The sequence below is a fragment of the Heteronotia binoei genome, chromosome 21 (assembly GCF_032191835.1).
Source record: "Heteronotia binoei isolate CCM8104 ecotype False Entrance Well chromosome 21, APGP_CSIRO_Hbin_v1, whole genome shotgun sequence".
NCBI classification, from domain to species: domain Eukaryota; kingdom Metazoa; phylum Chordata; class Lepidosauria; order Squamata; family Gekkonidae; genus Heteronotia; species Heteronotia binoei.
Window position 1 is genome coordinate 27,133,292 of NC_083243.1, and position 227,252 is coordinate 27,360,543.

General features: G+C 44.4%; 1 protein-coding gene across 7 annotated transcripts; it reads left to right on the forward strand.

The window, feature by feature from the left end:
* Window positions 1-17,779: 17,779 nt before the first annotated feature.
* CDC42BPB (CDC42 binding protein kinase beta) lies at window positions 17,780-199,567 on the forward strand. 7 transcript variants are annotated; one of them, XM_060263091.1, is made up of 38 exons: window positions 17,780-18,470; window positions 66,719-66,810; window positions 73,893-73,976; window positions 75,788-75,883; window positions 79,269-79,417; window positions 88,655-88,748; window positions 95,781-95,981; window positions 98,191-98,439; window positions 100,700-100,779; window positions 101,315-101,481; window positions 101,581-101,700; window positions 112,839-112,972; window positions 115,510-115,752; window positions 117,075-117,185; window positions 119,640-119,884; window positions 120,053-120,158; window positions 122,250-122,374; window positions 124,131-124,236; window positions 125,822-125,970; window positions 133,615-133,709; window positions 133,797-133,876; window positions 137,572-137,622; window positions 145,884-145,973; window positions 146,429-146,503; window positions 147,002-147,107; window positions 152,292-152,428; window positions 159,707-159,846; window positions 160,846-160,927; window positions 171,036-171,252; window positions 173,637-173,699; window positions 184,536-185,132; window positions 190,201-190,298; window positions 190,415-190,499; window positions 191,714-191,834; window positions 191,930-192,047; window positions 194,306-194,411; window positions 194,520-194,590; window positions 197,830-199,567. In XM_060263091.1, exons 1-38 carry the CDS (start codon window positions 18,293-18,295, stop codon window positions 197,959-197,961), a joined length of 5,193 nt encoding a protein of 1,730 aa, XP_060119074.1. In that variant the 5' UTR covers window positions 17,780-18,292; the 3' UTR covers window positions 197,962-199,567. The 7 variants fall into 7 exon arrangements, with proteins under 7 accessions (XP_060119074.1, XP_060119075.1, XP_060119078.1 ...); XM_060263092.1 differs by having other exon boundaries at window positions 18,227-18,470; window positions 191,717-191,834; XM_060263095.1 differs by lacking the exon at window positions 146,429-146,503 and having other exon boundaries at window positions 18,227-18,470.
* The last annotated feature ends 27,685 nt before the right edge of the window (window positions 199,568-227,252 follow it).

Below are 227,252 nucleotides of genomic sequence, written 5' to 3' on the forward strand. Positions count from 1 at the left end.
AATGCCCTCCCCCCTTGAGGCTTGTCTGTCTCCTGCTTTACTTTCTTTCAGGCACCAATATTTACCCTGGCTTTTAACTAGGGATGCATCTTATCAGCTTTTTAATGGTCTGCCTCTGTTCTATGACCCTGACCAAGGTGGCCCAGGCCAGCCCAATATTGCCAGATCTTTGAAGTTAAGCAGGATCAGCCCTGATTGATACTTGGAAGGGAGACCACCAAGGAAGACCACGCTTGCTAAGCAGAGGGAGGAAATGAAAAGCCATCTCTGAGCGGCTCTTGCCTTGAAAATCCTATGAAGTCCTTGGTGTAAATTAGCTGCAAGTTGGCAGTACTTTCTACTTCCTTCTGCTTTATGTTTTTATGCTGCTTATGTCTAATGGTTTGCTTTTTTCAATAGTTTTGGGTTTTAATATGCTTTTCAGCTGTAAGTCACCTCGAGCAGGAATCTGAAGAGGCAGCATAGAAATATTTTAAACAAATCAATAAATTAATAATAAAGAGAATTGTGCTTCTTGCCTGAGTTTTGAATGACTTTTGGCCTTTAGTATTCCAACAACATGACTCTCAATTATTATTTACGTACTTCTTTCTAGGCTGGGGGTCATGGCTCAGTGGTAGAGCATCTGCTTGGTGTGCGGAAGGTCCCAGATTCAGTCCCCGCCATCTCCAGTTAAAATGACACAGCAGTACAGGAGGTGAAAAACCTCCACCCAAAACTCTGGAAAGCCGCTGCCGAACTTAGTGGGCAGGTACTGATCTTGATGGACCAACAGTCTGATTCAGTATAAAGCAGCTTCATGTGTGTTCAGGCGAGCACCGAACTCCAATGCCAGCCTTAATTGAGAACAAGAAGTCTGCTTTGCGTTTCACATCAAAAGCTGGCAAGACCTGTTTAAAGATCATGACCTGAACAAAAAAAAATCTGGTTTTCCTCCCCTTGAAATGCTCTAAATTTTATAACATCTGGCCTGATGAAGAGATCCGGTGAATGCAAAATATTGCACAATATATTGGGATGTTAGGGTTGGCCCTAGCTATAAAAGGCATGATGTGAATTTTGTTCTTTGGGCGAGATGACCAGTGCCAGGTTTATGAAAAGGAAGGAACGATGAGAGTCCAACCGGGAGGAAGGACAAAGGTTGCCCCACACCTGCAGCTGTGGGGGTTTTGCCAGTCCAGCAGCAGAACAGCAATTTGACAGAATACAAATGAAAGGTGGGATACAGAGGCTGTAAATAAACCTGGGACTTTTCATGCCCCGTTTATCACACTAATTAAATCAATCTGCAGTATATGAGATTGTCCAAACCGTAGCATGGCAACGGAGCACTTGCTGTTCACATCTAAGGCCCCAGATTAAATGTCTGGCATCTTCAGGCCTGACCATGATGCAGGAGGGAGGGTGGTCACCACACCTCAAGAAGTATGTTCCAGCATCGGGGAAAGCACAGAAAAGGGCAACTAGAATGATTAAAGGGTTGGAACACTTTCCCTGTGAAGAAAGGTTAAAGCCTTTGGAGCTCTTTAGCTTGGAGAAATGATGACTGAGGGGTGACAGGATAGAAGTTTGCAAGATTATGCATGGGATAGAGAAGGTAGAGAAAGAAGTACTTTTCTCCCCTTCTCACAATACAAGAACATGTGGACACTCAATGAAATTGCTGAGCAGTTGGGTTAGAATGGATAAAAGGAATTACTTCTTCATCCCAAGGGTGATTAACACATGGAATTCACTGCCTTAGGACGTCGTGGCAGCTACATGCATAGATGGCTTCAAGAAGGGATTGGATAAATATCTGGAACAGAGGTCCATCAGTGGCTAGTAGCCACAGGGTATAGATGGAACTCTCTGTCTGGGGCAGTGATGCTCTGCATTCTTGGTGTTTGGAGGGGTGGGATAGTGGGAGGGCTTCTAGTGTTCTGGCACCTCCTGTTGGCACCTGGCTTTTTTGGCCATGTGTGACACAGAGTGTTGGACTGGATGGGCCACTGGCCTGATCCAACATGGCTTCTCTTATGTTCTTATGTAGCTGCTGCCAGTCAGGGTAGACAATACTGACCTTGATGACCAGAGGTCTGATTCAGTATAAGGCAGCTTCATGTGTTCATATTTCCTCCCAGGAACATCCCTGGGTTGGAAGGCTGGCACCTCCAGCTGGATAATTCCTGGAGATTTAGGGGTGGTGCTGGGAGGGCGGAGCTCGGGGGATGGAGGGAGCTCAGGTGAGAGGCCACAGCACATAGTCCACCCTCCAAAGTTGCTCCAGGGAAACTGATCCTGTTCATCTGGTAATCAATTGTAATTCCAATGGACCTCCAGGCTCTACCTTGAGGTGGGTTATCCTATTGGGAAGGGCTGGATAGCAGTAGGGTTGTCAATCCCCAGGTGGGTAATAACAAGAACAAACAACTGCAAAGTTATGAGTTGCAATCAATTGCTAAACTCTTTTATATTCTATTTCAAATACATTTTCCACAAACCAAAATTCTTGTCAATGTCCAAAATATAAATGCTTCTTTATTAGTGCCAAGAGACTGTACTAAAGTCCATTGTCCTATAATTCCTTGTGTTGAGAGTCGTAGACCGTACCAAAATGTTTACCAGTTCTCATGTGAGTAGTAGACCAAAAACTGGCAGGTGCGGCGGCTACACACGTCCTAGGTTCAGTCTGTGTTTTGTTCACCTTCCACCGGCCGCCTGTTTTTACATTCCGGAACCCATGCTAAGGCAATTGCTCATACAATACATTGTTTCATTTTAGCTTGTGCGAATGGTTCTTTGCTGCATAGCAACCGGTGCCTCTCCTCAAAACACCCTCCAAGTTTCAAGAAGATTGGGCCAGGGGGTCCAATTCTAGGAGCCCCAAAAGAAGATCCCCCTATCCTTCACTATTTCCAATGGAGGAATGGCATTTAAAAGGTGTGCAGTCCCTTTAAATGTGATGGCCAGAACTTCGTTTGGAGTTCAACTGTGCTTGTCACAACCTGGCTCTACCCCAGTGTCTCCTGGCTCTACTCCCAAAGTCTCCTGGCTCCACCCCCCCCCCCCCCAAAGTCCCCAGATATTTCTTGAATTGGACCTGGCAACCCTAATTAGCAGACATGACCTGAAGGTCTGTGTGGTTCTCAACTGTGAGAGGCTCGATTTCAATCAGGACCATGCAGTGCAGGAAAAAGCTGCTCAACCTCTTCCCTGTGCCATTTTCCCATCCCGAAACAGCCTGGGGAGCATTGTTTGTCCCACTGGGTGATGGGGGAGGGGGCATATCGTTTTCTCCAGATAGCACTCCTGGGCTGTTTCCAGGGTTGCATTTCCTCCCCCCCCCCCCAATTTCTTTTGTATCCTTTACTCACATGCTAAAAATATACTTGCGAACATTTTCTTTTTAATAAATATTGTTGGAGTATTCGATTAAAAGTCAGAGGCGATGTCCAGACGGATTGAGATGAGACATATGCTTTAAAGGAAATAAAGTTTACTGGAAAACGCTAGGGAAAGGAACTTGGGACAAAATAAAACAATGCATTCTACCTTGCTGAGTACATCCTAACAGCTACATGGCTACTTCCATAACGGAGATTTTTATTGCTTTCTTCTTCCCAGCAAGCACAGAGACTGGAAGAACAGCTGTTAAGCTCGTATAGAAGATAAAAGCATTCTTACAAACAAGGCGTTAGCTGACCAAATAGTAAGGTTACAGGTCAATCCATTTCCTTCTTGGTTTTCCTGGGCTTACTGCAGACAGTTTCTAATTGGGTACAAACTACACTACATCATATCCTGCTTACTAGCTACTAACATTTGTTTAACCACATAATGACTAAAATGTAAATAACTTGAATTTCAACAATATTTTATAACTTTGGATGCTGGGAGTGGTTCTCTGTACCACATAGACCTCCCCCGCTATTTTAAAAGGTGTGCCAAGAGGAAAGCAGGCAGTTGGCAAGCAGCCATTCCTCCAGGGACATACAAGGCAGTAAACTGTCCCTGTGGTGACCAGGCGCTGGGCAGTGGGAGACAGAGAGGCAAGGCCTGAGAACTGGGGAGGGAAGCTGGGAGTCCTGACCCTTCCACAGGTCAGGTGGTGGTGGTAGAAGAAGAACAGAAGAAAAGCCTCTCCAGGTGTGGAGGAACACCTAGGAGGGCAGGGTGGAATACGGCCTGTAGGCCAGAACAGGCATGTTCCACCACAGCATCATTTCTGGTTCAGTACCCAGAAGTGACATCATGACACCATAGGAATGCCTTGAAATCTATGGTAAAACCATAGAGATTTGGGGAATTCTAGAGTGTAATGACACACATCCAGAATTCCTAGAATGTTGTGATAACTGGAAAGTGACACTGTGACATCATCCAGTGTTCTTCCCTACCTGGCATTTTTGCAGTAATGAAGACCCTAGCAAGACTTGGAAGGTGGAAGAATGTCTACTACCCCCTGGCAAATTGGCATCCCTAGCCGTTTCATGTCAAGGAAATAGCGTACGGAAGGGCTTATTGGTCTGACTCAGTGAAAGGAAATGTATGGGTTCAAAAACAAGCAACAACCAATTGCAATTAATGAATTCCTTTCAAAAGGCCAGGATTTAATATGTGGAGCAACCAGAACCATGAGAGTAGCCCCACAACTGTTTTCTCACACCAACACTTCAGGATCACATTGATGGGTAATAATATTGCACTGTATTGTAAGCAAACCAGCATCTCTTACGTTTGAGGTTTTTTGTTCCATTAGAACTCTGCTTAAAAAGGTAAAGGTAAAAAGTCCCCTGTGCAAGCACCAGTCGATTCCGACTCTGGGGTGACGTTGCTTTCACGACGTTTCCACGGCAGACTTTTTACGGGGTGGTTTCCCATTGCCTTCCCCAGTCATCTACACTTTCCCCCCAGCAAAGAACTCTGCTTAGCATATAACAAAAAATTGAGAAGATAATTTCAGAAGCTACAAAGTGCATGGTTCGGCAAACAACTAAGATGCTTTACTGAGCTTCTTAATCTCAATTTAAGCATTTGTAAACCAGATGAGGTCTAAGGCAGGAATCAGCAGAACAGATTAATTAACTGGAACAAATACAGGGACAGAACATGACAATATTTGCAATGATTTTACGACATCTATAAAAAAAATTAGATGTAAAGGATATTAGAAAACTAGGGAATGCCTGATTTATTTTGCCTTTGCTTGCAAATGAGAAATATAAAAATATACTTGATTCAATTAAAACAATTTAAAATTAAGCTAGCATTTTTAGAAAACATTTTTAGAAATGGAAGGAACAGTGTATGTCCTAGGAAGTGACTAGGACTACTACCTCTTCCACTCACACATTTTTCCTCCTTGCTTTTTGGTAATCATAAGGTGACTTACATTTTCTCTTTCTCTAGAAGAAAAACTAGTAGGATCAAATTCCAATAATATGGAATATAAGTACAGGAGAATACATATTATGTGATAACACTGCAATTATTTGAGAACAGGTGACACACTCAGCCAGCTCTGACAGGAAAAGAGATGCGATTTCTTACTTAAAATAAAATGTACAAAAATATAAAAAAAATAGATGGGAGCTGTTGTCCACAGATATTTAAGGAGTTTATTACTTGGTTAGGAACACCTCTTTTTCAGTCCTTAATTAGGAGAGGTTTGCATGTTCCCAACCCTCTGGATGGTCCAGCCTAGCCCAATTTCATCAAATCTCAAAAACTGAGCAGGGTCAGCCCTGGTTAGTACTTGGGATGGGAGACCACCAAGAAAGTCCAGAGTTGCAATGCAGAGGCAAGCAACGGCAAGTCACCGATATCAGTCTCTTGCCTTATGAGGTCACCCTAAGTCAGCTGCAACTTGATGATACTTCCCACCACCACTGTATATTGCAATGTTGGTAGGATTTTACTGTATTTTGCAAAATTTTATTGCATATTGCCAATGCTGCTAGGAATGGATAGATGCAATGGAGCACTAGCATAATATGGCTGACAGGTGTTAAGGTTTGAGAAACTTGATGAGAGCAAGTTTGGTGTAGTGGTTAAGTGCACTGAATCTTATCTGGGAGAACCCGGTTTGATTCCCCACTCCTCCACCTGCTGGAATGACCTTGGGTCAGCCATAGCTCTGGCAGAGGTTGTCCTTCAAAGGGCAGCTGCTGTGAGAGTCCTCTCAGCCCCACCCACCTCACAGGGTGTCTGTTGAGGGGGAGGAAGGTAAAGGAGATTGTGAGCCGCTCTGAGACTCTGAGATTCAGAGTGGAGGGCGGGATATAAATCCAATATCTTCTTCTTTATTGGGGAAGAAATATTTGGCTCTAAAGCGAGATCCTAAAAAAAAATTTCTGTGCTGTTTTAATGTTTTGCAGCAAATGTGGATCTAGAATTTACTCTTCAGTGTATTAGGAGTACCAAAAATTTCTTTTGGAGCTAACTGGGGAAAACCTGGACTTCCACTGGTTTCTAGTTGAATGGTATCTGGAGGACAGCTCTCCTGATGACACTGATATTTTCATAGGAATCAAAGAAATCATCATTATATGAGGGATCAGATTGTGGGAGAACTGATGCTGGATTTTGGAACAACAGAGAAAGTCATCAGAGATTTACATTTTTCCAGCCTCTATGTAAGACGAGCCCTTAATAAATGGATGAACTTCAATCAGCAACTCCAAGTAAATGAGTTAAAACATTTACCCGCTTAAAACAATGGTCTCCATCCAACCCCAGTCATACATAACAAGTTGCACATAATACAAATTCTAGATTTGAATGGTGAAGGGATTCTTATGCATCTCAAAAGAGGCATCCACAATTAAGTGTGGTTAGATGACCAATCACGATGGAACCAGTACTCCCTCTAAGCTGTGGAGTCTTGTGAGCAAAAATTCTTCTTTGTGAGCTACTGGCATTAAAGTTGGGAACTACTGCATAAACTAGTTTGCTCTGCGGCCATTTTTCCAGAGCTAAGACAAAACTGAGTGAGCCAGAGGCTAAAAACCTGGGAGCTGGCTCACACCAACGCAGCTTATCATAGAATCATAGAGTTGGAAGGGACCTCCAGGGTCATCTAGTCCAACCCCCTGCACAATGCAGGAAACTCACAGCTTAGAAGGAACACTGGAGGGGACCAAGGATGCACATTCAGATACACATTGGCTATGAGCCCGCAAGAAAAGAGCCCCATGGCACAGAGTGTTAAAGCTTCAGTACTGCAGTCCAAGCTCTGCTCATGACCGGAGTTCGATCTTGGTGGAAGCTGGGTTCAGGTAGCTGGCTCATGGTTGGCTCAGCTTTCCATTCTTCCAAGGTTCGTAAAATGAGTACCCAGCTTGCTTGGGGGTAAAGTGTAGATGACTGGGGAAGGCAATGGCAAACCACCCCGTAACAAAAAGTCTGCCAAGAAAACGTTGTGATGTGACGTCACTCTATGGGTTGGTAATGACTCTGTGTTAGATCAGGGCAAAGGTTTTGTGATGAACAAATAATAAGTGGAGGCTATGACTGTGGATGTGGGGGAAGGGGGAACTTGCTTTTCGCCCTCCCCATACTGATAATTCTGATATTGTTAGAGGAAGAAGTTTTGCTTCCTCAAGTTTTCCCAATGGCAGCTCCATAAAAGCCCCTGGCTTCTACAGGAGAAGATGACAGGTGAGACGTGTACAAAGACCAAGGCCCATGAATTGTCCTGCTCCTCTGTTCATCACTACACTGGTAGGCATACCAAACCCAGAGCAAAAGTCAAGAGATTCACATCTACTTGACATACTGTATATATTTTAACATGCACAATCTGCATATTGCATTGCTGTTACATGACCACATAAAACTGCCTTATTTATACGTCTCCCAATTTAACATCAGTGATATTCACAATACACTTTAACTCATTCAAAATTCTCCACAGATGGTATCTGCCCCCTAGCAGGCTACACCGAATAGACCCTAAAATTAGTGCTAAATGCTGGAAGAACTGTGGCCAATTCAGTGATTTCATGCATTGCTGGTGGTACTCTCCACTTGTCAGGAATTTTTGGAAACCGGTTTTGTCTGATATCCATCTTACAACTGGAGTCCAAGTCCCAGACTTAACTGAATCAGTTCTTTTAGCTTACTTGCCTTCCTTTTCTGGTAACAAACTAACCTTAACCTTAAATTCATATTTATTGTCTACTGCTAGACAAGTTGTAGCCACAAAATGGAGAGTCAAAGAACCTCCTACAATCCAACAATGACAAAATAAATTCTGGGAATCTTTTGCGTATGGCAAGATCTCAAATAATGCCTTAAGGCCAAATCTAGTAACTTATCAACAGAAATTTCAAGCACTTTGGTACCCCATAGTGGAATACCTGACAAATCATAACGTCATTCCAAAAAATGCTTCCTATCGAGATTTGCTTTACTTCTAATGTTTTGACATGCACCTTTGTATTTATTTTAGCGAACCAAACCTTTTCATTCATTCTTATGTATCACTGTAATGAAGACACTCTGATGTATATGGCTGTTTGTTTGTTTTTGCTTTTTTCATTGAAATGACTTCTTTATTTTGCTATCCCTTTTGTTGTAACCCCTATTTATTTTAATAAAGTTTGATTTATGTGTTAAAAAAACAAAAAAACAAAAACAAAACTGCCTTATTCTGAATCAGACCCTTAGTCTGTAAAGCCACTATTGTCATACTGGCAGTGACTCTCCAGCATCTCAGGCAGAGGTCTTTCACATCACCTTTTACCTCATATTTTTAACTGGAAAGGCTGGGGATTGAACCTGGGACGTTCAGTATTCCAACTAGATGCTCTGCCGCAGAGTCACCGACCTTCCCCCGAGGGAGTTCTGGAGGGGGGGCATTTTTGTTCTTAAAGAAGAATAAGATATTGGATTTATATCCCACTCTCCACTCCGAAGCTCAGAGTCTCAGAGTGGCTCCCAATCTCCTTTACCTTCCTCCCCCACAACAAACACCCTGTGAAGTTTGGTGGGGCTGGAGAGTTCCCACAGAAGCTGCCCTTTCAAGGACAACTCTGCCGGAGCTATGGCTGACCCAAGGCCATTCCAGCAGTTGAATGTGGAGGAGTGGGGAATCAAACCCGTTTCTCCCAGATAAAAGTCCACGCACTTAACCACTACACCAAACTGGCTCACTTAAATAGAGGTGCCACAAGAGCAGCATGTCAGAAGAGGCATTCCTGCCAATGTGAGGAGGAATCCCTCTTCCAAAGGAATGCTTGCTGCCCATGGCATCTTCACAGACCTTAAAATGCTTCTTGAATCATCATTGTCAGAATAAAACCTTACTCCCATCGTACTTTTTAAATTACTTTCTCCTATGTGGCCACAGTGGCATGATGATTTCCATCTGTCGGTTTTGTTTTGGTTATTTCTCAATTTTTTTGCGTGGGGAAAATATTAGAAAGTTTATCAAAACGTAAGAGTTCAGCAAAATTCTCACAGGGGGCCCTGAAGCAAATAGGGGTGTGTATGTAAGAAATAAAGGGGAAAGGAAAGGTCCCCTGTGCAAGCACCAGTCGTTTCCGACTCTGGGGTGACGCCTGCTTTCACAACGTTGTCACGGCAGACCTTTTTTACAGGGTGGTTTGCCATTGCCTTCCCCGGTTATTACACTTTCCCCCCAGCAAGCTGGGTACTCATTTTACCGACCTCGGAAGGATGGAAGGCTGAGTCAACCTTGAGCCGGCTACCTGAACCAGCTTCTACTGGAATCGAACTCAGGTCATGAGCAGAAAGCTCTGGCTGCAGTACTGCAGCTTTACCACTCTGCGCCACGAGACTCTTTAAAAAAGAAAGAGCACGATGGAATTTAGAGGTTCCAGAGCTTTGCTCCTGTAAGCTCCTGCCCAAAATCAGGCCTGACTTGTAAGCATTGTACCCCCCCCCCCTTCATATTTTAGCTGGCACTAGTGTTCTCTTCCATTTCTTCAGATCCTCCTGAAGTTCTGAGCTGAATCGACCTCCAGACGTCATACAGCATCTCTACAAACCTTGACAGGTTTACCGCATTTGGAAAATTCTCTCCCTATCATTCCTTCAGGTTTCTTGGTCTGGCCCCTGACCTGTGGGTGGGTTTTCCTGAAGCCATAAAGCAGTGACACAGCCATTTCCTGTTGCCCTCAAAATCTAACACAGGATATCTCTGTGGTGTTATCGACCACATTTCTTGGAGCGGTTCCAAGAACAAGAACACAAGGGCAGTGGGGGGGGGGGGGCGGGTTGCCACTAGGTTTGGAAAGACCTTTCAGAAGGTTCATTTTCTCTACGTTTTGTACAATTAAAGGGCAGTTTTTGGAAACATGAGACAGTCAGAGTCAAATTTGCTTATGCTAAATCAACAATTGCAAAGCACTTTTCAAATTTTTTTTTTTAATAAGCCTGGCGTAAGAAAGGTATTGCTGTACTTTTCCACTGAAACCTCATACAGGAAAAAGGAAGCATTAGGGCTAATTTTTCTCCCCTTGCTGCAAGCCAAGTCACATTTATTTTTAGCATGTGCCTCAATACACCCTATGCCAGGCCAGCATTATCACTGGCGAACTCATGCAACCCACCACGAGTTACAGACTGCAGCTTGCTGGGGCTTGCCCTCCCCCCAAGTTTTGCAGCCTCAGGAAAACAGGAAAAGCAGGATGTTTACTGAGCTCCTGGTGAGCTGCCATACGTTGACAGTGGGCTGCCTTTGGCTACGTGCAGGGCTTTTTTTGCAGCAGGAACTCATCTGCATATTAGACCACACATTTTAGGTATGATGTAGCCTATCCTCCAAGAGCGTACAGTAGGCCTTGTAAGCTCTTGGAGGATTGGCTACATCAGGGGTGTGTGGCCTAATATGCAAAGGCGTTCCTGCTACAAAAGTAGCCGTGGGAACAGGTGTGAAGAAATCTTTGGCAGGAAGGCGAAGAAGAAGAAGAATTGCAGATTTATACCCCGCCCTTCTCTCTGAATCAGAGACTCAGAGCGGCTTACAATATCCTTTATCTTCTCCCCCCACAACAGACACCCTGTGAAGTGAGTGGGGCGGAGAGGGCTCTCACAACAGCTGCCCTTTCAAGGACAACCTCTGCCAGAGCTATGGCTGACCCAAGGTCATTCCAGCAGGTGCAAGTGGAGGAGTGGGGAATCAAACCTGGTTCTCCCAGATAAGAGTCTGCACCCTTAACCACTACACCAAACTGGCTCTTTCTAAAGGCAGCAATACAGTCCTGATGACTTGATTATGTCAGAATATCATCATGTATTCCAATAGTGAAGTACTCCCCCCTGCATCTAAATCTGTGGATTGTGGCCAAGCTGGTAGTTCTGCAGACTTGGGGGAACCCCTTGCAGAAAAATCTGAAAACTCTTAAAAAGGACAGAAGGCTTAAATCACCTCCCAACAAGAATGTTGTCTGCTCAAGCACAGACAATGCTCCAGCACTCCAGGGCTATTTTTGTAGCAGGAACTCCTTTGCACATCAGACCACACACCCCTGATGTAGCCAATCCTTCAAGAACTGACAGGGCTCTTCATACAGGGCCTATGTAAGCTCCAGTTGGATTGGCTACATCAAGGGTGTGTGGCTTAATATGCAAAGGAGTTCCCGCTACAAAAAAGCCCTGGCTGCATGCATCAGGTTGTCAGCCCCCAAGCAGCACCTGGAGATGGAAAATGGCTGCTTCAGATGGCAGACTCTGAGTTGCTGAGGTCCCTCCACTCCCCAAACCCCACCTTCCCCAGACTCCACCCCCAAAGTTTCCAGGCATTCCTCCAGGTATTTCCCAGAGCTGGCAACCCAAGTTACAAACAATGCTGGTGTCCTTGAATATGAAGCCAAGTTGGAACTGTAGGCCCTATCGATGTCCCTTTCAATAGCTCCCTGCCTGAAGCCAGATTGTGTCTGCAGAGCACTGACGGCAGCACACAGCTTCTTGATCTGATATTAAGGCAACTGCTTAACAGAACCTACTGCTTTAAAAGCAGCTCTGAAATGATGCAGCTTGCAAGCCAGAAAGGATAAGCATGCTGCTTGTTAGGTCATGTTATCAGATACTGTTTTGTTACAGCTGAATTAACAGCTTGTTCTAGCGATGTAGGAGAGCATGGCTGCTCCATCTGCTGTTAATGGAGGATTGATTGTCAATGCTGAAAACCTGCTCTTGGGAACTTGTAATATTTCCTCTTTGTTATGGCTTTCTGGGCTCAGCTGTAGTTCTTTGGAGACAGTACATCCAAGTGCCTGGATGCTCCCCAACCATGCATAGATCCTTCTGAGACACTCACGGCTTTTGTGGTAGCAGGAACTCCTTTGCATATTAGGCCACACACCCCTGATGTAGCCAATCCTCCAAGAGCTTACAGGGCCTACTGTAAGCTCTTGGAGGAATGGCTACATCAGGGGGGTGTACCCTAATATGCAAAGGAGTTCCAAAGCCCTGTGCTTGCCATAGGAGCAATACTGACAGTTTGCATGCATGTAGACCTTCAGAACTATTAGGGATGCCAGCCTCCAGGTGGGACCTGGAGATCCACTGGAATTACAGCTCATCTCCAGACTATGGAGATCTGTTCCTATGCAGAAAATGGATGCTCTGGAGAGAAGACTCTATGGCAGGAGTGGACAAACTGTGGCTCGGGAATCGCATGTGGCTTTCACATACGGTGTGGCTCTCAAAGCCCCCGTCAGCTGGTTTGGAGCAGGAATTTGTCTCCTGAAATCATTTCTCCAAGCCAAGCCAGCCAGCAGCTTGGAAAATGCATTTCAAGTTAAAGTTGCTTTCTTTCCATCTCTCCCTCCCCCATCTATTTGCCTTCCTTCCTGTCTTGTGGCTCTCAAACATCTGACGTTCATGTCTTGTGGCTTGCAAACATCTGACATTTATTCTATGTGGCTCTTGCATTAAGCAAGTTTGGCCACCCCTGCTCTATGGCATTGTACTCCACTGAGGTCCCTGTCCTCCCCAGGTTCCATTCCCAAATCTCCAGAAGCTTCCCGAGCTGGATCTGGCAACCCTAAACCCCATCCCTTACCGATGGTCAGGGGAGACCTGGCAACCATAGTACACATGAACTGCCCAATGGATTTTTCAGGATTCTGGCTTGCAATTAACTGAAGCTGTGTATGTGTATAAAATACATGCTATTCCTGTTCACAGGCAATATGGCAACCACGCATATTAAGAACATAAGAGAAGCCATATTGGATCAGGCCAATGGCCCATCCAGTCCAACACTCTGTGTCACACAGTGGACAAAAACCCCCAAGTGCCATCAGGAGGTCCGGCAGTGGGGCTAGAAGCCCTCCCACTGTGCCCCCCAAGCACCAAGAATACAGAGCATCACTACTCCAGACAATGCCCCTTAAGTACGTTAGAAACCCCATACCCCTTAAGTACATTAGAAACCCCCTGCCTGGTCCATGAGTGGTCTGAGTTTCCCACTTTCATGATTTGGACAAGCTGCACGCTTTCCTACGTTCAGTGACTTGCACGTGTAACAAACGGGAACATCACAGGTATTGGGAACATCACAGATAGCATTTAATCCTGGTTTGTGTGATTGCCAGCTGCTGGTACACATATATACAATGTTCAAAAGGGAGTCAGATCTGGAAACCCTTGATTCTCATGGTCTTACTGTGGGTAAGATGGATGCCCCCATTTTAGATATTATAGAAGAAGCCAGGAGACTCGCTTCTGTATTCTCTTGTTTTAGTGAGAAATGGCTCCCAGTGTTACATATACATATGAACATACATATGAAGCTGCCTTATACTGAATCAGACCCTCGGTCCATCAAAGTCAGTATTGTCTTCTCGGACTGGCAGCGGCTCTCCAGGGTCTCAAGCTGAGGTTTTTCACACCTCTTTGCCTGGACCCTTTTTTTGGAGATGCCAGGGATTAAACCTGGGACCTTCTGCTTCCCAAGCAGATGCTCTACCACTGAGCCACCGTCCCTCCCCTTGTTTCAGCAGTCCTGAAACAGTGTTGTTTCAGCAGTCCTCTCTACACGTTTTAATCAACTTATCATGACTTCCAACCGCACAGCCACAGTTATCTCTACTTTCTTGAAGGGGTTAGACTGGTTTTCCAAGTTTCAGCTCCAGAACTACAATTCCAACATTTATTTTTAAGGTCCAGACCACAGCTTCTCAAATGACCACTTGGAATTCCCAGTTCCTTCAAACGCATTATTCGTTTCTGGGATGGCAACTGATGGTGCAAGCAGAAGCTGTATTTGAGGAACCACCAATCATGGACCACTAACTCTGGAGGATGGCCAATTGATTGTGGGCCCTGCCTTCCCCCACTAATTTACAAATACACAAGGGGGGAAATGGAAACAGCAGGGTCGAAGGTCCACAAAACACAGGAAGGGTGAGATGTAATTATGTAAAATTCAAATACAATCAAGAAAAGCACAGAGAGACTGTCATTGGTGATAATGCGGTCTCCTAAGTTTTGTTAAACTGGTAAGCATTTGTAGTGGCTGAGGAATCCCAAGTCCTTGACAGATGACACAATTCAGCAATAGAATGCTGGAGACTCCCACTGAAATTCTCTCGCTGGAGAATACTGGCTTTTAGATCAGCAACTAGAGTGACCAGGGAGACCGAAATATGTTCCCTCTGGCTTCTGAATGTTGCCATTTTTAATGGCCAAACTCATACTATGCAACAACAATGGGAAAACAACATGGGAATAGCCTTATCCAATGTTCCCTCTAAGCTGCAGAGTCTTGTGAGCAAAAATTCTACTTTGCTAACTACTAGTATTAAAGTTGTGAGCTACTACATAAATTATTGTGCTCTGGGGTCATCCTTCCTGAACTAAGATGAAAATGTGTGAACTGGAGGCTAAAAATCTGTGAGCTAGCTCACGCCAACTCAGCTTAGAAGGAACACTGGGCCTTATCCTATTGAATACCATTGAAATTGTCCATAAAGACGTCACTGACTATAAATCTTGCATTTTACGGCTTTTAACTTCATTGTTCACAATTTCCCCCCCAGGGTGTGTATAGATATATCTGCTGAGAATTCTTTCCATACACCTGATGAAGGAGGCTGGGAGGCACCAAATCTTCTTCTGTCACCCTTTGAAGTACCACAAGATTCCTTTTTGGTGTTGCTGCAACAGAAGAACATGGAATCAGCAACTGGTGAGAGTCATGGCAACATCTCTGCTGGGAAAAGCTGCACCTGTTAAATTTTGGCCTCACAGCTTTTCTGGCGGGTCTCCTCCACGGCACAGGGAGACCCGCCAAAAAACAAAAGCAAAACCTTTCTGGTACACCATCTATGGCTTTGATTGGCTACAGGGTTTTTCATCACACAGATAATAATCTAATTCCTTAAGATATTTATTTATTTATTTATTTTAGTATATTTCTATTCTGCCCGTTCCCCGTACGGCTCAGGGCAGAGTACAACATATGATAAAACAATAAAATACAATTAAAACATTCTATAAACAGACAACTCAACTCATTCCTTTTGGCATTAAAATTCAAACAATAGTATCAATTCCTATTATTAACTTTTCTGCTGCACAACCTTTAGACAGGTAGGTAACACACTTTGTCACCACACAGATAATCATTTCTCTTATCATATCTGAAGAATGAGCAGTGACTCATCAAAGCTCCTCCCCTGCCACAAATTTTGTTAATCTTTAAGGTGCTCCGGGATTCTTGCTTTTTTCTGCTGCTACAGATAGACTAACACAGTTACCCATCTTGATCTATTACAGGGGTGGCCAAACTGTGGCTCTTTCACACATATTGCATGGCTCTCAAAAACCCCACTGCCCCATTGGCCTGTGGTTTGAAGAATGCATTTAAAGTTAACATGGCTTTCTTTCCATCTCTCCCTCCCTCCTCTCTCCCCCATCTATTTACTTTCTTCCCACCTTTCCTTCCTGTCTTGCGGTTCTCAAACATCTGCCTTCCATGTCTTGAGGCTCTCAAACATCTGAATTTATTCTATGTGGCTCTCACCTTAAGCAAGTTTGGCCACCCCTGATCTATTATCATATAATAACACCTTATATTAATAATCTTTCATTAGTGTTGGAATGTGAGATAAAATAATAATAGAAAAAATAGGTGCTTGATCATGATAAGTTATGCATTATAAAGAAATTTAATTACTTGAGGCGATTATCATTCCGAATTCTTTTTTTCACAGTCTCTGATCTCACTGATTGGAAGAAGCCTCAGAGGTGCTGACAGGAATCCCAATATTCTGCTTTATATGTCTCTGTGTGTGTTTCCTTCCCTCCCTCCCAACCAAAATTATTTTACCCCGGCGGGACGGAATAGTGTTGGGTGAGTCAGTCAGTGAGCCAGTGTTTATTATAACAGTCATAGACCAGGTAAAGAGCACAAATCTATCAGTAATAAAAAATACAAATCTGCCAAAGGCAGACTGCTAAAATACATGTCCCTATAATAAAATAACCTTAAAATTTAGCCACCCTGAGCCTGCCTCGGCGGGGAGGGCGGGATATAAATAAAGTATTATTATTATTATTATTAAATATAGATAAAATTTGAGTACCTAACAGTAGTTACTTGTAATAACTCCACAAAGTCTACACTGGGGTGGCCAAACTTGCTTAATGTAAGAGCCAAATTACGGCTGCCAAGCCCCTGGTTCAGCCAGGGTTTCCCCCACCCAAGAGGTTCCCAACCCACCAGCCCACATTAGGCCAGTGGGGGGAACCTTCCCCATGTCGTTGGCACGATGACATCACCCGGAAGTGACATCATTGCGCTGGTACTGATGCACGGTGGCCGCTCTAGGAGAGCCAGTTTGGTGTAATGGTTAAGTGTGCGGACTCTTATCTGGGAGAACCGGGTTTGATTCCCCGCTCCTCCACTTGCAGCTGCTGGAATGGCCTTGGGTCAGCCATAACTCTGGCAGAGGTTGTCCTTGAAAGGGCAGCTGCTTGTAAGAGCCCTCTCCAGCCCCACCCACCTCACAGGGTGTCTGTTGCGGAGGAGGAAGGTAAAGGAGATTGTGAACCGCTCTGAGACTCTTCGGAGTGGAGGGCGGGATATAAATCCAATATCTTCTTCTTCTTCTAGGCATTTCTGGGAAACCTCTACAGTTTTCCTAGACGCTCTAGCCATTTGGGAGGGGGAACTCTGTGGTACAATAGGCCGGAGAGCAGAGGGGACTTGACAACCCTAAGCCACATAGAATAAATGTCAGATGTTTGAGGACCATAAGACAAGAACACCAGATGCTTTAGACCCACAAGACAGGGAGAGAGAGGTAGAAAGAAAGCAACTTTAACTTTAAATGTATTCTCCAAGCTGGCCAATGTGGTGGTGGAGGCTTTAAGAGCCACACAGCCTGTGTGAAATGTTGCTCCCGAGTCACAGTTTGGCCACCCCTGGTCTACACCAAAAGAGCAGGCGCCTATAATTTAAAACTATTCTTCTGCTTGATGACTTGGGCGCAAAGCCTAGCCGTCACTCTAGCAATTGCTGATACATCATCCACCAGCGGCTGGGCTAGTCTGGAATCTGCGCTGCAGAAACGAAAGGCGCGCTTCGGTTTTCCCAGCTTGAGCCACTGGCGAATCTGCCGCGGACTTGCCCGAACGGTGACAGCATCGCCGTCGTGAGATTCCTGGCAAAACTACGGCAAGCGGCTTAGGCCTAATTGCCTCCGGCTTCTCCCCAGCCCACTCATCCGCCTTCCCTTTCCCTCTCCCCCACCTCGATCCCAGACGCCAGTGCGCGGGAAGGGGTGGGGGGGACGCCGCCGCCGGCCTTAGTGACGGTGGGCGTCGCTCTGAGGGGAGAGGCTCTGGGCGGCCGAAGGGCTCCTCCGCCTCAGCCCAGCCTCGCTCAGTGTGACCCATCCAGAGGCAGGCCGAGGCGCGCTTCCTCCTCCTCCTCGGCGGTTGCCAGGCGAAGCGAGAGGGGCGGGGCTGAAGGGAGGGACCGGCCCATGGACCAGCCGGGCCTGGAGCTGAGCCTGAAGGAGCCCAAGAAGAAGAAGAAGCCGCTGCTGCTGCTGCTGGGGGAGGCCGGCCGAAATGCTGGCGTAGCGGCCGAGCCGAGCCGCGGGGGCCTTCGGCGCTGAGGGAGGAGGAGGAGAAGGAGAGGCCGGCCAGGCAGATGCCGCTGCCCTGAGCCTGAGGCGGCGGCCGGGCAGCAGCTGCGGCGCCTCCTCCCTCCCTCCTCCCTTCCCCTTCCCTCTCCTCCCTCTTTCCCTTCCTTCCCCGGCTTCTCTCCCAGCGCGGCCTTCTTCTTCCCCCCCCTGCCTGGACGGACCGCGCCGCCGCCGCCACCATGTCGGCCAAGGTGCGGCTGAAGAAGCTGGAGCAGCTGCTGCTGGACGGGCCGCGGCGCCACGAGAGCGTCCTGAGCGTGGAGGCGCTCCTCGACCTCCTGGTCGGCCTCTACACCGAGTTCAGCCGCGACTCGCCGCTCCGACGGGACAGGCTCGTCTCCGACTTCCTCGAGTGGGGTGAGGACGGGGTGGGTAGTGGGAGAGAAGCGGCTGGAGGGAGCCGGGCACGATGAAGAAGATGATTTATATCCCGCCTTCCACTCTAAATCTCAGAGTGGCTCACAATCTCCTTTATCTTCCTCCCCCACAACAGACGCCCTGTGAGGTGGGTGGGGCGGAGAGGGCTCTCCCAGCAGCTGCCCTTTCAAGGACAGCTCTTCGAGATTTATGGCTGATCCAAGGCCATTCCAGCAGCTGCAAACAGAGGAGTGGGGAATCAAACCTGGTTCTTCCAGACAAGAGTCGGCGCACTTAATCACTATACCAAACTGGCTCTCAAGAGGCCTCCAGAGGCGGAGAGGAAAGACGGATTCTCTGGTGTGTCTGGTGGAAAGACACAGGGAAATAGTGTATGTGTTTGTGACTTGGGAAGGCCTAGCTAGGAAGGACAAGAAGGGGCTGCAAGACCTGTCAGATATCATTTAGGGGTGGGTGGTAAGTGGAAGAAGCGTTGGGAGGGCAGCCAGGCACAAGCAGAAGAGAGGAGAGATTCATAGATGTGCATTTGGGAAGACAATATTTTCCTCAGTGGGGTGTGTGTGGAAAGGGCACACACCAGTGTTCCCTCTAAGCTGAGTTACTGTGAGCTAGCTCACAGGTTTTTTTAGCCTCTGGCTCACACATTTTTATCCTAGCTCAGGAAAAACTGCCCCAGAACAAATAAATTCATGCAGTAGCTCACAGCTTTAATGGTAATAGCTCACAAAGTAGAATTTTTGTTCACAAGACTCCACAGACTAGAGGGAGTATTGGTGCACACCTGTCACATAATAACATCTGGGGGCAGAGAGAGAGAGGGGAAGTAATGTAGGAAAGTTTTGGAGTGAGCGGAAAGGTCTGCTTTAGAGCATGCTGCTTGAGGTTGGGAGAATCTAAAATTTCAGATGGCTGGTGGGTATCACAGCTTCATGAGCAAGGATAGCTCATCTTCGGGGGGGGGGGGACTAATGTGAAAGGAAGAGCAAGGTGATATTGGATTTATATCCTGTCATCCACTCCGAATCTCAGAGCACAATCTCCTTTATCTTCCTCCCCCACAACAGACACCCTGTGAGGTGGGTGGGGCTGAGAGAGCTCTCACAGAAGCTGCCCTTTCAAGGACAACTCTGCAAGAGCTATGGCTGACCCAAGGCTATTCCAGCAGGTGCAAACGGAGGAGTGGGAAATCAAACCTGGTTTTCCCACTTAACCACTACACCAAACTGGCTCTCAACAGGAGTGAAGCCTGGTGTTTAGGGACAGTTTTCTTCTTGAGTGGGTAGCTGAGACCTGCGTGTTGTATAGGTGGGAAATGAGGAAGGCATTAGTGACTCGAGTAGGAAAAGCCAGGAGCTGGAAGAGCAGTGTAACACCTCCAGTCATATGATCAATAATGTGGAGGCAGCATCATGGCCTATTGATTAGGAGTGGTGACAACAATGGGGATGAGTTGGGGAGGAGAAGAAAGAGACAGATGAATGAGTGTGGAGGCATGGAGGGATAGCAGAGGCATTGTTGGATTTTGGGAACAGGCCACAGAATGTTTTCAGATTATTAAAGATTAACTCCTTTAAATTCCTGATTTTAAGATGGGGGAGGTCCTGAACAGCAGTAGTTTTCTTTCAGCAGGCACTTGCAGGATTTGGAACAAGGTGGTAGGGTAGGGGAGATGCCATCACCCAGGAAATGGTGGATTGAGCCTTGTAAGCAAATATGTGTTGTTCTGGGGCATCTCAAAGGTAAGAGTTCTGAATTGAGTGGGTAGGCCTGCCATGGGGTTCATCAGCATGCATGGCTTGTCATGAGGTAGGGAAATGTTGAATGAAGGACTGGGTGGGGTAAGTATTGACTCACAAACAAAGGCGCTGTGGATATGACGCAGAGGATGACAGTGCTGTGTTATTCAAGAGTGAAAAGAATCCTGCTTCTGGGCTAGTGTAGGTCTGGATTTGGCCTAGGCAAGAACAAGAACTAACTGATAATTAGGGTCAAGGAAAGGAAAATTAATCATACCTTATAGTCAGAACTGTAAATTGGGGGGGGGGGGGTTTGTGTAAACATTGTGTTGGAATATCTTGGCTGTTATGTAGTAAGAGCTTAAATCGAGGCAGGAATTGGGAATATAGTACTGATCTGTATTGAATTGTGATATGTAGGCAGAACATGACACCACGAAGATGTAGTAGAATGGGGGATAGATAGTGGTGCCCATGTGCCACTTGATCCACTCATAACAGAATTGGATGGTCTGTTGGGAGAGATCTAGGATGAGTTCAGAAATAGTTTCGTATCAGTTGTCTAGGTGATAGAGCTTTCTTTCCCCCATCTATTTCAGTGCTTGCATTTATTATTTTTTGAGAGGTGGGGGGAGCAGGATGCCTCTGAAGCACTGAGTACACTAAAAATTGATTTCCTAATGTGGGGAGCAAATAGTAGCATTTTGGTGCAAGAAGGAGCTGTGGCTCAAGTGGTAGAGCATCTCTCCTTAACAGGGACCTGAGACACTGGAGAGCAGCTGCTAGTTTGAGTAGGCAATACTGACCTTGATGGGTCATTGGTGTCATTCTGTATAAGGTAGATTTACTTGTTTGTGTAAAATAAGCTGTTGTATCTAATGGCCCATTTGATTTTGAGATTCAGGCTTGGGCATTAGAATAACACTGTTTGGTCTGAATTTCACAGCTGTTGCAGGTACATATTAAGAGCTTTAAGGATTCTCCCTCATACCTTTATGTGCTGTCTAAATTGTGAGAATAAAGAAAATGGTACTTCAACAGTGGTGCCAGTGTGATGTAGTGGTTACATGTGGGGGACTCTAATCTGGAGAACTGGGTTTGATTCCCCACTCCTCCTCCATATGAAGCCTGCTGGGTGACCTTGGGCCAGTCACAGTTCTCTCAGAACTCTCTCAGCCCCACCTGCCTCACAAAGTGTCTGTTGTGAGGAGAGGAAGCTGTTCTGAAAGTTCTTAAGGTACAGAAAAGCGGAGTTATAAAAACCAGCTCTTCTTTTTCTTTGTTGACAGAAGGAAGAGCCTGTCATTCCCTGCATATGCAGCATTTCCCATTAAGGCAACAGTCTGTGTTTTTTTTATTCCTGAGTAGAATTGCACAACCCCTTACCTTGGGGAGGGGGCAGCTAAATGGATCCAGGTCACTTTTAGACTTGAACTTCCTGGAAAGTTGCCACCGAATTAGTTTCCTGGATTTCTGAATAAATTTGTGAGCATGGTAGCAGAGAGCTTTGCATGCTTGGAAGTTTGCAGCTGGTAGACTCCACGTTGGGAACTTAAGAGGTGTACTGCTGGATTAGATGAATGGTCCATCTAGTTCAGTGTTCTGTTTTCACACAGTGGCCAGCCATTTGTCTGGACGTGCCAACAAATGGCATAGGAAGCTCTAATGTTGCCTTCCAGTACTGGTTTTACTTCCTCTGGATGTGGAGGTTCTCTTCAGATATTATGGCTATTGATTGATGCATCTAGCCACCATTAATTTCTCTAATCCTCTTTTAAAGCCATCTAAGCTCATGACCATCACTATATTAGTAGTGAATCCCTTGAGCCATGTGGAAAGGTGGGATATAAATGCTTCAGGAAGTTCTTCCTGAATGTATTGTCCATTTGATTTGTTGTGTGTCTTTGAGTTGTAGTATTGGGGGAGAGAGGATTTTCTATCCACTTTTTTCATTTTGTGCAAAATATTTTAAACCTCTGTCTGACCATGTCCTCTCTTATTTGTCTTTTTTCTAAATTGAAAAAGCCTCAGATCGGTATGTTTCCTACTAAGAAAGGCTGATCTGTCTCCTTAATCATCTTGGTTGTCTAGGCTGTGCATTATGTTAAAATACACAATCAGACATGCATGTGGTATTCCAAGTGAGTCTGCACCATAGATCTATAAGGGGCGTTACAATATTGGCTTTTTTCCTCTTCAGCTTTTTTTGTAATAATCCCAGCCAAGTTGCTTGCCTTTTTCACAGTTGCCACACATTATATTCCTCAAGCTGCTACAACCTCAATATATCTCTCACTTAGTTACTGCCAGTTCAGACACCTGCTCAGCACATATTTAAATTTAGGATCTTTCGCTCCAGTGTACATCATGTGGCACATACCTGCACTGAGTTTCATTTACCATGTTATTGCCCACTCACACAATTTGGAGTGGTCCTCTTGGAAGATCTACTTCTCAGTCTGTTGTGATTTGGTGTCCACTACAGATTGGGCCACTACATTGTTCACCCTCAAGATCTATATACAATTATACAAAGTGATATCATCTGCCAGCTCTTCAACAAACCAGTCTTGAAGCAAGAATAAGCCTGCTTAGGGGTGTGTGAGGGGATCCTTCCTGTGATATGGTTTGTGGTTGGGACTCAGTGGCTGGCTGGTTTAGGCTAAAGATTTGGTCCTTTAGAATTTGCTTGCATCTGAGATGTCACAGCTGAAACCTGCATGTGTTGTGGGAATTATAGCCAATATTTTTTGTGTAAACATACTGCAAGATGAGCCATTTTTGCTGATGATTGTACTGTATTCTGAATGTTTTGTTTGTTAATTTTACACTGCCTAGATCATAGGAGACTAGATGTGGTAAAGAGACTGCAAATGACATTGCAAGTAAAAAATACGGCACCAGAGTATCTGTGGCCTGATGCCAGTCCGAGTTTAGCCTGAAATGTCGAATTAATCCCATGACCCTTCTCAGTGTGTTCCACCTGAAATGGGTGGAGCAGAGGAAAGGAGAAGCAGGCACTCGAGTTCCGCTCATTTGCCAGTACTTGGTGTTTCATTCCCCCCCCCCCCCCCGACTTTTGTTGTTAAGGGTGTGAATATGGGAGACCAAGTGTCCGAAGGAATAAGGAGGCTCTGGAAAATTGTCCTGCAATTTTGCGACAGCCTTATAGCATGGTGTTAAGCACACTGACAATAAAAAGCATACTGCAGGTTTAAATATCTGACCTAGGGGAAGAGCATTTAGACAGGTAATGTTTAAAGAATTGCTCCTGGAAGGGGACTTGTGAGTTGTACCAACACTTGTAAGTTGTACCAAGTCAGTGTGGTATTCTGAAATGCTGGGCAGCATGTGTTTGTTTCTATAATGTGTATATTGGTCCAAAGTAAATGATTTGGTTACTTTTGCCTTGATCAAGATTTACTGCTAAGGGTAACAGACTTTAGTGGTATAAGTTGTGGGAACGGGAAGTTACATTTAGGACTGTCAAGGTACATATTGACAAAGTGGGATGTGGCTCATGAAAGCTTATGCCACAATAAATTCATTAGTTCAAGGTGCCCACAGGGCTACTTATTGTAACATGCATATTTCTGTGTGTGTTTTTTTTCAAAATTCTCTGTTTCCTTCTGTGCGTTGGTTATGATTTGGTTTCTTTGGAAGGAGGTTTGTTTTTCATAGAAGCATAACTTTCATAGGCCTGGCTGCATGTGGATTGTGGTGGAGAAAGCGGGTGTCTTGCTAATGTAAATATGTACTCTTAATAACACACAGTAATGCACTAAAATGTGAGAGCAGCTGGTTCTCCATTCCTGTAGGGAGTATTGCTCTTTGTTATACGTTAACCAGCTAAGAGGATTCACTTCCTGGAGTCATCTGCTGACGTCAGTAATAAGATTGCCAACTGAATAATTAAAACGCTTCCCCAACATCTGCTTTAGAAACCCAAAGCACTGATGAGTTGTTTGGTGTGGGTGTATAGTATGTCTCCATTAAAGCAAGTTCTCTAGCTATATTTGCATAAGCCTGTTGGTGCTTATTAAGTGCCGTACATGGTGTAGTTGCATGAAGGTGTGTGTAACCCACACTACTGTGGGTAGGTCATTTCCCTGTGTACTCTTTGAAAGAGGGAATTATTGACAGGTGTGTTTTCTGGAACTGAGTGCTTTTGGGTTCTGCTCCCAGTGGAATAACCTCCATGTTGTCAGTTGGAATGTTTTAGAAAAATGGTGTATGGCCATTACTGTAATAAGTACTCACCATAGTTCTAGAAGCATTAGCAAAAAGATTGGTGACTTTGTGAAAAAAGAGCTGGCAATAATTTATTTATGGATTAATAAATTATTCCATATATCGCATGTCTCATCACAAAGCCGCAAGGGAGATATGTTAAATTTCCTGTTACACTGATTGAACCTGAATTTGCCCTCTCCTTGGCCAATGAAAGGCAGTTTGTCTAAAATGGCCTCAATAGAGGCTATATTCTGTTGTAGAACTTTACGTTATAATGTTTTCTAGGTCACTCTAGTAAAGCTGGCAGCCAAATCCTATAAGTGCTGGCAAAAAAAAAATTACTCTTTGAAGTTTTGTATTTTAGTCAGCATCCTGAGGTTTGTTTGGATTACGGGTCTTGATGTTTAAGAAGTTTTAAAGATGATCTCTGTCTCTGGTGGTCACCTTGGTGAAAAGGGGTGTGTGTGCATGTATTTCTTGGTTGACATTATTGTGCTTAATGTTGTGATTCCTCTAACTTTTCTCTGTCTTTATGCCTGCAAGCGTTTTGTGTAATGCTTTGCGTAGAACAAGCCTCCTGGTGTGTAACTCTTTGAATTGTTACATTGGCCCAATGCTATGAATTCAGCTGCAGTCATGCAGAGAGACCCTGTAGACGCTTGCCTTGCATAGCAGATCGGTCTGTTTGTCTGTCTGTTTATCTGTCTATCTGTCTCTTGAAATATGTGTGTGTTACCATCTAGTGCTACAGGTGATATTTAAATTGCTATTAAAAATTGTACTAAAATAGTTGGGGAAAAGCTGAAGTATACTTCTGGTGCAAGTTCTTCTTAAGGGAAACTTGAGTTATTTCTGTGACTTTTTTTCCTTTTAAGGTGTGAAGTTATTAAATATTCTGAACTGTGTCAGCACATGACTTTACAACTACTGGTACTTGTGACAGATTTTTGTAGCGGGAAAATCTTTCTGCTCTTAAAGAAGCATACTAGAGTCAAAGGGTAGTTCTCTGCCCAAGCAATTAACTCGGACCCCTGATGTTCTGGTAGTGCCCCGGAAGGATACAGGTATGGCTTTTCCATTGGCCCCTTGTCCAATTTAATCACCATCTAGGTCTGAAGTGAACCCCTGAGGTCCTCAGTGCCAGTGGGTTGGCTTCCATTGTTTGGGGCCAAGTACGGTCCTCCCCGCTCCTTTCTGTTTGCTGGCGCATCAGTGTCTTCACAGGTGGATGTTGAGTCTTTTTCTAGCACTTAGGCCAAAAGCTCACCTACCCTGATATAGACATCTTGTTAATATGCCTTATGGCAGAATTCACCAAGATTGTATCGCATATAATCTTGGCACTGTTAGCAAGTAGTTGAGTGTTAATTCATGTGTGCATTGTATTATTGAGGTAATTTGTATACTGCCTTTCAGCCTTGTCTCAATGCAGTATGTACCTGGTTTAGGTAGTTTATAAGATCCCAGAGGCATCATCTTTGGGACTGCCAGCAGCATCCTTTAAAATTAGGGGTGTTGAACTCATTTGTTACAAGGGCTGGATTTTACACCAATGGGCCTTTCCATGCATGTCATAAAATGTAATGCCAGATAGCGAAGATAATAGATTTATAAAGGATATGGATAAACACAGTTAAATATATTATTCTTAACTTAAAATACAAACATGCTTAAAACTCTTGTGATATTTATTTAAAATGGAAAGGTGGGGGGATAGTGGGATCTGGCAATGCAGTTTTAAAATAAAACATCAAGAAAAAGCACAGGGATCACAGCAGAAAGTAAAAATATAAGCTAAAAATATAAAATGCTCTGACCCTAGGAAAACATGAAATGGTGGGGCATTGCAAACTTCTCTCCCCCCACTTCCCTTGGATCAACTCAGATTGGTGATGGCTCTCCAGTGTAGTATCCTCCTTTGGCTGTGGATTCCCAGGTTAGAGTACTCACTAGGTACCAGTTCTCAGGTCCATTCAGCAGAGACAAGCTGGCTCAAAGCATCAAACCTTTAGATGCATGGAGCTTCAACTGGCCATAAACACTGAAAAAGTGAAACTCCACTCCAAAGTTGCAAGGAAAACATGGGACTTAATTTTTAATTTAACTTAATTTGCGATTTATACCCTGCTGTATCCCGCAAGTGGGGTCAGGGCAGTTTACAACATTAAAACATTACAATAACAATAAATGAGGCATATCAAAATTAAACTATCTCATAAATATAATACATATAAATTAAATCAAAATGGATAGATTTTTCATTCAGGTCCCTGGGCCCAGATAGACCAGTCTATTGGGGAGCAAAGCCTTTAATGGAAAATTCATTCCACATTTTCTTTGCAGCTGTGCAAAACTTAAGTACAAGACTGTGATTCTGTGGTGGTGATGTTTTATAAGCACTGATTAGAAGAAATGAAGATCCCCTATCTTCCCTTTTGAATGGGTTAACATATGGACATTGAGAAGGCATAGAACCGGCAGACTTATGGACAGGGATAGTGTGGGGGTAAAAGATATATATTTTTAAGGGTGAGTGATCTGTACCCTGCAATTCATGATGTAACTGTTGATTCCAGTTCACGACTTAGCACTTTTACCTGACTGGCACAGAAAACCCAAGTGCAACTTACGCAGAACGATGATTGACTCAGTCAGGGCAGTTTCCATAATATTTAATACAGCTGTCACAAAATTGAAAATTAAAACCTCACAAATGTCCTTTTGTGGCGAGGAAAGAAGTATTAACAGATTCCTTCCTTTGGTAGTCAATTGAGGTCAATAGTGCGAGTTTTGACTTGAACTGCCACTTCACATTCTTTCATACCTGGCTTATGGTATTGCAGTTGGTCAATAAATTTCCCAGCTGTAGCAAAGCAAATAGAAGCAAGACTGTGAAGGGTGATACGTGTGTTTACAAACGTTCTCCTGGCAAGCCATTTATTATAAGCAACTGTAGTTAAACTAATTTCTGTGCACTTTAGAGACCCAAGTAAGAGCTAATATATCAGTGTCTCTTATTTCTGTGGCTGAAGACATGTCCCTTTCATCCTACTTAATAACCCATTGCATAGCCTCATAATTTATCTATTCATCTGTGATGATCAGCTTTTGTCCTCAGGTGAGCGCTCTAATGCTACAAGACTATCTGGGCTGCTTCATTCATGGCAGCTGCTAAGAATTAGTGGCAAAGCTGTCTTTGCAGTATAAACAGACACGGCTATATGCAAAGTCAAATAATGATGCAAAGTTTGAAACCTTCTCTTGTGCCATCCTTGTTTTAAATTAATGCTGACTTTGTCATGTGGGTAAACATGTACAGAGCAAAATAACATGGGCGCATATGTAGTTTCATGATCAGGGCAGGTTTGTTTAAATCATGGCTTAAATTAAATGAAAAAAGTTTCTTGATCTGCATTTCATCATTTCCTGAGCAAGCATGCATGTCATGGTTGCTGTATTTCTAAGCAACTATTTCAAATCTTTATGCTACCCTGATACCTTATCTGAAAGTTTTGATGATGCTGGCCCCCATGCCTTTTGTACAGCAGAGCTGATAATCTGCCTAGCAGAACAATTATAAAACTCTGGATTTCTGTTTATCTGTATACACATAAGGACATAAGAAGAGCCATGCTGGATCAGACCAGTGGTCCATCTAGTCCAGCATCTGGTCTCATACAGTGGTCAGCCAGTTACTCCAGAGGGCCAGCCATAGGCCCCAGAGGCCAAAGCCTTCCCCTGATGTTGCCTCCTGGCACTAATATTTGGAAGTTTATTACCTCTGAATGTGGAGATTCTCTTTAATCACCATGACTAGTAGCCCTGATAGACATGGCCTCCATGAAATCTGTCCAGTCCTCTTTTAAAGCTGTCTGTATTGGGGACACAAAGTAAGTTCACTCTGTTTAAAGCTAAGCATCCAGAACTTTTCAGGAGGAAGGGTCAGTGCTCCTCTGTGACAAGTAAATGTCCATGCTGTTTGACTAATAGTTTAAACAAGCCAAAAATCTGTGTCCTTCTGGTAATGCTTGACCTCAACATTCATATATTTTGCCCCAAGTGTTTTGTTCTACAGAGACAAGCAGGCTTAAACTCAATATGTGTGTTAGTCATGGATGTAGTTCTAAAGGATTTAGTATATGTTTGTGTTGCATTCAGATACTGTTTTAAACTGACAGGTTATATAATTCTGTTTAACAATCTGATTTTTAGGGTTTTTAAAATATCTGTATTCACCCTTTTCTGTTCATTGTTGAGAAATGTAGTTTACATTGTTTTTGTTACAGGTTTTGTCCTTTTCCAGGCATTTCACTGTTTCTTCTGTTCTAGAATTATGCTCTCCCCTCTGCTTTGGTCTATCAAATCTGCATCCCTTTAGCCATTTCCCTTCATTGTATTCTGTATCTTCACTTCTGTGCTCTGTGCAGTATCTCACCTGCAGCATCTGTCCACCAAACTTTTCTTTGTGTGTAAAACAGTACCCAAGAGTTCCATATAAAGAGTGTATGTTGAGATTCCAGGCATTAGTAGATCAACTGCTGATTGTGAAGAGCTTTTATGCTAATTAGAGGCAAGGTAGGAAATGTGAGTGACAATCAAAATGTGAGAGATAGGAATGAGGTAAGGAGGCTTGTAAGTGATCAGGGTTCATACCATAATAGTTTGACATTTTCTTTACAGTGGCCTATGAATCCTTCTTTCTCACATCTTCCTTTCTACAAATGTGCTCATGCATTCCTGTAAAGATCTTAGTACCTAAAGCATGGACAAATCAGAACATTTTCTGGTGTCATAAATAGTGTGGTTTTATTTTGCGTATTTATTTTGACTACCATTTAATAAACAACATTTTAAAATTTTATGTCCCAATAGCAAGAAATACTTGAACTGAAATATTTGTTTGAAATGTTTATATGCCCTGAGGCAACTGTCTCTAGTGTGCTTTTGGTCCAAGTCCAGAGCTCTAATCTCTGAGCCCCAAGAATGTAGGGCTACCTACCCCTTGGGGATTTCACAGTATGTGTGGTTGTATTGCACTCCCCAAAAGTTTACAAATCAGTGAAACATATTTGAACTCTTTCTCTTTTCCTAGGGATAATAATCTAAAAAACATTAACTTCAACTGTGAAAAACAGTTATGTTGGCCTAGTGTTCTGTTTGCAGTGGCATCCATTCAGTGTTCTGAATTTTATGAAACAAAGAATCTTTAGAAACGGGAAATTTTGTGCAGAAAAATTAAGGACGGGAGAAAAATTTCTACACCTCTGCCTGAAATAATCTTTGCCAAAGATGTATGCAGAACTCTAGATTCTTTTCAGTGGCCAATGCTTCTGAAGAACATTTCATGCCAAGTTATTTCTGTAGGAATTGTCTCTGAACTGGATATTCTGCGATGTCAGGAATTCCATCCATGCAGAGTAATATTTGGCTCCTCTGAAGTGAGGCATGGGGTAAAAGGGATGGTCCAGTGGTTGTAAAACTTAAGTGGAAGTTATGATTTGGAGGTTCCTGTGTGATTCTTGTTCTCCTCTGCATTTTACTGCATAGATATAGAAACATTCACATGGTTTAGGTCAGGGGCTAGTAGCTCAAATGATGGCAAGGTTTGCTGCATCACATGAATGCAGTTTCTGTTTATTACTGAAGCACTGGCCTTTTAGCAGGTTGTAGCATGACATGGTGCCACACCTCTCTCCTGTTGATTTTAGTCTTCAGCCTAGTACCTGTTGCCTGGTACCTCTGCACTAAGCATGGCATTAGTGTGAGTGCCATGAGATATTTTCAGAAGCATAAGCATGTCAGTGGGGAGAAAAGCCAATCAGAACCTATCCCAGCTCATGTTTCATGCCCCTTACCATTCAGGTTGATTGTATATTTGTATTACCATAGTATCTCAGAAATGCTTAATGAAACTTTAAGAGAGATCATGATTTATGTTTGACTCTTATTGGTATCTGGATTGTCTGTAGAAGAGGAAACAAAATCATTACATATAAAGAAGGTGGGAAACCCATCCTTTTTTATATTTCCCTGGTGTGAAAATGAAGAAGATTCTGAGAGAGCAGGTATTTTCTTTATTGAACACATAGCTGATGCTTACACTGATATGTTGGGGGGGAAAAGATAGGAGGAAGTGTAGAGATGGTAACTAGTTCCTTAAGCTGTATTTCAGAAAGTTCCAGCTTCATGCTGGCACAAAAGAGACTTGGAAGGAGATGGAGTCTGAGAGGGGAAGAGGACATTTTGTGGCGCTCCGGAGGTCCTGGTCAATGTTCCCTCTAAGCTGAGTTAGCATGAGCTAGCTCACAGATTTTTGGCCTCCAGCTCACACATTTTTGTCTTAGCTCAGGAAGGTTGACCCCAAAGCACACTAATTTATGCAGTAGCTCACAACTTTAATGCCAGTAGCTCACAAAGTAGAATTTTTGCTCACAAGACTCTACAGCTTAGAGGGAACATTGGTCATGGTCCCTGGAATCATGGGCTGGTCTAGGGGGGAAAGTAGTGATTTGCTTGAGAAGTGCAAGAAAGAAGAAGGAGCAACAGAAAGAGGAGGGGAAAGAAGTGGCATTTTGGTTGGCTGAAGACTGAGAAGATAGCAAGTGGCAGTGCTCCTTGGTTGCAGAAAGTCTTTTTATATGTAAGGCCCCATAACCTCTTTGGATTTTGCGTATTTGCAGCTTGAGCCATATGATACTGAGATATTGATGAATCACTGTGGTATTTATTAATGGATATATCTTGGCTCTTTAACCATCATCTAAAAAGGCTGGGAAGCACTTGGATTTTCCTTGTTAATCTTTTCTGTAGTAAAAGTCTTGTTCTTTATAAAGTGAGCGATATTGATTTTTAGTCTTTCAAAGAGTTACTGCATCATGCTACTGAAATATTCAGTTTTAATGTGTAACATTGAATCACTGGCTGTTGCTGTTGATGAATGGCTCCTTGGCATGCAGTTTGACTGATCATGTCCAGACTGCTTCTTCACCCAAAGAGTGATTAGCACATGGAATTCAATGCCACAGAAGGTGGTGGCAACTACATGCAAGGACAGCTTCAAGAGGGGATTGGATAAACATGGAGCAGAGGTCCATCAGTGGTTATTAGCCACAAGGTATAGATGGAACTCTCTGTCTAGTTCAAGTGATGTTCTGTATTCTTGGTGCTGGGGGGGGCAACAGCGGGAGGGCTTCTAGTATCCTGACCCCACTGGTGGGCCTTTTGATGGCACCTGGTTTTTTGGCCAATGTGTGACATAGTGTTGGGCTGGATGGATCATTGGCCCGATCCAACATGGCTTCTCTTATGTTCTAGTCAAGTAATGGCTAATGCAAGGGCCAAAATCTTAAAATTCTTTTTTTATAGGTGAAATGTAAAAGTGCTCTCCTAACCTTATTCTTACAAATGTGGGGTTACTTCTGATGGTCCCCCCGCCCCCACCGCTGTCAAGTCACTGCTAATTCATGGCAGCTTTCAAGTCAAGAGGTGTTCAGCCATTGCCTGCCTCTACATCACAACTCTGTTATTCCTTGGAAATTTCCCATCCAAATACCAGCCAGGGTCAATCCTTCTTAGCGTCCAAGATCTGACAAGATCAGGGTAGCCTGGGCTGTCGCTGAATCATGTCTTAAGTGGTTGTTTGACAAGTTCTCCAGCAATGAGCAAAGTTGTAATAGGATATTCTTCCCCACGGGGTTTTTAGGTACCCTTTCTTTCACTTTGATGTATACAGCCCCCCTCTTTATTTCTTTGTGTCATTTAAAACCCTATGGGCAAGCACTGTATCATTTTTGGTTTTTTGTACAGCGCCTAGTTCAGTAGTGCCATAAGGCATATATGTTGCATACTGACTTAGGAAATCTATGGGTTTACATTTTCCTTGGCCAAATATTTCCAGAGTGGGTGGGTTAATTTCCTGGTTTTGCCCCCACTCCCTTCTGCAAACAGGGTTAATGCTGAGCTGCCTTATAGGACTTCAGCTACATGTGAACTGTTTTGAATGATTGAAATGCACTCTGTAAATGCTTATTATTGTTTACTTGTACTAGAGTGAGCTATTGACAAATTATGCCTAGCTTGCGTGAATTCATTATTATGATTGGCTTGGATCCAAGCTAACGTTTCCATGGATTTGGGTATTTTTGCCAGCAGAGCTCTGTTTTCCTGCTACAGCCTGAAATGCCCCCCTTCTTGTTTTTGGTCCCCTCTCCCAGAAGAACAGGGGTTTGTGGAGTGTTCAGGGCTGTCATTGGAGGGAGCGGTGCAAGGACTTCTGCCTGTGGAAAGGTAGGTAAGGTTCATGCCTGAAATAGCTGAGCTGTGGGGGCAGCCTGCTCTCACAACTCAGTTGTTTCAGGCTGTAAACAGCTGAGCTGGGCAGACCAAGCTAAAGGGGCTTTGTGGGATATGGCGGGATACAAGTGTAATAAATAAGTAAATGTTGGTCTGGTTCCAACCTGCTAGTTCTAAAGCCTTTTTTCTGACACCCAGCCCCCCCCCCCCCTTTTTTAGAATAATCAGTAAACATAATGTGAATGTTTCTTGATTTGAATACTAAGCTGGAAAGAATTCAGAATGGGTTCTCTATAATCCAGTATTGTAGCGTTTGGCTAGCTTTCAGGTTTCTGTTGTCAGTCTGTTGTAGTTTGCTTTAATAATCTATGAACCAATTGCTATTTGGGATAATATAGTTATTCCCGTTTTCTTACTATGGGATTTTTTTTTGGGGGGGGGGGAATAATGTTGGAAATATTCCAGAAACAAATGATTCAAACTATAAACAATCCCGTATATTAGAAGCAATCCCGCTATGTTAAATAACAAGGTAACATTTTCTTTTAAGAAGCAATACTGTATCATGATATTAGCATACAGGATTTCAGTCTGTATGTTTTCAGTATATACACATGTTTTTAAAGTGTCACATTTTAAATAATCATTAAGTATTGACAGTCATTGTCACTACATACTTAGAAATGCATGTGGATTAGGGATGGGCACAAACTGGTTCACGAACCTTTGTTTGTGATGGATTTTGGGTGGTTCTGCAGCATGGCTATGAACCTCCACAAACTTTTAAGGCAGTTTGTGGGGAGCAAAAAGAAATTTAATTTTTCCTCCTTGCAAAAACTGCTAAAAGATTGGAAACAGTTGAGCCACTGGGGCAGCCTGTTCCTGTAGCTCAGTTGTTTTGGGCTGAAAATAGCTGAGTGCTCCTGCTGCTCAGCTGTTTAAAGGGGCTTTCTTGGGCAGTGCTGGCACCCAAGGAAGCCCCTTTAAACAGCTGAGCTGTGTGGAATAAACTGCTGTGCATGGCTCAGCTGTTTAAAGGGGCTTCCTTGGGCAGTGCCTGAGAAAGCCCCTTTAAATGGCTGAGCTGCAGGAGCAGTTTGCTCTGTCTGGCTCAACTGCTTAGAGTCTGAAACAACTGAGTCCTGAAGCAGCTGTCCCTATGGTTCAGCTGTTTCATGCACAAGCCTCACAAACCCAGTCCGGTTTGTATGTGAGCCAAGTGGGTTTGTGGTTTGACCACGAACTGAACCACATTTTTGTGGTTTATTCCCATTCCTAATGTGGATTACTTTAGATTAAATCTAAGGATGTTAGAGTGGCCCTGTTCATAGCATGAATTTAAGATCTGGGACCAGTGAATTGGACTTTTTTCTGCAGTACACCTTCAAGTCCCAACTCTGTGTTGTAGGAGTCAAGATTTGCAGAAGGCTTAAGTAGAGTCTCTACTGATTTGGGAAAAAACCAACCAACCAGAGATTCTTGTTTGTAGAAACAAACCCACCAGCGCTACAATAGATGGAATTGCTTATCTCGACAGTATTTCCAGGAATTCCCCCCCAAAGTACCTGGAAATGTATATCACCATATTTTGCATATAGTTTCAGTGATATATCGGCAACACTGTCTTCTATATAGATTGAGATTCATATAGATTGAGATTCCCTACATTCAAAAATGTAGCAGGGGTTAACTGTTTGGTTAAAAGAAACTTCGCCTTGTAATCTAACATAGTGGAAAATAGTTTATTCTATATCCTACTTATATAGATACTGTTTCTGCAGAATCTGATGTTCAGACATTTGTTGTTGGGTGTGGCTGAGCCTGAGACACTTAGTACAGCCAGTGTGTCCTGGTGGTTAGAATGTCAGACTAGGATTTGGGAGGCCTAAACTCAAATCCCCACTCTGCCATGGAACCTTGGGCCAATCACACTCTGTCAGCCAGCCTAACTTGTAGGATTGTTGTGAGGATAAAGTGGAGGAGGGGACAGTGATGTAAGCTGCTTTGGTTCTCATTGGAATGAAATGTGGGGTATGAACGGAATACATTAATAATTTGAAGAAAATGTCCTAAACTAATTTTGGGGTAGGTATTTGTGAATTCGGGGTAGGTATTTGTGGGTTTCCTTCATTGTGCAGGGGGTTGGACTAAATGACCCTGGAGGTCTCTTCCAATTCTATGATTCTGTGATTCTAATTTTAAACTTCCATGGTCAGCCAGGGTTGCCTGTGGTTAGTATTTGAATGGGAGACCTCCAAGGAACACCAGGATCATTATGCAGAGGCAGGCAATAGCAAACCACCTTTTAGTCCCTTGCCTTGAAAACCCCATGAGGGTCACTTATACATTGGTTGTAAATTGATGGCACTTTATTGTTATTGGTTTGTCTTCCATGTCTTAGAAAAATTTGACATGCTTTTAAAAGGCGCCAGTTAAGACACAATAGTGTGGATTTAGTTCACAGTATTGTTGACGTAGTCCATAAGAATGGGGAAATTCATATACCAATGTAGACAGAAAGAAAATGTAGCAAGTTAGTGCTAGGAGTATTTTAAACTGAAGTAGCTCAGAACATCAACTCACAAATCACTTGTAGTACAATCAAAACTGAAACTGAATTGTAAGTGTATTTTTAAAATGTCCAACCAAAAAACTTTTGTATTTTGTTTACAGGGGGAAAATTACATTAAAAATTATCAGTTGGCTAAAACATGATCTTGCAAAATCCTTTTTTTTTTAAGCAAATAAAAAAAAATGCCCTAATTTGTATAGCCCAGGCTAGCCTGATCTCATCAGATCTCAGACGCTAAGCAGGGTCACCCCTGGTCAGTATTTGGATGGGAGACCGCCAAGGAATACCAGAGCCAGAAGCAGGCGGTGGCAAACCACCTCTGAATGTCTCTTGCCTTGAAAATACTTTGGGGTTGTCATAAGTCAGCTGTGACTAGACAGCAAAAAAGGGAGTTAAAATGAGAATGAGTTATTTCTGCTCTATGTTAGAAAAATTGATATGTGGATAATCTTAGGTTGCTGTCATGCCATCAGAGGAGAAATATTTACTTTTGTGCAGTCTACAATTTTTAAAATAGAATAAATATTAAAATGAATAGGTCACAAAATGAGAATAAACAGAAGTTTAAAACCCTATATTTCCTATTTAGTACATCATTGGCTCAAAAAGAACACACGATTATGTTCATTATTTGTAATGTCAGTTTATTATATAAAATGACATTCTTGGGAAAAAAACACATTTCAGAATAGAGCTTCATTTTATATTTGGAGGATACTCATGCTGTAGGTTAAGTGTCTGGAAGTGTAAATAATGGAGTTTGCTTTGCTTTTGGTCACATACTTTTTCAGTTTGTAAAAATCAGTGCTTTCCTGTTTTCAGAACGCCCTGAAGTTAACATTGCAATTTGGCCAAATTTATTTTTTAGACCAACTAGATCTATCAGATGTTTTGCCATATCCTTGCTAGCAAAAGATATCCTTGCTAGCAAAGGCCTTTTTTCATACTCCTTAATTATGCACCTTGTATACTGAAATGTGTGTTGGCTTGTTCCTTAGAAACCAATACAATGTTGGATATGGAAGGAACTGATCCATGTGGTGTTTCACATGGTTTTGTGTTTAAAGCAAGCCTTCAGCCATTTAGGAGGGCTGTGATTGCATGCCAACAGTGGCACATGCTCTGGACCCTGGCATGCTAACCCTGCTTGCCTAAGTCTGGCAGCCCAGGTCTAAGTGAGATTCTGGGTGCTGTAGAAAAGAGCAAGAGTCCAATAGCACCTTAAAGACTAACAAAATTTGTGGCAGGGTAGAAGCTTTTACTAGTCACTGCTCACTTCAGAAGCTATTTTTTCCTTGTACCTGTGGTGCTTCATTTCAGTTGGGTCTGCAAAGCTGTGTTGCATTCATGCAGAGGAGCAAAGGAATGTTGCATGTTCCGCACTGGTGATCTTACCTGACTTGCTGGCTAGTGTTGGAAGTGTCTTTGCACTGTGGCCACTTCTTTTTGGAAAACATGAAAAGAAAGCAAGAAAGCTTAATTCCAGGTTTGCTGAAGTTAATGTAATTGTTTCTTCAGGCCGTACATGGGACGGGTGCTGTCGTGTTGGAACTTGTATGAAGTTGCTGTGCTCTCCTCTGTGTCTTTTTTTGCTCATGTTTGCTTGGAGCAAGGGCATATAGCAGAAACCAGGACAGCTGTTCATTTCCATTAGCTGTACAATCATCAGATGGATTTAGCTGTTCATTCTCATGGTATTTTGATTTTCACAATGCAGGATTTTTTTTAAAAAATAAGCACACCTATGATTGGGTCTCTTCCTGTGTCACTTGCACAAAATCTGAGGTCTCGGGGGCCCCCCTCTGTTGTGGCCATGTCAGAACTGTCTTTTACCCACTCCCCTCCCCATTTCCTATGCACCATTCCTTCCAGTTATGCTGACCCAATTATGATTTTTGAAGCCATACTCATTTATCCAGGGATAGACCCCATTCAAGAATATACAGACAGCAATATATGGTTAAAACTTTAATTGAGAGATCAAGACAAAATCCATTTCCGATTAGCCAGGAAAGCTGACACAGATACTTTTAAAAAATCCAACCAAGGGATCTACAACATTCTTTGATACCAACAATTTCCATCTAGGTAAACAATGAAAAACATTTGTCACATGAAACATTTTCTGGCTTTGCCTTCAAGGGTGTATTAGGGAAGGCACTGAACAGACATTCATTAGATGCCTTGAGTGTCCTCTAGTTTGTCAGCTAAGTTGAGTCTCCTGAAAATGTTCTGCAGCTCCTCTTGTTCTGAACAGTTTTGCGTAGGTGGTTTAGCTAATTACACGTGCAGCACTAGTTACCTACTTCTCCTGTGGCTTGTGATCCCCACAGTCTGATTGTTTGCCCTTGGTTACTTGAGAGCTGTAAACCCATTTCCTTGTGTCTGACTTTTGCTCTAGTACATGAGCTCCATTTTCCGTTACTGTAAATTTCTAAATTGCATGCACTTTTGCTTGGTGAAGGATGGTGCTAACCCAAGGGGTGCATTTTGATAGTTGCGAAGCGAATGGTAAAAGCATTTTGGAGAAATGTGGCGTGATTCTCCCTTTTAGATTTGCTGGGCAGTTGTAGAAATGCTCATCTGGTGGAGAGTAAAGCGGATGACAGCTGGTGGAAGATAATGGATTATGTCTTGCTGGGGGAAGAGGGTGGATATGGCCTGCTTTTCACTTCAGCTTCCTCCCTCTCAATCTCTTGTAAACCTTGTGAACAGAGATGCTTCCTGGGTTTTAAAAGGGAAAGAGGTGATAAACAATTTGTACCATACTATATTTATTTATTTGATTTGTTTCCCCCTCTCTCACACTATCCTGGGGTTCCAAGTGGGTCACAACAACATGTAACAAACAAATTATAACATAATTTAAAACATATAGTTTAAAAATTCCAAACATTTACAGTCTTCAGATGGCACATAGAACAGTATGGTATTCTCCTTAAGGTTTCATTAGCAGCAAAAGAAGTCTTATTGGGCATAACAATTCACCAAAGAGGAAATGCTTTTTGAATTCACTTTAGTTTTCATAATTTTGCTTAGGAATAGTTCCTTTTGTCCAGATCTGAACTTGCCACCTGTGGCTGTAAAGCTACAGAAACATTTCAAGGAGCATGTTCAGAAGCTTGGTGGCTTAGAGGCCTTAAATATAAAGTGGAAATTGGATCTCTGTGTGTGTTACAGAGATGGATGCATAGCTGCCTACATTATTGCTAGGGACTGTCTTCCAAAAAAGAGTAATTGAGGTGAGATGAGATGAGATCACACATCAGTCTATAGCAGGGGTGGCCAACGGTAGCTCTCCAGGTGTTTTTTGCCTACAACTCCCATCAGCCCTAGCCAGCATGGCCAATGACTGGGGCTGATGGGAGTTGTAGGCAAAAAACATCTGGAGAACTACCGTTGGCCACCCCTGGCCTCTTGCCTTAAAATTTCTCAGCATCATTTTTGGAACAGAAGATTAGTAAATTTGTTATAATGGCTTCACTTCAACACTTGCTTTTTTGCTCTTTTTTTTTTTAAATGTTGCCTAACAAAAGGCTCTGAAAAGTCTGCTTCAACATTGGCTTTGAATTAATCACCATCTGAAAGGCAGCAGCGAATAAAGGTTTCTGACAAAAGGCCCCAACCCTCATGCCTGACTCCTCACCTCCACTCCATAATGAATACAAAATACACTTCCTAGGCTTTTTTGTGTACTTCCCATGTATTGTATTTACTTTGATTTTGGGTATGCTCAGTTTTGGAACATCTTTTAGATAATATTCATTGTAACATTTATGTTTTTGATTTTTGAGACTGAAATATGTTGTGAGAATGAAGACTTGTATAATAATATTAATATAATAATAATAAAATTTTATTTATACCCCGCCCTCCCCGCCGAGGCAGGCTCAGGGCGGTATGGATGTTTAACATTTTATGTAAGCTGCATTATATATTTATGTAAAAGAGAAGATACAAGTCGGTATCTGATAAAGGGAGCTTTGATTCTCAAAAGTTTATACCCTGGAAATTGGGCACTTTTTTGTAGAAAAAGCTTAGCAGGAACTCATTTGCATATTAGGCCACACCCCCTGGCATCACTGGAAGTGACATCATCAGTTCAGTAGGTTACTTTCCGCATATCGACACAGAACAGCACAGTGCCATCAGCTGCATTTCATGGATGTGTGTTCTCACACAGCCCCGTGAGAGATCTTGTTTTGCCCCCCTCCCCCACATGGCCAGGGAGAAAGAGCCGTGTGCGGCAGAGCTGGCAGCAGCAGGCCCAGCTTCTCTCAGGAAGGAGTGCTTGTGGGTGGCTCCATGTCTTTCACTCTCTTTGGAGGCAGAGAGGCAGCAGAGAGGATGGATAGCATGGTCTTGGGAGCATGTGGCTGCCTAGTGCCTTCCCTCTGCCAGAGACCTTTTTTTGAGCCGGAGCCCTGGCCAAGTCAGCCAGAACTGTGTTCCTGCTAAAAAAAGCCCTGTCTGGAAATCTTGTTGGTTTTTAAGGTGCTGCTGGTTTCAAATCTTCCTCTTCTACTATAGACTAATGCAGCTTCCCACCTGAAAGTAGCAATAAGATTAAAACTCCTGTGTATACTGTACATATATATATAGCATGGTCAGGATTTTTTTTGTTTAAATGTAGTAAATAAATGGCAGCAATGAACATGCTTTAGTTTATTTAGTGATGCTACACCATTGAAGAGCTTAGTGTTTTCAGTGTAATAAAATTCATGCAGCTTTGCTGGTAGTCTTGTCTGTTGCGACTGTAGGACAGTGTTTCTGTCCAAATAATACTCTGTTTCCTTTACTTTGTTTTCTACCTGTGGTTTTATTATTTTCCCTACCTCTCAGATGGCAAAAATGAAGATATATAGAGTTTGCTACCCTTTCTGAGGCATTGGATATACTTCCAGTTTCTTTTATAGAAAATAAAGACATTTAGACTTTTAAATTCCATAAATATTTGGTGTGCTAAGTAATAAGCCACACCTGTTAGGTTTTTAAATCAGTAAAAAAAAAGTTTAAGTTAGATAGACAGGTCAGCATTGCATAAATGCCCATTCCTTCCCAAAGTTCCTTTATTTATTTTTTTTACTTAAGAAGGAATGGCTTTGAATTCTAATATTTATTTTTAATTTATTACGTTAGATTTATACCCTGCCCATTCTACGAAGACTCAAGGCAGGAGAGGGAGGGAGAAGGTTCTCTATCCACTTTCTCCACCCCATGTATTATTTTATGAACCTGTCATGTTACCTCCTTAGTGAAGAAGATGACAACATTGGATTTATATTCCGCCCTCCACTCAGAGTCTCAGAGCGGCTTGCAGTCATCCTATATCTTCTACCCCAACAACAGACACCCTGTGGGGTGGGTGGGGCTGAGAGGGCTCTCACAGCAGCTGCCCTTTCAAGGACAGCCTCTGCCAGAGCTATGGCTAACCCAAGGCCATTCCAGCAGGTACAAGTGGAGGAGTGGGGAATCAAACCCGGTTCTCCCAGGTAAGAATCCGCACACTCTTAACCACTACACCAAACTGGCTTAAAGCACACTGTAAGGCTGTTGTCACTCCACCTCTAGCGTTTGGCATATGAGGCGAAGTGACATCAGCCTCATGGTGCACTCTGAGGCGCAGGCGTGCTGCTTCTGTGCTTGCATTTGCCAGCTATTTCCCTCGTCCCAGATGCTAGGGCGGGTGGGAGGGCCAAACCTGGCACTTGCCCCAGGCAGCCACCTAGGGCTGCCTAGTGCATGGGCTGACCCTATATAAAGCAGTTGCTTCAGACAGTAGATTCTTGAGAGTATGCTGTGGTTATCATGAGATTAGCCATAAGGAGCTGCACAGCAATGCACTGGATTGTGTGATCAGGAGTTAGTTTTTTAAAATTGTAGGAGTGTATTTGCCAGGTGATAATGCCTTTCTTCAACCTAGCAAAGCAGGAGACTGAGAAATTTAAATTACGGGCAAGAAGTTGCTGACATTTTGTTCCACCTAAAAGTACTGTGTTATTAGCGGAACTGTTGCATAGTAGACGGTGCCTGGCATCCAGAATTAAATCTTGTTTACACACCTTTTCTTAATATAGGGTTTTTCTGCAAAGTCTCAATTAGGGGTGTGCATTTCGCTCTATCCAAGCCAAAAAAATAGCTGGAAGAGACCTTATCAGTATTTATTGGCTGTTCTTTCAGCCAGATATAGAGGAGGATATATTTTTAACTATTGAGCATATCCAATCCTGGATAATCCTGAAAAAAAATCAGGATTAAAACAGGATAGCTACAGTTAAATGTCATTTAAAAAGAATACATTCCTTTTAAAGCAGGGGTGGGGAACGTCAGGCCTGAGGGCCGTTTATGGCCCTTGAGATCACTTGGTCTGGCTCTTGGGGATTGCTGGGCCGCTCTCCCCACCCCCCGTCTCGTGGGCATTGTGAAGGATTGCTGCTGGGGTATGTGGGTGCCTTTAAAGAGCTGCTGGGAGCAGCTGAAGGGAGGGAGAGCTGGCAGTGATGGGACCCAGCTACCACCAGTTCAGTTTGCACTTGATTATCCCAGATGGTGTGGCCTAGTATGCTAATGAGTGTGTGACCTAATGTGCTAATATTAGGGGGTGTGGTCTAATATGTCTGGACTGAGGCATTTGCCTAGGGCAGCAGGCCTGTGTGTGTGCTGAATTAGCCTCTCCCTACATGACTTCAAATAAGGAAAAAAAAATGTATTAATTTTGCTGGCCTGAATTGTTCTCCCTCGGCGGAGCACTGTTTTTTAAGTTGATGATTTTGTATGGCCTGTGAATGATGTTATAAATATCCAAATGGCCCTTGGCAGAAAAAAGGTTCCCCACCCCTGTTTTAAGTGATATTTTGGGTAAAGCTGCAGCTTCATAAATGCATTAAAAGGGACCATGACACCTTTAAATGCTTTTAGCTCCATTATAGCCCATGAGGGACCATTATGGTCAACGATCCCCAGATGCTATAATAGAGAATCCATCTGGGGACTGGGGGAGCTGTTTTTTGAGATAGAAGCATCAAATTTTCAGGGTAGCTTCTGGTGCTCTTTACTTAGAAGACCCCCCAAGTTTCAGAAAGGTTAGACAAGGGGGTCCAATATCATGGCCCCCAAAGAAGGTGTCCCCATCCTTCCTTATTTCCAATGGAGGGAAAACCAGCAAAAAAGCAGGGACTGATGTCAAACCAGGGAGTCTCTGCAGTAGAAACAACTGAAGGTGGGGGCATTTTTGCAGAACCAGTGCCACTGTGGCAATGCAAGCCCAGCAAATCCAAGTGGGTTTTTTTTTTTGGCAAGCCTAGCACAACTTGTGCATGTACAGAATCATAGACTCACAGAGTTGGAAGGGACCATACAGGGCATCTAGTCCAACCCCCTGCTCAATGCAGGATCATCCTAAAGCATCCCTGACAAGTGCTTATCCAGCAGCTGCTTAAAGAGTGCCAGTGAGGGGGAGGTCAGTACCTCCCTAGGTAGCTGCTGTTGAACAATTCTTACTGTAAAAATGTTTTTCCTAATATCCAGTCGGTATCTTCCTGACCTTAATTTAAACCCATTATTGTGAGTTCTCTGCTGCCAACAGGAACAGCTCCCTGCTCTCCTCTAAGTGATAGCTCTTCAAAGACTTCAAGAGAGCAGTCATGTCCCCCTTCAACCTCCTCTTCTCCAGACTGAACATTCCCAAGTCCCATAACCTTTCCACATAGGGCTTGGTCTCCAGGCCCCTGATCATCCTTGTTGCTCTCCTCTGTGCTCACTCCATTCTGTCCACATACCTTTGAAATGAGACTTCCAGAACTGCACACAATACTACTACCCCTCACTTGTTCCTTTCCCTTCCAGCAGTCTTGCCCATGGAATGATTCTCATAATGTCTTGTGAGTTTATTAAAGTCTGCCCTACTGAAATCTAATTCACATGATGTGGCTATGAACTTTCTTGGTCCCCCACAGCAAAAGGAATTCCAGTAGGATGTGGTCACTTCTCCCACCATCTTTACCCCATCTACCCATCTCTTTCCTGTTGGTCACAATCATTGAGTCTGCCCAACCTGTGTGTGACTGTGGATGCTTCGCAGAGTTTGTTTCCCACGTCAGGGAAGTTGAAATCACCCATAACTACCAGGTCATATTGTTTGGATACCAGTATTTTCAAGGAGGGCAGCATCCACCCCTCATCCTGGTCAGGAGGTTGGAAGCAGACTCCTACCATAATACTGTTTGTCCTTCCTTCCCTTATCCTCACCCATATACCTCCCACTGGGCTGTTGCCCTCCTCCTCCAGTATTTTCTGAGAAACAAACCCCTTTCTCACATAAAGCACCGCTCCGCTGCCTCCTCTACGATCCTTTCGGTTTTCCTTGAACAACTCATATCCATCTGCTACCACATTCCAGTCATGGGAATCATCCCACCAAGACTCTGTAATGCCCATATCCCTCTGTCTGCATTAGAAACTCAAGCTCTTCCATCTTACTGCCCAAGTTTTAGGCATTGGTACATAGACACCTGAAGCCTTGCACCTTTGGCTCCATTAGACCCCAGTCCTCCCAGGCAGACCTCTGCTTTTTGCTCTCCTTCATTTAAATCCCTGTGTTGGTCATCTCCTTTCCCTTGTGGTGTCAGTTTAAAGCCCTCTTGATGAATCTCTCCAGGTTTCTGCCAAAGACATTCTTCCCTGACCTTGACAGGTGAAGTCCATTGCGTGCTAGTAGATTATCATCCAGAAAACCTAGCCTGTGGTCCCAGAATCCAAATTGCTCCTGCCAGCACAACCAATGCAGCTTGCGGTTCACCTCCATTATCGTCTGCTCCCATCATATTCCCTTCCTTACGACAGGAAGGATTGAAGAGAGCACCTATTTCCTTTAACTGCCTCCTGAGAGCTTCATAGTAAGCCTTAATGCTTGTGATGGTGTTCGGAGTGTCTAGCAGAACCAGTGCATGTACAGAGTACTCAGTAAAACCAGTACAGAGTACCAAGCAGTACCTGTGCAATATACTAGTGCTCAGCAAGACCAGGTGCTTTCCCTTAAACATTTTCTTTTTTTATTCGTTGTTTTCAATAAGGGGCACCTTCTTTGGACATTCTGTACATGGGCTGGCTGTGGACTTGCAGCCCTCCCCCCTGCTTGCTTTTGTTGAGCTGGCAGTGCCACAGTGGCATGGTTCTGTTGGCTCTCTGTACATGCACCCCCCCAAAAAAACCCTTCAGTTTCTGCTGAAGAGACTATCTAGTTTGACATGTCCTTGGGTTGTTTAGTTTTGTTTCATTTTTTGTTCTCTCCCCCCCCCCTCGTTGGAAACAAAGGAGGATGGGGACATCTTCTTTGGGAGCCTATAGAATTGAGCTCCCTGGTCCAATCTTTTTAGAACTTGGGCGGGGGGGGGGTGTCTTTTGGGGAGAAGCACTAGAAACTACACTATAATGATTCCATAGGATATAATGGAGTTGAGCATAGCCATTCCTGAATAATCCTGGAAAAAAAATCAGGATTAAAACAGGGTAGCCGCAGTTAAATGGCATTTAAAGAGAATACATTCCTTTTAAATCAGGGGTGGGAAATGTCAGGCCTGAGTTGGAGGAAGCCAAAAAAATCAGGATTTCTGAAAAAATCAAGATACCGCACCAGTATAGAAATTTGAAGGTTTTTTCAGGAATCCTGGTTTTTTTTGGGGGGGGGGGGGGGTCCAATATATCTGATTCCGAAAAAGCCTGAAGTGTATGTGTGTGTGTGCATGCACGTGTCCCTGGTCTCGATGTAACTAGTGATTTCTGGAAAATACAGTCCTAACTTTTGAACTTACAGACCATAATAACTATGAAGATGCTGTGATTTTCAGTCTGAAGAAGTCTGATTTAGAAATCGATCACCGTTTTACTTAACTAAAGCTCAGTGGTGTGAACTGCTAACATTCCTTTCCCTCCCTAGAGTATTAAATTCACAATTGAATTGTCAGCTCGTCCTAACTCCTTGCTGATCTTTTGGCTAATGCAGTGTCTGATGTCACTGGGTGTTGTATTCAAAATGGCATTGTAATACAATAGCTTGTTTCATGAGACAAATTGTTCTACCTGTGTTAAAATCTGTTCTTGTTTTGTTTTTTCTCCCTTCGCTCTCCCAAATTTCACTCAACGCCGTTACTATTTAGATCCCAGTATTTTTGTAGCAGGTATAGGTGCATGACAATGTAGAGACACCAGTTTGCGCAATTCTCATCATTACTCACTCTCTCTTACGTCTAGTTCTGTCAGTGTTAGATTTCTTGCTGTACTTGGGTTTCATTTGCCTGTGCTGTTTCCTGGTAGCAGTTCATGTCCTGTATAAATATGTGGATTAGTCCATTTTTTCTGTTCACGTTGGGATGCACAAACGTAATCAAGGTGTGAAAGTATAATCAGTGTCTACGCAGCTTTCTGGAACCAGAAACAGGGAATGGCTGAACTTTATGTTCAGATCTCTTGGTAATTTCTTCAGGATGAGACCTTGCTAAGAAATAGGGTTGTCAACTCTAAGTTGGGAAATTCCTGGAGATTTGGGGGCAGAGCTTCGGGAGGGAGCACAGCAGGAATGTGATGCTGTAAAGCAGGAGTGGCCAAGCTTGCTCATTGTAAGAGCCTCATAGAGTAAACGTCAGATGTTTGAGAGCTGCAAAACATGAACGTCAGATGTGTGAGAGCAGGAAGGAAGGCAATAGATGGAGAGGGGAGGTAGAAAGAAAGCAACTTTAACTTTACATGCATTCTCCAGACTACTGGCTGGTTTGAATTGGAGAAGTGATTTAAAGAGACAAATGCTCTCTCCAAGCCAGCCAACAGGGTGGTAAGGGCTTTGGGAGCCACACAAGATGTGTGAAAGAGCCACGTGTGGCTCCTGAGCTGCTGTTTGGCCACCCCTGCTGTAAAGGTTCACTCTTTGAGGCTTCCATTTTCTCCAAGGGAACAGATGTAGTCTGGAAGATCAGTTGTAATTCTGAGAGAACTCCAGCCCTCTGCTTGAAGGTCAACAACCAGACCAACAACTGCTGTGTTCCTATAGGAAGGGATGCTCCTCGCACTATTTTTACAGGCCCTCTTTAGAGCTTTCTTATCTGCAGTACGTCTCTTGCTCTACTTCCTTCAGGACTGAGTGTTGGGAGGGTGATGATACTGCTTCCTCCATGATCTTTCTTCTTGGGGACAGCGTCTGTGAAGCGAAGGTGTTTAGAAAAGGGAAGAACCCTGACTGCAGATCAGAATAGGCTGAAGTGTAACACATGTATCCTACTAAATTCAGTTAAAATCTAGTTGAAACTGGAACCGGTGAATTAAGCCTTTTGCTGGCTTAATCCCAGCCGCTAAACCCCCTTGAAATAGAAATATATTATTTCCTGAAAATTCTTGAACTCTGGCAGGTTTCCAAAAGGGAGGGGGTATTATTGAATCCCCCTTCTCAATGAATATGCATGACATAACACTCCAGATCTTTTCTCTCTCTCTCTCTCGGCTTGGCTTCGCGAACGAAGATTTAAGAAGGGTGCAATAGTCCACGTTTGCTGCAGGCTCGCTGGTGGGTAAAAGGAGGCAGTGGGCTGCAGGATGGTATGGAGCATCTTCCTGCTTTTTCCACTTGGCGCAAATTTCTCCTTCCTTCCTGGCCTTAATCATTGCTTATCATTATGCGTGTGACTAGTGGTAATGAGGATTGCTTGTTAACTAGTGTTTGCAAAACAGTTTGATATCCATGGGGTTAAGAGATATGGGGTGTTTTGTGTGCACTGAACCTTCAGTGTTTCCTCCTACAAGAAATAACCACAGTAGGCATTTTTAATTTCAGTAGCTAGTTTTGTCTTCGGTGTGATAGGTCTTGTAGCTCTCTCACTGGATTGCTGTTGCTTGTTTCTCCCACACAGGGAGCAAACTGTAAGGCCCTTGTGGGTAATGAGTGGTGTTGGAGTTGCATTCTAAAGACAGGCTTTTTAAAAAAGGAAGACCAGTGTACTGTTAAGTCTTGAACTGTGCCCTCATTGTAAAGGAGGAGAGCAGGTAGTGGAGGGTGCATGTGTACATGGGCATGACAGGTACATGTATGTGTCTTGAAAAGTTGCTTGGCTCCGTGTTATTTTAGTGGGGTGTATTCATGTTGTAGCTGTTACTTTGAATGCAGTCACTATAATTGTAAGTTCTCTCTCTTTCTCTTCCTTGTACCATTTTGTTCATAGGGTTGGTCAGTATGAAAAATCAATCTAGATAATGAAAGCACTCTCAGGAATGGATACTTCCATTGCTAAAGTTGAACTGTTTGAAAACAAAGTTTGAAGCTAGTGCGCGGTCTCTCTCTCTCTCTCTCTCTCTGCCAACATTCTTCACAGATTTAAAGGTTCCTTTTTGAGATCTTTGGATTGCTTGCATCACTGCAAGTATTAGTTAATGGCTGCAGTAACTGCTTGTCACATGTCCTCTTGGATTTCTGCCCTAGGCAAAGGTTTGACTTTGACCTTTTCCCTCAGAACTGAAGCTTTAAGGAAGTATACCAGGGTGTGGGACACCATTGAAAATGGCCAGTTACATACTGCCAAAGGAAGCAGAGTGAGCAGAAAAGCACACCACACCTGAATGTCTTGTATGCTTTTTGGTAGTTGACTTTAAGTCTTTTAAACAAATATCTTTAGGCAGTATTCCAACTTTCCAGCGATAAATGCAACTTAAAATTACTTTCACTTTTGCTGGATATTAAAAAGCCTTCTTTGAGTAAACAAGATTTCTCTCAAACTGTGTTGACTTTGAGCTTGGAGCATACAGTAATAGTTTATTATTACTTAGTAGAATGAGTGAGTTTGGGAATCTCTGCTTTCTTTTTTCAAACCAATCTTAACTTTATTTTTAACTGAGCATAAAAAGGTTTTCCTCCATCAGTTTGATCCAGAAAAAGAGCTGAAAAATTTAAAGCCACAGGAAATCCATACTGTTTTATGTAAAGCAACCTTAGATTGTGCCAAAATGCACCTGTTTGTAAGAAGTGACTTTGGGCTTATTGAACATGCCACAAGTCATTATTCCTCTTTCAAACTTCTCTCATTGCTTTGAGAAACTAAATAAATACTATATGTTCAAAATACTACCATAAGGTTTCTCCCCCATCCCCCGTAATTTCAGTCAGTTTCTGAAAGATCAGCACATTCTATTTTCTGGGATTTTTTTTTTATTTTATTTCCATGGATTTCCGAGACCCAGTGATTTGTGCAGATTGAAGCAAGCTTCTCTGTTTTCTTGCAAGTTCCTGTTGCTTGCTTTGGTGTATTTCAAAACCTAGGTGAGTTTTTCTTTCCATGTTATAGAACAGGGGTGGCCAAACTTGTTTAACATAAGAGTCACATAGAATAAATGTCAGATGTTTGAGAGCCGCAAGGCAAGAATGTCAGATGTTTGAGAGCAGGAAGGAAGGAAGATGGGGGAGGGGTGGGGCTTTATTCCCCACCCCTCCCTCCCTCCCTCCCTCCCTCCCTTCCTTCCTTCCTTCCTTCCTTCCTTCCTTCCTTCCTTCCTTCCTTCCTTCCTTCCTTCCTTCCTTCCTTCCTTCCTCCCTCCCTCCCTCCCTCCCTCCCTCCCTCCCTCCCTCCCTCCCTTCCTTCCTTCCTTCCTTCCTTCCTTCCTTCCTTCCTTCCTTCCTTCCTTCCTCCCTCCCTCCCTCCCTCCCTCCCTTGCATTCTCCAAGAAAGAAGATGAAGAAAACATGGAGATACAATGTTTAAGTGATATTAAGTTTGTAAAGTGTAAAAGACTTTGTTGAAGTTGTTAATTTTTTAATTCTTTCTTTAATAAAGAAAGAAAATGCAAAAAAAGAAAATGCATTCTCCAAGCTGCTAGCTGGCTTGGCCAAGAGATTTAAAGAGACAAATGCCTTCTCCAAGCCAGCTGATGGGGGCGGTGGGGGTGTCAAGAGCCATGCAATATGTATGAAAGAGCCACATGTTGCTCCTGAGGTGCAGTTTTGGCCACCCCTGTTATCAAAAGTTGAGTCTAAATCTTGTAGCCCTGACCTGGATACCCCAGGCTAGCCTGATCTTTTCAGATTTCAGGAGCCAGGCACCCTGGATAGTGTTTGGATGGGAGACCATCAAGGAAACCCAGAGTCATGATTCAGAGGCAGGCAGTTGTAATCTAGTCTTATAGAACAGATTGGCTCTAGAAAAAAAGATGATATTGGATTTATATCCCACCCTCCACTCCAAATCTCAGAGTGGCTCACAATCTCCTTTATCTTCCTCCCCCACAACAAACACCCTGTGAGGTGGGTGGGACTGAGAGGACTCTCACAGCAGCTGCCCTTTCAAGGACAACCTTTGCCAGAGCTATGGCTGACCCAAGGCCATTCCAGCAGGTGCAAGTGGAGGAGCGGGGAATCAAACCCTGTTCTGCCAGATAAGATTCTGCACACTTAACCACTACACCAAACTGGCTCTCTTTAGCATCTTTATGTGAAATGTGGTCCTGAGTTGACTGACTACATAAAGAGAACTTTTGCCTTTGGAGCCAGATTTCTTCAGAGGATTGGATTCCACGCAGAAATTTTTAAAAAAATTTTGAAAACTGAATGCTCTATATGAACTTTTTTTGTATATGAACTTGAACTGGATTCCTTTTTTTCTGCATTGGGACTCTCCCTAATGGGAATTGTATTCTGCTGTGTGGTATCTCTGTTAATAGATTTTGATATATAAGAATCAGTTTTTTGAATATTGTTTTTTGTGCAGAGTTGTTTTTTTCTTCTGCTATAAAGGATTCCAGCACTTGTGGTGAGCAAAATGCCTGGCCTGGAAACAAAGGAAGCTGTTGGCTTGTACTGTCCCTTATTGTTGTCCTGACGAGTATAGGTGATCAGAAAATTGGGAAGCGAGGTTATATGCTGTAAACTGCCAGAGCAGGTATCTTAAAGGGGAGAGGGTTGTATTCTGTTAACCTTTAGCACCAATGGTGAACAGAAGAGTTAATATTCTGATTGTAGCCCTCATCAGGCTAAGCACAGAAGCTTGAGATTGCTGCTCTCCTGACACTTATCTGCACTTCTATTTGAAGGTGTGCTATGTGGTTACGGAAAGAACATATAATGTTTACTCATCTTAACTAGCAAATTTCCATTGAAATAAAATCTTATCAGATGGATTACTGAATGAAAATAGCTGGTGGCGAGGATGCACAGTCTGCATATTGTCAAGCAATTTCATTATTATTATACCTTTACATTACAACCTGAGGCCCATGTGCCTGAAGCATCGCTGCCTCTTCTGGTATGAGTCCATGTGGCAGCTTCACCCAGCATAAGAATGCCTTTAAGTCATTCCCAGCAATGTGGGCATTTCAAGAAAACTTTCTGGAAATTTTTTTCTGATTAAAATATAAATGATTTAAATCATGTTAGTAATGTTTAATATCAGGAAGAGAAGGCAATGCACCATGTACAAATCTGGACCACGTGAAAGACAAGGATTTGTCCATGTTTCATACCCTGCATTTAGCCCGCCTAACATGAATGACACAATGGCCTTGACAACTGTGTCCTGCCCAACCGGGAAAGGAGTGGGATAAAAATCTAATAGATGGATACACAGATTATATTTACATATATTTGAATTTGGGTCTCCCAGATTGTATTGCCAATGTTTTGGGGTAGAAGACTTTCCACAGAAAAATGTATCATTGGAAAATCTTCTGCCTTATGTCAGTGGTTGTTCCAGCCCCTGCAAAGGTGCATTTTGCTGCTGCCAGTTTGTGGGCTTTCCAGCTTATTCCTGTTTACTGCCTTTCTCTTATAGCTTTATTTATTTATTTCATTTATATTCTGCTTTTTCTCCCCAATGGGAAACCATAGCAGCTTACCTTGTTCTCTTCTGTTTTATCCTCACAATAATCCTGTCAAGGTAGGCTAAACTGAGTGTGACTGACCCAAAGTCACCCAGTGAGCTTCCATGCCAGAATGGGGATCTGAACTTGGGTCTCCCAGATCCTGATCCAGAACTCTAACCAGTATAACTACCACTGACTTTGTTCTAGTTCAGTTCAAATCTTTTCCTTGGTTTTTATACCTTTGACCCATTTGAAAGATAATGGAGGAGAGTACAGCCCCCTTTTTAGGGTTTACATCAGGGATGTCAAACATACGGTCCAAGGACCAGATCAGCCCCCTGGAGGGCTCTTATCAGACCCACGAGTAACTCACTGTCATCTGCTCCCTTCTCTCTCTCTTGCTTCCTTCTGCATCATAGCTTGCTTTGCCAGGCTTGCTAAATTGCACAGGAGCTACAGAGCAAAGCCTCTATTTTCTCCACTGGTTGACCAGCACAAGAAGCAACTTATATACAAAAGCTTGCAATGCCCGTCCTTTTCATGTTTTTCCCTGGACCTTAGGCTCAAAGCAGTGACCATGAGATTTTTGTAATGAATGTCAATCAAAAGTAGGTTTGCAACTTACAAACACACACTTGAACAAGCATACTCAAGATTGTTACAGCACAGACCTTGTCTCCGGATTTTGATGCAATAATTCAGAGCAAGAGGTGTCAGTTATCAGAAACTATCTTTAATTGTGCTGATCTGTGTCCTTTATAGAATTTATATCTCCACTACTTGGCATTACATTTTATGACACACATGGCCCGGCCTGACAAGGTCTCGTTTATGTCAGATCTGGCCCTCATAACAAACAAGTTACACCCCTGGTTAATATGATCCTTATGTAGCCTATTTTGAAAGAGAAGGATGTAGTCCTGGAAGCAGCATGTGGAGATGGTGAGGGTGATGATTGGCCTTGCTTGGTTCTCTCACGCTAACTTTGACTTGGATATCCTTTTACTTCGACAGTTATTTTCTTGGAAAAGAAGCTCAGATAAGGATCTTTTTGTTCTTATTTAGTTTCTTTCACACTTCCTCATAGCTTACATTCTCGGAGTATCATATATGTTGTCATTTCACCCTTTCCAAACCATCAATACAAACGAAAAACTTTGTGCTTGTATTGGCATAGGGGTTTTAAAAAAATGCGTATAACATGCCAATATATCCAAGCTATTCACACAACATGTTGGATGTTTTATATTCCAGAAAATGGGATGGCTTCAGGCCTTGATTTCAGCAGGAGTTCACAGGAGCGCAGCTCCTGAACTTTTCTGAGAGTTCCCCCTCCTCCTCCCCAGCTACCTACCTTGTCCATTGAATAGTAGGTACAGCTGTATAGCAATCCCTGGATGAGCTCCACCACCTATTTTTCTACAAAATGACCCCTGGTTGGCCTCATTGCTCCTTTGTTGGCAACAACAGTGCATGTCTGGTTGTGAAAGAGAGGCGGCAGTTCTTCCTTATTCCCCTTCCACTGCAGACCTCCCCCACCCAAAAGAAGTTGTTTCTGCTGGACACTTGAACCCCTTGGAGTATGGTACAGTCTACAGTGGTGGGGGGAAGCAGCAAAACTTCATTCTGCAAGATGAACTTGGCTCGTGATAATTATGACATAATTTGTACTAGTCATCCTTTTTCAGAGCTATAAAAATGTCAGAAACTATTAACAGTTCAGCAACTTCCTTATTAATTTGTCTGCTAAGGAGCCCCCTGCACATCTGCCATAGAAGCCCTTTTTGGAAGCATATGATTGAAACCATTAACAGCTGGTGGCAGATATCCCTTTCTTGGACAAGGAGCTTGAGCATGTGATGACTAGGCAGCTGCAGGATATCTGGGATGAAATTACCTGGACCGATTTCTGTCCGATACATTGTTGGGCCTATTGGTCACAATGGAGAAACTTCACTGGAACAGAGATGAGGAATATGGTCCTGCTGATTTCCTTGACTCATCTCAGTGACTTTCAGTACCATTGGCTGCAATATCCTTGCAGGCTGGTTAGCTGATGTGGGTATTCAGGGTACCTGGGTATTCAGGCCAGTGCTGAGAGAGCTGCACTGGTTGCCTGTTGTGTTCCGAGTTCGCTTCAAGGTGTTGGTATTAACCTTTAAAGCCCTTTATGGTCAGGGACCTGCCTATCTACGGGACCGCCTTTCCCCATATATCCCCCAGAGAGCACTGCGATCAGGGACAAAAAATCTGCTGTCTGCCCCTGGCCCAAAAGAAGCCAGGCTATGCACAACAAGATCTAGGGCCTTCTCGGTGGCAGCACCAGAACTCTGGAACACCCTCCCAGAAGCTATAAGGGCCCTGCGGGATTTGTCGGCGTTCCGCAGGGCCTGTAAGACCGAACTGTTTAGACAGGCTTTTCTGGTTGACTGAAAATGGGCTGCCACCGGACATCCTACAGAAGCTGGTGGTCATAGTCAGAACCCAATACCGCCAGACTGGATTGAGATAGTGTAATAGTTTTAAACTGATAAATGTATTATGGTTTTATATGTTTTATGGAATTGATTGTTTTTATGATACTGTAAGCCGCCCTGAGTCCGCTTGCGGAGAGGGCGGGATATAAATGTAAAGTAATAAATAAATAAATAAATACCTGCATTCTGGTAGCTTAATCACTGCCTGTTTCCAGAACAATAATGCTTGGGCACAGTTCTTTGGCCCCATAACATCTGAATAATGGGACTCTACACTTATACTCTGTCTTCTGTGCTATTTTATGTTTTTGCGAAGTTGCTGTAAGAGTTTGTCCAGGAATTTGGAGTGGGATGTCATCAATATGTAGATGATATCTAACTTCGTTTCTCCTTTTCAATTGAGTTAAGCAGGATAATGGACATCCTGAACCATTGTCTGTAAGTGGTTATGAGCTGGATGAGAGCCAGTAAACTGAAAAGTCTAGAAAGGACTGAAGTGTTGTTGGCTAACAAATAGTTGCAGAGTCACTGTGTCCTGGATGAAGCCTCACTCACCCCCCTTCCGAAGAAGCGGGTTTATAGTTTAGGGGTGCTGTTAGGTCTAGGTATGAAGATAGGGGTGTAGACCTTATCTGTGTCTCATAGTTACCTTAACCATCTTGGGCTGGGGTGCTAACTCTGGACCTTCCTCAAGGGGCATGATGTCCATGGTCATTGTTCATTCATTAAATGTGGTTGAAATACTGTAGTGTGCTGTACGTGGGACCTGCCTTTGAAAATTGCCAGAAACCTGGATGGCCTGGGCTAGCCCAATCTCATCAGGTCTTGGAATCTAACCAGGGGATCAGCCCTGGTTAGTACTTGGAGGGGAGACCACCAAGGAAGTCGAGGGTCACTGTGCAGAGGCACCTCTGTTTGCCTCTTACCTAGAAAACCTGTGGAGTTGCTATAAATCAACTGTGACTTTCCACTGAGAAGCTTCAGTTAGTCTAAAGCACGGCAGCAAGGCTGCTTACTGGTGAGAGTTACAGGACACGTATCTTGCTAGTTTTGAAGATCTTCAGTGGCTTCTGGTATGCTTCCAGGCATAATTCACAGTACTGATTATTATATATAAGCATTTCAGGATACTAGAAGAATTGTCTTCTCTATGATCATCTGTAGGGGCCCTGATCTGTGTGCCCCCATTGCCAGAATTATGGTGGTGGGCATTTTTTGTTGTTCAGTCGCACAGTCGATTTCAACTCTTTGCAACCCCACGGACAAAGTCACTCCAGGCCCTCCTGTCTTCTACCATTCTCAGAAGTCTGCTCAAATTCATGTTAGTTTAATCAGTAATGCTGTCCAGCCGTCCCCTTCTTCTTTTACCTTCTATCTTTCCCAGCATCAGGATCTTCTCCAGTGAGTGCTTCTTTCTCATTTGGTGGCCAAAGTATTTGAGCTTCAGCTTCAGCATCTGACTTATGAAGTGGCTTGGAGTAAAGTTCTCGGGGGCAGATTCCTTGCTGCTGATAGAGGAGCCTAAATAGGGACTATTTCTAGCTCCGTTCCACCCCAAGAAATGGTAGAAAGCGTAGTTTTTCTTGCATTTGTTACTTTAAAACACACACACACACGGGATGGGCTCCCAATCACAACAAATACTGCGGCAAAGAAGTGCGCAAAATCCTTGCATGAAGATCCAATGACCCACACATCACCAGCTGCTGCCAAAAAGGAGGGGAAGGTTCAGACTTCCCAAATGACTTGACTTTGCAACAGGGGAGTTCAGATGTCCAGCAGTGAGAGGTGAAACCACTGATATCCATCAACCCCAGACTTTCCCTAGTGTTGGAAAACTCATAGTTGAGAAGAGGTGTGACCAGGGGGGGTGATGACTGGTGAACAGGATACTTATGCTGCTTTTTGAATGTGAGTTTTAATCCACAGGATAACAGCAGTGACATCAGATGAAACAGCTTGTCTAACCACAGCCAAAGTCTGCCTGCCTTACTTACATACAGTTACATTATAATACATTGCAAAAATAAAACATGGGCCTGTGTGGTTGTCTCATTTTAAGTTACTACAAAAGATACAAAAAGGTTGCCACATTTAGAAAAAAAGTCTTTGGCTGGTCTTGACCTAGTTCACACGTAAACATTGTGTTCCATACTTTGATGAACCATTCTAATTGGCTTACTATATTTATTGGCTTGGATGCAGCGATGTGCAAGTGGAAACATAAATGGACATACTACAGTTCCTCTTGTGCAAGAGCTTGTACAGCAACCAACACTTTCTTCCCTATATATTATTTAGTGCCCAGAAATAAGTTTCATAAGATCTTGTGGAAATGGAAGCACAAATGAGTGTATAATAACTGTGCCATAGTGCAAAGAGAACATAAGAGCATAAGAGAAGCCATGTTGGATCAGGCCAGTGGCCCATCCAGTCCAACACTCTGTGTCACACAGTGGCCAAAGAAAAAACCAGGAAAGTGGGGGCAGGACACTAGAAGCCCTCCCACTGTGCCCCCCCCCAACACCAAGAATACAGAGCATCACTGCCCCAGACAGAGGGTTCCAACAATACGCTGTTGCTAATAGCCACTGATTTACCTCTGCTCCATATGTTTATCCAATCCCCTGTTTAAGCTATGCTTGCAGCTACCACCTCCTGTGGCAGTGAATTCCACGTGTTAATCACCCTTTGGGTGAAGAAGTACTTCCTTTGATCAATTCTAACCTGACTGCTCAGCAATCTCATTGAATGTCCATGAGTTCTCGTATTGTGAGAAAGGGAGAAAAGTGTTTCTTTCTCTACCTGCTCTGTCCCATGTATAATCTTGTAAACCTCTGCCATGTCACCCCTCAGTCGGGATTTCTCCAAACTAAAGAACCCCAAGTGTTTTACTTTCTTCATAGAGAAAGTGTTCCAACCTTTGACTCATTCTAGTTGCCCTTTTCTGCACTTTTAATATCTTTTTTGAGGTGTGATGACCAGAATTGTACACAATATTCCAAATGAGACCGTACCATGGATTTATACAGGGGCATTATGATACTGGCTTAATATTACTATTTGTTTTCAATTACCTTCCTAATAATTCCCAGCATAGTGTTGACTACCATGGTATTTTTCTTGTGTTCATTCTTGCACAAGAGGTCTAGTGTAAGTGAAGATGTGCTGGATCTAACCTATGGCCTTCTATTTGAATTGTTAATAGCTGCAAGAAGATTCAGTACTGAATTAAAGTGCTTTCTATGGATGCAAGTTAAGTTTGTCTTTGGCAAGTCTTGATTTAATAATCAGACAGTGTGTTGGAGCCAAGAAATTCCATGCCTTTCTCTTTCCAACGTAACTCGTTGACCTCCCAGCAATGTATTCTTGGGTGATGGGACCCTCAAGAGTAACACTGGGGTTCAAAGTGGACATCTGTAGTGGCAGTGGGAAAGAAATTAATGAAAATGTCTTTCCCACTGGTGGAAGCGTCATATTGGCAAAAAATGATCTTTATATACAACCTGGTATCTACAGCTTTTCTTCAGTTAGGATGAATTTTTGCAGATACATGAAGCATATGTAAAAAGTTGATATTTGTGGGATAAATTTCCACTTTCTATAATTCATAAGCCTTTCCTATTATCACAATTTCCCAAACAATATGGCGTTCCCATAGAACCCTTACATAAGACCCAAAAGCACATTTTCATGAACAAGAGATAAGCTTTATTGTACCGCAGATTTTCTCACAGGACAGCGTACTTATACTATTAATAGGAAGGCAAGAACAGTTAGCAAACAGCAAACAAATTCACATTTTACCTCCAGTTAAACTCTACTGCATCTTGTACAGTTAGGTAAATACTTACACAATTAAAATCCAGTTAACACAATTAAAGTCCTTTCCAGTTTCAATAATTAGCAGTTCCAATAGTTAGGCATAAGTTGTTCCTATAAGTTCAAGTTAGGCATAAGTTGTTCTTATAAGTTCCCATAAGGCATAAGTTGTTGGAGTAAAAGAGCCAGTTTCAATTTTTTCTGCCACAGTATTATCTGAATAAATATTTGAACTCTTCCTAGAAACTAAAATGGCTAAACCAAGGCTGTGATGCTTTCGTCGCATTGTGAGAAAACAGAGCTCACTGGAAAAGACAATACTGCTAGGGGAAATTGAAAGCAGCAGCAGAAGAGGAAGAGCAAATATGAGATGGATGGCCTCAAAGGAAACCACAGCCCTCAGTTTACAAGATCTGAGCAAGGCTGTTAACAATAGGATGTTTTGGAGGATTTTAATTCATAGGGTTGTCAGAAGTTGGAAGCAATTTGATGGTGCATAACACCAAATAAATGTTTGGTGATTGAACACCTTTATTGAGTAAATGTGTAATTTTTTTTCTTAATGTAGCTTGGACAGATGCTTCAAATCTTTTTTTAAAAAAATTATATAATCATTGTTTATAAAAATGGCTGAAGGGTATGGAGTGTGTGTGAAAATATGTATTAAAATGTTATCTTCCACTTATACTCAGTCCTAGTGCAATCCATTCTATGACTAGGCCTTGTTCTTCTACAGCCTGTTCTCCTGCATGTGCAGATCCAGCTTAAATATATTTGTAGGAGGTTCTTGGTGAAATATCCCACATGTCTTCATGAGGATTGGGCTGGACCTGTGGGTATTTTGGTCCTGGTCTTGGAAGTCTATAGTAATATTAAGCAATGTTATGTGACAATTTTTTTTGTTTTATATGGGTATGCTGGAGAAGAAGACAGGACCCCTAAGGTTCTGTATGACCATCTAAGTCTTGTATAATATGGATGTTGCTATTCCACAGCCTTAAAGAGAAAGGTGTACAAAAATGTGATGTAAACAAGAGGCTTGGCATATAAGCATCAGGAGGGTTTAATTTGGTCTAAAGAAGTAACAGTAGAAATCAAAGCATAAAGCAGCATTCTGTTCCTGAATTTTGAAAGCAGAATATATTTTTTCCTCTAAGAATCACATGTAACTTTAGGTCGTCTTCCCAGTATTAATCTGCTGCTTCAGTATCTGTTCAGCTTTCTTATCTGCCTCCAAAGTATTAGGTTCTTTTACAGCAGAGCCATTTCAGGTTTTTATTTTTTTTATTTTAAATCCAAATGCATTCCCACACTAGTTTTTCAATTCTGCATGAAGTGATGACTTGACTGCAGCCTTATTTTTATTTATTTAAATTTATATTCTGCCCTCCCCACAAGCAGACTTAGAGCAGATTACAAACGGGGTCAGAAAATATATCAGAAGTTCAATGCAAAATTAAACGCAAGAGTAAAATGATTTAAAACAGTTTAAAGATTTCTTTCAGTGAAGACTCTCTTTTTGAGTTAGGAAAAGTGAATACTCAGGATGCAGTAAGTGGGCGCAAGCACATTTTTGCTAGCCTGTCTCGAGATCATATTAATGTGTTCTCTAATGCTGAATGTGGATCCATGGTACAAGAGAAGGAAGCCAGTGTGTAGCTGTAATTAAACTAAGTCAAGCAGCACCCTCCCAGTTCATAAAAGGGCCCAAGCTTTTAAAATTACATTGTCATAATAGGAGACCTTTAAAATTACTTGTTCCTATGTTGCTACAGTGGCATGTTGGAAGATTTCCATCTGTCTACTTTATATGTTTTGGTTATTTTTTAAAATTACTTTCTCCTTTGTGGCCACAGTAGCGTTATAAAGATTTCTATCTGTCTACTATTTGCACTTTATTGTCTCCGGCACTTTAGTTAGTATAAATTTGTAGCCTCCCCACTGGACTCTATCTCCCAAATTATTAAGATTGGATTAACTTATTGGTTATTTAAATTGATTTTATTGACTAGCTAATTTAACGGATCTATTTATGGCAAATTAATGAAAAAGAGGGACAACGATTGAAGGTTTAATTAAGGAGCCAATTGGATTTATAATTTATTATTGTTAGCTAGTAAATTGGATGGGTTGGGAGGAGTGTATATTAAATAACTATTAGAATATTAGTGGGTAACTTATTGATAGGCCAATTGGAGGTGGGAGGGTTGAGAAGAGATAAACTTAAATATCTGTCAGTAGAAGGGCTGGTGGATTCCAGTAAGAGATGACTGGTCTGGGGATTCCGGTACTCCTGGGGAGGGGAAGGTATGACGGTGGGAACAGGCGTAAATGGAAGGGAAGGGGATTGAGACAAGATAGTGCTCGACCACCTTCCAGCCTGCGTCCCATCCTGATGGTGACAGGTAGTGGGGCAAGGCGAAATTACTCGCCTCCGTCACTGGTGTTATGTAATGCCAGGTCCATCAACAATAAGACCTCTATCCTTCGGGAATTCCTGCTTGAGCAGGACATGGACCTGGCATGCGTGACCGAGACCTGGGTGCGCGATGGGGAGACTGTAGCTCTCTCCCAGATGGCGCCCCCGGGATACTCGGTCTTTCACCAGTCGCGGACTAGCGGGCGGGGGGGAGGGGTGGCTCTGTTCATTCAAGAGGCTTACTCCTTCCGGGCCCTCCCGGCCGCAGAGATCAAGGGCATTGAATGTGCCGGTCTGGCGTGGGATGTTGGGGAGGGATCTGGCTGGTGTACCGACCGCCTAACGCACCGGCCAGCGCCTTACTATCCCTGATGGAGGCCGCAGCAGGATGGGCATTGGAGCACCCGAGGCTTTTGATCCTGGGTGACTTCAATGTTCATGCCGATGACGTGACCTCCAATCAGGCGATGGACCTAGTGTCTTCCATGGCGACACTGGGACTCTCCCAAGTAGTTACGACACCCACTCACCAGGCGGGTCACATGTTAGACTTGATCTTCGCGACGGGAGTTTTAGTGAACGATCTTGCTTCTATAGCAGTGCCATGGTCGGATCACTATGCCCTCAAGGCTCATGTGGATGTCCCACCTCAAGCCCGTTTGGGCGGCGAGCTTATTTTAGCTCGCCCGTGGAGCCTGATGGACCCGGAACGGTTCCTGACGGCTCTGCGGGATCCCTGGCCCCCTGGCGATTCCCTCGATGACCTGGTGGAGTCTTGGAATGATAGGCTCGCCGGGGCCATCGATGAGATCGCACCTAGACGTCCTCTGCGCCCTCGCTCAAGGCCGACACCTTGGTATAACCAGGAGTTGCGGCATTTGAAATGGGGACTCAGACGACTAGAGAGGCAATGGCGGCGTATTCGAGACGAAGCGATTCGAACATCTTATAGAGAGTTTATGAAGTCCTATGAGATGGCAGTCAAGGCCGCAAAGAAAACATACTTTGCGGCGGAGATTGCGTCCGCAACTTCGCGCCCGGCACAACTGTTCAATACAATTCGGACTTTTACAACACTGCCACAGGGCAGACCAAATTTTAATGAATTGGAAATTGGCTGTGAGGCTTTTGCGAACTTTTTTGCGGATAAAATCGCATCGCTCCGTTCCGACTTCCCTGCCATATTAGATACAGCTAGCGAACCTGAGGCTCCGTGCTTGTCTTCGGATTGTGTTCTGGACAGCTTCGGTGCGCTCAGCCTGGAAGAAGTTGAAAGGATCCTCCTATCTGTACGCCCAACAACTTGTAAATTGGACCCGTGCCCCTCCTGGCTCATTAAGACCTGCCAGAGGGAGCTAAGATATCCTATACGGGATATCATAAATAGATCCCTATTGGAGGGGCATTTTCCATCAGCGCTCAAGAGGGTCCGCCCCCTCTTGAAAAAAACAACGTTAGATCCGGCCGAATTGGCACACTATCGGCCGGTCTCGAATTTGCCCTTTTTGGGTAAACTTATTGAGAGGGCAGTGGCCTTGCAGCTACAGAGTTTCCTGGAGGATGCTTCTGTCCTTGACTCCTGCCAGTCTGGCTTCCGCCTGGGCCTTTGCTTGGGTCGTTGTGGCCCGGGAAGGGAAATCCCCCTGCCAGTTTTTGACGGCGCACCGTTGATAGCGGCGAGCAGGGTCAAAAGTTTGGGGGTACTATTGGAGCCTTCACTGACAATGGAGGCTCAGATAGCAGCCACTGCCAAGTCCGCATTCTTTCATCTTAGGCGGGCGAAGCAGTTGGCCCCCTTCCTGGAATGCGACGACCTAGCAACAGTGATCCATGCTACGGTCACCTCGAGGTTGGACTACTGTAATGCCCTCTACATGGGGCTACCCTTGTGTCGGACCCGGAAATTGCAGTTGGTGCAGAATGCCGCTGCCCGGCTGCTATTAGGGCTCCCAAGATGGGAGCACATTCGGTCGGGGCTTCGGGATCTGCACTGGCTGCCAATAACATTCCGAGTCCAGTACAAGGTGTTGGTCATTACCTTTAAAGCCCTATATGGCCTAGGACCTGCCTACCTCAGGGACCGTCTCTCCCCACACGTCCCCCAGAGAGTACTACGATCGGGTTCACAAAACCTGTTAGTAATCCCCGGGCCAAAGGAGGCCCGCCTGAAATCCACCAGGGATCGGGCCTTCTCGGTAACGGCGCCTTACTGGTGGAACCAGCTGCCGGAAGAGGTGCAGGCCCTGCGGGACCTAGGGCAGTTCCGCAGGGCCTGTAAGACAGCCCTCTTCCGGCAGGCCTATAACAACTAACTGACAATGAGAATATCTTCTGGATGGAACTAAAAATGCATTTATGGACCGCTGCTTTTTATTCTTATTTTTATGTCCTATTAATTATGGTTTTAACTTTGTTATATAAATGTTTTTAAGCTGAATTTATGTGAATTAAAATGTTGTAAGCCGCCCTGAGCCACTTTGGTGGGAAGGGCGGGATATAAGTCTAAATATAAATAAATAAATAAATAAATAAATGTATGTATGTTTTGGTTATTGTCCCTTTTTTTGTGGGGACAATAATAGGTTTCACTTACTTAAGGGTTCCCCTTTCTAAGTAAGCACTCTGTACTTTTATTTACATTAATGTATGAACATGCACATACGGTACATACAGAAGAGTGTACTCTTAGTTGTTGAGAAGGACTGTGGCTCAGTGGTAAAACATCTGCTTGGCATGCAGAAAGTTCTGGGTTCAATCCCCAGCATCTCTAGTTAAAAAGGACCAGGCATAGATGACGGGAAAGACCTCTGCCCGAGACCCTGAAGCACTGCTGCCAGCTAAGTAGGCAGCAATGACCTTGACGGACCAAGGGTCTGATTCAGTATAAGGCAGCTGCATGTGTTCAGGTGAGAACTTCCTCAGTTCTTTTGGAGTCTTGTGGTACCTGGAAGACTAATGACATTTTACTCTTGCATAAGTTTTTGAGGGCTATTTTTTAAGGTGCCACAGAGCTCCTGCTTATTTTTGGTGTAGCAACCTAACATGGATACCTCTCCCCCCCTCCAGTAGAAAACGATGTGTAAATACCATGGGGCCATTTTATAGAAAAGGTGATGCCAGATCCCATTAGTACATTTTTTTTAAAGAAGATATTGGATTTGTATTCTGCCCTCCACTCCGAATCTCAGAGTGGCTCACAATCTCCTTTATCTTCCTCACTCACAACAGACACCCTGTGAGGTGCGTGGGGCTGAGAGGACTCTCACAGCAGCTGCCCTTTCAAGGACAACCTCTGCCAGAACTATGGCTGACCCAAGACCATAACAGCAGGTGCAAGTGGAGGAGTGGGGAATTAAGAGTCCACACACTTAACCACTACACCAAACTGGCTTTCGCATATTTGCATATGCCACACACCCGACATCACCAGAAGGGGAACTTAGTTATATCAACTCAGCATCTACCTTAAAATGCTCCTTAAATTATAATTGTCATAATAAAACCTTACTCCTGGCAGCCTTTTAAAATCACTTTTTCCTATGTGGCCACAGTGGCATGATGAAGATTTCCATCTGCCTACTTTATGTTTTGGTTATTTTCCCATTTTTTATGGGGACAAATATTAGAAAGTTTGTCAAATCTTAAAGAGTTCAGTAAAATTCTCACAGGACGTTGGAACAATGGAGCCCAGGAGCAAATATTGGGTGGGTGGGGGGGGGGGGGAGAAAAAGAAGGAGCACAATAAAATGTAGAGGTTCTGGAATTCCATTCCTGTGAGCTCCTGCCCAGAATGAGGCCTGGTAAAAACTATGAGTGAAGGGGGACAGTTTGAAATCTTCAAGTGGAACACCCCCCCCCCTCCCCAGCATGATTCCAAACATTTCCCTGCATCCTCAGAGTGTGTAAAAAGCCCTGACTCATCAGTGGATGGCCAGCAGTACTGCTTTTGTGATGGGCACAGGAGCCAGCCAGTTAGTTTATTTTTTTTAGTTATAGTGATCCTTGCCAGAGGGTGTAACTGTCCCCATTCCAGCATGAGACAGTGAATCTCAAAATTAGTTAGTGGGTATTTATGAGAAAGGGTAGATAGGCTTCAAGCAACAGCATCATCCTTAGGGAATCAGTCCACACCGCCCATCTTTTCGAGGCATTTTTTTGGTGGCAGATAACTGTAAAACAAACACACACAGTAGCAGTGGGAGAAGTACAGAAACATCCACGAGGTCCCACCTATGTCTGTTTTTTTTTAAAAGAGAAAAGCTCTTTTCTTTCTTTCCACTCAGTAAACCAAAGTCTCTTGCATTCCAGTGCTGGTTGCATTTCTCCAGTTTGTGTCCATATGCCAGGGGTGGTGCCAGGGATGGAGCCTTTAAAGTTGTTTTCATGAGCTAGGAGTGACTCAGGAATGCCTATAAGATTCTTGAATAGCACATTGACAAGCAGCATGCCAACTGGGATAGTATCCCTGATTTTTAAAACCAGAAAAGGTACTGCCACTGTTCTTTTCTTCCCCACTGCCCGTTTCTCTTGCTCAAGCTTTAAAACATGGATTAAGATATAGGTCAGGGGTGTCAAACATGTGGCCTGCGGGCCAAACTGGCCTGCCCAGGGTTTCAATCAGGTCCGCGGGGTTCTCTTCTCCCCCCCCCCCTCCTGTCCTCACCCTGTGAAACTCCAAGGCTGCAACTTCCCAGCTCCTTCTCCCTTCTCTTTGCAGAGGCTAAAGCTGAAAGCAAAGCTGCAAAGAAAATGCAGAATGGATTTCCCACTCTGGCTTCTGGACAGAGCAGAGGTGAACACAAAGTCCAGTCCATGTTTTCTTTGCAACTTTGTCTATGCGTTTCAATGGAAAGAAACTTCCCAGCGTTCCTATGGCCAGCTGAAGCTTCCTGGAGTTGTGTCCTTGCAAACCAAGCGTTGATGCCTTGAGCCAGCTTTGTCTCTTTTCAGTGGGGTAAAAACTAGTGCATGTTTGTATTTTAAATTAAAAATTAATATATTTAATTCTGTTGGCCTGTGTCCTCTATAAAGTCTATATCTCTGCTGGCATTACATTTTAAGGACATGCATGGCTTGGCCCAACAAACTCCAATTTATGTCAGATCCACCCCTTCTAACAAATGAGTTTGACACCCTTGATATAGGTGATGAAGGGAGAAGAACAACATGCTGTATTGCACCACATTGCTTTTACCATCTTCGGCTAAAGAACTACACTGTGGACTGTTAATCCAGTGAGCGCGTTTCCATGCTCGTGTGGTAATGGTTGCTGGGTCTTAGTGCATTAGTTGCCAGCTCAGAAAAGTTTCTTACCATATGCCACAGTTGTGGAAACGGTGGTTTGTAATTGATGCACCTTTCTCAAATGCTGGCTAGCTTATTTAATGAGCTACCATACCTTCTGTATTCCTATTGGCTTACTGATTGCATAATTTGTTCAGCCTTCAGCTGATCAGGCTTTTTTGTCCAGTGAGCTGTGACAACAGCTTCTTCAGCTGTTGGCCTACAGACCGCAAAGAGGACTTTGACAGGACAAACACAGTGCACTGGTCTTGCTGGGTTAGCCGCTGATTTCTTTGCCGCACCCAGGATCAAATTGCACAATATCTTTAGGACTGTTTGCAGGGGGCGGGAGGAGGCTGACTACTCAACTTTCTTCACATTTCAAGTGAAAACAATCAGTTATCCCCTTTAGGCTGCATTTCGGGAAACTGGCTTCGTTTTTAAAGACCGTTTTTAGATCCTGTGAAAATGTAAAATCCTAGGCATAAACCATCTTTAAGGAGTGCAGGGAAGGCAATGGAGCTAGACCCATACCTCTCCCCTCTGGGCTCCCAGCAAATTACGTCTTTGCAGCTATTGTGGGAATCACTCCCTCCGCACACCCTTTTGGCAACTGGGGCTGGGGCCTGCCTGGCTGGATTTGGCTCAGAGGTCTCCAGTGGTTGATCCTTAATTAAAAACCTAAAATCGTAATTAGAAACCTGGACATTTTTCTCTGGGAAAGAAAAAGAAAAGGTGGTGGTCATAGTGGTGGGGAGATTACAGGAGCAATATTTTGGAGGAACAAATATCTGAAAGTATTATGCAAGGTTTGAAAGTACTTTTCTAACAGCCGCTTCTAAGAGTTTTTGCTTGATTTATGGTCCAGACAAATACAGTAGCAGTGTTATCATTCCTGATACTTAATGGATTGGGTCTGAAGATCCTGTCTCTCTCTAACAGAAGAAGTCTTATTGAATGAGCATCTGTGAAGTGAGCTCAGTTTTTGGCTGCGGGAGTTTTGAAGTTGTGTAGCTGGCTGTACCAGTATGAGTTTAGTTTACTCATGGTTTTGAAATAGTGTCTCATTCATTAAAGATTTGCAGTTTTCCCATAAATTTCCCAGTTATTTTTCTTTTCTTTTTTTCCTGGCCTTCAGAACTGTAATTCTGACATTAGGAGTCTGGGAGATTCCATGCTAAAACATGGATTGAGACTAAAATTGGGCTTGTAAAAAGCCCCTGATTACTTGTGTCAAATGTGAAATACCTCCAGATGACCAGTGGTGGTAGGGGGAGGGAACTTTTGGTTTTGATTTCATTTCTTTTTTTGGCCACACACTATTGTGGGCCAGCTCACTAGTAACCCTTTTAAAGTCATTGATCAGGATCGGGAGCCATGTTAGTCTGTACGTAGCAGTAGGCAATATGTGACAGGGTATGGACTTTCATCGCTACACGAAAGCTCATGCCCTGCCACAAACTTTATTAATCTTCAAGGTACTACTGGACTCCTGCTGTTTTCTACTTTTGTAGGTCAGCTTTTGCAAGACTAGACTGTTTATTATTTCTTCTCTTCTTTTTTAACAGCGAAACCATTTACACAGTTGGTGAAGGAAATGCAACTACACCGGGATGACTTTGAAATTATAAAAGTCATTGGCAGAGGTGCATTTGGTGAGGTAAGTTTTTTAAAAAACAAACAAACAAACCCAACATGTACATGCAGCTTTAGATGCTTTACCTAACCTGATGAAATGAACTCTGGTCCACAAGAGTACATGCGACAGTGAAGTAATCCGTCTTCAGGGTACCACCGGCTGTACAAACACATGCATCCTTCTGGAATCTGCAAGTAGGCTGTGGTTGTCGCAGAGGAAATGGATTTGGGACTGGAGTACTATCTGTACAATGCAGGAATGCAGGCAAAGCCACAGTGACACATTGCTTGTATTGACTGGTAAACTGCCCAGGACTATTAGAAACCTAGAAAAGTATTCGTTTTTAGTTGGTGGAAGTACCATAAGGAAAATATGAAGGAAGGATTCGGTTTCAATCATCATATTGTCAGGGGTACAGTGTTTGCTAATTTGGCTGTTATCTTTGAACATGATATCCAGAGAAATGGCATGGGGACATAATGGGGAATTTGTAGACACGAAGACATAATCTCAAATATAAAAGAAATGCATCCTTCAGTGATGAATGAGGTTGAAATAAATGTTCTTAAGAGCCTCTTCAATCATGCACTATACTGTGACAAGTATTTAGATAAAACAGGCACTCTCTCAAAGGAGAGAAGGCCTGGGCAAGTGCTTCTGCATTCTTAGACCTAGCACTTTGCAAATAAGTAATATATCCCAGGAGGTCTTTGCATGGGGCGAGAATCCATGGCGCTCTGTGGATATGCTAGAATTCCGTCTGCCGCCGCCGGATCCTTTTAGGTGCCCTGCAAAGGTTCTCACCCCCACCCCCTTTTCCGGTAGCATAGTTCCCTGTAGTGCTTCAGGGCTGCTGTTGAAGTTTCCCAGAGTTTCAGGGAACACTTTCTAGGCAGCATTTGGAGCAGCTTTTGAACTGAGAGGAATTCTGGTTATGTAACCCACACCCCTGCACTTGGCACATTGTATTTACACAAAGAACTTCATCCTCTGCCTGCTTTAGATTCCTGGATCATACAAAGAGTTAAACATGAAGAGGCACAAAACTGATTCCCATGCTTGCCTTTAGCCCAAGAATTGAAATTGTGTGACAGATGGTTTGTGTGTCTCTTTTCCACCTCTGATGCCCAATAAAGGCCTGCCCACTGTCTCCCTTACTCTCATTCAGGACTTTACTTCCTTGTTCAGTGATAAAACTCAAACTATCCAAAAAGTCAAATAAGCACATTCTAGATAAAAACCAAGTCTGAATTCTCCCTTGACGCTAAAATGACTAAATTGGGGCAATTGTACTTTAGTCACATTGTGAGAGGACAAGAGTCACTGAAAAAGACAATAAAGCTAGGTAAAGTTGAAGGTAGCAGGAAAATAGGAAGACAAAGACTTGACAGGAGATGGATTGACTCAATCAAGGAAGCCACGGCCCTCGGTTTGCAAGCCCTAAGCAAAGCTGCTAATGGTAGGACTTTTAATGGAGGTCATAAATTCACAGGGTTACCATAGGTTGCAAGCAACTTGACAGCACATGACACACACGTCCATTTTGATTTTTGCTGTTTCTCTGCTTTGTCCTGCTGCTCGGTTCCTCTCCTGACTTTGGTAGCTGACCCTTTCTAGACAAGCTGTGCAACGTACATTCCTGTGGTTCTCTCCTCTTTTTTCTTGTCAATACAGGGGGGGACCCTTCCTCTGCTTTCCAAACTATGAGCCCTTGCCTTGATTTGTCTTTGGCCCTCTTCTCTGTCTACATATTATCCCTGTGTGGTCTACATATTATCCCTGTGTGACTTCTTTAGATCTTTGGCTTCTATTATCACCTGTATGATGACTACATCCAGGTCTAAATACCAGTTCCTGAACTTACAACACCAGCTACCTTTCAAACATACAAGAAGAGTCCTGCTGGGTCAAACCGGTGGTCCATCTAATCCAGCATCCTGTTTTACACAGCGGCTAACCTCTGGAGAACCAACAATAGAGCATAGATGTTGCCTCCTGGCTCTGGGATTCAGATGTTTAGTGCCTTTGAACGTTGAGATTCCCCTCAGTCACCTTGGCTAGTAGCCACTGACAGATCTATCCTCCATGAATCTTATCTGATCCCCTCTTAAAGCTGTGTATTCCTTTGGCCATCACTACATCCTCTGGCAGTGAATTTCACACTTTAATCACTCTCTGTGTAAAGAAGTATTTCCTTTGGTCTGTTCTGAATCTACTGCTCTTCAGCTTAACTGGATACCCTCAAGTTCTAGTATTCTAGGAGAGAGAGAAAAATTTATCTTGGTCAACTCTATCCACCTATGCATAATTTTATGAAACTCTATCATGTTCCCCCTTAGTCACCTGTTTTCTAAACTGAAAAATCCCTGATTCTTCAACCTTTTCTCATAGGGAAGGTGCAACAACCTAATCATCAGTTGCCTTCCTCTGTACTTTTTGCAGCTCTGCAATGTCTTTTTGAGATACGGCAACCAGAACTGTACACAGTATTCCAAATGAGGTTGCACTGTAGATCTATATGGGGCATTATAATACCAGCTGTTTTATATTCAATCTCTTTCCTGATAATCCCTAACAGTGTTTTTCCTTTTTCATTGCTGCAGTGCACTGGGTTGATATTTCCATTGTGCTATCCCCTAAGGCCCCAAGATCCTTTCCCCTCAGCAAGTTCAGACCTCATTAGCCTATACTTGAAGTTGGGATTTTTTTTTGTCCCAATGCGCATCAACTTAAACTTACCAACACTGAACTTCATTTGTCACATTGTCGCCCACTCGCCTGGTTTGTGGAGATTTTCAGTCAGCCTTGGTTTTCGCCATCTTGAAAAATTTTATATCATCTGCAAACTTGTTCACTACACTGCTCACCCCAAGTTCCAGATCATTTATGAATAAATTAAAAAGTAGCAGCCCCAATACCCTGGTGCACTAACCGATTTGAATAAGCTGTGACTATTTCTGTTGGCATGAGCCATCGTGTATTGTTGGACCAAACACATGGTTATTTCCATTTCAGGAGAATTTGTAGAATTAGCTTTTTAGATCATGGAGGCTTGATGCCTGATACTGTGTGGATTGTTATACTCGCATCAATAAACCTGTAGTGATAACCATTGTGGTACAGCAGGCAGGCTTTTTTTTTGTAGCAGATGCTCCTTTGCATATTAGACCAAACACCCCTGATGTAGTCAGTCCTCCAGGAGCTTATAGGGCACTTAGTACAGGGCCTACTGTAAGTTCTTGGAAGGTTGGCTACATCAGGAGTGTGTGGCCTAAATAAGCAAAGGAGCTCCTGCTACAAAAAAAAAAAGCACAGGTGCTGCTTGCATCCCGAGATCCCAGGTTAGCTGTGGGTCCCAAGTGTTTAGGAAAGTGTATAGCAGCTTCCTGCTACTTATGAGTAGAACCATGCAGCTTTGAGCCCTGATTAATCAACAAGAAAGTTGTCTCTGTTAATCACACACATTGCTTGGCTGCATTTATCTAAGCCTTCTGAGAAGAAATGACTGTGACTACTTGGAAATGGATCTTCAGGGTTAAAGGAGGAAGACGTCATTGACGGGCTCCTATTTAATGCATTTCTAGTAATCACCATGTTCCCAGGGAACACAGTGCTGTAGTGGATTACTGAAACAGACTGAACAAGCAGAAATAAAATGTATTTGGTTAGGACAAATTCCCTTTTCTGGATTTCACCTTAAAATGTAAGATCTCCAGTGATACAGGGAGTTCTGTTTTAGGGTATTCTCTGTTACTGTTAGCTTTGTTCATAAGGTGAAGTCCCTAAACTCTGCTTCACATCATAGGGCATCCTCTCCTCCATTTTATTCTCTCAAACTGCCCTTTAAAATAGATTAGGCTGAGAGTGAGTGACTGGCCCAAATCACCCCGCAAGCATCAATGGTAGAGAAAGGATTTGAACCTGGGTTGGCCAGATTCTGGTCCATTTCTTAACTGCACTGTTCTGGCACCAATACTCCCCCCAAGCTGTGGAGTCTTGTGAGCAAAAATTCTGCTTTGTGAGCTACTGGCATTAAAATTCTGAGCTACTGCATAAATTAGCTTGCTCTGGGGTCATTTTTCCTGAGCTAAAACAAAAATGTTTGAGCCGGAAGCTAAAAAACTGTGAGCTAGCTCACACTAACTCAGCTTAGAGGGAACACTGTCTGGCACATGTGAATCTTCATTTTCAAGTTGGGTAGTATCAATTTCCTGTGCTCTTCTTTCAGAAATGTGTGTTCTCATGTTTCTCTGTATAAATTCTGTGCATCCTTATATTGAAGCTATTGGAGCTTTTGACAGGTTATCAGGTATTCCTGATTTGCCTTCCCCAGTCCAGGGAACAAGCAGTTTTTTACCCTTCTTGATTTTACATAGTTTGTCATAGTAATACTGGAGGAAGCCCTGTGCTAGGCATTCTGTCTACGAAAACAGCCATGTCTAGCTATAGTTTTAATCTTTAATCTGGATAGCAGTCTTAACATCTGTAGTCCTTCAAATCTTAAATAGTTTTAGTTTATCAGGAATATCTTCAGTCTAAGTAGTATTTTAGAGGCTTTTAAAAAAACAGTGCTTACTTGTGAGTGCTTTGGAATGTAATAAAACACACACATTTATGCTTTATTAAAAATACTGAACAATCTAATTAAAACTGTACTTAGTTCTTTTTGAAACAAACATTTAAACAATGTTTGCACTATCAAGCTTTGTTAATTAAATAAGCTTGGCTAGAAGGCTGAAATTAATATTCATTTTATATTTTAAAAATTTAAGTAATCTACCCTGGCCTTTTCAAATACTCCATACCATTTATTACAAATAGTTAGGGTCTCTTCCCCCCCCTTCCCACACACACACTCAAAATGGTTTCACATAAATGGGATTCTGAAGCTACTTTTCAATTTATTGTAGTATATGATTTCATTGGTAGTGTTCTTGTAAAAGCCAGACTCAAAAAAATTGGGCTGCATGTGGGAGGAATTCACAAAGCTAAAAAACAAAGCCTGATCTCACCATTAAAGTAGAGTTGTATAATCTGTAACTCATGCTTCAAGAGGGTCTGATCCATCAGCATTCTAATATTTTAGCAAAGGGAGTGTTTGGGGGTTTGAATTGCATTGCTTGCTCTACTTACGAGCCATGGCTGTTCGGCATTTTGATAGTTCACTGTGTCTCACTGAATGGGCAAGGCAATGAAAAAAAATCAAATGACGCATCTTTGATTTTTGCCTAGTGGTTCCAGCAAGAATTTGATGTCTGTCATAAGCAAATGAAGGATGCCCAAGGAACCATTGACAGCCAAATTGAGTCTAGACAGTGAATCTGGGAATAAAGGCAGCAGTAGCTTTTGGTTTGTCATGAATCTTTTAAACTGACGTGGAAACAGTTCTGAATGGTCAGTGGACTGGACAGCTAGACTGGATTAAACGGGGTAATAGTGTAAGGGGATGCACTGAATTTTGATGTTCAGCAGCACTCCGACACTGAACACTGTAACGTCGTCTGGGCTTAAAGCAAGTAAGGGCTCATGAATTCAGTATAATTAATCAGTCTAGCCATTCTGTGGATTTAAATGCAGCTACACAACTGCTCTCCCATTTGCCAGCCTGCTTTTCAATGGTCAGTAAATTGCTAATGAACCATGCAGATCATATCTTAAGTGCCCAATCACAGAACAGTAGCGTAGTCCCTTCATGAAAGAGATGCTGATGAAAATGCCTCATGCAATCAAAGCAGTGATGACTGCCTGAACTGATACCCATTCTAAGTAAGGCTTGGGTTGATGAAAGGTGTAGTGCTATACTTTCTCTTGCTACTGAGGTAGTGGCAAATCTCTCGGTCTCTCTCTCTCTCTTGCATATGCTGTGTGTGGGAAGATTGTACATGCATTCGAGTAGTTTTAGGCAAAAATCCCACCACGTAAAGAAATTCTTCCTCCTGCATGTAGTCAGGTTTCACTTTACAAAATGTGTGAGTTGTTTTGGAGAACAGCATTCTGTGACTTTGATTTGATCAAACTGGGTTTGATTCCCCATTCTTGCACATGCAGCTGCTGGGTGACCTTAGGTCAGTCACAGTTTTCTCAGAGCTGATCTCTCAAGAGCTCTTTCAGCCCAGCCCCACCTACCTCACAGGGTGTCTGTTGTGGGGAGAGGACGGGAGGGAGCTTGTAAGCTGCTATTGAGACTCTTGAGTAAAGGATGGGTTATAAATCCAAATTCCTCCTGCTGCTCCTTACTTGTGAGAGTCCATGTACACAGGATCACTCTTACTTTAATTGAAATAGGTGGAGATAGCTAATGGCTTGTATTCCAGTCATTAGAGCAAGCTGCAGATATACACAAACTGGAAAAATCTGAAGCCTCTTATAACTGACACTGGCTCCTAGGAATTTGAAGTACTTTTCAAACCATGAATCCATGTTCAGAAAGAGTGGGACAAATTCAGTGTTGAAAGTCTGCATTTTAAAACCATCCCACTTAATACTGACTGGAAGAGTTAGGTGGCCAGTATTAAGCTACCTTGAGTGCTTATCCCATGTGCGGAAAAGACTGTTCAGTAACCTTGCAATGAAGTCTTGCGGTAGTGAGCTGTATGATTCTGATATCAGTACTTCTGTGTTTTGTAGTTATATACATTTCCAACTTGGTGTCTAACTTGTTCGTTATACAGCAGTGCTCCTCTCCTCCCCGCCCCTTTTCTCGTGGTGGGTGACCTATCTAAAGTTTTGTTGTTGGCCAGAGGCACAGTACACAAATGCTGTTTGTTCTTGGTAAACAGTGTAGCTTCCCCCCACATCTTGACATAGAAGCCTTCATACTTCTGCGGTTCCGTGCCCCCATCAGTGCGATCAGAGAAATATTTGGACTTAGACATCTAGCTTCTTCATAGGACTTTTTGAGTAGCCGCGTATGTTTTCCAGTTTAATGGTCATTAAATATGAAAAATATGGTCAATAAGATATTGATAGTTTTTTTCATTCTAGCAAGCGTGGTGTAAACTGATATACATATGGTTGAATGTTGCCTTTATCAGCAGTTGCAGAAATTAACAATCCATTCAAAATGTTGAAATGACTTACTTTCTTTTTTTAAAATATTCTAGGTTGCGGTTGTTAAAATGAAGTGTACAGAACGCATTTATGCAATGAAAATCCTGAATAAATGGGAAATGCTTAAAAGGGCAGAGGTAAGTACAGCGTTTCCAACTCCCAATTTTTTTTTTTTTTAAATAGCACTAAAGAAAATTACAGTGAACTTCTTCCAGATTAGAAAGAATTACTGCATGGGCAAACAGGGGCTTCGTTTTGTGTGGGTTTTTTTTTTAAAAAGTGAGCTGCTTTAATGCAATCAAGTCTGACAGTCCCTTCGAGGCATCTGTTGTTCTCAGCATTACTGTGTATTCGTTTACCAGACAGTCTGCCCTAGTTCTTACTGTGAATTATATTGGCCGGATTTTTGTTTACTGTAAAACCAAGTTAAAGACTTACATGGAGGCTTTGGATTTCATTTGCTGTGACAGAGAGAGCCACATGCAAAAGCCATTATTCAAGAGGAAAAATAGATATTTGTGCATGGGGGGGAGGGATCAAGGCTTCAAGGGCAGTGGTTTAATTTTGAGAGGTGGGGCAATTTTCAGTGGCTCATTGGGGAACAAAAATGTGAGGCTTTGCGGAAGTAAGGGAAAGCTAGAGCATCACTGAAGCGTCATCGAATGTGATATATGGTTTGGAAATGTTATAAATAAAGGAATAAACAGTCATGTACTTAAAAAAAGACCGGCAAAGAAACCATTTAATAGACTGAACACATTAACCTGCCTTATATTGAGTTAGAGCATTGGCCTGCCAAGGTTACTATTGTCTCCTCTGGCAACATCCTTTTAAGGGGAGATGCCAGGTATTGAATTTGGGACCTTCTTGCATGCAAAGTAGATGCTCTACCCCCGAGCCACAGCCCCTTTGATCAAAGCTGTATATAAAACAATGAAAGGTTGCAATGGCAAAAAACTGTCAGGGTCATTTTTAATATAATCTATATGCAAAATTAAAAAAATAAATCATACAGATTGCCGGGGGTGGGTGGGTGGCGAGAGGTAGGAAATGTATAGCATGGGATTAGTGGACTTGATGAAATCCTGGAAGAATGCAGTCTGCCCATTCCAGCACAATCCCTATTCATCACAGATATGTTATCATGGAACTCAGCTTTTTTAAAAAAAACTGGTTTGGATCCTATATCTTCATTCCACGTGTGTTTCTCTCCACCCACTGCAGAGGCTGTCCTGTGCTGTGGAGTGCGCCCCTCCTATGCTAGGTCAGAGGTGGCCACAGTTGCTTAATGTAAGAGCCACACAGAATAAATGTCAAATGTCTGAGAGCCACAAGAACATCAGATGTTGGAAGGAAGGAAGGAAGGAAGGAAGGAAGGAAGGAAGGAAGGAAGGAAGGAAGGAAGGAAGGAAGGAAGGAAGGAAGGAAGGAAGGAAAATAGATGGGGAGAAGGGAGGGAGAAGTGGAAAGAAAGCAACTTTAACTTTAAATGCAGTGATTTAAAGAGAGATACGTCTTCTCCAAGCCAGCTGACAGGGCTGTGGGGCTTCAAGAGCCACACAATATGTGTGAAAGTGTGTTCCTGTCTGCCACTAAACTCCCCCCTCCCCCATAAAGGGGTTTCTCTTCTCCATGGGAGGTTGGAGGTCTTTCTAATGATTATAAATTAGGACTGTCAACTTGTTAAAGAATGAGTAGTTGATTGATAGATCAAAACAGGTGATTCATTAGCTAAGGCACAATGGAATAATGAACTCCGAGTTAAATAGTACATTAATATAATTTTAAAAAAGCAGTCACAAACCTTAAAAACTCCTCTTTTATTGCTCATAAGTAAGCCAAAAAGCCAGCATTCCACCTAATTCCTGATTCTTTGGACCCAGCCCCATCTTTTCTTCACAGGTGTAACAGGTTTTTCACAATTTCCTCTTTCTCATTCCATTTTTAGACAGCATGTTTCCGAGAAGAGAGAGACGTTTTGGTGAATGGGGACTGTCAGTGGATTACGACGTTGCACTATGCCTTCCAGGATGAAAACTATTTGGTATGCGTGAACATCAAACCTTGAAAGAACTGGGCCTTTGCACCTGCGTTCTCACTGGGAGTCCTTTGGGGATTTTGGAGCGTGAGATTGTTGTTAGCTGCTTGCTGTGCCTCTATGCCTGTTCCTTCCTTCTGGAGGACGAACAAATTCCCAACATAACTCACATACAATTTGCTTTCTTTTGTTTCCCTCTCTAGGTGTGTTGATCCGTCATTAAATGTAATGAACTAGAGTGAATATAATTACTTGAGTTAAATGAAATTCAATTTTTATTGCATGGAATTGAGTTCAGTTAAATGCTTATTCTCTCGTTCTTTACCTTTGAACGCTTTGCAGCTTCATGCGTCGCTTGGAACAAGATGTCTTTATAGTGACCCAACCAGTTTGTGAGCTGCTTGTGCCTTTTGTTAGGGTTTTATAATCATTGTAAGGTGCCTTGCATCCTTGAGTGAGCGCGGGATACATTTTTAAAGTAGATTAAATAGTAAATTAATTTTATACTGGTCAGAGATCATTCAGGAAAGCGGAAACTGAAATAAAAATATCAGAGGAACTCATCCTTAAGATTTTCAGGTGTTGGACTGCAGTAGAAGAGCAAGTTTCAAGTCTGGTAGCACCTCAGAGACCAACAAGGTAGAAGCTTTTGAGATGTATCTGACAAAACACCCTGGAAATCCTGTTGGTGTCTAAAGGTTCTACTGGACTCAAATCTTGATCTCTTTACTGTAGTCCAAAACCTGAAGTGCTAAAGGTGATGAGAGCTAACGTGGTGTAGTGGTTAAGAGCAGCGGACTCTAATCTGGAGATCTGGGTTTAATTCTCCCCTCCTCCTCCACATGAAGCCTATTGGGTGACTTTGGGCCAGTCCCAGTTCTCTCAGAGCTCCCTCAGCCCCACCGAACTGTCAAGGTGCCTGTTGTGGGGAGAGGAAGGGAAGGTGACTTTAAGCTAGATAAAAGGTGGGAATTAAAAAATAACTACTCCTCTTTTCCTACTACTACTACTGGGCTGAAATTTTGTCCTTAGAGTGTATTTGTAGAGAACTCTGAAGGCCATGTCCCAGACTCCCAACCTGTCAGAGTCTGTGCTGTGACGTGATCTGGAGAGATCAATCTGCGCACAGCAGCAACTCTACGAGCTCCTACCTTTTGAAAGAGGAGGGAGTCCATTTGTTTCCCCAGAAGCAGAGTCCTTATGTTTTTTCCTCAAAAACCCACTCTACATATTAATTGGATGGGCACAGGAACCTCTTACTAAGCACCGACAGCCTCTGTGGAGTACACTTATGTCCCCCAATATGAGAAACACCGCATTACTAAGTACTCCAGAATAAGTTTTGACAGTCTCCATACTGGAACATTTTAGGGGCAATTAGTAATGTGTGGTAACACTAAGTTCATGTACTAGAATTAACAAAAAAAATTCTATTAGGTGTTGCTTTGTGTTCATATGCCATCGTTAGGCGTGTAAGGGTTGTGATGTTTTGATTAGATTCATAGTAAAGTGTATGTCTTTATTCCATACCTGTTTTATTCATATCATAATTAAGCCCTTAACAGCATGCAAAGCAGCCCATGACTACATGAATCAGACTCTCATCCTCCTCATCTGCTCAAGAATTGCACATTGACTTTAACAGTGTACTGAGCTCAGTAGACCTTGTTTTAGAGTTAGTTTTAAATCCGAAAGGGTTGATCGTCTGTGCTTTTCCTGCTGTTTATGATGCCATTCTCTCCTATGATACGATTTCACTGAACGTGTTTCAACCAAGTTAATTTATGCAGTGTTATTACTGTTCTTCAGGCAGGAAAAAAAATAGATTTATTTTTTAAATCGTTTTCACAGTGCACAGCCTCTTGTCTAAAGACAGAAACTCATTGTGGGAAAATACATTTAAATGAAGCCTAGGACCCAGGAGTTCTTCCAGGATGAGCAGTTAGTATCCATGACTCTTGGTTGACTTGTGTTCTCAAGGAGGATTCTCTTGTGAGCAAAGTGCCTCTAAAGAGCCCATGAACAACTTGAGGGTTGACCAGGTGTCTTAGAGATATGCTTTCTTGAGTGTAGGTTTAGAATATTGCCATGCCTTTTGGAATCTGTCTTTATAGAAAATACTGTTATGAGATTTCCTCCGTAAATTTTCTTTAAAACTGCTCAGTTAAGGCAGTATTACCTGTTGTGTTTCTTATGTAACTGATACGAGACCTTTAGAAACCCTATGGTCTTGAGATATCCTTGTATTCATGGGGCTTGACCAGTCTATGCTTTTCATAGAGAAGGTTTACTTTATGGATTGTCTACTGAAAACCATCCCAGCTTTTTTTTTTTTTCACTCAGCATTTTGTCATTTAGATTTAGTATATGGCACACAGCTGCAATCTGGTAAAGCATATGTACAACAGCAGGGCTCAGGAGAGTCATACAGTGTTCAGTAGAGCATAGTTCCCTGTCCTCCTCCTCTGTCCTTCTGGCCTTCCTAAGCATATGGAAATATAAACAGAATACTGTAGGGACACCGTCATCCGTGCTCATCTTCTGCCCTCTAAACTGATTTCATGCAAATTACTGCAGAGTACAAATAACCTGCATGGAGCATAGGAGAAGGGCCAGATGGACCTCAGTCTTCCTGTGTTCCCTAGTTTTGATTATTCACTCATGGTGGTGTGAAAAGAGACTAAAAGAAGAAACCCAGTGTAGGTTGTTGACAGATGTCAGGCTTTCAATGCAATCTTATACACACATACACCTTTCTAATTCTCATTGAAGCTTGAGCAAGAAAAAAAATTATTGAATTGTGTTTGGTGCTTTACTTGGAGCATCTGACTGTTTGACAGCTTAAAATGGTCGCAGTTAGAGAAAGGGGAGGGGACAAATAATTAGTCTTCTTTTTCCAGAAGCAGGGGTGTCAAACTCATTTGTCATAAGGGCTGGATCTAAGGTCTTCCTTCCTTCCTTCCTTCCTTCCTTCCTTCCTTCCTTCCTTCCTTCCTTCCTTCCTTCCTTCCTTCCTTCCTTCCTTCCTTCCTTCCTTCCTTCCTTCCTTCCTTCCTTCCTTCCTGTTTACTGGCCATGTTGCTTGTAGAAAACTAATTTTTTCCACTGGAAAAATCGAAAAACACTAAGAAAACCCCTTTCTTCAGAATTTGTCCCTGTTTTGTTTTCTCAGGCCTTCACCAATCAGGACGGTTTTGCCAAATAGCCCAACTGTTAATGCTGACATAAAGTATGCATTTTATGGTGCTGAAACCTTATGTGTATATGCCCAATATTTTGGAACATGCCCCACCACCCTGGCTTCAAAAGTTGTGGAAATTTTATAACTCTTGTCCCAGTTTCTATTTTAATTTTAATAACATTGCTTGTATTTTACTTTTGTTTTTTGTAGTACTTAGTAATGGACTACTATGTGGGTGGTGATTTGTTGACGCTACTCAGCAAATTTGAAGACAAGCTTCCTGAAGATATGGCCAGGTTCTACATTGGTGAAATGGTGCTTGCTATACATTCCATTCATCAGTTACATTACGTGCACAGGTAAGGACCATCTTATTGTGGTGGAAAAACTCACACTTTGAAATCTCCAATGAGCTCCATTTTGTCATGATGCCCAAATGCAGTTGGCTGAACAAGTTGAGGTCTGTTTCTTTCACTAGTCCCATTTAGATGATGCAGAATAAATTTCAGTTTAAGATGGCTGTGTTCAGATGTCAAGGCAAATTGCAGAAAGTTGAAGGTTTGTTTGTGATGGTCAAGAACCTGGTTAATTGTCGTGTTGACTCCGGCTCTCCCTTCTCTTATGCAGAGCTCCAGGACTGAAGACAGAGAAGGCTTTAACTAACTCCCAGCTAGTTATGAAATCTGAATGTGGGTTTGTGGACTGTGCTTAGTTTCCTTTCCTATAACATGGTTGAACCCTGGTTTTGAGTTGCAGTTTATGGGAAAGGCATGAACACCAATTAGTTGAATTTCAAGCCAAATTAGAGTTCGTTGGAGACTTCCATCATCAAACTTGGCTTGCTGCATGCAAGGAAAGGAGGCAGAGAGTTGACTAGATCAGCAGTCAACCAGATTTGTGTCCAACAGCAGCGAATTCTGTTTTGTTTTTAATATCTGAACTGTGCCTGAGACTGGTATCATGGAAGTAACACCATGTGAAAGAGCAATTTCAGTACAGGAAAGTCCCTGAATTGATTACAAATGAATAAGGCATATGCAGGAAAACTAACCCATTTGTTTATAGGCACACACCCAGAATGATACAGATTGCATGTAATTTGTAAGAAGCTTGTAGTTATGCTAGAGGCATAACTGTAGTTCCCTAGGAATGTGTTGAGATGCCAGTCTAACCCACATAGGTAACTACTTTATTCCCAACCATAATACAGTAACATTTGATGGAGCAGAATCAATACAGGAGTTAAGGAGGATGGCACTATGAATATCAGTGATCTCTTGCAGCAGTCTCTTTGTGCATGTCAATGTTCCAAAGACTTTATTTGTGAAAAATGCAGAACACTGTGCAGCTGCAAGGATAACAAGCTTTGGAGTAGGGTTGGGCATAGACCAGAGCACAGACCATATTTTTCCATGGACCATGGCTCAGTTTGTGGTCCATGAGCCCAGTCCATGCACCCACCAACACTGTCCCAGGAGGTCTGTGCATTTGTTTAGGGGCAGGGCTTGCAAAAGCTGTACAGCATGTGAGTGAAGGCCAAACAGTGACTTCACCCACTTCCTTGTGGGTGGACTCGCCACTCAGTTTTCACTCACACGCATTGCAAAATGAGCAGCGCACCAGTGAAGGCCGAGTTCACCCCCTTATGAACTCGAGCAGTGAGCTCACCCCCTTGTGAGTGGGTGAACTCACTGCTCGGCCTTCACTCGCACCCCACTCAGCTTTGTTAAAGCCATTTAAAATGTATATGGCTTTTACAAAGAGGCCATGCAGCACGTGAGTGAAGGCCAAGCGGCAACTTCATCCACTTTCAGTTTACCTGGAAGTGAGCCAGAAGTGAGTGGAGTTGCTGCTCGGGCATCACAATCCAAATAGACTGATCCAGTCCGTGGATGGTAGTTCATGGTCCAGGGGGCTGTGAGCCCCACAAACCAGATGGACCACCATTTTTCTGGACCAGGCCCATCCCTAGTTTGGAGTTCTGTGAGGAGATAATAACTCACTAGGCTGATCTTAGGTGTACATGCAAACAAAACATATGGACCCGTCCGCTTCTTGGCAGTCAGTAAAACGGACATGTTTACTAACACGTTTCCTCATGGTCGCTTTCATTGGTGTGGTTCCATCTTTTTGTTGGAAGAAGAAGACTGCAGATTTATACTCCGTCTTTCTCTCTGAATCAAAGACTCTGAGCTGCTTACAATCTCCTATACCTTCTCCCCCTACAACAGACACCCTGTGAGGTGGGTGGGGCTGAGAGGGCTTTCACAGCAGCTGCCCTTTCATGGACAACTCCTGCGAGAGCTATGGTTGACCCAAGGCCATTCCAGCAGCTGCAGGTGGAGGAGTAAGGAATCAAACCTGGTTCTCCCAGATAAGAGTCCGCACACTTAACCACTACACCAAACTGGCTGGAAGATGAACTGCTTAAGCTGAAGGAAGGCTTCATAGGCTAGGAGAAAGCTTCAGACCCTGCTCAGTGGAGTGGAAGGGACAGGGTTAAGATCCACCCGATTCGTTACAGAGGGAGCTGTTTTCATATAAGAGTGTTTTGCATTTCAGCTAATAACATCAGACCAATCCATTGGATTCTCGTAGCTTCTACAGTAACTGCCTTTCTGTCTCGTACCGTCGTGGTGTCATGGAGTTTTCTTCTTGTGAAGCCACTTAATTTGCATTGGGCTTTGTGTTACCATGTCAGATGGTCGTCATCAAAGCTCTAACCTGCTACTCAATGGTTGCTTCTGCTGCCCCACCCAGTTCACATTCTTTTTATACGATAAACATTGCTCTCTGTATTCCAAAGATTGCTTTATAGTGGGAGGGGGAGCAGTTGTGTGAACCCATTTGCAAGTGCAGTGCACTAATCTTTTCTCATTAAAGCAATTTTTCTCTTGCTATACATAATGTGGCTTTTTAATGACCTTTCTAAATTACCGCGGCCTCGGGAAATCACTTGAAGACTTTTTGTCTTGGTTTGAGCAAGCTAGAAAATTGGCATTTAAACCAGCTTTTCTGAGTAAACAAGCGTGGTAAAATGCCACCAGGAAAAGTTCAGCAATATTGTGCATTAATATACCTGTCTTAGAGATTGCTTTGGAGCGGTGACTGTGTTAATAATGCCACAGCCAAAATGACAATCTTGTGGCACCTTAGACTAACAAATGTGTTGTGGCGTTTGCTAGCTGGAGCCAACTTTGTCAGTTGCACAGAATGTTATTTTTAGTTAACGGAGACGGCTGCCAAAATCTGCAAAGAGCAGTGCCTGGGATGGGGTGTTGCAAAGAGAGGCCAGAAGGCCTGGTTTCCAGAGCATAGGTGTGCTGCAGAGCACCAAGGAAACCAAGACCAAATTAAGAGCCCCAGTCACTGGGTGTGGACCACTCCCAGCTCTTGATGAATTAGTAAGTGACTCACATGCACAAACCTGAAAGGAGGGACATTCACTTTCTTGAGTGAGCTAGCCACCTCATGTTCCTGTGGAGTCTGATAAGATCAGATTTGCATTCCAATTCAGCAGTTTTGTGCCAGAGTCTTCCTTTGAAACTTTTCTTGAATGTAAATCCATTAGTTAATGCCCAGGGAGGTTGTTTCTTGCCCCCAGCACACTCTTGCTTGTTTCTGAATTTCCAAGGTTATTGTCTGATCCGTCACTTCAGCCACTGTAAAACAGCGGAGAACATTGCTGGTACAATAGAGCCAGTTTGATGTAGTGGTTAATTGTGCGGACTCTTATCTGGGAGAACCAGGCTTGATTCCCCACTCCTCCACTTGCAGCTGCTGGGATGGCCTTGGGTCTACTGTAGCTCTCAGAGTTGTCCTTGAAAGGGCAGCTGCTGTGAGAGCTCTCTCAGCCCCACCCACCTCACAGGGTGTTTGTTGTGGGGGAGGAGGATAAAGGAGATTGTAATCCGCTCTGAGACTCTGAAATTCAGCGTGGAGGGTGGGTTATAAATCCAATATCATCATCATCTTCTTCTTCCTCTTCCTCCTCCTCTTCTTCTTTCTCTTCTTAGAACAACATATATCATGAATGAGATCTTGATCATGAATGAGATTTTGAAGAGCTGCTATGATAGTGTCTCTTACATGGATATGAGAATAGATTTGGCGCTGAGATGCGTTGCAAGGCCTAGTCCCTGGGTTTCTGTCTCTATTGTTGTTGCTCATCTGTTGTTTGAGGCCTGCGGTAAGGAAGTAGCACCTTCCAGGAAAGGTTGTAGCTCAGTGGTTCCCAAACTTATTTGGCCTAACGCCCCCTTTTCAGAAAAAAAAAATACTCAGCGCCCCCCTGGAAATCTTCAGCTCCAACTAGCGCAATGGGAAGGTGCTGCCGTCCAGCCTCTTTCAACCCAAAAGCAGCAGATAGCAGTAAAATGGGGTGCTCTTTGGAGGCTTCCTTGGAAGCCTCCGACAAACACAGGCAACGTTTGCCCTGAAAAGAAAAGCAGTGGCGCAGCACTGTTTGGCTTGTCTGCTGGCTGGTGCAATCGTGCCACATGGGAAGGGGGAGTAAGGGGGTGCCCAGCATTACCTCCTGGCAGGGTGGCACCCTAGGTAGTCACCTACCCCGCCTACTCCCCGTGCTGATCCTACAGAAGACACTGATTAGAAATTCTGGACTCCTCCCAGAAACATGATGTTTTGACACCTCCCACTCTCTTCTCTTCTCCCTTTATGCTTCCACCACCCCTTTATTTTTATTCACCGCCCCTCAATTGTACCCAAGGCTACTACCGTCCACCTAGAGCATTCCAGCGCCCCCCAGGGGGCAATATCACCCACTTTGGGAAACACTGTTGTAGATGATGATGCACTGGAGAGGATTTAGCTGAGAGCACGCAGGTGGCAGCCGGTGACATTCTGCTGTTCTCTCTGCTGAGCTTTGTAGAAAGCAGCTCCCAGATTCTTCCCTAACCCTTAGTCTGCCTTTTCAGTTCTTTGAGTAGGTACAGAAGTTTTAAAGACTCTTGGTTTCAATCTTGGAAGTGCCATCCGAAGGACTGGTCCATGTAGTTATTTCATAGTTTGGCAATAGGCAGTTTATAGGCCAATTGCGTGGTCTGTTTTGGATGTTTGCTAGAATCTTGTATGCAGTTAAATGTAACTAACATTCAGTCGGTTTCTGATGTAAACTGGAGTTCATATGTCAATATAGTTGAAGAGTGTTTTTAAGAAAGCAGGCCCACTGTATGGACTGCTTGTAGGTTCACATTGACAGTAGGGGGGAAGTTATTGAAACCCTGGTGGTATTTTCCAAGGCTTTCCTTCCTGGATAGCTTTGTTGTTTTTGTGCTGGTGCCTGATAAAGACCAGGGGAAATGTACCTTCTGGCCTCTTTGTAATAACTCCCCACCCCCCTCTTCTGATTGTACATATAAATCTCTTCCAACTGGCTGTAACATTTCATACATCTGACAAAATGGGCTCATGCTCATGGACGCTTATGGTGTAATAAATCTGTCAATTCTTAAGGTGTTGCAGAACTTTTGTCATTTCAGAGAATGTTGCTTGCTACCTACTAAACACATTTTTTTAAAAAAAATGAAAACAAACCCATGTTATTGGCTGTTAATTTCTTGGATGATTGCGTTGGGCAAGAGCAGTGTATGTTAGCGTAGCTTAAAAAGAAGCATGAATGCTGGTTTGAGGCTCTCCCAGGAGTTAAATCACCTTCCTTCCTCTTATATTATGGGAGGAAATGGAAAGCAAAGTACTCCTTGTACCCTTTTATTGTTGGGTTGCTCTTAAAATGCATGTTCCAGAAGAACTTTTGGTAAACAGGGGTTTTAAGAGGAACACATGATAACAGGGGTTTTAAGAGGAACACATTGCCCTCAGCATAATGTGAAAAAAGGTTCATATGTTGCCACTAGCCGCCCCGCCCCCCCCCCCCACACACATATAATTTTGCTATTTCAAATTAAAACAAAAAGTAGTTTTTGCTCTAGCCTTTTGCTTTAGATTTTCATGACCAGAGGGTGTAAAATGGAATAGTTATTTTACGTGATGCAGTCATGAAGTATATACAAGGATCAATACTTCCTGTAAGCTTGGAGTCTTGTGAGCAAAAATTCTACTTCATCAACTACTGGCATTAAAGTTGTGAGCTGCTGCATAAATTAGTTTGCTCTGAGGCCATTTTTCCTGAGCTCAGACAAAAATGCATGAGCTAGAGGCTAAAAAGCTGTGAACTAGCTCACACTAATTCAGCTTAGAGGGGACACTGACAAGGATATGCATAGTTTTTCTGGGGCCAGGAAAAATAGTTTCTTATTGAGGGCATATTAGAAACATATAGTGCTGGGGTTCGTGAAGGTCAAAAGGATTTTTAATTTTTTTTTTTTTTTTTAGTTTGCAGTATTTCTCACTGGCTTTTCTCCCAGAAGGACCCAAGGCCAGGTCTAAGGAAGACCAGGGGTGTCAAACTCATTTGCCATGAGGGTCGGATCTGCCATAAATGAGACTTTGTTGGGCCAGGCCATATGTGTGTGCATAATAAAATGTGATGCCAGGTAGCAGAGACATAAACTTTATAAAGGACACAGACAAATACAATTAAAGATTTTTAAAAACTTAAAATAAAATATGCTTAAAACATTAGCACTCACTGGTCTTAAAGGTTCTTTCTTTGTATTTCTTCTATGGGATTCAGGGAACTGGGCTAAGCAAGCTGTCCCTCTCCACTTCCTTCCCAAGGGAGGAGCCTCAGCCAATGGACAAAATAGAGGTTTTGCTCCGTAGCTACTGTGTGATTGAGCAAGTCTGGCAAAGCAAGCTGTGATGCAGAAGGAAGCGAGAGAGGGAGCAGGAAGCAGATGACAGCCTGTTGCTCAGAGGCCTGATAGGAACCCTCCAGGGGCTTGATTCAACCCCTAGGCCACATGTTTGACACCCCTGCTGTAATAGAAGCAGATCTTGTCAGCAGCATGTGTTGACTCACAAAAAACTGATGTCAAGAGGACCCATACAGATCAAAAGCTGTGCTGCATGAGCAGCTGCAGTGAGGAGGGGGAGGCATGCAGAATGATCTCCTTCTGCCTCTTCCACTAACAGGAATGCGACCAGTGAAAGAGCCAGGAACGACAACTTTGTCCAGTTTCCTCTCCACACTCTGCCTTTACCCTCCCCTCCTACCACTTAGTCTCTTGTCCACTCCCAGCACCAGCTTTTTATGGGGAAATACCTGCTTCCACGAACTTCTTGTGGCTGCATTTTCTAGCATTCTGTCCATTATGAATAACCAGTCTGTGCATGCTTTGCGCATCCTGTTTTATGTTAATACTTTTCTGTGAAAAATGGCAGGATGTTCTTATTTCCAGCCCAGTTTAGAACACATTACAGAATGCCGTGATTCAAAGCAGTCCAGTTGGCAAATGGAACCATTAAACCAAAATGTTCACACACAGAGACACCATTGTCACTAGGCAGCACTTCCGTGTTGCTACCAGCAGTAGGGAACAGGAAAACTGCTAAAGTGTGCCCTTGTTATTATAAGGATATCATTACTTTTGGTTTTTGAAATAGTAATCATCTTGCAAAATAAACATATTATATTTAGTACAGCGGTGTTTATGCCACGCTTATCTGATTTGGGGGAACAAAATGTCATTTCAGACTCAAGTCATTTTAGTAGTGCACGGCAACTTTTGTAATAGGATGAATGTCATGGTGATAATGCTTTTAAGGTATCATTTGCGCTTATGACTGTTGAAATATCATTTGTCAGTTTGCTGGCAAGTTTGGACCCTTTGCCATTTGTTTGGGGCTTTCTTACCTTGTATAGTCATTCCTATAGATCTGTGGTGCATCCCCATTTGAAATACTGTGGACAGTTCTGGTCACTGTATTTCAAATAGGACACTGCAGAGCTGGAAAAAGTACAGAGGAGGAAAACCAACATGATTAGGGGGTGGAGCACCTTCTTCTTTCCCTATGTGGAAAGGCTAAAGAGTCTGGGACTTTTCTATCTAGAAAAGAGATTACTAAAGTGGGACGTGATAGAGGTATATAAAATTATACATGGGGTGGAGAGAGTTAACAAAGAGAAGCTTTTCTTGCTTTCCCCAAATACTAGAACTTGAGATATCCAATGAAGCTGATGGGCACTAGGTTCAGGAAAGACAAAAGGAAATACTTCTTTATATAGAGAGAGAGATGTTTAAATTCTGGCTCAAAATTCATTTTAGAACAGATCCCAACAGCCTTCTTGATTGTATGAAAAGAGACCCATATATTTCGTCCTGGACAGCAGTGCTTCTGTCTAAACTCAATCAATTGGGGTTAGAGGTAGATGATTTTTCTACCTCTGAAGAGTCATATATCTTCAGATGTATTAAACTGAGACTGTGGGAATTGGAGGAAACGAAATTACGGCCAACTCTCCCTTATACTTGCTCTCCAGCTTCCTTAGGTCTTTATGCTTTTTGTGGCAAAATGCCCAATTATCTATCAGACCTAACCACTCCAAGTCATCGCAGGGCATTTATGTTGGCCAGACTAAACGCGTTTCCCTCCAAAGTTTTACAAGGGAGATATCAGCGAGTCCCTTTAGCCGACAGACTTTGCTCCTGTGGAGCGAATACCCCTGACTCAATCCAGCATATATTGCTTGATTGTTCTTTTTACCATAACCTCCGTAAAGATTTATTTGGCAAGCTTTCTTTTTCTCCAGATTTGTCTATTCTGCCACCCTGTTATTATTTATTGAGTGATACTGAGGGGGTGGTTAGTGAGGCTGTGGCAAAATTTCTGGCTGACATCCTTAAATTTAATTCTGACCATGTTTGAATGTATCTGTAAGCTCGGTTTTATTTTGATTTTATCTCCAATGTTTAAATTTTTATATTCTGTGTATTTTTATCTGAATCTATTATGCCATTAAAGGTTTGGTATGGTATGGTATGGTAGAGAGAGAGATTAAAGCGTGGAAATTGTTCCCAAAGGATGTAGTGATGACCTCAGGCATAGACATCTTTTAAGGGGATTAGACAGATTCATGGAGAGCAGATTTTATTGGTGACTACTGGCCCTGGTGACTAAAGAGAACCACAAAGGCAGTCAGCCTCTGAATCCCAGAGCCAGGAGGGAACATCAGGGGAAGGCCTCAGTCCTTATGCCTTGTTGTTGGACCTCCAGAGGAACTGGTGGGCTGCTTTGTGAGACAGTATGCTGGATTACATGGGCCACTGATCTGATCCAGCAAAGTTCTTCTTATGTTCTTACATTCTTGCTTTCATATCCAATTTCCATCATTTTGTATTTATGCTGAGCCACTGTGTCTATAGTACTGTATAACGTAACAATGCAGTCAGGCCTGAATTTCAACTATAGAGTATATTTTGAGGTCTCTAGTTTGTCTTTATGACTATTTTAGGTTCAAGGCTTTTTTGAGCAGCCAGTCTGAAAGAATCAGTCTTCAATATGATGCTAGTTGCACGTACCAATTTTAAAACCCCCAACACTGTTACAAGATTGTACTGTGTGACCTGCATTTATAGTGACTGTTTGAGCAGATTAATAATTACTCAGCAAAGCTAATTTTTGACCTACTCTGTATACTATGTAAGAGTAATATTCTTTCTTCTTAAAATCAGAGATATAAAGCCTGATAATGTTTTGCTGGATGTGAACGGCCATATCCGCCTGGCAGACTTCGGATCATGTCTGAAGATGAGCGAGGATGGCACTGTATGTACCAATAACATGTTGTATGCATTCTTTTCAAAATAGGACTCCTAGGGTGGCATTATTGCAATATGTAAGAACTGCTTTTTACTCTAGACTTAGAACAACAAAAGTTAAACAAATAGAAAGACACCATGGGGTGGCCTAGCAATGTACAGTTGTTGTTTTACTTTTCTGCGTGTTGTACAGAAGTGGCATGTGATATTTTATCTATGGGACATCATATTATTTTGTCACATTTTTTTTTGTTCCTATGTAAACCCTCATAAGGCAAATTAAGTTAGTTTGTTTTCATGCGCAAAGAATATAACAGGGGTGGCCAAACTGTGGCTCTTTCACACACATTATGTGGCTCTTGAAGCCCCTGCCACCCCTTGATGGTTGGCTTGAAGAAGACATTTAAAGGTAAAATTTGCTTTCTTTCCACTTTTCCCTCCCTCCTCCCTCCCTCCCTTCCTTCCTTCCTTCCTTCCTTCCTTCCTTCCTTCCTTCCTTCCTTCCTTCCTTCCTTCCTTCCTTCCTTCCTTCCTTCCTTCCTTCATCTTGCAGCTCTCAAGCATCTGACAATCATGTCTTGCAGCTTTCAAGCATCTGACATTTATTCTAGTGTCTCTTACATTAAGCAACTTGCTTAATAACAGTAACATGTCTCATAACAGTAGCGATAATCTTTTGTTTGTTTGTTTTGATTTATATCCTGTCCTTCCCTCAGGTGGGCTCAGGGACAGTCATCACAACAATAATTTTACAAAACCATTAAAAATAGTTATATCAAATAAATAATTAAAACAATTAAAAGGCAGGCACTATTCTTATTAATTAGTTAATAAAATTTAACGAACCTAAAGAGCTGGAAGCAATTAGGCCATAACAAACAAAAAGTAAATATCTTATCAATTAACAGTAGATTAATCCACAGTAAAGATCTTATTAATGTGGGCAGTATGCAAAGGAAGCCGAGTAATTGGGTACCCACTGCCTCAACTGAAGGCCTCAATCTTAGAGACCCTGCAAAACTGTACAAACTAAAACCCATGAATTTGTTTTGCAGGGGGCTCTGTCATAAGCCAGCTGTCACCCTCTTGCTAAACCTTAGATTTTACTATTTACTCTGCATTAGAACTCTACAAGTGGAGGCCGTGAGACTCACAGGGGAAATCCCATTTCTCTCCATTTTTTCTTGCCAACATAAACCCCTGGCTTCTCCTGAAGCTGCTGCTGGGCCTGGCACGGCCTCTGGTCTTTCCTGCAGCTGCCTCTGGGGCAGCCCCCAGGCTGCTTCACCACCTCCTCCAGCCTCACGCAGCTTCATTGCCACCTCTGGCCCAGCACAGCCTTTGGGCCGCCTGCAGTACCATCATGGGCAAGTCATCTGTGTTTTCAGAAAACATTGATGTCAGCTCCCTCCCAGAGAAGGGAGATTGATCAGAGGAGGAACCGGAAGAATATCCCCTCTGATATCATCACCAGACTGTTGCCCAAAGTGGCTTGAGTTTCATCTGAAAGCTCCAAAACTTCGACCACGTTCATCAATAGTTTGAGAACGGTTTGATTCATAGAAATCAAAGGGGAAGGGGAGAGGAGCTCTGCAAACCAGCTCAAAGGTTCTGAGGCAGCTTTCCTTCAGATCTTTTCCATGCCCTTCACAGTTCATTTTCCCTGACATCTTTGACAATTTAGCCAAGGCAGAACGTGAGGCTCCTGCCTGTAATGATGCCTCTGATAGTCTAGCCTCTAAATTTTACATCCATTCTCAAAAAATGAGTAAACTTTAAAGTGCCTTTGTTAGATGCCCCCAGTGGCAACCTTAAGCTCTTCTCCTGTAATCCCTGCTGGCACGGATGGCTTGCCTAAGGATCTGTGTGGTAAATGCACAGAATTAGCCTTGGGGGGGAAATTGAAGCAGCCTCAGGCATTCTTTGGGCTCCAGCAGCAAACTCGCTACATAACCTCTTGGCAGATAACCTTGCTGCTGCAGAGACAGCTCAACCTTAAGGGACTTAAAGACAATCTTAAAAATATATCTTCCTGAAACTTTGTTTTAGTAGATTAATTGATAGATTGTATTCCATTTTCAGCCAGAGTAGTGGTCACAAATAAAGCAGCCTGCAGAAGTATCTGGTTGCGTTACTAGGAAGTCTAACAGACATCCAGAACTGCCTTAAAAAGGTAAAGGTAGTCCCCTGTGCAAGCACCAGTCGTTTCCGACTCTGGGGTGACGTCGCATCACGATGTTTTCACAGCAGCATTTTTTTACAGCTTGGTTTGCCATTGCCTTACAAGTGTTTCTTTCACTGGATCTCTACAATAAAATTTAGTCTAAGGAAAAGAAGAAATTATTCTCTTATGGAAGGAAAATGAAGGGCGGCTTTCTTTTTGAGACTCGAGGTCCAATACACATTCCAGAGTTTCACAGATTCTTTTAAACCAAACTCCTCAAACACAGTATGTTCTTTCCAGCTCCTGCATAGAAGGGAAGAAGCCACAACAACAACAACAGGTTTCACAACAACTAGGTAGTCCTGTAGACTAGATAGACTGTCCTACCCAAAACTCAGGAATTTCAGATCTGAAATTATAACAAGTTTTTTTCCCCTCAGAGCACAGCTCTACTTTAGATACAGAGGGGCGCTCTGAGGGGGAAAAAAGTTGTTATAGTTTCAGATCCGAAATTCCTGAGTTTTGGGTAGGACAGTACCAGTTCAGGATTCAAATCTTTGGTGTGTTGTTGTTGACCAGGGTGTGTGTGTGTCAGCACCATTATTTCCACGGGGAGAAGAAGAAGACATTGGATTTATATTCCGCCCTTCACTCAGAGTCTCAGAGCGGCTCACAATCTCCTTTATCTTCCTCCCCCACAACAAACACCCTGCGAGGTGGGTGGGGCTGAGAGGACTCTCACAGCAGCTGCCCTTTCAAGGACAACCTCTGCCAGAGCTATGGCTGACCCAAGGCCATTCCAGCAGCTGCAAGTGGAGGAGTGGGGAATCAAACCTAGTTCTCCCAGATAAGAGTTCACGCACTTAACCACTACACCAAACAAATATGAGGGTCCAGTGCTGCTGCTTTTAAAAATAATGGCACCAGACTTACCCAGAACACAGTCTTCCCTCTAAAGACCCCCCCCCCACAAAGTGGACAAAGGGCTTCGATTCTACAGACCCCCAAAGTAGCTCAACCCCTTAGCATATCTCACCACTGTTCCATATGGGGGGAAATAGGGGCAGCTCAGCAGGAGAGTGCTGGCCGCCAGGGTTCGAAAAAATCTCTGGTTTCTTTACTTACTCTGATAATGACTGTAATACTATAACATTTTTTAAAAAATCTTGCTGAACACTCTGTGTTTGCCACCCTTCCTTTCTGTGGTCTCCTTTCACAAAAAGTGGAAAGCTTCCTTTGAAAACAGCCACCTGCCCCGCCGGTTTCTGGTGCATGGAGTCAGTCATTCTTCTGAAAATGGCATCCAGCTCAGAGCAGTAGCTGTGGGGCCTTAAACGTTGCTTCTCTGGGGCTTTTCTTTGATGCTGATTTGCTGGGAATACTCTTGTTCGCTTGCAAGGATCGATTTGGAAGGGATAAAAGCTTTTGCCCAGGAAAGCAGGAGAATCAAAAAGAAACAAGACCTTTCTGCCACCAATAACAGTATACATTCGAACATGAAAAACAATATGGATTTTTCAGGAAGGTGTTTTTTCCATAATGCTGAAAAATTGCAGGTTTGTGTTTACCATTCCAGATGACCCGAAACGGTGATTTTTGTATCTCTTTTCTGCTGGGGAATTTTGGGGTGCACACCCCTTAATAAAAAGGCAGGGGGCCATCTCCAGCACTTTGCAGAGTTTGGGGCTTGGTGCTGGTGTCTCCCAGTGCTGTGTCTTAGCATTTCATCCGTTCCTCATGTGTGCAATACCCACTTTCCCTGTTTATCTAATAGATAGTTAAAGGGACCAATTCTACCTGTTTCAGGAGACAGACAACATAAATGGCAAGCTGTTCAGAGTCATCAGAATCAGCTGATGATTTTGACATAACTTCTGAGTGTACTGGGCATGATCCCATCAACATGCTATCACAGTCATCCACTATAGAAACTGCTGCTTCCCCATCTGGACCACTGAGGGTTCACATATACTTCCAAGGTCTCCACACAAGGCACTGATGTGGTAGTTGGCTAATGACTGTTTGAGTTCCATGTCACCATTTTAGGAACAGCCCTGCTTTTTGATCAGCAAGTACCAGCTTTTTTTGTCTGGGGAGGAAAGAACAAGGAACCAAGTCTCAGAAGAAGGCCAAGAAGATGGCTGTCAGTTGCTAGAACTCAGTGATACAACTGGTTTTTCTAGCATTTCAAATACAGATACACGTCCACATAAACTGTATATCAGCAGAAGGTCATGTGAACCGTCAGAGAGGCATGAGATTATCTTACTTTAACAAGGAAGCATTTGTGTTAATCCGGATAGAACTCCACCTCTCATCAGGGTACTGCGGGAGTCAGGAATGTAACTGCAGACTAGCTGAGCAGGAGGACATTGGACCAGTCTGAGTGGCAAACTGAGTCCTGCAGTATTTGTGACTGTTAACATTGGGGGGGGGGGGTGTTGTTAAAAGTCAGCCTGTTCACCACTCTTGACAACCTTCAAGTGAACAAATTCTGTTCCTGTGCTAGCAAGTATTGGTAAGGGACACCATATAGACTATTGTACACATTTCCTTCACATTGGTCTCCAGGTTATGTAGAAAGTGCAAGAGCGAAACTGCTACAGGAAAAGGTACAGCTTATACAGCTTAGCTTCTGGCTAAGATGTCCATAGTCGGCAGAGCTTTTTCATTGGTTGACTAAGAATCCATCACGTTTTCCAAACCTTCCTACCATTAATCCCCTCATATAGTTGTAATACAGTTCTGTCTTCATTACCAAATGTCTCTTTGAGCCAAAGGCTACCGATTCTTCGAGGGCTCTGCCTGTCAAGAAGGCATTCCTCTCTGGCATTACTTCTGCACATAGTGTCTGAAGTTACCATCATATTGGTTAATAAAGGCCACTGCATTTCCATGAAGGTGGAGCAATGCTTAGAAATGACTCGAGCTTCTTTCCTAGAACAGAATAAATAGTCTTCTTGTCTTTCTGCTCAAGCATGGGCTACCAGAAGGAATGAGAATAGCACAATCTAGATGTAAGAGACTTTGATTCCCCAACTCTTCCACCTGTACCTGCTGGAATGGCCTTGGGTTAGCCATAGCTGTCGCAGGAGTTGTCCTTGAAAGGGCAGCTGCTGTGAAGGATGGGGTATAAATCTGCAGTCGTCTTCTTCTTCCCCCTTTTTCGGTTTCAAGGAAATTTGGATCCCTGAATTCCTTTTCATCTCTTCTAGGAAATCCACCATAGGAACATGATTCTTTTCCTTGATGTTAGACCAGTAAATTAAATAGTATGTCCATAGATTTTACCAAGAAGGTGGTAAATAGCCTCCAGAGAGGATCCTAACTTACTTTTCAGGGGGAGCAACCATGTCTCCTGATTACATGGAATGCAACCCACAGTGGGCACCACCGTACAGACACATTCTTTTCAGCCTAGGCAGCTTTTTGCTGGAGAGTACTTAAAAAACTTTTTTCTCTCCAGTAAGTGAAAAATCTCTGAGTTTAGAATGTTCTATTGTGCTACATCCCATTAGAAGCCTGCTCGTCACTGCAGCCCTACGGAGGAAGAACATGGCATGAATTTTCATTCCCAGTGGTTACAGGATGGAGCAGTCTCTCCCCAGCCCCTCACATGCCCAGATAGAAAGGTTACTTTATCTATTTGACATAGTCAACATGTCCTCATATCAGACATAGGCATTTCAAATTTGGTGGTATGTCTTCCTTTTCAGTCTCTCTTTTAAAAGAAGGAAAGAAAAAGAAGCAAAACCTGCACTTCTATTAGTTTGGAAGTTACACTTGTTTATGTTATATGTATTATAAGATCTCACTACAAATGCTGATTTTCTGCCCCTAAGACTTTCTCCTCCAGCTAATTACATTGTGCATCGTACCTCTGCATCCTGAATTCCTTCTTTGCAGTATCCCTCACGCCTAGTTCTGGCAGGAATATAAGCACAGAGATCTCCATTCTGACTCATATCCGACAAAACGAGTTTTTACTCTTGGAAACTTGTAAGCTGAAAATCTTGTTGATCCCTGAGGTGCTACTAGACTCTAACTTAAAAATTAGAAGTCTTGAAAATGTTGAAATACGAATTTTTAAAATAAAATATAATTCCTTGAAACAACTACTGTTAAGAATGTCTGTAACACACTTTTTTTGCACTATTAGACATCATGATTTGCTGTCATTCAGATTTAATGATCAGTATGGCTGATAAACTAGTTTGATTAAACTCCAGATTAGTGTGATGATTAAATGTATGCTGCCCAACAAACTGTGGTTTGTTGGTGAGTGCTAAACTGGGATTCTGTACCATTGCTTATATCTGGCTTGTTAAGTCGTGAAGCTTAGTTTTCTGCATTCAGTCATCCACTTTAGAGACTTCAGTCTTTCTCCACAGGAAATATAAAAAGCAGCAAAATGGCAGGAGAGAAAGGAAGGACGGGAGTGTTTCAGAGCTTGAAAGTTCAGGAAATCACTGAAGTATTATTATTTTATTAGCTTTATAACCTGCTCTCCTGGCTCAGAATGGGCAACAAGTAACTTGACAGGCGTTCTTCTCCAGTGTGCTCCGATTTATTGCAGCCCATCAATAGCAAGCAGACCATGTATGTAGTTAGGCTTTCCCAGGCATCTGCAAGGGAATTTGGGATTGTGTCCAGGGATTCTGCTTGGAGTCCTGAAGAGAGCCAAGTAGCAGGCTAACTGAGATCTATGAACCAATTGTCATCTGTATTTGCATGCCTGATAGACACCAGGGTTTGTGCGACAGACTGTGGTTTAGGCAAACTAGAGTTTATTGTGATATCTAAATGCAGTCTCATTGGTACTAGGATCTAGTCGGTGTTGCTAAGGAATTTTTCCTTTTTTTTTAATCCTTAAAGGTACAGTCTTCAGTAGCAGTGGGCACACCTGACTATATTTCTCCCGAGATACTGCAAGCAATGGAGGATGGCATGGGAAAATATGGCCCTGAATGCGACTGGTGGTCTCTGGGTGTCTGCATGTATGAAATGTTGTATGGGGAAACACCTTTTTATGCAGAGTCGCTGGTGGAAACATATGGGAAAATTATGAATCATGAAGTAAGAGCTATTGAATTATACATTTCCCTGTAATGCTTACTCTTGAAATTGCTTATGTTAAAATATCTGAAGTGTTTCTGGGGGTGGGGGGCAACCAGGGCATGCCTTGCTGTGGTTAAATATATAATCTTGTTTCCAGATTACTAGAAAATTGTTCTGACGGTTGCACCCATCTTTATTTGGAACATGGCAGGAATAAGTAATTGCCAGAATTCTTCCTGAAATTCCAGGAGTCTTCTTTGGAATTGTCAGGATTCTTCCCCGCCCCTCCCCCCCAAGTTTATGCATCCCTCCCATGGAAAGAGGCATTTTGTTAAAACAGACAGATTCTTCCTGTTTGACATCTTTGGAGAGGGAGAATATGCATAGCACTTAAGTTGCAGTCCTTAACTTCCTTAGTTGGAAGTAGATTCCATTAAAATCAGTATAACTTGCTTCCAAATAAATACAGTCCTGATTGGCAATGCTGATTTGCTTTGCTTTGAAGCCCTGCTTATTAATATTGACTGCATGATGCATGTGGTCTTAATCTGGTTTATTAAAATCAGTTTACAACATTAAAAATGAAAACAGGGATGATTAAAATTCATCAGCCCTTGCTCCTTATCGGTTAGGGAGTTTGCCGTCTACAAAGTTTGGGTAGTGATTCCTGAGATGGGAAGTTCCCTCAACTTCCAGTTCATATTCACCTCCCTTTTTAAAAGGAAGAGCAAAGCCACTTATATCCCATTGTGCCTTTTCTGTTAGATTCTACATGACAATTTAGGGTAGGGGTCCCCAACCTTTTTGAGCCCATGGGCACCTTTGGCATTCTGACACAGGGTGGTGGGTGCAGCCACAAAACAGCACCATGGGAGGCAGCCACACACAGTGGAAGCCCAAGGACAGGGGACAAGGGGCGTAACTTTTAAAAATCCATTGGGAAGGAGGAGTGAGAGAAACCAGCTCTGTCGTGGCAGCTGCCACCAAAACAGTGCTATTTTAATCTGCACAGCCAGTCAGAAGTCCTGCAGGGCATGAGCCCCGCCTTCCCCCATCCCAAATTTCTGGAAACACTTGGTGGGCACCTGGGAAGCTCAGTGGGCATCACATTGGGGACCCCTTGTTTAAGGGCTTAAATATTGTGCCATTTTAATCTGCCTTTGTTATTGCTGATTTCTGATGGTTTTAATAAGTATTGTTTTTAATTGTGCTGTTATTGTGAATTGCTTTGAGAGTAATGTAGGTTTGGGGAGAAGAGTTCATGCTGGCTCTGAAGGCATTTAAATACTGACCATTAACCTCCATTTTTTGAGTTCATGCCCAGCCCTAACGTGTATTAGAGATTATCCTCATTCCCTAAGGCATGAAATTGATTGGCAAAATTCATCTTGTGCTTTCTGAGGTTGTTAAGTACTGGGGAAAGTTAAGTATTTTTGGGAAGGATGCATTGATTTGCATATATTTATTTTATCCCACCTTTTGCCCAAGCAGCTCGAGGGTTCTCCCTTCATCCATTTTAGCCTCACAGACCTGCAAGGTAGATTAGGCTGACCAAAACAATGAGATCCAGGGTAGTACACTGGATTGGACCTGAGAAAGACAGAATCCTTGCTCACCATGGAAGTCAGTGGGTGAGCTTGGGCTGGTCATTTACATCTTTAAAAACTCATAAATAAGAACAGAGTGTCCAACAATTTGTCTTTGTTAAAAGTTAAAGAGCATAGAAGAAATAAGTGCTTGATAGAAAATCACATCCCCAATGGCTTTCCTGTTTCATCAGTTAATGATGTTCACAAAAATGTGACATGAACAATTTCCTAAAATTTATTTTTTATTTTATTTTATTCTATTTATATCCCGCCCTCCCTGCCAAAGCAGGCTCAACTCTATTGCACCTCAATTCACTTAGTGAACTTTTTACCAAGTTATCACTCGTTTCATTATTTCAGAATTTCCCAAAGCATAGCTTTAAATTACTTGGTAATTTTGTTGTCACATATTAAGAACCTGTTCTCTTTAACATCTTTATAAGGTTTGGGTTATATCTTTACTGTTGTCAATGGGCTGTTAAAAGCTTGTAGGCCATAGTGGTAACACTACTGCAACTTTGTTTCCCTTGCTTTGTAACACAACTCAGTAAACCTGTTGTAGAAAATATTTTCTTGTGCAGCATTTTCTCATTCTAGAGATTTGAAACAAAGGCTTTCTTTCCCTCCCCCTTCCCCAGGAAAGGTTTCAGTTTCCATCCCATGTTTCAGATGTATCCGAAGAAGCAAAGGACCTAATTCAGCGGCTTATATGCAGCAGAGAACGTCGGCTGGGTCAAAACGGAATAGAGGATTTCAAGTCGCATGCGTTTTTTGAAGGACTCAACTGGGATAATATCCGAAACTTAGAAGCACCTTACATTCCAGAAGTTAGCAGTCCTTCAGACACATCGAACTTCGATGTAGATGATGATGTATTAAGAAACCCCGTGAGTGTTTCTTTTCTCCTTTGTTAGGTAATGTGGATGGCTTTCAGACAGTTGTGTTGGAAAGGTTTATGCAGGGAAAACAACACAAGCCAATCGCAGTGATCCTTCATATTGCAGAAGAGTCCGTGTAGCATTCTAGGGTACCTTCTTTAGCATCCTAGGCTTCTGTTTGGCCCCACATTAAACAACAGAGCACTCCAGAGAGCATACTCAGTGCCACTAATGTGGCTGTGCATTTTCGTGATGGCAAACTCTTCCAGAGAGGTTTGTCTGCCATTACTGACCTTGTTATTGTGGAGGACTGATAAGCTTCCAAGTACTTTTGGGGTTTCCACAGAATGCAACTTATGTATATTTCAGTGGGTAGCTGAGTTGGTCTGCAGTTGAATAGCTAGATTGGAGTCCAGTAGCACCTTAGAGGCCAATTTTTCCCCAGTGTGTAAGTTTTTGAAAGTCAAAGCTCTCTTCATTAAGTGTTTGTGCTCCAATCTGGCAACCTTGTAAGATAACATTAGGATATCTTTGCCTTAAATGAATCTGAATAACGTGTCTTGGTAAATAAAGATTATCTGGTCAACTGTTTCAGGTGGGTAGCCATGTCAGTTGGTTTGCAATAAAATAGCTAGATTCAAGCACTTTAAAAAAACAGCATTTTTCCAGGCTATAAACTTTTGAGAGACAAATGGTATTTGTCAGCTACAAATGGATATTCAGTTACTTGTATCTGATGAAAGGATCTTGGACTCTCGAAAAGGTATAACCCAGAAATCTTGTTGGTCTTTCAGATGCTGCTGGACTTGAATCTCCTTCTAACTGGTTAAAAGTTACTCACATAATGTGGGAAATTATTTAGTTTCTTCTGAAACATCTCCCAATTGCGTGTTCATTTATTTAAAAATATTAAGGAGAGGAAGAGTTGGTTTTATACCCCACATTTCAATACCCAAAGGAGTCTCAGAGCAGCTTACGATCACCTTCTTTTCCTCTCTGAACAACAGACACCCTGTGAGGCAGGTGGGGTTGAGAGATCTCTGAGAGAGCTGTGACTGGCCCAAGGTCACCCAGCAGGCTGCATGTGGAGGAGCAGGGAATCAAACCTGGCTCTCCATATTAGAGTCTGCTACTCTTAACCACGACACCACACTGGCTCTAAGCACAGTTTTGTCTGAGTCGATGAACCAAAGTTTTCCCCTCACATTTGCTACCTTGGGATGGTTAGTCTTCAGGATATTGAGCAAAATGAAACATTTTTGCAAAAAACTTTTAACTGACCACGTGGAGATTTTTTAAAAAAAACTCCTGCCTGACTCTTAACACTGTACAATCCAGAATTCTGCTGCTTCAGTCTTCGTAATCTGAACATTAGCTCTCAGCCTGACTGTACAGTGTTTTGAAATCAAGCGTGAACATTGAGAACCAGCATGGTGCAGCGGTTAAGAATAGCGGACTCTTGTGGACTGTGTTTGATTCCCCACTCCTCCTCCACATGAAGCCTGCTGGGTGAACTTGAGCCAATCACAGCTCCCTCAGAACTCTCTCAGCCCCACCTTCCTCACAAGATGCCTGTTGTGGGGAGAGGAAGGGAAAGTGACTGTAAGCCGTTTTGAGACTTAAGGTAGAGAAAAGCAGGGCATAAAAACCTACTCTTCTTCAAAGTGTAATTACACCCCTTTATTATCCTAAGCAGAAGAGTGTGAAAGAGATCAGAAGGTCTCAGCCCAGTAAAAACAAAAAAGGATAGCTAAAACGACTGGTCTTGGAGAGGAGAAGAAATCACTGGATCAACTCATCCTGGGTAGACACTCTTCCACCAGTGAGAGTTGGTGCCACACAGAAAGCTCCCCCCTCCCCCCAATCTGAGCAAGTGCCCCAGCTTTTTTAAAACAGTCATGTCTTCCTTCCTTTGTTAACAGCTGCTTTTACCTAACAGGGAAAAGTTAATAGTCATGTTCAGAAAAAGCAAATCAAGACATGGTACAGGCATCTGCTCTAAAGGAGGATGAGATTTATGTGGCTGGTGGAAAATATACTGTTTTGTACGGAATTCCAAAATAAGTTGAGTGGGACATAAATATGCTTCCTTATTAGAAGGCAGGAAAATCAGCCTTCAGCAATCACTTCTTTTTTTAGATAAGGCCATTTTCTATATATTTGTGTGGGTTTTTAATTATTTGACATCCGTATCATGATAATATGGGGGTTGGGGTTGGGTTTCCCCCAGATTTGATTTAGCTTTAATCTTACTGACTCGTTTTTGTAGGAAATGATACCACCTGGTTCTCACACTGGCTTTTCTGGATTGCATCTACCTTTTGTTGGGTTTACTTACACCACTGAAAGGTAGGTGGAAAGGTTCTCAAGACGTGGGGGTTTGTGCAAAGATGCCTGTGTTCATGTTAACAGATCTGGAATTTCTTTAATTTATTGAATTAACCTGTAAAATATTCGTAATGAATATTTGAGGTTCTTTTATTTGTCTTCATTTTCCTGTTGTTGAAACAGACTGTTTTGTAGTGCCATCATGGTACCAGAGCCTTATAGAGAGCTGTTAGCAAAAAGCAGCAGGTTTGTGTCCTAAAAAGCTTACAGACTGTATTTTGACAGTGGGAAGTACAGGCAATTGGGTCCCAAGGATCATGAGCATAATGATTTTCAGAAGCAGAGTTCCCTCTAAGCTGAGTTAGTGTGAGCTAGCTCACAGTTTTTTTAGCCTCTGGCTCACACATTTTTGTCTTAACTCAGGAAAAATGGCTCCAGAGCAAACTAATTTGTGCAATAGCTCATAACATCAATGCCAGTGGAGGTTCCCTTTAGTCAGCCATGGCCATCGATGGGCGTATCCACATTAGAAATGTGTTCTGTATTCTGGTTCCAGCTGTTTTTCGGATAGAGGCTCCCTAAGGGGGGTGATGCAGTCCAGCAGTATAACCAAAGATGAGGATGTGCAGCGCGACTTGGAGAACAGCTTGCAAATAGAGGCCTACGAAAGGAGAATACGAAGGCTGGAGCAGGAGAAGCTGGAGCTGAGCAGGAAGTTGCAAGGTGATCCCCTCTCAGTTTGCCTTTAGCACTGCATGCGACGGAGCAGCAGAATGTGTCAAATCTGGCTAAACATTGTGTGTTCTTCTCATTCAATTTAAGAATCCACCCAAGCTGTTCAGTCCCTTCACGGTTCTGCTCGCCTAACAACCAACACAAGCCGGGATAAAGAAATAAAGAAATTAAATGAGGAAATAGAGCGTTTGAAAAACAAAATAGCAGGTATGTGACCAGCATGTTTTAATGAGTTTCTCCCCTAGTCCTGGAACAAGGACAAAATAGTTCCAATAGTGAAAACCTGATCCTTGTTAGTATCCCGCTAGAGCAGGGGTCCCTAACCCCCAGTCCGTGGACCGGTACCGGTTTGTGGCCTGTTAGCAACCGGGCCATGAGTTGTATAATTATTTCATTATATATTACAATGTAGTAGTAATAATAAGACGACGACATTGGATTATATCCTGCCCACCACTCCAAATTTCAGAGTCTCAGAGTGACTCACAGTCTTTACCTTCCTCCCCCACAACAGACACTCTGTGAGGTTGGTGGGGCTGACAAGAGTTCTCCCCAGAAGCTACCCTTTCAAGGACAGCTCTGTGATAGCTATGGCTGACCCAAGGCCATTCCAGCAGCTGCAAGTGGAGGAGTGGGAAATCAAACCCGGTTCTCCCGCATAAGAGTCTGCACACTTAACCACGACACCAAACTAATAGAAATAAAAAGTGCACAGTTGTATCATCCAAAACCAACCCCCGCCCGCCCCCGGTCTGTGGAAAAACTGTCTTCCATAAAATTTGTCCCTGGTGCCAAAATGGTTGGGGACTGCTGCGCTAGAACACTGCTCATGTAAATTTGTGACAGATTGAGTTCGAATGCAGCTTTCAAGGACTGTGGCGGGCGAAATGTTAAATAGCATTTAGAAATTTTTTTTTTTATGCGAGCATATCTTGTTTCTAAAACTTCCTTCGACCTGATAGCAGGTACTCCCATGAGGGAATTCAAGAATACAAGACATCTGTACAGGTTCACTTAGATAATTTGATATTTTTTTTCTTCTTTCCATAAATATCCCAGGATATCTTCTTCACCTAATATTGCTTTCTTCCACAAAGGGGCAACCTTTATCCATGGAACTTGATGCGCATGTCACTTGTAAAAAGAATTCATGTTGCTCCGTATTTCACTTCAGTAAGATAACCTGCCTAAAGCAGATAATTCATTCAGTTTTTCTGAGAACCTTCAGTCTTACCTTGAAATTATTTAGACGCCACCAGCAGCTTTTTCTTTTGGCCCTCTTAGTTAATTAGATATCCACAGCATATATGTGAAATCCCTTGCTTGAGGCACACGGAGTCTTCAATTCCAAATTTGTCTCCCAGGGTAGCCCAGTCCCAGAAGCTAAGCAGGGTTGGCCTTGGATGAGAAAGGGCTGCTACACAGAAGCAGGCAATGGCAAGCCACCTCTTGCCCTCAAAACCCTACGCAGGGGTGTCGAACTCATTTGTTACAAGGGCCAGATCTGACAAAAATGAGACCTTGTTGGGCAGGGCCATGTCAAGTTGGGCCCAGCCATGCTGGGCTGGGCCATGTGTGTACCTATTTAAGATAAGGTAGCAGAGATGTACATTTTATAAAGAACACAGATGAACTTAAAACATGCTTAAAACGCTAGCACTCATTGGTTTTAAAGATGCGTTCTTTGTATTTCTCCCATGGAATCCAGGGAACTGGGCAAAGGAAGCTCTGGCTCTTTCCTTCTTTCCCCAGGGGACTGCCGGGGAGGAGCTTCAGTCAATAGAAGGAAGAGAGGCTTGGCTCAATAGCTCTGAAAAATAGAGGCTTTGCTCTGTAGCTTCTGTGCAATTGAGCAAGCCTTGCAAAGATAGAAGGAAGCAGATGACAGCCAGTTGCTCAGGGGCCTGATAGGAGCCCTCCAGGGGCCTGATACGGCCCCTGAACTGCATGTTTAACACCCCTGTCCTACAGTGTCACATATGTTGGCTCTAACTGATGGCAGTTTCTGCCACCGATACATTATGGAACAACGGAGGGAAAAATAGGAACACCTGCCCTTCATGCGGTGTGGACAAGGTTGCAGAATTGTCAAAACTCATATCATATTAGCACATTGAATCACAGCATGTTTTCACGTAGGCAGAATTAAGGTGGAGGAGGGTGTCTACTCGTTCTGAGCATTAGTTGGGTCAGCAGTCCATTTTGGCTTCTCATTGGCCTTTGAGCCCTGGAGTGAAGAGGGGAAATCAGGGTGGGGTTGTTTTTCTGGCTCCCCCGCCCCCCTCACACACACACACTACTTTTTTCCATTTCTTTAAACTTGGAATTCTGACAAGAAAGGCGGGCTTGAAATGACACAAACCAGACAATAGGTCTTAATGCTGTGGCTGTACAAAACCATTTTGTGCCCAAATATGAACAACATTCATTTTACTACGAAGTGTGTGGTTTCAAATTTTATTTTTTTTCCCTTACCTCGCAGGTTTTAGATAAGTTAAGGTGCAGCATATTCTCTAGTTCGGGTATACCTGCAATTTTGCATGAAAAAAATTTAAGGCGGCATAAAAATGCCAAAAGATGCTATTTTACACGCTAACCATATTATGAATAATGCATTTGGTATTGGAACGGCAGTAAAGTAAATTCAGCTTTGATAAGAAGATGAGTATTGAATAGGCACCAATATTTATCGAAATTTCTGTGTACTTGCCTCCCTCCCAGAGGTTTTCCCGACATCTTCAAAACTTGTGGAAAATTGAGTCTCTGAGTAAAATGCAAATTCAGCCATTGTGTCCAAACGATAGTAGGAAAAAAACCCCCTGCACAAATCACATTGCAGCTCATCCTTCAAATTTGGGGAAACTGGATTAGATGTTCATCAAAGTTCACAACCTTCTGCTAACCCTTCTGCTAACCCTGCTGTTGGCATGATAACATCAGTTGATGGAGCAGGGCAGAAAACGAGGCACCAAGGACTGCATTCTCAAGCAATCAATTTCTATTGGCAGAGGGAGGAGTAAGTTCTTACTCTGAGTGGAGGGGGTACGTTAACATGAGAAATTCTCCCCTTCCGGGTCAGCAGGCAGGTCCTGTATTTAACTTCCTGACTCCACTGTTGGGAGTTGCTCTCTTCCGCATTACACTTCCTGCATAGGAAATGAGGGTAGGTTGTTAGAGGAGCTCTGTCCTCCTTCAGTCACTTCTGCCTTTCTATTGTTAACTTATCCCTCTTTGCTTGTTTTTCTCATCCATTGTTCGTAATTCAGGAAAGGCTCCTTTCCCCTCCTGTTCTTTTGCCTGTCAGCTTAGTGCTTCAGCTCAGGCAATAGAAACACCAGATCCCCAGAGAAGGATGCCTTTCAGTTGGCTATATGTCCTCCATGGACGAAGAAAGTGCAGTCAGGGGAGATGCCTGACCCTACAGGATCAATCAGGTTGTTGCACCCAAGTCCTAGGGAAGGAACTCACACTGGGGAAGGCTAATCCCCAATTCAGGGGTAAGTTAAGCACAGAGTTAAGAGGGAGAATGACTTCAGCAGATACATTCGCTACAATGAGGATGAGCCCAATATGGAGCTGGTTTTCAATGCAGCCACACAACGCGAGTCCCCTCCATCCCCAGGAAGTGCTGCCAGTGAAGAATAAGACGAAGAGTTGGGTTTTATACCCCTCTTTTTTCTACCTTAAGGAGTCTCAAAAGCAGCTTACAATCTCCTTCCCTTCCTACCTCCACAACAGGCACTTTGTGAGGTAGATGGGCCTGGGAGAGTTCTGAGAGAATGGTGACTGGCCCAAGGTCACACAGCAGGCTTCATATGGAGGAGGAGTGGGGGATCAAGCCCAGTTCTTCACATTAGCATCTGCTGTTCTTAACTATTACACCACGCTGGCTCTCACAGACAGCAGAAGCGTTACAGGGGGGCTGTCATATACCCAGTCTCCCCTGAAAGTTGCAAAATGGCTGATAAGAGTTAATTAGCATGCAATCAGATACACCGACAACTAGCCACAGGAGGGCACAAAAGCCTTAGGCAAAAATCCTTCTCCCGTCTTAAAAAAGAGATCCAGGCAGAGCTGCCCTGCAAGGCTGCCCAAACTTCTGGAAGACTCTACTGAAAGAAACTTTGGAAAACCCAGGCCATCAAAGGCAGCAGAGAAACTGTGCCAGACAGTTCTTATGAGGATAATGGAACCAAACCTTCAGATCATTCCTCAGATGAGAGGATGGGAAAATCTCTGAGGAGTTTAAAGAGACTGAACAAACCAAACACCTTTTTTTTTTAAGCAGGAAGATTTCCCTTCCGTTTTGACTGAAACGGTCAGAAAGCTTGCTGTGATGAAGAGGCGAAAACACACATGGGTACCCAAAGAAATGAGGAATTTTCCCAAGAGGGAAAAATGCTGAGAGGGTTATCTTATTTCCAGACTTCTTTGAAATGGAAATGAAAAGGAAGAATGAGCTACGCCTTTATCTAATAAGCCACTAATGATGTCATGGATTTTTTAAAAGGAATCCCCTGGTGGATGTTCCTACAGGCATTTTTGTTACGGGCACAGTTGTCTCCCAAGGATAGGGGATGCTTCCTGAAGAGCTAAGCTGTGCCTTCAGGTGTGAATTTGCTGTGATGAGTTTGCATGAATCCTCAGCCTTACCTGTAAGAGCTTCAGCAACAACATCTCTCGTTTTCCATTGCCTCAGACTTACGGTATTACAGTTAATACTGGCAAAGAACAAGAGCTCCAGCAAAAGTATTTTGAAATTAATCCTCATTTTTGAAGGCAAATGCCAGCTTGAACATATTCCAATTCTGCTCTAGAATTACGTAGTCCACGGCTTAAATCCCTTGGCTTAAATCATGGACGATGAATACTGTCTCTGGATGAATGTGGTTTTCACCCCTTTTATTCCAGGGCAGAGTTGTTTGGTTTCCATCAGTATATAATTTATATTGTCCCCAGAGATAAAACAGCGCTGCCTATATCTAGTAAAAGGAAAGATCACTGCCAGAGGAGTCGTGGTTTTGAGCCCTTTCTCTCACAACATGATGAACCTCACTTCAGAACCAGTTTTTGGAGACAGTCATGCTCAAGACTGGACAATAAGTCAGGAGAGACCAAAATTTTGCCCTGCCCTCAAGAGGCTGTAGAGGGAACAACTCCAGCAACAGCATTGTAAATGACACCAGGCCACTGGCTATGGGGGAGTATCTCCAGGAACAGACTCACCACTTACTGCTAGGTCAACAATATAATCTCAAGAGGTCACTTCATGGTACTCAACACCACCACCCCAGGCAGCTCCATTGACTCTCCTTCATTTTGAGGACCAGAAAAAAACAACAATGCAAAATGACAGCAATCAACCAAGAACCAGCGTTGTTCCCAGAAATATACTCAGAATTTTTTCAGTTGTGAATGGAGATTGATGAACAATATTAGACTTGAAGTTCCTGAACAGTTTTGTTAAGAATGAAAAGAGCTCAGAGCCATAATGGAGGCACTAACCAAGAATACTTACTTAGCTTTCATCAACAACTGAGACTTCTCTACATTCAGTCTTCTCTGCACCCCCTTCAGTTTCTGAGCAACCGTTTCCATTTCGGGGCTTTGACTTTATGATGACACCAAGAGTTTTCTCCAAAGGGATGGGAGCTCTGATAGCTAATCCAGGCATGTTTAGCCTGGAGAGGAGGCAGCTGAGAGGTGATATGAACACCATCTTCAAGTACTTGAAGGGCTGTCACATAGAGGATGGTGTGGAATTCTTTTCTGTGGCCCCAGTAGGTAGGACCAGAACCAATGGGTTGAAATTAAATCAAGAGAGTTTTCGGCTCAACATTAGGAAGAACTTCCTGACCGTTAGAGCGTTTCCTCAGTGGAACAGGTTTCCTCGGGAGGTGGTGGGCTCTCCTTCCTTGGAGGCTTTTAAACAGAGGCTAGATGGCCATCTGACAGCAATGAAGATCCTGTGAATTTAGGGGGAGGTGTTTGTGAATTTCCTGCATTGTGCAGGGGGTTGGACTAGATGACCCTGGAGGTCCCTTCCAACTCTATGATTCTATGATTAAAGACTGCAATCCAGCAGGTTCTTCTGTTTCCGCAGACTGGCGTAGAGCAGATGCTGTGTGCAATTGTCCACACAAGCGAGGAAAGAAAAACAACTGTGCCCACAAAACAGACCTTGTAATTGACTAGGAAAATACTTCTGTTAAATAAGCATAACAGCATTTTAAAACATAGCAAATTCACAAAGTCCAGTGTCTCTTAAAGCAACAATGAATAAGTTTTTCCTGTGTGACTCCTCATGAAAATTTCTTTCTCAAAGTCCCGAAGGCTCCAAAATTCAAGGCACCAGGAGGAGTCAATGTGCAGGATTCTGCTCCGAAGGATAAGTTTCCTTCACGTGGTTGCCAGCTAAGAGATCCATGTTCCACTATACAGAGTTTTTTCGCAAGCCGAATAACAATGTTTACAAATTGCTCTCAAAGCATCATTTCTATACGCCCACTTCTCAAAACATTTCTTCAACAGAAAAAGCTTTGTATAGCGGAACGTGGATCTTCTAGCTGGCAAAGAAAGGAGAAGTAATTTTCATGAGGAGTCACACAGGAAGAACTTATTCATTGTTGCTTTAAGAGACACAGGACTTTGTGGATTTGCTATGAAACTATAGGAATGTTTTTTAAATGCTGTTATGCTTATTTAATAGAAATGTTTTTCTATTTTTTTTTATTTATTTAAGATTTATATCTCGCCCTTCCCACAAGTGGCTCAGGGCGGCTAGTCAATTACAAGGTCTGTTTTGTGGGCACCGTTGTTTTTCTTTCCTCACTCTCACTCTCTCTCCACTGGCTTTTTGACTATCCCCACAAGCAGCAACAGCTCTGGCTTAAGTGCTACTGCCTGTTGACAAAGACATCCACATGCTATATGTTTCCTGAGAGATGTCTCACCAATCCCCTGGTGGAGCACCATTTCCCTTCCTGGTGACTTCATAGTTCCGAGAGTGCTCACTGAGCATCCATTTAAACCCATTAGAGAAATCTCTCTGAAAATGTCACTATTTCAGAATACTTTTCCTTGTAGTGTTGCATTAGCTTGCAGTGTGCCACAGTTATGAGCTTAGGCCATCAGAAGCTAACTCCGCTTTTCATAAAGTTAGTACTAAAAAGAAAGCCAGCATTTGTGCCCGTGGTCAACTGTTCTTTTTTGCTCTTTCCTGAAAATGTCTCCTGTATTTCTGCTCAAAGCAGAGAGTCATTTCAGGGGGAAATCGTGGCGTATACTTTGATGTCGACAAGGTACTGAGGGTTTGTTTGTGCATGGTAGCTTCTATCAGACTGGTTCATTGTTTCTCGCATCGTCTGTCTATGAGATGAAGAAAAGCTTCTGTGGGGTGTGTTTCTCTACACCTACCCTAAGCAGATGGTTAAGGGAGCATATTGGTCTGGTCTACTGTGCACAGAAGCAGTCTGTGGACAGTACTTACAGCCCACTCTCTTTATACCACTGCTACATCTGTGGTATTTGCCTCAGATGCTTCAGTAGGAGACATCCGCAAGGGAGCTGCATGGCCTTCAGCCTCAACATTGTTCAGTGTCATAAAATCTGGTGCAAAGTAAGAAAGAAATACTGACTTGCCATGAATTTTCCTTCTACTCTGAGGTAGGCAGTTCATCTTGCCTCGCATTTAATGAGGGGGGTGGTTAATACAGCTAATGTAGTCCCATGGCGCAGAGTGTTATAGCTGCAGTACTGCAGTCCTAAGCTCTGCTCACGACCTGAGTTCGATCCCCAGTGGAAGCTGGGTTTTCAGGTAGCCGGCTCAAGGTTGACTCAGCCTTCCATCCTTCCGAGGTTGGTAAAAGGAGTACCCAGCTTGCTGGGGGTAAAGTGTAAAAGACTGGGGAAGGCAATGGCAAACCACCCTGTAAAAAGTCTGCCGTGAAAACGTTGTGAAAGCAACGTCACCCCAGAATCGGAAACGACTGGTGCTTGCACAGGGTACCGTTCCTTTTCCTTAATACAGCTAGCTGGTTTTCCCCAGACCAAGCTTCTTTTCTGCTCATTGTAATTTTCCTGTCCCTCTTATTCATTCCTTTAGTTATCTTACAGTGCTATGTATGTCATCAAGTGTCAGCAGTGCCTTTCCCCACTCTCTACATTGGACGACCAGGTCAGTCCACATGCAAAACAATAATTGGGCATCAGTCTGACATGAAACACTCAATAACCAGGGTTAGAATTGATAAAAGGAAGTATTTCTTCACCCAAAGGGTGATTAATACATGGAATTCACTGCCATAGGAGGTGGTGATGGCTATCAGCATAGACAGCTTCAAGAGGGGATTGGATAAACATATGGAGCAGAGGTCCATCAGAGGCTATTAGCCACAGCATATTGATGAAACTTTTTGTATGGGGCAGTGATGCTCTGTGTTCTTGGTGCTTGGGGGGGGGGAGCAACAGTGGGAGGGTGTCCAATGTCCTGACCCCACTGGTGGACTTCCTGATGGCTCCTGGTTTTTTGGCCACTGTGTGACACAGAGTGTTGGACTGGATGGGCTATTGGTCTGATCCAACATGGCTTCTCTTATGTTCTTAACCAGTGGGAAGAACATTTTAATCTTCCAGGACATTCCATTGCTGACCCAAGAGTGGCAGGCTTCAGAGAAGCGTCAAGGGGGAGATTACAACACAAGACTATTGAACTAGAGCTCATGCACAAATGCAGAACAGTGGACTCCCCAGGGTTGAATTCTGGATTCTTACTACAGATGCTAATATCCTCTTCTGCTCTAATCAAGATGATTATATTTTTGCATGGTACCTTTGTATCCTAACTCCTTCCTTTGCACCATCCCTCCCACCTTCTGCCTGGGATATAAGGCTTCAGGGATCTCCATTCTTTCTTGTATCTGATGAAGGGAGCTTTGACTCTCAAAAGGTCAGGCCTCATTTGGGGCAGGAGTTCACAGGAGCAGAGCTCCAGAACCTCTCCATTTTACAGGGGCGGATTAACAATTAGGCCAAGTAGGCACTGGCCTATGGGCCCCCACACCTTTTGGAGCCCTGGGCTGGCTCCCCCCACCACCTCCAGTTTTCCGCCTGCTTGCAGCCCTCTCAGCCTGCACGCACAGCCAGCAACTGAGCTGCTCTTTGCACAACTTGCCTGGTGCAGCTGCTGCTGGCGTTGTCACCAAGTTTGCCTCTCTCTGCCTCCCCCCCGCAGCTTTGTCAAAGGGGCTTTTGAGAAGGTGCCTGCAGGCGGCAGTGTGGACCACGGGTGGCAGAGCAGGTGCTCCAACTCTGAGATAATTTGCAACGGGGCCCCTGAGATTTTGACTGCCTAGGGACCTCCACAGGGTTTAATCTGGCACTGCCATTTTATTGTGCTCTTTCTTTCATTCTTTACCCCCCCCCCCCCAAAAAAAAAACAACCAAAACCAAAACTTGCTTCTGGCCTCCAGTGTTCAGACCCTCCGTGAGAATTTTGCTGAACTCTTAAGATCTGACAAAGTTTCTAATATTTCCCCCACACAAAAAATGGGGGCAGAGCCAAAGTATATAAAGCAGAGAGATGGAAATCTTTCTCATTCCACTGTGGCCACTCAAGAGAAAGTAATTTAAAAAGGATGATGGGAGTAAGGTTTTATGATGACAGTTGTAATTCAGGAAGAACTTTAAGGTAGATGCCGAGCTGATAGAATTTAGTACACCTTCCGGTGATGTCAGGGGTGTGTGGCATATGCAAATGAGTTGTGCTATGAGCTCTGGCACTTCTTTTTCTACAAAATGACTCCTGCAAAAGGTTATGCCCTGAAAACCATGTTGGTCTCTAAGGTGACAGTGGACTCGATTCTAGCTCTTCTATACATAGTTTATTTACAGTTTCAATTTTCAGAGTGGCATTTTTTAATTAATGAGAAAGTCACTTCATTTTTGTTGATTGATTGATTGCACTCTGGCTTTAAAAAAATTAAAGATGCCTCCTGGCCTGGTGGGAGGAGTCACTCCATGCCAAAATGCACTCTGCCTCAGAGTAGGAAGAACCCTCAGTTTTCTGTTGCATTGATTTAATGTAATTTTGTACCATTATGGTTTGTTAGACACCTTGAATGTTCTAATGGAAAAAGCAGGCTGTTGCAGTAAGAAATAAAGATGGTATCAGCAAGATAAGAGCCCTGTGGCGCAGAGTGGTAAAGCTGCAATACTACAGTCCTAAGCTCTGCTCACAACCTGTGTTTGATCCCGGCGGAAGCTGGGTTCAGGTAGCCGGCTCGAGGTTGACTCAGCCTTCCATCCTTCCGAGGTCGGTAAAATGAGTACCCAGCTTGCTGGGGGTGGGGAAGGGTAGATGACTAGGGAAGGCAATGGCAAACCACTCCGTAAAAAGTCTGCTGTGAAAACGTCGTGATGCGACATCACCCCAGAGTCGGAAATGACTGGTTGCTTGCACAGGGGACTACTTTTACCTTTTTTCTATCAGCAAGATGCACTAGCTTGGAATCAATAAAATGCAAGCACAATTGCATTTGCAAATCTTTTCCTACCATCACCTCCCCCCCACCCTACCCCCCAGCATATCCCAGACCTTTGAAAAACCAATTCTGGAAGCTTTGGGTTCAGCATTTTTAATAGCCAGCCCCCTTGAGAAAACCCAGTCCTCTCCCCCAACACAAATTCTGTTCCCCACACATATTCAGAAGAACATACACAAGATGCTTCATTAGAACAGCTGGGCTGCTGCTTTTCCCCAGAGGCACCTGGCCCAGCTCCCCAGGCAACCCAAGCTCCTGTAATTCTGTACCACTAAGTCCCCCCCTGCAGGGCAACAGCTCTGGCTCAAAGTCAAACAGCAAAACTGCTTTAAAATGTAAAAAGGGACTTGGGAACACAGTTTGTGATATGGCATCAAGAGTGGTTCCGCTGTTCAAAGAGAGGCGGGGGAACATAAAAAATCCCAGTGGGCATTCCTCAAGTAGCTCTTTGGATCCCAGCCTTTGAAAACAAGGATGTTGGAAGCAGAGTCAATGTTGTAAAACAAGCAGATGGCAGAGAATACACTGCATAATTTATTTGGCCTTTGGAATCCAAATTTCCTTGGCCCAGGTGTTGGATTTACCTCGAGGCAAAATTTGGACTTTGTTTCATTTTTGATCACAGCGTCAGCCAAGCTGTGATATGGGGCTTCACCGGTCCATTTCAACAGAAGAGGAAGGAGGGAAGATCATGCTCGCTGTAGACCTCCTGATTTAAATGGTCCGTCATTAAAGATGAAGAATGTAGGGCAGCTTGATATACCACCTGTGCGAACAGTTCTTCTCTTTTTTTAATGTTTACAGATTCAAATAGGCTAGAACGGCAACTGGAAGACGCAGTGACGCTACGGCAAGAGCACGAAGACTCCACCCACAAGTTAAAAGGGCTTGAGAAGCAATGCAGAATATTGAGGCAAGAAAAGGAGGATCTTCACAAGGTATTAAGAACGTGCTTCTGTTGCTGTGACTTGAAGACTCTCTTTTCCACTGTGGAGTTCAGGCAAAATCTATACCGCTTACCCTTTGTACTCATCCCAGCAGCAGCTAATAGGCTGCTAAACTGTGACCTCTCTGAGCCAGCAATTTTCATAGTAGGGAACAATCAGAATCCAGGTTCTGTTGATTCACATTTGACACTCTTAATCCGCACATATTTATGGAGACTTTGTGTGGGGATGAAACGGGAGATTTAAAAAACGAGAGAGAGAGAGGCAAAATGAGGAAGGGAAGGAAGAGTTTGGGTATAGGAGTGGGAGAGGGAAGGCATACAAGGAACAGTGTTAGAGGAGGAAGACATGGAGAGGATGTACAGACAGAGTGTTAGAACTAGTGATCTGCAGATGCAAGGTTCACAGATCTTTCTCATATTCTCCCTCCCATTAGCAGTCCTCTCTGGCTTGAGAATACACTTTTTCTGGGTCACAGGGGTCAGGACGCTGCAGTATGGAGAAGGTGAAATAGCACTCTCCCTCCTCTTCTGTTGGTGGACCTGAGTTGATAGAAGAGGCACCAGGAATGATTTCATCCCCTTCCCCCTCTCCACTGCAGCCTTCTGACACACTCATGAATACGTGAAGCTGCCTAATGCTGAATTAGCCCACTGCTTTACCAAGGCCAGTGTTGTATACTGCAGCTCTCCAGGGTCTCATACAGTGGCGTCACAACTCAGGGGGTATCAACCAGTTGCTGCCACCACTCTGGGTTAAGGGTTCCCCTTGAGAAGGCCCAGAGTTCCCTCCCAAGCCCTTCAGGTCTCTTGTAGCTTAGGCCAAATAATAGGCATGAGGACCAGGCAGAGTGAACAACAACAAAAAGGTTTATTGCAGTGCGATATAAATTAACAAGGTGCATGAAATAGAAAAAGGGAGAAGGGAAAATAAAAGCCCTAACGCGTCTGAACTTACCCTAAACTACTAACCAGCACTCACCCCCTTCCTTAGGTGAGGGAGTTTTCCCTGGCTCAAGCTCTTCAGGCACAGCCTACCTCCAACTCAGCCTTTCAGGGAAAGAACACCCACTTCCTGGACTTGGCCTTTATATTTTCTTCCCAGGCCCCACCCCTCTCTGAGCCTGTTTCCCTCCAAACCCTTTGCTACCCAGTCAGAGGGAATCCTGGAAGATGTAGACTTTTCCCAGTAACTCCTAAGCATGCTTCCCTGGGACCTGCAGGCCTTGCTAGGCCCAGGATCATGACAAGTGGCCTTTCACAACATCTCGCACCTGATTCTTTTAGCTGGAGAAGCTGATTGAATCTGGGACCTTCCGCATGTCAAACAAGATGCCCTGCCAACAAGCCACAGCCCCCTCCCAACAAAATTTTGGGTTATGACTTTAAGAAAACTGCAGAGACTTTTTTGCTTGGATTACAATTAGAAAAATTTCCAAAGGAAGGCAGGACTTTAATTTGGTACTTGCTCTCAGCTGCTAGGACATTGTATGCGCAGCTGTGGAAACAAGGAAAAATACCAGAGAAATGGGATTGGATTGTGAAAGTTTTATTGTGGAGTAAGATGGACAAATTAACTAAAACTTTAAGAGACTATGACTTAGTTATATTCAAAAAGGAGTGAAAGAAATTTAAAGGATATATGGAGAAAGAGTGGAACGTAAAAAGACATTGGACAATTTTTTAGTATTAATGAGAAAAAAGTATTGAACTTTGATTGGTTAGCAGTACCTTTATAATTGAACTTAAATTTATAACTTCGGGGAAGTCAAGTATTGGAGGGGGGGGTTGAAATATCGTATGGGTTAGTATAGAAAAGAGAGAACTAAATATTGTAACCATATGTTATTAATAAATTGTTAAAACACCAACATGACTGCCCTAGGAAAAAACTTTCCCGGGGTCTGAAAAGACAGCTGGGGTGAGGAGAGTTTAGGAAACTAATACCTTCTGCTGACGGGATCTCTGAATCCAACCCAGAGAAGTAATTGGAAGCCAATGAAAGACAGGAAAGAGATGAAGCAGGAGAAATGTCTAAAAAGCATAAGTAGGTATCTAGATTGCACTGTTACACAACTTTAAACCCCTATGGAATTTGGCAGCTGCTGCAATTCTATTGCATATGCCACTGATGCTCATTCAAAAGTTTTGTGTCTCTGGGTGACATGTGCTAGAGCAGTCTGTTACAGCAAAAACTGCAGAGAGTCTTGTGGTATCCTAATGGGTGGATTTTGGCAAAAACTTCTGTGAAGTACAGCGCATTTCATCGGGCACAAGTATTCTGGCTGACCTCTGTGTCATCCAGATAAAAAATTTCAGTCTGCAAAAAGGAAGGAAAAGAAAACAGTTTCCTGAATTGCAATTATCTTAAGTATCGAAATGCCTGCCGCATTGGTTATGGGAGTGCAATAAGGGAAGCGCATGCAGTGTCTGTCTTCGTGTTTGGCAAAACTTGCTGATGGTGTTTGAATAAGACCCAGCCGTTCTCAGACCACAGTTCTAAAAACTCAGTGGAACCTTTTTCACCAGCAACTCGTTGAAGCCTCTGAACGGTTAAAGGGCCAGTCCAAAGAACTGAAAGATGCCCATCAACAAAGGAAGCTGGCCATGCACGAGTTTTCGGAGCTGAACGAGAGGATGGCGGACCTGCGCTCCCAGAAGCAGAAGCTCTCTCGCCAGCTCCGTGACAAAGAGGAAGAAGTGGAAGTGGTCATGCAGAAAATGGATTCTGTGAGACATGATATTCGTAAATCTGAGAAAGCAAGGAAAGAGGTAATGGACTTGTTACTTGAAATAGTTGCACTCTGGGGTTGGTTCACTCATATAAACAATTCTGGTTCTCCATGCAGTCCTTCCCTTGCTGTTTGCAGTTGTATGGACAAGTGACGTGACTGAACGACTTGCTCCATCAGTACACTGCTAATGGGACCTTCGGGCCACACTTTGGCCTTCCGTAGGCTTACTGTTAGAATTATTGTAAGCCAGCAGCTCTTATTTCCTTAAAGAGACATTTCTTAGATACCCTGTCTCTCTTTCATATTAGACCATTATTAGCTCCTGGCATACCTTTAAAACTACCGTTTTCACAGTTCTCAGTTAAAGCAAATTCATTCCCAAGATGGATATTTGCTTTGGTTTCAGAAGAAGGTCTTCCAATACCACAGCATATTTTGGGACCTGGGAGAATGCTAAGAAGCTGGTACTGTCACTTAGTAAAGATGACTGAGCATTCCAGATATTTGCTTTCCACTCTTAGACACACCTACACCCCCGCACACACATACATCACAGCTGATGGGAGCTTATAATTCTGGGCTCCTATAGTTTCCTTTTCCTTATGAATAAGGACTTCTTTCACAGAAGCATTCCCTATTATTGATAAGTTGTGTAGTACTGATCATTCCTTGAGGATTGACTCAGTAGATGTTAAGGCTTTTAAATGTGGTGGTGGCGGCTACAAGCATAGGCAGCTTCAAGAGGGGATTGGATAAGCATATGGAGTAGAGGTCCATCGGTGGCTATTAGCCACAGCGTATTGTTGGAACTCTCTGTCTGAGGCAGTGATGCTCTGTATTCTTGGTGCTTGGGGGGGGGGCACAGTGGGAGAGCTTTTAGTGTCCTGGCCCCACTGATAGACCTCCTGATGGCACTTGGGGTTTTTTTGGCCACTGTGTGACACAGAGTGTTGGACTGGATGGGCCATTGGCCTGATTCAACATGACTTCTCTTACGTTCTTATGTAACTGGCTCTTACTGGACGTCTGCTGGCTATTTAGAAAAACAATTCAGTGGAGCCTCACAGGAGCGCAACTCCTGAACCTTTCTGAGAGTTCCCCCTCCTTGTCCATTGAATAGTATGTGCAGCTGCATAACAATCCCTGGATGAGCTCCACCACCTATTTTTCTACAAAATGACCCCTGATAGGGCTCAGTAAGGCAGGACAAATAATGAGGCCCACAGGAGGGAGGATGAGCCATAAAGAGGCATAATTGTGCTTGAAGGATCCTGGAGGTTAGTGCTCTGGTGCTGCTGACAATGCCTGAGCTAGGGGCTGTTTCTTGTTCATAACCAGCTCTGCATTTTTTGTTTGTAGCTGGAGGCCCAGCTTGACGACGCACTGGCAGAAGCGTCAAAGGAGCGTAAGCTTCGGGAGCACAGTGAGATTTTCTCCAAGCAGGTGGAAAGTGAACTGGAAACACTAAAGGTGACAGCGTTTGTTTGTTTGTTTGTTTATGTTCCAAGCAATACAAAAACAAGTTTTATTCATCAAGTGCTAGAAATCCGGTACTATCTGCATGGTGGTCTTGAGCATCTCTCTAGGAAGAACTTGTCAGTTTTGCTGAGTGTAAACAGCCCGGAGTGGATGGCTTGCGTTGGGCAGCATTCATGTGTTTCATCAGCCCCAGACACGAATGCTCTAAGTCTCACAGTGGGAAACAGCCATTGATGGTGTTGCATATAAGATGTACATCACGTGGAGACTACTTTACATTCCCGTCCTTAGGTCAGGCCATCTGCGAAAAGCAGCTTGCACTGTGCATCATGGGATTTTTTTAGTAGATTTGGATTGGCATGGGGAGAGTCCCAGAAGCCACTGCGTGCAAAGAAGCATTCTGGCACGCTGGCTGTTGGCATGGGAAGGGAAACGAAGCAGCCCTGTGGCAGCTGTGAGTGCAGCATCCTAAAGTCCTGCTCTGACAATTCACACAAGATTTCACAGTTGTTTTAAAACTGTAACAAAACGATCTGGTATCCCAGGTGAGCCACAAAGCAAGTTCGTGGATGACACCAGAATGGTGAATCATGGAATCATAGAGTTGGAAGAGACCTCCAGGGTCATCTAACCCAACCCTCTGCACAATGCAGGAAATTCACAAATACCACCTCCCACACACACACACACACACCCCAGTGACCTCTCTTCCATGCCCAGAAGATGGCAAAAAACCTCCAGGATCCCTGGCCAAACTGTCCTGGAGAAAAATTACTGCCTGAGTGGCAATCAGCATTTCTCTGGGCATGTGAGAAAGGACCATGAGAACTAAGCACTGATGCAGTCCTTCCTGCCCTCCTTCTCATGATCTATCTAATTCACAGAACCAGCATTGCTGTCAGATAGCTATCTAGCCTCCAAAGAAAGAGAGCCCACCACCTCCGGAGGAAGCCTATTCCACTGAGGAACCTCTCTCAATTGTCAAGAAGTTCTTCCTAATATTTAGCCAAAACCTCATTTGATTTAATTTCTACCAGTTGGTTCCGGTGTGGCGCCATGGGTGAAAGAGGTTCAGCAAAGAATAAGCCTGGTGTAGTGGTTAAAGCATCAGACTAGGATCTGGGAGACCTGAGTTCAAATCCCCACTCTGCCATGAAAGATTGACCTTGGGCCTGTCTCTCTCACACACTCTCAGCCTAACCTATCTCACAGAGTTGTTGTCCAGATAGAATGGCTTAGAGAATGCATTTAAAGTTAAAATTGCTTTCCTCCTACCTTTCTCCCTCCCCTTTCCCCTATTTACCTACCTTCCTTCCTTCCTTCCTTCCTTCCTTCCTTCCTTCCTTCCTTCCTTCCTTCCTTCCTTCCTTCCTTCCTTCCTTCCTTCCGCTTTCAAACATCTGATGTTCATGTCCTGCAGCTCTCAAACATCTGACATTTATTCTACGTGGCTCTTACATTAAGCAAGTTTGGCCATCCCTACCCTAGCACAAAGAGATGGGGTGGGGTGGGGTGGGGGGAACCATGGAGGATAGGTCTGCCCCTTAGCTGCTAGTTAAATAGATCCCCCGTGTTCAGAAGTAGTGTACCCCTCCGGTGCCGGTGGCTGGAACTGCTTTTAGCCTCTGCTTGTGGGCATTCCTGGGTGTATGTGGTTGGCCACTGCAAGGAGCAGGATGAACATGAACATATGAAGCTGCCTTATACTGAATCAGACCCTGGGTCCATCAAAGTCAGTTTTGTCTTCTCAGACTAGCAGCGGCTCTCCAGGGTCTCAAGCTGAGGCGTTTCACACCTATTTGTCTGGACCCTTTTTTGGAGATGCCAGGGATTGAACCTGGGACCTTCTGCTTCCCAAGCAGATGCTCTACCACTGAGCCACCATCCCTGAAGTAGGTGAGCTGCTGGGTTTGAGCCCACAAGGTTCTTCTTATCTTGCGTTCTCAATCCTTGGTGGTCACGCCGTGCTTACATATCTGAGCTGCATTGCTTCTGAATTAAACTGTACGTGTTTCAGTGTCGCCTTCTTTTTAGAAACCTCTCTCCACCTCGGGGGATAGAAGGCTAGGTTGAAACATTTCTCCCTGGCGTGCTAATTTTTATGCACTGGGGATTTTTTTTTTTTGTCAACCCAGAGGAGCATTCAAATATGTGATTTTTACAGCTGCAGAATGGCGTGGTGTAACCCCAGGTGGGATTATGCAACATGATTTCTGCATATACGAGTCTGCTTCCAGTTAATTGTTTTCAGGGAGAGCGTAATGGGGCAAAACAGAGGAGGGGCTGTCTTCAAGATATACTGAAACTAAAGCAACCTGTATGTGTCACAATCATCCTAGCTGTGGGGAAATGTTTTAAAAAGCCATAGTCCAATTTATGCTGAAGTCGTGCCAAAGTTTAGATGGATGCAAGAATGACTCCTTGTCGGTCCTTGCTCTTCCGCAGCTAAAGCAGGGGGGCCGTGCTGCGGGGGCCATGCAGGAGCATCAGCAGGAGCTGGCCAAAATGAAGTCCGAGCTCGAGAAGAAGATCTTGTTTTACGAAGAGGAGCTGGTCAGGCGAGAAGCGTCCCACATCTTGGAAGTGAAGAACGTGAAGAAGGAAATGCACGACCTAGAGAGCCACCAGCTAGCGCTGCAGAAAGAGATCCTGATGTTAAAAGACAAGCTGGATAAGGCCAAGAGGGAAAAGTAAGTTCTGTATGCAGCCGCTCTCTCACAAAATGTGGTTTTCTTCCCCCTTCAGAGTACATGGAATCCAAGAACTAACGAGGAGATATGCACCCACCTCCCTTTAAAAAAGGTCCCTTTTTAATCCCCCATGGAAAGAACTTTTATGTGGTCTTCTTTCACTCTCAGGCACAGCGAGATGGAAGAAGCGGTGGGAACTCTGAAGGAGAAATACGAGCGGGAGAGATCCATGCTCCTCGAAGATAACAAGAAAATAACAACTGAAAATGAAAAGGTAATTGGCATAACTTGAGATAACCTTTTTTCATCAGTTAACCTTTTTTCATCAGTCATGGCTGCCAATTCATTTATTTCCTTGAAATGTTGTTATAAAACCTTGGGCTCAGCACAGACACGTATTCAAAAGTGATTGGCATCTTTGAACTGGTGGGGGGAGGGAGATTATTCTCACAGGCCCAAGTGGGAGGTTACAGTCTTGGTTGAATAAAAAGCATATCCCTTCAGTGACCAAAACGGAACAAGAATGTGCTGTTGAGTTGCAGTCAACTCATGGTGACTCCAACCACTGGGTGTTTGAGATGAGACATTCTGAGGTGGGTTGCCATTGCCTTCCTCCATGTAGCAACCCCGGTCTAACCCAGTCCAGGGATGTAGCCAGGATTTTAAAAGTTGGGGGGCTTTTTAAAAAGTCAGGGGGTACCCTTTTCCATCCACTGTGGGCAGGGGCTTATCAAGGATTTTTTAGGTCAGGGGGCTTTTTGAAAAGTCAGGGGGCACCCTTTCCCATTCACTGCGGGCAGGTGCGTAGCCAGGATTTTTGAGGTTGGGGGGCTTTTTGGAAATTGGGGGGGGCACCTGAATTTTTAAACAGCCCCCTGTCCTAAAAACAATTAAACAATGGCAACACAATATAAGCAAAGATGCAAAAAACAAAACCTATTGTGTCAAGGAACAATTGACAACTTCCAAAAATTAATACATTGTATTATAGAAAATATCCAGACCGAATACCATTATTCAGACATTAAAGAACAAAGAACAATCCCATATAAACATTATCAAAGGATGACTCTGAAACAATCTTCATACAGTCTGTAAGGAGTACTAAGACTCAAATGTAAGGTTCAAACGGAGTCCTTCCATGGCGTCGGCTTCAAAGGAGAAATTCTTTCCTTCACGCAACCACCGGTTTGAATTGCGTTCCACTGCCTTTACAGCTTCTTCATAAGCCAACTCTAAAACCAAATGTGACAACACATATAATAACAAAATACCTAATATACAATAATTAAATACATAAATAGACAGAAACTATTCCAACATACAACCTGAAAAGGTCCTCAGACCAATATCTCTCCCAGCGCATACAGGATAATCACGTTAATGACAAGACTCTCCGTCCTAAAAAGACAAGTCACAGCTGGTAACAATAAGAAACTCAAGGGGATCTCAATAAATTTCTGAAAGCACCTACCCCAGATAATGTTTATATGGGATTGTTCTTTGTTCTTTAATGTCTGAATAATGGTATTCGGTCTGGATATTTTCTATAATACAATGTATTAATTTTTGGAAGTTGTCAATTGTTTCTTGACACAATAGGTTTTGTTTTTTGCATCCCTGTCCTAAAAAGGCAGGGCTGGCAGGCTGAGTCTAACCGGGACCCTTTCCCTCTCTTTCTCCCCTCCTTCTTGAAAGCAAGAGGGGACAAAGAGAGAGATGGGGTTGGCAACCCCAGTCTTCCTGCTTCTTGCAGCTACCCAGAGAACTCTCCATTCAGCTGTAAGAAGCAGGGAGATGACCTGACCTCTGGCTTTCCCTCCCCGCCTCCACTTGCGGGTAGCCGGCTCCCTCCTCAGCAGTTCAAATCGTGCAGGAAGAACAGCACAATTGAAGTGGTCCACTGATCGGCTGGTTGGCAGGCCCTTTAAATGGTGGGGAGAGGCTGGGGGTGCTTCAGCACACACCTCCTATGCAATTTGAATTGCTGGGGAGGGAGGAGGCTGTGGCAGAGGCCATGGCAATAACAGGGAGGGTAGGCTATGGGTTGGGGGCCCTGAGTTGGGGGACTCCCCATCCTGAAGTCAGTGGCAGGGCCCCGCAGGCCCCCCTGTGGCTACGGGCCTGGTGGTTTCCCATCCAAGTACTGACCATGGCTGAAACTGAAGTAGCCAGTAAAGCTTTTTGCTAAAGGGCAGTATGTTACGTGTGTGCCCTCTGCCACACGCAGAGCCGTTCTTAATTTGCCTCTTTGAAATACTTTTGCAATAAGTCGAGTGTGGGGGGTCTTGCCCTCACCACGCCCCAGGGTTGTGTGCGCCAGGAAATGACTTTGGTGTGAAAACCACTGCTTCTGTCATTGCAGCTTTGTTCCTTTGTGGATAAACTTACAGCGCAAAACAGGCAGCTAGAGGATGAGCTTCAGGATTTGGCGGCCAAGAAGGAATCGGTAGCCCATTGGGAAGCTCAGATTGCAGAAATTATTCAGTGGTACGGGCAGTTTGGAGAGCCTTCTGAGAAAAAAAAAATACATTGGAGCCTCATTAATAGAAGCAAATCTCCCGGGGAACAGAGACGGGTGTTCTCGCAGATGATATGCTTCAAAAAATTCACATGCGTCTGCAAATACTGATTGATGTGCCCTGTCCTTCCTGTTTTTATTACTGTTACAGGAGCTTATTAACCTTGTGGGTCAACTGGTTCACCAAAGCATGGATGTCTAGGTCCTACATTAAAAATTACTTAATGTTAATTTAAAAGGTTGTAACCATGGTGTTCATCACTTTTCCTGCATCTTGCTTCCCCCCCCTTCTTCTAAGACGTCAGTCTTGTATTCCTGCATTGATTTTTATCCTTCTAGTGGACTCCCCTCACCCCCCCAAAAAAAAGAAAGAAAGAAAAGTTATAACATGGCATTAGGGGGAAGTTGTGTTGTTTAGTGATCACTGCTCCTGTACAGTAGCCCCCAAATAATGCAGTCAGCATCTTGGTGTCTGCTGATGGGTGTTGTGCAGCCCACTTTCCCCCCTTCTCAAATCATCCCTTTCCTCTGCTTTATTGGAGCAAGAGCACTTCACAAGAGTCGTCATCTTTGCATCTTCAGGGAGCACCCACTTAGAAACAGCTGCCTCCATTCTAGGAGAATGCTTGGCTTGGAACCTCTCAAGATTGTGTGTGTAATTGGATCTGGTCCCTGTGGCAGTCATGTCATGGCAGTGACCACCACCTGTTCTGGAAACCCCAAAGTGCCTACAGGCTTAAGAACCTTTGGCAGCCCCACAGATTCCCACAACTGCATCCCACACCATTGCAATAGGGGGGGAAACATGTTTTCTTTGGAACAGATGATACGATTGGGGAACAGTCTGCAGCAGACTGTGTTGCCTTGACAAAAATGGCAAGGAGTGGACAGAAATCAGATGATGCAGTCCTGCCGATCTGGCATATTAAACTGCCTTTGACCCACGTGTAAGATGCTTTGAGCCCTTAGGAAGAAAGTTGGGGTATTAGTGAAATAAAAGTTAACATTATTATTATTATTATTATTACCTTTATACCCCGCCCTCTCCGCAAGCAGACTCAGGGCGGCTAACCATCAGTTCAAAATTTCAGACAAATACAATTAAACGATCAAACTTCAAACAATAATCACTGTTAAAACCTTTTTAAACCATTTTACAGTGCTGTTAAATAACTACCTAGGCGGGATTGTCTTTTACTAACAGTTACTAATGTTGACTTCCACACAGTGAAATATTAGCGATAGTTGCAGGGGAGGGACTGTGGCGCAGTGGCAGAGCATCTGCTTTGTACACAGAAGGTCCCAGGTCCAGTCCCTGGCATCTCCAACCAAAACCATCGGGTAATAGGTGATGGGTGAAACCCTGGAGAGAGGCTGCTGGTCTGAGGATACAATACTTACCTCGGTGGACCAAGGAGTCTGATTCCATCTAAAGCAGTTTCACCTGTTCATGTGATTGGCTTAAAAATAATTAGGCATCTGAATTTGGGGAAACTGTTTCCAGCTAAAAAGTCCAGCTCGGAGCTTCAGCTGTGGGGTCCACCAACCTTGCCGTCTGCTGCTTCCCTGGGTTCAGCTGCTGAATTTTTTTTTCATGCGAGAACATGCAATTGTGTCATTGGTTGTTAACCTGTTTGGGACTGGTTAGTGGTGCGTGCACTTTGTGTAGGCTTTTCACATGTGCAGCTGGGTAAAGAGGTGACTCTTGCATGTTTTGAACACCAGGGTGAGCGATGAAAAAGACGCACGAGGATATCTTCAGGCTCTGGCATCTAAGATGACAGAAGAACTCGAATCATTGAGGAGCTCCAGTCTGGGATCGAGGACACTGGTAAGCATTGCCTGAAAGGCAGTCCAATCCCAGGTGCCTCATTGGACTACTGAGACCTTTTCACGACAGAAGCGCAGACCATGCTGAAAGAACAGTCACTCCCTCCGCCTCTTTCCTTGATGCATTCCCTCATCCCAGTTTTATTTTACTTGTGAACAGGGGTTGTTTTGTAGAAAAATAGGTGGTGGAGCTCATTAGCATAACTCATTAGCATATGGAGGCCCCCCACCAGCCAAAAGTAACTTGATGCAAGAAAGGAGAGCCCCAGGTGAGCAAGGCCTGCTTGAACTGGTTAGAGTTCCAGCCAGCCCAAGCAGGCCTCACTCACCTGGGGCTCTCCTTGGCCACCACCACCCCAGTCAAAAGGCCAGCAAGCCACCTGCTGCCCAAAATCACATAAGAAGTGGAGAAAGGGTGGCAGGGGCTTCTCCAGGAGTTAATGTGGGCTGCTGGGGATGTAGCAAAGCCCCTGGTGGCTGGCTGGCTGCCCGCTCTCCTAATCCAGGGATTGTTATGCAGCTGCATCCACTATTCAAAGGACAAGGTAGGTGGGGAGGAGGAGGGGGGCCATCAGCAGACTGATGTCTGCTCTTTATTTTACTTGTGAACAGGGGACGTTTTGTAGAAAAATAGGTGGTGGAGCTGCCCTTCTGCTGAATTCAAGACCTGCTTGTGAATTCCAGCATTGTGGCCCAGTCAGAAGCTTGATCCATTCTGTGTTTGTTTCACTTCCTGTTGCAGTCACATATTGTGCAACTAATGCGAGAATAAAGGCAACAGTTGGTAAACATTAAGCCAGTTGCACAAAGGGTTGGTCTCTGTCATGGCATCTCTGCTAATCCTGGCGAGAAAAGATTCCCGGCTCCCAATCAGAGCACGGTCTTGGCCATGACAACCTTTGTTGGGAACAGGGAATAGATCGGCTTGAACATTTCTTGTCATCCCAGTCAGGATATTGACTTGAATTGGCAGAAGGGGAAAGAATTGCTTCTCCCAAGTGGAAGCCAAAGGAAGGGCGAATTCCAGAGAAGGTTTCCTTCCTGGCTGGATTCTAGGGCCAGGGCCACTGTTTACTGACCCCATAACTCAGTGGGCACTGCAGGGTGACAAATCCACCCCTTTTTTCATATCCTAATGCTTTAATGAGTAGGGGAGGGTGGTCTGTTTGCAAAGAACAGCTGATTAAAAAAACATACACAGCAAAGCGGATTTTGGCAGATCATCAATTCAGTAATTGCCTCTTTTGAAGCGAATTTTTACATCGGTTTACTGAAACGCGGTACAGCAGAACTTCACCTCAAATGCCTTTTGAAAGCTTCTTCTGGCTTTATTTGTTTTTCTGTATTTCAGTCCTGCCTGTGAGCTCACCAAGGGAGCCTGAAGGGGCAGTGTCTTGATCCGTTCCATCTGACGGGGGCAGGGGAATGCTAGTCAGCTTTTGCTTTAGCACATTTTCGACTAATAAAAAGTCGGGGGAGGGGGAAAGCGACTCTTATGACTTCTGGTGCAACTTCTGAAGAGAGTTAATGTTTTCTGCGTGTGATCCATGCTTCATACTTACGAGCGTTCGCTTTTACTGCAACAGGATCCACTCTGGAAAGTAAGGCGCAGTCAGAAGCTGGATATGTCAGCAAGGTTGGAATTGCAGTCGGCTCTTGATGCAGAAATACGTGCCAAACAACTGGTCCAGGAAGAATTAAGGAAGGTTAAGGATGCCAACCTGTCCTTTGAGAGGTAATTATGTATTCTGAGATCCCCTCCCCCCTCCCCCCATTTCCTCTTCACAGGATTGTTCTAGTGCTGGAATGGATTATGATATGCCACTTTCTGGCAGAGAGGCAATTTTTATATAATTGCTTTTTAAAAAATTAACATTTTGACATTTTTGAGAATACCAGTGTTTTGGGGAGTATAAAAATCAAATAAGCAGTCCCAGTCTTGTCTTCACATTACAATGTAAATTTAATATACTTAGATCTGGTGCAGACACAAAGCTGCCAAACCAATTAGCCAGGACTGTAAGATTGGAAGTAGATTAGTATGTTCTTTTGTCATGCCCCTCCTCTCTACAAGCATGACCTTCACAGTGCCCTTAACTGGGAAGAGCACTGGGAACCCCCTTAACTGTTAACTGTTAACCCCCTTAACTGGGGTTAAGGGTTACAGCAGTATTTATTAATATTTTAATGCCACTTTTCCACCCAGTTCGAATTCTCACCATGGTGAACAATTAAACTTTAAAAATTACACACACACACACACACAAATAGGAATTGGGGATCAATAAGGGAACACCAAATGAAACAAAAAGGTTTCTATCTGCTGACAGAAGACAGTGATTAAGGGGAGACAGACAAATTTCCCTGGGGACGAAATTATGTCATTTTGGTGCCACAACCAAGAAGGTCCTTTCTCAAAATGCCATACAGGGGTACCCAAAGCGACGTCCCCCAAGATTGACTGTAATAGTAAGTTCATATGGGAATAAGGTATGCTGGTCCTAGGCCCTGTAGAATTTTTAAAGGTCAACACTCAGCAACTTGAATTGGGCACAAAAGCAAAATGGAAGTCAGTGTAGATGGAACAAGACTGAAGTGATATGGGCCCTGTGACCTGCTCTACTTAATATTCTTGCCATAGCATTTCGTAGTTCCAGACACTCTTCAAGGGCAGTCTTGATGACACTTCCACTGCTGCTTACCCAGTAGCACCCCCAAACTTTAAAAAAAATGTTCCTTTGGAGAGGAATGGAGCCCCCCCCCCCCCCGTCTGGAACAGGAAATACCTCCGTCCCTGAGTGAGTCCTTCTGCCCACCGCCAGCACTTCTGTCTTGTCAGGATTAAGCTTCCATTTATTGACCCTCATCGATCCCAAAACTTCCTCTAACACCACACAGAACTTCCTCCAGGCACCCATTCAAGGTTTCCTTAGCTTCCTTGGGATCCAACAAAAGCATGCGATTGCAGAATCCTGGGTAGGATTCCGGAGACCCAAGGGTCTAAACAGCAACCCATCAGTAAGACCTTCTGAAACCTACCTTTCAGATAGGATCAAAACCACCACAAAATTGTGGTCTCAACCTCAAAAGGTGGTCCAGGAGTACCATTTTGAAATCCACCAAGAAATCCAGAAGAATCAGCAGGTCACACTCCTATACATCTCCCAGCACAGATCGTCAGGGGTCATTTTGTAGAAAAATAGGTGGTGGAGCTCATCCAGGGATTGTTATGCTGCTGCTCATACTATTCAATGGACAAGGAGGTGGAACTCTCAGAAGGAGGAGGTGCAACTCTCAGGTTCAGAAGCTGTACTCCTGTGAGTTCCAACTGAATCTGAGGCCTGCAGGTCGTCAACCATAAGCAGGCCTAGAACCAGCTTGGAAAGGTCCCAAGCAATCTATTTTATCTAGGAATCCTTGGCATTTTCCAGCCATGACTTATTCCAGTACCTTTCTCAGGAATGGTAGATTTGCCACTGGATGATAGTTAGTCAAATCTCCTGGGTCCAAAGTAGATTTGTTTAGGAGTGGATGCACCACCACCTGTGTCAAAGCAGGGGTAACTACCCCTCTCTCTTGAGGCACTTACTGTCTCCTGGACCCAGTTGCTTCTACTGCAGCAGATTTAAGCAACCAAGAAGGCCCTAGGGTCATGCAAGCAGGTGATAGATCTCAGATTTCAAGGATCTCACCTGCATCCTCAGACTGAGTAAACTGAAAAGTATCTCACACAACTGGACAAATGATCCAGGGAACACACAACTGGCAACATCACTGCTAATATAGAGTCCAAAGTTTGGACTGATATGTATGCAATACTTTTTATTAGCTAAGTGTCAAATGGAGTGGTTACACCAGACCATCGAGCTGTTTACCTTCTCCTTTAGTTCAGACACCAGTAAGCCTCTTACTGGTTGGGACAGCTCTGCCAGGCTACAGTGTGCAAATGCAAAGGCAGCAGAGAAGTATTATTTCTTCACCAACCTCACAACCACGGTCTAGGCTTTAAAATGATCTTGTCAGATTCATTCCAAGTCTTTCTCCACTGGTGCTCTAGCCCATCTCCTTTATCTCTTTGTCTTCAGCTATCTTGAAACTGGTCCTTAAAGCGGGTCTGCCATCCCTAATTGAGGGGGAACTGATTTCTCTTTAACCATAGCTAGCACGTGGAAGAGGCAAAAAACATCCAATTCCTCAGCCCAGTGCTGACCTCTTAACTCTTTGCCCAGCCATTTCTTCTCTCTTTCTCCTGTACCTACCACCTCTGCTCCTCCTTTTTCTTATAAGCATAGCCAGCTTTAAGAGGGGATTGGATAAAAATATAGAGCAGAGGTCCATCAGTGGCTATTAGCCACTGTGTATACACATACACACACATATTGGCTACTGTGTGACACAGAGTGTTGGACTGGATGGGCCATTGGCCTGATCCAACATGGCTTCTCTTATGTTCTTATGTTCCTTTCTGCATCCCTGTCTGCCTCCACTGTGGCTCCTTCATGCAAGGAAGAAAACGGTGTATCATACAAAAGCACTTCTCTTTCCACTTCCGGGTGGAGGCTTGGAAGAGTGTGAGGGAAGGGTAGTGTGCCAGGCAGACGTAGCTGAGCAGTTGGCCATTTCCCCTCCTCCCAGGGTCCCCAAGCAGCACATTAGCTGTCGATCAAGCCACATTAGTCTGTCTGTAGCAAGAGGAAGAAGAGAAGAAGATACTAGATTTATATCCCACCCTATGCTTCGAATCTCAGAGCGGTCACAATCTCCTTTACCTTCCCTCCACCCACAACAGACACCCTGTGAGGTAGGTGGGACTGAGAGAGCTCTTATAGCAGTTGCCCTTTCAAGGACAACAACTACGAGAGCTGTGGCTGACCCAAGGCCATTCCAGCAGCTGCAAGTGGAGGAATGGGGAATCAAACCCAGTTCTCCCAGATCAGAGTCTGCACACTTAACCACTACACCAAACTGGCTCTCTACACCAAACTGGGTCTTGCACCTTGAAGTCCAACCAGATTTGTGGCAGGATATGAATTTTCGTCATGCATCACTCAAAAAAGCTTGTACCCTGCCCCAAATTTTGGTAGTCTTCATAGTGCTGCTTCACTCTTGCTCTTTTCTACAGTTCCAGTCCTGACAGCTTGAGGGTAGAGCACTGTTATGAGCCCTCCATGCTTTGAGGGTGTTTTGAGGTGGGGGAGAACAGGGTACATGAGTGGGCCGTTTGTTGTGTTCGGCAAACCCCAGAGGCCACCAGTATCAGAACTCCCTTTCCCTAAAACGCAGGGCAATCCTTATACCTCTCAACTCCTTTTAGATAAAATGTTCTACTATATATAAGTGTAGTACTAATGGCCTTCATTCTGAACAGATGAATTCAACTTGCTGGCTTCTCTCTCCCATTAGTTGGCTTCTCTCTCCCAGGAAACAGCCCCCGTTGACCTACACGGATGCTTCTAATAACCACTTTACAAGTATTATACTATTGTTGGAAAATGTTTTTTGCTTCGGTCTGTTGCAATACAATTTGCCGTTCCTTTCGGCATGCAATTATTTAGTGCAACTATGTGACTCGTAGCAGATTTCCTGAGGTAGCAATTCTTAATTTTTTTTTCATTAAAAAATAAGTAGTACTTACATGAAAGGTTTGCTTTGAATTAGCTTCTTTGCACATACACAGAAAAGGGTGGGTGGAGTGTCATTAGTGCTTTTAGTTAGTTTTCTGTTAATGGCCTGGTCAGTGTACAATTTGCTTATTGTGTGGTGGGAAGTGCTATCAAGTCACAGCCGACTTCTGGCAATTTCGTAGGGCGGCGTGTCAAACATGCAGCCTAGGGGCTGAATCAGGCCCCCGGAGGGCTCTTATCGGGCCCCTGAGCAACTGGCTCTTGTCTGCTTCCTTCTCCCTCTCTCTTGTTTCCTTCTGCATCACAGCTTGCTTTTCAAGATTTGCTCAATTGCACAGGAGCTACAGAGCCAAACCTCTGTTTTCTCCATTGGTTGAGGCTCCTCCCCCTCCTGGGGAAGGAAAGAAAGAGCCAGAGCTTCCTTTGCCCAGTTCCCTGGATCCCATGGGAGAAATACAAAGAGAGCACCTTTAAGACCAATGAGTGCTAACGTTTTAAGCATGTTTTATTTTAAGGGGTTTTTTTAAAAGAAAAATATTTAATTGTGTTTGTCTGTGTCCTTTATAAAGTTTAGATCTCTGCTACCTAATCTTAAATCAGGTACACACATGACCTGGTCCCGCATGGCCCAGCCCAGCCTGACAAGGTCTCATGTCAGATCTGGCCCTCATAACAAATGAGTTTGACACCGCTACGGTAGGGTTTTCAAGGCAGCAAGAGACAGGTGGTTTGCCATTGCCTGCCTCTTCTCCAGTGGTCTCCCATCCAAGTACTAGACAGGGCCAGCCTTGCTTCGCTTCCACCATCTGACACGGTTGGGCCACCCTGAGCTGTCCACTTCAGTGTTTATTTATGGTATTGTCCCAATCATCCCTTTCTTGCCATCCAATTGATTGTATATCTAATGCTGAATATTCCCCTCCCCCAGAAGGAGGGGAGTCGACAAACTTGGGAGAATTTCCAGTTTGCAAAAGAATCTGAAAAGGGTAGGTCCACTGGTATTTTTTTTAAAAAATACTTCAAACTACTGACACTGCAACTTTAGAGGAGGAGAATGAGATCTTGCAGTGTAAAATGGCAGATGCCGTTTGGTGGTTGCCTGTTGATTGCAGTAAACGTTGCCAGAACAGCAGGAGGCAAAGAAGGCATCATGGGACAGAGGTGGCTGCTACTGAGGCGAGAGAAGGGCCAGGGGTGGGGAAGGAGTCAGGCAGGGAGAAAGCAGATGATAGTGGTCAGCAGGACTTTTTTTGTAGCAGGAACTCCTTTGCATATTAGGCCCCACACTCTGTGATGTAGCCAATCCTCCTGGAGCTTACAGCAGGCCCTGTAAGAAGAACCCTGTAAGCTCTTGGAGGATTGGCTACATCAGGGGTGTGTGGCCTAATATACAAAGGAGCTCCTGCTACAAAAAAAAAAAAGCCCAGGTAGTCAGTGGGGTGAAGAAGCCAGCTAGCTGTTGGGGAGGGTGTAATAGGAAAAGGCGGGCAGCAGTGGCTCCAGTCAGAGAGAGAAGGCAGCATTGCAGAGGTGGGGGAGGGAAAGGGGGAGAAAGAGAAGGATGCAGCAGGGTCAGTGTTGGAGGGGCCTGTGCAAGAAAGTAGGAAGCAAGGGCCAACAAATAAGTGGGGTTTTCCTTCCCCCCACCAACCCACAAGATCCTCATGCGCCCCTTATTCCAGTATCAGCCATTGGAATGTGACAAGAAGCTCTTTCAGTGTTCTTTTGCTATATAGCTATCTCTCCATTCAGCCTCAGGGTTCTGCTTAACTAGAAAGCTTATTTAATCTTAATGCCAGTAATTTTTAGACTTTCTTTTGAAGCTTATCAGGCATTTCTTCAAAGCGATGATTAATAATGGCAGGCAAACTCCCCTCTATTGCTAATAACCCTCCCTTGCTCCGTGGAGCCACAGAAGAGCGTCAGACGTGTTCTCAGCGCATTCTTCGTTTCCTCTGGGTGCAAGAGAACACAATAACTCTGGCCAGCGTACAACACAAATTGACTTTGCACCCTATAATTTGTCCAGGAATGCCCAGCCCTGGATGTTGTTCAGTGGCCATTGCTTGGGGGTTCTTCATCATTGAAGTTGGTGTGGCAAACGTTCCCTTGAAAGCTCAAAACAACAGTTTGGGAGTTAATGAGGAATTGAGGAAGGAGGCACAATTTCGAGCTCTGACCTACCCTTTCTTTGGTGAAGTGGTTAAATGTGTGGACTCTTATCTGGGAGAACTAGTTCTGATTCCCCACTCCTTCACTTGCAGCTGCTGGAATGGCCATCGGTTAGCCATAGCTCTCGCAGAGCTCTGACCCACTCTTTCTTTGGTGAAGTGGTTAAATGTGCGGACTCTTATCTGGGAGAACCAGTTTTCATTCCCCACTCCTCCACTTGCAGCTGCTGGAATGGCCTTTGGTTAGCCATAGCTCTCGCAGAGCTTTCCTTGAAAGGGCAGCTTCTGGAAGAGCTCTCTCAGCCCCGCCCACCTTACAGGGTGTCTGTTGCAGGGGAGGAAGGTAAAGGAGATTGTGACTGCTCTGAGGCTCTGAGATTCGGAGTGGAGGGTGGGATATAAATCCAGTATCTTCTTCCTCTTCCTCCTTCTCCTCCTCTCTCTTTCTGGTTTTAAACTGTCAGGGGTTTGAGCAGCTTAACCGCTGCCACCCGTTTGTTTTCCTTTAGTTCCTTTTGACATTCCAGGTCGCCTGCCTCAAGGCAGTGATAAAGTAGGGTTGCCAGCCTTCAGATGGGGCCTGGAGATCTCCTAAAATTACAACTGATCTCTAGACTACAGAGAAGAGTTCCCCTGAAGGAAATGGCTGCTTTGTATGGTGGATTCCATGGCATTCTACCCTTTTGAGGTCCCTCCCTAAATCCCCCTTTCCAGCCACCCCTCATCTTATTAAAAACTTTCTAATCCAGAGTTGGCAACCCCGGTTTTAAAGGGCTTTGTCATATTTGATAGTAGCAGGAACTCCTTGTTTGAAGAATGGCCTCCCTGGCCTCCCCCTCTCCCTTTTTTTGTTTTCATGACTGTAACAAGGACAGGCCATTTTACTATCGGAGTGTATGTGGGTTTGATTTTGCAGCCATTAGAATCCATGAAGGGCTTGGACTTGTCTTAAAATCAGAGCTTCCTATTCTAGCAGATATTCAGTTAACTCTGTCTTATCTATTGGTGATTTCCGGCCCTAAAGAGGGCCAGGACTTATTCAGTCTTGGCCCCGACCTGGTGGAATTCTCTGCCGGAAGACTCCAGGGCCCTGCAGGATCTTGTACAATTCCGCAGGGCCTGCAAAGCAGAGATGTTCCGCCAGGCTTTTGCTTGAGGACAGCGACGGTTGCTGGGCTGGCATCCCTCTCCCCCCCCCCCCCACCACCACTACTTAAGGGGGGAACTGCTCCCAATGCCTCGAAAGCAGAATTTCAGCACACTATAAAGTATGTTCATTGGGTTGCAACTGTTTTAAATTACTGGTTTTTATTGATTTTATTTGTACCTTTTGTTGTACATCGCCTAGAACCCAGCATCGGCCGGGATGAGGCGATTCATAAATTTAATAAATAATAGTAATGATATTATTAATCTCAGCTTCCTGGGCTTTTAGTAATTTGGAGACAGCTGGGATGTGAGAAGAGGCTGCTACTGCAGCTCAAAGGGCTTGGGAGGAGTCACTGAAGACGAAACCGAGGCACTGGCCTGTGTTGGTTCATTACTTTCCAAATGTTTCTGAAAGTTCTGTTGTTGTTTTTCAAGCAAACTAAAGGAATCAGAAGTAAAAAATCGGGAACTCCTGGAGGAAGTTGAAGCTTTAAAGAAGAAGTTGGAGGAAAAATACAGGACTGATGCAGGTAAAAATCCTGAGGACGTGTAATTTAAAATAAGCATTTTATTTTTTTTTTAATTTGAATACAGTTGTGTGTGTTTTCCTTTCTCAGGTCTCAAACTTCCAGACTTCCAAGATTCCATTTTTGAGTACTTCAATACCTCGCCTCTTGCTCATGATCTGACTTTCAGAGTGAGTATTCATGTGTGAATTTTTTTTATTTTTTTTTAGAGGAAATAGCTCTAAGAAAATGCAGAGCGAATTGGGATGGGGCAAGCGGGCATGAAGCATACCAGAGAAACAGATTGGTCCCATCCCAAGCACTGTGCTTGTGTACAGTCTTAACAGAATCATCAGTTTCTCATGAGGGCCCATCGTAAAATGTTGGGAGGATGCAAGCCAAGCATCTAAGCAGGCGTGCCCTTAAAACCCAAAGGCAATGGCTTCTGGGGTTATTCGGAAGCATTTTCTGCTCCAGTGAGGTGAAGGAATGGCCCGACCGGCGATTTGTTTTTTAGAAAGTGTTGGTTTGGGAAAGAAACAGGCTGGTGCAAGGAAACCTGTAAATAGCTGCCACATTTGAGGGATCACTGTCCTGAAGCATCATATTAGTTGGTGGTGCCATTTTTATTTTTAAACAAGCAGGAAACCAAAGAGGGGGAAACAAGAGGGGGAAATCACAAATTAAGTTTTCACCATAGTTACGTTAAATAGGCATAACTTTTCACATTCTGTGGTCCTTTCCCGCTGCTGAAGTTTTTAAAGTTTTCTTCCACATCCTCCTCCTTATTTCACCCAACGCCAAATTAATTTCCTGCCAAGGTTAAGTAAAGGGAGAGCTCTCGAGTGCTCATTCTTCTGGCCTGACATCCTTGCTGTGCGCATATCTGGAGGCAGGTAGCTTTCCATCCTGTACCATATTACACAGTTCCTCCATACATTGGGAAGAAAGAAGGCCACAGCACTCCCCAGAAAGAAGGCACTGCAGTGTCCCACAGACAGAAGAGGTAGTAAAGCTCAGGTAGTAAAGGCTTTGACTGACAGGGAGCTTGCCTGCAGTTTTTGGATGAGTTGGCTGTAAGATCAGCAGCTAGACTTTGCAAAAGGAGCGCAACAGGAAATCAACCCCCTTGGACCCTTGAGTGCTGATGTTGCTTCCCAAACATACACTTGGTGGTGCTGGGAAATGCTGAGAAGTCGCAACGTGAAGGCAAGAGACATTCAGAGGTGGTTTTCCATTGCCTACCTCTGTGTAGCAACCCTGGACTTCCTTGGTGGCCCCCCATGCAAAAATTGACCATGGTTAATCCTGCTTACCCAGTTTGGTATAGTGGTTAGAGTGAGGGATTCTAATCTGGAGAATCAGGTTTGATCCCACACTTGTTCATAAGCATTCCGCTGGGTGACCTTGGGTCAGTCACATTTCTCTCAGAACTGTTCTCTCAAAAGCACTTCTTTCAGAGCTCTCTGAGCCCCACCTACCTTACAGGGTGCCTTTTGTGGGGAGAGGATGGGGAGGTGGTTTTAAGCCTCTCTGAGTGAAGGGTAAGGTATAAATCCAGCCCTTCTTCCTCTTCCTCCTCTTCTCGTCTCCTTCTTTTCCCTCTTCCTCCTCTTGCTGCTGACAAGATTGAGTCACTTTGGGGCATCCAGATCAGCATTTAGGAAGCTGGAAAGCTAAACACACTCTCCAGTACTTAATGTAGCCCTGACTCTGGGTGGCTCAGGCTCTATCTCGGAAGCTAAGCAGGGTCAGCCCTGGCTACTACTTGGATGGGAGACCACCAAGGAAGTCCAGAGTAGCTACGTAGAGGCAAGCAATGGCAAGCCACTTTTCTTCGTCTCTTTTCTTCATCTCTTCTGGGTTGCCTTAAGGCAGCTGTAACGTGATGGCACTTTCCACCCCCACTTAATGTATCGGAGTAGCATCACTCTGAACATAACACTTGAAATGAGAAGTCATCCATTGGTTGGAAAAGGAAGAGGAATAAACCAGGCAATCTGTAAATCTACCTGCCACTTTGCTAGAGGAAAGTGCCTCAGACAAGAAAGGTATCCAGCAGCTCATATCCCCCCCACACACATGCATGTGCAAGTATGGACTTGCATTCTGGCTCGGAGAAGACCAGAAAGGGCAGGAGTCTTGTACTGCTTCTTTCCTTATCCCAAAGCCCAGCACAGGTATCACAGAAATCCCTGCTTCTGCTGCTGCCCACATGTGCTGACGGGCTCAGGGAGGGGAAGGGGATGGGGATTTTCTTTCACAACATGAAGAACAGGTGAGATGAGAAACAGAGGAAGCGGATCCTCCGGTCCTTGCCTTACTCAAACCAGTGCAGGCGTGAAGACTCTGCTTTACCCTCGAATCCGATGTTTGGCCAGAAGTCTTGGTAGAGGGGAAGGAATTAGTGCCAAGCACAAACAGAAGCTTGGCTAGTAAGCAAGCCAACGTTCGCAGATCCCTGGGATATGATATCTCAAACTGAACATATGAAAGGGAGAGAAATACAGCCTCACTGCATCAGGCCCGTGGGTACATCTAATCCAGCCTTCATCAGTGGCCATTCAGATTTATGCCTAGGAGCGTAGGAGGAGAGGCCACAAGCAGGACAAAACGTAATAGCCTCAACCAGTTGTTTTTCCATCAGTAATTGCACTGGTTATATATGACCTCCCCCCTTCTCCCCTCCCCCCCCCAAAAGCCTTGAGGCTTCAACTGAGCAATTAGGATAAATTGCTATTACTTTATATTTGAGCTGAGTCATGACACACATCCTCTCTTGATTTTAAGAAATCCTAGCTGCCAGTGAGTGGGCTGCTTTGCAAATAACTCCCACCTTCCCCGAGGAAACTGTGGCATGCCAAAACTCAGAATTAGTCATGCCGCATTAAGCCCTCTCGGTTCTCATTGATTTGGGGGCTTGTTTTATGAAATATTAGAGCGACCAGGGTAAAGAGGAAATCATATATGCCAATACTATATGCAGAGGTTCATTTTTCATGTTGCCTATACCTGTGAAAAATTGGTACGCGGGAAGCATTTCTTTTTGATACCACCACCCCCCTTCCCGGAGCGGGGGCTGTCCTTATTTCATTTTCATGCTGCTTGCTTGTTGCCAAAGAAAAAAAAAAGATAAATTGGCTGGCGAGGCTTTGAATGAATAACGCAAAAGCTTGCGCTGCCTTGTTGGTCATAGATGTGGGTGCCGGCTTATTGCCGTTGCAGGAAGATGTGCTGTACACTCTTCTCCACCCACTCTTTGGAGGGGGAGGGGCAGATAGAATAGAAGGAGAATAAACATCAGCTGCTGCCGAATCTTAGGTGTTATCTGCAGCTTGAAGTAGAAAAAACCTTTGCTGCATTGGAGTTAAAAGTTTTACAAGGTGAGACTAATAGATTTGGAAGGGGGAAGATCTGCAAGAGGTATGCATCTTGCATGTGTGGTTCTCTTTTAGCTTCCTTTTTCATTTGGCCCTGTAGCAGCTGTTGGAGACAACTCGTTGTTGTTTCCGTACTGCAGATGGAAAAACGAGGCTTGAGTGATAATAACTCTCTTCCCCCCCACACACACACACACAGCCAGTGCCCTTCAGCTGGGCTTGCGCTAAGAGCTGGGGGTCAAAGTTCCTGTTTCCGTTGGTACCAAACCGACTGGATTTGGCAGCCAAAGATTGCCCTGGGGGTGGAGACCAATTAGGAAGGTTTAATTTGTTTAATACATGCAAAAAAAATGTGAGAGCGTCAGGAAAGCATATCGCATCCCAAAAAACTTCCACCAAATGCTTGCTTTATCTCAATAGTTTGCTTTATTGTCCCTTCTTCTGACGGCATGTTGTGTTGGATGATAAGTGATCATATTTATCCTCTCGTATCTATCACAACTAAGGACTCTGTTTCCTCCTCGTCTACATCTTCTCTGCTAGCCTTTTGGGAAGAAGTAAGTGCATGCCTAAAGCTTTGCTTCCCTAATAGGGTTGCCAGGTCCCCCCCCCCCCCGGCCACTGCCTGGGGATGGGGGGGTAGGGTTGCCAGATTCAGGATGGGCTATTCCTGGAAATTTGGGGATGGAGCCCGGGGAGGACAGGGAACTCAGTGGGATACAGCACCGTAGACCCTCCAAAGCATCCATTTTCTCCAGGGGAATTGATCTCTGTAGTCTGGAGATGTGCACTGGAATTCCAGGGGATCTCCAGTTCCCACCTGGAGGCTGGCATCCCTACTCCCTAATCTGTGACCCTTATGTGCAAAATTGCCACCCTAAACTAGTAGCCTTTTTGAAAAAGCTTTCCTTATATGTGTACGGGTTTTTTTTATAGCGCAGATTAACCAACTGAGTAGAACTAGCTTCATTTCCTTTTTCTTTTTAAAGCCCTCTTGTAGACCGAACATTGAATGATGCCGCGAGGGGGGAGGGGTCTGATGGCGAGCGTTAATTTTATTTGTTATTAATTTATTTAGAGGATTTGTATGCCACCTCTCCAGAACCTGCCTGAAGGCCATAAAAACAAAGCAAGCCGATAAAACAACCAGAGCAAGTATTTTAATACAACATGCTGTCAGGATCTGCCATGCTTTGGTCAGGCCTGCAAATTGAGCCCGGAAGAAGTGGTCAAACTGCTGCCAATTTAGTTTTAACAGCGGCTGCAATCCTAAGAACACTTTCCTGGAAATAAGCGTCATTGAATATAGTGGGGCTTACTTCCAAGTAGGCCTGCTCTGATTTCTCATCAAAACCTTGCCCTGCCCCTTCCATTTGTGAGCTGGTATCCTGCCTTCTAGGGATTAATTGAATTGTGTGTACATGGACACTAAATCTAGTGCTGTTTGAATGGCTCACCTTTGAAAGCCTATGGTTTTCTGGAACCAGTGTTGAAACAAGTTTGCTCTGAAATGGTACAAAAGCCTGATAGAAACCAAACCACTTTTAAAAAAAAAGCCTTTATTAATAATTGTCCAGCATAAAGCCAAACCTCATCAAAGCCCTCTTGTAGACTGAACACTGTACGATGCTCCGATTCTTGAAATGAGTTCTTCATCAAATAAAGAAATTAGAAAGAAGATGATGTTGGATTTATACCCCACCCTTTACTCTGAATCTCAGAGTCTCACAGAGCGGCTTACAATCTCCTTTACCTTCCTCCCCCATAACAGTCACCTTGTGGGTAGGTGGGGCTGAGAGAGCTCTCCCAGAAGCTGCCCTTTCAAGGACAGCTCTGTTATAGCTATGGCTGACCCAAGGCCATTCCAGCAGCTGCAAGTGGAGGAGTGGGGAATCAAACCCGGTTCTCCCAGATAAGAGTCCATGCACTTAACCACTACACCAAACTGGCTCTAGTAGCCCATGGGCCACCTATATGACTTTATGCAAAAGTAATCTTATTAGCTGTGCAAAGCTGAATTTGATGTTTTACAGCTCAGCTGTGTTGTCCATAGTGTCCCCTCCAGATTGCTTCTCCTCTGGTTTGAGAGCTTTTAACTATGCTCTTCCTTAACAGAATACCATGTAAGCTTTTGTCTTAGTGAAGTTCCTTACTGATGGCGTTCTCTTGTAGCAGGTACCAGCAGGACTGGAAGCTTTAGTTTGGTCACTCGAAGAAAGCTGTGATTGATTAATTGCTGGGGCCCAGTTCCAGTCAGCAAGGGCACATTTTGAATCAGTGCTGTTGAATCAGCCATGTTAGCAAAATTTTAGCAAAAGAAAAACAAAAGTCCAGTGGCATAGTATTTTATTTCAGTATGAAATTTCACCAGTCGCAGTTTCTTCACATAGATACGTAAAGGGAAAATTGTGCTAGGAATTCTTATGGGGATGACTGGGGGAGCCAAGGCGGTATAAATTACACCCCTGAAAGTCAATATACTAACAAAGGGGGTGGGACATAAGAACATAAGAGAAGCCATGTTAGATCAGGCCAATGGCCCATCCAGTCCAACATTCTGTGTCACACAGCGGCCACACACACACACACACACACTGTGGCTAATAGCCACTGGTGGACCTCTGCTCCATATTTATATCTAACCCCCTCTTGAAGGTGGCTATGCTTGTGGCCACCACCACCTCCTGTGGCAGTGAATTCCTTCAAAGGGAATTTATAGCATGTAAGTTATACAGGACAACAACAAAAAATAAATACTACAGGTCATCTTGGTTTAAATGGAGACTGGATTTCCTTACCAATGCAGTCTCTAATAGTTTGACCAGAAGCGTTTTTCAAGAATTTTAATTGGCTGCTCTTAAAGTGTTTTCTCAGACTAATATCAGTTAATGTTCACTTAAGCTAATTGCTTACATGTTTGAATCTCTGGCCTCTTTAAAAGAACCCATGCTGGATCAGGCCAATGGCCGTCTAGTCCAACCCTGTGTTACACAACGACCAAACCTCTCATCATTCAAAACAGTTTTAATTCTGGGCACAAGGTTTTAATTCTGGGCATGCGCATGCCAAAGCTTATACCCAGCATTAAACTTTGTTGGTCTTAAAGGCACCAGTGGACTCAAACTGTGTTCTGTTGCTTCAGACCAACACAACTCTCATCATCCAGTCTGTGCAACTGCTAATTCTGTTGCTGCACAGTGGGATTTATACCTAACCTTTCTACATCAGCTCCTTGCTTTTCCTCTTTCCTTGAGAATTTACACTTGAAAGACTTGTGGAGTGATTTACACCGAGCCTTGCCTCCCTCCCGCCGAAGATAATTTTCTCTGTAAGAATTCCCAGAATGATTTCCCCTTCCCACATCCGTCTGAAGAAGTGAGTTGTGACTCACAAAGCACATGTGGAAATAAATCTATAGTAGCATTTAAGGTGCCGTTGGATTTTTGTTTGAATTTTAAGGGCATGCATCTTGATCTTTTTTTTTTTTTTTAGTTTGTTTTGGATGTGATATGTGGTTTTTAACAGAGAGAAAATATTAAAGACCCTCTTCTAATGATGAACGAGCCCCGTGGTGCAGAGTGGTGAAGCTGCAGTACTGCAGTCGGAGCCCTCTGCTCACGACCTGAGTTCGATCCCAGCGGAAGCTGATTCAGGTAGCTGGCTCCAGGTTGACTCAGCCTTCCATCCTTCCGAGGTTGGTCAAATGAGTACCCAGCTTGCTGGGGGGAAAGTGTAGATGACTGGGGAAGGCAATGGCAAACTACCCTGTAAAAAGTCTGCCGTGAAAATGTCATGATGCGACATCACCCCAGAGTCGAAAATGACTAGTGCTTTCACAGGGGACTACCTTTGCCTTTCCCCCCCTAATGATGAAGGTTTCTTGGTTAAAACAATTTTATTGGTAACATATGGTAATAAATCTATTTCTTACATCTTTAAAAACTTCTTTTATCTACCCCATATATTACTTTCTATTCACCCCTTCCCCCGTTACTTGACCCCCGCTGGTGTTATTTACTTAAAATGCAAATATTTAAAGGTACTCTTAACTATTAAAACAAACATTTATATTCTTCTTCTTTTTAAAATGTAATCATTATCAAAAATTGTCCAATGTCCTTTTATTTTCCACTCTTTTTCTACATATCTTCTAAACTTTTCCCACTCCGTCTTAAAAACTTCTAAATCATAATCTCTTAATATTCTTGTTAATTTGTCAATTTCACTCCATGTCATAACTTTTATAATCCAATCCCATTTCTCTGGTATTTTTTCTTGCTTCCACAACTGCGCATATAATGTCCTAGCAGCTGAAAGCAAATACCAAATTACAGTTCTATCTTCTTTTGGAAATTTTTCCATTTGTAATCCCAATAGAAAAGTCTCTGCAACTTTCTTAAATTCATATCCCAAGATCTTAAAAATTTCTTGCTGAATCATCTGCCAATACTTTTTTGCTCTTTCACAAGTCCACCACATATGGTAGAAAGAACCTTCATGTTTTTTACATTTCCAACATCTGTCTGGCATCTTATTGTTCATATTTGCCAATTTTTTAGGAGTCATATACCATCTATACATCATTTTGAAACAGTTCTCTTTAATACTATGACACGTCGAGAGCTTCATAGAATTCTTCCACAAATATTCCCAAGTTTCCATCTGTATTTCTTTATTTACATTAATTGCCTATTTAATCATTTGAGATTTCACTACTTCATCCTCCGTAGACCATTTCAAAAGTAATTTATATATTTTTGCAATTAATTTTTCATTATCTCCAAGCAGAACTTTTCCCATTTCTGTTTGTTTTTTTCGTATTCCTTCAGTTTTGATATCGTTATCCACCAAGCTCTTTATTTGTTGCATTTGGAACCAATCATATTTATTATTCAACTCTTCAGCAGTTTTCAATTTTATTTTGCCACTTTGTATTTTTAATAATTGATTATATGACAACCACTTTTCTTCACCTATCTCAGCCGTTATTTTTATTACATCAGCTGGCACTATCCATCCTAATGATGGTTTCATTTGTGTAAGGCATTCTTACAAATCACTTCCTCTGTTGCCCTCAAAGGCACTGATGAGGCTTAAAAAAAAGGTAAAGGTAGTCCCCTGTGCAAGCACCAGTTGTTTCCGACTCTGGGGTGACGTTACTTTCACAACATTTTCACGGCAGACTTTTTTCGGGGTGGTTTGCCATTGTCTTCCTCAGTCATATACACTCCCCCCCCCCCCAGCAAGCTGGGTACTCATTTGACCAACCTCGGAAGAATGGAAGGCTGAGTCAACCTCGAGCTGGCTACCTGAAAACCCAGCTTCCACCAGGATCGAATTCAGGTCGTGAGCAGAGCTTAGGACTGCAGTACTGCAGCTTTACCGCTCTGCGCCACAGGGCTCTTAATGAGGCTTTGATGATGCACAGATATGTTTAAGATTAATAGTAATTTACTAAATCATTTCAGTCAGTTGGTATACCCGGTAAATGTACACCATTATTAGTAGCCTTTTTACATCAGTAGCCTTTTTTTGAGGGGGTGTGGAATAAAGTGAGCTCTATCAAGGGACATATAACTGTGGAAACTCCACACTCAGCTCCCTAGGAGGTTATCTCTTAGAATAAATGGTCCCTAATTAGTAGTAATTCCAAACGAATTAAACAGAAAAAGTTATTAGGAAGACAGAAGCCCCTTCTTAATCCTCCCCAGTTAAAAGAAAAATCCCCATTTATCTCAGGATGAACAACAGAAATTTAAAGAGAGTTTTTACGGTCTTTCTGCTTCCGTTTTGAGATGCACCGAGGACTCTGCGTGCTTGGAGAGAGCTATTGATGCTTTAGATAGCCATTGCAGTTGGCTGCAAAGTGTCAAAAGACCAAAAAAATTTGTACACAAGGTGCAGTGGTGAAGAGACACGTGATAGACCTGAGAAGTGTCAGGTCACGGATGAGTGATTGGAATCAGAGTCAGACTTATATCAGGGGAACTCACCTTCAAAAAAAAGTGTTTCTTCCCTCAGCTCTGCAATGGAGGAAAAAGAGCTTCCTGTTCCCTTCCCATCCCACTTTGTGCAGCAGAAAGGGTTCACCATGTATCCTTCCATGTGCCCTCTGCATCCTTTTCATTGGCAAAAGTGTGGTAAGAGGGAAACTAGAAGCTCCTTCTCCCTGCTGCAGCACTCCCTCACAACACTGAACAGATAAGTGCTGTTGAAGGTGAGCTCCCAAGGAGGAAGGCTTTTTTTGTAGCAGGAACTCATTTGCATATTAGGCCACACAACCCTGATGTACCCAATCCTCCTGGAGGTTACAGTAGACTCTATACTGAGAGCCATGGAAGCTCTTGGAGGATTGGCTACATCAGGGGTGGGTGGCCTAATATGCAAAGGAGTTCCTGCTATTGAAGAAGAAGACTGCAGATTTATACCCCGCCCTTCTCTCTGAACCAGAGGCTCAGAGTGGCTTACAATCTCCTATATCTTCTCCCCCCTGTGAGGTGGGTGGGGCTGAGAGGGCTCTCACAGCAGCTGCCCTTTCAAGGACAACCTCTGCCAGAGCTATGGCTGACCCAAGGCCATTCCAGCAGCTGCAAGTGGAGGAGTGGGGAATCAAACCCGGTTCTCCCAGATAAGAGTCCACACACTTAACCACTACACCAAACTGGCTCTATAAAAAAAGCCCTGGTATTGGAGTCCAGTTGTGCACTCATGACCCAGCACATTTCAGCATATCCTATGGTCACACCATCAGAGACACAATCCAGGAAATCCTTGGGTTGAAGCTCACTTCTGCCTAAACTGGCCACACTCTCTTAGCTCCAGCCCCCATCTGTCCTGACTGACTTCTTGCCTTAGGGACTACAGGATAATGTTTGTGAAGCATTTCAGGTGCCACAGAAATGCTAAGTAATGTTATTTTATTGTAACCGACAGAGAAGACCTCTGTTGCAGCATGTCTGCTTTGTAAGACATTTCTTTCTCTAACAGCATATCACTGCAGGCCAGCTCTGCTTACATCAGCTTAGATATAGGCAGGGATCCGTTTGTGCAAGAGGGGGGGTAGTTTCTGCTGACTCCCCCCCCCTTCTTTCCGCTGTAGTTTCCTGCATCGCATCCTGTACCTCTTTTTAGTGTCCCCTGACTCCCTGGGAGTGCCTTTTCATGGGATGCAACAGACTGCAGCTTGGAGGGCTGTGGCTCAGTGGTAGAGCATCTGCTCAGCACACAGAAGGTCCCAGGTTCAATCCTTGACATCTACAGGTGAAAGGATCAGACAGCAGGTGACAGGGATGGAATTCTAGCAGGAGCTCCTTTGCATATTAGGCTGCACCCCCCTGATGTAGCCAATCCTCCAAGAGCTTACACTGCACTTTTTTGTAAGCCCTTGGAGGATTGGCTACATCAGGGGGGTGCAGCCTAATATGCAAAGGAGCTCCTGCTAGAATTCCACCCCTGGTAGGTGATGTGGAAGACCTCTCTACCAGAGACCCTGGGGAGCCACTGTTAGTCTTAGGAGATGACGCTGACTTTGATGGATCAGTGGCAGCTTCAGCAGAAGGCAGCTTCATGTCACCTGTCAAGGTTGAGGCTGTTCCTTGGGTACAAGGCCCGTATATCTCCTAGTTTCAAACTGTCTGTAACTACATTCATTTCTAGAAACCTGTTTCTCTGAGACACCAGAAAAAGGCACTCCTAAATGTCTGTAGCTCTATGCGTACTAATACCTACATAGTTGCCACATAATTTGAATCAAAGCTCACAAAGGTACTGAATAGTATGTTGCTTTTGTATAACTAAATTACGTAACATAGTTCTAATTCTTAACTCATAAGCAATTGTTTTAGATAAGTAAAATCATTCCAATTGTTACAACATTTTGATTTTTTTTATTTAAAAAAACCCTCAATGGGACGGATAACTCCAAACTACAGCATTTGTAAATGTCATCTTTTTAAAGTTGACCTTCAAAAAATCTAATGAATTATTAGTATATTCTCAGTGGCCTAAGACATCTTATCTAAACTCTGGACATATATCAGAGACTCCTTAGAAGGCCTTTAATAAAAAGAAACGAAAGGAATGCTCTGGAAGTGCAGCATATTAGCGCAACTCCCCCCCCCACACACACACCACACACACACACACACCAAACCCCCCCAAAATGAGTTACATTTCTGACAATCTCAGCAATTGTGTGGTAGACCTGGCTTCATTTTTGTCTGCACCTACAAAAACTTGGGAGTGACCTTCACAGCAGGCCCATAGCTAACCAGGGCCCCCCGGGGCCTGACCCCCTGACAGCTTGGGGGCGCTTCACCCCCTGACTGCCCCTGTCCCTCCCACACGATTTAAATTGTTTGGGGGGGGGACCCAGGACCAGCTGCTGTGCCTGCCTTGCCATTTGAAGAGTCCAAATTGCGTGGGAGGGGCAACAGGAGCAGTCACCAGCCCCCTGCATGATTTAAAAGGCTCCCCTCCCCCCCCCCTGGTTCCTAGCTACAGGGCTGCTTCAAAGGGTCTTTAGAGGCCAAGGACTGAGGGCTTTAACTTGCTCACAGAAAGGCCCGGGCTTGTCACCATTTTTTGGTGAGGTTCCCACCCCAAACAGTAGCCAGCTTCACTTATACAGTTTCACTGTTGCTCAGAAGCTTGACTTTTAGAGCGTAGGTGTTAACTGGCTCAATATTACGGAATTCGCAAGCGCTTTCTGAACAGGAAGGGCCGTTTTGCCTCAGGTCCACTTATTCTTGCTCTATGACTTGAGATCCGTTATCGGAAGCTAATTTTCATCCTCTCCCCCACCCGGCTCTGTCCACAGACGAATTCTCTGAGTGAGCCGGAAATGCAAGGACCCAAGGCGGAGGTTTCTTCTTCAACCTCTCTTGTGACTGCTGAGCAGCAGCAAGAAGTAAGTCATCATCAGCGTTTCTTTTACTATCTCGAGTCAACCCCTCGGGGGAGCCCTTTGTGTATAATTGTGTGTTACAGCAACCACAACTCCATAAAAAAGAGGCCCCGTCTGCACCCAAGCGCGTTCCTTTGTAGGTGCTTGTCAGCATTTTGGTGTTTCTGCTTTCTTGCGAATGTTTCTGGTTTGCTGCCCCTTTCCCATGTCTTGTGGCCCTTCGCTTCCTCGCTGCCCACCTTCTGCTGCTTGCTTTAGAGTGCAGGCTTTCCTATGAGCCTTTCTGATTTGCAGCCCGGCTTCTAGCAAATAGCGAGCAACGCTGCATCTCGCAGCAGATCCACCTCTTGCTGCTAACCTTCTAAAAGAATTCTCCACCAACACCGCTGGACCAAATGTAGCTCTGATTCGAGAAGTTCTCGAAAGCCCTTGCTCAACTGTAGTTTTTTGCAATTCAGGAACCAATTCGGCTTCAGAGGATGCCTGCTGCTCCCTCCCCCACCATTCAGTCCATTTCTCTAGCTGTACCAAAGGTAGGGGGGCCTTCATGACTTGTTTTGCTTAGTAGTGGGAGGCTGGCGGGGGGCGGGGAGGGGGAGAAACATAGAAACGGCTGTCGCTCATACACAATCCATGCGTACGCTTGTTGTGTTGGTGTTGGTGTGGTAACTGGGGTTGGACTAGATGACCCTGGAGGTTCCTTCCAGCTCTATGATTCTGTGACCAGGACTATGTGAAGAGGGGTTGTGACCCACAAAGTTGCACACAGCCTGCTTTCTGATTTTGATGTCCCACTTGGGATGGCTGTGGGAACCAAGGGACTGTCAATCACCCGGCAGGCCACAATGCACGACGGACAGTCTGTGTTTGTCTGGAAGCCCTACCCCCCCACGCCCCTTTCCCTTCCAGGATCCCATGAATTGGGGTCTTGTAGAGTCGCCCGCCACAAGTTCTTCACCAGCTTGTGGCAGGCTCTCAGAGAACCCTTGCCCTGTGCCTTCCGATTTACCTTTTTGAGTTTCTGTTTTCAGCCCAAAGCACATCAGCTCAGCATCAGGTCCTTCTCAAGCCCTACCCAGTGCAGCCATTGCACCTCCCTCATGGTGGGATTGATCCGACAGGGCTACGCTTGCGATGGTAAGTTGGTTTTCAGTCTCCAAAACGTCCCTCAATTTATTCCTCCTTTTTAAAAAATAATGTAACTTTTTAATATTTTATTATAGCAGCTGCTTGAAAAGAAAGCATGCACTTGAACTCCCTGTGTGCATGAGCTTTTGTGCACATGAGGATCTTTTCTATGTTGGTAGGCTTTGAGTGGCAGCAGGAACATCATTGTCAAATACATACGTTTGCTTTTGGGTTTCAAGCCATTCTATTCCAGAGCATGAGCGGAATCTCCTGTTTCATCACCGAAAGGCAGGGTCCAAGGGGGAATTGAAATTGATCAAAACTACTACCAGTTCTCTTCCCTGGCTCTAGATTTGACAGTCGGCCTGTTTCCAGTTAGTTCGCATCATGCAACACAAAGTTTGCTTTCGTGTGCAGAAGTGCCAGGTTGATAATCACAGGACTCTGTTCTAATAAGAGAAGCCGTGTTGGATCAGGCCAATGGCCCATCCAATGCAATCTGTGTCACACAGTGGCCAAAAAAACTCAGGTGCCATCAGGAGGTCCACCAGTGGGGCCAGGACACTAGAAGTCCTCCCACTGTTCCTCCACCTCCAAGCACCGAGAATACAGAGCATCACTGCCCCAGACAGAGTTCCATCAATACGCTGTGGCTAATAACCCCTGATGGACCTCTGCTCCATATGTTCCATAATGATTGCTGTCATGTCCACCACCCTACTAAATGCATTGTTTATTGCTGTGCCTTCTATGCAGGCACACATGGGACTGCATGGTTGCAGGCCAGCCATGGTGAAGAGCTCCCAAACTTCTCTGGAAAAGTTTCTGGGCTCTAGAATGCTCCCCTCCCCCCCCACTGTCTATAGAGGTCCCTTTTCCTGCCCAAAGGGTCACATGACAGAGGTGGGGCAAGCACTCCTTCCCTCAGTTCCCTTTGCTGCCATGAGGAGACCATGCAGCATACATGGGGCTGGTAGGAGAGAGGTTCTGTGTTTGACAGTCACACAGGAGGAGTCTCAGGAGTGTCACCAGTGTCATAGAAAGAAGGGAGCCACCCAGGAGCTAATAACAGATTTCTTACATGTTTGCAAGGAAGGGCACCTGGCCTTTGTTCTAGAATCTAAGCTAAAAAAACTCTATGAAAATTAGATGTGTCTCCAGTCTCAATCCAGAAAAAAAAGTGCCAAAAGGTTCCAAACGTTTGGGCAACCCTGAAATGTTAGGATACTTGCGTTGGCATTCATTTGGAATTGGGAGGGCTTCTTTTGAAACCAAACAGTTGCTGTTTTTGAACAGGGGCCCCCAAGTGAGTTTGTCATGACCAGTATCTCTTCCCTCCGCCCCCCCCCCCCCCACACAAATACCCATTCTGAGCACAATAAGCCCCCATCCTTCTCCTCTGCTTTGAATAGCGATGAGAGCGAATGTGGAGGCTTGTTGCTCAATCACATTTTAGCTTCAGAGGCGAGCACTGGGTGTGGTTCAACACCTTGTTGAAGGGCTTCTAGACCCTCTTGTGAACCTCCTGATGGCATTTGGGTTTTGGGGGGTTTTTTGGCCACTGTGTGACTCAGAGTGTTGGACTGGATGGGCCATTGGCCTGATCCAACATGGCTTCTCTTACGTTGCATGCAGAAGCTCCCAGGTTCAGTCGCTGTTAGCTTCAGTTGGCAGGTGCTGCAAAACAACCCCTCTGCCCTGAAACTCCTTTTAGAGTCAAACTAGAGAAGACTGACCTTGATAGACTAACTCGGTAGAAGGCAGTTTCATAATAATAATAATGAGAAGAGGAGAAGGAGGAAGGGTTTTTACACCCTGCTTTTCTGTACCCTAAGGTACAGTACTGTTTTGGGAGGGATGGTGGCTCAGTGGTAGAGCATCTGTTTGGTAAGCAAAGGTCCCAGGTTCAATCCCCGGCATCTCCCAGCAAAAAAGGGTGCAAGCAAGTAAGTGTGAAAAACCTCAGCTGGAGACCCTGGAGAGCCGCTGCCAGTCTGAGTAGACAATACTGACTTTGATGGACCGAGGGTCTGATGCACAGTATGGCAGCTTCATATGTTCATATGAGGATTCTCAAAGCAGCTTACAAGCATCTTTCCCCACAACAGGCAGCTTGTGAAGTAGGCAGGGCTGAGAGAGTCCTGAGACAACAGGGACTGGCCAGAAGTCACCCAGCAGGCTTTGTGTGGAAGAGAAGTAGGGATTCAAACCTGGTTTTCCAGATTAGATTCTGCTGCTCTTAACCAGTACACCACACCTGCACTCATGTGTTCATGTGACTCTCAAACTGAGCAAGCCTGAAAGGGTGGCCTGTGGCCCTTCCCAGCCCCACCTGGAAGAGCATGTGGGGATTTTTCTCTGAAAGCCCTTTTGGGTTTCAGAGGTACCCCAGGCCAAGTGATATCAGACACGAGACCTTATTCTCATTCCATTTCTGAGTGGCAAACTTAAGTTTAGGCCCAGCCGTAAGGCTTAGCCAGAATGCATTGATATCTGTTCCAAAATTATAATAATACAATACTTAGCACATTTCAGCGTTCAAAGATCAATCGCCCTCATTACAACAGCTCTGTAAGGAAGGCCAGTATGATTACTGCTGCATTGAAGGGGTGTGTGTGGGGGAGGGATTGAGGTTGAGAGAGCTGCTTACCTATAGGCTGTTTTATAAATCCATGGCAGAGGCGAGATTTGAATTAGGAACCTTCCTGGATTACAGGCTCATTTTTCTCAACTACTGAGCTGGACGGTCTTTTTGAAAAATGCGTTCTGTAAGAAAATTAAAATTTAAAAACAAACTGAACTTGATTTAAAAATAAGCCATCCAATACGTGGAATATGGTATCTGATATAAACGGTGTAAAAAAGCTCTTGTAGTCTGTATACCATTTTGCCATGATAATAGGAATTCCTGCCTATCCTACCTTTAGACAAACACCTATAGAGAAGCTTTTAAAGGGCTTCCTTGTTCAAGTTATTGGTCAAAATGGTCCCTGGTAGCTGCTGTTTAGAACACCAGCAGTGCAATCCTGTGCAGAGATGCTCCATTTTAAAACCCCATGTGTGCCCCAGAGAGCCTTGCGCTCTGCGGACCATTATCTGCTTGTTATCCCTGTCCCAAAGGACATTTGCTTAGCTTCAACCAGGGCCAGGGCTTTTTCTGCCTGGGCGAATGTGCTCCTGACAGAGGTCAGGGTCAATGTTGCCTCTAAGCTGCAGAGTCTTGTGAGCAAAAATTCTACTTTGTGAGCTGCTGTGAGTATTAAAGTCGTGAGCTACTGGCATTAAAATTGCAAGCCGCTGCTTAAATTATTGTGCTCTAGGGTCATCCTTCCTGAGCTAAGACAAAAATGTGTGAGCTGGAGGTTAAAACTCTGTGAGCTCGCTCACACTAACTCAACTTAGAGGGAACACTGGTCAGGGTCCTGTGAGACCTACCACAGTTTTGCAAGGCCTGCAAAGTGGAGCTGTTCCTCCAGGCCTTCAGTTGAGGCGGCAGACATCCACCAGTTGTCCTCTGTGTTGCAGTCTTTTAACATTATGCTGCCACTAACAAGATCTTTATGCCTAGTTGTTTCCATCTATTAGGATTCCTGAGCGTGTAATCTGTTGTAATGCCTAACTTTTACTGTTTTAACTGTTTTTATTGCTCTGGTATTTGTTTCTTTTCTAGTTTTAATGATGGTATAATTTACTGTTGTGACCTGCCCTGAGCCCACTTGCAGGAAAGGTGGGATCTAAATCAAAATAAATGAATTTATTTCTGTGGCCTCAGAATAGAGCAGGGGTCCCCAACCTTTCTGAGCCTACAGGCACCTTTAATAATAATAATAATAATAAATTTTATTTATATCCCGCCCTCCCCGCCGGGGCAGGCTCAGGGCGGCTTACAAAAACATGATGTGATATCATGATATAACAATACAGGTAAAATCAATTCACAGTATAAATACAAATACAAATATAAATATAAATTAATGTTAAAAAGCTAAAACAATACAATGGTGCTACAGTCTCTATTTTTCCAGGCAGCGTAATATTCAGTCTGGTCACGTCTTGAAGGCTTCTTGGAAGAGGGCAGTTTTGCAGGCCCTGCGGAACTGATTGAGGTCCCGCAGGGCCCGCAGCTGATTCCACCACTGGGGCGCTTTTATAGAGAAGGCCAGCTCCCTAGTTGTTTTAAGTTTGGCCTCCTTAGGCCCAGGGATTTCCAAAAGATTTTGCGAACTGGAATGCAGTGCTCTCTGGGGAACATATGGAGAGAGGCGGTCCCTGAGGTAGGCGGGTCCTTGGCCATATAGGGCTTTATAGGTGATAACAGCACCTTGTAACGAACCCGGTATACAATTGGCAGCCAGTGCAGCTCCCGCAGCCTAGGCCACACGTGTTCCCACTGGGGTAGTCCCACTAGCAGCCTGGCTGCTGCATTCTGCACTTTGGAATTTAGGGAGGGGATGGTGAGCATCACCCCAAAATGGCTCCCACAGGAGGTGGAGCCGGACTCAAAATGGCTGCCACACAAGGCAGAGCCAAAGGGAATATCTCACATGCCATAGTTCCTGGGGGCAATGGACCATTCACTGACTAAGGAAATCCCAGGTGCTTACAAACCCCAGTGGATCCTCTAGTGGCTGCCTGTTACAGCAAACCCTTTCATTTGAATGAAACCAACCTATAACAAGCCCTGCTTTACAGTGGCCCCATCTACTTTCTGAAAAGCTCAGCAGGCACCAAAGGAAGTAACATTGGGTGCCATGAAACCCACCACATTGGGGAACTCTGGGCTAGAGTCACTTTGCATAGGATTGCATTGTAAGCTCCTGGATATGCAAGCTCCGTTGGTTGTTTTCCTGCCCATATTGTGGGTTGTTTTGTTTGTTGTTAACATTAAGCCTTTTAGAAAACCAGAAAACAGCCTATGGGCACCTTAAACATTTGAGTGCCACAGGACTCTGACAGGAGAAAAAGAAACAACAAACATCCCATCAGCAATTTTGGTCATGTAATTTTAGAAGCAATGAGATTTCTCATTGTTTTTCCAGCATTGCCACTTGTGCAATTTTAATTCCGGACATGGAAAGCAAAGTGCGCTTGAGTGATTCTCTGCTCATGTAGGTTCTCAGTTCTTCTCTGATCTGTCAGTTAGGTTTTTTGTAACAGCAGACAGCTTTGACAAATGCACCTTTTCTTATTCAGTGTGCTCATTCGCCTGCCATGTTTCCTGTAAGGACAGCGCACCCCAGGTCTGCCCTATCCCTCCGGAGCAAGCCAAGAGACCCCTTGGAGTGGACGTTCAGAGAGGAATAGGGACGGCTTACAAAGGCTATGTCAAAGTAAGTCACTAATGCCCTGACGGAAAGACTGGCTTCTCACCTATGGAACGTCTTGTGATGATGGCATGATTTGTCAACCTCTGCATTGACGGTCGGCAGTTGATTTTGATTGTGGTGACCCTCCCGTTCTTTAATAATCCAGCTCAGTGCTGTATCAAATTATGACACTTGAAAACATTGAGTGCACGAATAAGGAAAATGTAACAGCTTCAGAACCTTCCTTGCTGATTTCGTGTCACAAACTTATTCTATAGCTTTGATGTGGTTTAGAATTTATTATTTGACACTGTTAACCTCTGTCATTAGCCGCTCTAAGTACTTTTTTACAAGGGCAAGTTATAAATATTGTAAATGAATAAATATTCAGAATGGACTCTTCTTAAATGCTTTGTTTTTAAGCCTCTGTTCACAAATCCTCACTCAGCAAGAAATAGAACATTAGTGTTCATTGAGCAAACCGTCAAGGTATTGGAAACACAGCAATGTCTACTGAATTGATGGATGCAATAGACTGTTTGGGTCCTGTGGCTTTCTGGAATGTACATCTTAACAGTGATACATGCTCATTATTTATTTACTTCATTCATCACCTGCCTGAGTGAGACTCAAGGCAGCTTACAAAATAAAATGTTACGTTTAAAAGTCCATGTAAAGCATCCCGTGAACAGAGCTAGATGGCTAGGATTGCAGAATTAGAAAAGGCCACAAAACAGGAAACTGTCCATGGTGTGGCCCACCATGAACCAGTGGCTGGCAGAGAGCCACATTCACAGTGACCATCAGCCAGAAGAGCTACACGACGGCTACGTTTTCCTGTGCGCCAGCCCACCAAACGCACATACAATAAAATACAAATCTATTAATATTAAATGTATCACTATAGCCTCTGAGCAGTGTTTCCCATTTGCAGGGTTGTGACCCAGTACCGGGCCACGGAAGCCTCACTGCCAGGTCACAAGGAAAGCCAAAGTTAGCCCCGCCCCCAGCAAAGCTAGCCCTGCCCCATCTCTGTGTTGTGCAGAGAGGAGCTGGGCTGCCTCTCCTTCCTTCTCCCCCACTCCCAGTGTTTGAGAGAAAAGCTGGTATCCATTGGCACTTTAGACCCATGAAGTGTTCTTCAAGGTATAAGCTTTCATGTGCCTTGCAGTATGTTCTTTTGGGGAGATTTCCCTGGGAGGTCTGGGCAGCAAAGCAGGGTGTGTGTGTTTTTTTCAGCTGGGAGGGGCAGGGAGTAGGCATTCCAGTAAATGGTTTTTTTACCAAATTACCCCTGGGGAGAATTTTTGCTGGTTGGGGTCATCTGATGGTGTGGAAGGCTTTCTTTTTTCTTTGGCCGCCCCCTTCTTTCTTTCCCTGAAAGTAATGCTCTGTATTCTTGGTGCTGGCGGGGGGGGAGCAGCCATGGGGGGGCTTCTAGTGCCCTGGCCCCACTGGTGGACATTCTAGTGCTTTTTGGGCATTGTATGAGGGAATTTTGGACTGGATAGTCCACTGGTCTGATCCAACATGGCTCCTCTTATGTTTATGTTCTTTCTTTCCATGTCTTTCTTTTCCTTTTCTTTCCTTCCATTTCATTCTTTCCCTTTCTCTTTCTTTTTTTCCTTCCATTTTTGCTGGATGAAACTTTTCTGTTCATCATACTGTTGTTGCAGACATAGGAGCTCTGCCAATGAAAAATTGGCACTCCCAGTTGTAGCCAGGTGGCCTTCTATGAGATATCTGTGTGAGTGAGTGAGAGTAAGAAGTGTGGAGCAGAAAGAGATTATTGGCGATCACTGCGGTATATCTCAACAGCACTGGAAGAGATGGTACTATGAACTGGTCCTGCTTTTAACAGCTGTCGGACACCAAAATTAAACTCCTCCTGTAGATATTAAAAAGGATGAAAGTAGTTCACTGGCTAAGTATCTGCACAGCAGGTTGCTTTTAAAGGCATGGGAAACACAGCCAGTAAAAGCTGCAAGCCGCTCATAAATATCCTTTGTGGGATAACTGCAGAAAAGCTTGTATGAACTTCATATAACTTGAAATTATTAATTGCAGTACAATTCTCTGCTACCTTTCACAGCAATTTCCCAATGTTTCAACCAAAGAAAAGTATGAAAAATAGCTGTCAAAAGATTTTCTTGCAACCAAGCAAGCTTGGTTGTAGCTTGAGACATGGTTCCAATAGTGGCAGCTGAAGGCTACTAAATGTGTCAGCATATTTTGAGGTAGAGCGGCTGCCAGGGCCCAGTGTGGGTGGTACACAGTGCTGGCATTCCTGATGGCAAGGGCAACAGCACTCCCAACTGGCCAGTGCTGTTGGGGAAGGGATATGTAGATGGTGCAGGCAATTGAATATGGGCATTAGGAGTGCTTGCAAACTGGAGAAGAATACACAAACAGATAGGTGCATGCAGATGTGGGGGTGAAAAGAAAGGACCACCCACTTTCTACCCCCATTTTGACTCAGCATGAGTTTCAGAGATTTTTTTCTGAAAACAAATTGACTTCCGAAGAAGAGGCAGGTTTGGGGGAATGCCCTGGAAGTGACATCACAGGAAAAGGTGGAGTTTTGGTTCAGTGTGCCCTGGAAGTGACATCACTGGGTCCTTGACACCACAGAAAATGGCATAATTCCTGTCTCCCAGCTCCACCCCCAAAGTCTCCTGGCTCCACCCCCAAATTTTAGTGGGCCACGAAGGAGAAGTGTAAAAACAACTGGGCCACGGGAAAGAAAAGTTTGGGAAACCTTGCCTCTGAGAATGCAAGCTTGTCTGTCCCTCCCCATGCTGAACTTTTGCCAGCTCTTGAGTATCTGGAGTGAGGGCAAGAGCTTGTTGGTCAGATTTATTTTATTTATTTTTATTTCTGTTAATTCGTACCTCGCTGCTCCTGTGAACGCCTTGGAGTGGCTTCCAGCATAATACATTAAAATAATAATATACCATAAAACAGGCATCAGAGGTCTACAGGCTACAGGAAGTAATAGCAGCCGTGTGGCATATCCACATAGACGGTTTCTCATTAACAGTAACACCAACAGGGAGCCAGAATTGTAACAGAATTGTAGCCTGTGGAATTGTAACAATTGGCACAAATAAAACTGTGTGCAAGCTTTCAGTCTCCAAACGCTTCATTAGAAGAAGAAGAATTGCAGATTTGTACCCTGCCCTTCTCTGAATGAGAGACTCAGAGCGGCTTACAATCTCCTATATCTTCTCCCCCCACAAACAGACACCCTGTGAGGTGGCTGGGACTGAGAGAGCTCTCACAGCAACTACCCTTTCAAGGGCAACTCCTGAGAGAGCTCTGGCTGACCCAAGGCCATTCCAGCAGTTGCAAGCGGAGGAGTGGGGAATCAAACCCGGTTCTCCCAGATAAAAATCCACACACTTAACCACTACACCAAACTGGCTCTCAGTTAGGAGGGATGGGAAAAGATAAATGCTTCCTTCTGCTGAAGGTGCCCTTCAAGTCGAACTCTAGTGTTGCAAGAGATGGGGGTAGTTAGAACCTCTCTCTGCGCTAAGTGGGAACCACAAGCCTCAGTGGACCACCAGCTTGCCCACTTTCCTGAAAGATAAGTTGTGTGCTGTGCTGGGGAATGGTGCTCAGGAGACCCACATGTGGCTCCAAAGCCATTCTCAAACAATGCAAACAAAGGACTACAAAGGTAGCAGAGAGTGCAGGGAAAGCATGATGGTTTCTACAGTCAGTGTTGTGATAGACTGTAATCCTGTTCACTGATAAAGGCGTCCTACTAGAGCGTTCAGCGACTCTTCCGTTCTGATCCCTTTATCAAGATGCCTTCCTGAACCTTTCTCTTTTGCGCATGCTGCAGATGACGAGTTCAAACCCGAGTTGTCTGAACCCTCATTCCACACAGCTGCTAATACCCACCCCAAGTTTTTTTTAATGGAAAGCGGGGAGGGCTTAAATCTAGGGTTACTATATTTTGAAAAGCGAAAAAGAGGACTGACTGCTTCAGACAAATGATCACTGTGACAAATCTCCTTTTAAAGACCCCTGCTATTTGAGCTGTGGTAGCTGCTACTAACTCAGAATATTCCTAACCTTTCATCCCCAAAAGAGGACATTTGCATCAGTTTTTGAAGCCCAAAGGAGGATTAAAAAAAAAAAGTAAAGAGGACGTCTAGTAAGCCTGCTTCAATCTTTTAGTGTATGAATTGTCTGGCAGCCTGCTCCATAGATGCTAAAACACCAGTACCTTGGAGCTCTGATACTTTTTTTTTTTAATTAAAAGTTTCAGATCTAAATGGCTTTGTCATTTACAGTGAAAGGTGACTTAATGTTGAAGTCAATGAATATGGAAGGATGCAACTTTGCCTAAGACGGTACTTTTACCCAGGGGTGGAATTCTAGCAGAAGCTCCTTTGCATATTCGGCCACACACCCCTGATGTAGCCTATCCTCCAAGAGCTTACAAGGCTCTTATTTGTAAGCTCCTGGAGGATTGGCTACGTCAAGGGTGTGTGGCCTAATATTCAAAGGAGCTCCTGCTAGAATTCCACCTCTGCTTTTACCTACTTAGCAGGCTAGCATCAATCATGAGCTGGGTGTAGCGGTTAAGAGCGGTGAACTCTAATCTGGAGAAGTGGGTTTGATTCCTCACTTCTCCACATGCAGTCAGTGGGTGACCTTGGGTCAGTCCCAGTTCTCTCAGAGCTGCTTTCTCAAGAGCAGTTCTTTCAGAGCTCTGTCAGCCCCATCTTCCTCACAGGATGTCTGTTGCAGGGAGAGGAAGGGAAGGAGATTGTAAGCTGCTCTGCGACTCCCCAAGTCAGTCTCATGAGATCTTGGAAGCTAAGCAGGATCGGCCCTGATCAGTATTTGGATGGGAAGTTTCCAAAGAATACCAGGGTCAGGATGCAGAGGCAGGCAATGGCAGAACCGCCTCTGGATGCCTCTTGCCTTGAAAACTCCTCTAGGGGTCACTATACATCAACTGTGGGGTTTGAGGGTATCTGTTGTGTTTGGTATTTTTAAAGTAAAAAGGTAAAGGTAGTCCCCTGTGCAAGCACCAGTCGTTTCCGACTCTGGGGTGACGTTGCATCACGACGTTTTCATGGCAGACTTTTTACAGGGTGGTTTGCCGTTGCCTTTCCCAGTCATCTACGCTTTCCCCCCAGCAAGCTGGGTACTCATTTTACTGACCTCGGAAGGATGGAAGGCTGAGTCAACCTTGAACCAGCTACCTGAACCCAGCTTCCGCTGGGATTGGACTCAGGCCATGAGCAGAGAGCTCAGACGGCAGTACTGCAGCTTTACCACTCTGTGCCATGGGGCTCCTTATTTTTGTTTTCATTTTTTTAAAGTAGTCTTCCCTTTCTAGCTCTTTCAGATTCAACAACCAAGTAAAACATACAGATAAGTGAAAAATAGTTACCTGTGTTTTTATATCACACAAAGAGGTACCAGAATACCAAGTGAAAGAGCTCAGCTGAAAAAAAAAATTAGACAGATGCTGAACTAAAAATAGAAACCAAACACCTTCCTTTCTGTCCTTCTGTGTACCGTTTCTTGCAGTAGGTACATGACACTTGATTTTCTTGGTATATTAAAAAAAAATAAAAAAACATCCAAAACTCTCCTCAACAGGGTGAGACTTGGTTATATCAGATAGGCTAGAAGCAAACTTATAGCAGAGGATCTGTCCTGGAACTGAGAGCCAATTTGGTGTAGTGTTTAAGTGTGCAGACTCTTATCTGGGAGCAATGGATTTGATTCGCCGTTCCTCCACTTGCACCTGCTGGAATGGCCTTGGGCTAGCCATAGCTATAGCAGAGGCTGTCCTTGAAAGTGCAGCATCTGAGAGAACTCTCTCAGCCTCACCCACCTCACAGGGTGTCTGTTGTAGGGGGAGAAAATATAGGAGATTGTAAACCGCTCTGAGTCTCTGATTCAGAGAGAAGGGTGGGGTATAAATCTGCAGTCTTCTGCGTCGTCTTCTTCTAAAACCCTCTGCTTCTGATCTGTCTTCCTCAATTGTGACAAAAGCCCCAAGGCTTTGTTTACCATTCACGGTAATCCCCTTAAGCACTAATCCCTGTACTGGTGAGTATGGCAGGTGGTTTGGTATAGAGTACCCAAAGCTGGCAGCTGAAATATCTCCAAAATGAGGGAGAGTTCTGTGGAAGACAAAAGGAATTGTTTTTAGCCAAGTTTTAAGTAGGAAGGATAAACAGCAATGCTATCTCTTTGGCAGTTTTTAGTTCTCAAGTCCAAGACACATCCCAATTCTGAAATTAATAAAAAACTTCTGAGGACTTTTCATTTTTGTCTAATATCTGTACTCACTGAATTTTTCAGTCACTCACAGTGCAATCCTAGTTAATACATTTCTTAAGGACACTGAAGTCAAAAGGGCACAGAAGTGTCTACCTCTGCTTAGAATTGCACTGTCCATTTCCAAGCATAATAATAGTATAAGACAAGCCCTGCTGGATCAGCGCAGTGGTCCATCTAGTCCAGCATCCTGTCTCATGCAATGCCCACCAGTTCCTCTGAAAGGCCGAACAAACAGGACATAGAAGCCGAGGCCTTCCCCTGACGTTAAGAATGTAAGAGAAGCCATGTTGAATCAGGCCAATGGCCCATCCAGTCCAACACTCTGTGTCACACAATGGCAAAAAACCCCAAGTGCCATCAGGAGGTCCACCAGTGGGGCTAGAAGCCCCCTCCCACTGTGCCCCCCCCCCCCAAGCACCAAGAATACTGAGCATCACTGCCCCAGACAGAGAGTTCCAGCAATACACTGTGGCTAGTAGCCACTGATAAGCTCCATATGCTTATCCAATCCCCTTTTGAAGCTTTTTATAGTTGTAGCCGCCGCCACCTCCAGTGGCAATGAATGTTGCCTCCTGGCTCTGGGATCCAGAGGTTTACTGCCTCTGAATGTGAAGGTTCCCTTTAGTCACCATGGCTATTAGCTACTGATAGACCTAGCCTTCATGTAGAGTTCCTGCGCTAAGCTTCACATAATGTGTAAATAGGTGTTATATGCAGCCCCATGAGCTGGAGAGTTCCAGATATGATATTAAAATTCGGGACTTTCTTGGGAAGCATGTTGTGCATGTAACCTGCTCGCTAAGTATATTTGCATATGCTTTTAAGCCTGAAAAGTTCATCTCATATTACAGGAATGTAGCATTTAATTCCAGTATAATAAATTTTTAAAATTGCTGCTTTTGCTTTTTTTCTGCAAAGCTGTGTCTGATGCAATGTATGAATGTGTGTGTGTTTGTGTGTATAATTGTATGTATGTGTTTGCAGGTTCCCAAGCCAACAGGTGTTAAGAAAGGATGGCAGCGAGCCTACGCGGTGGTCTGTGACTGCAAACTCTTCCTTTATGATGTGCCTGAAGGAAAGTCCACCCAGCCTGGAGTTGTTGCAAGTCAGGTGTTGGATCTCAGGTCTGTGCTGGCTCTGTCATTACAGCGGTCAGTCCTCTGCATGGGCAAATTTACACCAGCTTCCTTTGAAAGTGCACAAAAACCCCAAGCCTGTCCAGTTAAGTTTGAGCTTGAATGATGAAATAGCAGTGCTGTATTAATAAAGCATCTCAGGAAAACCTTAGGCCACGTTTCTGTGCAGACCTTTGTCCCCAAAGTCGGAGAGCAGCCCCTCAAATTCCTGTGAGGTTTTTTGCCTGCTCTTTCTCCCACAAAAGCTCATACTGAAATAGATGTTGTCAGGGGTAGAATTCTAGCAGGAGCTCCTTTCCATATTAGGCCACACACCCCTGATGTAGCCAATCCTCCAAGAGCTTACAAAAAGAGCCTTGTAAGCTCTTGGAGGATTGGCCACATCAGGGGTGTGTGGCCTAATATGCAAAGGAGCTCCTGCTAGAATTCCACCCCTGGATGTTGTTAACCTCTGAGATGCCACTAGTCTTTTGTTTTGCTGTGGTAGAATGTGGCCACCTCTCTGGAGCTTTCTCCATCTGCCTGCTTTTTTCATTTGTATGACCTAGTTCGATGTAGGGCATATCTGTACCCACATTTTCCTGAGATAAGGCTTATCAGTACCCACAGTTTCCGGAGATAGGGCTTACGTGTACCCATGTTATCCTGATAGTAGACTTATCTATACCCAGGGCTTTTTTTGTAGCAGGAACTCCTCTGCATATTAGGCTACATCCCCCTGATGTAGCCAATCCTCCAAGAGTTTACAGGGCTCTTCGTACAGGGCCTACTGTAAGCCCTTGGGGGATTGGCTACATCAGGGGTGTGTGCCTTAATATGCAGAAGAGTTCCTGCTACAAAAAAAGCCCTGTCTATACCCATTACCTCTCTGATCTGATGAATCTAGAGGTCTATCTGGTCAAGCGTCACTGCTTTGCTATGGAAAGGGGGGGAGGCTGATTAACTTCTGCTCCATTCATTGACTCTTGTAATTTGGTTCCTTCCCAGAGATGAAGATTTCTGTGTGAGCTCTGTCCTAGCATCAGATGTCATACATGCAACCCGCAAAGATATCCCTTGCATATTCAGGGTATGGCTATTTGATCTGTTTAAGTGTGGGTTGCGGGGGTTGCGGGAGGTGGCTAGTGCATCTATATATTGTAACTGTTATCGATGGGCCATGTTTCAGTGAATAGTTGCGTTGCCCTGATTTTTGTTGTTGATGTTTTGTGTTTCTTAAGCCTGTTTTACTGAATGGTTTTGAATCGACGAAGAGGAGCGTTATAAAGTTGAATAAAAGGAGCTTTGAAACGCTCAGCAGGGGTGCTTTACAGTTTGCCGCTTTACTGTCTATGAATGGTTCCTAATATTCTCTTGCTGAAATGGATGGCATTGTCCTTCAGGGTATGCTAGCGAAAGCTTAAGGCGACAGGACAACACTGAAATACACTTACAGGATGATTTCACAATCTTGTCACACATACTGCATTTACAGGATTCAAAATTTTCCCCATGGGCAGGCAGTAGGTATCTCATACCTGGCCATTTATAGTTCAAGCCTACTGGGTCCCAGACAAAACCTATTTTTCCTCAGTTCAGGAGTAATTGTGTGGGTTCTCTGCCCCCCTGCTGTCTTGGCTAATGACTCCAGAAGTATAGTAGCACACAGCCCCGACAGATTTGGCTAGTTATCAAAGATTTCAGGTTTTCACGGCTGGTAACATCATTAGGGTTTGTAGAATCTTTCGGGCTCAAGTGCCGTGTTCTACTGGAGAAAGTTTTTCTTCCAGATATTTCGTTCTCAGCTGCGGAGAACATCCTCAGTGGCGTTGCAGCCGGAGCAGGCGCTCTGACCTTCTTGGCTGCTGTGCATTGAGCATTGTGCATTGAGTGCACAGCAGCCAAGAAGGTCAGAGCGCCTGCTCCGGCTGCAACGCCACTGAGGATGTTCTCCGCAGCTGGGAATGAAACATCTGGAAGGAAAACTTTCTCCAGTAGAACACGGCACTTGAGCCCGAAAGATTCTACAAACCCTAAAGATTTGGCTAGGTTGCTTTATGAAACCCAAGCAGCTCATTTAAGCCTTCTGTAGAAAACATATAGATTACCAAAACACCACACAGTTGCTTGGCCATGTGTGTCATCCTACCATGCGCTAAAGATTAAAAATTAAATAGTACAGAGTTGAAACTTGGGGGGGGGGGGGAGGTTCGTTTTGCATACTCTTTCCCTCCACTGTGGAAAGCACATCGATAGCGCCCCCCCCATTCCTTTGCAAAAAGGTGCAGAAGTATTTGCAAGAGGTTAAGAGAGTCAGTGTGGTGTAGTGGTTAAGAGCGATGGACTCGAATCTGGAGAACCAGGTTTGATTCCCCACTCCCCCTGCACATGAAATCTGCTGGGTGACCTTGGGCCAGTCACAGTTTTCTCACAACTCTCTCAGCCCCACCTGCCTCAAAAGGTGATTGTTGTGGGGAGAGGAGGGGAAAGGTGATTGTAAACTGCTTTGAGACTCCTTAGAGTAAAGAAAAAAGGTAAAGGTTAAGGTAGTCCCCTGTGCAAGCGCCAGTCGTTTTCAACTCTGGGGTGATATGGAGTGGGGCAAGTTGGCGATGGTGTGAATAATTCATTCCTGAACTCCCCCTTGTAGTGTGAGTTTTTGGGGGGGCGTGGCTTAAAATAGCATGCAGAAAGATGCAAAACTAAAGAAAGGGAAAGCTGTCAACTTGAAGACAAACTCTGCTCGGTCAGTGAGTTTTTATTGCAAGCAAGCAAGTAATAATTCACAGACTGAGGAAAAGAGACACGGAGGAGAGCTAATGGCATCAGCTCCTGATTCAAAGAAGTCAGAAGAGCTAATGATGATTGAAACAATGACAACAGATGCTTTAGAACGCCTGGCAGATAGAGTAGCAACTTTGATAGTCCCAAGGATATAGACAAGCTGGAATGGGTCCAGAGGAGGGCGATGAAGATGGTGAAGGGTCTGGAGACCGTCCTATGAGGAAAGGTTGAAGGAGCTGGGATGTTTAGCCTGGAGAGGAGGCGGCTGAGAGGTGATATGATCACCATCAGGTAGGACCAGAACCAATGGGTTGAAATTAAATCAAAAGAGTTTCCGGCTCAACATTAGGAAGAACTTCCCGACTGTTAGAGCGATTCCTCAGTGGAACAGGCTTCCTCGGGAGGTGGTGGGCTCTCCTTCCTTGGAGGTTTTTAAACAGAGGCTAGATGGCCATCTGACAGCAATGAAGATCCTGTGAATTTAGGGGGAGGTGTTTGTGAGTTTCCTGCTTTGTGCAGGGGGTTGGACTAGATGACCCTAGAGGTCCCTTCCAACTCTGATTCTGTGAATTAATCAACAACTACAAGAAATTAACTGTAAGTTGGAAGCAATTGCGGAAGAAGCAAGGAATGTGAGAGAGCTGGCGCAGCGTAACTCGGAGGAGATAGCTGAATTGCAAGTGATTACTTCACAACAACAACAAGAAATTATTCAACATCAAGATAAAATAATTCATCTAGAGTCTTAAAGAAAACAGGCTGAAGCTCCGTGGGGTGCCAGAGGATATATGCCGCCCTGAAGACCTCCTGCGAACTCTGACGAGATGGATCACTATTATGTTGCAAATGTAGATGGATTCCTCCAACTTTGTTGATACAGCTTTTCGAATAGGTAATCAGCAACGAAAGGAACCACGGGACATTATCATTCAAATAAATAATATAACTATACGAAAAGAGATCTTATCTATGGCAAAGAAGAAAAAAGGACTAAGTCTGCAAAACAACAGAGTTCTGGTATTTCCTGATACACCAACTGAGCCCTGCAAAGAAGGAAGAGGCTTAAAGAGACAATAGCTGCACTAAGGTCTATGGGGCAAAAAATATAAATGGGCTGCATCAGGAAGATTAATAGTAAACTATCAAGGGACAACATACTCAGCATATGATGAGGACTCAGGACTAAGGCTGATCCAGGCAATCAGAAAGGATGAGGAAATAAAGATGCCGGTAAATATAAAAAAATACAGTGTCAACATACTACATCGCCAGCAAAGGAAAGACTGGATCTCAGGAGATGATGACAAGTATAAAGCAAAAATTGGAAGGATAGTTGGGAAGCTAAAATTAAGCTAAATGTTTTTAAATTGCAATATATTTAAGTTAGGGGGAGGGAAAGGATGAAGCCTTTTGTAATTGTGCTCTTTTGTTTGTTTAGTGTTTGTTTAGATTTAATTAAGATTTACTAATTAATTGCTTTTTAATTATATGCTTTTAATTAAAGGGGTGGGGATACGTTTAAATTCATAATTAACTCACTCACTGAGTGGGTGGGAGATCTAAAAATTAATTTAAACTTCGTTAGTGGGGGGGGGTTTGTTATTTTATTTTATTTTATTTTTTATTTTATTTTTGTTTTGTTTCATTGTTTTGTTTTTATAAATATTTGAAAATATAGAAATAATATATACATGGAGATATTCTGAGACAGATTTTTTATCTTGTTGGTAACTCAGTATTTTATTGCCTGAATTGATGAATATTTTTATTCTACTACTATTATGTATAGTTATATTTAAAACTGTTGTCAATTGGTAGTTATAGATTTTTAATATTTATTTTAGTATCTACACAGAAGGGAAAGTTTGGTTGCTTGACAATTCTTATCAGTTGGATCAATCTCCATTGTTAGTACCTATTGCCACTGTTGCAAAGTAATTATAATTAATTCTTTAAATACGACTTATATAGATTCTGGTCTTGCACACATGAATAGTGGGGTGTCCATTTACATTTACAATGTCCGTGGATTAAATAACAATGTCAAACGTAAGAGAATACAGAGCCAATTAGTAAAATTGAAACCTGATGTCCTTTTTCTCCAAGAGATGCATAACAAAGACCCATCCAAACCACTTTTTAAATCAAAACACTTTCAACATCCGTTCCAATCCAAGGGTTCCTCTAAGTCTAGAGGCACAGCTATTCTGCTTTCCAAAAATGTTCGATTTGTGCATGAAGATACTGAAACTAACCATCTAGCCAGATACATTTTTGTAAGAGGTCAATTAGAATACCAGCTGGTTACTCTGGCATCTATATATGCCCCAAACTCTGGGCAACTTCAGTTCATTGAACATACACTTCATAGGCTTCAAGCCTTTAAACAAGGGGAATTTATAATAGGAGGTGACCTTAATTTAATAGCAGACTATTGCTTAGACCACTCAATGTAATAAGCCATCTCAAAAACACTCTAAAAAGAAAGAATCACATCTTAAGGACTTATTAGAGTCATTCCAACTAATAGACATTTGGAGATAATTCAATTTGCTTTATTACGGTCCATGACCAAATACACAGTACAATGCAGACCAACAACACCCCCAGAAAAATTGTAAAAATCTAGAGGAACCTAAAAAGGTAAAACATATAATATAAAAATACAGATAAAAAAGCTAAAGATTATACAGCTCCAGTAAAATATTAACTAAAATACACTGATTAACATTTGTTTCCATTTCAATAGCATTTATGGTAGTATACAGAGTACTCAGGGATTAAGGTAAAGTAAAATACAAGTTTGGGAATATTCAAAAATAATTAAAAAACAGAGTTTCAAGACCCCTTCATTACATAATCCTCACGAATTCTCCTAGCTGCCGCCAAGAATTTGGCACATTATTGATGGGAGGCCGGGCCACTGATGCCCCTATAGATCTGGACCGGGCATTGCAAGCCGTTGCTGACTGGATCAAGCTGAGCGGGCTGAAATTGAATCCAGCGAAGACAGAGGTCCTTTGCCCAGGCCGCGGCGCCCCGGAAGGAGGGATTCCCCTTCCAGCTTTTGACGGGACGCCATTGGTACCAGTGCGTGAAGTCAGGAGTTTGGGAGTGCTACTGGAGTCCTCCTTGACAATGGAGGCCCAGATAGCGGCCACTGCCAAATCCGCCTTTTTTCATCTTAGATGGGCAAGGCAGTTGGCCCCCTTCTTGGAGTGAGGCGACCTGGCAACAGTGATCCATGCAACGGTCACCTCAAGATTAGACTACTGTAATGCCCTCTACATGGGGCTGCCCCTGTACCGAACGCGGAAACTACAGCTAGTGCAGAACGCAGCAGCCAGGCTGCTAGTGGGACTACCCCGGTGGGAACACGTGTGGCCTAGGCTGCGGCAACTGCACTGGCTGCCAATTGTATACTGGGTTCGCTACAAGGTGCTGGTTATCACCTATAAAGCCCTATATGGCCAAGGACCTGCCTACCTCAGGGACCGCCTCTCTCCATATGTTCCCCAGAGAGCACTGCGTTCCAGTTCACAAAATCTTTTGGAAATCCCTGGGCCTAAGGAGGCCAAACTTAAAACAACTAGGGAGCTGGCCTTCTCTATAAAAGCGCCCCAATGGTGGAATCAGCTGCCGGAGCAGGTGCAGGCCCTGCGGGACCTCAACCAGTTCCGCAGGGCCTGCAAAACTGCCCTCTTCCAAGAAGCCTTCAAGACGTGACCAGACTGAATATTACGCTGCCTGGATAAATACAGACTGTAGCACCACCGTATTGTTTTTTAGCCTTTTAACATTAATTTATATTTGTATTTGTATTTATATTGCAAATTGATTTTACCTGTATTGTTATATCATGATACCATATCATGTTTTGTAAGCCGCCCTGAGCCTGCCCCGGCGGGGAGGGCGGGATATAAATAAAAACTTATTATTATTATTATTATTATTATTATTATTATTATTATTATTATTATTATTATTATTATTATTATTATTATTATTAAATTGGGAGTTAGAATCTGATAACAGCATATTTCTGATTTTATAATCAGAGAACCCCAGGCATCCCTCAAACAAAGAATAGATGTACCTGGTGCGTATGCCTAGGTAAAGGCCACACCCAAGCAACATATGGTCATCGTTTCCACTTTATCTGCACCACAAGGGAAGACCCGCTCAGCCATAGGCACCTTTTTAAAGCAGCCCTTGACGACTGCTGAAGGAAAGATATTGCAACGGGCTATGGAAAAGGCCCTTCTGTGGGATGGTATTGTTAGATTTGAGAGATAGGAGGCTGGACATACATGCACCAATCTGAACGTGATTACACCTTTTATTCTGCTAGGCATTGCACCTATACCTGCATAGACTACATCTTGATTTCTCCGTCTTTGATTACTAATGTGGGCTCATCACGTATAGGTGCTCAGTTATGGTCTGATCATTGTTGGGTGAATTGTGTGTTGAATCCTAATGCAGAAAGACAGAAATCGTGGAAATGGGTGTTCAATAACTCTTTATTGCTGAAAGCCACTGTCGCTGAGGACATTGAGAATAACATAACAAGCTATTTTGCAGAAAATAAATTAGGCAATATCTCTCTGACCATGTTGTGCAATGCCTTGAAGCCAGTGCTCCGGGGTCAATTGATATCCAAGACTTCTCACCTAAAGAAACAACGGGAGCAGGTAAAATCAGATCTCCTGAAATCTATAGAAAACCTTGAACAGCAACATAAACAAACATGTAGCACTGACATATATAAGAGACTGATGGCAGAAAGAAGGCAGCTAGAAGCCCTTGAAATGATGTACATACAAAAAAAAATCTTATATACAAAACAGAAATTCTAGAATAATTCTTCAAAATCTTTGCGCTTTCTAGCTCACAGAGTCAAAACACAACAAAATTCCAGACTTGTTACTTCTTTGACAGATTCCAACGGTAATAGACACTTTAAAGACAAAGACATGGCAAAGGTTTTTTCTGACTTTATAGCTCCAAGGGGGGCTCGGTAGACAAATTGCAAAAAATTTTCGATACTCATCCAATGAGTAAAATTCTTTCTGAAGAACGTAAAGAGCCACTCAAAAACCCAAAAGCTGTAGAAGAAATCCTTATATCCATAAAAAAATCTCAAATCTAACAAAGCTCTGGGCCCTGATGGGTTCACTGCAGAGTTTTATAAACGGTTTGCTGATATCATAGCAGAACCTTTAGTCTGGTTGTGACACTTGCAGTGCAGTCTGCCTATCCGGTCTACTTCCCCCTTCATGGTCACAGGCGTCGATGGTTGTCATCCCCAAAGCCGGTAAAGATCTGACTCAGGCAGCCTCCTATTGTCCAATATCTCTATTAGACACGGATTTTAAGATTTTTACTTCTATCTTGGCAAGAAGGCTTAATTCCTTTATAACAGAATATGTAGATAAAGACCAAGTAGGATTCATGCCATGAAGAGATATTTCAGACAGTACTTTTAAACTGCTGGCTATTTTGAATAAGTGCAAAGCTCAGAACCACTCTGCTGTCATGGTGTCATTAGATATCAAGAAAGCCTTCGATACAGTGGAAATTCCATATTTACAAATGTTGTTGAAATGCCTGGGCTTCGGAAACAACTTCATGACAGCCATCAAGGCCATATATCCTGCACCAGTAACATACCTGAAGGTTAACACCGTTACCTCTGAAACAATTAGACTGCAGCGAGGGACGCGACAGGGATGTCCTCTGTCGCCCTTGCTGTTTGCCTTAGCCATAGAACCACTAGCAATGATGATTAGGCGTGAGCCTGAAATACATGGAGTGTATTTCCGAGATAAAGAATGTAAACTTTCGTTATTTGCAGATGACTTATTAGTTTTTCTCACACAATCTTTAGTGTCTCTGCCAAGACTTCAAAGTGTTTTAGACACCTTCAGTGAGGTATCGGGTCTTTGGACAATCCAATCTAAATCCTGCCTATTAGCTATTAATATAAATGCTCCTACAGAAAATGTATTAAAGATTAGTGGATTACGGAGGCGATGCCACATCTAGGAATACAAATACCTAAAAACCTAGATTACTTGAAGAAATTGAATTATGATGCTATGGTAAAGGAAGTGGAGAAGGATGTTGCCAAATGGAATGCAATGTCACTCTCTTGGATTGACAGGTTCCATATCGTTAAAACATTTGTTCTCCCCAAATTTATATTTTTGTTTAGGACTCTCCCAATTGCACTGTCTTACACTTGCTTGCAGAAATGGCAAAATATGCTCTTAGACTTCTTTTGGATGTACAAAGCACATAGGATTGGAAGAAATACTCTATTTAGACATACAAAACGAGGTGGCATTGGTTTGCCAAATTTACATCAATATTACTCAGCCATTAAATTGGCAACTATCACAAGACTTTTACATCCTGCACCGGAGACCGACTGGATATATTTGCAATCAGAACTTTTACATCAATTTAATGTTCAAGAAATAATATGGCAAGCAGCCTCTGAAAGACCAAAATGTATTCAACAGAACATCTTACTTTCCTCTCTACTAGCTGAATGGGATAAACATCGGAAGAAACTCCTGCTGCTGTCAAGATTTCAGACCTTTTTAAATCAGCCATGGTTTTAGCCGGGATGGCTGATAGATGATTTTAAACAGTGGAAAAAAGCTTATCTTACAGCTTTCAGAGATATCTCTTCTAAACAGAGTTTACTCTCCAAAGTAGACTTGGAACATAAATTAGGAAGTCCAATACCTTGGTTACAGTATTCCCAAATCTCTCATCTGTTCTCGGCTAAACAGATTCATAAAGTTTTGCTTCAACCCTTGACAGGTTTTGAATCTGTTTTGAAAGATACAGGGTCTACAGGAAAACACCTCATTTCCAATATGTATGACCTGCTTTCTAGTTTTACATATGCTAAACCTCTTTCTAATCAGACTACTTGGCAGAAAGATTGTTTCTCTGAACTATCGGAAGATGACTGGGAATTCTTCTGGAAATCACCATCTTTTAACTCTAAAATACTGGAAGTGAAACTGCAGACATTTAAAATTATATCTCACTGGTACCTTACTCCTTTAAAACTGGCAAGAATAACCAAGTCGTCCTCTTCCATGTGCTGGAGACAATGCGGGTTATTGGGAGATTATATGCATTGTTGGTTGTCTTGCCCAGTTATTAAAGACTTCTGGACTCTGGTTGTGACACAAATAAAAACAATTACCTAGATACATATGACATTAACACCAGACCATCTTTTCTTGCATCAATGGACATCTCATCAATATACTACCGCAACAATAGAAAGAGGCTATGTATTATTTTATGCAGCAAAATTTATACTTGCTAAAATTGGAAGAATAAAACACCACTAACACTAGCACAGTGGCATGGGAAATTGTGGGATATGTACATGTTAGCTAAAGTTACTGATAACATCAAATGTTTAGAAAACTGTAGTGTTCAAACCAATTTCACTTCAGTGTGGTTACCTATCTTAGAATATCTAATTGAAGTTGGAGACATTCCTAAACAAGTAAATGATTTAGGTCTATAATAACAGTTTTATTGAATGGTGCTTATTACATGGATATGATGCATCATTATTGTTGTTACTGCTCAGATTGACTATTCTTGAAATAATAAAAGAAAATTAAAAATAGAACAAAACTCTGGGGTGATGTTGCTTTCATAACGTTTTCACGGCAAACTTTTTATGGGGTGGTTTGCCATTGCCTTCCCCAGTCATCTACACTTCCCCCCCCCCCCCAGCAAACTGGGTACTCATTTTACTGACCTCGGAAGGATGGAAGGCTGAGTCAACCTTGAGCCGGCTACCTGAACCCAGCTTCCACTGGGATCGAACAGGCTCTGAATGCAGTACTGCAGCTTTACCACTCTGCGCCACGGGGCTCTATAGTAGAGAAAACCAGGGTATTAAAAAAAAAATCACCAGCTCTTCTTCCTATGGGATATTAGGGCAAAAGAGTCCTTATTGTCAAGACACTATTATCTATTGAAATGTGCTTCCATAAGCTTAAAATATTGTGACTGGCAGAATGGAGATGGGGATATATATCAGAAAGCACGTCCCACGGAAAGCAATGCAGTACAGGTAGCTGATGTTTGCGCTTGGAAGTACTTGAGTGCAAAAATTCTCTGCTGTGTTAAAACTGAGTGGAGAAATAATGATTAAGTCAGAATAAATGCGGATTCTGATAAACCGATCCTTTGAAGAAACGTTTTCAATAAAATCCGGTTCTTGTGTCTGGAAAGTCGTCGTCCTTTTCCAAGGCATTGCATGTAATGTCTTTGCTGGCTGCTGAAGCCAATGTGAGTGCTGCTCTCACGTTGTAGAAAGAACAAATTTCACTCAGGCTGTTATCGTTTTGCCTCCTCTGGCTGTCAAGGTGACAGCTTCTCTCTTAGGCTCGCCTTCAAAGACCTGCTCTTTGCTGATCCTAACAGAAAATGAGAACGAGAAGCGAAAGTGGGTTGGAATCCTGGAGGGGCTGCAGTCTATCCTGCACAAAAACAAGCTGAGAAACCAAGTTGTACATATTCCACAAGAAGCCTACGACAGCACGCTGCCTCTCATTAAAGCCAGCCTGGCTGCCGCTATTATAGGTACGTCAGCTATAATGAGGTATTGGAAAGCTGCAAACGGGGCTCAGTGCGTTGCGCTGCTGCGGCATCCTTAAATACATTCCTCATCTGTATCGCTGCCTCGAGAAGCGTGGCAGTGTGACATTCGCTAATTGATTTTGAAAAGCTAATTATGATTAACTCTGCTTGCAGGAGGCATCTGCAGTGCTTGAATAAATTTTGTTTGTTTCCGTGCCCATTGCTTCAAGCTTAAGGGTGGGGGGGAAATAGCTTAGCTCCTGCTAACAGCAAAACCATAAAGTATAATTGTGGATATAGATAGATATATGGATAGAGATAGATAGACCCTGACCTGGATGGCCCAGGCTAGCCTGAGCCTGTCACATCTTGGAAGCAATACTCCCTCTAAGCGAGGAGTGTTGAACTCATTTGTTATGAGGGCCAGGTCTGACCTAAATGAGACCTTGTTGAGCCATGTCGGGCCAGGCCATCTGTGTACCTATTTAAGATTAGGTAGCAGAGATATAAACTTCTTAAAGGACATAGACAAACAGATCTAAAGTTATATTTTTTTTAAAAAAAAACTTAAAACATGCTTTAGAACATTAGCACTTGTTGGTCTTAAAGGTGCTTTCTTTGTATTTCTCCCATGGAATCCAGGGAACTGGGCAAAGGGAGCTCTGGCTCTTTCTCTCTCTTCCCAGGGGACCAGGAGGGGGAGGAGCTTCAGCCAATGGAGGAAATTGAGGTTTTGCTCTGTAGCTTCTGTGCAACTGAGCAGGCAAAGCAAGGTGAGATGTAGAAGGAAGCAAGAGAGAGAGAGAAGGAAGCAGACAAGAGCCAGTTGCTTGGGGGCCTGATTCAGCCCCCAGGCTGCATGTTTAACAACTCTGCTCTAAGCTGTGGAGCAGGCCCATAGCTATGGGGGAGCAGACCCCACTAATCTTCCCCCTCCTTTACCTTTCTGGCCCCTCCACTATTCGCCCACTGCTTTCCTCTCCCACCCCACCTTTCTCGCTTGCCTCTCTCTCCTGACCGTTGCCTTTCTTGACCGCTTATCGCCTTCCTTGGCCGTCTGCTACCTTTCTCACCTGTCCATTACCTTTCTCAGTCACCAGCCACCTTTCTCAGTCGCCCGCCTTCCTCACCTGCCTTTCTCACCCACCCGCCACTTTCCTTGCCCATGCGCCGGCTTCCTCAGTCACCCCGCCGCCTTTCTCACTCACCTGCCCCACGGCCTCCACACCTAAATTTTTATTCCCTGCCCCCCCCCTCTAAAATTGTCTGGCTATGGGCCTGCTATGGAGACTTGTGAGCAAAAATTCTACTTCATGATCTACTGGCATTAAAGTTGCAAGCTGCCGCATAAATTGGTTTGCTCCGGGGCCATTTTTCCTGAGCGAAGACAAAAATGTGTGAGCCGGAGGCTAAAAAACTGTGAGCAAGCTCTCACTAACTCAGCTTAGAGGGAACACTGCTTGGAAGGTAAGCAGGCTGGTATTTGGATGGGAGAGCACCAAGGGATACCCAGGGTCACTGCACAGAGACAGGCAGTGGCAAACCACCTCTGACGGTCTATTGCCTTGAAAACCCTACAGGGTCCCCGTAAGTCAGCTATGACTTCCTGGCACTTTCCGCCACCATCATAGATATCCCCCCTCCCTCAGGCCCAATGCAGCACTCATTTTTGGAAATTGCTTATTTTTGTATTTTTGCCCCATTTTGAGGTCAGAACCCTTTGGGGGCGGCTGTCAAAACAGCCCAACACCCGGGAACAATTGAAAGTGACCGGTACGATATGATGCAACGCTGAGCCCAATTAAAAACCAGAGCGTACACAGCAGCTAAGTATACTTTGCAAGGCGAGAGAGAGCAATCCCGCTCCCCATCCCAGTGTGGGCCAGACTAGAAGCCTCTTAAGTTGTTTCAGGAAGATAAGGAAGGTATTAGCCTGGTGGGCTTCCCTCAACAGGGAGGGCAGCTGCTGCTGCAGCCAAGATAGACCGGCCCCTTATCCCCACTACAGTAAGAGAGAAGAGAAGCAGAATCCTCCCGCCAAGATTTTGGAGCGTCCAGGGAGGCTGATATGGAAAAGAAGCGTGTTCTAGAGTCTTCTGGGCTTCAGGCTGCTCTAAAAGCTGTAAAGGTCTAAACCAGCCAGTTAAAATTGTACCCAGAAATAGATGCAGAGCTTCTGCAGTTGTTTCTACATGGATGGAACAGGCTGTCCCAGGTTCACTCCCTAATCAGATGAATGTCGTCCATGACAAAAATAGAAGCTCTCAATTAGAAAACCGGCTATATATTATTCATTCACTTTCTACATCCCCACCTTCCAGGAGCTCTCTCAAGATGGCAATTTTTTTTTCTCCCTCCCCCCCCCCAATCTTTCCACTTACCATTAGATCGAGATAGAATAGCAATCGGTTCCGAAGAAGGCCTTTATGTCATAGAGGTGACCCGGGATGGTAAGTGACCTTGCTAATTCATCTGTTGTATATTTAATGGCAAGTCCCTTGTGTTAATAATGTGTCATACAGTGTTCCTTCACTTACTGAGCCTTCACTTGCTGATAAAGACACGGACACTCTTCATGACTGTCTTGTTCAGTGATGAAGGCAAATTGTGCCCTTTTGGCATTGTGAGTGATAGAGCTTCAGAGAAAATCAGATAAGAACTCTTGGGCTAGTTGAAATACCCCAGTATGCAAGGAGACAAACCAAGGTGAACATGACCCTTTTCTACCAATACGAATGTAATGTCTGTGCCTGAAAATTGCTGTGCTCACAGGGCCAAACTCAGTGAAGCAGCACCAGTGGCCCAACCCTTGGCCACCAACAGCATTTTAGAGGAGAAAACAACCATTTGAAAATTGCACAGTTTGGTGTAGTGGTTTGGTGAGAGCCAGTTTGGTGTAGTGGTTAAGTGTGCGGACTCTTATCTGGGAGAACCGGGTTTGATTCCCCACTCCTCCACTTACAGCTGCTGGAATGGCCTTGGGTCAGCCATAGCTCTGGCAGAGGTTGTCCTTGAAAGGGCAGCTGCTGTGAGAGCCCTCTCCAGCCCCACCCACCTCACAGGGTGTCTGTTGTGGGGGAGGAAGGTAAAGGAGATTGTGAGCCGCTCTGAGACTCTTCGGAGTGGAGGGCGGGATATAAATCCAATATCTTCATCTACCTCACAGGGTGTCTGTTGTGGGGGAGGAAGGTAGAGGAGATTGTGAGCCGCTCTGAGACTCTTCGGAGTGGAGGGCGGGATATAAATCCAATATCTTCATCTACCTCACAGGGTGTCTGTTGTGGGGGAGGAAGGTAGAGGAGATTGTGAGCCGCTCTGAGACTCTTCGGAGTGGAGGGCGGGATATAAATCCAATATCTTCATCTACCTCACAGGGTGTCTGTTGTGGGGGAGGAAGGTAAAGGAGATTGTGAGCCACTCTGAGACTCTTCGGAGTGGAGGGCGGGATATAAATCCAATATCTTCATCTACCTCACAGGGTGTCTGTTGTGGGGGAGGAAGGTAGAGGAGATTGTGAGCCGCTCTGAGACTCTTCGGAGTGGAGGGCGGGATATAAATCCAATATCTTCTTCTTCTTCACAGTGGCAGCAGGTGATCTTATTCTTACCCCTGCCCCACCCCACCCCACCCCCACACACATGTGCATTTTAAAAAGCGCAAAGGAGCAAAGCAAGATCACTACAGGCCTCATCAGGATTGGGCCCTCATGGCAATTTTGAAATTTCTGTTTTCTCCTCTTCAGATGGTATCAGCGGCTACATGTCGGCCTCATGGCCACCATCACTTTTAGTTCGTCCCACAAATCAGACAAATGTGACCGGCATATATGCTAGCTTGCCAGTGGTTTCTGGCACGCGCCAAAAACCTTGATGGCTTCTGTAGTTTTCCGTTGTTATTTATTTATTTTTTAATTATTACTTTAGCCTTCTATCCCGTCCTCTCTGCAAGCAGACTCAGGGCAGCTAACAATCAATCCAAAACATTTACAATTACAGTTTAAAATGATAAAATAACAATTAAAATACATTTCATGGCGCTGCTCAACTTCAGTATAGGCGGCATCTTTTTTTCTTCTGACGGTGGCCCTATAGTGATCGTGGTTCCTCAGCAGCGTAGGGTGGCAGTCCTCTCTCGGTTTAGGTGTTGAAGACCTGTCCAAATAGTTCAGTTTTACAGGCCCTGCAGAATTGAGAGATGTCCCGCAGGGCCTTTATGGTCTCCGGGAGGGCATTCCACATTGCTGCTGCTGCTGCCACTGAGAAGGCCCTAACCCATGTGGAACACAGTCTGGCCTCCCTCAGTCTGGGGATAGAGAGTAGGTTTTGTGTCCCTGAATGCAGTGCTCTCTGGGGAACATATGGAGAAAGGCGGTCCCATAGATAGGCAGGCTCTTGATCAAATAGGGCTTTGTAGGGCCATCCTTGAAGTCACCCCAGAATCTTCAGCTAACCCAGAACACAGGGGCACATGTTTTATCTGGTGCTAGCAACAGAACGGTAAGCTTCATTTTTTCCAGTTTGATCCTATGCCAAATTTAAGAACCTACGCATAATGTTTCGAACCTCAAATATTAAGTGCTAGGATGCAAGAGAAGACTTTGACCTCTGGGTCCTATTTGTGAACTCCCAGAGGAAATGGTTGGCTCCTGCGGAAACTAGATACTGGACTAAATGTTTCACTGGTTTCAGCTAACAGGTTTGTCCTTATGTTTGTACATTCTGTAGGATACGGAAAGAGAGAAAATACGATTTACTATGCAATCCTGAACAGAGTTGCACCATTCTAAGTCCACTAAAGTAAGCAAGCTTATAAGGGTGCAACTCTGCTTACAGTTGGCATTTGTTCTTATGAAGTTCTAATTACTTACGTTGTAAGCCAACATTACCCTGACCTGGATGGCCCAGGCTAGCTTGATCTCACTGGATCTCAGGAGCTAAGCAGGGTCAGCCCTGGTTAGTATTTGGATGGGAGACCACCAAGGAATACCACTATGCAGAGGCAATGGCAGACCACCTCTCTTCATCTCTTGCTTTGAAAATCCTGTGGGGCTACCATAAGTCAACTGAATTGACAGCAAGAGAGAGAGAGAGCTAGCATTGAGCACCAAGCTCGTAGCCACGGAGGTGGGGGGTGGCCTCCCCACCCAACCCCCCCTTCGACTTTTATGGCCTCTCCTTTCCCCGATGCTTTGGCGGCCCCCGCTCTCTCTACTGCCACTTCTCTGGCGGCCCCCAATTTCCCCGCCACTCTGGTGGCCCCCATTCCCCTCAGCGCAGCACCTCCCCCTCCCTCCCACCCACCCAGTGAAGCACAGACTCCTGGGGCTCTTTCAAGGGCTCCCTCGCCCCCGGCCGATCAGATGATTGGCTGGAAAAACCGCCAACAGAACTACACCAGCTTTCCAGCACACTCAGCAAGTTAAGTGCTGGCTGCCCCAGCGCTGAACATGCTGAGCAAACTGGAAAGCCAGCGTAGGAATTGCTGGCCTCGGTGCGGCTTTTCTTGCTGATCGGCGGGGGCACCTTGAAAGAGCCTCTGGAGTCTGCGCTTCACCGGGTGGGAGGGAGGCGCCGCGTGGAGGGGGACGGAGGCCACCAGAGCGGCAGGGAGATCGGGGGCCGCCAGAGAGAAGGGGGCTCCCACACCTAAAAAGTTTTTCCATGCCCCCCCCAACTAAAATTTTCTGGCTACAGGCCTGTTGAGCACCTTGCAGAAGAATGAAGTGTGAAGATAATTTATAGTAATTAAATAATGTTAAGACAACCTTGGTCAACCCAGCCCAGTGATATTACAGTAAACATACTTAAGCTTTCTAAAAACCACCCTGCTAGGTCTCACAGTCCACGTAGTCCAGCATTGTGTTCCAGGGCCGCCCAGTAGCCCTGGAGAGCTAGCACGTTGCTTCCTGCTACTGGTATTTTCAGAAGTTTAAAGTGCAAAAAAATGCATTTATTTTGGGTGCTCAGCGATACTCCCTCTAAGCTGTGGAGTCCTGTGAGCAAAAATTCTACTTACTGAGCTACCAGCATTAAAGTTGTGAGCTACTGCATAGATTAGTTTGCTCGGGAACCATTTTTCCTGAGCTAAGATCAAAAAATGTGTGAGCCAGAGGCTAAACAACTGTGAGGTAGCTCACATGGACTCAGCTTAGAGGGAACATTGGCGCTCAGTTGTTTTTATGCCAGTTCTTCCGTGTTTCCTTTGTTTCCCCCTTTCCATGACGGGGTTCCCATCTCCAACTCCCAATACACTTCTTTCCAGTTTGCTTACAGTGCAGCTCTTATTCTTGGTGTAAAATTAATGGGCTGTAGCCTACATCACTCTGCGTTGGGCCTCTGCGCTCACTCCTTGGGTCCTTCTGCCAGGCGAAAAGCCAGCTAAGTGGCCACATTGTCCGTCCATCCCCCCATGGAGAAAAATATTGACACCTTCTCTGTGTGTCTTCCAGAAAGCTTTTGATAAAGTTCCTCATCAAAGGCTTCTTAGTAAGCTCGAGAGTCATGAAGTAAAAGGACAGGTCCTCTTGTGGATCAAAAACTGGCTAATTAATAGGAAGCAGAGAGTGAGTATAAATGGGCAGTCTTCGCAGTGGAGTGCCGCAGGACTCAGTACTGGATCCCATGCTCTTTAACTTGTTCATAAATGATTTGGAGTTGAGAGTAGGCAGTGAAGTGGCCAAGTCTGCAGATGACACTACATTGTTCAAGGTGGTAAGAACCAGAGAGGATTGTGAGGAACTCCAAAGGGATCTGTTATGGCTGGGTGAGTGGGCGTCAACGTGGCAGAAGTTGTTCAGTGTGGCCAAATGCAAAGTAATGCACATTGGGGCCAAGAATCCCAGCTACAAATACAAGTTGATGGGGTGTGAACTGGCAGAGACTGACCAAGAGAGAGATCTTGGGGATGTGGTAGATAACTCACTGAAAATGTCAAGACAGTGTGCGATTGCAACTTAAAATGCCAATGCCATGCTGGAAATTATTAGGAAGGGAATTGAAAACAAATCAGCCAGTATCATAATGCCCCTGTATAAATCGATGGTGCGGTCTCATTTGGAGTACTGTGTGCAATTCTGGTCACGCACCTCAAAAAGGATATTATAGCATTGGAAAAGGTGCAGAAAAGGGCAACTAGAATGATTAAAAGTTTGGAGCACTTTCCCTATGAAGAAAGGTTAAAACGCTTGAGGCTTTTTAGCTTGGAGAAATGTCGACTGCGGGGTGACATGATAGAGGTTTACAAGATTATGTATGGGATGGAGAAGGTAGAGAAAGAAGTACTTTTCTCCCTTTCTCACAATACAAGAACTCGTGGGCATTCGATGAAATTGCTGAGCAGTCGGGTTAGAATGGATAAAAGGAGGTACTTCTTCACCCAAAGGGTGATTAACGTGGAATTCACTGCCACAGGAGATGGTGGCGGCTACAAGCATAGCCAGCTTCAAGAGTGGGTTAGATAAAAATATGGAGCAGAGGTCCATCAGTGGCTATTAGCCACAGTGTGTATATATATATGTATGTATGTGTGTGTGTGTGTGTGTATATTGGCCACTGTGTGATACAGAGTGTTGGACTGGATGGGCCATTGGCCTGATCCAACATGGCTTCTCTTATGTTCTTATATGTTATGCTCATAAAGGGGCAAGAGAGTCCTGCTGTGCTGATGAACATGCCATCCAATAGGCATTTAGTCTGGATCTAGCCCTTACGGCATAACTGCTGCTTTTAGAGAGTCAGTTTGGTGTAGTGGTTAAGTGTGTGGACTCTTATCTGGGAGAACCGGGTTTGATTCCCCACTCCTCCACTTGCAGCTGCTGGAATGGCCTTGGGTCAGCCATAGCCCTGGCAGAGGTTGTCCTTGAAAGGGCAGCTGCTGTGGAAGTCCTCTCAGCCCCACCCACCTTACAGGGTGTCTGCTGTGGGGGAGGAAGGTAAAGGAGATTGTGAGCCGCTCTGAGACTCTTCGGAGTAGAGGGCGGGATATAAATCCAATATCTTCTTCTTTTAAACATGGCAGAGCATTACTAAGCTCCCCTCCTTGGTGTTCTAGCAGAATCTGTTAAGGACAGATCTCCTCAGTTGGATTCAGTGTTCCTTCTAAGCTGAGTTAGTGTGAGCTAGCTCACAGTTTTTTAGCCTCCGGCTCATACATTTTCATCTTGGCTCAGGAAAAATGGCCCCAGAGCAAACTAATTTATGCAGTAGCTCACAACTTTAATGGCACTAGCTCATCAAGTAGAATTTTTGCTCACAGCACTCCACAGCTTAGAAGGAGTACTGGTTGGATTGGAAGTTTGCTTTGGTTTATTCCCCAGTCGCCCCAAACATGGATTGGCTGCTATGGCGCTAATCACTCATAAGTCCTGGTTATGCAAACATTGCCATACCGGTATCATTGATGACCTCGCAGTTTGTACAACTTGGTAAGGTGCCGTTGTCTTCAAGCTCCCCTCTGCATGTCCGTGTTCCCTCAAACACTAAAATGGCAAAAGCGCAAGAAGATTCCTGTATTGAACATGCTGTAGTCATAGCAGCTGGAACCTTTGGCACTAGGACTGTTTGCCGAGAACGGCATTATTGACTGTGAAGCGAGAAGCCTGACAAAACTGTGCAAGCAATTTCTTTTTGTTTAAACTCAGCACAGCAAATAATAACCAGAGTACTGCTTGTGTATGAAGGTGAAATGGTGATGATAAAGATTTAATGAATCAAGTCTATGACTTGCAACTTGGCACGCTGAACGCAGGCCATGCTCTTGCACTCCAGCAAGGCAACGCAAACATTTAGGCAGGCAGGCAACAAGAGGCTTGTTGAGCCATTTGCTATGTTTATACCCAGGCCCTTTTTTTTTTTTTGTAGAAAAAGCCCAGGAACTAATTTGGATTTTAGGCCACACCCCCTGACATCACCATTGTTCCACACAGGGCTTTTTTGTAGGAAAAGCCCAGCAGGAACTCATTTGCATATTAGGTCACACCTCTTGATGCCAAGCCAGCCGGAACTGCATTCCTGTGTATTCCTGCTCAAAAAAAAGCCCTATTTATACCCCACCTTTTTACCCAGTGGGAACCCCAAGCAGCTCACTGGTGGACCTCCTGATGGCATCTGGGTTTTGGCGTCTTTGTGATGCAGAGTGTTGGACTGGATGGGCCACTGGCCTGATCCAGCATGGCTTCCCTTAAGTTCTTCTGTTCATGTTGTTCTCCTGGCTTCCATTTTATCCTCACCACACTAAACTAATATGTTGCGCTGTCAGGTAGGTTAAGCTGAAAGTATCTGATTGACCCAAGGTCACCCATGGCAGAGTGGGGATTTGGACCTTGGTCTCCCAGATCTATTCCAGTATTTTAACTACTACATCACCCTGGCTCTCTGACTTTAGCTGGACAGCTATGCCTTGGCATGTTGAGCTAGGGGATGCTCCTGTGGAAATGGGTGCTGGGTCCTAGTGCCTGCCCCAGTTGTATTTGTTGCCACCACAGCAAAGTTTCTTGCAGCTATCACTATTACTACAAACCACAGTCTGTATTCTGTCCACTACACCCGACTGGCTCTCATGTGTGGGACCAGTATACAGAACTGCAGGCCTTACTGGTTATAGAAGCCTCCTTTGCGCATTTTACATTTCCCTTTCATTGACGTGAAACAAGCATGGCTTTTGAAAGTGCCTTAAATGCCAGTGGTGACAACGAAGAGGAAGCAGCTGGCTGGCTAGGCCTTCGCTCAACATGGCATTCACCAGCCAGTAAATACGGTAATTGAAACCGAGTACCATTTCTCTGGGTTACAGAGATGCTTCTTCTGCCCCCCACCCCTCATATATATATATATCTGTCTAGAAGGTGAGGGTGGTTTCCAGACAGAATTATTTTTTTCTCTGTGCTATCTTATTTATTGCACTGAGTGAACTGTCTTGATGACTTGTCAACAGGGTTTCAGAAAGCCAAGTATGTCGGATGAATAACAGGTTTATGGACTGAAAATAGACTCCTGCTCCAATTGAGGGACGGTGGCTCAGTGGCAGAGCATCTGCTTGGGAAGCAGAAGGTCCCAGGTTCAATCCCCGGCATCTCCAAAAAAGGGTCCAGGCAAATAGGTGTGAAAAACCTCAGCTTGAGACCCTGGAGAGCCGCTGCCAGTCTGAGTAGACAATACTGACTTTGGTGGACCCAGGGTCTGATTCAGTATAAGGCAGCTTCATATATGTTCAATCCCCCCCCCCCTCTGGTTATCTTCTATTTTTGTATGTCCTGTGGCCACATTCGACAAATCTTCTCGTTCGAGCAGCTCCACTGACACCTGCAGGGCTGGTTCGAAGAACAGTGCCATTGCACACGCATCCCTGAAAGAAATAATTGTGTGATTCTCAATGCAGTATTTGCTAGGGAGCTAAGGGAAGAACAGAGTATAAATCCTGTCCCAGTTTTGTTTGTTAAGCAGATTAAAACAGTAAACACAAAACAGATGTGTGCTGTCACTATTGTGGACCCCCCCCCCTGGATTTTCTTGGCATTTTCATCCTACCTTTTACAGCAAGTATTACTGTAGCTACCATGAAACCAGAAACAACTCCCCCATCCTTTAAGTTTGGTCACTACAGAGGGGAGGTAGTGTGATTATGACCCCTTCGAAGTTAATAAAACACTCCTATGTTTTAGCAGAAATGGTTGTATGATCGAAGCTGTGCTGTTGAGACAGGAACGGCAGCTTGGATCCTATGAACAGGTTCTGCAGACACTTGATAGTCTCTGCCACGGAGCTCATTTCTTCTTGTGCAAGATCCCTGGTTTTCCATGAGCTCCTGTGCAAACAGAAGTGCTGGCACACGGGAAAGCAAGCTCCTGGGGCACAGACTTACCTAGCACACCCAGAAGTCGTCCACAGGATCCGAAACTATGAAGAGGTGATTCTGCCCTTTATCCTCTAAAGATTCACTTGCACCCTAAATTCTTAGGCTATCATCCACGTTACAGCATAGGTGCAGTCCCTGGGTACGGAGGATTTAACAGAATCACGATCCCCCTTCATTACTACAGCCCTTCTCCTCACTGCTCATAGTCCTGTGGTCATATACTACAAATCAGAAGGGTGTAGATATAGAAAGTATGCTCTGAGTTGGGGCCATTGCCAGGGTTTCTGATGCCCTAGGCCCCACCCCCGCGCCAGGCAGACCCAGGAAGACGAAAGCAGTGGGGCACTGCATGTGTTTGGAGCCTGCCCTCCTTTACGGCTGAAGATTCTGCGGCAAGGGAAGGCAGGCTTCGAGGAGCTCACCCTTGGGAGGAGGTGGCACTCTAGGCGGCCACCTACCTGGCCTACCCTACGCACCGGCCCTGCTCTGAGTCCACCCATTCCCTTTCAGTGGTCCACTTAATATAGGCGCATGTGGCCATTACTGAGCAGCGCACCCTGTCACATGCTTGTTTTGCTTTTGTGCAGGATTCCCACCATTTTAAGTCCAGTTGTGTGTTTTTATGTCTGCAGTTCCAGAAGTAAATTCAGCAGTGAACTGATGCTTTGTGCTTTCACAGAATTCTTATTCACGTGACATTTGGTTAATGCTAGTACCCAGCATTAGCGATTCATATTTTCATATCTTATAAGGTATAAATAAAGCACAGTGTTTTTCCTTGGAATCCAGCTTTACATCTTCCCTGCTCTCTTTTTGTTCCCTTAGCATGTGTGCCATCAGACTTTTCCAACTCACTTAAAGGATTGTTGAATATTCTCTTTAATTTTTCATTGCCTGTCTCCCCGTATTCCAGCATCTTGCTTTCTGTTTCTTTTCTTCATCAATAATGGAAGTGCTTTCTCTCTAAGAAGTAGGAGAGAGGCATTTTCGTTACTATATTTCATTACAAGTAGGGGGTTATTAGCAAGAGAGGATTGCAACAGACATTGACCTTCGGGATATAATGTGAAGTGTATTTGCTTTTCCCCCTGATACAAGGGAAATGGAAGCTTTTGCATATAAATGCTAGGACTCTTTAAGTACCTGTTTGTTCTTCTGCAAAAGTGGAAAGAAGGTAGACGCTGGGGCCACTGGCCAGTGTTGGATAGACAAGCTGGTGCTCTATCTTTATAAAGAGTTCTGGAAATTTTTGCGCTCTTATGCAAATACATGGATCTCTCTCTCTCTCTCTGAAACACTGATTAGTTATGTCTAAACCATTCCAAAGGTCATTCATGTGCTTGCTTTCTTTGTGAATTTTAAACTTACTGGAAGAGTCTGGGGAGTCTAATCTTTTTTTAAAAAAATTAAAGCATTTTAACTTGATAATTCAAAAAACAATACATAAACTATAGTTGGAACGTAAGTGATACATGCGAAGATACCAACCTGCAGTAGTATTCCTAGTCAATATACAGAAATAACCTGAAATGAATCTACATTAAAATAAATAAGTCTTTCAAAAATAAATTAACTTCCTATAATATGGATTCCATGGAACAATGTCATTCTCCAAGAAATATGTAACTAAAGGATACCACATGGATACTACATGACGTTCATATTGGTGAAACGTAATATTATAAGCTATCTTACACAGCATAAAAATTTCCTAGGGAGTCTAATTTATTTGTTTTTTTTAAGGCTATGTAAAATGGAAGTCCACTTCTTTGCACTCAGCAGTGAGTCCTGTTGCTGTGTTGGTTAAGAAGGTTGAAAAGGGAATCCTAGTAACAGCATTCCAGAGCCAATTTGGTGTAGTGGCTAAGTGTGCGGACTCTTATCTGGGAGAACCAGGTTTGATTACCCACTCCTCCACTTGCACTTGTTGGAATGGCCTTGGGTTAGCCATAGCTCTTGCAGAGTTGTCCTTGAAAGGGCAGCTTTTGTGAGAGCTCTCTCAGCCCCAGCCACCTCACAGGGTGTCTGCTGTGGGGGTGGGGGGAGGTAAAGAAGATTGTGACCGCTCTGAGATTCAGAATATAGGGCAGGATATAAATCCAGTATCTTCTTCCAGGAGGGTAGATGTTTTGGTCTGCAGCAGACGAGCTAGGCTCAAGTCCAGAAGCACTTTGGAGACCAACAAGATTTTTGGGGTACAGCCTTTCAAGAGCCACAGCTCTGACGAAGGGAGCTCTGACTCTCGAAAGCTTCTGCCCTGAAAATCTTGTCACCAGACTTTAATCTAGTAATGCCGTGTACTCAAGCTAAGCTACCTCTGCTTTTATGCTTGTGGACATGTGCCTAAATACTAGCTAACTGCTGGAGCTTGATATGACTTGATTCCTGTGTCCTTCTTCCCTTCACTCCCTTGACCCCTGCTGTCTTTCTTGCAGTGATCGTCCGAGCAGCCGACTGCAAGAAAGTTTACCAGATCGAGCTTGCTCCAAAAGAGAAAATAATTATCCTCATCTGCGGCCGGAACCATCACGTCCACTTGTACCCCTGGTCCTCCCTGGATGGGTCCGAAGGCAGCTTTGACGTTAAGCTCCCGGAGACGAAAGGCTGCCAGTTCATTACAACGGGGACACTGAAGAAGAGCTCGTCCACGAGTTTGTTTGTGGCAGCCAAGCGGCAGGTTCTCTGCTACGAAATTCACAGGACTAAACCTTTCCACAAAAAGTTTGGCGAGATCCAGGCTCCCGGCAACGTTCAGTGGATGGCACTGTTCAAGGACAGGCTCTGTGTGGGCTACCAGTCTGGTTTCTCTCTGCTGAGCATCCAGGGGGAAGGACAATCTGTAAACCTGGTAAATCCCAATGAGCCTTCACTCGCATTCCTCTCGCAACAGTCCTTTGATGCCCTTTGTGCTGTGGAGCTCAACAACGAGGAGTACCTGCTTTGCTTCAGCCATTTGGGAGTGTACGTCGACGTGCAGGGTCGAAGGTCGCGCATGCAGGAGCTCATGTGGCCTGCAACTCCTACTGCCTGTAGTATGTATATGGTTTTTTTCCCCCTGTCTCTGGCTTGTATGAAAATAATCAGCAAATAACTTTGTGTGTCTCTCTCTTAACAGTTTAGAGGGTTGGATACGAGCAGATTTTTCCATTGGTGGAAAGGTGAGGGGGTTTCCCTCTCACCATATGAAAGGGGTGGGGGCCACGTTTGGTACAATTTTGTCAGGCACATTCCTGGCCCATGGTGCAGATTTGATAGTTTCAGAGGGCAGTCATGTTGGTCTGCAGCAGATTAATTAGTTCCAGGTCCAGTAGCACCCTGGAGACCAATAGGATTTTTTGGGGGGGTCTGAGCTTTCAGCATGTTTTTGATGCGTTTTATAGGAAAGGCTATTTTATTCCTAGTGGAGTATTCCATCCGGCCCGTTTCCACTTGTGGTCTGAAACGGCACAAGCTCCAGATGGGTTTGGGAGGGGTGTAAGTTTTCCAGAGTCAAAGCTCTCTTCACAAGAAGGAAAGCCCACCTCACAATGTAAATGCTGTCCGAAGACGGAGTGGAGCCTCCCTGGAGTGTCCCAGAGTGAGGGAAAAGCACCTCTACAAATGCCAGTCATGATTGGACTAAAAGGCAAAAAGGTAACCTGTCCTCTCCTGACTGGTATAGTATTTGTATTTATTTTATTTATATCCCGCCCTTCTTGCCAAAGGCAGGCTCAAGGCGGCTCACAGGTTAGGGTCAAACAATGACCAAGCGAGATGAAGCAGCAATAAAACATAAGACATAAAAACAGTTATCAAAACATCAGTATCTATAGGTGCTAGCGCAGTAATTCAGACAAACAGATAGCAAATGGCTAGTTGGTTGGCAGTAGATGTTCCAAAGAGGACCCAAGGTCACCATAGTGTACATGGAATGGCTTCCTCAACTGCTATTGGTGCAGAGGGGCCGTCCCCCTTAATTTTTTTTTTTTTAAGACGCCTTTGCAAACCAGGACTCCCTTTTCCGTGGGTCTTTTAAGTTTGCATAATCCTGTCTGCCTTCCCTCTTGCCTTCTGGAGGGTCCACTTCCGAGCAAGTAACCAACCACCCTGTTTGGCCCAGTAGAGCTCTGGACAGTGCTGCTCTTGCTGCAACCACCCCCAGAGCTGCTGAACTTCTCTCCAGCATGGAGCCATGCTACTTAGGTTGCATGTTTTGCCTACTTGAGGCAAATCCCTACTAGCCGCGATAACTAAGTTTGTTTATATAGGGGAAAAGATACATCAGGACGATGGTATTTATGTCTCTCTCTTCTCCCCCGTGGGGGAGCCCTCACAGCAATCCTGTGAGGTAGGCTCAGGGCTGGTGTGTGGGAGTAGGCAAAGTAGGCAGTCGCCTAGGGCGCCACCTGACCTGGGCTCTCTGACACATGACTCTGGCTCCTGACCACTGTCACCTTGTCCTCTCCCATCACCAAGCTGCCCCCAACAAAGCCAAGCCACCCCCCTCTCTCCGATGTGTGACTTGGCCTCCTCCCAGCTCATCCTATCCCACCACCCTCCTTCCTGGCGTGGCTAGCAAGCACTTATTCTCACAATTTTTTAATAACTTATCACATTTTTTAGAAAAAAATTAAAATTAAAAATCAGTAAATTAAAAATGTGAAAAGTTTCAAGTTTGGCGCTCTTCATTTTCCCTCTGTATTTTTTAATAATGGGGGGCACTGTGGGTGATTCGCCTAGGGCGCCAGAAAGCCTAGCACTGGCCCTGGGTAGGCTCATTTGGGAGAGAGTGACTGGCCCATGGTCACCCAGAAAGCTTCTAGGGCAGAAAGGAGGGACCGAGATCTGGCTGTCCTAGAGCTGAGTCCAACACAGTAGCTGTTGCCCCACTTTGGCTGGGTGGAAACTCCACAGCCAGAGTCATACACCTTGGAGAGCCAGTTTGGTGTAGTGGTTAAGTGTGCCGACTCTTATCTGGGAGAAACGGGTTTGATTCCCCCCTCCACCACTTGCAGCGGCTGGAATGGCCATGGATCAGCCATAGCTTTCACAGGAGTTGTCCTTGAAAGGGCAGCTGCTGTAAAAGTTTTCTCAGCCCCACCCACCTCACAGGGTGTCTGTTGTGGGGGAGGAAGATAAAGAAGATTGTGAGCTGCTCTGAGATTCGGAGTGGAGGGCAGAATATAAATCCAATGTCATCGTCTTCTTCAACACCCGGATGTCAAGGACAGAAGGGAGAGGTGTTGCGTTCAGATTTATCACAATTAGAAACACAACCCCACACCCTTTTAGTCTCATCCAGCGTGTTTTTTTAAAGGGGTGGGGAGCATACCAGGTTTTTGAAGCCTGCCAGAAGCACCACAAACAGAAGCCATTGCATATTAAAAACTTTCCTCTGTGCCGCAACAGATCCCATTCCATAGCGGGGGGAGTCAGTTACCTTGATTCACCCTCAGTTGCTTTGGAAAAGGTTGTTTTGTAGACTGTTTCCCAGAGCCTCAGCACATCACGTTTCCCTTTGGAAAACCCCACTGCTTCTTGAGTTCACATTCTTTCCTTTGGGGGACCAAATTAGCCACCTCCAGCACTTCCTTCCTTCCTTCTCGTTATTTACTCAAGCAAGCTTGACACTGAATAGGTCTTTCTGCCCAGCTACAGCTGAGTCAGAGAAACCAATAAAGAAGGGCCTGTTGGTGCTTCCAGATCCTTCAGTTCTGTCTTTCTTGGTGATCTTCAGTCTGGAAAGTCAGCAAGTCAGGTTCAAAAAGGTAAAGGTAGTCCCCTGTGCAAGCACCAGTCGTTTCTGACTCTGGGGTGATATCGCATCACGTTTTCTTGGCAGACTTTTTACGGGGTGGTTTGCCATTACCTTCCCCAATCATCTGCACTTTCCCCCCAGCAAGCTGGGTCCTCATTTTACCAACCTCAGAAGGATGAAAGGCTGAGTCAACCTAGAGCCGGCTACCTGAACCAGCTTCCGCTGGGATTGAACTCAAATCATGAGCAGAGGGCTCCGACTGCAGTGTTGCAGCTTTCCCACTCTGCACCACGGGGCTCAGTCAGGTTTACATCTCTCAAATGGCAGCCAATTGGACATAAGAACATAAATCCCGAACAATTGAACATAAATCCCAAAGGCTTGTTATGGAGACAGCTGGACAACTGTATGTCTTCTGAACAAAAGTGAAAGGAATATCTTCTGTAGCATCACCTGTTGCCTTGACCGCTGATGGTGAAGGGAAGTGCCATCAAGTTGTAACTGGCATATGGCAACCTTGTAGGGTTTTCAAGACAAGAGACATTTAGAGGTGGTTTACTATTACCTGCTTCTGCATAGCCACCCTGGACTTCCTTGGTGGTCTCCCATCCCAAGTACTAACCAGGGCTGACCCTGCTTAGCTTCTGAGATCTAATGAGATTGGGTTAGCCTGTGCCCTCCAGGTCAGGGGTCTTGGTTACTAGCCGTAGCTGACATTTCTCTCCCACCTAATGGGCTGGATGTGGCATGGACATTCGAACTGGCATTGTTGTCCACATGACTTAGCCTGTTCCTTGACAGTCACCTAGGGCTGTGGCTCAGTGGTAGAGCATCTCCTTTGCATAAAGAAAGGTTCAATCCCTGGTATCTCTGGCTAAAAAAGATCAGGTAGCAGGTGATGTGAAAGACCTCAGCTCGGGAACCTGGAGAGCCACTGCTAGAGCAGACAGTACCGACCTTGATAGACTAAAGATCTTTCTCAGTATAAGGCAGCTTTACTTGTTCATGTGTGTTCACTTAATGAATATCTACTTCCTTGCTGCATTGCAACCTCTCTGTTCAGAAAACTGAGGTCTCTTCCCAACTTCAATTAATAAACAAACAAAATCACATTTCAGAAATGTGGATAGTGTAGGCTGAACTGGGAAGAGTTTAGGATATAGTTAGGCAAGTCCCATCCCCCTTGGTCTTAATTTTCCACCGGTAATATGGGAATGACTTGATTTGCAAACTGCAAGGGTGAAGATGGCCCTAAAGGGCCTCGCTCATCGTGTGAGCAGTAATGATTTATGTGAATGTGAACAGCTAAATCTCTGCAGCTAAATTGTTTACTTCATCATGGTCTGGAAGAGTTACATTCAAAGATTAGTTGTCAAGGTGGGTGAAGCCTTGTATCTGCAGTGCACCTTTTTAGACCGCTGGTCTGGATGAGGGCTCACATAATTTAAAGCTCCACCCATCAACTAGCCATCAGGAAGAAGGATTGCATAAAAACATAAGAAGAGTCCTATTGGATCAAACCAGTGAGACATCTGGTCTCAACTCCTGTCTCACACAGTGGCCAACCAGTTTTGGAGGTCAACTGAAAGGGCATAGAGGCTGAAGCTTTTTCCTGATGTTGCCTCCTGGTGCTAATCTTTGAGATTTCCTTTAGTCACCATAGCTAGTAGCCACTGTTAGACCTGTCCTCCATGAGTCTTCCTTATATGCCTTTAAAGCTGTCTGCATATGTGGCCATCAGTGTATCCTCTGGCAGCTAATTCCATTCTGTCTTGATATGTTGTTGACATGCTTTATAGCAGGGGTGGCCAAACTTGCTTAATGTAAGAGCCAGATAGAATAAATGTCAGATGTTTGAGAGCCACAAGACATGAACACCAGATGTTTGAGAGCCGCAGGGAAGGAAGGAAGGTGGAAAGAAAGCAAATAAATGGGGGGAAGGTGGAACGAAGCAACTTTCAGTGCATTCTCCAAGCTGCCAGCTGGCTTGGCTTGGCAAATGATTTAAAGAGAGAAATGCCTTCTCCAAGCCAACCAACCGGGCGGTGGGGACTTTAAGAGCCACACAATATGTGCGAAAGAGCCACATGTGGCTCCCAAGCCACAGTTTGGCCACCCCTTCTTTATAGGAAGGCGTATTTTATTCATAGCAGATTATTCCGTCAGGCACATTTCCGCTTGCAGTCTGAAATGGAACAAGCTCCAGATGAAGGTTTATGGGCTTCATTGAGATCTAGGCCTAGCAAGAGATGGCTTCAGCCAACCGTATGTGCTTGAGGAACAGTAGTGGAGGAATAGGATCGTGGTGCGCTCCTCTGACATCAAGCAAGCGCATCAACTTCTTCCGTTTGTCGTCTCTCTAGGTTGCAATTCATTCTATTTAACGGTCTACAGCGAATACGGCGTAGATGTCTTTGATGTCAACACTATGGAATGGGTTCAGACTATTGGCTTAAGGAGGGTAAGTGGCTTGCCTCTTCCCGTACACTGAAAACGCCTTCTCGGTTTGGTGAAAAAATGTCTCTGCGCTAATGTCAAAGAGGAATTGATGTTTCTCTGTCTTCACCTTTGTGACAGATCAGACCATTAAATGTGACAGGCACGCTGAACCTCCTGAGCTGCGAGCCCGCTCGGCTAATCTACTTCAAAAATAAGTTTTCAGGTTAGTGTTTTGGGAGTGGGGATGATGGTGAGATGAAGAGAAGTTCTTGCAATTGCATTTTAGCGTGCCGGAGTGCTGTGGGGAAAGGGAAGCAGGGCTGTATGAAATCGGAAATGCAAGCTTCACGAGGCGGTCTGAGCAACTTAAGCTTTGGTTTTATGTAAGCTTTGTTTTAATGGGTGGGGCTTCTACTTAAAGGCATTGTTTCGGATTTTGGCTTTTTTAGGGGGGGAGGGGGGGTTTTGCTTGTCCTGCACTAAAAGCGTGATGATGATTTATTATTATTATTAGTTGATTTATATTCCGTCTGTTCCCCCAAAGGGGCTCAGAGCGGAGTACATCATAAATAATGAAATCACAACAGCATCACAATAAAAACCAGTTACAATATTCAGTACAACAGGATGGTCAGCAAGACGGTATAATAAGGTGGTATAGCAGGACAGTACAGCAGATCAGCTCAGTAGGATAGTATAGTAGGGGAGGCCAACCAATCTAATAGATAGATACCCACCGCCTCACCCCAAAACCTGGCGGAACGGCTCCATTTTACAGGCCCTATGAAAGGCATGCGGTCAAGTCACAGCAGACTCTGATGAGCCATGACGTTCCACCTCATGGGGTTTTCAAGGCAAGAGATTACCCAGAGGTGCTTTGCCGTTGCCTTCCTCTGAATAGCGGACTTGCTGTTCCCTAGTGATCGCCTGTCCAAATACCCTCCCAGCCTTGCTTTCAAGCAGTGATGAGATCTGGCTAGTCCAGCTGTTAGGGTTGCTGTGATACTTTAACAGAAAGGGAAGGAAGGCAGGTTGTTCCAGCGACAACATTTTCCGGTGGTTTATTTCGGACAAATTATATGCCATCATCTTTCTTACCTTATACATCCTTCAGCATCTGAGAATGGTACTTTACAGTGAGATCTAACAGTGCAATTCTGTATAGAGTTAGTCCGGCTGATCACTGAAATCCACTGTAAGACTTGGGTTGGGGGGAGCAAAGTAAGTGGAAATTGTAACTGGAGGTGAGGCGTGTGTGTGTGAATGTATTGTCACGGTGCATTCGGCCTCTGCAAATTCCTGGGCTCTTCATAATGAGTTTAAATTAACCCACTGCCTGTTTCTGAAGCAGAAGCCTCATTCATTCCAGCAGGGCTCCCACAGTCTTTCTGGCATATTATATCCTAGTCTGTGTAACCTCGCCATGTATTGTTACAGCAGGAGCGGCCCTGAGCGTGCCAGAAACATCCGATAACAGCAAAAAGCAAATGCTTCGCACGCGAAGCAAAAGAAGGTTCGTCTTTAAAGTTCCCGAGGAAGAGAGACTGCAACAAAGACGGTGAGCCTCTCTATCTGTCCCTCTCTGCACCTCTCACAGCAGCGGAGAATCTGTTTCTGCAATACAGCCACCTCTTGTCATGCCTTGTTTTCCAGAGAGATGCTCCGAGACCCTGAACTCAGATCCAGAATGATTTCGAACCCAACCAATTTCAACCACGTGGCCCATATGGGACCAGGAGACGGGATGCAAGTGCTTATGGACCTCCCACTGGTAAAGTCATGTGTTTTGTTTTGTTCCTTGGGAGCTGGTTGGCGTCACCGTGTGCCCAGCCGGATCCCACAGTACTTCAGGGACAAGCTGGCAGAGGGTCTTCCTAAAAGGGCAACTGTAGTCTTTAATCAAGCCCAGCATGAGACTAAGCAGATCCGATCAGATGCCAGTTCTCATCTCCCTGCTTGCAGGAATATCCCCAGGAGTGGGCCCATTGGCCTTGCATTTGGAATCCCTTGCTTGATTATCCCAAGCCTCCCCACAGTGAGGGGAAGGGAAACGTTGCAAGCCAAAACTCCCATTTTTTTGTGTCCAGACATGGAATGATGCCCCACTAGTTTCTGCCTAACCTGTCCTGACAGAAGAGTACACATGCCCAGGAAAACTAAAAAGTCAGCAAGCACCACTGCCATGAGTGCAGTCGTGTTTTTCTAAACAACCATTCTCTAGACCAGGGATGTCAAACATGCAGTTTGGGGGCCGAATCAGGCCCCTGGGGGGCTCCTATCAGGCCCCTGAGCAGCTGACTGTCATCTGTTTCCTTCTCCGTCTCTCTTGCTTCCTTCTACATAAAGGCTTGCTTTGCAAGGCTTGCTCAATTGCACAGGAACTACAAAGCAAAACCTCTGTTTTCTCCATTGACTGAGGCTCCTCCCTTGGGGAGGAAGGGTGGGGAAGCAGAGCTTGTTTTTCCAGACTCTCTCAATAGTACAGCAGAGCTACTGAGCCAAGCCTCTCTTCCTTCTATTAGCTGAGACTCCTCCTCCCCCAGTCTCCCAGGGAAGGAAGGAAAGAGCTGAGTTTCCTTTGCCCAATTCCCTGGATCCCATGGGAGAAATACAAAGAAAGCACCTTTAAGACCTACAAGTGCTAACATTTTAAGCATGTTTTAATTGTGTTTGTCTGTGTCCTTTATAAAGTTTATATCTCTGCTATCTAATCTTAAATAGGTACACACATGGCCCAGCCTGACAAAGTCTCATTTATGTCAGATCCGGCTCTCATAACAAATGAATTTGACACCTTTGCCCCCCCCCCTCTCCCGGTTTGTCTTGTCTAAAATAACAATGAATTTCCTTCTTCTTCATCCTCCCAACACTCTGCTCTAATATCACCTCCAACAGGCTTCAAGCACGTCTAGCAGATGAGCCCTATCTCTGCTGAAATCTTTCTCCAGAGTGCCCATTCCTCCTCCTCCTCCCCCTGCCCCTTCTCTGCTTCTGTAGCGAGGGTACGGGCAGCCCTTTTAGGAACTGAAGTGAGCTGAATAGTGCAGATCAGGGCCAGATCTAGGAGGGGCAGAGGGGTGTGCTTGCCTGGGGGCACCAAATTGCATATGGAGTCCATTGTATTCTATGGGACCATAAGACAGAATGGCCTGTAAGGGGTCGCCTTTTTTTATTCCCCCCCCCCCCAAAAAAAAAACATGTAGATCCGGTCCTGCAGGTCATGCCTCTCTGCTGACAATACAGCAAGCATTTTGGAGGTAGGGGGACAAATAGTCTGCAGGGAATTATTAATTTCTGTGTGAGCTTCTGCTTGCTCCCCTGAATCCTGTGCTCAAGGCAGCATGTTTTCAGCTGCGAAGACAAAACCCTGTCTTCCTCCGGTAACCTCTTGTAGGGGTCTGCAGGTAGCAAATGGAAAAACTCCCTGCCATTTTTCCCCCCACTGCAGTTTGTATTAATACTACCGCTATTTACTTATTGCAAGCGTCACAGCCAGAAAAGGAAACCATTTTCAGATTTCTGCATTTGGGGAAACCACAAGGCCTATTTCTGTGGCCAAGATGCACCAGTAAATCAGTTTCCTGGAAACCAGCAGGATTCTTATCCAGTCTGAAAGGGGACTTACGTTTGTTGCATTGGCTGCTTATTAGCCTGTAAAGGAAATTGTGGCATAAGAAAGGCAGTATCTGTGATTCTTCCACATAGGTTTGCTTGCTTGGGATGTCGGTTACCCTGCGGCCAGCAGTTGGGTGGAACCTGGGCGGACCTGGTATGGGTGGGATGGTGGACGATGATATACCCTTGTTGATTTTTTTTTTGAAGGAATACCTTTGTGTTACCTGAGCTTTTATTGGTTGAACAAAGCAGGTCTTGTGTGAATGCTGCTCCATAACGACATTGCGAATGCAGTATTCCTTTAAGGGTTTAAAAAAAGGGGAGGGGAAACTCAATTGAAAAAACGTTTCACAGAAAAGAAACTTCTGTTAAAAGCGTCTTGTCTGACTGACTGCCTCTCCCTTGCCTCTGCAGAGTGTCCTCCCATCTTCACAAGATGAAAAGGCTTGTCCTCCCACGACCAACATTTCACGCCAGGCACCACAGAGAAACAAAAGCTACATTTCTTGGCCTTCTGCAGGTAAGGATGGAAACTGATCTATTTATAAGCAGTGGTTTTAGAGAGGGCTCCCCCCACCTTTCCGGCTTGCCTTAACACTGGAGATTTTTAAATGTCTTTACCTTGCAGGTGGGGCTGATCTGGGAGCAGCCATGCCCTTGCGGAGCATGTCCGATCCGGACCAGGAGTTTGACAAAGAGGTGAGATCTGACGATATGCCCCTTTCCCCTCAATAATCAGTAGCAGGCTCTGACTGTCGTATGGGGAAAAGGTAAAGAGTCCCCTGTGCAAGCATCAGTCATTTCTGACTCTGGGGTGATGTTGCTTTCACAACGTTTTCTTGGCAGACTTTTTACAGGATGGTTTGCCATTGCCTTCCCCAGTCTTTTTTACACTTTCCCACCCAGCAAGCTGGGAACTCATTTTACTGACCTCGGAAGGATGGAAGGCTGAGTCAACCTTGGGCCGGCTACCTGAACCCAGCTTCCGCTGGAATCAAACTCAGGTCGCGAGCAGAGGGCTCCGACTGCAGTACTGCAGCTTTACCACTCTGTGCCATGGGGCTCTTGTCATATAGGAAGACCTGTCTTTATATGTTAACAGCCAATTGGTCGCAGCACATATATCACTGCATAAGCCGGATGGCCCAGTTTGAGAATTCCTGACCTCTAGATCCAGATTTCAGCTTTTTGAAGGGTTCACTTCTTAATACTGTTGTCTTAGCTTATGTATACAAGTTGGGAATCACTCCCTCTAAGCTATGGAGTCTTCTGAGCAAAAATCGAACTTTGTGAGCTACTGGCATTAAAGCTGTGAGCCGCTGCATAAATTAGTGTGCTCTGGGGTCATCCTTCCTGAGCTAAGACAAAAATGTGTGAACTGGAGGCTGAAAATCTGTGATCTGGTTCACACTAACTCAGTTTAGAAGGAACACTGTTTCCGACTTTTTTTGGGGGGGGGGTTGTCAAAATTTATTCCTATGTACGATTTGCACACTCATATTTTGGCAGTTAGCATCCGTGCAAGGCATGTACAGATTGTGAAATGCAAACCTCTCAGATGTTCTTTCTCCACAGCCCCTTGCCTTATCACATCTCCTCCAGCTTATCTTGTCTAAATAATTGCATTCTAGCCAAACTCGCTGTTTACAACCCCGGCGAAATCTTGTGAACCATATCTCTCGGCGATATCGCCTTTTAATCTGTTGGCTAAAAATAAATTCTGCCTCCCCCAATTAAATTGACTGCCACAGTAGCAGTTCTTCTGTGAAGCGGATGCATTGTTAAAGAGTTTTAACTGCATTCTGGAATTAACTGGGAAATCAGCCAACCCCGGCTAAGAAAAAGGGAAGCGCTTGCCTGTAGGAATCCCAGTGAGCCCCCCAGGGTAACTAGAAAATGCAATGGGGTTAATTGTCCAAAGGGGCTTGTCCAGCAAAATGCCTTCTGTGCCAGTTTGGTGTAGTGGTTAAGTGTGTGGACTCTTATCTGGGAGAACTGGGTTTGATTCCCCACTCCTCCACTTGCACCTGCTGGAATGGCCTTGGGTCAGCCATAGCTCTTGCAGAGCTGTGCTTGAAAGGGCAGCTGCTGTAGGAGCTCTCTCAGCCCCACCTACCTCGCAGGGTGTCCGTTGTGGGGGAGGAAGATAAAGGAGATTGTGAGCCGCTCTGAGATTCGGAGAGGAGGGTGGGATATAAATGCAATATCATCATCATCATCATCATCTTCTTCAACTACGTTTGTAGCCTTTCTGGCAGCGTTTTGACTACTCCTTGTGTCGCCAGTCATCCTTTTTCAGTTCCCCTTGGGCTGCCCAGGGCCACTGCATAAGGAACTGGCAGGTGGGGTTCGTTGGCTGGTTGCCGTGAGAACCCACCTTGCTCTTGCTTTTCCATCACACTTGGGAGCAAATTAGAGAGGCTGCATCCTTTGTATAATTCTTGCGACCCACCCCTTATGATCAAAGTTGTCTTAAGAGTGGGCTGGGGTGGGGGGTGGGAAGAGGGGTTTGTGAATGTTCTGCATTGAGCAGGAAGGTCTCTCCTGACCCTGTGATTAGGATTCATAGGAGGTGACTGACATCCATTTTGGGCTGCTTTAATCCTTTCTTTTCTGCTTGCTTCTGTGCACACATGCGTCCCTCCCCTGCACAGCTGGTTTTCTACCTGCAAGGGCACAGAGGAAGGAGAGAGAGTGGGGTTTTGGGGGGGACTGGGCTGTGGATTCTTTAGCAGGTGTGGAATAAGGAGTGGGTTTTAAGAAGGGGGTTGAAGGAAGGGGGACTCTTTGTATCTGTCTGTCTGTCTGTAGGGGATCTGGCAGCTCCAGGCTGAATGGGCACCAAAATTAAGAAGCAGAGCTTAAGAACTTTTCAGAACGTAGGAACCAGGGCTGGTTCTCCATCCAAGCCACCCAAGCATTTAGGCTAATGGAACGAATAGCATTTGCCTCCCTCCCAGCAGTTCATGAGAAGGAGGGCAGGAAGGGTTGCATCAGTGCTCATGGATCTTTACTTACACGCCCAGGGAAATGCTGCTGATTGCCACGTTGGGGTCAGGCAGCAGTTTTTCTCCAGGCTGCTTTTACCAGGGATTCTAGAGGGTTTTTTGCCATCTTCTGGGCCTGGAGCAGCAAGGGTCATTGGGGGGGGGGGTGCGAAGAGGTATTTGTGAATGTCCTGCATTGTGCAGGAAGGTCTCTTCTAACCCTGTGATGATGATTCATAGGAGGTGACTGGCATTCCCTTCCAGCCCTGTGCCCTAACCAGCTGGTTCTTGGCTTGGCTGTGCCCCACCCCACAATTCCGTGTCCAGGTTGTGGGGTGGGAAGAGAAGGGAAGGGAAGGGAAGAGTCCAGGCTGATAGCAGCACAAACCTCAGAGGGGACAACTGTGCCTAGTCTGGGGTGAGAAAGCACCTTGAATCTACCATGTTGGGAACAGAAGATGAAGCCTGCTAGATGAGGCCAGAGGTTCCATTTAGCTCAGCACCCTTCCCTTCCCACTCCTCATCTTTCCTTCAGCTGCTACTCTCCCGGACTGAAGGGGACATCCGAGAAGTGGGGTCAAGGGAAAGATCGCAGCAGTAAAGATGGCCAGGAAGCATTCAGCTGCCCTCTTTGAATTATACCACCCCCTCAAGCCATGAATGGCACGGAGCCTCATTGGAAAAGGTGGTTTCTGCTTCAGTCGGATGCAGTTCGAGTCCAAGGTGCATCTTGCTACCAGATGGCCATATGCATTAGTCTGGCTTTACTCTTGTTCCCATAATGTATTCTTCTTGCGGAATGGGAGCCTGGTTGCAGAACCCTCAGGACATGAGCGTTCACTAGGAAAGTCAACACTTTTTACTCTGTGTTGGGTTGATTGTCAAATTTGAAATGCGTTACATCATTTAAAAAAATTACTATAGTTCTGTCTCTCCTTTTTATTTTTATAGCCTGATTCGGATTCCACCAAACACTCTACACCTTCCAACAGCTCCAACCCAAGCGGGCCCCCGAGTCCCAACTCTCCACATAGGAATCAGCTGACGTTAGACGGATTGGACCAATCGACCTGCGATGCATAACACTACAGCTGTGCCGCCCCCTCCTTCTCCCCCCCCCCCTTTCCCACTTGGGACCATCCGCTACTCCACGGAGTATTTGAGAACACAACTGTCTCCAACAGCAGTGCCAAGACTGATAACTGGATTTCTTAATGTTGCACCAAAAAAAAGGGGGGGGCAAATTCTGTGTCCAGATGGTGGGGGTGGGAGGGGAAGAGAATACTGAGGAGGAGAAAATTCTTTATTACTGGGATTGGGGGGGGGGTGTTTTTTAAAATCAAAACTTTATTCTTAAACTTACGGTTGATACTGTTTCTGCACAGCCGTGACACACTAAAGGCTACCCAGGAACGTGTCTTCATTCTGAAGCTGAAAAAAGAGCGAGAGAGAGGAATTGCTGGTAGTTCTTACTACTAAGCCTTGTCAGGAATATTATTTTTCTATAGGATGATGTAATGTCTTGTTAGCAGGAAATCCTTTTAGGAAGAAAAGAAACGGACTCTCCTGGACGGGGGGGGGGGGGGAGTTAAAAAAGCAGGGCTTAGTTTACATTGTTGGCGAAATATAGTCTTCCCTTTTTCCTGTCTCCCCCCCACCCCCCCACACACACCCTCCGAAGCTTAGGAAAAGGGTAGGAAGCTGTAGAGGCATTCCCAGCATTATTAGGATATGCTGGGAAGCCGAATGAAAACAAGAGGTTTTAGTTCGTGGCCTTTCCACTTTATTTAGCCATTACATGACATTCTCAGCTTTGTAAATGTCTTTCCCCTCCTCGCTTGGAGTCGTTGTACATAAATTCTCTTAACAGTAACATTTTATTCTTACCCTGCTTCCTTTCCTTTTTTTAAAAAGACCTCCTCAGCTGTTGTCAGTTCAGGGCAGGGCTTTTAAAACACAAGTAAAACACTGCTGTGAATGAGGGGGGTTTTTTCCTTTCTTTTTTCTTTCTTTTTTTTTTTACACTGCTGTTTCTGCTACCATCTTCTCTGACAACCTCGTAATTCCTTTTTGGGAGTATTTTTGTTTTGTTTTGTTTTGTTATATGTGTGTTATGTGTTTTTCCCAGTGTAAAAGATACACTACATTTTTTAAAATAAATAAATAAAATAGCTAGCTAGCGTTCTCTTGGGATCGTTCCCTATAAAAAGCTGCTTGTATCGAAGGGATTGTGTAGTACTTACAGCCATCCGTCTTATTTTATCGGTAACCAAAGTGGAAACGTTTGAAGGATGTGTATATGAGGGTGCCTCTTCTCCCCCCCCACCCACCCCCCTTCCTGACCACGCCCGGTTCATTGCATGAAACCCCCTCACCTCCCATGATTGCTAATCAGAAGTATTGATCATGTAAGAAGAGAAACAATGCACCGTGCACTCCTGTATATTTTGCTATGGCCCCACGTGCAGCAGTGACATTGCCTATTTGCGTGTGTATTTAATCTCATGCTTCCCATGTATTATACATTTAGTCCCCCTCCCCGGCCTCTCCTTCCCTTTCCAAAGACTTTTTTTTGTAACCATGTTTCATTTAACAGGCGTGTAATTAATTCTGTGGCTGGCATATCCAGTTTGTCATAGTCACATTAGTGTGCCTTCTGTGCCAATTTGATGACAGTCACTTTTTTTTTTTTTTAAATCCGGTTTCTACGGGCTAACGCTATCCCGACACGGTTAAAGCTCTCTTTTTTTTTTCCTGAAACACTGTATAGGACCAGGCACTTAATCTCTCTAGTTTTAAGCCGAGTGGGTTCTCTAGTCAACATTTAATTTTGTCACATTAAGTGTTTGACGATATTTGCTCTTTCTCAGATTCTCGGAGGCTTGCTTCGAGCCAGACACTACTACTGCTTTGGGGGGTTTTCTGGTTTTTACTCTTTTTTTAATGTAAGTCTAAAGTCTTTGTAATTATTGAATTGTGAGAACATTTTTGAACAATTTACTTGTCAATAAAGCAGAAGAGGGAGGTTTTAAAAGTTCCCGGTTGTCCTGTCTTTTGCTGGTGTGCATGTGGGGAGGGGGGAGGGGTGCATATCTGTCAAGCTCCTGGTTCCTGAGGGGTATTTTTAATTTAGTTTTAATGTATTTAATTGATTTTTACCCTGTCTTCCTCCCCAATGGGGATCCAAGGCGGCTTATGTCATTCTCCTCTCTTTCATTTCATCCTCACAACAACCCCTGTGAGGTGGGTTGTTTGAATCTCTCCTGAGGGAAAAGGTGCTCCAGAGAAAAAGAACCCTGAGCATTCCTGTCACTCTTGAGTTACGTTTTAGTATAACCCAGGGGTGGCCAAACTTGATTAGCGTAAGAGCCACATAGAATAAATGTCAGATGTTTGAGAGCTGCAGGAGCTTACAGGGCTCTTATTATAGGGCCTACTGTAATAAGGATTGGCTACATTAGGGACGTGTGGCCTTATATGCAAAGGAGTTCCTGCTATTAAAAAAAGCCCTGGATGTTTGAGAGCTGCAAGGAAGCAAAAGTGGAAAGAAAGGTGGAAAGAATGCAGCTAGATGGGGGAGAGAAAAGAGGTGGAAAGAAAGCAACTTTAACTATAAATACTTTCCCCAAGCTGACTGATGGGGCAATGGGGGCTTCGAGAGCCACACAACATGTGTGAAAGAGCCCTGTGTGGCTCCCAAGACAGTTTGGCCACCCCTGGTATAACTAGATCTCCTCAGAGCAGAAATACCCAGAATTCCCACTCCATACCTGCAGTTTCCACACCATTCTTATTTTCCATGGTAGGGAAAGGCCATGACTCAATAGAAGAGCATTCTTATTTGTATTTATTTACATTGTTTATAGTCCACCTCTCTCACTGGGACTCAACATGAATTATGCAGGGCAAGTTTGTACAGCCAACAGGATGGGGCATTCAGTAAACAAGGCAATGGGATTTGGATTATAGAAATCAGGAAGCTGTGGGGACGGAGGCTGGGTAGGGGGAGAGGTGGTCCCAGGGGTATGAAGAGCCAAGACCGCTTAGAAAGTCTGTATGCCATGTCTCCAAACCTAGTTGAGGCAGCTCACAGCTAACCAGGAGGGTTTGGAGGGGGAGGATTCAAAACTGGTCCCAATAAGAATTAAAAGCAAGATCCATAAAATTGATGTCAATCAAAATAGTCCATAAAAGCAAGCCTGAGTATAAAAATGGCTAAAACAGAGCCATCTAAAAGAAGAAGACAACTGCAGATTCATATCCCACCCTTCCTCTGAATCAGAGACTCAGAGCAGCTTAAAAAGGTAAAGGTAGTCCCCTGTGCAAGCACCACTCGCTTCCGACTCTGGGGTGACGTTGCTTTCACATTTTCACGGCAGACTTTTTACGGGCTGGTTTGCCATTGCCTTCCCTGGTCATCTACACTTTCCCCCCAGCAAGCTGGGTACTCATTTTACCAACCTCGGAAGGATGGAAGGCTGAGAACCTGGAGCTGGCTACCTGAACCCAGCTTCCCCCAGGATCAAACTCAGGTCGTGAGCAGAGCTTAGGACTACAGTACTGCAGCTTTAACACTACACCACAATCTCCTATATCTTCTCTCCCACAACAGACACCCTGTGAGGTGGGTGAGGCTGAGAGAGCTCCCACAGCAGCTTCTCTTTCAAGGACAACCTCTGCTATAGCTATGGCTAACCCAAGGCCATTCCAGCAGGTGCAAGTGGAGGAGTGAGGAATCAAACCCGGTTCTTCCAGATAATGAGTCTGCGCACTTCACCAAACTGGCTCCCTAAAAATTATGTCACCAACAGTCCACAAGGTCAGGGACATCTTCTTTGCTGCTTTCCCTGTGAAAGCTAAGGAAGGTCGGCCTTGGTCAGTAATCTGGGTGGGAGACCCACCAGGGAAGTCCAGCGTGGCCATGCAGAGGTGGGCAATGGGAAACTGCCTCTTGCCATGAAAACCTTACAGCTTGCTTTTCAGCTTAGAAAGTTTTTTGTTTTGATTACATTTTCCAACTACTGCTCCCACAAAAACTTACTCCAGTCTCTTATCATAGTTCCTTGTAATATTGTTAGTGCTATGACAAAGCTGTAGTATACAAATAAATTCAAGGGTAACCCAGGCTGGAGTTAGAGTCAGGTAGGTAGCCGTGTTGGTCTGAAGCAACAGAACAAAGTTTTGAGTTCCATGGCACCTTTAAGACCAACAGTTTAATTCTGGGTATAAGCTTTAATGTGCACATGCGCACACTTCCTGGGCTAGAGGAGTTAGAGTCAGGCTATGAGTCGGTGCGAGCCCTGTGCAAGCGCCAGTCGTTTCCAACTCTGAGGTAAAGTCGCATCATGACGTTTTCATGGCAGACTTTACAGGGTGGTTTGTCATTGCCTTCCCCAGTCATCTGCACTTCCCCCCCTCCCCAGCAAGCTGGGAACTCATTTTACCGACCTCGGAAGGATGAAAGGCTGAATCAACCTTGAGTCAGCCACTTGAACCTAGCTTCCACCGGGAGCGAACTCAGAGCCTGGACTGCAGTACTGCAGCTTACCACTCTGCGCCACGGGGCTAGGAGACCAAGGTTCAGATCCTTGATTTGCCATGGAAGCTCATCAGGTGACCTTGGATCAGTTGAACCCTCTCAACCAGATCTACCTCACAGGGCGGTTATCAAAAACTAAGTGTCATGATGATCTGATCCCTAAAATGTGTTGAGTCAGGTGATGTGAAAGACTGAAATGAGACCCTGGAGAATGGCTGCCAGTCATAGATGACACTGAGTTTAAGAGACCAGAAGTCTGACTTGGTATAAAGCAGCTGAAGGGGTTTTCATGGTCAGGGAGACTGAAGAGGGAGGAAGCAATTAGGGGGCTGAGGATGGAGAACTGGGACGTCATTTCAGGATGGAGGGGGAAGTTGCTGAAATTGCATCTTGACAGATGGAAATTTCATTGTTCACCAGGGCTTTTTTTTTTTTAGAAAAAGCTTAGCAGGAACTCATTTGCATATTAGGCCACACCACCTGACATCACCATTGTTTCATGCAGGGCTTGTTTTGTAGGGAAAAACCAGCAGGAACTCATTTGCATAACAGGCCACACCCCTGATGCCAAGGTATCCGGAACTGCATTCCTGTACATTCCTGCTAAAAAAAAAATCCCTGTTCACAGCCCTATAACCTGACATTAAGGACAGGGTGTAAAGGCACAGTGGTTAGAGCAGGGGTGTCAAACATGCCTGAGGGCCAAATCAGGCCCCTGGAGGGCTCCTATCAGCCCCCCAAGCAACTGGCTGTCATCTGCTTCCTTCTCCCTCTCTCTTGCTTCTTTCTGCATCTCAAGCTTTGCACGGCTTGCACAATCGCACAGGAGTTACAGAGCAAAACCTCTATTTTCTCTATTGGTTGAGGCTCCTCCCCCTCCAGGTTCCCTGGGGAGGGAGGAAAAGAGCCAGAGCTTCCTTTGCCCAATTCCCTGGATCCCATGGGAGAACTACAAAGAAAACACCTTTAAGACCAAAAAGTGCTACTGTTTTAAGCATGTTTTTAAAAAAAAAAAAAAAAAATCTTTAGTCATGTTTGTGTCCTTTAAAAAGTGTATATCTCTGCTACCTAATCTTAAATAGGTACACACATGGCCTGGCCCGATACAACCCAGCCCAACACGACTCAGCCAGGCCCAACAATGTCTCCTTTATGTCAGATCTGGCCCTCATAACAAATGAGTTCTACACCCCAGGTTAGAGGCTCATACTAGAAAATGGAAGACCCACGTTTGAATCTCCTGTCTGGCATCCGGTGTTACAAAGATCCAGCTGGAGGTGATGCAAAACCTTGAAGAGCCACTGCTGTAAAAGCAGGCCATACTTGAAAGACCTGTGAGGGACTGCTGCTGGGGCCCGCTGGGTGACCTTGGGCCCATCACATGCTCCCCACCTCAGCTACTTCACGGGATTGTGAGGATAACACAGAAGAAAGGTGAACCATGTAAGCTGCTGTGGGTTTCGATTGCAAAGGAGTATAAATGAAGTTAAGTAAAGAAAACCTGTAAAGTTCCCACCAGTTCAAGATTTATTTCCGGGAGTAGTTAATCTCAGGGAGCATAGGTTACCTGACCCAGAATCCAACCATATTAACATGATCTGGCAAATGCCTCTCCATACCAATGCAGTCACTAGAGCAGGGGCGTCAAACTCATTTGTTATGAGGGCCAGATCTGACATAAATGAGACCTTGTTGGGCTGGGCCATGTCGGGTTGGGCCGAGCCATGCTGGGCTGGGCCATGTGTGCACCTATTTAAGCTTAGGTAGCAGAGATATGAATTTTATAAAGAACACAGACAAACCCAAATATATATATTGAAAAACTTAAAACATGCTTAAAATGTTAGCACTCATTGGTTTTAAAGATGCTTTCTTTGTATTTCTCCCATGGGATCTAGGGAACTGGGCAAAGGAAGCTCTGGCTCTTTTCCTCCCTCCCCAGGAGCCTCAACCAATAGAGAAAATAGAGGTTTTGCTCTGTAACTCCTGTGCGATTGTGCAAGCCGGACTGGGGGGGAGCCTCAGCCAATAGAAGGAAGAGAGGCTTGGCTCAGTAGCTCTGCTGTGCAACTGAGAAAGCCTGGTAAAGTAAGCTCCCAAGGGAGGAGCCTCTGCCAATTGAGAAAACAGAGGTTTTGCTCTATAGCTCCTGTGCAATTGAGCAAGCCTTATAAAGTAAGCTGTGATGCAGAAGGAAGCAAGAGAGACGGAGAAGGAAGCAGATGACAGCCAATTGCTCGGGGGCCTGATAGAAGCCCTCCGGGGGCCTGATTCAGCCCCCAAACTGCATAGAATCATAGAGTTGGAAGGGACCTCTAGGGTCATCTAGTCCAACCCCCTGCACAATGCAGGAAACTCGCAAACACTTCCCCCTAAATTCATGGGATCTTCATTGCTGTCAGATGGCCATCTAGCCTCTGTTTAAAAACCTCCAAGGAAGGAGAGCCCACCACCTCCCGAGGAAGCCTGTCCCAAGGAAGCCTGAAGCATGTTCGAAAACTCCTGCACTACAGTATATTAGAAAGTGCCTCTTGCATATCATCCATCCAGACACGTGGCAGGGCTACTATTATCTTTCACTGGCAGTATATTCTTGTGGAAGTCAATTGCTTTCTGGAGCGAAGATTCAGTTAAACCTAGAGAGCGGCATTCTCTGCCCTACCTGACAATATGCATTTTCCCTGCTGGAGACTGTCTTTGGATTAATGGATCAGAAGTTGAGATCTAACAGCTTGGTGGGCCATTACTGCCAAAAGGAGAAACTAGTTAACAAATAGCTTACCTAGAAACCTTCACAGAGCATGAATGAACAGGTGGGAAACGAGGATTTCCGAGCAGAAAGCGGTTACATAGGATTGCAGATCTGATACTAGCGAGTATGGAATTTTCGTTACAGAGAAAAGAACTTTTGATTGTCGTTGGTTATCACTGGCTTACAAGGAAAACCTTAGAAATTCTGTGGGCCTGTTGCCTTGGGGACTTTGATGATGAGAAACACGCGCACACATCTCGGTCGCCATACATTTTAACAAACACTGTAATTTCCTGGGGAAATACACTGTTTCCACCAGAGGGTGACTAGAGTGCAAATGATGCAGCCTATCACTATAATTTAGCAAAGATCTGGGGAGACTGTTTGGATATTTGGTTAATACAGCAAGAGTTCTCTCAGTCATAGAAGCATGATATTGAGTGTAGTAAATAAATTTTCCAATACGTATATTGCAAAAAGTAAAACTTACATTTATTCAGGTATATTCAGTTCACATTCAGATTGCGATTGAAAGGAGAGAGAGAAGAGTGCTTTCCCTGTCATGTAACCAGACAAACTAACATCATATGTATGGACAGGGCTTTTTTGGTAGGAAAAAGCTCAGTAGGAACTCATTTGCATATCAGGCCACACCCTCTGACATCATAATTGTTTCACGTGGGGCTTTCCTGTAGAAAAAGCCCAGCAGGAACTAATTTGCATATTGGGCCACACCCTCTGTCATCGCCATTGTTTTACACACCTTTTTGTAGGGAAAAAATAGCAGGGACTAATTTGCATATCAGGCCACACCCTCTGATATCATAATCGTTTCACATGGGGCTTTACTGTAGAAAAAGTCCAGCAATAACTCATTTGCATATCAGGCCACACCTTCTGACATCACCATTGTTTCACATAGGGCTTTTTTGTAGAAAAAGCCCAGCAGGCACTCATTTGCATATCAGGCCACACCCTCTGAGATCACCGTTGTTTCACACAGGGCTTTTTTGCATATTAGGCCACACCTCCTGATGCCAAGTCAACCAAAACTGCGTTCCTGTGCATTCCAGCTCAAAAAAAGCCCTGTGTATGGAAGTATGAGGGCATGAAGAGCCAGGCAGAGCCATGAAGAGCCGTGTAGGAAATAGAGGAAAACAAAGGGCACAGAGAGAGAAGGGATCAGAGGGCATCTCCCAGGTTAAGACTAAGACAGAGACATCCCGTTCAAGGAAATAACAATGAAGTCGGAGTCCAGAGATGTCTTTAAGACTAACAGAGTTTTATTCTGGGTATAAGCTTTTGTGTGCATGCACACGTCTTCAGATACATTGAAACAGAAGTAACTGGACATTACATATAGATAGAGGAGGGGAGGGTGTTGCCTAGAAGGGCCAAGTAGAGTCAAGATGCGTAAGTAACTGAGCAATAAATATAGCTGAGATTGGATGAAGGCAATTGGTAAGATCTGTGAACACCAGCAAATTAGCATATTGCATAATAAAGGAGTTTACAAACAGCTGTGAGAACTGAATGATGTTAGCAAGTATAGTGAGATAAGAAACCAGTATCTCTGTTAAGTCCTGGAGGTTCCAGTGTTACAGTGATATAGCACCCTCCATTGTCCAGGCATGCTGAGACACTCACTCCAGCAGGGAGGGCTTGTGGCTCAGTGTTATAGCACTTGTTTTGTACACAGAAGGATGCCAGGGGATCCCCTGTTAAAAAGATCCAGCTGGAGGTGATGTGAAAGACCTCTTTGTGAAACCTTGGAGACCCATTGCTGTAAAAGCAGGGAATACTTGATAGACCTGTGACTGTTGCTGGCACCCGCCTATGAGGAGGCATTATTTTTAAACAGCCACATGGAGATTAAAACTTCGTGGAGTGAATTAAAGCAACGTATTCACCACTAAATCACAATGCTGTTTGATAGCTGAATGCTCAAGTTATCATGCAGTCTTTTGCAGGGCACAGCTCTCAATCTCAAAGGAAGATGTGTTTGTGTGAAGTTCTGCCAAGTCACTTCTGACTTACGGCGACCCTGTAAATGAACGACCTCCAGAATGTCCTATCATGAGCAGCCTTGCGCAGGTCCTGCAAACTGAGGGCCAGGGCTGCCTTGACTGAGTCACTCCATCTTCTGTTGGGTCTTCCTCTTCTCCTGCTGCCAGTGCTTTTTTTGCAGCAGGAACTCCTTTGCATATTAGGCTACGCCCTGTGATGTAGCCAATCTTCCAAGAGTTTTAGGGTTGCCAATCCCCAGGTGGGGGCAGGGGATCCCCCGGTTTGGAGGCCCCCCTCCCGCTTCAGGGTCATCAGAAAGCGGGGGGGGGGGGGAAGGGGAGGGAAATGTCTGCTGGGAACTCTATTATTCCCTATGGGGATTTATTCCCATAGAAAATCATGGAGAATTGATCTGTGGGTATCTGGGGCTCTGGGGGGGGGGCTGTTTTTTGGGGTAGAGGCACCAAATTTTCAGTATAGCATCTAGAGCCTCTCCCGAAAATATCCCCCCAAGTTTCAAAAAGATTGGACCAGGTGGTCCAATTCTATGAGCCCCAAAAGAAGGTGCCCCTATTCTTCATTATTTCCTATGGAAGGAAGGCATTGAAAAGGTGTGCCGTCCCTTTAAATGTGATGGCCAGAACTCCCTTTGGAGTTCAGTAATGCTTGTCACAGCCTTGATCTTGGCTCCACCCCTATTGTCTCCTGGCTCCACCCCCAAAGTCCCCAGATATTTCTTGAATTGGACTTGGCAACCCTAAAGAGTTTACAGGGCTCTCAGTACAGGGCCTGCTGTAAGCTCCAGGAGGATTGGCTACACCAGGAGGGTGTGGCCTAATATGCAAAGGAGTTCCTGCTACAAAAAAAGCCCTGCCTGCTGCCTTCCCTGCTTCCTAGCATTGTTCTCAGTAGCTCTTATCTTCCCTCTGTACTCAGGGAGGGACAGTCTATAAATTTAAATTATAAATAAACAAGTAATGTGGCAAAAGTACAGTAGCCTCAGTTTAGTCATTTTAGAAGAAGAAGGGATTGGATTTATTCCCTGCCCTTCACTCAGAGTCCCAGAGCATTTACAATCTCCTTTCCCTTCCCCTCCCCACAACAGACACCCTGAGAGGTAGGTGGAGCTGAGAGAGCTCTGACAGAAACTGCTCTTGAGAGGTACAGCTCTGCAAGAACCGTGGCTGACCCAAGTCACCCAGCTGGCTGCATGTGGAGGAGTGGGGAATCAAACCCAGTTCTCCCAGATTAGTGTCTGAGCACTTAATCACTGCACCAAACTGGTGTACACCAAACTTGGTCATTTTAGCTTCTAAGGAGAGTCCAGCCTTGATTTCACCTAAAATAATAATAAAGGTAGTCCTCTGTGCAAGCAACCCATGGGGTGACGTCACATCTACAACCCACTTATTTGTCTTTTTGGTGGTCCCTGATATCTGTAAAACTCTCCTCCAGTGGTCCTAGGAGTAGGGCAGTCCTGACTTTTGTGTGAGTTGAGGTCTGACAGTTCTTTCAGGGGCTTACTGGTTCACTCCCAGCTGGAAGAGTTCTGTTTTTTCAGTCTGGATTGGAAGGGGGGAAATCATGGCTTGGTAACAACTGGGGCTTATTCCCAGGGGACAAGCCCCTCCTCCGGCTGGATTGATTTGGAGAGACCGACCCTGCTTCTGGAGGAGGAGCCACTTCTCATGAGTCCTGGGCCACTGAGAAAGAAGAAAGAAGACAAATCTCCCATTATTTTTCAGGTGATAATTCCTGCACTTTCTCAACTGTTAAAAGACTGAGCCGGTGTGAAGCTCACAGTGTTGGATTCTAAGTTGGCAGCCGTGTTGGTCTGAAGCAATAGAACAAAGCAGGAGTCAAGTTTTTAATGGTTTTTTTTGTATTGACATACTCAAATAAGGTATATTGGCTGCTTGTCTCATTACATATACTAACCCATCTTCCACTATATTTTAAGATATTCTTTTTTCTAATGGCAGACTACAATGATGTTTATATGTGTGTTACATGTTTAAATTAAACCTCTGAGAAACAAATGCCCTCATTTTAAACCCAGAGCTAACATTACAACAGGCTCTTATTTATGGCACTTCACACCTAATGACGTAGACATCGACCTGCTATTCTGACTTATATTGCCCCCTTGTTGATGCAGCGCAGTTAACATAAACTAACAATCACCAGACCCCAAACTGGGATTATTTTAATCTGCTAACAAACGTTTCCATGATTTTGCATACTAATTCATTGCCCACTTTCTCTATACTTAGGACTGCTCGCCATTCCATCCTATTGTCTGATGAAATGTGCTTCTAGCACACGGACGCTTACATTCTGAATAAAACTTGGTTGGTCTTAACGGTGAAACTTGACTCCTACTTTGTTCTAGTGTTGGATTCTGTATATCAGGGGTGGCCAACGGTAGCTCTCCAGATATTTTTTGCCTACAACTCTCATTAGCCCCAGCCATTGGCCATGCTGGCTGAGGCTGATGGGAGTTGTAGGCAAAAAACATCTGGAGAACTACTGTTGGCCACCCCCGCTGTATATCTGTTCTGCAAGAGCCAACCCACAGTTTATGGCAAAGTGTCAAAGGCACTATGGCAGTGCTTGCAGCCAAATGGCCTAGCTCAGGGGTGTCAAACTCATTTGCTATGAGGGCCAGATCTAACATAAATGAGATCTTGTCGGACCTGGCCATGTGCGTCATAAAATGTAAGGTGAGGTCAGCCAGGCAGGCCGTCGGCATGTGCTTTCCTCCAGGCCCGCCTGAACACACAGGTTACCACCCTGCCCTTGCTTTCCCGGGTCTGCTAAGGGTGGGTTCGGGGCCTAGGGCACCAGGAACTCTGGTGCTGGGTGCTGGGCCTAGTCTAGTGATCAAAAATTTTTACTTTGTGAGCTACGGCATTAAAGTTTGCTCTGGGGTCATTTAAGATAAAAATGTGTGGGCCGGAGGCTAAAAAACTGAACTAGCTCACGCTATCTCAGCTTAGAGGGAACACTGGAAGGGAACATTTCCCTGTTCTGTAGTAGCCTCTTACCACAAAAGCCTCATCCCATAATAGGGTTGCCAGGTCCGATTCGGGAAATATCTGGGGACTTTGGAAGTGCAGCCAGGAGACTTTGGGGGTGGAGTCAGGAGCAAGGGTGTGACAAGCACAACTGAACTATGAAGGGAGTTCTGCCCATCACATTTAAAGGGACCACACTCCTTCACCCAAAGGGTGATTAACATGTGGAATTCACTGCCACAGGAGGTGGTGGCAGCTGCAAGCATAGCCAGCTTCAAGAGGGGATTGGATAAACATATGGAGCAGAGGTCCATCAGTGGCTATTAGCCACAGTGTGTGTGTGTGTGTGTGCGCGTGTGTATTGGCCACTGTGTGATACAGAGTGTTGGACTAGATGGGCCATTGGCCTGATCCAAAATGGCTTCTCTTATGTTCTTATAAATGCCTTCTCTTCAATGGAAATAATGGAGGATAGGGCACCTTCTTTTGGATCTCACAGAATTGCACCCCTTGGTCCATTTTTTTTTAAACTTGGTGGTTGTTGTTGTTTAGGAAAGACATCAGATGGTATGCTGAAAATTTGGTCCCTCTACCTCAAAAACACACACACCTGAGCCCCCACCCCCCTGCTTTCTGCTAACCCTGAAGTGGGGGGAGGTACTCCAAACCAGAGGATCCCCTGCCCCAAATGGGGATTGTCAATCCTATAACTTGTACAATGATTAATATGTGTCACTGAGTATGCAATCAACATGGTGTCCAGTCTATGCCAGCTCCTCTTTGTATGAGAGAGCCAGTTTGGTGTAGTGGTTAAGTGAGCAGACTCTTATCTGAAAGAGCTGGGTTTGATTTCCCCACTCCTCCACTTGCAGCTGCTGGCATGGCCTTGGGTTGGCCATAGCTCTCACAGAACTTTCCTTGAAAGGGCAGCTTGGTGTAGTGGTTAAGTGTGCGGACTCTTATCTGGGAGAACCGGGTTTGATTCCCCGCTCCTCCACTTGCACCTGCTGGAATGGCCTTGGGTCAGCCATAGCTCTGGCAGAGGTTGTCCTTGAAAGGGCAGCTGCTGTGAGAGTCCTCTTAGCCCCACCCACCTCACAGGGTGTCTGTTGTGTGGGGGGGGGAAGGTAAAGGAGATTGTGACCACTCTGAGACTCATGCATGGGATGGAGAAAGTAGAGAAAGAAGTACTTTTCTCCCTTTCTCACAATACAAGAATTCGTGGGCATTCGATGAAATTGCTGAGCAGTCAGGTTAAAACGGATAAAAAGAAGTACTTCTTCACCCAAAGGGTGATTAACATGTGGAATTCACTGCCACAAGCATAGACAGCTTCAAGAGGGGGTTAGATAAAAATATGGAGCAGAGCTCCATCAGTGGCTATTAACCACAGTGTGTATACATATATGTGTGTGTGTATATATGTATATATATATATATATATATATATAATTTTTTTGGCCACTGTGTGACACAGAGTGTTGGACTGGATGGGCCTTTGGCCTGATCCAACATGGCTTCTCTTATGTTCTTATGTTCAGAGTATAGGGTGGGATATAAATCCAATATCTTCCTCTTCTTCTTCTTCTTACAATAGCGTTTGTTGTGTTTTACTTTTGTGTTTTATTACCTATTGTGTTCCGAGTCCGTTTCAAGGTGTTGGTATTGACCTTTAAAGCCCTATATGATTGGGGGCCTATCTATCTTTGGGACCACTTTTCTCCACATGTTCCCCAGAGAGCACTTTGTTCAGGGACACAACATCTACCGTCCATCCCTAGACCAAGGGAGGCCAGGCTGTGTTCTACATGATCTAGGGCCTTCTCAGTGGCAGCACCTGAAATATGGAATGCACACCCAGAGGCCATAAGGGCCCTGTGGGACCTCTCTCAATTCCGCAGGGTCTGCAAAATTGAGTTATTCTGACAGGCTTTTGGCACTTAAACTGGGAGAGGACTGCCACCTACACTACTGAGATATTGGAAGTACTACGAGTTTAACTGATAGTAAAGGACAATCCCGCCTTGGTAGTTATTTAACAGCACCATAAAATGGTTTTAAAATGTTTTAACAGTGTTTATTGCTTGAAGTTTGATCGTTTAATTGTATTTATTGTCTGAAATTTTGAAATTGTTAGCTGCCCTGAGTCCGCTTGCGGAGAGAGTGGGGTGGGGTATAAATTAAAGGTAATAATAATAATAATACTTTCGTAAGTCCCCAACTTTTAACTAATGCACATGTAAAGAAGTGACTCTTCTGGTAATCTAACGTGGATTCACTGCAATTTTAGATCCAACCAAGAAGGAAAGAATCTCTCTCCTCCCCCAAACTTTCTTCACTGCCAGTACATCTTTCAGAGGTGCAACAGATGCCCTCGGTTGTGTTTTTCCCCTGCCTTCAGCATGCTCAGGAGGCTCAGAATTGTTTGTTCCCTGAACTGTGCATACTCCGGTAATGCTGCTGCATCAAATCAAAAGGCCTTTTGAGGTTATTTCCGATCCAGGGATCTGCAGTGTTTATTTATTTATTTATCACCTTTGCCCCCAGGCAGCTTGCAAAGTCTGACCTCAAGGATGAACAGGAGGATTAAAACAGCATCAAAACTGCCGCAGCATCAGTTTGATGTGACAACTCAAGGCCAATGCAGACTTGATGGCAAAGATGCTATATGGAGAAGGCTGCAGTTTTTAAAAATGCAAACCCATTCCCTCAAGAAGCTTTGCAGAAGTGCTTTACACTACAGAAGTGGGGTAGGAAGACAAGGCCTCTTTCTCTCCCCCGGCTCCATATGCCCTTCCAGAACTTCAAAGCAACTGCTTGGGGCTACGAATTAGCATTTTCTTTGCATCCAGAGTGGCATGCCCCTCTTCATTTAAAAAAACAGCAAATAATAATAATTTTAAAAAGCTCTGACCTGTAGCCCTGGCAAGCCCAATCTTGTCAGATATCAGAAGCTAAGCAGGACTGACCCTGGCAAGTATTTGGATGGAAGACCTCCTTGGAATAACAAAGCTGGGAGGCAAAAGCAGGCTGTATCTAAGATCATAAGAGAAGCCATGTTGGATCAGGCCAATGGCCCATCCAGTCCAACACTCTGTGTCACACAGTGGCCAAAAATTTTTATATATATACATATACACACTGTGGCTAATAGCCTCTGATGGACCTCTGCTCCATATTTTTATCCAATCCCCTCTTGAAGCTGGCTATGCTTGTGGCCGCCACCACCTCCTGTGGCAGTGAATTCCACATGTTAATCACCCTTTGGGTGAAGAAATACTTCCTTTTATCCGTTTTAACCTGTCTGCTCAGCAATTTCATCAAATGCCCATGAGTTCTTGTATTGTGAGAAAGGGAGAAAAGTACCTCTCTCTCTACTTTCTCCATCCCATGCATTATCTTGTAAACTTCTATCATGTCACCCCACAGTCAACGTTTCTCCAAGTTAAAGAGTCCCAAGCGTTTCAACCTTTCTTCATAGGGAAAGATCTAGCCACATCTCTGAACATTCAAGCCCCGGTAGGGGATGCCAAAAGTCAACCATGACTTCACAGAGAGAGAGTGGCATAGCCCACCCCTAAGATCAATGCTAGGCTGGTTTTTTCTTTGGAAAATGGAAGGCTTGGGGTGACCATTGCCAGGCCATCCCAGCAGAACACATTGGCTTCCATTACCACTGTGTTCCCTCTAAGCTGAGTTAATGTGAGCTAGCTCACAGTTTTTTAGCCTCCGGCTCACACATTTTTGTCTTAGCTCAGGAAAAATGGCCCCAAAGCAATCTAATTTATGCAGTAGGTCACAAAGAAGAATTTTTCGCTCACAAGACTCCACAGCTTAGAGGGAGTATTAATTATAATTAACGGTACTCAAAACGCTCCAAGCAGCACCATGTGGCTTTCGCCAACTCATCTGTATCCTTCAACACAATTAACTGGAAGCAGCTGGGTTTAAAATTATTTCATACTAATGCTGAAAAAGAGACTCTTTCTTCATATATACAAATATACAACTACAAAGGCGCCCTTGTTTTTGTAACATTTGAATGGCATCTGAGCCACATGGAACTTCTGTGAACCGCCAAACTTAAGAATCAAGCAGGAGTCAAGTTGCACCTTTAAGACCAATAAACTTTTATTCCGAAGGTAAGCTTTCGTGTGCATGCACACTTCTTTAGACGAGGAATGGCGTACAGTAAGCAGAGCTACATATAACTTGTGGGGTTTAGAATGCAAAGTGGTACAAAGTTAAAATCCAGTAGCAGAATAGTAAAATTAACAAATTCAGAAAACCTTTGATCTGGGTTGCCTTAGCGTGGGAAACCAATAAAACAGTAACGTGTCAGAATGTGAGAATGTCTGTTAATTATTCTATTGCTAATAAGCCTGGGTTAAAAGGAGGGCATTTCTTTCCCAGAAGTTTTTCCTGTCCAACTAATTTACCTTTTAACATGTTAACATAAATATATACATCATTCTAGTTTGCCATTAGAAAAAATACATTAAAATATGTTGGAAGATGAGTTTAGTATATGTAATGTATATACTAAACCCATCTCTAGCCCTCACCTGCAGATTGGCAACAATATTTTCCCAGGAGGAAATGGCTGGTTTGGAGGGTGGAATCTATGACATTGTATCTGTCTGAGGTCCCAGCCTTCGTCAAACCCCACTTTCTCTAGGGTCCACCCCTCAAATCTCCAGAAACTACCCCACCTGGAGTTGGCAACCCTCTCCTCCTCAACCAACCATCAACTTACCTTTATCTGCCCCTCGGGCTTCAGTTTTCCATCTCCTCCCCCCACTCTACAGCCTCTACCTAGGAAAAGGGTAGTCTTTCTCTACAGTGGGGACCAAAGCAGTTTACATAATTCTTCTCTCCCCCTTTTGATCTGCACAACAGCCCTGTGAGGTAGGCTAGGCTGAAATCACCCAGTCTATGACTGGTCTGAAATCACCCAGTCAGCTTCCAGAGCAAGAACCTGGGTCTGGCAGACCCTGTTCTGAAGCACTAACTGCTAGATACACTGGCTATCATAGGGGAGCTGCAGCTGAACAGTAGCAAACAGCCAGACCTAGTTCAGTCATGCCAGTCAGATGGCATGAAGTCACCCAGAGGATGTAGGCCTAGTGTAGCCAACCTCCAGGTGGAGTCTGAAGATCTCCTGGCATCACAACTGAACATCAGACAAAAGATCTCTCTCCCCCTGAAAAAAAAAAACTGCTTTGGAGGGTGGACTCTGGCATTATATTCAGCTGAGACCTCTCCCCTCCCCTAACTCTAGTTTCCATACACTCTACCACAAAATCTCTAGGAATTTCCACCAACCTGGAGCTGGCAACCCTAGTCAGACTGGGCCCAATGAGTTCTCCTTCAAAGGCCAAAATAGGCCTGGAAAGGGCCTCCCTCCGCTTTATTGGCAGAACCAAGCTTGGAATACTATGGTTGCCTAGCAACAACCACTGAAGGAAAATGAAGGACCTGGTGGGATGGGCCAATAGGATGCAGAGGCAGCTTCCCCAGTGGCCCAGTTCTCATCTGTCCTGCAGCTGGGGGGATTGAGTGACACACAACTCAGCCAAAGGGAGGGTAGGTGAGTCATCACCAGTACAGCTTGGCTTTTATATCTATAGTATAAGAGAAGCCATGTTGGATCGGGCCAATAGCCCATCTAGTCTAACACTGTGTCACACAGTGGCCAAAACCCAGGTGCCATTAGGAGGTCCACCAGTGGAACCAGAGCTTCAGCAGCCCTTCCAATGTTGCCTCCCCACAAAACACCAAGAATACAGAGCATCACTGCCACAGACACGGTGCTCCAAAGAAGGTTACCCTCATGCACTGAAACCAGCTTTATCAGATGCCAATGAAAAGTCTTCCAAAATAACATATGCTTGAACATACTGTGCTCAACAAATTGACTAGATAAATGAATGTATGGATACTCATACTGATTTGCACACTCTTCAGAATTCCAGCTTCTCTAGATGAGGTTTGTTTATTAAGAGTGATTATGTTCAAGAAACATATCTGCACAGTGGATGGATCTCATCCTGAAAAGCTTTTATGAGATCATACTCTCAGCTTATGTAGATGGCAAATTCTCTGAAAGTCTACTTGAGTGATGTATGCATCTCTGTGGCCAATGGAAGACTGAAAATGCAGGGCTGGAACCTACAGATCCATTTGGCTAATGGTGGAGCTTTAGCATGTCTCCTTGGTTGGCAGGAGGTTCTGCTATTAGGGAAATGGAATCAGAGAAAACAGCTTACTGCATATTTCATTCAATTTATTTTATTCATATCCCACCCTCTCCTGCAAGCAAGCTCAGGGCGGGTAACAACGACGACAATAAAAACATTTAAAGAATAAATATAAATTAACATTAAGAACAATGTCCAATGTCAGTATCAGACGGCAGTCAAAACATTAGAAGAAACGAATAGACAATCTTCCATCAAGTGCAACAATAGATGTCAAAATAATACAGAGGAGTGGAACAAAAGGGCAAGGAAGAGAGAGCCGGTCCAGATGGTTACCATCAGGGCTTTTCTTTTGTAGCAGGAAGTCCTTTGCATATTAGGCCACACACCCCTGACATAGCCAATCCTCTTCTCACAGGGCCTACTGTAAGTTCTTGGAGGATTGGCTACATCAAGGGTATGTGGCCTAATATACAAAGGACTTCCTGCTACAAAAAAAAGCCCTGTCTACTGGGAACTCTATTATTCCCTAAGGAGAACGATTCCCATAAGGAATAATGGGGAATTGATTCCTGGGTATTTGGGGTTCTGGGGGGGATGTTCTTTGAGATAGAGGCACCAAATTTGCAGCATAGCATCTGATGCCTTTCCTCAAAACACCCTCCCTTTCAACGTGTGCAGTCCCTTTCAATGTGATGTCCAGAACTCCCTTTGGAGTTCAATTGTACTTGTTCCAACCTTGCTCATGACTCCACCCCTAATGTCTCCTGGCCCCACCCTCAAAATTTCCTGGCTCCAACCCCACTGGTCTTTCAAAGCTTTAATTGTTTAGAAATGTCCAAGAAGGTTAGGATCCTGACGAGCTTATGTCAAATAAATGACTCTTAGAACTTTTGCAGATGATGACTATGCAACTTCCAGAGACCCCTCAAAGAAGACCCTCTCCAGGGCTCCCTTTAAGCCAAGGTAAATCTCTTTTCAAAGTTTCCATGCAAGTCTTGGACTTTTCTCTCACTGAGAAAAGTAGGCAGTAGGCATTAATTTGCCTTCTACTACCCTGAACAAAAGTTCCAGCCTGCTCCCGTTATGAGAAGGAAAATGCCCAGAGATTCCTTGAATTGGACTTGGCAACCCTACTTGGATGAGAGGCCACCTAGGAAATCCAGGGTTGCTACAAATAGGCAGGCAATGGCAAACCATCTCTGAGTGTTCAAAGTGTTTTATTGTGGTAGCCATAGGCCATAACAACCCAGCAACCCTGCCCCAAGTATACAGTTTACTTCTAACCATAAAAATTAAAACATTTAAAAAAATACATAGTAAAATGCAGAACTAGGAACAAGATTTAAAACAAAAATAATAAAACGATGTGACAGAATGAGGCTATAACTTGGCCAAAATTCTTGCATGGGTGGCTGTGGTTATCTTCTTCCTTATTTTTGTTGCTAAAAAGATGAAAGTAGCCACCTTAAGGGTAACATCTGGAATGGCATCAGCCAATAAAAATTTAATATATTCCTCTTCTGATTTAGACTTTGTGAGAAATTGATTCAGCAGTTTGTTTCGAATGGGCCCATAGAATGGACAGGATAGAATACAATCAGCAGTATCTTCTATCTGATTGGTACCACAGGAAAAGAGATGCTGGTCTACAGGTATTTTTTTGAAATCTACCCTGAAGGTATAAGGATGGGATGGTTTGGAAACAGGCTTGGATAAATGCTTTTCTTAGAGGGGCGTTTGAGAGGTCAGCTAGATAGTGGGAAAAGGATTTATTTTTCTTGAACTGGGGATATCAGACAGAGAATTTAGATTGATGGATCAGATTGATGTAACGAAGGGCGTCCTTTTCAAAAATCCAGTCCCACAATTTACTTGGGTCCCAGCCTATTACCGACTTTAAAGAGGGTAAAGAGTACATTTGTAAAATGGGAGAAAGTAATTTGGACTACACATTCCTATTGCTGAAGTACTGAAAACTGTGTTTTACCAGGTGGTGGTCTGGAATACTACTAAGCTTCTTATAGCAGGGGTGGCCAACAGTAGCTCTCCAGATGTTTTTTGCCTATAACTTCCATCAGCCCCAGCCATTGGCCATGCTGGCTGGGGCTGATGGGAGTTGTAGGCAAAAAATATCTGGCGAGCTACCATTGGCCACCCCTGCCTTATAGCATCAAGTGCCTTATAGCATCAAGTGGGCTCTAGAGGTGATTGAGGGCAAACTGACTTCTAATCTCAGGTGTGGAGCAGGGGTACCTTGGGCATCTCTAAGTGTCTCTGGCCTTGAAAACCCGAAGGAGTCACTGTAAATCAGCTACCACTTGAAGAAGAAGAGCTGGGTTTTATATCCTGCTTTTCTCTACCCTAGTCTCAAAGCCAAAGTTCAAATACTTTGGCCACCAAATGAGAAGGGAGCACTCACTGGAGAAGACCCTGATGCTGGGAACGACAGAAGGCAAAAGAAGAAGGGGACGGCAAAAGATGAGATGGCTGGACAGCATTACTGATGTAACTAACACGAACTTGAGCAGACTTGAGAGGATGATAGAAGACAGGAGGGCCTGGCGTGACTTTGTCCATAGGGTCGCAAAGAGTCGGACTTGACTGTGCGACTGAACAACAACAGTCTCAAAGCAGCTTACAGTCACCTTCCCTTTCTCTCCCCACATCAGGCACCTTGTGAGGCAGGTGGGGCTGAGAGAGTTCTGAGAGAACTGGGACTGGCCCAAGGTCCCCCAGCAGGCTTCATGGGGAGGAGGAGGAGTGGAGAATTAACCCCAGATTAGAGCCATTGCTCTTAACCACTACACCATGCTGGCTCTCCTTAAGACCAGGGCTTTTTTGGTATGAAAAGCCCAGCAGGAACTCATTTGCATATTAGGCCCCACCCTCTGATGTCACCATTGTTTCACACAGGGCTTTTCTGCAGAAAAAGCCCATCAGGAACTCATTTGCATACTAGGCCACACCCCTTGACATCAAGCCAGCCGGAACTGCATTCCTGTGCATTCCTGCTTAAAAAAAAAAAAGCCCTGCTTGAGACCATTTCATGCCATTTTTGTTGAGGAGGAATCTCAAATCTAACTTAATCCTAATATAGTCCCCTTCACGTTCACCTTGTCAGACTTGCTCCCTGTCTGTTTCTGCATAAAGGGACACCTGGCGCTTTGGGGGTGATGACCTTGGTTCTAAAAATGACAGCAGAAGAAGGCAGGAGAAATGTGTATAGAGATGTCTTGAAAGCGCTCAGGTTACAACCTCCTCGCAGTAGGCTGCTTGATTAAATCCGAGGCTCACAGAATTAATTAGAACAGCATTGTTCAAAATTACACCATTAACATGCATCAAAATACTGCAGGGATCCTTCTGAGGAAAGGACAAGGTCAGGAAAGGCAAGCATTGTCCCTGGAAGTTGTGAGCCCACTTTTACTACACAAATTGGGCTGATCAACATATCACAAATCCCATAGGGAGGCATGAATGAGGCACACAGGTCTCTCTTGTTTCTGAGAATGGTTCAGTTAGCACAGCTGTCTAAGGTGTTCAAAGGCACTGCTAATCACAGGAGTGGGGCATACTGGTTAGAGCAGAGGTGGCCAAACTGGGACTAGTAAGCCACATGAGGCTTTCACACATATTGTGTGGCTCTCAAAGCCCCCACCACCCCATCGGCCGGGTTGGAAAAGGCATTTCTCTCTTTAAATCCCTTCCCCAAACCAAGCCAAGTCAGCAAGCATGGAGAATACATTTGTCTCTTTAATTCTTTCTTTCTTTCTCCCTCCCTTCCTCCTTTTCTCACCCTTCATTCCTTCCCCAACTCCCTCATCTATTTGTGCCCTCTCTCTCCAGCCCTTTCACTCTTTCTTTCTACCTCTTTCTTTCTTTCTCTCTCTTTCTTTCTCATCTGTTCCCAATTGAAGGGCTAGAGAATGTTTGCCAAAATATATCACTTCCAAGAAAAATTTCAGGAATCAAATAGTACCAGTTATCTATCTGTTCCGTTTATTACCATCAAAGATCTGCTAAAAATTGAAATAAAGAAGATGTTATGCCAGCAGCAGAAGGCTGCTTTTATTCTTGCCTGATGCTCTCTCTCTCTGTATGTGTAATAATATATAATTGCACAGTGAATCAGATGGGGATGTGATCAGTGTTTCAGAGCAAGTCCAGCTATGTTCATGTCTTGTGGCTCTCAGATAGCTGACATTTATTCTATGTGACTCTTATGTTAAGCAAGTAAGTTTGGCCACCCCTGGATTAGAGTGTCGGACTAGGAGTGGGACAATGGGATTCGAATCCTTATTTTGTCATGGAACCTTGAGCCCCCTCCGAACCTCTCAGCTGACTTCAAAAGATTGTTTGTTTTACTTATCTAAAATGTTATACATTTCAGACTATTTCCACCATTAAAACAGTTCAAGCAAACATTAAAACTATTTTAGTTACAAATATATATTAAAAATTAAAAGAAAAACATATGCACATAAACACAAGTAAATGCACAAACAGGGAGGAGGGATAATAAGCATCAATGAGAGAAAGGCAAACGAAACAAAAAAAGTCTTTTCCTGCTGACAGAGGACAACAGTAGAGGGAGACAGATGAGTCGCCTTAGAAGAGTTCCAAAGTTTTGGTGTCATGACCAAAAGGTGATTTCTGGGGTTGGCACACCCATCTAGCCACAGAAGTCTGGGGCAACTGAAGCAGGACCTCTGAAGATGACCAAGATGGTTGAGTTAGATTCATAAGGTGGTCTTTAAGATATGCTGGCCCAAAAGGTATAGGGCTTTAAAAGGAGAAGGGGAAAACAAACGTGGAATATGCCAGTTGCTGAAATTCTAGAAGCAAAGCAAAGTAAGACCCAGGAGAATCTCTGGACTGCACACCTGATCTTTCAAGGAAAGCATCACTCTTTGTAATCAGGCATTGTTTTCTGCCATCTGGTCCTCTGATTCTCTCTACCAACATCCAGGGCTCTTTTTCTAGCAGGAGCTCCTCTGCTTATTAGGTCACTCCCCCTGATGTAGCCAGTCCTCCTGGAGCTCACAGCAGGCCCTGTATGAAGAGCCTTCTAAGCTCTTGGAGGATTGGCTACATCAGGGGGCATGGCCTAATATGCAGAGGAGCTCCTGCTAGAAAAAGAGCTCTGCCAACATCACATCTGTTTGATCCGGATTGCTTTTAACCAACATCTGGCTCATAATAATCTCCATGCCCCTGTTCACAATATGGACTACTTCCTCTGGTTCTGTGGAAGAAGAGAAATGATGTTGGGTGTCACCTGTATATTGATGATACCAAACTCCTGTCTACTGAAAGATTCATGAATATGATAAATGGAGACAAGAGAGAACCCTGAAGAGCTCCAGGTCAGGTTGCTGTGACAATGAACAATGGGATCTGTCCTCCAGAAAGGACCAGACTGACCACAAAACAGCACTCATGAACTCCATCTCTGCAAATTGCCTAAGAAGGATATCCTGACTGATGTTATCCAAAGCAGCTGAGAGGTCCAAGAGAATTAATAAGGTTCCGTTCTCTCTGCTGTCTGGTCTAGAAAAAAAAAGCCACCAAGCAAAGCACCCGTCATCCCAAAACCAGGCCTGAAGCCCAATAAAAGTGGATTAAGAAAATCACTTTCCTACACATACACCAAAAGCAGCTGGAAATGACTACCACCCCCCCCCCCGCCCTAGTTTGGTGTAGTGCTTGGAGCCAGTTTGGTGTAGTGGTTAAGTGCATGGACTCTTATCTGGGAGAATCGGGTTTGATCCCCCACTCCTCCACTTGCAGCTGCTGGGATGGCCCTGGATTAGCCACAGCTCTCACAGAGTTGTCCTTGAAAGGACAGCTTCTTGGAGAGCTCTCTCAGCCCCACCTACCTCACAGGGTGTCTGTTGTAGGGGAAGGAGATATAGGAGATTGTAAACCACTCTGAGTCTCTGATTCAGAGAGAAGGGTGGGGAATAAATCTGCAGTCTTCTTCTTTTAGTTTAGATTGAAACGGATAGATGTGGAATGGTCTAGTGAAGCCTGGTCTCAGATCTCAGAAGCAAAGCATGGGATCAATGGTTTGTTATTAAGTATCAGGACCAAGGAAGTGTTCAGGGAGCAAGTGGAAGAAAAATCCTCTCCAAGGCAAAAAAATTCCACTTACATCCACTCAAGGGTGGAATTCTAGCAGGAGCTCCTTTGCATATTAGGCCAGACCCCCGCTGCTGTAGCCAATCCTCCAGGAGCTTATACGGCTCTTTTTTGTAAGCTCTTGGAGGACTGACTACATCAGGGTGGGTTTGGCCTAATATGCAAAGGAGCTCCTGCTAGAATTCCACCCCTGCATCCACTCAGTCTTACTGTAACTAGCAGCATCTAAGGCAGGGGTGTCAAGCATCTGTCCTGCAGGCCAAATCGGCCCACCCAGCACTTCAGTCAGGCCTGTGGGGCTCTCTTCTCCCCCACCTTGCCTGTCATCACCCTTTGAAGCTCTGAGGAGGCTTCCGACCTTCCCAGCTCCTTCTTCCTTCTCTTTACAGAGGCTAAGGCAGAAAGCAAAGCTGCAAAGAAAATGTGGAATGGATTTTCCATTCAGGCCTCTGGGCACAGCAGACCTGAATGGAAAATCCACTCCATGTTTTGCTTGCAACTTTATCTGTGTTTCAATGGAGTGGAGCTCAGTTTAACTTCCCAACATTCCTATGGCCAGCTGAAACTTCCTGGAGTTGTGTGCCCTTGCAAATCAAGCGTTGATGCTTTGAGCCAGCTTTGTCTCTGCCTAATGGACGTGAGAACTAGTGCCTAGTGAGTTCTCTAACTTGGAAACCCACAGTCCAAAGGGGAATATTACACTGGAGAGCCACTGTCAATCTGAGGAAATCCGGGGTGGGTGGGTGGGCTGAGGAGAGGCACCAGCAGCTATGCTGAAAATTTGATGTCACTACCTAAAAAAAAAAAACAGCTTCTCCAGAGCCTCAGATACCCATGGATCAATTCTCTATTATACTGCTTTTGGAACCAGTCTCTATAATGGAGTGCCCAGCGGCCATCTTGACCCTGCTTTCTGATAGCCGTGAAGCAGGGGGAGGGGCTCCAAACTGAGGGGGTCCCTTGCCCCTAACTGGCCCCCAACTGGCAACTCTGATCTGGGTGCATAGGATTGCCAACTTCCAGATGGGAGCTGGGGACCTCCCAGAATCACAACAGATCTCTGCATAAATCACTTATCTTTTATTTATTTAAAACATTTGTTCCCCTTCTCCTGGAGATAATGGCACCTTTGGGTGGTGGACAGCATGGAGGGTGTACCTTACCCTCCAATCTCCAAGTATTTCCTAACCCAGAGTTGACAAACCAATGCATGACTGTGAGGTGGGTTTTTGGGGGAGGAGGGGGGGCCAATAGCAGCTCTTCGGGGAGAGGGTTACTTGCTACACAGTGCCGGATTAAACACTGTGGAGGCCCCTAGGCAGTCAAAATCGCGGGAGGGGGGGGGCTCACAAATTACCTCAGAGTTGGAGTGCCTGCCCCACTGCCTGCAGCACCTGCTGCGGCCTGCAGGAACTTTCCCAAAAGCCCCTGTTGACAAAGCTGCGGGGGAGAGGCAGTAGGGTTGCCAAGTCCAATTAAAGAAAAATCTGGGGACTTTGGGGGCGGAGCCAGGAGACTTTGGGGGTGGAGTCAGGAGACATTGGGGGTGGAGCCAGGAACAAGGGTGTGACAAGCATAATTGAACTCCAAGGGAGTGCTGGCCATCACATTTAAAGGGACAGCACACCTTTTTAAATGCCTTTCTTCCATAGGAAATAATTAAGGATAGGGGCACCATCTTTTGGGGCTCATAGAATTGGACCCTCTGGTCCAATCGTTTTGAAACTTGGGGGGTATTTTGGGGAGAGGCACTAGATGCTATACTAAAACTTTGGTGCCTCTACCTCAAAAAATAGCCCCCTCAGAGCCCCCAATACCCACGGATCAATTCCCTATTATTCCCTATGGAAATCGTTCTCCATAGGGAATAATAGAGTGCCCAGTAGACATTTCCCTCCCCCCCATGCTTTCTAAAGGGGGGGAGGGCCTCCAAACCAGGGAATCCCCTGCCCCTCCCTCTCTCACACACACAAATACTTACTAGATCTTCTTCCTGCAGAACTTTACTTGCTGCGAAAACGAAAGCAAAAGAAAAGGGAGGGGCCGTTCTCCATGGAAACTATTACTGACCCTTTCCAATTAAGCCCTTCCTGTTTCCTGCGCAGCCTTAAAGGCACACATTTTACAAATGGATCAGGACCTCTACAACTACATGATGCCTACACGCATGTTCTCCCCCCCCCTTCCAGATTTTTGGAGAGTGGGGGAGGAGGCTGCAAATTCGGGGGTGCCCCACCGGGGGGGGGGCGGGTTGGGAAGCCTAAGAGGCAGAGAGAGGCAAACTTGGCAACGACACCAGCAGCAGCCACACCAGGCTAGTTGGGCAAAGAGTGGCTCAGTTGCTGGCTGCGCGTGCAGGCTGGGAGGGCTGCAAACAGGGAGGGGAAACGGGGGGGAAAGCCAGCCTGGGGCCCCTAAAGGCATGGGGGCCATAGGCCAGTGCCTGCTTGGCCTAATTGTTAATCTGGCCCTGTTGCTACAGGATGTCATGCTGCTAAATGAGCCGTTTTTCCCAATATCACGATGTGTCTTGAGAGAAAGGAAAGGGACAGCTCATCAGGGCCTCCTGATTTCCCCAGCCAGGTCTTTTCCCTCTTTGAACCAGTTCCCAAGTCCTCGCAATGACGACGTTTCTTCTTGGGTGATGGAACGTGTTTGTCTTCCCCCAGGAAGAGAACAGAATGTGCTTTGTTAGCAGGCTGACAGAACTGATCACCGCTTTAATTAAAATCTTTTCAGTAAGTGACCTTAAGCTCTCTCTCTGCTGTGGCTAATGCATTTCGAATTAATCCTCGCTCGCTGAGGAAATCCGGACTCCCAAATACCAAGGGGCTAACCTGGTCTTGATTTATGTCGACGGAAAGTGTCTTCCTGTTGTCAAGCTTTGCTTTTCACCAAGTTTTCCCTGACATCCCATCTCCTTACATCAAAACGTCTTCCTGGGACTCCGACTAGAGTTTGTTCTTGCACATTTGTATGAGGATTCCCCTCCCCTCCCCTCCCCCCCACCCCCCCTCAGTGAAGCTGGCTAAGAAATGGTGCTGAGCCGAGCAACTAGTCCTATAATTATTGTTTTTCTTTTCTTGGCCCACAGTGAAATTCTTCTTCAGCACACAATAAATTTTTTTTTTCTGCACTGTCACCAGAAACCACAAGGAAGAAGATGGAAGATTGCAGTTCTATACCCCACTCTTCTCTCTGAATCATAGACTCAGAGTGGCTTACAATCTTCTATATCTTCTCCTCCCATAACAGACACCCTGTGAGGTGGGTGGGGCTGAAAGGGCTCTCATGGCAGCTGCCCTTTCAAGGACAATTCTGTGAGAGCGGTGGCTAACCCAAGGCCATTCCAGCAGCTGCAAGTGGAGGAGTGGGGAATCAAACCTGGTTCTCCCAGATAAGAGTCTGCGCACTTAACCACTACACCAAACTGGCTCTTTTGCCTGCCCAATGACCATTTTGCCTGTCTGGGTCCAAATCCTACCAAAAGGAATCTTCACGGCTTGTCTCGCTAATCTTTTTGTTCACCATGCCTACTTGCCCACCTAAGTCCCAATCCTGCCAGGGAAAATCCAAACCATGGATTTCCTATACTATACTATATCTCCTGTTGTCATTCCATGGTCCCTGTCTACATAGATGTAGTCCTGAGTTTTGGATGGATAGAACAACCCTGAGAGAGCCAGTTTGGTGTAGAGAGAGCCAGTTCGGTGTAGTGGTTAAGTGTGTGGACTCTTATCTGGGAGAACCGGATTTGATTCCCCACTCCTCCACTTGCACCTGCTGGAATGGCCTTGGGTTAGCCATAGCTATCGCAGGATCTGTCCTTGAAAGGGCAGCTGCTGTGAGAGCCCTCTCAGCCCCACCCATCTCACAGGGTGTCTGTTGTGGGGGGAGAAGATATAAGAGATTGCGCTCTGAATCTGATTCAGGGAGAAGGGTGGAGTATAAATCTGCAATTCTTCTTCTTCTTCTTCTTCTTCTTCTTCTTCTTCTTCTTCTTCTTCTTCTTCTTCTTCTTTTTCTTTTTCTTTTTCTTCTTCTTCTTCTTCTTCTTCTTCTTCTTCTTCTTCTTCTTCTTCTTCTTCTTCTTCTTCTTCTTCTTCTATTGTATCATGCCAGTAGGACCAGGGGATCCCCTGGAATTGCAGCTCATCTCCAGACTGCAGAGATCAGTTCCCCTGGAGACAATGGATGTTTGGGAGGGTAGAGTGTATAGCATTGTACCCTACGGAGGTCCCTGTCCTTCCCAAGCTCCATCCCCAAATCTCCAGGAGTTCCCCAACTGAAGCTGGCAACTCTAACCCCCTCCCCCCTGCTGGTGGCCAACAACCTTAGTGGTACATCTAGTCCAACATCCTGTTTCACACAGTGGCCAACCAGTTGCACAGGAGTAGCCTATAGAATAGGGCATAGAGTGCAAGGCCTTCCCCAGTGTGGCTTTCTGGCACCAAAATGTGTGTGTTATGTGCTGTCACGCTGCTTTTGACTTATGATGACCCTATGAATTAATGACTTCCAAAACTTCCTATAGTTAACAGCCTTATTCAGGTCTTGCGAACTGAAAGCTGTGACTTCCTTTATTGAGCCAATCCATCTCATGCTGGGTCTTTCTTCACCCAAAGGGTGGTTAACACATGGAATTCACTACCACAGGAGGTGGTGGCAGCTATAAGCACAGATAGCTTCAAGAGGGGATTGGATAAACATATGGA

What these genes read in the sequence shown, in the direction of transcription:
- CDC42BPB (XM_060263091.1), top strand. Translation starts at nt 18,293, where the DNA reads ATGTCGGCCAAGGTGCGGCTGAAGAAGCTGGAGCAGCTGCTGCTGGAC. An exon ending in TCCAGGATGAAAACTATTTG is followed by an intron (nt 75,884 to 79,268) that starts GTATGCGTGAAC and finishes TGTTTTTTGTAG; the next exon opens with TACTTAGTAATGGACTACTA. An exon ending in ATTGCAGAAATTATTCAGTG is followed by an intron (nt 122,375 to 124,130) that starts GTACGGGCAGTT and finishes TTTGAACACCAG; the next exon opens with GGTGAGCGATGAAAAAGACG.